The 263,355-nt window shown below is 51.8% G+C and overlaps 30 protein-coding genes and 2 non-coding genes across 35 annotated transcripts; 16 read left to right on the top strand and 16 right to left on the bottom strand.

Annotated features, from left to right (window-relative positions):
- Positions 1–4,892: 4,892 nt before the first annotated feature.
- Positions 4,893–7,963, bottom strand: LOC128275231 (lysosomal alpha-glucosidase-like). The gene is made up of 3 exons (XM_053013655.1): positions 7,855–7,963; positions 7,039–7,767; positions 4,893–6,970 (listed from the first exon to the last, which is right to left on the bottom strand). Exons 1-3 carry the CDS (start codon positions 7,961–7,963, stop codon positions 5,061–5,063), a joined length of 2,748 nt encoding a protein of 915 aa, XP_052869615.1. The 3' UTR covers positions 4,893–5,060.
- Positions 7,964–11,658: 3,695 nt separating this feature from the next.
- Positions 11,659–25,873, top strand: LOC128272015 (histone-lysine N-methyltransferase ash1). Its single transcript, XM_053009723.1, has 7 exons — positions 11,659–11,882; positions 11,967–12,672; positions 13,373–21,581; positions 21,657–22,783; positions 22,858–23,070; positions 23,715–23,780; positions 24,033–25,873. Exons 1-7 carry the CDS (start codon positions 11,659–11,661, stop codon positions 24,198–24,200), a joined length of 10,713 nt encoding a protein of 3,570 aa, XP_052865683.1. The 3' UTR covers positions 24,201–25,873.
- A 62,637-nt stretch (positions 25,874–88,510) lies between these two features.
- On the top strand, positions 88,511–97,300 carry LOC128273792 (activating transcription factor 3). Its single transcript, XM_053011832.1, has 4 exons — positions 88,511–88,651; positions 92,652–92,792; positions 95,335–95,538; positions 95,615–97,300. Exons 1-4 carry the CDS (start codon positions 88,511–88,513, stop codon positions 97,298–97,300), a joined length of 2,172 nt encoding a protein of 723 aa, XP_052867792.1.
- A 4,205-nt stretch (positions 97,301–101,505) lies between these two features.
- On the bottom strand, positions 101,506–105,499 carry LOC128275226 (ATP-dependent DNA helicase DDX11). The gene is made up of 5 exons (XM_053013649.1): positions 103,619–105,499; positions 103,359–103,556; positions 102,618–103,287; positions 101,647–101,679; positions 101,506–101,528 (listed from the first exon to the last, which is right to left on the bottom strand). Exons 1-5 carry the CDS (start codon positions 105,497–105,499, stop codon positions 101,506–101,508), a joined length of 2,805 nt encoding a protein of 934 aa, XP_052869609.1.
- A 296-nt stretch (positions 105,500–105,795) lies between these two features.
- LOC128272313 (splicing factor 3B subunit 4) lies at positions 105,796–107,359 on the top strand. 2 transcript variants are annotated; one of them, XM_053010099.1, is made up of 3 exons: positions 105,796–105,829; positions 105,990–106,988; positions 107,031–107,359. In XM_053010099.1, exons 1-3 carry the CDS (start codon positions 105,796–105,798, stop codon positions 107,198–107,200), a joined length of 1,203 nt encoding a protein of 400 aa, XP_052866059.1. In that variant the 3' UTR covers positions 107,201–107,359. The 2 variants fall into 2 exon arrangements, with proteins under 2 accessions (XP_052866059.1, XP_052866058.1); XM_053010098.1 differs by having other exon boundaries at positions 105,990–107,359.
- Positions 107,360–107,727: 368 nt separating this feature from the next.
- LOC128272831 (histone acetyltransferase Tip60) lies at positions 107,728–109,664 on the bottom strand. Its single transcript, XM_053010713.1, has 5 exons — positions 109,562–109,664; positions 109,165–109,294; positions 108,263–109,087; positions 108,022–108,184; positions 107,728–107,945 (listed from the first exon to the last, which is right to left on the bottom strand). The coding sequence occupies exons 1-5, from the start codon at positions 109,601–109,603 to the stop codon at positions 107,729–107,731; spliced, it is 1,377 nt and encodes a 458-aa protein (XP_052866673.1). The 5' UTR covers positions 109,604–109,664; the 3' UTR covers position 107,728.
- Positions 109,665–111,593: 1,929 nt separating this feature from the next.
- Positions 111,594–121,393, bottom strand: LOC128275222 (uncharacterized). The gene is made up of 9 exons (XM_053013645.1): positions 119,835–121,393; positions 119,582–119,767; positions 119,261–119,515; positions 113,408–113,593; positions 113,081–113,344; positions 112,748–113,017; positions 112,396–112,659; positions 112,119–112,325; positions 111,594–112,055 (listed from the first exon to the last, which is right to left on the bottom strand). Exons 1-9 carry the CDS (start codon positions 121,391–121,393, stop codon positions 111,794–111,796), a joined length of 3,453 nt encoding a protein of 1,150 aa, XP_052869605.1. The 3' UTR covers positions 111,594–111,793.
- Positions 121,394–122,441: 1,048 nt separating this feature from the next.
- On the top strand, positions 122,442–132,709 carry LOC128275215 (uncharacterized; the record flags this gene model as incomplete). The annotated part of the gene is made up of 3 exons (XM_053013633.1): positions 122,442–122,494; positions 131,500–132,255; positions 132,340–132,709. Coding segments are annotated over 3 exons (1,179 nt in total), but the record flags the coding sequence as incomplete, so codon positions are not given.
- A 6,131-nt stretch (positions 132,710–138,840) lies between these two features.
- Positions 138,841–139,500, bottom strand: LOC128272061 (uncharacterized). The gene is made up of 2 exons (XM_053009787.1): positions 139,377–139,500; positions 138,841–139,265 (listed from the first exon to the last, which is right to left on the bottom strand). The coding sequence occupies exons 1-2, from the start codon at positions 139,498–139,500 to the stop codon at positions 138,841–138,843; spliced, it is 549 nt and encodes a 182-aa protein (XP_052865747.1).
- A 9,125-nt stretch (positions 139,501–148,625) lies between these two features.
- LOC128275199 (E3 ubiquitin-protein ligase TRIM37-like) lies at positions 148,626–150,272 on the bottom strand. Its single transcript, XM_053013615.1, has 4 exons — positions 150,268–150,272; positions 149,150–150,184; positions 148,910–149,089; positions 148,626–148,851 (listed from the first exon to the last, which is right to left on the bottom strand). The coding sequence occupies exons 1-4, from the start codon at positions 150,270–150,272 to the stop codon at positions 148,626–148,628; spliced, it is 1,446 nt and encodes a 481-aa protein (XP_052869575.1).
- An 839-nt stretch (positions 150,273–151,111) lies between these two features.
- Positions 151,112–151,183, top strand: Trnad-guc (transfer RNA aspartic acid (anticodon GUC)). The gene has a single exon. It is a non-coding gene; the product is annotated as a tRNA-Asp (tRNA).
- Positions 151,184–154,530: 3,347 nt separating this feature from the next.
- On the top strand, positions 154,531–155,315 carry LOC128272183 (probable ribosome biogenesis protein RLP24). Its single transcript, XM_053009937.1, has 2 exons — positions 154,531–154,649; positions 154,722–155,315. Exons 1-2 carry the CDS (start codon positions 154,569–154,571, stop codon positions 155,229–155,231), a joined length of 591 nt encoding a protein of 196 aa, XP_052865897.1. The 5' UTR covers positions 154,531–154,568; the 3' UTR covers positions 155,232–155,315.
- Positions 155,316–155,454: 139 nt separating this feature from the next.
- LOC128273283 (neither inactivation nor afterpotential protein G) lies at positions 155,455–157,698 on the top strand. Its single transcript, XM_053011218.1, has 5 exons — positions 155,455–155,641; positions 155,703–155,905; positions 155,965–156,213; positions 156,282–157,489; positions 157,558–157,698. Exons 1-5 carry the CDS (start codon positions 155,482–155,484, stop codon positions 157,688–157,690), a joined length of 1,953 nt encoding a protein of 650 aa, XP_052867178.1. The 5' UTR covers positions 155,455–155,481; the 3' UTR covers positions 157,691–157,698.
- A 106-nt stretch (positions 157,699–157,804) lies between these two features.
- Trnad-guc (transfer RNA aspartic acid (anticodon GUC)) lies at positions 157,805–157,876 on the bottom strand. The gene has a single exon. It is a non-coding gene; the product is annotated as a tRNA-Asp (tRNA).
- Positions 157,877–158,446: 570 nt separating this feature from the next.
- Positions 158,447–160,352, bottom strand: LOC128271798 (stress-associated endoplasmic reticulum protein 2). Its single transcript, XM_053009446.1, has 3 exons — positions 160,224–160,352; positions 159,779–159,840; positions 158,447–159,684 (listed from the first exon to the last, which is right to left on the bottom strand). Exon 3 carries the CDS (start codon positions 159,615–159,617, stop codon positions 159,423–159,425), a length of 195 nt encoding a protein of 64 aa, XP_052865406.1. The 5' UTR covers positions 159,618–159,684; positions 159,779–159,840; positions 160,224–160,352; the 3' UTR covers positions 158,447–159,422.
- An 883-nt stretch (positions 160,353–161,235) lies between these two features.
- Positions 161,236–161,884, bottom strand: LOC128275551 (40S ribosomal protein S23). Its single transcript, XM_053014095.1, has one exon. The coding sequence runs from the start codon at positions 161,852–161,854 to the stop codon at positions 161,423–161,425; it is 432 nt and encodes a 143-aa protein (XP_052870055.1). The 5' UTR covers positions 161,855–161,884; the 3' UTR covers positions 161,236–161,422.
- Positions 161,885–164,010: 2,126 nt separating this feature from the next.
- Positions 164,011–167,179, top strand: LOC128269736 (exonuclease 3'-5' domain-containing protein 2). Its single transcript, XM_053007138.1, has 6 exons — positions 164,011–164,436; positions 164,510–164,986; positions 165,063–165,209; positions 165,288–165,610; positions 165,682–166,213; positions 166,280–167,179. The coding sequence occupies exons 1-6, from the start codon at positions 164,231–164,233 to the stop codon at positions 167,034–167,036; spliced, it is 2,442 nt and encodes an 813-aa protein (XP_052863098.1). The 5' UTR covers positions 164,011–164,230; the 3' UTR covers positions 167,037–167,179.
- Positions 167,180–168,443: 1,264 nt separating this feature from the next.
- On the top strand, positions 168,444–172,013 carry LOC128271708 (sodium-coupled monocarboxylate transporter 1). Its single transcript, XM_053009326.1, has 9 exons — positions 168,444–168,649; positions 168,724–168,883; positions 170,034–170,099; positions 170,178–170,229; positions 170,363–170,430; positions 170,524–170,678; positions 170,762–171,392; positions 171,468–171,649; positions 171,731–172,013. The coding sequence occupies exons 1-9, from the start codon at positions 168,444–168,446 to the stop codon at positions 171,987–171,989; spliced, it is 1,779 nt and encodes a 592-aa protein (XP_052865286.1). The 3' UTR covers positions 171,990–172,013.
- Positions 172,014–172,211: 198 nt separating this feature from the next.
- Positions 172,212–172,828, bottom strand: LOC128275195 (serine/threonine-protein kinase fray2-like). The gene is made up of 2 exons (XM_053013611.1): positions 172,783–172,828; positions 172,212–172,711 (listed from the first exon to the last, which is right to left on the bottom strand). The coding sequence occupies exons 1-2, from the start codon at positions 172,826–172,828 to the stop codon at positions 172,212–172,214; spliced, it is 546 nt and encodes a 181-aa protein (XP_052869571.1).
- Positions 172,829–173,038: 210 nt separating this feature from the next.
- Positions 173,039–174,439, bottom strand: LOC128275192 (uncharacterized). The gene is made up of 2 exons (XM_053013608.1): positions 173,591–174,439; positions 173,039–173,514 (listed from the first exon to the last, which is right to left on the bottom strand). The coding sequence occupies exons 1-2, from the start codon at positions 174,437–174,439 to the stop codon at positions 173,068–173,070; spliced, it is 1,296 nt and encodes a 431-aa protein (XP_052869568.1). The 3' UTR covers positions 173,039–173,067.
- A 569-nt stretch (positions 174,440–175,008) lies between these two features.
- LOC128275189 (uncharacterized) lies at positions 175,009–176,856 on the bottom strand. The gene is made up of 2 exons (XM_053013603.1): positions 175,840–176,856; positions 175,009–175,758 (listed from the first exon to the last, which is right to left on the bottom strand). Exons 1-2 carry the CDS (start codon positions 176,854–176,856, stop codon positions 175,309–175,311), a joined length of 1,467 nt encoding a protein of 488 aa, XP_052869563.1. The 3' UTR covers positions 175,009–175,308.
- A 1,822-nt stretch (positions 176,857–178,678) lies between these two features.
- On the top strand, positions 178,679–180,706 carry LOC128275187 (uncharacterized). The gene is made up of 2 exons (XM_053013602.1): positions 178,679–179,533; positions 179,595–180,706. Exons 1-2 carry the CDS (start codon positions 178,679–178,681, stop codon positions 180,045–180,047), a joined length of 1,308 nt encoding a protein of 435 aa, XP_052869562.1. The 3' UTR covers positions 180,048–180,706.
- A 272-nt stretch (positions 180,707–180,978) lies between these two features.
- Positions 180,979–182,759, top strand: LOC128275185 (uncharacterized). The gene is made up of 2 exons (XM_053013600.1): positions 180,979–181,878; positions 182,400–182,759. Exons 1-2 carry the CDS (start codon positions 181,003–181,005, stop codon positions 182,757–182,759), a joined length of 1,236 nt encoding a protein of 411 aa, XP_052869560.1. The 5' UTR covers positions 180,979–181,002.
- Positions 182,760–183,545: 786 nt separating this feature from the next.
- On the top strand, positions 183,546–184,954 carry LOC128275177 (uncharacterized). Its single transcript, XM_053013591.1, has 2 exons — positions 183,546–184,421; positions 184,479–184,954. The coding sequence occupies exons 1-2, from the start codon at positions 183,546–183,548 to the stop codon at positions 184,929–184,931; spliced, it is 1,329 nt and encodes a 442-aa protein (XP_052869551.1). The 3' UTR covers positions 184,932–184,954.
- A 487-nt stretch (positions 184,955–185,441) lies between these two features.
- Positions 185,442–189,758, top strand: LOC128275172 (uncharacterized). Its single transcript, XM_053013585.1, has 5 exons — positions 185,442–186,413; positions 186,486–186,937; positions 187,521–187,554; positions 188,466–189,227; positions 189,300–189,758. Exons 1-5 carry the CDS (start codon positions 185,595–185,597, stop codon positions 189,756–189,758), a joined length of 2,526 nt encoding a protein of 841 aa, XP_052869545.1. The 5' UTR covers positions 185,442–185,594.
- Positions 189,759–190,402: 644 nt separating this feature from the next.
- LOC128275166 (uncharacterized) lies at positions 190,403–191,632 on the top strand. The gene has a single exon (XM_053013577.1). The coding sequence runs from the start codon at positions 190,403–190,405 to the stop codon at positions 191,630–191,632; it is 1,230 nt and encodes a 409-aa protein (XP_052869537.1).
- A 519-nt stretch (positions 191,633–192,151) lies between these two features.
- Positions 192,152–193,159, bottom strand: LOC128275164 (G-patch domain and KOW motifs-containing protein). Its single transcript, XM_053013574.1, has 3 exons — positions 193,011–193,159; positions 192,279–192,942; positions 192,152–192,163 (listed from the first exon to the last, which is right to left on the bottom strand). The coding sequence occupies exons 1-3, from the start codon at positions 193,157–193,159 to the stop codon at positions 192,152–192,154; spliced, it is 825 nt and encodes a 274-aa protein (XP_052869534.1).
- A 422-nt stretch (positions 193,160–193,581) lies between these two features.
- Positions 193,582–195,758, top strand: LOC128271462 (probable methylcrotonoyl-CoA carboxylase beta chain, mitochondrial). The gene is made up of 2 exons (XM_053008998.1): positions 193,582–193,762; positions 193,835–195,758. The coding sequence occupies exons 1-2, from the start codon at positions 193,631–193,633 to the stop codon at positions 195,449–195,451; spliced, it is 1,749 nt and encodes a 582-aa protein (XP_052864958.1). The 5' UTR covers positions 193,582–193,630; the 3' UTR covers positions 195,452–195,758.
- Positions 195,759–195,972: 214 nt separating this feature from the next.
- On the bottom strand, positions 195,973–201,140 carry LOC128275155 (DNA topoisomerase 2-binding protein 1). The gene is made up of 4 exons (XM_053013561.1): positions 201,027–201,140; positions 197,191–200,959; positions 196,482–196,939; positions 195,973–196,401 (listed from the first exon to the last, which is right to left on the bottom strand). Exons 1-4 carry the CDS (start codon positions 201,138–201,140, stop codon positions 195,973–195,975), a joined length of 4,770 nt encoding a protein of 1,589 aa, XP_052869521.1.
- A 529-nt stretch (positions 201,141–201,669) lies between these two features.
- On the top strand, positions 201,670–203,747 carry LOC128271687 (T-complex protein 1 subunit gamma). Its single transcript, XM_053009303.1, has 3 exons — positions 201,670–201,755; positions 201,819–201,880; positions 201,958–203,747. Exons 1-3 carry the CDS (start codon positions 201,722–201,724, stop codon positions 203,491–203,493), a joined length of 1,632 nt encoding a protein of 543 aa, XP_052865263.1. The 5' UTR covers positions 201,670–201,721; the 3' UTR covers positions 203,494–203,747.
- A 100-nt stretch (positions 203,748–203,847) lies between these two features.
- On the bottom strand, positions 203,848–207,499 carry LOC128270066 (E3 ubiquitin-protein ligase Iruka). Of its 3 annotated transcripts, XM_053007469.1 has the most exons (6): positions 207,289–207,499; positions 207,014–207,216; positions 206,791–206,934; positions 206,067–206,705; positions 205,687–205,993; positions 203,848–205,608 (listed from the first exon to the last, which is right to left on the bottom strand). In XM_053007469.1, the coding sequence occupies exons 2-6, from the start codon at positions 207,098–207,100 to the stop codon at positions 205,322–205,324; spliced, it is 1,464 nt and encodes a 487-aa protein (XP_052863429.1). In that variant the 5' UTR covers positions 207,101–207,216; positions 207,289–207,499; the 3' UTR covers positions 203,848–205,321. The 3 variants fall into 3 exon arrangements, with proteins under 3 accessions (XP_052863429.1, XP_052863430.1, XP_052863431.1); XM_053007470.1 differs by having other exon boundaries at positions 203,848–205,584; positions 207,014–207,499; XM_053007471.1 differs by lacking the exons at positions 207,014–207,216; positions 207,289–207,499 and having other exon boundaries at positions 206,067–206,694; positions 206,791–206,876.
- A 1,775-nt stretch (positions 207,500–209,274) lies between these two features.
- Positions 209,275–231,090, bottom strand: LOC128272859 (uncharacterized). The gene is made up of 3 exons (XM_053010742.1): positions 230,415–231,090; positions 211,631–211,932; positions 209,275–211,565 (listed from the first exon to the last, which is right to left on the bottom strand). The coding sequence occupies exons 1-3, from the start codon at positions 231,088–231,090 to the stop codon at positions 209,772–209,774; spliced, it is 2,772 nt and encodes a 923-aa protein (XP_052866702.1). The 3' UTR covers positions 209,275–209,771.
- Positions 231,091–263,355: the final 32,265 nt, after the last annotated feature.

Genomic DNA, 263,355 nt, shown 5'->3' with positions numbered 1-263,355 from the left:
CGTCTCCCCGGCACGGCCGGGCTTGACTTCCGTTCCCACAAAGGCTGCTCACTTTACAAACATTCTGCGTGGTTTTCACCGCTCAATCTTGACACCGTGGAACAATGCCGCCCCACCCCAGAAGTGTCCCGAGCGAAAGCTGCTTTGCAAAAGTTATCCGTTTCAAGCACGAGACTGGGGAAACATAGGCAGATGGCTGTTTTGCATTAGCCCGAGGGTGTGTGTGTGTGTGATCAGCTTCCGGAATCTTCCGATGGCTGACAGATTAGCCGTAAAGATTCATCAGGGTATCTCTTTCAACGCCCATGGAAATAATTTCATTCAGAAAGCGGTCCATATTTCATCGAAACAGGCGCAAGGAGGCGTGCCCGGATCCTCCTGGTGTTGGAAATTGCGGTCAAAGTCTAGAAAAAGAATGGAGCTTAAACTAATTAATTCCAGGTAGTTCCTTCGTTAAACGGTCCCATTTTGGCGATAGAATCGATTCGAGGTCCTAACGTTTCGATCGACCTTTTAAAAGTTGCACTCGAGCTGTCCTGTTCTCTTACCCTTGAAGTTGGTTGCTTGAAAGTTTAATCCCGGCAAAACCATGTTTGACGTCGTTGTTAGTGTGTGGCCTGGCCGACCCTGATAAATGATGAGCCCGTACTTCGGCTCGTGCTTCGATTCCCCCCAAGGCCAGACGCAGTGGGCCCGTGGAAGCCCGTGCTTTCAGCAACGTCGAATCCAACGCGAAAAACCACCATCGTAACGCTGCTCGCCGCACATGCCCCAGCCGCGGTCCAGCCACGCCGGATGCGTGCCCGAACATAATAATGAACATTATGCCGGCGAGATGTTAATAACGTGAGACAGCGCAGCATCGGCGTTGGTTTGGCGTGGCAGGCACGCTCCTGTTTGGACATATTCCGTTCCGCCCGAGGCGACGCTCTATGCTCTAGATATTTACGTCGAATCGGGCAAAAATACGAGCCTGTTGGTCCTGTCGGTTGGAATGTAGGTCAAAGCGCGCCAGTGCCAGTGCCGTGGAAATGGGTTTCCTAATTATTCCCCTGAGTGCTTCGGTGTGTGTGTGTGTGAGAAAATTTTCCAACGAAACGAAATGTACTCAGTATTGTATTTTAAATTAAATGCGAACCCTTGTGGTCGGTGCCATTCGGGTACGAGAATGGCGAATTCTTATCACGGGAACCGCAGTAATGTTTTGCAAGTTAAATTCGCCACTCCGAAACACATTCCAAACCCATTCCGCTGACCGACTCTACTCCTGTCATATGTCCGCTCTAGCGGCCGTGACTCGGTTACACGGCATCATCCTACACGCAGAACTCACATTCTAAGTGCATATTATGCTCTACGGCATCCCACATCAACATGTCCATGCCATAAATTCCGGCTGATGTTGTGGTGATTGCTTGTCCCAAGGGGCGTTAACTCCCACGGGGGCCAGGAGAACCACACGGGCGGGCCAGTTATTCACCGACTTTCGTCGCTAAAAATGGCATTTTCGACCATTCAAACGCGACCTCGACCCGCCAAATGTTCACTCCCGGGTCCTAATTAATTACATTTTTTGTTCGGGGCAGCAACAGTGTGAATCTGTTCAAGGTTTGTAGAACCTGTAACCAAACTGGCCAAACTGTAGCAAAAGTCGTTGCATGGGATTGAGGGCTTTCATTCTCACACTAATTAAAAAATGTTTTATCTACACGAAACGTTTCGGAAGCGGCAAGGACGAAATATAGCGCCCGGCACCGAAGGTAATGTTCCGTGGCTACCGAACAAGGACAGCGCACGAACGGCCGTATAGCGGAACGGGAAAGGTTAATTGTGTGACCAAAATAATGTGCTCCTCTCCGGGCGATGGCTCCGGTCGTGACCCGAATGCTTAAATATTTTCCTACCAACAACTGGAACGCGTTTTGGAGTTTTTAATTTCCTGTGGGCAATGAAAGAGAAGTAGGGGGAGTTAAAAGCATCCGGAGACGGCCTGCGAATTAGACCGAAGGGTTTTATTTCTTTCGAAATCGTCCACTCAAAGATATGACCCGATGAAATGGCCTCAAACAGACAGAACTGTTTATATGTTTTAAATTAAAATTTATAAAGTTTGAAAACGTTTTGGCAATCTGAAAAAAGATTATCACGAATGGTTATACTTAGTTAAGGGTACGAAGAATTACACCGGTTCCTTTCCGGGGTGCTAAAAATAAACTAGCCCCATTCGTTCGTTACTTCCACTCTCGTGAACGATTTCACGGATCATCAATTCCCAACGACACACGGACCGCGTGTGCCAGGACGATTGGTTCGCGTTGGACAGGACACAGGACAGTTCGCGTAGGGGACATTCCTGATCCGAAACAGTTCCACGAAACCTCGAAATGGAACCGTAGGTCGTGACGTTGCCTTTGGCAGCAGAACACTCCGCACGTTCGGGCAGTATTCCAAGGTTGAGGATTCTAGTTCAACTTTAACTTTAGCTTTAATAACTTCCAAAAAAACTCTTTGCTTGCCCCATTAGAAACCGCAATCCGGCGTGTACCGACGGTTTCCCAACCGCCTGAAGTTATGCCATAAAACAGCAAGCTGCTGACTTTTGCCATCTCCTGTCACTCTTGCTTGGTTTCAAAAACAACAAGCCAACTAGATCAAAACGAACGTAAGTGTAGGAAAAATCCGAGGGGTTCAGCCATCGTGAGCTTTGCGTGAAAAGGGCAGAGGACAACCTTCACCCAAACCAGGGCGTTTTTGTAGGAACGCAGTTTATGAAAATCTCAGCAAAAATAACGAAGCGTTAGGTATCCATTGAAACGCGCCTCCAAAAACACGCACCAGAAAAGACTCTCAATAGATCGGCCATCATTGAGTGATCCATCGTCTCGACACGACTGTGGATATTAAATTGACTCGCCCACCGCTCGGTTCTAGCTTCCAATATTCCACGCCATTTCCATTTCGTAGCTTTTATGTGCGACGTCGGGCTTCAAAAGCTGCGCACGATCGGTAATAAAAGGATTAGCTTTTCCGGCTCAACGAACAGTGGGACACCTAACTGCCACTGCCGAATCCCGCCTAAACATCACTCCAAATCTCAATGTCAGCCACGCGCGCTGGAAAATTTTCCACACACCGGCAACGATTGAGTAAAACCCACGCGAGCAAAAAGCGTCGGTTACTAGTATACGCGGATTACTGACACTCCGGACTATGAGGATCTGGGTCCAGAGGGAAAGAGCATCAAAGGGCGAAACTCGAGGATGAAAAATTTGTCGACAGTTACGTACACCGTACAATCCCTAAGCCCAAAGACCGAATGAAAAACACACATGGTGGTGGTACAACGATTTGCCAAGCCGGCTCATGTTTCACGAGAAACCATTTATCCTTGCGGCCACGGAAATAAATTTAAGAAATGATAAAAATGTGAGGCTCTGTGTTTTGTTAACGGTGCTCCCAGAACGTGAGTCCAAGAAAATCTCGGCAAACTCTCGAAACCGTACGACCAGATTGCACAGCAATTCTTAAAATTCTTTGAAATAACGCACCGCCAACCTTTACCGGAAAAAACTTATTGGCCTTCCATTTTGTCTTCCGTTTGGGCCAACCGGTTGGGCCTACCTTTCGATTGTACATATTTACCAAAATCAGTTCCCGCCGTGTTGGTGTCCATTAAAACCCACTCGTTCGCTTTTCGTCCCATAACCATCAGCCGGAAAACGGACTAACCCTCGTGTCCAAAGTTCGTGGTTCGCTTCGTCGCGCACGTACGCGTGGGATATTTTCTTCATTAAAGTCGATACTGTCGAGAAGCGGCCTAGGGTCGTCTAAAGCGATGCGAACTTGAACTTGCCATCAGACGCCGGCCACAATTTTTCATGCTGCCCATGCCCAGCTCGTGTTTCCCGCCGACTTCAGGTCGTCGTCGGAGAACCACTTGTTGCACGGTCGTCCTTTTCCCCTTTTCGACGCTCGCACTCCCACTCGGGCGACGGTTTGGTGAGTTTGCGCCCTCGAATGTTGAAGGCACATCGCCGAACAGCCGAGCGAATGAATCCGTGGCTCAATCTCGGATGAGTTCCACTTATGCGCGCCCATTTCCCAGGAATAGCGTCCTGAAGGTGTGTCCTGCCAAAATGTTGAGCCTCCAGCCGCCAAGTGGCCACATTCTCACAGTGGCCACGTCGATCTATTCCGCGATCTGGAGTTTGCCTTCCCGGCCGCGGTAGTACCTTCTTTTGATGAACCGTAAAAGGGTTAATGGTTTCGCATAAATTAGCTATCCGACCGAAACGGCCGCGTTAAAGGGCGGCTACCGAAGCAGTCGGTTCGAGAGGGCAGCGGTTTAATTTCATTTCGGCGGCCATTTAATGAGAAACGAAATTGCTATCGTCCTTGCGTGCACTGGAAACACTATGGTCTCACGCTAGAGGGACACGCAAGGACCATCAGGAGATTATGCGGACACTGCGGCGTGACATTTTTCATGCATCAATATATAAATAATTTGCGGTGCAATGATCCTTTTTCTTTTTATAGCCGGAGTCACAGGCCAACCCTGATGGGCCTCTCCTTCTGAGTGGGGAAAGATATAATGTAATTATTATCATAAATTTCTATTGACGGCAAACGACGGGTTCATTCCGTTAATCTTCTCGAAGCGAACATTGAATAATACTGCTCCAGCTTGCGGGCCAAGTGGCCAGAAATTTTCATTAACTGTCTTCTGTGCCTCATCATCGCAGAACCTTCAGAATCTGTTGAAACCGACAAAAGAAAACCCACCAAATAGCGAAAGCAAAATGGTTTTCTTTATTTAGTTTTCTCATTTCGAAAACACAATGCGGCAACATCGACCATTGGACCATCTAATGCGTTGGAGGGGGATTTTCTCGATTACGCAAGACAGCCGACAAAAGGACGGCTCTCTCTATCCCCGTCGATGGGGATGCATATTAAGATGTCCAATTACCATAAAAATCACCACACAGCCTGCGGTACACCGTGTGTTGCCGGCCGCAGTGCGATGTCCTCGCCGTATTATGCCAGCTGTGCGTTTTTCAAGAAAAATTTCCATAAAAATCTGCCGGTCCTTTGCGGTGTGCATTCGGGAGCTCCACCCGCTTGGTACTCTCCTGACAAAAGTCGTACTCGACGGCGTACTCCAGGGGCTGGCTGTAGTTCGGGTGGCCGTACAGGCGAAGGCTGGTGATGGTGGCATTGAGGGTTGCCGAACTGGAGCACGCTTCCTGGCGAGCAGTTTCCGGTGCGGTCACGTGTGCTCGAACACTGACCACAATCTGCTCGTCGAGATCTACGCCGAAATCAAGCTGGAAGCCGGGTAGAAAGAGTACGTGTCCCACCGTGGAACACTTCCAGCGTCGGACATTACACGCGAAGGCTCCGATCAGGGTGATCGGTTTGAGGCGTGAACGTTCCACGGAGACAGGCACGGAGACTCGGCCGCCATCCAAACTGGTGTGCTCTTCTACGACGTCACGAACGGGAAGGATAAAGCCAGGCCGCAAGAACATCGGCAGATCGGAATCGACCACCGAGTATTGAAGGACATCGTTGGCTGGCATTTCTTGGCCACTCCAGAGCTCGTAGAACGTGTCGGGAAAGTAAATCGCAATCTGTGTCATCTGCGGGAGCAGTACGGGGGCCACCAGCAGTGCCTCGCCAATCATAAACTGTTCCCACAGTTCAAGCGTGAAGTTAGCGGACTCTTCGTAGTGGTAGAACATGGGCCGAAGGTATGCCGTGTCCTCCAGGATCAGGGTGTGGAACATCTCAAGAAGCGCAAACCGTCTCCGGAGGGCCGCATGCATCAGACGTTGAGCGTAGCGACTGAACCGGTCCGGTGTTCGATCGGCAGACACACGGAACAGGGGCAGCAGTGACCCGAACTGGTACCACCGGATGCACAGCTCTTCCGCAACGTTTGGCCGTTCCAGCGGACCGTTACCACAAACCGGTGTTCCCGTGAAGCTGATGCCCACCACCGAGAGGCCGATGATACGATCGACTTCACTGCGCAGTGCTATCCAACTGGTGGATACGTTGGAGGGCAATAGCGCCGCCCTACTGTGCACATCGTGTCCTTCCGCTATGAGCAGTGCATTCGATGCGGCCAGCCTTTGTACGGTCTCCAGCGCGCCAACTCCGATCCGGTTGTGTTGCGAGAGGACCAATTGCACACTATCCGACAGCACGGTACTCCACGGAACAAGCTCCAGCAGGCTGGCGTTTAGCTGCTCCGGCTGATAAACCAGTTGACCAGGTCCGGGCAAGGTATTGTTTCGGTCATCGCGTGGGTTCACCTCCTCGAGTGTGTATCCATCGGCGGCCAGGTTGGCGATCTTGTGCCACTGCGACTCGAACCACGCCGAAAGGTTGGCCGCTTGCGAAGTACGCCAATCGATGTACACCACGGTACGGTTCCGCAGCCGGCCCTGGTAGGGTAGTAGCGTCGATCGCGCCCGAAGCAGGATGCCGTGTTCGCGGGCGTCAATAAAACTCGGATTACCCCCGTAGCGTACGGCAAGGACTAGCGATGGGACGAACTTTTTCTCCGCGTTCCTCAGCGTCTGTATGAGATACTCGACGTCCTTGTCGAGCGCCATGTTGTCGGAGATCCAGAACTGATCGTTGTGGAGACAGTGTGAATCGAACATGATCGTTTGGTTGAGCAGCTGCTCGAGATCGTGGCGGACCACCGTGAGGTTGCGCTTCGGTGACTGATTACAGACGTGCACTCCGTACGACCAGTAGGGCGGGCTATACTGGTTCCGAAGGATCGCTTTCGATTGTTGCAGGAGAGCGGCCGGAGTGGGGCCAGCCAAGAACTGCAGATCGAAGCTTTCAGCCAGCTGCGCACGTACGATAATAAGTCGCGAGCCCAGGATTTCCACCTCGGTCAAACCGGGCGTGTTGAAGATGACGCCATTGAACAGCTTAAGCTTCGCGTCTGAAACCAATAAGCAATCGGTGAGTACTTTCCTGTCTGGTGTCCACCAGTGTGGCCCCTGAACCTACTGTAGCCCATCACGATCGGAATGGCGGAGGAATTCTGGCTGTTTAGCAGCAGGTATTTGTTGCCCGGTTCCAGGTATGCTCGACCGAGCCCAAACAGAATGTCCGCCCCGAGATGCAGTGTCCACTCGATGAAGTTCTCGGTCACGATCAGTGGACCGCGGGCCGTTGAGAAGATCACCTCTTGATCCACTTTACGTTTCACTTCGAGGAAGAACGTGGGATTGTAGATCTGCACCTGTACATCCGCGGTTTCCAGTACCTTCACGGAGGTGTCCCGTGCGACAGTAGCATTCGTTTTCGATAGCAAAAACCGGAGCCGTCCTGATCCATCGTCGGGCACGAACACGTCAAAGCGTACCTCACCAAGAGCGGGCCCATACGGCGTTGCGCTTCTAAGGGGAGTCAAAATGGCGGGAGCACCCACGACCCAATCGCTACCGATGATGAGCTGGTGTTCGGAGGGCAACGAATGGTAACAGGTGGCGAGTGTAGTATAGCAACAGCCCAACTGGTGACACTCGGACAGGCTAAGGTTAGTCGAGCCGCACGGAACGTGATACAACGACGGATGGCCACAGGTACCAATGATGTCCCGCTGGCTGCCATGACCGATTTCCTTGGAGAAGAAAAACAGATACGCAAACACGGGCACGATAACGCTGGCCACGGCGAGGACCACAAACAGGCGTATTGTTTTGTTCAGCAGTAGCACGTGGATGAAAGCAGGTCCTGAGGCCAACACGAAAGGAAAGAACCGTAAGAATCAACCTGCGGAACTGCGATGCGATCCCAACACGACCCAAACGATGAGCTCACTTTTATCAAACTCTGGTATAACGCCTGCGTCGTAGTGTATCATCGTCCGCATGGAATTCCCACCGAACGGCGCTTTCGGCACATTTTCATCCTCCTGACGAAGAACCATTTTCTATCCACGGAAATCAATATCTGGACCGGGGTTGATTAAATCTTAATCTTAGTCTATCAATCAACGATGAGCACGGCACAGGGAACAAGCAATAAACTGTCAGTAGAAACTGTGATTGCACATTAATTGCCATCGTTGATATATGATACCGACGGTGAGCGGTCGCAACGGCGCACGGAGATACGTTATCAGCCAGAGGCGGCTTGCTGTTGGGCGCAGGGCAAGATAACGCCGCCTCGTCTAGTCGATCCTAGAGTGATGGTATCCAGACGTAATTGTTTTGGTGAAAGCAATGAATGGTTTGCGTTTCTTTCCAATGCGCTCTTTTAATTACTTAGAACAAAGTGAATAAATAATTTTGTTTGAAACTTCAGTCACCATGCTGTCTGGACCAACAAGTTTCCCGCCCATTTACTGAGCTAACAAAAAATAACATAGAAACATCGAATGAAACATCGAACCAGCTCACGCTCGGTCGCTTCTCACTGGCGAATATGAGAAGGCGTGAGATTCGGAGCTGAGAAAGTGGTTGCTGTACGACGAAACACAGCCGCGAATGACATTCACGGCTGTCATTTTCCTGTCACGCGAGCCGCGAGTGACATTCTACAGAATATCGACAGATGGTGCGTTCGTTGACCGTTTCAGGGTGTCTGGTGTGCTACGAAGGAGAATTGTAAACAACGTACTTTGCGTAGAGCAACGACATGGAACAGACATCCGTTCCGATGGCAGTAAGAATATCGAACGAAGCTGTGGCGTTTTGACCTCTCAGTGTGTGTGTCTGTGTGATTGTGTTTGTGCAGCAAGTTTTGTTGAGCTGTGTGGGAACGGTAAAATATTTTCTATCGTCAGGATCGCGAAGCGGAAGATTCGCGTTCGGGTTCGGGGGCGAACATAAAAGTGCACAGCATCAGCAGTCTTACAATCTCCCCCCGTTTTGGGTGGTGTTTAGTGTTGACATGGCCGCTGTGCGCTAAGTGTAAATATTATGATGTCAGAAGCATCTTTTCGCTAAGTGTTCATATGGTGAACGATGAGGCACGGCAAGAGTCGAAAGTGCGTGCAGTGACGGCATAAAAAAATCGGTCCCAAATTCGTCGTCCGCGGTTTGTTGGCATCGTTTTCGTTAGGAGCGCATCAATCTAGTGCAACAAAGGTCGATGGAGTGCTCGGTTTAAGCTAGGTATGTTGCCCGAAAAAGCAATGCCAAGCCTGCAGTGTTCCGTTTTGGTGACCTTCGAATGTGAAACCCAGAATACGGTGATGGTGTCATAATTTTGTGGAGCGCATAATTGCGAGCGACGAGTATGCCAATTACAGTTTCTTTTACTATGTGCGCATATGCGTAGTGAGTTTTTTCACTGTTTTGTTGCGAATCCATCGTCACTGTATCGCAACAAAGTGAATTCGCATGCCATCTGACGGTATATCGCCGTCTGGCGGTGAGACGCCATTTTAGAATTGGTATTTATAAAAAAAACGTGAAGTTTCAGCTGCGTGTGTGTGCGTGTGTGCACTGTGTACATGCATGAATGGTTTCGCGGAGAGTGTTTTTAATGTTGCTTTTCGAATGCATAGCGTTCCGAGCATCATCGAATACAGGAAAAGCAATATTGTCACCAAAAAGGCGGCTACTGATTAAAGCTGAACGGATCGCAAAAAGGTTGTCGTCGTCGAGGAAGGCGTAAAAGTCGAGCGCGTGAGAATGCGTGTGAGTTGGTGAGAAGAAGAGTAGTTCCCTCCAAATTGCACGGTCCGCATCAGCTGCCAGCTGCGGTTTAGAGTAGTTTTCACTGGAGCATGAGTGAGACGTCCGTCGAGGTGACCGCCCGAAAATTTCGGTCGAAATCGCGGTGAAAATCGAATCGAAGCGATGTTTATCGAATCAAGTATCGTTCCGCGCCTGCTGGAGATTACTTAAAACAAAACAAACGTTCGTTTGTTATTCCCGCTGCCTAATTCTGACAGTGCCCGCTGTTGTCATCGCTGGTGTGTTGGGAAAGACCATTCAAATATGCGCCATCCGATGCAACGTGTTTTTGACGTGTGTTGTGTTTGGTGTTTCGATCAGCAGCGAGCCAGTGGGTTATAAACTACGCCGCAGTCATCAAAGCAAACGTGTGGTTTTCTTCGTCCGTAAGAAGGTAAAACTTAAAGCTCCAAACGGCATTATTATGCGGAGGTTCTGGTGTGTTTTTAGTTCCCAAAACATCAGAAACGTGTATTTGAAAGACGAATTCGTGAACTAAAACCTGTCCTAATTTTGTGGGACGAAATCGGATACTACTGTTCCCCTGCCACGAGTTATTAATTACTCCGAACTTAACCCATTGTATGCTTTTTTGCTGTATTTTGAACTATTCAACTTTGTCAACAACACGAGAAAGGCCGCCCTGCCCAGTGGCTGTCCGAATCTTCCGCCTTCGAATGGTGTTACATCGCTTAACTGATATGACCTAAATATTTGTCTCCGTTTTCAATGGAATTCTACTGGTTTTTCCTGTAGTTGCCGTTGTCGGTGTTGCGTTTGGAGATGAACATTTGCATACAGGTTGTCTGTGTGCTGGAATTAAGAAAAATCGATATTTGTTGGTTAGCGGTGAATGTGAACGAAACATGCAAACTTACTGTTGCTTCGTGCTGCTGCTGCTGAGCTAGAACCTTTTTAGCACACGTTTCGTGCAATTCTTTTTGTGCAGAATTGATTTAATTTGCATGAAGTTGAAGAAAAAGTTGCATGTTTCATTCCTTGAATTCAATATTACCAATATTCTCGGATTGCTGTAATTTTTTCGTTTCCCATCCAACACATTAGCCTCCTTTGCGTATTAGAAACAAGGTAGGCATCGAATTTCGAAATGATGTCATATCCAACAACTGGAGGCCACCGTGATCGCTTAAAGTCGTTATTGTCTGTCAAAACTCAGCCATACTTAGCGCTTTGAGCTAATTTGTTCCAATAACAATACCAAAATGGAAAATGAAACAAAGCCTGTGACAGCTTTAAAAATAATTAGCTGAAAGAATTCGAAAATTTCAACCGGCACTTGCCTACGTGATGTAATCCAAGGGCAAATAGTTCCACTCAGCCCATAAACTCGTCCGTACCCGACCTTGAGTATCATGTTCCGTTTGCTGACCCTCTGTTTTCTCTGTGTATTCAGCCCGTTTTTCCAACTCCTTCATCCCAAGTTATGATGGACGATATCGGACGGTCCTTGCCCGTGGTCATTGCGGGTGTGTGGACCGTTTACTTTGGCTACCTGCCAAAAGTTTGTGAAAGGGCTCAAGGATAGCTTCGCAGAAGCATTGAAGCTTCCAATGGATGATTCATACAGTTATCCATCATAATGCTCGTCACGCCTCTTCCCACATTAATTATTGGCACTTTCATGTGGTGCACTTTTGTAAGTCGAATAATTTACGGGCTGCGAACACGGGGTCCATTAGTTATGTACGTTCGGTTGGTAATGTGTGAGAACATATAAGTTTCTAACACTTGTCTTATCCTTTGCATTCTAGGCTATGCTTGAACTTTGGCCCAGTTCTGAAATATTGGACTTATCGTGTGCATGGCTTGATCGGAATTGAAACGCTTATTGTTGGATGGTGGTTGGATGCATTGTGGTCTCAAACATTCGGCCATCGAGCATCTACGTTGAAGCAACTAGGTCAACAATCAATGTAAAATGACAACCGTGAAGAGCAGTTCGGCGGACACGAATCCGGCCGATAATAGCAAATCGCCCCTCTCATCATCTTCCTCTTCTTCGTCGTCTTCGGATTCCGACGATGGGTCGGACTCGTCCAGCGATTCCGATTCCTCCTCGGCATCCACGAGCAAAACGAGCAGCAAGAAGAGTAGTAGTGGAGCCCCACCACCCGAGAAGCCGCAGCAGTTTAGTGTTATGAGGTAAGATAAACCTGGGACATTTATTATTATTCTTGGTTTTTGTCGCAATATGTTAATCAGCAATTGACTGTTCTTCCATTGCAGTTCCGATAGTGCCGGACTTCGAATGAAGATAGCCATTCCTCGAAGCCAATCCAATGCCACACCAACGCCTTCCCCGACGATCGGAGGGTCTCCCGTGCAAGGTAGCCATCAGCAAACGTGTCAACAGCCACGGGTACCATCGCCGGCGGATGTCCAAACTCAGCAGAATGTCGGAGATGGTGGCGGCAAAACAAGTAGCGCGTTACCGCCAATGCAAGGTGGACCGTCAGCTTCGGGCTCCGTAGGTGGTGCGGGAACTATTTGTGATGGAAAGAGTGCCATGATGGAGTCGGCGGTAGGCCGGGCAGCAACCGTGAACACCGTTGACTCGCACCATCACCATCATCATCATCATCATCGTCACTCGACGAATGCCAAGGTTGCTGATGGAAGAAAGTTGGGAACCGAGAGTCGAACGCATTCTGCCAAAATGAGGAAACGATCACCGGCCAGTGGCATCGTGGCTTCGTCCGGTCGACAGAAAAAGAACGTCAGTGAAAGTGATTCGAGTTCGCCCAGTTCGTCCTATTCCTCCTGCACAAGCAACAGCGACAGTGACTCTAGCAGTACTGCGGGCGATCAGCAACAAGGTAGTAAAAAGTCAGCTGGTAGAGGTCTCACCAGTGCAGCAGCAAGAACGATGATGGGCACGACAAGAAGCGGTGGAACGGCTGCCAAGAAGCAAAAGATGCTGAAACGGAAGAAGGTAAGCTTTCTGGGTGCATGGTGGCTTTTATTGCGACGGTACTGTAGACCAAAATGAATTCCCCAAGCTAATGAGTGGCGTGCGTATGTTTGCGATGCATATTTTGCAGTAGAAGTGAACTTACTCTACAGGTCGTCCTTTGAGGGGCAGGCAACAGGAGCACTTCGACCGAAATTCGTTGAAAAATTGGAGCATAGATTCGATGCAAAAGTTTTTAATTAATTTTGCTACCGTATACGCTACGGTACGGAGCAAGTTTCATGGTTGAGAGCAAAAAATAACAGAAACGTGGAAGCACAAGTTTAGAACTCTGTTGCGCGCATATAATACCGTATACAGGAAAGTAAAGCGCGGAAGAAAGAAAAGGGTTTTCCGAGTGAACAACTTTGCGCAATATAAACAATTTTAACTTTTGAAATATTTCGCGTAAGCTAGTCTACTCGGATAACCTTCGTTTACATGAATGAGTTTGTTCAACGTATGTTTCTTTTCGCTCTGACACTTTTCGGTTTTAATCGGTAGAAAATAAAACATTCCCATTGCACTAGTAGGCACTTTATGTTTCATCTACCGTTATCGTTGGCAACCATTGACGATACGTTGCTTTCCCAAGAGGGTTGCTAAGTTAAGCTTGAAAAGTTGCTGCGCTAGAAAATAATTGGCATTTTTGTAATTTTTTCGCCATTTCTTTTCCGTCTAGACGAATCTGACCGTGTCCTCGAGCAGCAGCGACGAGGATGACGAGAAACCGGCACCGAGTTGCGGCAGCAGTAGCAGGGGAGCCCGGAGTCGCACGAACGATTCAACCGACACGGATTCCAGCTCGTCGGAACCGGTCACAAAAGCGTATACCCTGCAGCACCCTTCGAAGGGTGCCAAAAAGATGATCAGCGTCCCTGGCGCGTTCGGTGGCGATTTTGGAGCATGCGGAAAAGATGGTCTTCTAACGGGTGATACCGGTATGCTGATCAGGCCACCACTATCGACGTCCACGCCGGCCAAATCGTGTCTCAATTCGTCGGCAAACACCACCGCCACGACGTTACTCGGTGGGACATCCGTCAGTGCAGACGACGGTCTGACGGGTGACGCCGAAGGAGGGTTTGGTTCGAGCGACAACGAACTTCCGGCACTGGTTAGTGCCGCTATCCGGCGTGTGGAGAGTGGTTCCGATGCGGAAAGTATCCGCGGACTGTCCGGGGGCCCGACTCAGCAGTACACTTCGAGCTTGTTGCGCGATTTTGTGGTCAAAACGCAAATGTTGGGCTCGGTTGGCAGCACGGTGGTGGGAGCCAGCTCTACGGGAGGAGCGTTAGGGGCTACGGTCAGTGGACCCGCCAGTGGTGGCCGATCTTCTCCGTGTTCCTCTTCATCGTCCTCCTCGTCGTCATCGGGTGGCTCATCCTCGTCCACGTCGTCCGCGTCGTCGGTGGATGAAGCGGCCGATCCAGCAATAGGAAGTGCCGGTCCCGGCCCGGGCGGAGGCCTTGAGTTGGAGGTGCGTAAAATAAAGACCGAATCACCCGCTCCTTCGATGGGATCTGGTGGTGGTCGAAGTACGCCCCTCACGAATGGTGGCCTGCTGACGAAGGTGGACCAGCGAGCGTCACCAATCGTGGCACCGATCACCGCACCATCCCCACCGACCATCGTGCGACGCCGTGGTCGTCCTCCGAAATCCAGCCTGGCTGCTGTGCCGAAAGTCCTTCCTTGCGTTGTCAGTGAGTCGCCCGACTCGGGCATCCTTTCGACGCACAGTTCGAGCGGGTCTCCGAAGACGGAGAAGACGAAGCTGGTACCCGCAGGGGTGGTTCCGGCTAGTTCGTCCCGTCGCAACAAAGCCGAAACACGTGATGCTTCGATCGTTCCAGGAGGATCTTCCGGGGCCACAGGAGTGGCGGCGGCTCCCTCTTACGTTGGAACTGCACCAGCGATACTATCTTCGGTAGGAGCTTCCGGAAGTGGCCGCAATGTCCACAGTATCAACAGCAACAGCAGTAGCACGTCTTATTCGCTTACATCTTGCCTCGATCGTAACACGTACGCCACCGAACGGGTCCTGTATCCTCCTCGGTCGGCCAAAAAGCGTGGCGTTGGGCGGCCCCCGAAAGCGAAGGATCCGGCGCAACGGGCAACCGGTGGGGGCGCCACGGCAACCGACGATCATCTCGATCCTCACTGGCAGAAGATCGATATTAGTAAAAAGTTCCACGAACCACGGCTCAGTGGTTACAAGAGCGACGGTGGCCATTCGACGATTTGCTGCAGCAAACGGCTCGCATCGCAGAGCGGATACATTAGCGATTACGGTGGCGTGGCAACGGGTGGTGGCGGTGGTGGCCGGAGCCGACTGTCCGGTTACAAGTCCGATTACAGTTCACGATCGAGGCGCAGCTGTCGGGCCGGTGGCGGTGGCTACCGGAGTGACTACGGGCGAGCACGGAGCTGTGGGTATCGCAGTGACTGTAGCACGCGCCATCGGAAGCAAGTGCGCCGGAAACGGCGCAAGAAGATCGCAACCGATCCGCAGCACCCGCAGCAGCAGCATCACAATAATAATGTGAACGATCGCAAGAACAATAATGCCGGCGGCGGGGCGATCGCTGGCGGGAGCAAGTCATCGAGCGTTAGCGAACTGGACATTATGCTGCTTGCGGGTCTGACGCTCGGGAGTACGAGCGACGAGGACAGCTCCAGCACCAGTAGCAGCACGAGCACCAGTAGCAACCCGTGCGGTGCCGACAGCCGAGAATCGCTTTGTTCCGATCCCGTCAGCGACGAAGTGGCGACCGGCAAGAAAGCCGAGCAAGCCGATGGAAGGCGTCAAAGGGTGACAAACGCGGCGGCCAACAAACGGAGTGCCAGTGCGGTGGCCTCGAAGCAACCAACACAGCCGGTGCAGGCTCCGAAAAGTGTGCCACGGAAAGCGGCGCAACCCGGACCGGGTCGTGGAAGAAAAGCGGCCCCAGCAGAGAGTGAGGAAGAGGACGAAGTGCGGCGAGTTTCGGACCGAAGGTTTAGGTCGAAACCGATGGCGGTCACGGCAACGAAACCGAAACCACCGGTTGCTGCTCCTCCGGTGCCTTCGGTAGCCGCCACGGCTTCGGCAGCTTTGAAACTCAAATCGTCCGCCAGCGGCCCGCTTGCTGGTGCAGTAATCGTCGGTGGTGTCGTTCGAAGACCGGGACAGCGGGGACGACCACCGTCGGTCAAGAAGCTGCAGATGAAAGCGGCAGCAGAAGCGGCTGCGGCGGCCGCAAAAAGTGCAACCGGATTGGGACAGCTGTTGGCCCCGAAATGTCACGCCACCAAGCCACTGGTGCCGGTCAACAATTTCGCCGCCGTCTTCAGCTCGATGGTGAGCGGCAAACCGCCGGCGGCCACTGGCGGAACTTCCGACGGAATCTACAGCTTCAGCAGCTCGACGGTGGGGTCAAAGAATGCATTTGCCGCGTACCTACTGCGGGGCAACGAAGACGAAAGTACCACCGAGGCGGAAACGGCGAGCGGCAACGGAAAGGTGGTCAAGAAGCTGCCCCTCTCGAGGGCGAACGTTATAAAAAACTCGGAGGAATGCAGCCGGCGGTTCCAGAAGTCCAACACGTCCACGTTTGCCGGCGGTCTCGTGGGTTCAATCGATCTGCTGGCCCGGATCGCCGACGGCACGATACCGAAGGCAGCGACTACGAAATCGGTCTGCTCGAAGCGAAGCCGTCGGAAGAGCATCAGCGATCGGTTGGAGGTGATGTCGGTGAAAAGCCACGGTGTGATCGGTGCCAGTGCCGGTGGCAAGATCCGGCAGCGAAGGTTGAGTACGATGAGCCGATGCAGTAGCCGATCGGCCGGATCGAAGCACCCGACCGCCACTCGCCGACGGAGAAAGAAGCGTTTGCGATCAAACTCGGTCGCTCCGGGTGCAACGAGTGCTAGCGTCGGCGGCGCAATGGCCACCGGTTTGAAAGACGCCAGCACTTTGGGTGAAGTTACAAGCACGGAAGCGAAGATCAACCTGGAGGTGGAACGGCTGAGCGAAAGCTTCGGTGTACTTTGCCGTATCGATACTGCCACCGGTGACGGACCGTCCCGGGCAGTCGAAGCAAGTGTCCCACAGGAAAGCGCCAGTGCGACCCCGGCGGGATCGGCTGGGACGAGCGGACCTCCACCTCCATCGGGGAAGCCGCACCAGAGCAAGCGTTCGGTAAAGAAACGGAAAGCCTCGGAACACGTGACGACCACGGAGTCACCTTCGATGGCGGGTGCCGGTGGTACAGCGGGTGCTCTGGGCCCTGGTGGTGGTCCAGCTGGAACGGGCGGAACCGGAAAGCGACGAAACAAAAAGTCACTCCCGACGCAAAGCCCCGACGATCACAAGTTGCCGCTGAAAAAGCGGCACTATTTGCTGACTCCCGGCGAGAAGGGAAACAATAGCGACAACAATAGCGGAGTGGACGAAACGGGTGGTAGTGGAGTCGCGAGCGTGACCTCCGCATCCGCCGCCGTCGCCGGAAGCCACACGGTGATCAATCCGTGTGCGTTTGGCAGTGGAGGCCGACTGTCGGCTGGCTCGGCATCGGCAGCGGTCGGATCGACGCTCTCTGGGACCGCAACGAAAGCCGTCACCCCGAAAAAGCGGCATCTGTTGAAGTCTCCCGAACCGGGACCCGTTCCAGTCGATGAACTCCACCTGCAGCAGATTAAGTCGAGCGATTCTCCGCTCACGATCGTCAATGGCTCGATCGTGGGTCTGCTCGGTGAGCCCGGTAAGGCCGGAGGGTTACTGTTGAGCGAAGCCGCCAGCATGACACCCGGAGCTTCCATGGCCAGTGGCGGTGGCAAGAAAAAGCATCACCGACAGCAGCAGCAGCAGCAGGATGCTGGCCACCCGGCGGCGTCCTCATCGAAAGATCGTTCCGGTGGTGCTTCAGACCCTGCCGCTGGGACCGCTCACCATCACCATCATCACCATCACCACCATCACCGTTCGACGCCGCCCTCGCGGCCCTCGGTCATACAATCGTCTTCCTCCATTCTTCCATCGTCCGGCAGTGGGCCGCCTCCGGGAGTGTTTGAACCGACCGTTGATCTGGAGCTGGCCATTCCACCGGCCGCCTCCATCCCGTCGTTGATTGCCAAGGTGGAAATGCTCGATTCACCGCGCCTAACCAAGGAAGGCACGACACCGGTCGGTAGTGCTTCGACCGGCACCATTGCAACGAAGCTCGAATCAGCCGACGATCTGCTTGCCACCACCGTTGGCCAGCGGAAGGCAGGTCAACCCGGGGCCAGTGGCACTGCGGGCGGATTGCTTGCCACCGTAACGGGGTCAGTTTCGGAGAAGGTACTCGAGAAGCTGCTCACCAAAACCGGTGCTCACCATTTGCTGCTGAAGAAGAAGCGCAAGAAGCCCAACCGGACCGGATTCCCGACGGTCAAGAAGAAGAAGAAGAAGCTTGGTGAAGGGGGAGGCGCGGCCCTCGAACTGGATGGTATGCTCGAGTTGAAGCCCGAACTCGGGCCGGAGTTGTTCGATTCCTCGAACCTAACACGCCACGTACCCACCGAAGCGGAACGTTCTCGGATGCGGGAGAAAGAGGCCTCCGGGGCGAAGGCGACGACCTGCGAGCGAGTTCCGAAGGCTGGTGAACCGACGGATAGTTTCATCGAACGGGCCGGCGTCGGACGACCGCGGCTATCGGTGGTCAGCCTGGAGAAGCTTCAGGGCAAGCTGCCACTTGGTGGACGCGAGGTTGCAACGACGCCCCCGGCAACGGGTGGTGGCCGTGGCCGAAAGTCGATCAATCCGCTGGCTTCTGAGCATCTGCAGTTGGCTCCGCACCACCATCGAGGCTCGCTGGAGAGGCTAAGGAGGGACGACTCGTCGCCGAGTGGTCGGAAGGGTAAATCGAAGGTCGGAGTGACCAAATCCGTGTCCTCTGGTTCCGGTTCCGCGGTAGCCGAAATATCGAAATCGAAGTCGATCTCACGATCTTCCTCCGTCAATCAGCAGCAGCACCGTCTATCGCCGGCTAAAGCTGGCGCAGTGACCGCAAGAGAGCGACTGGGAAAGGACGGACGTTGCCGAAGCAAGAGCGTATCCGCGTCCGTCGTGGTGGCCTCCTCCGAGAGGCTTCCGAATATCGTCAAGCTGGGCGAAAGCCTCGCCAAAAGTGCCGCGAAAGAGAACAAGGAAAATAATAAGCTCTCGCCGGCAAGATCGTCGTCGATCGCCGTCGGGAAGAAAGCCTCCGTCAGGGAGCAGCAGGCCGCACGGCCCGTGTCCTCTGCTGCCGAGACTACGCTAGACATATCGCCGACGTCCGGAGTGATCCGCCGAACGCGTAGTTCTTCGATGGCGCTCGATCCGGCAGAGATCGGCAAGCTACCGCTGACTGGTGCAGTAGCATCGGGCAGCGCTAGTGGAACGGTGGAGGAACAGGGAAGACATCCGGTCACCGGACGCGGCACAGTAGCGGGACTCGCCGCTGGCCATCACAATGAGGATTCGACGTCACTGGATTCGATGCCACTGCTGAAGCGGGTCCATTCGCGTTCCATCTCCCGGCTACAGTCCGTGATCACACCGTCGTCCGAACCACCGCCAGTCAGTTCACCAAAAACTCCCGGACGACCCAGAGGACGGCCCCGGACCACTTCACCGAGTCAGGCACCCGCGACACCTCAATCGCCCAAATCCGTTGGCCAGGGCCGTGGTCGCCCTCGAACGATCCCGCTCGCAATCTCGAATCTTGCCGCGGCCAAAGTCCCCGATCGTGGTCTTTCTCCTGCACTCTCGTCCCCACCCGTAAGCCCCCGGACCATTGCCGCTGGTACGCCAGGCCGGCCAGGAAAGAAACTACGACCAGACGGACGAAAGTCGGTTCCGGTGGTTGGCGAACCAATCGAAAGCCCCCGGGCGGCCGGAAGCAGTGGCCGAAGCGCCACCAAATCCGCCCTTCCAATGACGATGCCGTGTGCCGTGCTTCTGTCGTCCCGCTTGAAGCGTGGCAAGAGCGATGAAACGTTGCGCGAGCAAAAGTTGGCCGAAAAACCGGGCAAAAAGTTGAAGAAAGCGGACACCGGCGGCAGTGGCCAGGAATTGGTCGCGGTGCCCTCTGCGGAGACGACGAGCAACCAAACGACCCCTACGTCAGGGCACGCTACACGTGCCAACGATAAACGTGGACTCAGCGCGGCACCGATCGTGGAACCGATCGATCCGGAAGAAACGGCCCACGCCGTCCAGCCAGCGAGCAGCGTCGAAGAGCCGGAACACGATCCACTGCCACCCGACGAGGGTCCGTCGGATTTCTTTCGTCTCCTGGAAACTCCGTCACCATCGGCCTCATCAACAGAGGGGCGTGACGTGGCCACCGGTACCGGTTCCGGTGCTGGTGGTCTGCCAAAAGCAAATCGGAAGCTACCGCGCAAAAAGTACATCGCTGCGGGTCTGTTTTCCGATTGCTACAAGGACGACGGTACCGGTGGTGGCGGTGCGGGGCCAAAGGTACCACCGGAAACACTCCTTCCACCGCCCGCCTACTGTGAGCGGTTCCTCCGGCGGACGGTGCGCGACTTTCAACTACCGTACGATCTGTGGCTGTTGCAGGAGAACGGAAAACTCCCGGGACGGAGTGCGGTGCCGAGCTGGAACTATCGGAAGATTCGCACGAACGTGTACTACGACGTGAAGTCGAACCCGTCGACGGACAACCCGCAGTGCAACTGCCGGGCGGACAGTGGGTGCGGCGACGATTGCCTCAATCGGATGGTGTACACCGAGTGCGTCCCGGAGCACTGCCCGTGCGGGGATCGGTGCGAGAACACGAGCATCCAGCGGCACGAGTACGCGCCGGGGCTGGAGCGGTTCATGACGGAGGAGAAGGGCTGGGGCATCCGGTCGAAGGAACCGATCCGGAAGGGCACCTTCATCATGGAGTACCTCGGCGAGGTGGTGACGGAGAAGGAGTTCAAGGAGCGGATGCGGTCGCTCTACCTGAACGATACGCACCACTACTGCCTGAACCTGGACGGGGGCCTGGTGATCGATGGCCACCGGATGGGGAGCGACTGTCGGTTCGTGAATCACTCGTGCGCCCCGAACTGCGAGATGCAAAAGTGGTCCGTGAACGGGCTGTTTCGGATGGCGCTGTTCGCTGGGCGGGACATTCACCCGTACGAGGAACTGTGCTACGATTACAACTTTAGCCTGTTCAACCCTTCGGAGGGACAACCGTGCCGGTGTGGGTCCGAACAATGTCGCGGCGTGATCGGAGGGAAATCGCAGCGCATCAAACCAGTTCCGCTGCTGGCGTCGGGCTTGGGAATGGCGGAGGGTGCAAACGGAGAAGCAGCACCGACGGGGGCCACCGCTCAGGGTGGAGATGCTACGACCGGTGCCGGCAGTTCGTCCTCAGGGGGTGCACTGGTGGTAGAGTTGAGTCCCCGCAGTGCGGCACGATCGCGTAAACGGCAAGCGAAAAAGAACCAACCCATGGCGCACCTGAACGGAGCACCGATCCCAACGTTTCATCCACCGACGGCCAAGGAGCGCGGTCTTATCGTCGAGCATCACTGCTTCCTGTTGCGCAATCTCAACAAAATACGCAAGCAGAAAGAACGCACGGCGGCCCTGGCATCGGCAGCGGCGACGGCATCCGGCACCGGGACGAGCTCGTCCGCCAGTGGTCTGGTATCGCCCGGTCAGGAGTTGGGTGGAACCGTCGCCGGTGACCAAGCGAACGGTGGCCCCGGGAAACCCTCGCTGGCATCCCAAATCTCTGCCCTGCGCTGTCCACGGAACATTCGCACCCGAGGGCTGGCCTTTGTGGAGGACGATCCGGAGCTGGAGAAGACGGCGCGGATTGCGGTGGCACTGAAGGAGATCTGCATCGAGATTGCCACGCTGAAGGGTAAGTACGACGCGGACCGCGCGACGTTGAATCTGTGCTGATCATGTTGTGTGTTTTCGTTTGCATCCATTCCAGATGAGAAAGGACATCCGTACATTGCGAAGCTGCAGCTACCGTCGAAGAAGAAAACGCCCCTCTACTACGAGCGCATCCCGAAGCCGATCGATCTCGGGCAGATCGAGGCCAGCATCGAGCAGGGTGCCTACCGGCTACCGAAGGCGTTCGAGGACGATCTGCTGATCATGCTGAGCAACGCGATCAAGTACTTTGGTATCAGTTCACCGGAAGGTGTTGCCTCGGAGGCCCTCAAATCGCACTACTACACCTGCAAGGCCCAACAGGTGCCAAAATTGCAGGCATACATCGGCGAGGACAACGAACTGTTGCGTGGTTTCGTGCCGAAAAAGGAACCGGACGAGACGGTGCCGCCAAAGTCGAAGCGTGGCCGCCGCCAGGAGCAACCGGAGGACATCATACGCTGCATCTGCGGGCTGTTCAAGGACGAGGGCCTGATGATCCAGTGCTCCAAGTGTCTGGTGTGGCAGCACATCGAGTGCACGAAGGCGGACCCGAACGTGGACAACTATCTGTGCGAACGGTGTGAACCTCGGACCGTTAACTACGAGATCCCGTTGAACGAGTTCACGGAGGAGGGTTACCAGTACTACGTGTCGCTGATGCGGGGCAGTTTGCAGATCCGCCAAACGGACACGGTGTACGTGCTGCGGGACATTCCGATGGACCCGGATCCGGCCGACGGGCCCGGGGCGCCCGTCCGGAAGCACACGTACGAAACGATCGGCAAGATCGAGTACAGCGAGTGCGACATCTTTCGGGTGGAGAGCCTGTGGAAGGATGGCGAGGGCCGGCGGTTCGTGTACGGGCACCACTATCTGCGGCCGCACGAAACGTACCACGAGCCGACGCGCCGCTTCTACCCGAACGAGGTGATGCGGGTGCCGCTGTACGAGGTCATCCCGATCGAGCTGGTCGTCGATCGGTGCTGGGTGCTCGATCCGGTCACCTTCTGCAAGGGCCGGCCGGTCGATAGCGCCGAGCCGCACGTCTACATCTGCGAGCTGCGCGTGGACAAGAGTGCGCGCCTGTTTTCGAAAATCTCGCGCCACTCGCACCCGGTCTGCATGAAGTCGTACGCGTTCCACAAGTTCGAACAGAAGCTCAAGATTGCGAAAACGTTTGCGGTAAGTTTGCCGGCCACGTGAGAGGCTCGTTTGCTCGTGGATTTTTATCTGATCTCCCTAATTGTTCCCCGCAGCCACATGATCTTGGTTCGTTGGCGCATTTGCTGTCGATCAGAGACAAGCAGAAGAAAGGCTCCAGAAAGGACGACGGTGGCACCGGTGGACAGACGGTTGTGGGGCTAGGTTCGGCAGGTGGCCACGGTATCGGTGGTAATGGCGGAGGAAGTCACTCCATCGGTTCGAAGAAGATGACACCGATCGTGCAGCTGTTGCCACCACCGCCAAAGGTGAGTTTCACGGAGCGGCGTGCTTCTTTCGCTCGGTTTTGTTCATTAATTGCACTCATCCAACATGAAGGCAAACATCCATAAAACACACTTTAATGTAGAATTTTTTGTTATTTTTACTATAAAAAAGTACGTTTATTGATAAAACAGTTAGCAAGATAATGCGTTGTAAATTGATGGCACACTTTCCCCTTCATACTGTGATCTGTGGTTAGCAAGCCATTTTACAATTCAAATTTTCCGGTCGTCAAGGGGAAGCAGTCGAAGGCAATCAGAGAACCCATTGGAAGGTAGCGACATGACAAAGTAGTAGTAACTGACAGACCTTGAAGATAGCAGCTCGCTACACTTACTTCCGTTGGCAAGCGCCGTTCAGTTTCTCTAACTATCATTAATCCGCGAGGTTTCAGTAGCATAAATTCAACACGATCGGCGGGGAACGGTATTTTCCATACTATTATTGTTTTCAAATAACTTACCTATTTTGAAAATAACGAATTGCACCGCATCACAAGCATCACCTTCATCATCTTCGATCATCTCTCTCTCTCTCTCTACTCATGCGTCGCCGACTACGCTGTTGAGAGGTCTCGTAACATAAACATTTGTTTCCATTTTGTCTTTTTCTTCCCTCCCATCGTAAGACCGAATCGTACGCAGAGCGATCCCTTGCGCCTCTGCTTCCGGAGGTTAAGGTGAAGTCTTCAAAAGTAAGGCCCCGATTATTAGTTTCCAGTTTTTTTTTTCGTTTCATTCCTTCCTTTTGTTTTCTGACCATTGTGGCGGCATCTATCGACACAGGCTTATTCTTGAATCGACCGGCTGAACGGAAAACAAAAACAATTAACTTGAAAACGGATGATGGATGCTGTTAATGAAGCGGATTTAGGCACATGATTTACAATTAATATGCTCTTGCTTTGTTTGGTGTTGCACCCATTTTTCTTTCACCAACCACGCAGACACTGGCCGAGAAGCGCAACCGGCTGGAGCAGGTCCTGTCCCGTTTGATGCAGAAGCTGGCGCTCAATCCGGGCGCGGTGCCGGTGGTCGACATATCCTACCTGCTGACCGGGCGCGGTGCCCGGCTGCGACGGACCAACAACTCGACCCCGGTGCCGATTATTTGAGAGTGGGTTCGCAAGAGGAGGAAACGGCGTCGCAAATGGAAGCGATGCTACGATTGAATGCCGTCGCCGCAGCCGCAAAAACATCCGTCCGTCGGTGTGGCGTTCGATCGGTTTCACCCTCGCTGGATCTGGATCGTTGGGAGCCAACGAGCTCGAAAGCATCTTGAGCAGCCAAAGGTGCAACTGCTACTACTATGTCATATGTTGAAGAAGTCAACTTTTAAAGTCATTCACTACTCTAGGCAGAGCAACTGATGTAAATGAAAAGATTGTTTCAATCCGTTTTTTTATTGCTATACGTAACAACACCTTATAACGGAGTAAGGATGTGCGCTAAACCAACACATTTCGCAACCGATGATATTGTACTTTATTTATTCTACTAGTAATTTGACATTAAACTTTTATTTACACACGCTAATACAAATGATATTATTACAAATGAAGTTGCCCCGTGCAAAGTAGGCGCACATAGGATCAGAGTAGTCAGAGTAACATTGGTTGATTGTAACACATGAACGAGAGTGTCATTCGAGATTCTAGTTTTGCGTTTATTTGCGACTTCAGAATGGACGAAGTGCTTACGGACGGACGCTCTCCGTAACTGCTTAAACTCCACTCCCGTGTATCGTTGATGTACCTTTGCGTGTTGGGACGTTATATGCCCTATTTATCGTTTTTAAGGTTTAGTTGTTAGACGTTTCTTTATTCAAAAATAAGCAGATAATATGCAGTAAGCGTCAGTGCCGCCTCTTGGAAGCTTCGCCCAACGCGTTCGCGTTTATCTCAAACCGCAAACTGCAAACCGCACTTGCGTGCCGTGCCCAACAGCCCAAATGAAAAAAAAAACGAGGCCCCACGTTGTTATTTATTTATACGCCTTTCATGTGCTTTGTTTTTTGGTAGCTTTTTTAAAAACGATAGAATAAGAACACACCTAGGTAAGGCCACATTGTGCGTTGGTGGTCTCGCTCGATGAGTAGAGTGGGTAACGCCGAGGCACAATAATCTCGCGTTGAAGATATTTTTGAAACTAAACACGAATTAACACACACACACATACACGCAAACACCGGAAGGACTGCAATACTTTAGGCTTTCGAATCGAATAGATAGGACTGGCTGTAAACTAAGGCATCATTGTGTAAAGAGGCAGGAAGAGCGGAAGAGAGTAGGCGATAAATTAGATTTTCACAAAATTTGAAAAGTTTTACATATGAGCGAAATGATAGAAGAAAGTCTGTTGCAAGCAATTAGAAGTTTATTAATTTATATCTATGATGAGCAGCTATGCATGCCCGAAACGGAGGGAAGCCATTGGCCACAACAGTCGACAGCATAACGCGGTTAAACAAACGCTTTAATAGGGATTTCGAAATTGTTGTACAGGAAACAGAGAAGAGACCGACGAAAAGAGAAAGGAGCTCTCAGAACACTACTTCGTGTAAAGTTGAAGTTGGAACAAAACTTGTATATAAAAGTATACATATGAATGAGGGCAGTTTTAGTATATTCTCTTGTCTATATTAGAGATTGACTACCGCGGAAGAAATAATGAGGCTTTCATTGCGCGCGCGCCATCTCGAGCTGCAAAAGCGAAAAGAGACACACATTACTACGTTTGGTGCTAATGGAGACGAATGGATTTGTACATACACACGTGACATTACATTACATTACGCAAACACACATCTCTACGATCATACAAATGTATATAAAATAAATAAAACAGATAATTTTTGGGAATATCTTTGTCTGGGCGCTGTTTGCTGACTTCCACTGTTTATCATCAACAGCTTCCGAAAAGGCCATTTGGCTAGCGCACACGACTTGCAAACGGTCGGGCAGATCGGAACACCTAATTACCCTTCTTCGACACGACACGCAGCCCGTCAATGGGCAGCGCAAACACGGATTTACAAATTCGAATGCCGAATGTCAAGAGGGAAGAACGCTGCATGCCATCGCCACGGTACGTGCGCGGCAATGATGACTAAATTCTGCGCGATACGCAATAACATTTTTCGTTCCTCGAACCGATCGTTGAGTTGGCGATCCTTCGGCTGTCTATCCACTCTCCTCGGGGTGCGGCGTTCATGTAAATTGATTCCGTCATAACTTTCGGACCATATCGTCATCGTACGTTGTGGCGTGGGGCGGTTAATCGCACGATCACACGATCGACCGAGAGAGCCGAGTGAGTAAGCCTCGTATCTGTGTCCCCGGTGCACCCCCTTCAGGATTAGTTGCTTGTAATTAGGATTTGTATCATGATCTTGCTCGATCGTGACGTAACCGTCGTCGACCAAAAGGGGTGTGTGCGGGGAGAGCGAGATAGAGAGGCGTTATCTGTCCATCTCGATCTCGGGGGAGGCCTAGTCATTAGGTATGCATTATGACCCCCGCCTCAGTAGGTCACACATGACTCCTGGCGAAGGTGTTGCTTCGCTTTCCCACGTTGTTTCCTATGGTGGTGACGTCGTGCTATTAAACCCTTGTCATTAGGCGAAGAGAACTTGGTTTCGGGAATTTGGTTGAAGAATCGAAACCAGTAATAAACGAACGATTTCATTGAACAAATGTTAATATTAATGTTTGGTATAAAGCTGGAAAAAATACTAAGAGAGCATAACGTAGTCTAGCCAAAGCTCGTTAACTTTGCTAAGCTTTACGCATTTCAACTGAAATGTTTCATTTCACGCGAAATTTTTCAAAATTGTACTAAATTCTGGAAGAAGAAATAAAATTACTGTAATTGTACTAAATAAAATTAAAAAAGGGGCGCATGTGACTTATTAAGCTTTAAGCTCGTTGACAGGTAATGGAACCCTATTATTTTTTCGTTTTCATCTCTGGAAAACCCCAAAACAACCGAACACAGCAAAGCTTCTGATTTTTTTCGTAATACGTTCATCTACCGGGTTGTGTGATTTTATATTGCCTCACACGATATGATTCATGTCCTAGCGATGAATCCTGCTGTAGTACGGAGGGCGTAAATGAGAACCAGGATAATGTACATTAACTTCTCAGATCTTATTAATAAAAAAAAGTACATACGCATTAACGCAGAGCACAATCGCATTACGCATAAAATTTTGAGTCACTTTCTCAACGCATGATTGCGAGGGTTTTTCCTATGCGCATCTAGATAAGCGCATCTTCCCCGAACGGGGACCTTTCGCAAGTTGTTCAACTTATCGGCATCTTCATTCCAGATGCTGTGGCGAAGTTACCAGAACAGGTCTGTGACTAACACGGACTGAATCGGAAAAATCGAGAATTCACAACCCCGAAAGTCCCACATGGCAAAGATGTACCATCACGAGAGTTATATCAGATTCAGGGGCGTATTATAAGTATAAGACGTGACGACGCCGAGCGGCCAAGGTGCTCAGCGACCCTCAGAACTCGAATCAATATTCTCGCACCCTCTTCTCGGTGGACTCCTCCGTCGTTCCCTCGTCTCAGGAGCCCGAAAGTGTCCACAGCGGGGCCGGAGAGGAGTTTTCAGGGAGTTCGCCGGGCGTAGTAGTACGTACGGCGACTGACTCACGCCAGTGAAGCTGCCCAGGCACGACGATATCGCACTCACGTGTGGTGCGCGATCGTTAGGCTTTACACGCGTACGCGATCAGTGAAATCGAAGAATTATGCAGTATGAATGCTAATTACGTGTGCTGATCACTGAATAGTGTTATTTTCATATTCAAATTGAATCGCACTGCAATAAAACCTTTGAACAATATTGAATAAGGTTACGGACAATGTAACGTTAGTGTTCGTTCTGCTAACAACTTCTAACCCCAACCAACGTGTTTGTCTTTTTGTATAAAAACTTGGGGAACAGTAGACATTTATCCGCAATGACTCCTTCTTATTTGAGTACTTCAAAACGCATTGTGTCAAACGCGATCGGTCGCTTGTGTCCACCCGTGTGCGGAAAACTCACCGTCGGAATACGTACTGAAAATACGGATTTTAATAATTTATGACTTTTAATCATCGCATCATCGCGAAGCAAAAGGGTGGCATTTGAAAAATTAATTGACACATTAGATCATCAACCGCTCTCGGGTGCCGACCGCGGCCCTCCACGCGGGGAATGATTTGGCGAAGAGTATTTTTTCAAGTAGTTTGTAAACTTGTTCCCCGACGGAGAGCCCGCATCGCCCGCGATGCGCGTTGGATGGAGACGCGTGGTGAATCATCAATCAGCGACCCTATCGGCGACCATCTTTCGGGGTCTCTCCCTCTCTCTCCATTCTCATAAAAAAAAAAAATCATACAGTAAGTAACAGGTAACACAGGATCACATAATTTCGACACTAACAATGGGTACGAAATTAAATATTGATCTTAGCTCTTCGCGCCAACGGCAAACGATGTGCCACAAGTGGACGAAGTTCCGAAGGTCCGGCGAATATGAGAAGCAGTCAGAACGGGTTTCGTCTAGTGTGTGTCCTATCACCTTTTCGCCTTCTATTCACACTACGTTGCCAAAGATCGCGATCGGGGAACTGAACGTACGGACCGGTTGAAAATAATATCCCACCACGTACAGTGACAACTTAATTGGTAGGTATATTCAAAAAAATCTACTTTAAATTTGTTACATTTTCATGATTCTGCAGTGTGAGCGACAGAGTTAGCAAAAATCGAGCCACTTTCGTCGAAAAGAAGCCAGAACTGTTCCGACAACAACTTTAAAAGACCTGGAGTCATCGAAAAATCCATCAAAAGAACACCTAATTTGCTTTTACGTAAAAAGGAAAACCATTTTCATTACTTTATGGAAATATGCCTGATATTAGGAAGTTTTTGTAGGCTTAGAGCAACCGATTCGAACCGGTTCATTCAAACCACCGATTGTTTCAGATAGTAATCGAAGTAGTCCGATCGAAGTTATCGAACGGTTCGCTACCGGTTGGATTAGGTTGGTCAAAGCTTCTGCTGACGCATTTGTAAATTTGTGACCACGAAGAACGAACGAGTTAACGAAGCGCAAAACGGTGCCGAGTGCGTGCGAAGCAGATCCGTCCACCTTCTAATCGATGAACCGGATGCTCTGGATGGATGATAAAGATTTCACGCGAAACCGTCAGTGGTATAACCGTCACAAGAGCGTCAGGCCTCGGACATTCAGCTATCAATGCGCATCATTTTTATGGATTGGCCTCAGCTCTTTCTAAGGATGTGACAGAATTATGAAGGAAATTTAAGCCCGTCCATTTGAGTGCTGCCCTCCGAGACGCCAATAACACATGTCTTTGCGCATTTTGGCAACGAATGGTTTAAGAACCCATAGGACGCCGGTCCCGGAATGGCGTTTCAGCGCCATCGCATGGCCACATGTTGTTGTGTCTCTCATAGCCATAATAGTGCTCGGAAGATCGATCAGATTACATATCGCGTAGGTTTTTAAATAAACACACCAACACTCTAGAGCAAACAATACGCTCCCCCGCCCGAACCTGCGCCGGTCACATTGTGTCTGCCCGGGGGCCAGTTTCAGGAGGCCGCAACTTCTATGGGCTTCTGCATGCCAAAGCGCAATCTGCAAACAAATGCATCATTACGCGGATCGTGGATCGCATTCGCCACACACATGCTGCGCGCCATGCTGCTTCCCAGGGAGTGCGCGTCGCTGAATCCAACTGGCGCACGTGACTAATATCCGTAATAAACCGTGGCATGGCGTAGCGTAGCGTAGCTACTGCACCCACGACACAGCGAGAAGGGCGCCTCGAGTTATCAACCTTCACGTTTTGTGTGTCGGCAAACGGGGCGGCGATGAGATGCGATGCAGCAAAACTGCATCTAACCGGTGGTGGCGGCATTCGGTACGCCACTTCTTGGCAATGAGCAATTGGAATAACTTACCCACCGACCGTCGGCCGTTCCAGTTCGCAATGTGTCACAATTGAGGGGATTTTTTTGGCGGCCAAAAAACCGTTGCCAGTGGGAAGTTAAATTAAATCATGCTGCTCTAGTGGAGTGATTAACACTCGGCAGAGTGTAGCAGGTTTTCAGTTACTCCTTTCAATTCAAACAATTTGATTTAATTGTTTTGATAAATAAAATGGGACTTCTGCAATGCTTTAACAGCATTAGGAGCCGGGCCGTCCAGCACATAGAGCGGGCAGTTCACTTTTGCTTTTCGTTGAGTGCATCTCAATCGATCCCCGACCGCGTGCCGCGGTTAGATCAAATACCTAATTCAAACGTGAAGGTGAGCCAACCGTTAATAGCGTGTTGCGTGCTGGAGATTAATTGCTGTCAGCATGTTTTACCCTCCACAGCAATCCACCCAGAGCCCTCGGTGCTTGGCGCCAAAGTGACAGGAGAGCATTCTTTTGGGGAACTGTACACTCTGGTGTCAATTTAAGGCCACGTATCGATCGATAGAATATTACGTTTGGGAAAAAGAAATCCATTGTTTTTGCGTGAAATTCAATACTTCAATATTTAAGATGTTTCCGATGGTCCGATTTGCGTCAAATATACAGCGTTTTGTTGGAAAATGTCTTGCTATTTCAAAGGTAGGTTCATAATGCATCTTCATAGTCTTGTCTTGGTCTTTATTGGCGAAAAACTCTAGCAATCTTTTTTCACAATCTTCTCTTGACCTCAATGTCTTATCACTCAGGAAGGAAAAGGTGATATCGCTTGGTGCAAGGTCCGAACTATACGGTCAATACATCAAAACTTCCCAACCCAGCTCCCGGAGCTTTTGGCGAGTCACTATAGAGGTGTGTGGCAGTGCGTTGTCCTGATGGAACACTTGTTCTGTTGGCCAATTCTGGCCGTTTCTGGACGATCGTTAGCTTCAAACGGTGCAGTTGTTGGCAGTAGAGATCGGAATTTAGTATTTGAAATTACGAGATTACTGAACTTACGAGATATCGATCACTAAAGCCATCTACCGAGAAAAACATGATTTCTTTTTCCCCAATCTAATATTTACTAACTAAAGACGATGGTCGATAACATGCATCGTCTACAAGTGCCGCTAAGTAAAGCTTCCCAAATTATGCCCTCAAACCGCTTATCCCCTATCATTACCGGCAGCAGTCATCTGACAGCCCGCGGCAGGCACGAACGGGCCGAGAAGTATTGCAACGGGGACACTACACCATCCAGCCACCCATCTGTGGATTGTACAAATTATCGTCGCAGATAAATTTATAAACAAACAGCACTCGTGGTGCCTTCGTGGACGTGGTGACGAACGATGATGGCCGTACTCACTTCCACCATTTGCATGTAACCGACCGACCGGACCGACCGATTCATTCATCACGTCGCCCCGAGGGACCGAAGGTGGACCTCGCCACAGCTTCTGGTTGCGGGGCCAGACGTGTGGCGAATCGACTAATGTGAATAAGTAATTACCGAACCCAGTGCGCGCGCGCTTATCCCGGATCGGTTCGCCAGCAGCACATTCTGCCGACCGAACGCCATCTGTCGGGTGCGCGCGGTTTCTTCACCTTGTCCGCGGTAATGGATTTGTGCATTTTTGTGCGGCAAATCCGTGCGCTCGTTAATCCCTTTTTGAACCTCAATTCAATAGATAACAGGCACTCGGCGGCGGCGGCGACGACGGCCATTGCGGATCGGATTGTTGGACGATGTGGTGTTACCATAGTTCGCACCCTGAGCGTGCGTTCTAGTTGAAGAGTCCCCCCATTGGGCGCATTGGGACCCCCCACGTTTGGGTCCCTCATTTGCATAAATATGGGTTGCGCAGAAGACGGCGCACGAGGAATGAGTGTGTTGCTTTGCACGGTGTGTTACACACACGGCGTGTCGGATCGTCGGATCTTTACGGATCTATTGCTATTACCCACCACCGGAGCTTAACCTTAAAATGGTGCCATAGAGCATAAGCACCCCGCCTTCTGGTGTCCATTGCTACGAAGGTAGGGTTAACGTGTTGGTTGGTGCTCAACTTACTTAACTATTAATGGTGATAACTTTAAAAAGTTCCAAAATATTAGTGAATTTGATTTTTGGGAGCTTTAAAAGTAAAGGAAATTTATGAATCCACGTAAGGGAAATCCACCACCAACACCTTAAATCATAGAAAAAATACAGGTTTAGTCGAATGCAACTTTTTAGGCAACATTTAGAGCATTTTCGAAAGGATAAAGTGAATATTATGCGCCGACTCATCACTATGGATGCGACTTGGGTCTATCACCATGATCTTGAGTCAAAACAAGAGGCTAAAGAGTGGTCTGAACCTGGTTCTTCGACTGCGAAACAAGTTCGTGTCCAAACATCGGCCAAGAAGGTGTTAGTTTTAGCGACTAGCGACTTCTATCTGTTTACAGAAAAAAAAATCGTACGTGGAAAGCGTTTTTCATCAAATGCTGTGAGGTCATAACAGCTATGGAAGCGTTTTTGGGTTTCCCTGCCAGATTCTCCTCTTCAGGGATGAAATTCATAAATTGGAATCTCATTCAGAACAAATGTATTGATGTTCAGGGAGCCTATACTGAATAATAAAGTGTATTTCAAATAATAAAATTATGTTTTTCATACCGAACCGCAAAACTTATTGAACAGCCTGATATTAGCTGCAAATCTGCATGGAACCGACAAACACGATCATTCGGGACTGCTAGTCAGGGGCCCTTCCTAAAATAAGGAAATGGACCGTTGGTTGAAGAAAGTTACGCAAACGTTTTGTAAATTGTGAAAAAGATTGTGAGTCCTTGAGCCCTTAAAAAGGCAACCCCAACCAAAAGGCCCTACCAAAAGTGTGCTTGATTTCAAACTAATGCTCACCGATTTTGGGTTTCAATTCGAAGCTGTTAGGCACGCGGTACGCGGCACGATGAAAAATATGTTTTACACGGACCGTGCGACGATTTGCATTTTCCAATTTGTCAGTGGCGGTCAGGTCGGTAGAGGAAGCGCCAGAGTACGGGGCGACCAAAGGGACCATCGTAATCGAGCCGAGCCCAAGATCGACCCACCACCGACGACGATAAAAAGCTAGCGACAAAGTGAACGATGGTGGATCTCGGGCTCGGTGCGCCCGTGAAGGGCAACTGATTGCGCTTCGCTGGCAATACTTGCCGAGATGTCACGACTCGTGCCGTGCCGACTCTCGAAGGATAACTCGAAGCACGGCCGAGACGAGCTACGGCCGGCTGCGTTCGGGTGTGTTGATTGGAAGCTCTGGTCCCAAATCACCGACGGCATTGGCGGGCGGTTCACGTCCAAGACCGGAGGGCTCGTTACTCAGGCACCGCGCTCTCTTCGGTGGCCAAAGGGGGTTCGCAACTTAGTAACTGCAACTGGCCTGGGGGGGAAGGGTCACACACTCTGACACGAAAGTTCAATCCAATCGAGTCGCCGACTCGATTCGACCACGTCATTAATATTCATGAAGATCGATCCCGGTTGGGCATTATGGCTTGCCAAGGATGGCAAAGGCACCAGCCACCATCTTGTCGGCCAGTGGCGTGTTTCGCTTCAGAGGTCCCAGCTCTGAGACGCGCTTCTCGCGTTTGGCGCATCGTCTTACGAGCAAACGGGTGGCGGCATGTGACCTCTGGCATCTCCCGAGGAGTATAATATGAGATTTGTGGCTTGAGGATCATCGATTTGTGGAAAACTGCACCATAAACAAGTTGGGCGCTAATTTCACGAGGTTTTGCACCGTGCAATATGGACCCAGGCCCATAAACGGAGTCGCACAGCCAACTGTTGTCAGCGGAAAAAATCGAGATCACTATCTGGGGCTAAGTATTCAGAAGTCATGAATGAAACGACCGTTGTCTACGTCGTTGACGCTCTGGAACGCACGTCAATCGAGGGGGGTCCGAACGAGGATGTGTCGCAACCGTCGTCGGGACATAAGGGTTGTTTTCGGAAGGGGCCCAAGATAGCGATCCCCGATGACTTATCTGTATTATCAAACCACGGCGGCCAGCGGCAGATGTGACGTTGAGCAGATACGCGCAGAGGGAGCATAAAAATAGCCGCATAAAAACTTGCCGCTCCCGGGACGAACGTCATCAAACGACACGGGGCGATTGATGAATGATGATGTGTGTCTTTGTCAATGATTGCGGACCCTCGTTTGTTTTTTTTTTCTTCTTTTGAATCTAATGTGAGTGATAGGTAAAGTGACTGATACGGGCCACCTTTCGGCCCGTCATTTCAAGGTCGTTGCACAAGAGACTGGGCCGCCGATGCCGGTGTCGGTGATAAGGGGGCCGGAATTTTTCACCACCTGACTGACTGTCTCCTGTATGGGCTGTCAATCACTCACGAAGCTTCGGGCTGCTTTTGGTACCTGAGAGACAGAGAGCCGCATTAAGCCCAATTTAATGATTTAGGCTTAAGTTCCAATCCAATTGTCAGGGTTCGAACTGACGTCTTTCGACCTCTTACGAGTTCTTGCTTAAGAGAATGTATTTTCAAACCCAAATTGCATACTGTTGTAAACGCACCTAGGAATCAAACCCGAATTATTCAAATTAAGCTAACCAATTCCAAACCTCACCTCAATTTTTTAGCACTTTTCATAGAATCATTGGCTGCTTTCAATCGCTTTAGATCTGGAATACAAAATTTGGAATGATTTATTCACTTCACCAAAAATTTGCATAATAAGTTACTCACCATTTGATTATGTTTCGGGGACAATAAATAAACGACTCATGTAGGCTTCTACCGGACTGTGAGTGCAGTGCGGTGCACTCTGTACACTGTGATTATCAAGTTGCAGTTGCAAGTCCATCCACATGGTGATCCGCAAGTTCTCGTGTCGCTATGCTAAAAACAAAACCCCTCATTTAGTAGCGGATTCGATCCGCGTATCAGATTTATGGCTTTCCTGTGATTGTTACACTCACAATGTGTGGAACTGTTTGCCTTTTTTCCAATCCCTAACCCAACGCTAACGACGGTTCCTAATCAGGCCGCAGCGGTAGAGGTACAATTAGCATGAGACATTGATTATGGTAAACCATAATGCAAGCGGCCGGCGGACAAACAAACGGTTGATAGTAAAAGGAACCGCACATGTGTACTTACAATGTTTTAATGTACTTCCTACGCCGCGGTTTATTAATATTTATAGCAGTCCCCGATTCCGGGGCGGGTTGTCTTATCACCAGACCAGGTTTCTCGAGGAGGATGCTGATAATCGAGAGGTTCTCGCTTACGAAATCGCAATCGCCACAAGCAAATGAAGCTGCCACCATTTTCTTTTCCGCAGTCCGCTGCGGGACGGAAAATATTGAAAACACGTTGAACCGGGAATCGGGATCATCGGGCAATCGACGTCGGCAGACACAGTGCCGGCACTGTGGAGTCAATGAGTCAATTTCTAAGCTAAACCGTTAAGCCAGGTTTCCGGTAGCCACGGCGTAGTAGTGACTGCCAGCAAAAATGTTCGTAGATGCTTAACAAAAAACGTAGCCAACAGAGTTTGGACAGCGGAATTGTTGTTGGGCCGTCCAATAAAATGGACAGTTTTATGAGCGATTGTTTGTGTCCGATTTCATATTTTACGACTTTTGGCTCTCTCACTCGCGCTTCTTGCGATTCCTTAACTTTTCTTACTTGTCGGAAGAAATATTGTAGGCAAAAAAATTAAATTAATATCAATTTCTGTAGAAAAATCGCGCGCTCTTGTGGCACACTCTCGTCGCCCGTAAGCCGACAGATTAAGCGGCTACTCCAGAGGGCGCCCTGTCTCCGGTAGACCCTGATCCACGGACACTCTCGATTGCCGAACAGCCTTTTTACAGTCACCCCGGCGGGGGCAGTACCAGCGCAACACGTTGTAGCTTCCCGAGGTGACACCCCAGACGATAAGACCGGAAATAAAGAATCCGACTTTATGGCTTCGTTTGTTCGAGCACCGATCGAAGGGATCACGGCGGCTACGGGGACTCCAATACGATCGCGGGAAACAAAATTGTGTTATTTGTTACCTTCCCGTACGCAAGAGAATGGCAGCCCCTGGGTGTGAAGGGGGAAATTAGTTGCTGAATTAATGGACCGCGGGCGGATGTGGCGGATAAACTTTCGATCGAACCACTCCACCACACCAATTGGTTCACTTACGGTTCACTTGCGGTCCAGAAAGTCTCGCGCCAATCTTCACCTTCTATCTCTTATCTTTGAAACCCTCAATTAGCAACGCTTCAATTCTACGGTACACCTTTTTCAGGTTAAGATAAAGTTGATTTTTGTTAATAAAATACTTAAAAAAGGTGGGCAATTTAAAATTCAACTTCCAAAGACTACTTGATGCGGATGCAGATGACATAATTTATCGGGCTGAGAAGCTCAATCCAAGAGTGCTTCTAGCTCGTTACTCACTCACAGTCGTTACCCAAAGGCTGCTAGGATCGTTTTCATTTACTTTCATTGGCAATTTATAGCGAATTTTGTGACCGAAAGACAGGCACTCCCGGTGGCCCAGATCGCCGGAGGCGGACAGGCGGACACTTGTTGCTCACACGTTGGCAAAGTAATTAATTAACAAGCTCACTTGAGCCAATCGCTAAAGTACGGTGGCCAGTTTTCGAACCGGGAAAGTCATTAGCAGCCTCAACATCGTCATCATCATCATCGTCCCATTGGCCATTGGCAGGAGCCGCAATAGTTGCTACCGAATGGATGTTGGGAGTTCCCGTTCCGCCGCGCACAAAGAGGTTGGTGTCCTGGGGAACGTCATCCTTTCTGCGCGCTAGCGAGAATTTATATGTTCATTTTAAAGTACAAAAAAATGTGACACCGTGGCGACACAAACCATGGCGGCAGACGAAGCCATCGGCTCGCCGACCGGAGTCTGATCAGCCCAACGGCGCGCACGAGAGGCGGATTAAAGCGAAGCCATGCTGGGCGACGACGTCGACTGGCGCGGAGTGTGAAGCGAACATAATTTATAATTAAAGCACGAACCAACGAAAGATCCTTGAAGATGCAAAATATGTGCGCTGCGGGCGCGAGGATGAGTTCTTTCGGCCGTGAAGGGGTCCCGACACGTGACGCCTGGCGACGCTCTTCTGGTACCGCTTAACAGTAACTTCATTGTAGGCTTTTTCCCGTTCCCTTCGGAAAGGCTTAATTGCTATTATTTCCATTCCCTCGGTTTGAGGAATTCGTGAACGGTCGTGGAACACTCGCAAAGGAGCCTTCTTTTCAATATCGATCCACAGTATGCCCATCTTAATAAAGAAGAAATTCAGAAAGTTTTACAATATTCCAATAAGTGCTTCACTAACTTGTGCTCGGGTCAAATTAATTTACCAGAAACTGGAACATTTACTGAACTCACATCGGTTTTTATGCTTTCCCTGGTACCGTCGTCGTCGTGCTGGAGCCGTTCCAAATACCAGTACTGGGCCCTGGGGGGCCCTGGACTGGCCAGCGAGGTCTCGGCAAGATTTCGAGCAAGATTAGAATCGAGATATCGGGCCGATTACGGTCGGCGGAGTGACTCGTGAGAAAATGTTAAGGACAAAGAAGCGGAAATCACGAACAGACGAACGATGGCGGAAAGACTCGGGGCTCGGGTTATGGTACAATTTATGCAAATAAAATCACCCCCACTCGCGTTCCGGTCGCTTTTCCTGGCTTGCTGGAAAATTGCTGCCACATTGCAAACAATTCGGAAGTAATTATTAGAAACCGGCCGTTCGTTCGCGGCGGTACTCGATAGGCCGGAAACGGAAAGTAATTTAAATGAGGTTCTTTTTGATGTTGATGCAGTCCTTGTACCTGTAGCTGTTCGAAGGGTCGTGCGCCGTTGATTTAAATATGTTTGACTTACAATAGTTTGCGTGTTCTAAACTCAAGGTCCTAATGCCAGATATGTTTGTTGGAAAATTGGTACACTAAATGGTCCATCCCCGAGGATGTTTGTTAGCCGTTCAAGAGGGAGGGAGTCAATTAGTCGAGCAAACCTTTTTATTTTAGACATTCCCAAACGCTGACTTCCGATTAGACTAGCTTTGAAGCATAATCGCACCCGTGAAGCCCTACAGCCCTACTCCAGGGACCAGTCGTGCGGCGCACCCCAGAGTGCAGTCACAATCTGAATAGTAATGCAAAAAAGCCAAGAAACCGAGTCGCGAGAACTCGTGAGGAGCCTTGAAATATTTCTCTACAGACAGACTGGCTGCGGCAAGGTTTACCGCCGTCGTCGTCGTCGTCGTGCCAGCTTCCCCAGTTCCGGTGGTGGCCATTCTACCAGTTTCTTATGATTAAACGCTACGGTTCGCTGTTGGAGCCTTCGGTTGGAGACGGGTTAGCTGCGCTTTCGCGTCTATGAGCAATCCGGTCTAATGTATCTCCCGTCTCGTCCTGGGCCCACAGTTCCCCGTAGCGTCCCTATCGGGTGAGTCTTGGTCAGGGCCGTGACGGTGATACAGCCAGCCAGCCAGCGGAACTTCTAAACGCATATTGCGCCCGGCGAAGCCCGGGGAACTCCTACGGTAAGAAGGTTCTTCCGAGAAGGTGATCAGACCCAACCGATCTGAAGCTTTTTTCGGAGAGCGTTGGAGCAACTGGCGGTGCCGCTTACTGGGCCGTTGCGATCAATCTTGCACACAGCACATTGCACGGGCCCTCCTCGGCAACCTTGTCCCATTGGGTTGGATTGGAGAGGCGGATCTCCCGCGACGGCCCGACTCCGATCGCGGGCCACGCAGTAATTGATAGCTTTGAACTTATTGATCTACCAACACCGCTGCTGCTGCTGCCGACGACTGGCACGTCTCCAAATTCGTACTTTAATAGGTAACCCGCTGCTGCCCGACAGGTGATTTGTTTACTCGAAGACGCTAAAAGGTCCGCCCAATAAAAATATTGATGTCGAGCCGAGCCTAACACAATAGTTACAAGGATTCGATTCTGCTTCGTTCCCACCGAAAGCTCGCCGTCGCGCGCGCGTTTCAGTAGACATCGTTGGGACTCTAGGAGCAACACTAGGGCCACTGCAATCGAAACGGCCTTCGGCTCGAGCCTAGCTATAAGGAGCACAAAAATCGATAAACGGTCCCAACGGAGTGCACCGTCGGGTGAAGGTAACGCCGTTAAACAGGGCACTCGGGTCTCGATTGCCACATTTACACGAGTTCTTCTTTACGGAACCGGCCTTCTGGACCTAGTCGAGAATAAATAGTACGTATTTATGGGCCGATAAACGAGGAGGCGGCACAACAACCTCGCCAAAGGGTGATCTTCAACCTACCGTTTGATAAAATTGCTTATTATTTTGCTCTATGCTGCGTCGACGAGCATCGAAGCTCATTTCATCGAACAGTCAATGAGGGTTACACAGGGTCATGGTAGAGGTTCTTTGAAGTTCCCTCCAACCCTCGATTCGACGATCGGGGTCCGCGCGCCGTGGCGAGCAGATTGTTTGCTTAAACAACGTTAACGGCTTGTACTGAACACCATTCAGAGGGCCCAGAGCCCTCTAATGAGGCACTCTCGCGATTAAGTCTCGCGACTAAAAACACCAACATCGTTCGTCTACGGAGGTTCGTCCCCTGGCTGGCGGGGACTTGTAAATATTTTCGCCCGCTCATGAGTCGCCACGACTTTATGTATTGTGTGGCATTAACGAAACGCTGGAGATGATTGGCGTGAGCCTGTCAAGTTTAACCCGCAGAGTGTGCGCCGATGATCACAAAGTAAGCCCTGATTAACTCACTGCTTCGGCTATTGATTCCTTCTTCGTGTGTGGGGGTCACTGTCTACAATGTTCGGAACGTTCCGAAGAGCCACCAAAGGTGACGAAAATCTTGTTGGAGTCTCGTTTTCGTTCCGTTGCTAGTAAAAACTTGGTGACATCTGATGGCTACGCGCTAATGATGCGTCCATAGGCCTACGACACCTCATTAAGGCTTATTAAACATGGTGACGGTACGATTATGTTCGGTTGCCAATTGACACGGATCAAATTGGGGGTCAAGAATCAGGTGTCCTTCGCGAGGATCCAGAGGCCGAACAGGACGAATGCAGTTGCGGATTCGACAGTAATGAGGCACACACATGCACCATCTTTCATGATCTTTCAACTTTAAACGTAAATCGTTTTTTTGTCCCTAATCCACGGCCAGATTTTATCCCTCGGAGCTCCTTTTTGGCGCTAGATAACAACAAGTGGCGTCCAGATGCCACACGCCAGTGAATATGGTATCTTTTGGGTTTCATTAATATCTCCAAACGTTCCAAAAAAACGCTAGAAATGATTCAATGGGCATAGAAGAACAGGGAAAACAGGTACATCAACAGGCCAAATTTTCTTTCCGGGTTGTTTCGAACGTGGTTTTTCGTGGTTTTGTCCACTCAACTGTCTACTTTTTCGATTCCAGAGCATTCTTGTAGTCTCATGGGGCCTAAATTTGATGAGAAAAATAAAAAAACGCTAAAGATTTCGAGATAATCCTCAACGGCTTCGTCGGATTATTGTTATGCGGATTTAACTGAAACATTTATTGATTTTGCTTCAATAAACAACTATACCACCTTTTGTACCTGTTTTGATAAGCTTTTAGAAAACTTTCCCTTGATCAGTCTTAATTTCATTAAAAAGCATCATTTGTTCACCTCGCATAAAGTTATGCCATAACTGCGCCACTTACCCGCCGCCTCATTTGACAATCAACAACCGAGTATAACGTAATATAACGAGTTTATATTCGTAGTAGGCTTGAGGCCAATTTTAGTACTACTTTAGTACAACTCACGGAAAGCTTGGCAGCCATCAGGTTGAACGCGTGATACTGGCGCGGGACCAAATCCGGTGGCCACTTTGGGATGGGCAACAAGCGCCGCCATTGACCAGCCAGCACCAGGACCGTAGGAGATTCCGAATGACGGCGGCGGACGGTGTCGATGGCAACATTTATCACTGTGCACGCTCTGCGTAAACGTATTCCACGATTTTGCGTTGTTTGATTCACGATGCACGGGTACGCAAATTCGACGCAACAACGCAACGTAAGCAGCCAACTCCGAAGGCGCACCGGACTACCGTAGTTCGTCGTGAGGACAAGTTCCTATTTTTATTGCTCCACCAGGTAGCTCGTAGTTCCTTTCCTATTGCACCACGCTAAAACGTTAGGCCCCAAAAAGGTGCATAGCGGCGCCTGTCCGTGACCGTCTGGCAACACTTGACTTGACGGCTTCGGCAGCGCGTAATTATGCGCCAAAAACGGGCGCGCGAGCAGAACATTTGCGACACGCTTTTTCTGCGACGCACACGATGAGGCTGAGATGTGGTTTGCATGCACAATAGAACCACCAATCGATCACGATTTTGTGCCCTGTCGCTGCTACCGCTGGCCATTTGGGCCCCAACAACCTTGGAGAGTACCTCTGGAGAAAGAACTTGAAAAAGATTTCCTTTGAGTGATTCGATTGATCGTGGGAAGTGATTGTGTGGCGCCTTCGCTCGCATAGTTGACAAGTTTAAAAGCAATAAACAGAGCAAAAACAAATTAACAAAATTTATGGCACTCGGGCGGTTTTATGCTTTTCCTCGTGTCTCCGTTTCAAATCTCCCAATCCACACATGCTTCAATCATAAGAACCGCTGTAGGTATCGAATATGGCGCCTCTTTTACACTCGTTTAATGATCAGCCATAAAATAAACAGTATCCGCCTGAAGTGTGCGTTAGAAATGGGCCGCTCACAATTAGTCGGTCGTTGTGGGTCATGAAAGCCCCCTTTCGTTGTGACCTAATTCGCTTGGAGCCATTCTGACGGAGCCGGATAAACAATCAAACCCCTAGTCCCGGTGCTTAAGTATGTTGGAACCGATTGGTCACAGCCGAGGCTGCTGTCGGGCGCCGATCACCCGATGCCTAATATTCCTAATGGGCCGTCCGCCCGTCCGTCCGTCCGGGCGATCGGGTTGGATAAGCAGCTATTTTTAGCGAGACACACTCAGTCATCTTTTAGCTGCACTCATAAAAGCGCAGTCACCCGCCACACGGTCACGATACCGATGTCGGAGGCGTTAAGGAGAACCCACCGAAAGCCACGCCACCTCAACGCCCCACCGTGACCAATCTCCGGCTAGTTTTTTGTTGTTTAGAATTCACATTCAGGGACTTCAGGCCGCCGAGAGGTTCTCGACAACCGCGATCCGGCAGCGCGATCTTTAGTCACATAAACCACCGCGGAACGCACATCGGAATAGTGTCGCTAAAAGTGGTCAGAATTATGCCCAACTTCAAGAAACCTTTGTTTCGTGTGTAATAAAATAATCCGTTTCCTAATCAACGATTGCGGTTTCTGGACGAATTGGGGGTTCGGACGCAATTTATAACATTTTGGCCATCCGCGGACTGCCGATCGCATCATAGTGCCAGTAGGATCGGCTACGGCACGAGCGCTGGTGAACGAATGATTGAACGGCTGAACGTGCCATGTTGGCAGCCCAGCCAGAGGTTCCAGTATCCAGCATCATATCCTCCTTTCGCCATCCGCGACCGCCCCGGAACGCCTATCACTGGGCCCCCAAACGGTGACTAATGTACGGGGTCCGAGATGTAGGAAGCTGCTGCTGCTGCTGCTGGCGAGCCCATATTCCGGCGGATCAAATCGAACTGGCCTCACTACTGGAATTACGGAACAAGTGGTCGTTAGCGTGGTGAGTGATCCGATCGTGTGTACAACAGCAATAAAAGAACTCCAATCGTGCTGGCAGCAAATCATACATCTTTTCGGGACAGATTCGGTGACAGGATAATTGCAGCCCACGGTGCGGCTATTGGTTTGAATGGGACGCAAAAAGTTGACGAGATACGCCCTCCAGGCACCCATTTAGCCATTACGAATCATAAATATACTTGGCGCAGGATTGGCGCGGTTTCTTTTTAAAGTGTGACACTTTTTTTGGTGAAATTTTGGACCGCCGTGTGGACCGCCCCAGCGAAATGTCGTTAAAAGCCCGTTTTACGAACCAATAAATTACGGGTTTTAACGATGGAAGTGATATCGATACCTCGCGGTATGATCGAAAAAGGAGGACGCGATCCCGCTATGGTTCGAAAAATGTCGAGCGTTGATTGATCGTTGAATGAATCATGCGAATTTGGCCGTTTGCTGTTGTTGTTACTATTATTACTCACAAACGTTCACATTCACAATCGATGATCGGCGTAAACTTGTTGGTGGACTTCGCTCATTTGCATTGCCTTTTCGGAACGCCGAAACGGAAGGTTTCGTCGAGTCGAAGGATCATTTTTGAATCATTTTTTCTTCGAAGTTCGTCGAGCAAAAAAAAACGAGAAGCCCACGGGAGCATTCCAGCTAAACACGTCTTTGCACAATCCTTCAACCCGTAAAAAAAGACAGGAATCTAACCAATCTGCGACGAACATTGTTTGAATGTTTTGCCCAACGACTCGGTGCGTCACTCGTCCCGAAAATCGTTGTGAAATGATAACGCGCCCGTGATTAATCCTTTACAGCACCGAAATCGCTGTTCTTGGCCGCCGTGACGTCCTCGAGTCGCAGTGGAAACACAACATATTTCTTACCCTCGCACATATGCTCGAAATCTATCACGATTTCGGTCGGTCCTCGGAATGTTCGGCGGTGACATGTGTTCTAACCGATGTTAAATCGGTTGCCCAACAGCGCGAAGGTTGAAGGACCCGGAGGAGAGATTGTGAAATATTCTACCCCAAAAAATATGTTTACCACATTCTGGCCATACGTCGCCGGTGGGTGTGTTTGCCTAATTTTCAGGGACCTAATTTCGGAGCTCGATCGAACTTAAAGTACGCAAAAGCGGGTCGGCAAAGTATCACGAAGAAGGTTAATCTGAAAAAAGCGGCAGACAAAAGTGAACAGCAAATGCGTTTCAACAGCTTTATAATATGGAACCGCCAAGCCCCACGAATGTCCCACGTTTCCTGCGCGCGCGTTGATAATTTATGCTCCACCAGCAATTAAGCGAAACGGAAAATGGAAACATAATACGGTGCGGCGGAAGGCCACACAACAGCATTATGCATGCACCACCCCACCAGCGCATGATGCAGATGCAGATTAATTGCCAGCATGAAGTGGAAAATAATAAACGGTCCGTTTTGGGGTCTCACTTCTCGCGGACTCGCGGGCTGCGTACCTTACGCTACGCCCCGCCAAATTTGTGTCTCATAAACCATTTTTTCTTCCGTTCCGTTCCGGTGCGGCTTCCGGCGCTGCTAGGCGCGAAGGTCTGCGGCTGCAACGAAGCGTGAAAGTGGCCCCACCGAAATTAGGTTGACAGTCAAAAACAGAAACCATGTAACCAGCCACCGCCAGCGACATTGTTTCCAGCCGGTGCACTTCGTTTTTCGTCGTTCTGGTTCCCTAATTGAAATGTTTTTGGGGGCCTTGTGGGAAAACTGCCAATCGTGGCACACACGGGGGGGAGTTCTCACAACACCACATTTATCATCGCCACACTCTGGCCTTGGGCTTTCTGGCCCAAGAATAAGGGTACACCGGTGGATCGGACTCTATTTTCGATTGAAAGACCCACCAAACACACATCGAGAACCCATCGGGTTGGTAGACATCGGGACGACGCAACCTAAGGAAGGAAGGAAGGTGCCAATTTATCAACCGCTCAATTTGACGAGGGCCACTCCGTCACGGGGGTACGTCGTAAAAAAAAGGAACGCTCGCGATCCCCCGCGTTGTAAATCTTCTGCATCCTGCACCCGCGGTTTACGCTCCATTTTCTCACCCGATTCGAACCGAACTATGGAAACCCTGTCTTCACAGGGTCGGGGCTCACTACTGGTGAGAAAAATGGGCGCTCGTAATTTGTCAACCACAAAAAATCCGTCGACCAAAGATTAATCATCCCCGGTCGTCGTCGTCGTCGTCGTCGCTGTCATAGTAGGCACAGCAGCGTTAGCAGCCGTAGCATGGGATCCACTCCGTCTCATGGCTTACTGCAGCAGCATTTTTTTTTTCTTGCGGCTGCCAAAAAAAACAAACACCCAAATCGAGCTGCGAAAAATGGCGACGAAACGTGAACGACGTGCGGCTGTCGAGAAATTGTCATTCACGACCGAGCGGCTTTGCAAATAATTATCCGTAAAGCCTGTCGGGGTCTGTGGTTTTTTTTTTCTTCCCCAAACCTGCAGTTAGTTAGTTTGGCACTGGGCTTTTTAGCACCGTTGGTTTGAACAAAAGTCGGTAGAGGGTAGTAGCATTTAGAATATTAGGCCCACGGGGAAAACTTGGTCCATTTCGGTGCGCCTCATTTATGATATCGGTAAATCTGGCTGCTTCCTGTATCTATTGTACGCTGATGATCTGAAATTATGTTTAGAGGTTGATAATCCCATCACAACAACTCTTATGAAAAGAGAATTTAGGTAGGGAATTTAACAAACAAACATGATTTTGCCCATTTTCCAAGGCATGCTGGCATTAGAGAAAACGATAGAAATCTTCAGTTGAGTAAAGTAAAACGTCAAGCAAAACAGCTTACTTCGCTTACACCGTGGAGTCATCACTTGGTGATTGTCTTCGACGATGATTCGTCTCCCAGATTCCTAACAGACACCTCAATATGCTGGATGATGGATGTTTTCTGATTACAAACAACACCACAATGGGCTGCGCGATCTCCGATCACCGATAGAGGCGCTACCGGTGTCAGCCATGTGGCACGCGAAGAGCGTAAACCGGAAGATAAATGAGAACCGCCCGCCCTGGTGACACTGTCAGCAGCACACCGTTTGACACACCGCCTTGGTGTGGCCTCAGATATAGTGGCTCGGATTCAAAGTTGAGCTGTTTTGAGCAGCCCATCAACGCAGTGTCCCATAGTGGGAGGTTCAAATTTGAAAATTAAATTGTTTTTCGTCCGTCCCGAGAGGTCCCCCAGCCTTAGCCTCCCGCTTTCAACGGAGCGTTTAGGATGGATTTACAACGACAACATCGGTTTAAGGCCAACAGAAAAAAAGACTAGACGCTAGACCATCCTGGGCTTCGTAGTGTCGCCGAAAGGGCCGCGACGCGCAAAGTGCCGATGTCGGGCCTTAATTGAGGTTACGGGCGTTGTTTACCTTTGACAGACGATCTGTCAAACAGTGAACGGTTCGGACGGCAGGCCGTCCGTGTGACACGCGGGCCGCGTGTGATGATCTTCACGCCGTTTTTCACGCGCCACCGCGGCGACTCTCTCTCTCTTGGTGTGTTATTTAATTTTCTCGACACTTTTTCTTCTGCTTTGAGCCCATGGCCAGTGTGCGGTGGATCGCTGGATGGATGGGTGGTGGAAAACCGAAAGCGTGCGCACGAAGCACCGCCGTGTGACGTGCGCGGGTTGCTCGCCACGAACGCTTGTTTGGCTAATTTGGAAAGATAAATGACCGATTATGCCTTTTTAAAATATTCCAAAAAGCCACTCATCAAAACCATCGCCATTGGCCTAATGGCGCATGGCAATGGGCGGCGGTGGCGGCAGCCCCATCGATACAGTCGTCTCCCCCCCGGGCGCCCCCGGCACACGCGAGGTTCTTTGGTCGCGGTCGCGAGATTTTGAAAATTGTTTATTCGAGGGTTACGGCTTTTAGGCGACACAAGATGCCACGGGATAAGGCTAATGGATAACTCATAATTTTTATTTTTATGCCCATTCCATGCTGGAGCGAACCGGAACGCCAACGAGCAGCAGTGACGGCAAGGGACGGGGATCTTCAGGCTTCGGAACTGTCGCGCGGCCTCTAAAGTCCCGTCGACGCGAAGAAGAAGACATCGCTCGCGCCCGGTTCGATCGAAGATGCGGTCAAAGTTATCTCAATTTAAAGGCCGTGGCCGTGCGCGCGATTGTCTTAACACTCGGATTATTAAAAACTAGAAACTGGCGGTCGAGGAATTAATCAATTTTCGGGGGTACTCTGGCGCGCGCGGCATCGTAACGGAAACCCGCCATTGTCGTCGGGCGGCCGTCGGCGGAGATCTCCAATGGCACACCATTTGTCTTGTCGCGTTCACCAGGCACCTGTCAAAACGGTGTTTCACCCACAGCCCACGGGTACCCTTTTCCTAGTCCTCGCTTTGTTCCGCTTCGAGCGCGACGCAAGATTAGCCAACATATGCAGACGCCCCTCAGCAAGCAAACGGACGGACCCAGCAGCATTCCGGGCGATGATGAATTCTTCGATTGTAATGCTTTTCGGGGGGGCCTAGGGTTAGTTTTCGTCCCCGCCACGTCCCGATTGGGTGATTGATTGTTTAGCGTCACCTTGTGAAGGGCCCCACTCATTTTCGGACGCACCAACAAATTATTTCCATAATAAACCGTCGCGCACAAGTCCTTCACAGGCGGCGACAGACGCTCTTGGCGCTTCCGAACAGCGCCGCCTTCCAAAAGGCACGCCACGCGATAATCGGTCCAGCAACCGGAACCGAACCGGCGGCCGACCGGCCGCCAAGCGCAGCTAATGTTGGCTCCGTTTTCGGAAATTAATCAAACAGATTTATAGCGCCCGGCGAGACCCGGCGAGGCAAGCCAGCCAAGAATGGAACCGAGCTCGGCAGACGAAGACGAATTGGAATGGCCGCGACCGCGCCGGCGACGGCGACACACCGGAAAAGCCATAATTCTTCGGCTTCCGATGGTCAAGGTGAACCCACGCGGGCCCCGAAAATGGACTGCCCGTGCTGGTGCGTATTGTTTTGCCGGAAAAATTCTTGACCTTAAGACCCGTCCGCTAGCCCCGTGTTTTGTAATCCGTTGGCCGCGAAGCAATTAGATAATTTCTCGGGGCTCGCGCGCGTTTTTGGGTTCGTTCGATTCGACTCGAAAAGGTTGGCCAAGGCAGGCGACAGCATCGGTTTAGGCGATGCTCATCAACACCCCGGGCAGCGGAGTGGACCCTCAAAGGGGGCCCTCCTCATCACCACCATCGTTCGGTATTCAAATCAGCATCACACACCCTTCAGGGCGGGCGCTATTAAAATATGTTATTTCATAAATTATGATCGAGTCGGAGACCACCATCGGTGCCACGATAAGCCCGTTATTGGATGTTTCATAATTGCGCCATAATCGCTAAGTGATAATCAATTCACAAACAGCCCACTTGCTGAGCCCTTTGCCGGATGATCCTCGTCCTTGCAGTTTGGGGGAAAAACAAATCGATCGCATAAAGCTCACTTCCCGACGGACGCCCGCCATCGGAGAGACCTTCACAGGCGATTGGAAACATGCTGCTGACCCATAAAGCTAACCGGAACCATCGTAATCGTCGTCGTCGTCGTCCGAAACAAGATTAGAGCGAACCCGATCCCCCCTTTTCGAAAAAAAGCGGCGATCCAAACCGAAAGCAATTAGTATTCAAAACAAACTACAAAACACGGCTCCGCAGGGAGAACAGTCAGTCGGTGACAGAATAAAACGAATGGCGAATGGCAAAAGTCGCTCCCACACAGAAAAAATAGGATGAAAAAAGTAGAAAAAAGACCAAACCAAAAAGTTGTGAAACGAAGAACGCTCGCGAACTGAAGCAGTCAGAAAAAAGTGTGTAAAACCGGTAAGAAAAAATAGTCGACAACAACGATCGTTCATCGATCAGAAGCAAGAGGAGCAAGAAGATCGCTTCTTTGACGGGGTGCGAGTGGAAGAAAAAGGTAGCCGCCAGTGTGAACGAGTGAGAAAGTGGTCAGCAACCAACAGCAGCAGCACCACAAAAAGGTGAACTCCACCGAAAACCCTAAGATAGGGTTGAAGAAGAAAACGTCCGCGTCAGAAACCGATCTGTTCATGTCAAAATAAAGTGAGAACCGAGCCAAAAAAAAACAACAACCACGCACGCTTCTCGAGCGGGAACTCACGATTCCGTGAGTTCCACCAAAAAAAAGCCGCGGGATGAAGTGGGCGCGTAAAAAAAGAAGAATTGACGCGACAACACACACCGAAAAAGAAGAACGCAACATCAACCAAATATGAATTCCGACGACGGCGACGACCACGAGATAGCTCCCCACATGTAACACCCCGCGCCCTCTCTCTCTGTCGTGGCCCCCCACCGCACCCTTGGTGCCCTTGTGCCACCTTCACAGTTCCCGCCGATCGGGGTAGACACGATGGCGCGCGCACGCCGCCCGTTGGAGCGCGCAGCATAGAGTTATGTATGTTGGCGGCCCAAAAAAAAACGAAACAAAACTTTAAGCCCCCCGCACCCCACCGTTCCCCAGCACACGTACCCCGGGGTCGGCTTCATCGATCCATCATTCGAGGGAGCAGAAAAAAAACCCGCTAATGGACCAACGATCTCGGGCTCGCGCGCGCGTTATCAGTTCTCGAGGCGGACATGGAAACATGGGGGAAAAAATATGTGGAGCGCCCGAAGACGTCGAATCATCAGCCGAAGAGAAAGTAAATCGAATGATCGATCGTGGGCCGTTTGCGATTGTCGCGTAGAATATGGTGAAACAATGTGCAAGTGGTTTGACCATTGCTTTGGGTGTCGGAAATGCCAGATCGCTGGCAAAAACGGATAAACCCCAAGAAGCACACACACAAACACAGAGGGTCAACTTAATGTCCGAAAACGAATTGTCATGCTGGGCAGGGCAAACCAAATATCCGTTCTACGCAAATGGATGTTAAAGTTCATGTTGTGCGCGAAAAACAGGTCTCAAAGGTGTGGCTCGTCCGTAGATCATCCGTCTCGCTGTATCGATCAATTGGTTTCTAAGCGAAAGACATCAGATCGAACCCTGACGCAGTGCATCAACTTGAGTGCAAAACTTCAAGCTTAATACTCGGCTCTCTGTCGGCTTTAATAATAATAACACATGAGCTGAAAAGTGCCGGGCCTAAACCGTAAACAGCGCTAGTTTTATTGCATTAATCGCTTTTTCAGTTAGTACTGATGATTCTGACCAGTGTTTCTCCATTAAAAACCCGGATTTTTTGCGTCGATATGTGACAATGGATGAAACATGGATCCATCACTTCAGTCCGGAATGAAAACGATCGTCATAGATCCAGATATTCGCCGGATTTGGCTACCAACGACTACTAACTTATTACAAATTTAACAACAAAACCCGGGACTTAGGCCCGGGACTTTTAAGCCTATGTGTTAGATAAATAAATAAAGTCTCAAAGGTACAAAAACTGACGGGTTGATCTTTTCAATCTCTCAACTACCCCAATTAAACTGTTGCTCCAGTACCGGAGGTTGCCTCTAGCAGCACTTTTTAAATTTTGACCGTTATGAAAAATGCGCGCGCGAAAACTGCTCACCACGAACGTCACAAAAGTTGAACCGAACAGCGTCGGATTGTTTTTCGTTTTCTATAAACCCCTTCCTCTAGTAGGCGAACGTAACCCGCTGCGGTGTGTGCGTGGAACCGGCATTTAAGGTGACAGAAGATTTTATAAACACAAGAACGATACAGGAAAAAAATGCTCACCCACCCACCTGCTGCCGGCTCGGATCTGTGACCCGGTCCACCGGCACGAGCGCGGCCCATCCCAGACACGCACACAGGGTTAACAGAAAATCAGCTGCTTTCCTGCGAAAACCGCGGAACGCGATGAAGGAGCAACTCGGCGCCGGGTGGAAGGCAAGCAAAGTGTCTAACCAAATCGTTTATATCGACACAGTGACGACCCGATTTTATCGTCACGGAGCGCGCAGCGTGTTGAGACGCTGATCGTGATGGAAACGAACGAACGAACGATCAGTTGCCCGATGAGCGTCGAGATGCGTTTGAATAACCTATGCTCGCCAATGCAACATAAATCATCCGGGCTCCGCGGAGGTTATCTCATCACATTCAAATTGAAACCGCGTCTCGAAAATCGTGCCGCGACTGTACGCATGGCGCGCGTGGTCGGTGTATCGCGGGCGAACCGACCCCACCGCGAGTGTGGGGGTCCTGATAGTAGCGACACACACACACCCCGACGAGCGCACATCGGGCGCGACCAATCGTGGCGCAGTTTGACGGCATCGGCGCCGGTCACCAATGGCGGGCCGCGATGACGTTACCGATCCGCGAAGCTATTTTTAACTTCGCGAACCGCGAACCAGCGAATCCGCGCGGTGCGGTGGTGCAGGTGCGAGTGACCACATGCGGCACTCGGAATCGGTCGTCGCGGACGCTCTCTCGATCGACCGGGCCACTCACCGGAGCGTGCGCCGAGCGTATCCGGCGCTCTCCGGGCACGCCGGCAACGGCCGTTTTTAGTTTACAATCGCACACGGAACGGAACGCACATGACGGCAGTGACCGGTACGCACCACCGAGCTTGTCGCGCGAATCAACAGACGACGTACGACGCCGGAAACCGTTTTCCCGAATGTGCAGCACGCGCGCGGCTTCGACTGGCGGCGACGGCGACAACGTGGCACACCGAACCCAGAGCAGGGCCAGAACGGGCCGAGGAGAACGCACGCGACAGGTGGGACACGGCGGCGGCGCGTGGAAAAAAAATAATTAAGCAAAATTGGGCCATCCCAATCCGGTGGTCGTTTCTTGCATTCGAACGACGTAAACAAACACGCCATTTGCAAATTGCCGAGTGTTTTTGGTTGTTGTTGGTGGTGGCGGTGTTGTTGGGTGGCAATCGCAGCAACACAAAAGGAGGTCCGTGAAAACACATCAACAACACGCGAAGAACACAGCCGCACAGGACGTTGAAAGGCGAAGGAATTTATTTTGTTCGTAGCCGTTTGTGTTGTTTGCCGGCAGCCACTGCAAAGGATTGACAGCAACGTCAACTAAAAGAGTAAAATGTAAACAAAACGATAGCCATCAAACGGTCGGTGTTTTAAGACGTTCTTTTCATTGTTTTATGTAAAACAATTAATTAGTTAAATTCCCTTCGAAATGAAATTCAGGTTAAAGCGTTTGAAGTGCCGTTGCCGTTATGAAATGGCCACCGTTCGATGAGAGCGGGTGCCTTTAAAATTATCGACTGAACGTGAGGGGATTTGAAAAACCGCAGAAAATCTCACTCAAGTGCCAATCGTAGCATGCTGGGGAAAAGTGCCCTCAGCGCACTGCAGTAGTGATGAGTGTTTGTGTGTGCGTGTCTATGCGAACCGCGGTTTGTCGGCGATCGAGAATCGAACAAAACACACTTCCGGTGCCCTCCACAGCCACGAACCTGGAAAATCGCGAGCTGCTTTTCCGAGCAACCGGAACAACAACAGCAGCAACAGCGGGTGGCACTCACCGCAGCAACAGCAGCAACAACGGCAACAGTCGGTCGAGACTGATTGACCGTCGGGTCGCCTCGGCTCTGGACAGACCGGCGCCACCCGGTGCCGCACCGCGATTTTCCAACTCCCAACCAACCCCCTCGCTGTCCACGGGTTTTCCGCGAACTATTTTCATTCACCCAACAGGCACTCGCGAGCGCGCGCGAAAAGTGAGTGTCCTGCGGGCTGAGTGAGAGAGAGGAGCAAGTGAGCGCGACAAAAACACACAGTAGTTGGTGGTGAAAATTGCACCTTTTCGGAAAATTGCACTTCTTCAAATGCTCTGTCTCTCTCGCTCACTCCAGCTCGCTTTTATAATATGTGTTTTTCGCCCGTTTTTTCCCTCCAGCGATTTTCTGCAAAGTGAAAAGTCACTGTGTCACTGCCCGAAGAAGAAGAAAACGAGCCGCACCGAGCGAAGAAGTGGAAACAAAAAAGCAAAAAGCCGGCCCCAGTGCCAGTGCCAGTGTGTGTATGCGTGCCCTTCCACGGGCTCGAAGGTGTGTGTGCGCGTGAAGAGAGTGTAAGTGTGTCACCCTGTAGGGTGTTTTTTGCATGCCGTGAGAAAATAGGAAGCAACAAGAAAAAAAGGCCGAGAAAGGTATTCTCGGGCTTCATTTTAAAACAAAACAAAGTGAGATGTGATACTATAGATATCGTCAAACAAACCGTAGCAGTGACGTAGTAGCCATTAGTGAGCGAAGGCAGGTGACAGGAGTAGTACAGGATCGCAACATCGACAAAGTGCCGTCGGCTCGGAACCGGAACCGGGAACAACAGGTGAGTGGTGAGTGGTTATGTGAATTTCAGCAAACAGTTGGCAACATTTGGCCCAAGACGCAGAATTTGTTTTGCAGTCGAAAATCGGGCGAAAGGATTCGGGACACAGGGTGTCGCTAGCGCGAGCGAGCAATAAAAGCAACCATTTGTTGCATGTTTTTGGCACCGTGCACTTTGATCACTGAGTGGCACTTATGCGGGTTCGAGTTGTTCGAGGTTTTTAAGAGCGATTTTCCGCGAATCGGAAGGTGTTTGAAGTTGCAAAGCAAAAGCCGCAAGCCGTTGGCGTCCTGCCCATCTGGCGGCCGAAACGATCGGCGGCGCTGTGTGTGTGCATGTGAGAAACAAACACGAAATTATAGCTCAATGGTCCAATTGCGTGCCGTTGGTCCATCAAGTAGTCACGGGATTGGTTCTGTTTTTTTTTTCGCTCACTGAAAAGCTCGAAAAAAGTCGCGTTTTGTGTGTGAGTGTTTCCACCTTGGCACCGGCGCTACTCTTGCGATCTAACGCGATCCTTGCCCGTCGTCGCCAGCAAACAAAAAGGATAAAATGGTCTGGCGGAAGCGTAGGAGTTTCCGACGGGCCTCTTGAGACCTGCAACGGGTGCAACATGAATCTTTTTTTGGCCCCCCCCAAGATTGGCCGGTCTTTAGACAGAAAGAAAGAGAGCGAGCGAATCGAGTAAGAAAAGGACGCGAAGGGGAGTGAAATTGACCGATTCCGCCCCCCCTCCCCGAACGAGTGTGAAACTGGTCTTCGCGTTCCCTCGGTCGCGCATTCCGCGCCTTTTCGGTTTTTTGTTGACGGAGAGCCGCCGGAGCGCAAACGATTTATGGTCCCCGACCGAAGCGGACACGAAGGATAATTAATTTTACTTTGTAAGCCACAATAAGCCATCCATCGGTCCCGTCCCCGGGGGCGTCCTGTCGGGCGGGCGGGCGGTCGAGTGAGCGCAGCATAAAATGTTGGCCGAATGTTGGCCGGAGCACCCCGAAAGGTGGAATTTGATCACCCTAAAGGCACTGGGGTGTGGGTTAATCTCCGTGCAGATTTGGGCAAAAGTCCGGTTGGCTCCCGATACGGAAGCTAGCCCCGGAAGGTGCCAATTGATTCTTTGATTTATTGTGACACAAGACGCGTAAAGCGATTATTAAGGGAAGCAGCGAAGTTGTAAGCCTCGGTTGGCCCGACGGATGAGGTACATTGTAATCCATTTTGCTGGTCTGTTGATCAAGGATCCCACTCGTGATGTTCTACATTGTCCAGAGAGAGCCAGCTGGGTCATGTCAACGCACAATTCGCGCAGAAAACTTGGCTCGTATTCATTAGCTCAATTCAGTCACTTCTCCGCCAGCTCCGCAGATGTCGGAGTCCCGTCCCGCGTGCGCGCGCGCGTAAATGAATTGCATAAATTTGCATCCTTCTGATGCTCCGAGGCGAACTGGGTGGAAGCCGCCGTGTCGCGTCCAACACCCCCTCCGCCACCGCTGCTGGCGCGCTAAAAGTTCAACCCGAAAGTGGTGGAATTAAAATCGTATTAATAAAACGCATCTTCCGTCCCGCGTGGTGCGTGGTCCTCTGCAAGTGAGAACTTCCTGCGCCGCACAGGCCGGGCTGTGCAGTGGTTCTGCGTTTCTGGAACCCGATAGCGCCCCCGGAGCCTGGGGAACGAGAAGTTGACCCGGACCGGGCGCAGGAATATGGCACATAAAATATCACACTTTATGAGCGCGGGTCCCTGACTTGCGTCCCCTCTCGCGTCGTGTCGTCGTCGTCGGCCTAAAAGCTGACTACTCTCGGGCCGAATCTCCATCTCCCGCTGGCCTCAGGGCGAGATAATGTGGCGCACAAATTACGAGCCCGCCGTTACGCGTTATGGAGCAGGCCCCGAGAAGCCGCTGAACCCGAGGTAGAATCGGCACACTTTCGGAATCGGAACGAGCGAAATGACACGGGCGTATTTCTGCCACGTGTTGTCTGATTGCGCTTACAATCCCGGCTGATCGCTAATTAATCCTAGAAGGTACGCTGCTGCTGCCGCGGAAAGGATAGAGATATCAAACGCCTCGCGCATTGCGATCGCTGCCTTGCGCAACCAGCCCTTGGCACGGCGTCGTGACGGATGCTCCGTTGGAATTGGACTCAGGTTAACCGGGGCCCCCCTCCGCGGGCGATAGGCGACAAGTTCAACTCCATCATCAATCTAATTCATATTTGTAACAATCAAACTTGTGCGACCGCCGCGCGACCAAGATGGCTGCTGCCGCCGCATACCGAGGCCAAACATTATTAGAATCAAATTAGTCGCGGACCGTGGGCCATGTTCGAGTGACAGGGCTCGTCTTGCCTGTCTGTGTGTATGTGTGTGTGTGTGTGTGGGCAAAAAGGGGGACAAAGCAAATACCGTATCGGTCGATCGATCTCCCAACTCCCCGTTGCCAGCTGCTAGTGGTGCTGGTGGTGGTAAGTAATGACAGTAGAGATCGAGACACCTGATAATGGGTGCAGTACTGGAAGTACAGTGTGACACAATTTTCGCCACCACCGCTGTGCCGTTTGCCGTGCCGATTGAGGACAAAATTCCAAACCCTGCATCATGCGATAGGTGTTGGACTAGACCAACTTATGAAACGAAATCGGTAGCCTTTAGGCGACTTTCCCGATCCTTCAGGTTACGTACACAGTGTGTCTTTTAAATAACGAGCCTACATAACTTCAGTAAAACACACTCCGTTGAAGTCCATACAACGTTCGCAATGGTCAATTCGTTTTTCCTTTAATTTTTTGTAGTCTTCGGAAGGAATATCCTGAAGTACTCGTGCACAACCGCTTGAATCGCTGTCGGAATGTCGTCAGAAAATGATCCTTAGCCAGCTTAGGGAATAGGAGATACTCACATGGTTACCGATCAAGTACCGATCAAGAATACGAAGGCTGGTACATAAATGGCAATGACACAATGACATAAATAAATATGCAGTTTCTAAATACTATTTCCCGTTGGCCATCCTTCCTTTAGGAACGAATATCTTAAGGATTCAACTCTTCGAATCTTAAACAGTGATCTTGACTTTTGAAAACGCTATTCCTTGGCTTAAGGTTCTCCGTTTGACTTCCACTCCATGATTTGACGCTTTGCTTGAAAATCGTCCTTAAAACACCACGTCATGAATTACAATTTAATTTTACAAAGTTCTTGTCGTCCTCGTCGGTTGAAATCATGTCTGTCGACTGTGGCGAAAAAAAACTGTTCTCTTCTTCAAATCATTACGTAAAATGGTCCAAAAAGTATCTCTACTTATACTACACTCGCCAGCCAACATCCTTACGGGGAAAAGTTCATCTTCAGCAATGATTTCATGAACTTTTCGCGCAAATTCGGAATGATTTCGGTCTTGTGGGCGCCCACAGGGCTTTCATTGTCTCCCAAATCCTCATACCAAACTTCTTACTCTACTCATACACTCATCATCACAAACTTTTTTAAACATATTGTAGGTCTCAGTGCATATTTTACCAAGTTTAAAACAAATTTAATATTTGCTATTCCATATTAACTTCTTTGTAACACGGGATACATAACCGCGGATAACCTTTTAATCTGTCATCCGATTTGCATGAAATTCAATCAAACTATGCTACTGATCTAATAGATATAGCTGCAATTTAAAAATGTTTAACTTTAAAACCTCGTTATTGAAAAGACATACTGCGTGTGATGAACCGAAAAACGATAGAATAGCAGATCGGATTGTCACTGTGTTTCACATTTCAAACACCCACCGGCTGGCTCGGGTCGGGGGTGAAAAACAGATCCATCATAGAGTCGGCCAACCCACCCCACGGTGCGGCGCGGCACAAGATCATCGCACACATGCAGTCCGGCGGACCGCAAAAAAATGCGGTCCGCCTCCTACGCGTGAAGAGAAACCTTTTTCTATTAGCATTCTCGTCGCACAGACCCCTCGCCGTCACATCCCGCCGATCGGTCGGTCCTCGGTTTGCCTTTCGTCGCGCGTGGGGTATCTTCGTCGGTTGGTCGATCAAATCAAATTAGGTTGACGGACGGACGGACGGACGGAAGGGAAGCAGGGAGGCCGTTCAAGAACATAAATTGTCTGTGTGCGTGTGTGTGTGTGTGTCCGCCGGTATCCCCGACGATCGCCACGAGATCGTGTCTGACAGATTAGCACTCCGGCTTCTGAAAGAGGTCGACACGCGGCACGGCGAGCGACCGGCGGGCGACTGGTGGGTGCGCTATGGGAGTTTGACAAGCGATTGGCAGGACTTCAAGCCACCCCCGGCGGGGGTTAGGTCCGCGATAGCGAGTCCGTGGGCCAGTCTTATCGAAAACAATGAATGTAAAGCCTTATGATTCACGGCCCAAGATCGCACACCGTTGATAAACAACGTTGGCCAACGGTGAATTTCAGTTTTCGAGTTCGAGTTCCCACTCACCGAGCAAGCGGCCAAATAGTGTGGGCCTCGACTCGACGACACGTGACCGTGTCATTGCTTTTGCGCCTGCCTGACATCTAGGCAGCTCCGAGGTTGACCCGGGCTATTCGGGGTTGAGGCTGTCAAACATGTTTTGATTTGGCTTTCTTTTTTCATTGTGTGGCGTGTTTGTTCGCTGCTTTTCGCATTCTCGCTGTGGACACTCCCTCGGAATGTCCTCTCGAACGAACGGGGACCGAAAACTCCTCGGCCTCCAGTGATACATTGTTGTGCCTGTGATCTGGCGATTGTTCATTTTGGGGCCTCTCTCCCTGTCTCTCTCTCTGGCTGCCAGTTTTCAAATAAACACTCGCGATTATCGAACGCACCCTAAAAGCCAAAGCGAGGGTCTGTAGATCACCGATCGCTGAGCCCGGAGCAGACACACCGGTTGACAGCAATGAATAAACAATCGCTCAAACAACCTCCATTCTGCCTCAAAATTTACAACCCACGAACCATATTAACCAATTAGTGGCGAGATACTATTAAAAGCGTGTCAACTGCAACTTAGTTGCTCCACCGCCAGACAAACCGTCGGCGACGCGGGTCTGTCGCTTAACGACGGGACCGGGCAGAGTCAGAACCCGCACAGATTGGCACCCGCGTCGGTGCGATAGAGTCGTTCAGGGAAATCGCACGCGCCAACCCGTCGTGGTGGGACGTCGTTCCATCTCGTTCAAGATCTGGCGTCCCTTCAGACGCGGCGAGGTGTTTCTCATTATAATTCGAGATTAGATGGTTGGCCACTTGATAGCGAGCGTCCGTTGCATCGTTCACAGCACGAAACATTGTTGCCCTTAAAGTGATGTAACAAACCAAAGGGAAAAGGTTACTAATTTACAGTGGACAGTGGACACTCGAAGGTTTGTTTTTACACAAAATCTGGAGCACTTTTGGTGCTGATAGCTCGAATGGCCGCGCGATCCCGATAAGAAGTGGTTGGACTGTAAATGGACTCGACAATGAAATTCCAGCCCAATCAATGATCTGTCAAAATGAAGCCAAAAACGAGTTCACCGTCAGAGTTCTCCCATGCTCCGGGGAATAGATTATGTTTGGACGGCAGTTCAGCATGCGTGAAGTGAACTTGCTGATAGGAAAAGAATGCCACAATCGTGCCATTTGTCACGTACACCACCGAATTCGCAGCACGGTATTCGTACGGTACAAAGTTTACAGCCGCACCCTGCATAATATTTAATATTCAAACACCCAAACGCGGGACACGCATTGGGGCACCGGACACGCCACCTTCAAAGCGCAAATTAACAGCGCTGTGCAACATTAACCGCCACCACGGGTCGGTGGTACCATATTGCCACACAGCGCACGACGTCCCACGGTTGGTGCAGTTACGTCGTAAACGTCACATCTTCAAGAGGGCTACTTATTTTTGGTCCACCGGATGCCGTTTGGCATGGGGTCCGCAACCACCAACTCGAAGGCGGGCAGCGGAATAAAACACTTCAAAGAGCGTCGCCAATGTTTTGCCAAAATCTGATGCCACGCTTCGATTGCTTCGGGTTCCGTCCGCGGCCCATCGATGGAGGCTCCTGGTGGTTCGTAAAAATGGACGAAATTTGTTAACATAACTCATTCATTGAATAGAAATAAGCGGCGATCGCTTTTAACTCTCTACGCATCATACAATCGGAGATGTATTCCTATCGATCATTGGCGCGGCACAAACGGCGCGATCGCCGGCACCATCTGCTCAAGAGACGCCTTGTTTCCCGCCACACCCAATGTCCACAACCTTTGCGAGACCGCCGTTCGACGTTCGAACGAGAGTTTCTGCATAAAAATAGCCAACTTTTGCCTTTGCCGCGAAACCTATCGATGAGAACCCAGGACACACACGGGCGATGGGCGCGCGCGGAGGCGAATTAAAATGGGTGTGTTGGAAAGCGAAAAGAGAAAAAGTTACGGCCCACCGGCACTGTGGCGCCAACGGCGCCGCGGACGACACGCACACAGGACCTCCGATCCGACGAATGTCACGAACCAGGTCATATCGGGCGCCCCGTGTTTGACAGTTCTCGCGTTACACCGCAACGCAACGCCTTTCGCTTTCGTTTGGCCGCTGGAGAAGCTCTAGCTGGCAACACCCCGACGGGCGAATGATGGAAAACTTATTTAAAACCCCGGGACGGCTGACACACGCACAAGCATTGAAAGGTTCCGGAGGTCTCCCGCGCGGGACCGGAACATGTGCGCAAAGGAAGCGAAATGTAAGAAAAATTCAACCTTTATTTGCTTATCTGTCAGCGGGGCCAATTTTCAACAAAACGTGAAAACAGGACATCCGATAGCTATCAGTTACCCGCGTGTAACTGTCACTGGTTGACGCCATTCGCCCGGACGGGCTTGACATCGGTGTGGTGATGATACTCGAGACGGGGCCACGGTCTTTACGCGTTTCAAAAATTAAAAGCTTGCCATCGGAAAAGTGCGAGGCCAAAAATAGAGTCCATCACAGCGGACTCGGGCCGGACGGACGGACGAGAGCATTTGCATGTAAACAGAAAGCGTTCCGCTGCCGTCTTGGCGTGTCTGTGTGTGTGTGTTGGGGGCCGTCATTCGACTCGGTGCGATCGGTCCGGAATTTGATTGATTTAAGAACTAGCGAAACAGCTTCGGCTGAATGTTTGGTACCGGTCAAAAGGTAACGGAACCCACCGAAACATGTCCCTCTCGGTCAGCCTCGGAATGAGTCAGAGAAGAAACCATCCCGGTTGGGGGGTCGAATTTTAATTTATTCAAATGTGCGGACAACATTTTATGGCCTATTAATTTCGGTGCTTATACTCATCTGGCAAGTCGGCACGAACGATCACGGAATCGTCAATATTTTTATTTGTTTTTGTCCCTGCGCGATCTGATCTGAGCGTTTATCAGCCCAATCGTTTGACCTTTCGGCTGTCCACACCGAGCAGCAGAGGAATTCGGAAAGTGACTCAAGAAGTGCTTCCCCGGACCGGGCTCTGTCAACAACGCAGCCCGCGGCGTGCTGAAGGGACTCCTTGAAAGTGGGTTATCAGTGGCGCGATAAGATTGGGGGCGAACGAGTCTGGCGTTCGATAAAGCTGCGCGATTAAAAGACCATCACTCAACGTGTCCCCGGTGGTCCGCGCCTCACTCCGACGACGCGCAGTGACGTCCCGTGCTTGATCGGCCATCACCGAACACACACGCGCAAGATAAATTGCCAGGTCCGGATTCGGTATCTTTATGCTCGAAATCGAACTGATCATGATCTTAAACCAGATGTCCCCGGCGTGCCCGGAGAACCGGTTCTGCATTCGGCCACCGCTTGGTTGGAATAAACTAAATGGAAGGAAGTCATTAATAACATCGCGCGCGACTTCCAGGCCCAAGCATGGGCACGTTGAAGAAACTGAAGCACGTACAGCTGACCACCAAAAAACTGGCCGCTTTTCAAACGTCAAAACATTTGCGCCAAGCGCGCCCACGATTCGCGCATAATTTGCCCGCCATTTTGTGAGCCAAGGAAAGTGAGAGCGCGATGAGCGAAAACAATAACACACAGCGCGCCCAGGGGACCACTTTTTCCAGACGGGAGCGCTTAATTAATCTAGTCGCGAAGCGAAGCGCGGCACGGGACAGGCAAATAAATTGAGCCCATTTGTTAAGCACATCACAATTAGCACGGCACAATGTCTGGCACAAGGGCCCTAGGCATGGGGCCCGCTAAACGTTGGTCCAATGGTTGGTCCAAAACCTAAACAAATCGAAAGATCACGCGAGGATCACCGAGGAGCGATACTCCGCTTTGGAGCGGAATAACTTGGAACATTTTAATCCTCCAAATTGGGATCGTTCTGAGCAATAAATTTCTGCGCACCATTTCTAGAACACGGCCACCCCCCGCTGGAGGGTGACCATTTTCTAAACCCACTGTCGGGGACGTAAAAGCCGAAATGTCACGATGGCACACAAAATCAATAAACTGTGCATCGGAAGCTTATCCTTTTGTGGCATCGAAAGATGCATATTCCACTCGGCTCTTGCCATTCGAACCACGCGGAACAGGGACGGACCGCGTCCGCGTTTAGCGAGCACTTTGCACTTTAGTAGATCCGTTGAAGTATTTGCACAATCCAATCCGCCGGTCCTTAGCTGGCTGGCCGGCCGGGCGGAGAGTATGAAACAATGTGTGATAATGATTTTCCCGTCTCGTCACGTCCATCGACGACGGGCGGTACACATAAAATTTATCCGCATTAGAGCACCAGGCACCGTCCGTCCAGCAGATGGAGCCACTTTATCGCACCCCACGCCCGGGTGGCGCCCATTTAGTCGCTCTCGTCGTCGGTCTCGGTCGGCGGAACTTCGTCGGCGAAAGCCCCGATGGCCATGGTGGCTGAAGTGTAGGCGCACCCTTAATGCTTACCGCCGGTGCCTCAGAGGCCGGAGGCCACACAATGGAGCCACCCCAACGGTGGTCACCCCGGCAAACCTCCGTGCCCCGTTCCCGGGGATAATTGATTTGCCGGAAACGACGCCACCAAAAGCCCGCTTGGGGCTGAGGCGAGTGGAATCGAGTTGTGTCTCTCGATAGCGAGGGTAAGCGATTAACTTGGTTGTTGTCGTTGTTGAAGAAACGGAACAATAGACGAGGACGACGACGTCTGGAGCGCGATGGCGTCGACTCGTCATTATGGCTGCGCCGTGGCCATGACAAGAAAAGCTCCACGTCGGGCTGATTTAAAGTGTGACATTTCAATTGTGACTCCATACTCCGTTCATAACGGACCGCAGAGACGGTCCAACGGAAAAAGCGTACAATCGCACTGAAGCACTCGTAGGACACAGAAAAGCGATCCGTATTTGAGGGCTAATTGAAAGGGTAATTGTTGAATGAAGTTTCACTTCATACCACACAAAGCCGGGAGCAAAAAGCCCGATGGCAAAAACGGAAAGGGGGTCCAGAACCTACCGATCGATCCGGCTCCTGCGGTGCTCCACTCTCGCTCGCTCTCGAAGGCCCATCACGGAGCCGGCCCATAAATCACGCTTCAATCCCTTTCACTGAGCCAACCGCACAGTTTGACGCCAGCCCTCACGTAGCCAACGGGACGCGGACGCCAACCAGTCTGGCAGTCAGCGACAAAGTTGTTGGCAGATTCGATGTCCCTCGGTTGTTATCCGCGGAGCCTTATCCGCTCCATAAATCTCGGTCGAGATGAATGTTGCAAAAAGTCTCACGTCGTCGGGCAAAAACAACGGGAGAACATTAAAATCCAGAAGCCAGAGGCCAAGATTGTCGCAGAGAGACAAGCAGCCCAACACCGGGACGAGAGCCGAGACCGGTGGCGGCGGCGCCATCATCATTGCGCTCCTCGAAAACCACCTCGAGATTAAGGGCCGCATAATTGAAATTACAGCAGCGTGGCGGATGTGGCAGCGGCGACCCCGTTTGGGGACGCACCGAGCCGGCTCGGTCGTCGAAATCTCTGCTCTGCTCATTAAACCTTCCTCCGTGTGTCCTCGTGTGCCACATCCGATTGTGCGGCAAAAAACTTGCTTGGCATCCACCAAATGGTCATCCTCGGAGGTCTGTCCAGCGACGGGTCCACAAAAAACGCGTCCAAAGATGGGTACCTTGCGCCAGAATGGGACACACTGTTGCACACGGCGCGCTCTGCGGATAAATGATTGCTTGCCATTTGGCACTGGCACTGACTGTGGCGCCATCTGTCTCTCTCTGTCGGGTGATGCTCCAGTGGCCTTGTACCGTTTTTTTGGCACAGCGCACACAGAGAACGCGCACCAGTGCAACAGTTCCGGGGAACCACCGAAAGCAGCGGCCGCAACGTGAAAAGCAATTCCGAGTCGGTATCGCCGGTTCTTCCGGTCGGTTATGAAACGGTTCCAACAACGCCCGACGCGCGTTCATCTGGCGGTCGGCCCACGTCAACGCATGAACGCAACATTGACCCTAATACCGGGGAAGAATGTAAATCAAATACTTCCATAAATAGTGTGCCGGCCACCACCGGGGTGGGACGTCGCTGGTCGCGTTTTCGCGGTCACCGCGTCGGTCACGTGTGCTCACAGATTGCTGTGAAATAAAATCTGAAGAAAAAGTTTCAATGTCTCAGCATCGCAGCATAACTTCTCCGGGACCATCATCCGCGGGCCGGGCCCCTCGAGGTGGTGCGCGCATTTAAAAGAGCATCGGTTTTACCCGACGGCCGCCTGGCGCGGCCAAGGCCACTATACAAATGGTCGATCGACAATAAATCACGCGCACGCCACAGCACGGCCCGGCGACGACGTTCCGTGCGACTTGCGCGAATCGTTTAGATCGCGCGCGCCTCCGCGGTCGCGTTGTGCGCCCCGTCGTCGTCGCCGCCGTTTGGCGCCGTGTTGGGAAAAGGCGTCGTTCTGCGCCACCACCGGCACCGAGAGACGCAGGGCGCTAATTGATACAAAAGCAAAAGTGGGCAACGAACGACTGTAATAAGGAAAGTCAAAACAAAGTATTAATAATGAAACCGTCTGTTCTTATCGTGACTCTGGTTCAACACGCTACCGTTATTAAAGAAACACGTTTATTTTGCCACTACCTACGTGTACCGCCATCGATCGCCGCCCGGTGCACTACGACAGGACATGATCACCGTCGTGTAACTTATCACTCCTTGCGCATGTCATTTTCATCAATTTCGACTACGTTCTTTGACCTTTGCGACACGTCTACTGAATTCAAATCAAACAGTCACAAAATAAAGACTAATTTAATCGAAAATCGAAGAAAAGTTACTCCAGTTCGTCAAAACACGATTTGTTTACCTTTTTAGGTTGCCATGCGGTCGATTATGACAGCTTTAGTAAACCGTACTAAAAAGCTGTTTTGATCTAAGCAACCCCAGCAGCTGCTGTACTAAAAGTCAGCCACCATCTTTTTGTTGTACAAATACACGACACACGCTTTTGTTTTAAGCACGATAAATCTTCTTCCTGTCGCCATCAGCATAAATTTCAATGTTTTCTCGCCATGCTTCCCACACACACACACACCAATCGCGTTGGTGTTGCGATGCACCAGTAACTGAGTGTGTTGGCGTTGTTGGCGTGCCCGTGTACGTTTGGCCATTTATACCGTTTTCTGCCTTCACATCCGGTTCGAACCGGGCACGTGAGCGCCGGGGTTTGTCACCGACGCCGACGCCGCCGCCGCCGCCGCCTAGGCCATCGCTCACTGTCCGCGCGTCATCATTAGCATCAAATGGCACGATATAAAATTTACAAATAATTATCGACAAACTCCCTCCGGTGGGAAAAGAGACACAGAATGACGGCGACAGCGAGAGAGAGAGAAAGAAAACCAACCCGGTGCACCCTGAGAGATGATTTTCCACTCACCTGGCCCGAAACCTCCCCGCCGTCGCCATATTGCATCGGCTGTTGGCGGATAATTAACTTTGACATTGACAATCTCAGCAAGCGGGGCAAAGCAGCAGCAGCAGCAAAAAGGTGGTGTGCGGTTTGTCACTCTCGCGATGAACCGTGGGCCGCCCTTTCGGCGGCGGCAACCGATTGGCCGATTGAAGCGCCCTGGAAGTGCGCCACTTCCGTTTTGGTTGGGCGCAAAGGGCGCCCCTCGGATGCTGGTTCCGCGGTTGTATGTCGCGTGTAATAAATTATCCACCTTTATTACTTCTCAACTGCGGACGGGCGGGTCCTTCAACCGTTTCCACCTACGGCGCCAGTTCAGGGGCTCTCGAAGTTTCCGAAGCCATTAAGGAAGCCAACAATATCGCACACCGCACATGGCGTTAATCGAAAATTTCGGATACGCAAATCGTCAAACAACCTTGAACCAAATGTTAAGTCATCTGTCAAAAGTGCCACCAAACCGTCGCCGAAGCTGGTGGCGGTCAGCAATTATTTACCAGCGACCCACGGAGAGACTACCGCGGTGGTGGTGCCACCGAAATGTTGAATCTATCAATAACCTGCGATCTCTGGCGTAAGGTCGTCACTGGAGCCTGCACAATTTCAACGATCGCCGGCGTATCACAAACGGTCCATCTCCGACGATAAGAGATCACCAGCAATCGACGCTCGCGCCATAAAGAGCGCTCCATCATCATCTTCCCGGTGCTAATGATGATTAGGACCCGGGCTATGCTATTAAACGGCCATGCTGCTGGGTGCTGCGTGAGATCAAATCAAATGCGTAGGGCATTACCAATTTAACGATCGTCGTACACTTAAAAAATCACTCAAAAGTCCCACATTCAAGACCTAGATACTCCCCTGGAGACGGCCACGGTACGCGTTTGGTCGTTAAAATGGAAATCATCTGCACGATACGGATGCGATATCGATGGGACACCGGCCAAATGTAACCTAAGCTCAATTATGGCGGCAGAAGCACCACCAAGCAGAACCGTGAAAACGGCAACTCCCAGCACGGTCCTACCACGAAGGTCAGACGACGGCGAGCTGGAAACATCCATCAAATTAAATGTCGGAAAAAAGGCCCCCCAGCGAAGACAACGAAACGGAAAACAAACGCGCGCGCGACCAACACAACATAACCTCTCATCGGTCGGTCGGTTCGTCGACTAACAACTTCATTTTCCACCCGACCGTCGCGCGACCGTTATCGAATCGTCGTCGTAAGCCGTCGTCAACCTTTAGTACGGCGGTTCCTCCACCAAGTTTCACGATTATCGCTCGGCACGGCCATAGACAAACATCAGCATAAAACGTGGTTGTTGTTGTTGGCAGCCGACGCCGCCGCCAACGAGCGTGGCGCAATTGACAAATATCGACGCCTTAAGGGCGGCCCAGCTCTCCACACACAGACACAGTCCACGGTCCTCCACTTCTGAGCATAATCAATTCTGTTTTTTTTGTTACAGCCCGATTTGGCTCGATGAACCGTAACCTCCCGCCGCCGATGGGTTAATGGCGCGCCATTATGCAATGTCTAAATTTTGCACAAATGCAATAAAGCGCCCATAAATCAGCGGCATCAGGAGTGGTCGATCGATCCTACTTGGGGAAGGTCATTAAAGATCGCTACGGAGATCATGCCGCGTCAGAGGGGCAAGAATTGCGTACAGTATACAGATATAGTTTTGATTATTAATTGAGTTGGTCAACTATGAGGACTTTGGGCAGTGGATTGCAACAATGTCGAGGCTTAGAGTTGGCCAACAATATTCCAATAACTACGTTCCATGGACAACAACTCCAACTAGCAGCTACAACTGTTGGTGACCTAGGTTGCCACAAAACATGTGGCCACCATCAGCCTAAAAGCATGCACGGGACCAACGCAAACGGAACACCAACTGCAAAACTGCTAAACGTCTCGAATCGCTACATCTCCGACCTTTCCGGCCATCCCTTCCCAAGTCCCACCACATTCCCGAGTAACCTAGCTAAAGGTGACCCAGGATCCACGGGCCGGATCCGGAGAGTTCACAATCGGCTCAAGCCGACTGGCGCCAGACCGCTGGGTGGCTGCCTGGTTGGCGTGTGCTCAGTCAGTGTGACTTTTATGGTGTTATTGTTATTTCTAAATTAGGTCTCTCCCTCCTCTGCGGTGGAGGGAGCCACCGCGGTCTCTGTCTCTCGTTTGCGGTGACCATTTGCCTCGAACTGCACCAGAAAGCCACAGCCCCGGGTTGCTGGAAAGGTTTACCTGTGTGGCGCGGTCCGTCCGTTTCCGTGGTGGTCCATCGCTCGCGAGCGAAAAGTTCCAACGGGTACACAAGCAAACACAGCACCGGAACGGACGCAGGACGCACCGAGCGCTCGCCGAGGATGAGGCTAATAAAAAAGCGGTGCTTAATTTAATTTAGTTAATTGAATCGACCGACCGACCCCCAGTACCGCGCATGCAGCGGTCTCGTGCCATTGGAGGCCATTTGGCGGCGGCGGTGTGTGTGTGGCAGAATTGGCCGCAACATCCAATAGAGGGGGGGACACTTTTCCTGATTGCCATCTCGGGGAAGGAAGCCAAACTGCAGTCGTCCGATACTCGAGGTCACGAGATTTGGTGGAGCCTTCCGTGCACGAGCCTGCCTACTTCTTATTACTAAATGGAAAACTCTGGTCGGAAGTCGGCACACGATCACACAGGCGCACCGATTGCATCCGATTACATAAGCGCGTGCGGGGCCATTGTTTGCTCTCCACCACACGTGCGCACGCGGCACAGTCTTCCACTACACAATACGGGTCCGCGGGCGGCGGGACACCCCCCCGGGGATTACAAAGTAACGTACGCCGATTTATCTGAGCTCACGGATCGCACGGATTTCCTGTGCGAATTAACATGGCACCCGTTGGCGTGGTTTGAGTGAAACCACCTTCGCTTCAAAAAGTCCCCTCAGGGAACTAACCTGGCGCATGGGAGGTGTTTACTCTTACTGGAATTGTCGCTGGACCAGAGACCACCAAATTCTGTCACGTTCCGGTAGTTGCGACAATAGCCATGTGTCGAAGCCGACGACGACTAGTATCCATCGAACGAGTTATTTGCACTGATCCATCGAGAGTTTGGATTTCGAACTACCGATTACTTGACTTTTCAAACGTCAAACTTCATTCTGGAAATTGTAAACATTTTGTAAAAACTGTGACATTTAAGAATTTTCGTATTTGGAGCTCGGAAAACCCACACGTCGTGCAAGAGAAGCCAATGCACTCATAACGAGTGACTGTTTAGTGCGAATTTTGGTCTGGCGAAATTGAAGCCGAAAACATGGACGACATTTGGTTTCAACAGGACGGCGCTACGTGCCATACAGCGACAGCCACATTCGATATTTTGGAATCTTCTGAATCCAAACACTAGATGGACCACCTTATTATCTCTGTTATCGCTCAAGAGTCACATTTTATGTCCCAAAAATGTGTCCAACGCTACTAGGCTTCGACTTGGAAGTTGTGGTCGTGGACGACCACACAACGCCTGGCGACCGATTCATTCATTGCAAAGTGGTTTATGTTGTCCATTGAATTGACCGGTCGAATGGTGTGATCCAAGGTTTAGCCGCAAGCACACAATGAGTCCGTTATCTACATCGACGATCGTTATTGCTCCGGCCCGGGCCGGTCCGGGTGGGGGTTCATTCATTTTATCGCCTCCTAGTGGTTCTAGGCCGCCGTTGGCGGTGGCCGGAATCAGATCGATACTAAAAACTAGACCAAAGATGATAGAGTGCCGCACAGCGCGCCCAAGAGAGAGAGAGAGAGAGAGAGAACGGGCGAGAAAAGTGAGATTAAACACCGCGAGCCAGTGCCGGGCGGAGTGTTGTTCTAAGAACTACTCGACCCTCGAACGTTCCCACAAAACAAACTCCGGCTCCGCGGCTTAATTGCTTCGGCGCGCACACGGGGCGCTTCGCTGTGTAAATTTATGTTCCCCGCTTTTCCGCCGATAACGGAGAGATAATCGCAAGTAGGAAAAAAAACACGGTTTCAAGTAAGGCGAGGCCACGCCGGGCGGCTTGCGTTTCGGACACACTCAACGGTACACTATTGCGTTCCTCCCGGGATGGGCGGAACACGGGATTTGGGGGTTCGCATTTCGTAACACCCCTCGATCACCGCAGGAGGATCACTGTGCGATGTGAGTGGATGATGATTCACCTGCGCGGGCCAACAACTCGCGGCGACGCTGATTGATTGCGTTGCGAACGTCTCGAGGATTGCGTTGCGCGCGTGTCAGGGCCGCGCGTATGATGGATGTTGTAGATGTTGGTGTGCCGATAAAGCCTGGCACAACAAAATTGAACAATAAAAGGTCTCCCACATTCGCTCGACGAATCCGCATGGTCCAGGGCTCACACCATAATCATCATCGAGGAATCATCTGGAAACGATAGTCAAACGGGAGCACGTGGTTCGACAAACTCGGTTCAGCAAAGATCAGAGAGACAGACAGAGAGAGAAAGAGAGCTAGTGGGTCTATATCATGTCTAGAAACTCCTAGAAGTTATGACAACATCAAACAGCCCCGCGGCGAGCCACACAGTCCAAACAGCACGTGTGCAACTTCTACCAAAAAAACCGTTGAGTTTGAAAATAAATTATGGCCCGGTTTTAGTACATAACCATCCGCCACGCAGAGAATTCTTACAAACGGTGCCGCGGCCGTTCGCTATGCCAAACATGAAACAAACCCATTCTCCCTCTCTCGGCGAGGTTCCGCCCGCAGTTGTATATTGATTTTAGAGACGTTGTAGCACTTAATCCACTGACACGAACCGTTTGCTTCGCTTGCCCTACGCCGTGTGCACGGGCCGAAAAATGGCACCAACCAGCGAGCGGCAACTGCCAGCTTCGATTAACACGTTTCGCGGTGCGGCACTCGTGGTGGATGCAGTCGCAGGACGCAGCTTCCCAAAACACCCCGTCAGCGTCACCTCCGTCGGGGATCAAACGCACGCAAATGAGCGAGCGAGAGTGCGGACCGAAAAATGAGGTTAGAAATTAATAACTGTCCCAGTGGCATTGCCGACTGTGTCACGGATGTACACCAACAAACGCCCATTTGTTGGCGCGTCCAGTGCCCGGCCCGCCCAGCTGTCTTTCGGCTTCGGATTTGCGATTGCGTTTTGTGTGTTTTTCCCCGTGTCTCACAGGGGAGCGTCTGTTTAGCTTCTGGGACTTTCTGCAATTCTCTAGGACCAACACTCTCTCTAGGGCCGGTGAAGAAATCCTACGATCCTACGGAGTGTTAACGCACGCCATTCAAGTGTTTGTGCGGAGTGTCTCGTGCAAACGCTCTTTATAGGCCGTTATGCTGAGTAACAAGAGGCCTTCGAGAGAGTTCGATGTGGACGGGCCGCGGCCAACGGGCGGTCAAAAAATATTGATCTGCCAAAGACCGCGAGCCGAACATGTGTTTGCAGTAAATTTCCGAGAATTCTTGTCAGACTGCCAGACCGGTGCCCCGTGTAGGGACCAGAGCGTACCAAGAACTGTGTGGCTTGTTCCTCAGCCGACGACACACGACTTTCTTTCGGGCGAACGAAATGGTGCGACTGTTGGTGCGACTCCTTTCGTACCCGAAAGGCCTCCGTTATCGATCACACGTTGTAAGGTTCCACGGGCCCACCTTCTCGAATGCCGCAGCATTCGATCGAAACGGCGCGCGCTGCGGAGGACAGACTTACTTCGGCTACACAGCTATTTTCGGTCCCTTTGAAATGCTGTCACCGAAATTGGACCAGAAATGGGAAATAATTATGTAGACAGCGAGCAGCGAGCAGCAGCACCGCCGGTGACAGCTTTCTGCAGGGATGCACTACCCGAACCGGGACCGGATATGCGACCTGGGGGCGCTGCGACATTGTGCAGTGGCTCACGTTGACAGTAATTGTCAGAAAAACGATGACAAATGTGATGTGACTGACCCCACGGCGGCGGCGTGAAAAATAATGGCCACATTATCCCGTGCAACACTCTTCGGGCCCCGGGCTTGGGGATTTTCTTGACAACAATCTTTAAGCCGGTCTCGCGCAGCAAGGTGTAATTGTTGAGTTTTATTGTGCAGTAGGCTGCGGGCACGTAGCATCCGACGATAATCATAAATATCTTTGGGTTAATTAAAGCTTTTCCGTCTTGTCTCGTTGCAGGTCAGCACCAAAGGCAAATCGGATGGGGCGTAGATAGGTCTGTTTCGAAGGGTTCGGGCTGATTGAGCATGCTTAATGCCGCTTCGGGCGACAAATTTGCATTTAAATGGGGTTTCGGGGACTGATTCGAACTCGAAAGGCCACAGAAACATTAGTTCCACTTTAAGTTGCGAGCGATTAATCTTTCGATGCTCGTGCCGTGTGCAATCACACAGCGGTATTAGAGGTGCCAGGGGACCACCATTCATCGGCACCTGCGGAGAGAAAAAATGGCCAACAGATGGCTAATAAATGCAGTGCGTACGCGATCTTACACTGCGAAGGTGCAACTCACCGGACACGGAGGGACACGAAGCCGGAGTGATCGAGTGGAAACAAGTTTAGCACAGCACGTTTAATCGGCGCCGCCGCCGGACGCGAAGCATAAACCTTGACGCGCCGCGCCGCTCGGCTATGATTCGCACGGATCGGATCGAAGGAGTTTGCGCGCGCGCGCTCCTCGGGGTGGTTAATTGATAGATTATACGTCAATTTATTTCCCATCTATCTTGTTGTCGGTACGAAACGGCCAGATGGTAGAGAGCGAGCGAGAGAGAGAGAGCACCCGAAACGAATGAAACAAACTAGTGCTTAGGAATTGACGTAAACCGGTGGCTGTTTTCGGCCCAACGGCTACTACAACTGTTCGGCAAAACTTATGGTTTTTCCAGCTCGTATCCAGTTGCACGGGACCTTCACAGATCACTCTCGCTCGAACGCGCCAGTAGGTCGGGCTCGAGGCCACCTCCTGCCACCACAAGTCCAACTAAATGCTCCATCACGGGCCGTACCGGACACACCGGATGAGCCGTCAATCGAGCTCATTGACGCTAAGCAAATTATGACAGCTGCCTGCGCTCGGCAACACTTTGCACAACTCGCCCCATCACCCGTCGCCTACTGTGATGCGCAGCATGGAATATGGTGCATCGCACGGTTCGCTTTCTTCGTGAGCATTTTGTGGAATGCCTCTCGCCTCCTCGGAGAAGACGATACCCACCACCAGGCGGCTCCATTGGAAAACCGGTCGCCGGTCGGTTCGAATATGGAATGTGCCAGGGACTCTCCAGCGTCTGGCTCTATTTCAGGCTCTATTTCATTCCGCAGTTCCGTGTCATGACGCTCGCTAACGACCCACCCATTCGTGGGGTGCGTAAGAAGCTGGTGCACTCCCTTATTACACACACCCCTTTAACGGGTGGTCCGATTAATGGTGCCAATATGCGACAAACACCTCGCTTACGAGCGCAACAATTAGCACTGCTATTGTCGCACTGTCGCCCAGAAGAAAACAATACCGATCCGGGCCGGCCCGGCAGAAGGATATCCCCTTCGAATACCGGGACGCAAACCTCAAACAAACAAGCGCAGCAGCGGCGGCGATGGAGTGTGTCGGCCCTGGGCCAGCGGTCCATGCAGCAGCACGTGATGATTGCAAGATACGAGCGATTCGCAGGCCGCAACGAAACACATAAAAAAAGAAAGGCCAACACACGACGGAGTGAGACGGCAACGAATGGCAGCGATCGGTGAAGATACACGCGCAACATGTGACATTCGATTAAAATTCCCACATCCGAAGGGCGCGTCGCCCGCCGCCCGGCCTGGCCCGGGCACACTGGCGGCCATTGCAAATGCCGACGCCGGTGCCTGTGCTTGTGTGTGCGAAATGAGTGAAACGCCAACATGTGCGACAATGTGGCGCGCCTCCGAGTCGACGCCGATCGTCGATGGCTGGCGCTGGCTGGCTGACTGACTGGCGTAAATGGAGATGTTCCGACCGAGCTGTCGCGCGGTGGAGGGTGTTTCTCCGCATATGTGCGCCCCATTTTTTCTCCCCTCTCCTCTCTTGTTTGCTGGGCCACCCGGTGAGAGTTGACACGCTGGGAATGTGGATCCAATAAGAGAGTAAGTCTCCCGGCAGCAAACAAACGCCAACAGAAATAGGTGAATAATTCCAGTGCGAGTGCATTACTAAATAGCGAATGGAAATTAATATTTATGCTAAATGGCGCGCCGACCACGTTCGCCGACGCCGGAGTGTCGTGAGAAAACCTGAACTCGGGGGACAGGGCTGTTTTCAAAGTACTCCGCACGCACTTTGGGGAAACGAGTGACAAAGAAAGTGAAGTAGCAAACATAAGCACCATCCGCAACTAGGTAAATGGCCACCGGAGCCGCATGTTTGACCTAACGGTACCCCTGGCGGTGTTTACATACTGGCCAAGATGCCGAGCTTCAGATCGGTGCCACAGCCACTTGTTTCAACAGATTATCGTGACATAACTGCGAGTGAGTGCGTGCGCGTGTTGTTTTTTGGATGTCAACCACAATAATCCGGCCCCCGATCGGTGGTTGCTCCGAACACTCACACGATAAGAAAGACAGTTCTGATCTGCGTGGCGGTTCCCACGAGTGCCCCCTGACAGCGGTCACAAATCACACCGAATCATATTTATTTACCTATTTTATTATCGTCGTCGCGATAAGGGCCGGGAAGGTGTCGTAAATTGATTACGATTTGTCATGATTTGTTGGGAGAAGTTTAAATTGTAATCGCTTCAAGTGGACGTCCTCCAGCAAATGATTCGCATCGATCGCAAACAACCAGCACACACCACACCCCAGCATCATCGGGTTCCGTTCGAGGAAACGTCCAACATTGCTACACACCGCAAGGTTGGGATGTTGAGATGGTTTCACCAGAACTGAATGATAACATCAACTCCAGGCGAACGGGACACCGATGACACTTGCCAGATACTTCAGAGAGCAGAAACGAAGCTATCGACACACGATCTGCATGTTGTCCCTCCGCAATGTACCAAGAATCGATAGATGATTTCTGGAGCCATCACTTCTGTGAGACTTTCCCGGGAAACGTGGTTTGTGCGGATCTCGGACAAAACACGCAACCCTAATGGCGACACGCGGAACGCACGTCCGTTTGTTGACTCTCTCTCTTCAGGAAAAACACATTAATGGAACATTAAAAAGGCCAAAACGTCCCCTCACTTTCGTTCGCGATCCGTGGACAGTGCGCGCGCGCGTATGAAGCTGCGGATAATCGTCTTCTTTACGATTCAATCCCGTCCAGATAGTTCCGAAAAAACGTTCGCAAACCGCCATTCGATTGATGCCGTCCATCGGACACAGCCTGGCTGTGTGCTCACCAAACTGCGCCAAACACCAATCCAAATCGCCATATTGCCAGCCAGTGTGCGGTGCGGTGAATCACACGGGCGGCCATTTCGAGGTTCGCGCGTCAGGAACGGAAAAATGAAGGTCACCTCCCCCCCGTTTGGGTTTCTGCCGCATTACACAACGTTGTTTTCTTAACGGGCCTCCCCCCAAAACCAAAGATAAACCAAAATACCGGACCGGATATCACGAAGCGGAAAACATGCGCAAGTTCCATTTTTTTTATGTACGTTTCTGGTTGGATTTTTCCCACCCGTGTGCTGGGCTGCTTCCGGAAGCTGCTGCCAGTCCCGGGGTCGACAAGGTTAGGGAAACAAAAGTCCATCATGCTTCACAGTGTCAGTCTGCAGCAAAGATTTCGGGGTTTTAAAAATAGTTTCCACTATCACCGCCGCCGGCCGACGACCTGGCAACCCGTTTTGCTGCGGACCATCTGGCCCCGGTGCGGTCTAGAGCGGGCGTCGTGGAGTTATGATATGGGGCGCACAGCGAGCTCAATAAAAGAGCATAAAAGCCTCCCCAGCCCGACCAATCTATACGGCCACCCTCGGGGTCCCGGAGTATTACAACTTTATTGGTTCGCGAGCCATATATACCCACCGCGGGTGGGTGAAAATTATCCAATTAGCCACGAAAACCTTCGAAGCGCGCCCACACCGACCAAAGCCCTAGCCTAGCCCCCTTATGACTGGAAGCGTGGCTGCGCTTGAGGTCTGTGTGTCAAGCCGATTACCATTGAGCTGTCGCCGCCGATAAAGACCTGAAAGCGCTGCGCCGGCCCAAAAGAAGTCAAATGTCAAAGACGACCTGCTTCGAGCTGCAAACACTTAGCGGCTTAGCGTGGTTTCTTACGCTTCGTCGCGTTACCCCGCATTGGGGGCTTGTTGGCGGACACGCACACGCACGTGCGCACGGCTATTGTTCCGATTGTCAACAAAGCCGTTTACACGACCAATTAGTAGCTTGCGTGGTGGCGGCGGAACCTTTCGGAAAGTGTGGCATGTTTAGTATACTTTTAGTACACTTTTAGTACAACTTGTGGCACACATTTGTGGGCACGTCTACAAGAGGCACCATTAAGCCTCTAATGGTAATGGCACACCGACCGCGGCATGTGATCATGCAAATGATCGGATCCTACTTTGAAGTCTCACACAGGCTTCACAAGTGGCCACCCTCAACCTCACTTCCGTGGCACGCGGCGAGTTTTGCGGCGCGGTTCAATTGATTTGTCGTCGTGGCCGTGGTTTGAAGTTGAAAACGCAACACCACTTGGCCCTCTGGCAGCATTGCTAGAAGTTAATACCGAGTGCGACGTAGTTCTCTGTCGCAAGAAAGCTTCTCCGCTTCCACCGGGTAAGGTGTTTATTCGGTTCGCTTCTCCTCCTACTCCTGCTAACCTCGAATCCTTCCGACCAGCACCGGGGGACCTGGGGGAACTACTCCCCCTGCTGTGCGGCATGGCGTCTTGTACCCCTTAAAACAACTAACCGACTACACAATCGGGGGCTCGGCGGCTCGGCGGCCAGCGACCAACACCGCAGTCGGTCTCTCTCTCTCTCTCTCTCTGTGCTGTGTTACTGATTATTTTCCCATCGGCAACCCTGAAACGACCCTGAAAGTCGACTCGACGCTTTGATGTTCGCCGTGGCGCGCAGGTCGTGCCGTTAGACAGTTTGCTCCCAGCGGAGGCTCACGTCGAGCTCGGGTCTTCGAAGCTCCCTGATGGCCTCTCGAGCTGCTCGAGATCATCCCAATTCGCGCGGCACCACACCACAACGAATGATTTATCGCTTAAAACCGTGCGCGCGATGTGATGGAATTCATCCTGATGAAATATTTCAACGGAAAAATTTCGCACCGATTGCAGATAAGCACGTGGAGTTATCGGTTCACTTATTGGAACAATTGCTTCGATCCACACCATCAAGCAACCTGTGGAACCGACGAACACTCTGCCAAAAATGCGATGATTAATGTCATCGAAGATGCTAGAACGAATTGGTCTGGAACGTTGACCGCCTGTGACCACCTTTGCGCCAACCAAGGCTCGTGCCAAGAATGTGAAAAATGTTTTCCACACACTTTCGGGGGGTGCATGTGCAGCAACATATGGCGATAGCGCTGGCCCTCTCACACACTCCGGCATCTTTCGCATTCCGCGGGCCCTTGCTGCGATGCTCCGAGTTCGATGCATCGGGCCCGCGAGGACGTGGGTGCCGCCACAGTCAATTTTATGCGAGTTTATTTGGGTCAACTGTGCGCCGCTAGGGGCCTGGCCTGGCGCACTCATGCTTGCCATAATTAGCGACTTTCATTAGCCCCTGTGTCTGCCAGCGCCGGTGCATTCCTTGCGCGTTGCGCAAACTGTGTGTGGCGTTCCTCTTTATTTATCGTTCCGAGCATACGCGATTTGCAAATGGGAATCGGATGTTGCAAAGTGAGAATATTAATAGAGAAGGAAGTGCCGCCGAGACGGCGCAAGTCCCTGTAATTTGTCAGAACCATTAAAGTAATGTTCCCGATATGAAATCAATTTGTAATTACAAAAAGGCTAAGCTAAGAAATATCACAAAAACGATTTAAATTATTCAAATGTTTCCTGCAGAACGATTATGCGAAAACGGACAGTACTTTGCATACAATATATACGACGAGGGCTTTGTCCTTTGTCCCAACACCTGCACCGCAAACGATAAAGAAACAAGAAAGATCACAAAAAACGACGGAAATCAGAGAAAAAGACACTTATCTCGTTTCTTAAGTGTCCGCCGATTGGGGACACAAACACATTTTGTGTTCTGGCACGCGGTGACACGAAGATGCCCAACCCATTATCGACACCAATTTCTCTTTTGGCTCCACACAAGTAAAAAAAATCTCAACCCGCTGGTACTCGCCAGGTTTTAATCTTCACTTTACGAGTTTATTCTGCCCTGGGCCGGCGGGTGTCTCTCTCTCCACACTGGCTTTGGTCTGGGCTACGGACGGGTAAAAAACCTTAAACCCGAACCGCTTAAAAAAATGCGCGGGACCGCGCGAACGTCAATTTGGTTTATTTACAGTAATTTTAAATCAATTTGGAACTTTATCGATTGGCACAACACGAGGAGTGAGAGACCGAGACATCGCAAGGCCCCGTCGTCCCGATATGGTCAAAACGCCGCAACCGGGTGTGCCTCTTTCGCGTGAAGAGTCCACGTCCGCGCGCGCTCTTGTCCGCGATTTCGTGACGCCTGCAGAACCACTTGACCGGCGGTCTCTTCAGCGCGAGGACTCTGGCCGCGGAGCCCACCCGAAAAAATGCGTGCTGTAGTACGCCACTCAGAATGGCCATTCAAATGCAGATCAAGCCTCGAAAACGACAACACAATTGACCAGCCCGACCCGCGCCCTGTCACGGGCTATTAAGACTGACATAAATGGTGTCTCCAACGACGATCGGGGGTCCGTTCGTCCATCAAATCAACACCGCGTCCCGGACACGAGAGTCAACGGTGGTGGTGGTTCGTTAAAATTTGGTTTGCAAATTGTGCGGAAACAATCGGAAACCAAGCACCTCAGGAGATAGGATTTCTTGGGCAGCCGTGAGGGCCGTGACTCATCCGCCCGGACACCTCGTGACTTTAATTTTTTGTACTAAAATTCATAAAAGATTTTTGAAAAAACACCGGGCCGGGCCATGCTGCTGAACCCATCTTGACGGCGGCAGCACCAAGACGCTCCCCAGACTTTGTGTTTGTTTGTTCTTGAGACCGCATCGACTTCTGGCAGAATTTGGTCGACGCAAAACCACCCTTCCAAAACCCCATCGGATGTCGGAGGTCTGCATTGCGGCCGTTACGAAATGTGCCGCTGCTTCCGCTTTCGCCCATCCGCGTGTGTGCCAACGGTGGTCAATGTTCGATTTTTCTCATCCCCGGCCTGGCCACATCGCTACGTGGGACGCCTCCTCCCCGGACCCCACCAAGGTCAGGCCGAGAGAATTCGTCGAGTGCCGCGGTGGAGGCCACCAACGTTCGTCCATCCGTCCATCGTTCAAGATGCTTGCCTCTCGAACGGACGGACGGACGGGCAGAGAGATAAAGCAAACGCTCCCCACAAGTTCGCTTTTTCTTGACGATTTTTTTTCCGTTGTTTAACTTTCGTTGTTTGCACAGCACGCGTCCTACTCGCGCCCTGTCCATACTTCATCGTCGTGCGGGGAGATTCGGGTCTCGCCGGTCGGCAGGCCCTCCGACTCCATCCATCTTGGCCCAGCTTGGTGACTCTCGCCGTTTATTTCACGGATTCCACGGAGTCGTGGAGGGCCCCCTCCGAACCACCGAAGTTCCGATCCGGGCGGGGGGCTTGGTAGTTCATTTATCATCGATTTTCAATTTTTCGACAACGACGCAAATTCGGATGCGCTCGACGAGCTCGGTCCGGTTCGACGCTTCATCTCGCCGTTTGCCGTTGCGCGCGGAGCGCAGATGCGTAGTTTTATTTTGGGTTTGGCCTGACCAAACACCAGCAGCCGGAACAACGGCCACGGCCGGGTCTACACACATCTGCAACGCATCTTTTCGCCAGATCGGTGTGGCTTTGTGGTTTCGGGATGGATTCACATTTTCATCGGCATCACTTTCGCCGAGATGCCGAGTACCATTTTTGTGGGGTAGATTAGAAATCTGGTGCCATACTTTCTTCAGATTGGAACAGCAAAACGGATAAACTTTTGGTCAAAAAGTCTATAAACCATACTTTAGAACAGTGAGAAGACATCGACCATCGATCGATTCTCATCTCACATTAGATGAAACAAAACGTGTTTGTTTTTTTGGATTACACAACATCCGCCATTTTCTTCCAGAGAACCGCAAAAGATCAATCTGAACGATCGCGATCGGCTGCTGTGGGCCATATTTAATTTTATGTCAACGGAACGCAGTGAGTTTAAGTCTTTCATCGTCCGCGTGTTAATGATGCAACAGTAACGATCAGTCGACTCTCACAGGTTCATCCCTATGGCATGATCACCCGATCGTTAACTCTCGTCCAACAGCAGCCTGCCAGCGTTAGAGCCACCAACGTCGTCCGAATGGGTCCGAATCAATCGAATCTGCCCTCGTCGCCGATCGTTACCGTCGATTTACGATCAGCACCGACGGTCTCGATCACGAGACCAAGTCATGAGATCATGTCGGAGTCTCGTCCAGAGTCAGATTTGCATGTTACTAATAAAACCACAGACTCGGTTCTTGGACTCAGACTAATTGTCGTTTGATTTGCTAAATTTACAACTCCCGAGCGGCTTTCTTTCTAACCTGATCGTGCGTTTCGGTTTTTTGCGTCACTCTGCTATTATGCGACCCCAAGGCACGCGATCGCCAACGCCAGGACGGGCTTGGCCAATCACCCTCCCTCCCGGCCGACGAAATTTGATTTCTTGTTTATGGCAAATGGGATGCCATAAAACAAAAATCGGTCCAGGAACGGAAGATTTCAGACGCCGGTTACTATGACCCCCGAGGTGGACAGCATACTTTGTGTCCACTAGGAGACATTGGAGGCCGCATTCCTGCGGTGAAACTCCGCTCCGGCTCGGCTCAGCTCGGCTCGGCGGGTGGATTAGAGTGCTCTAAAGTGCAGCAGAAATTATGAGGCCCCTCCCATGGGTCCTGGATTGGATCCTTGGCCACCACTGTCTGGGTTTGGTGCATAAATGACGACGCACTTCAAAGTGCAAACACTCACGGATCACGGATCGCTGGCCGAGCTGCAGGCCGGGGGTGGGGATCAGACACCCGAACGACGACGGCGACGTCGGGGGGAGTTCAAGATTAATCGACGCCATTAGCATGCTGCGCCGAACGCGTTGGGGCCCTGTGCAATGGATCAACAAATCGACACCGCATGCAGATTGGTGATTTTTTCGAGTTCCTCTTTTCGGTCTTTTCTTGTCTTCCACCCGGCTCCGATCCGCGAAATGTGAGATGCAGGCAAGCGGTTCGCTTGATTTTATGTTTATGTTGCTGCGCGCGCGCCCAGCCTGGCAAAGAGAAAAACCGAGAAAACCGAGAGTCCGCAATTAACAACAAGCGGGCGCGCCATTGTAGGACCCCGAGCCGCGCCGTCCGAGTATTGATTAAAATTAATGGTAATAATTATGAGATGCGGTTTTGTTTTGTTTGCTCCACGATGCGGGGTTTTTCGGTCACGGAGCCCGCGATCAGAGTGTAATGAGAAAATCTGTGTTTTGATAATGCCCGATAAGGTCGCACTTTAGAGTTTTCGGAGTGCGTGGCAGTTGGAGACCGGCCGGCCGACGAGAGGACGACCGGTATCAGTGTCATAACGGGTTTATGTGTTTTTCGGTTTTGGAAACATTCATTCCGTTTCCGAGTTCGACGATCGTTCGATCTTCACACACTCGAGTCGAGCTTGGAGTGAAGCGCTTCGAAGCGATAAGAAGTCCATTAAACGTAATATGAGCTCGCCATTCTGTGGCAACGAACCGCGAGGTTCTTGGGTGGATAGGTCCGTCGAAGCCTTGTGCCGTTTTGTCCTCACTGGTCGCGAGTTCGGAGTATCCTACTCCGCGCAGCGTCTTTGGTTGGCTGGCTGGCTGGCTGGCTGGCTGGCGAAGAGGTCAGAAGGCTTCCGAGAGTCACCTTGGCCCGGCGAATGAAAGATTTTATGGCCCCCATGGCTTATGGGTGCCCCTGGGCTCTGCATATCACCCGTTCCACGGCGCCGGTCCTTCCTCGTGCGCCAGGATTGCGAGTCCGATAAAAAAACGGGCCCGAAAACTACTTCAACCAACGTCGTCGTCGTCGTCGTCGTTAATAAAGCGCGACCAACCACCCGAAAACCGTTGCGTTAGGAACCGAACGGCGAGACGACGGCGGCGGAAAGAAGGAAAAAGAGGAATAAAACGAACGCCATCGTCGTCGTCGTCGTCCGGGGACCCGGAGAGCTTGATAGTTCGTTTTACGACCGCATTAAAAGATGAGATATTGGCCTTTTTAAATTGTTCCCTTTCCAGCGTCGAGGAGAGACCCCCGCGCTGTGTGCCGGGCCGCGGAGAACCCTTCATGTCGGGGGACACGAATGTCCAAAAATGGTCGAATTGCAGCGTGGACCGATGGGCCGATCTATTAGGACTAGCCAAACAGTAGCCAAGTGGCCGGTTATTTGATGACTCTCCAACGTACACCACGACTCCCTGACAAATTGGACCCGCCGAGGACCCACCACCGTATTCAAACATTCCCAGGCAAACGGCAAACGCTTCCGGACACGTCTCAAGACTTGACTTGGCGGCAGCACAAAAGGTGCCGCCGCCGGTTTTTTGGTCCGCAAATACCTGCGCGTATTTAAGCGTACTTCGGCCAATGTCACATACCCGCCGCCGTAGATCTTCGCCGTAGATTCGAGTTGTCGCAACCAGTTGCGGTGTGCTGCAGGTCAACAACATGTCACGCCGAAGACTGAAGAGCCTTCTTGCGCTGAGGGCTTCCCAGCTTGCGCGGTGGCCATAAAACCTGGCCTGTACTTGGCCGTGATTAGCGTGCTTCGAATCTGGCAGTCCGCCGATCGGATCGAGTTGATCAATTCGCTGGCAATTCCGATTCGTTAATGTCATTCCCTCACGACGAGCTGTCATAAAGTTGTTATCGCCGCCATACTCACCTCTTTGTGAGGCTGCGCATCTAGTAGCCACCGTCGCCGCCTTCTGTGGTGGACTTCTGTTCAGAAGCCACCGGCTAACGCCACGTTTGCTCACGTTAATTAAGGAAAACACTCGCGCGGAGACCCCCCCGGTTTGGAGTCGCCCGGCCACCGCGATGGCGTGTTAATTGGGTATCTTCACAAATGAGGCTTTTTGTCGAAAATGCAGAGGCAGCTACCCCCTTTTGCCGCCTAATGCCACGGTCATAAATTATGCAAATTCTCCCGCCGTCGCACAAGGTTACGCCGAAGCGCACAGGGGCTGCGTTCGTTAAACAAATTGTGTGATGGATGTGTGTTGGCTCGATGGAAACAAACCATTTGGAGGTGACTTTTCGGCGGTGGCTCCGGCTCCGGCGTATGTCGCCAAAAGTGAATTGCAAAACATCACTGGGGAATGTTGGGATGCTCACGATACGATTGGTAAAAAAATCCTCAACCTGAAAGCCTACTTGATGGATGTCACATTCACAGTGTTTGGCGAACCGATGCCGAAACAATCAAAGAGTCCTTTGGATGCGAAATTGTGCACCTCGCAACCGTTACCAATTGGCGAGTGGAGCAACGACAGTGGGACCAATCGACCGACCGACCGACCGTGTCTTATTAAATAGTTTCCAAGAAGCCACCCGTTGGTTGAGGAGATCATAAACATTATTGGATGTCACAAAACACGGCCAGAATCGCCCGCAGAACTCCCGAGCATAAAAGTACAGACAAAGGACATGTCTCTGGATAGAGTGCCGGTTTCCATTGTTCCCGCCACGGAGTGCGAAGGGCTTATAAACCTCGTAGAAATAATCATAAAAGTTGCCTTGCATATTCAGCCCAAGCTGGACGCGTGCGACGTCCATTGACCGGCGGGTGGTGATGGCGGAGAAACAATGTTAAAAATGGGTGGCGTCCAGCCGGTGGCGGAAGATGAGATGGGTTCGGCGCTCGGGAGGGCGCACGCGATCACCATCTAAATTATGAGCCCCCTGCCATCAACATCCCGCTCACGCGACACTGCGGCCGGTGCGGACGCCACACAACGCCATAATGTGTGCGGTGGGCGGTGATATAATATTCGAAAGATGCCCCGACACACACACACGCTTCGCACTCAGCCAGAAGACTTTATTTTTCCGCCGTCATAAAAAGTATATTATATTGGAATTTGCATATAGCGCGGCCTTACGACTGCCGGGCCTTAAGAGCGCAAGTTGTCTTGGCGAGCGAGGAAATTAAGGAACCGCCCGACCGGCTGGGTGGAGGAGGTGGCAAGTACTGCAGTCCGAACGCATGTGTGACAGAACGAACACCCGCACGCTGGTGGCCGGGTTTTATGCAACGCTTGTCGTTCTGGCGTTTTGAGGTCAACGCCGGCGAAGAATGATTGGAACCGCTCCTCCTCCACCGCCAGGTGGGTGATACAGGTGGTCGCGGCGTGTCGGGTGTGGTCGGTGCATTGTCACAAGACGTCTTGTCTTGTTCGGCACTTGGCAAAGGCCGAAACACTCGATAAGTGACGGGTACGAAACAAAAACGAAAAAAAACTTTCCACGGAAACGGAAGTGTGAATGAACGCCAGCGCACGGTGGACGCCTGCTGGAGGCGGCAGGAGGTGAAGCGCAGCCCAAACTTCGTTACTACGAAAAGCACTTTAGCACACACAGCAACACCCACCAGAACGGGCCGCCGGGCCGTTTGGCGTCGATTGCCAATTTTTATTTATAAACCTTATTTATTCGATCACCGAACCAAACCCATCGCCGGCCGCCGAACCGGCCAAAGTGACATTTGGCTCGGAAGGAAGTGTCACGGTGCATCACGTAGAATGCGTTGTTGCCTCCACCGAGTGGGGAAATGTTGGCCGCCGGGAGGTGACTTCCGCGATCTGTTTCCTTTTTGTGCCTTCCACGGTTTCGTACGCTTTTTTGGCGCGCGTACGAACGGTGAACACTCATCGGATCCAAGTGCCCATCGGGCATGTAAGAGTGAGTCGAGAATGAACTATACTTTGGTGGCGAATTTCACGTTCCATAAACGATAAGAAGCTCAGACCCCAACGAAGGTATGCAACACGTATTGCATGTGCTCGGTACGTCCTCTTGTTAGTTTTATCCACCAAACATGCATTGCTATGTACTTGCTATCGTTTCTATATCACTGAGTAGTCCTAAGTTTTTTTTTGGACTAGGACTTTCGGACTTAGCACATTGGACTTTGAACTTTGGACTTTGGATTAAGATTTTGAACTAATTCGTGCGGTTTTCAGTGGACAATTGTGGCCTAACTACAACAACAAAATATATGAATACTTTAATGAAACTATTGTCCGTCATTAGTTACTACTTTCTCCCATCTTTCTAGTAGCCGGATTCCGTGTCGATAGAACTCTTCATCTTTAGAAGCCATTCAATCAGAGATACCTTTTTCAATACTTTCATAAGCAGTGAACCGCTGTGTTGCCATATCGTTACTTATGTAACGGAACAAATAGTAGTGCGAAGGAGCAATATCTGGTGAATACGGCGGGTGGGTTACTATATCTTTTATTCCATTCGGATCTTTTTATAGCTTCAAACGCACGAAGCTCAAAGTACACTACACCTTTCATATCTCACCATACACACAGCATAACCTTTGCACAGTGAATCGTTTGTTTTGGTTGCGATCTACCTAGTTCATCATGCTGTACCCAGGCCTTTTTGCGTTTAGGATTCTCGTAATAAACCTACTTTTTATCACCAGAGTGACGATTCGATACAAGAACTCCTTTATTTTCTTGATCATACACATCCGTTAAAATACGATGACTTTCGATAGCACTTTTCTTCATATTGATGTAATGAAGAAGTACTTCCGGCAAAAACATTTTAGCAGGCACAAAACTCGATGTTTTCAGATGCTTCAAAAAAGGTGTTGTTTATGCTTTAACCGAAAAACTATTCCATTTCATTTCATAACAAAAAAAATGTGACACTTAGTGGGTAGTGGGGCATCTATTGTAAAATCTCATGAATTAATGCAAAGTCGTAATATAATCTAAAAAATATTACAATAACGCAATGGCGGTCCGTAACGTTGCAAAAACTCGCCCCAACACAACAGAACGCACGTTTTTCGGTTCGCCATTCACCATAAATCAACCGCAACAGTAACGTCGTCGTCGTCGTCGTCGTCGTCGTGGTGTAAAAAACATTTATTTATTTGCGGAATTTCGAAAGAAACGGTTAGCGCTACGCTATTCCCTGGCGGCTCTGGGTCGCTTTCACCGCCGCCTTTCGCGAAAAGAAACGGATGCACCACACCACGCGGCAATACGCGGTGCGTATGTGTATGGAAATTGCAATCTGCCACAAGCACACACACCAGCGAACTGGCAAGCACGCGCCCACACGGTGTCCCTGATCCGCGATCCGCGGAGTCAACGGGACAATAAATTAAATCCGCCCCACACGCACGCGGCACAAACGGACCCCAAACACACACACACATGGAGAGTGTTTTTTACAGAATCCCAAAACAATGGCCATTCAGTTGGGCCGGCCGCAATCTGGGGTGTCAGACGGGAACAGCGCGTGCCGCCGTCCAACGCGGCGCTACCTCAGATTGCTTCTTGCGCAGGATCAACAGTGACCACGGCAATCGTGTCTCAAAAATGTGTCACAAAATTTCATAAGCATCGGAAATGGTCCCGGAATATCTCCCGGAGAGGGCAGCCACATAAATCAGGCAATAAAAATATTCCGACGTGCCGAGTTCTCGATCGCGCGATCGCCAGGTAGCTCTCTGTTAGCTCATTATAGGATGTCACGTTCCGGCCGGAACCGGTCGATTGATCTGCATGTATGCCCCCGGGGGGAGCTGCATAGAACGGCTCCAAAGGGGTCCTAATTATAAACACGTCCAACACATTAGGGCACGTGTGGCACACTATGCTATAACCACACGTACCGCCCTTGCCGATCGAGTGCGAATCGGCATCAGCATCCGCCAAGGGGGCCGCCCGCCCATCGTTCTACTCGGTGGCCAGTGGCGGCGCCAACACGATTAATCATTTGCTGACTTGAGCTCTGTGATTAAACACACGTACCGCACGACGACGATACCGGTGTGTCCGGGTGACTGAAATGGTCACCGTCAAAGCGGTGTTGGAGGACGACCTACAGAGGTTGAACTGCGGGCAGGTATCACCACGGATCGGATCGGATCGGAAGAGGACGCGCGCTAGATCGCATTCGAACCTGACCTAGGACGCCTCCTCCTGGACTCCTGCATTGTGAAGAATACCTACAACATCCATCAACAGCGAGCGCCTACAACTCGCTCTGTGCTTGTTCCGAAAAAGGGAACTCCACGGAGGCGTTGGAACTCCACGGAGGCTTCGGAGGTTAACCTCAATACTGCGCAGTCGCGCAGCGTTCACCAGGTGGTCAAGTGATCGCCACGTAGAGTCGTGGGAGCAGAGCTCCACTCCGCACGTTGCGGCCACTCTTTCTCGAATGGTCGACGACGAGGAAGCAGAATCTGCGTGGCGTGAATTGGGCTATTAAAAATGGATAAGTTACCTCTGGGAAGCGGTGGGACGGCAAGGATATAATGGACCGGGAAGTGTCTTTTATGGAAGAACTGGTCCAAGAGGCGCAAGAGAGAGAGTGGAGCGCTGAAAATATCCCGCAAACGCAGTGCTTCTAAGAACCGCGCTCCGATGTGGAGTCTATTTTGAAAGCTCGTAGTTCATTTCGTTCGACCGCATCCCTATTTGGGGCCGGAAGCCGTAGGTGGCGCTCAACGAACGACGACTGGGTGCGACATTTCAAGAATCAGTTTTATGACCCCGCCGCTCCGGGCGCAGATGAATCAGGCCACACGCCAGGCCGACGTACTCAGGCCGCAATGCCTTCGAGGCTGACCTCCTCGAGGCGAGGCGAAAACAGTTCCGCAGCTGCCGCACTTTAAACCCAATTAATTATCTCGCCCCGAACAACCCTTCGCCCCACCGCATCTTCATAGCATTAACCGACTTTTTCGCCTTCTTTCTTTCGACCCTCTCCACAGGTCCACCCGCTCTTGGAGATAAGCTTCCGGAACGAAGCCGAAGCTCGTCAGGTCAGGCCGCCCCAGACCCATCCGCCGAAGGCGCACTGATGAACAACAAGTGCATAAATCAATCAATCAAAATCAATTCTTTCGGCTGCGGATGGCCAAAACATCGGACTTCGGAGGGCAGATGCGCAACGAGCGGTGGCCCCCGGTGGCACCAACCGTGTTTGCTCGATGATTAAATTGATGTGCCTTTTGTGCTTTGTGACGCTCCGGGAGAAACACACACATTTTTGTGCCAACAACACACTCCAACAGGAGTCAGTGGAACACTTTACAAGCGGAACTTTTTCGGGCGACAGACAGATGGACGGATAACGGCCCGTTCATAGGACGGCCTTACTATTACGGAACGCACCTGTGCCCTCTTGTGACTTGAGGAACCAATCGTACCAGCAAAGCATATTGTGATTTAAGTTTTAAACAAAACGCTACATTCATATACAGAAGGAAACCCGCGGCAAACACTGAACACTATTTAAACACCTCAACCACTATTTAAAACCAAACACCTGCACTCACCCGGGGACACAGTGAGGTACCCGACACTTCTACACCACCCTCAAAAACCCTCATCATCCTTCCGTGTGTGCGCAAAAAGTAGTGTTGTTGCGAGTAGTGCCGAGCATATTCTCTGCGTGTATCTGTGATTCTCTAATAATTCTACTGTTTCGTTTCGTTTTTAGTTCTTACTTTACTGTTCTGTTCCCTTACGTGCATCACGATCAAATAGTAATTCAAGTCAGCGGTCCGAATTTGAATTTCCCGAAAAGCGAAAACAGTGACTCGCGGACAGAGAAGCAAACGAAACGAACGAAGCGAACGATTAGCCGTTGTGAGGTTCTGCTATAAGCAAGCCCCTCTCCACCATCGATCGTGTGAACGATCATCACCCAAATCTTTATCTATTTCGAACGAGTTGTGCGACAAATCTAATTTGTCCACCCCACACACACACACACAAACCGTGTTAGTCAGACAGTGTTTAACACAACTAGTAGTTGCAGCAGTTGCCAAGCAACGGACAACCAACGACAGAGCGCATCACCACCAGTGTCGACGGTGCGTAGGACACTTTCATCAAAGCTCATCCAAGCAACCAGAGCCAACCAGCCAAACATGTTCAACACAAACCTTACGCTTACCGTGCCATCGCTCCTGGTCATGGACGGTGGCACGCCCCGGACGCCGGAGATCCTGAACTCGCTCATGGCCATGACAAGCCCGCTCGAGTACTCGTACCCAGTGAACACCTCACAGGTGAGTGATTTTCGCGTTTTCCATTCGATTCGATCGCCGGTTATCGCCACGACGGCGCTGGAACCATTTAAGAGACTTTAGCTTCATTCTACCGGACGCAGTATCCAAGTTGCTGAGAAAAGCGTTACCTTGAGCACAGTTACCTTACCGTGTCTTCTGGCCCATTCTGGTCGTTTAACGATCAATACATGGATCAGATTGATCATTTGTTGTCGGTAACGATCTGTATTAACGGTTTAGGAGCTAGTGGTACACCACGCCTTTCTGGACGCACCAGACACACCGGAATTGTCTTTTTGTCGAATCGATTTGGTTTTACAGTCGAAGTTGACCTATGATTTTTCTTTTTAGGATTCTCAAAATGAACCCACTTTCCATCCCCAATCTGATGGAGAAATGGCTTCCTTTTGTACCTGGCGAGCAGAATTTCACTTTTGGTTTCCTGTTGTCTTTCGTTCAGTTCATATGGCACCCCTTTTCCAACATTCTGGATCTTTCCCAGAGCCTTCAAACGTTGAGATATGGCGTGAGGGACACCTATGGGTCGCAGGACCCAAGTCTCTAAGAAAAACGGTTTTTGCCCCATTTAGATTGTGTTCCTGACCAAGGTGACCAGACCAACAATTCTGGACCACACTTGTGGCGAGGTCGCGTGTGGTTCCCAAACCTCGACCAGATTTTCCATAATACTTCTCAACAACAAACGTGTTCCCCCCCACATAGAGAGGACCTGCAGCAACCTGCAGCGCTGCGCGGTTGAGTTCTCACCTCTACTGGACGTGCTGCCCATACAATGTAGCTCTCGCCCAAGTCCACCTTAACGAGGGTGGTGCACTAATGACCTGTGGGAGACGAACTGCCGTTAGCGCGTGCCTTTGGTGGGGTTTCACCTTTCATTTGGCACGTTTGGAGTGGACTAGCGCGTGTGTGGAAATGCACACATGTGTCCACGGCCCGGGGAGCGGCCCGGGCTCTCTACTGTAATTCAATCAAATACCGATAAAAATCAGTCAACGAATAAAGTCTAATTTACTAGTTCACCGCCACACCAGCCGTGCATTGTTGCGTGCGATGTGGAGGAGTTCCGCGTCCGGACTGCCGCGAGTCAGCGCGGCTTGCAACACGTTCCTCACGCGCCGCCCAAGTACCGAGTCGGATCTAATCCGACAGTGCAACAATCGGTTAGTTGGCCGGTTGGTGGGTTAGATGAGTTAGTGCCCAAAAAAGACTAGAACGATTACTTGCACTTTCGTCCACTCTTGCGGGGGGAACTCCCAAACGCCTAGACGTCCCGCCGTTCGGACGACAAATGGAATGGCACACACGATGTCTGATGCACTAAATTTGATGCTATCTCTCTTCGGAACCCACGACGAATTTGACATGAATAAATCACAATCATTGTCCGGAGTTGCGTGACCTTCAGTCACTCCGGCCAAGAATTCCTTCCCTGACGAGTGCGCTCCGTCTTTGTTGCTCGTCGGAAAAGTAACACATCCCCCGTCGGTGTGTTTCTAATTCAATCACTCAACCGCTCACGAATGTCTTCAAGGCCCCAGAGGTTCGGAGAGGGTTGTGAATGGTGTGGCATTTAGGTACCGGTGGCGCAGCACTGCTCTGGCCACATGTCGGAGGTCACCAACTGGAATATCTTGATTAAGCTCAAAGGAAATTGCCGCTACCACGGCGGGTGGGGCGGCCACACTCCGCTCGTCATTCCGTCACGTTAATGACTGCCGCCGTCGCCGTCAGTTCTAACCTACTTCCGACGGCACCGTGTGGACCTTAAAGTCTAACTCAACTCCTACACACGGACCCCGTCGTGGAGTTAGTGAAGTTAGTCTATAAATCTTCCTACGCGCGCGCGCGTAATCGCGTGGTGCATGCAACAGTTACCCCTCCCGAGAGCGCGAAGTCATGGGACTACACCAAAACCCATAAGGCCCGGAGGGGTCTGGCGTCTGCAACAGCGCGTTCGCGCGTGTTGCAACCCTTCACACATACACCTGCTGCCGGGGTCTCGTGGGCTGCCGGCGAACACTGTCCGGCGCCATACCGTCCATACAACCCCCGCGAGGCTAAACCGTGGGCACACACAGAAGTGCGTGCATGGCGTCCCATGGACCTAGGATTCCGAAAAAGGGAAGCCCACGACAATGGCCCGACACGAACGAAATAATCAACCGGCGGCGGTGGCGACGGACCCTCCATAACCGTGAGCCTTCGGGGCCGGTCGAGCGACTGGCGCCATCGGTCCGCCGGGTCGAGTCCACAGCGTCGGCAAACCTTCGTCGGCCCAACCTTGTCAGCCTGCGTTATCGACGTCCGACCCGGGAGAAACTTTTTCCCCAGGACGTACGGCACCACACCATGCCCTTCGACAACTTCCGTCTGTGGGCCCGGTGGCGCCTGGCCGGCCCGGCAGAATGCGCGATACTGGCTGGAAACAATGTTGTTTTAGATTTTATTGCCCTCGCAACCTTAGCGCCTTGCATTGATTAGGGCCAACAGGGGCCGGAACTAGAACGGTCTAGAAGTCCACAGGTGTGTTGGCATTCGGAGTGGGGTTAGTTGGTTTAGTTGGATTCTTTCACACCTCCGCGGTCCCGATCCGCGGCATGTCTGGTGGCAGTTTCACGGCATGTGGCGCTCCGCCACAGTGGATTGGAATTACTTCCCTCTCGACCACTTCAATAACTGTTTAGCTCCACTAGTTACGGTGTACATCACCGGACCGGTCCTAATGAACTGCAAAAAGTTCCACTCCACGTCCACGTTTGGTCCGCGCGCTGTAATGACAACTCTAATTGGCACAAGTCACGAAGGAGATAGCAAGCAGGTTGCGCCCCCCGGACAGAAAGGTAATCACTCAATCTGGGTGGAAGATGATCTCGGATCAACTTTTGAAATATTGGGGCGCTCGCTCAGCTCGTGTCCGTAACTTACACGGCAACCTGAAACGACCACAACCGATCGAAGCACAAGACAAGTCTCCCCGAGCTGGCCGGCGTTTCTACTTCGGACTCGGCTCGATGATAGATTTCCCAAAAAGGGCTGCCCATTTCCGGGCTCAGCCAGCGCATCCGGTCCACAACTTCTTCGGACCGGAAGAACCGATTGGCCCGGCTTCGGACCGTGACACACACCGGTCGATCTAAGCGGCCTGATAACGCGTGCGCTGGGTGTGCCCACCGGACCGGGGGAGTTCCCCGGTGTCAACGGCCCCGGCCCCAGAGGGGCGTCTCAGCACACTATCGCCCACTGTGGGGCTTGTACAGTTTTTAGTGTGTTGCTACTTCTTTTGCTTTGTGTTGGTACCGCCGTAGCTGCTGCTATCATTCAAGGTGCCCCGTGGCTTCACGCGCTGATAATAGGCGCGGAGGCCAACGGGGAGCCTCGGAAGACGCACCCAACACCGGCACCGGCGGGGGAAAGCCCAGCCCATCACGGGGCAGACTCTAAAGCAAATAAAACAATACCCTCGCTAATAGCGGCCGGTGATTAATAATTTCTCGCACGAACACTCTCCGCGGTGGCGGTAAACTGTCGTCAGCGTCGTCGGAGATCATTTCCATTGAATGGAGTACCCAGGCCATAGTCGACGACGGTCGTTCCGCCGAGGTGTTGTCGCTGCCGGCGGTGATGGTCGAGCCGATTGAACGCTAACGACGGGGAACCGGGGACTTGTTAGCGCAGTGACGTCGTGGGCGGAAGCTTCGCGAATTCTCGAAAAACTGCCGCGCGGAGTTACGTTTCAGATATTTACCACAAACCTTTCTAGTGGTGCCCTTCCGTGGCAGTTTCTAGTCAGCTGGCATTTTGACAGTTAGTTCTACAAACTTCCACCAATGTGCACTTTGATCTTAGTATTGATCGCTCGGGCACATAATCAGTTCTCAGTTAGTTGCCAAAAAATTTGTCCAGTTCGCAGATAGTTGGCGGCCATCTGTATCTTGACAACCAGCTAACAACTCGCGTGATGCTTCTTTTCTTCCCGCAGACATCACTGAACGACAGCCATTCCAATAGCTCCGATTCCCCGCTGGACTCGCCCGCCAGTCAGCACCATCCGCACCACCAGCAGCAGTCCCACCAGCAGCTTTACCACCACCAAACTCGAAAGACGCCGAGCGTACAACAGGTAAGTGAACTATGGAGCCATATTCGCCCCCTTCCGACGGTCAATATTTCACGGGCTGCGATAAATCAACGTAATTTGCATGTCCTCGTCGAAATATTCCACTTACGGCTGACGGACGGACGGGCCGTGGCAGAAAAGAAAGAGGTGAAAGATGTTTTTGGAGAACCCCACCTAAGTAGGCCACAATGTGTACATTGACACCGGTCAGTTAATTGATGCACGGCAAACAACACGCGACGTCCTGGACACCGTTGGGATTCGAGATTTTTGAATGGACAGGGCACCAATCTTCGGGGTTCTAATACTTTTGTCCGGCCGTCACAAATCCACATCAATTTTTGATATTTAAATCTGTGAAATGATCGTTTTAGCTTCTCCATAAATCGGACCATCCTTCGCCACGCATGATTTATTCGATTCGAACACCCAAAACCGAGCCGCTCGAGTGGGCTACAAATTGTGTGTAGCGTGGCCATGGGGCAATCCGATATGATGGCCAAACGAAATGTGTGCTAAACCCCCGCCCGGGCCCGACGTCCTCTGAATGGTGTCCAATCAGCCCAGGAAATGATCAATTTGCTTCCTATTCGGTCACCGCGAACAGTTAATCGCGATGATAATCGATTCATGCAAATGGAAGGACGGCGATTAATCAGAAGCATATTAAAGCGATTTTTGCATATTTTGTTGCTCACTGCGTCGGCCTGAGATCTCCGTCATGGGGCGCGTGGGCACGTGTGGCAGCGGTATGCCACAAACCCGGCGAAAGACATGCAAAAACCAGTCACCAGCGAAAGAGAGATAGAAATTCTTAAGCCTTATCAACTGTCAAACAGAAGTAACTCTTCTTAATCATCCCCCTGGCAGAGTGTAATAAATTCGAGCGCACGACGATCTGCTTGGCAAGCTTTAATAAGCTTTAATCTCATTGTAAGACGCACATTTCCGGCTTTTTGTGCAACCAGGCAGCTATCCGTTACGCCGCAGGGATCGCGAGTTTCCCCCCAAAAAGCTTCACCGTTAGCGAAAAATTGCATTGGACACTGCTTCGTCGCTACAATTTATGGTCTTCCAGTGTCAAGCGCCTCATCTTACACCGTTCGTTGGTGCTGCTGTCGCGAGATTTTCAACCAAACCGCTGTTTTGGAGGTCATTCATCCGCGCGGATCCGTATTTACTTTTCAGTCTCCCCCAACCAACCAACCGACCGAGCGCCCCGAGCGAACCTGAACCTGATTGACACGACCGCTTCAGGCGCGCACACCATATACGACGCCCACAACGCTCCAGGGACCCCCCCACAACAGCACCGCAGTGGAGTTCTTCGGTGGGTTCCGTCCCCGCCAAGTCGCGTTTGGTGCCCCGGGCACGTCGCGCCACACTTGTACCGCATTTGCATACGGAATCTACGGAATGGAAGACCCGAAATTTCGAAAGTAATGCGTACGTGGCCACGGTTCACGGTGGACCGAGAGAAGAGAGATGAGTTCTCGGGGAGATCGCTCGCCTGATCTTGATCGGTGATATATTTGTTTTCTGCGAGCTTTTTCCTCCTTCGCCTTCGCTCGGTTTGCGAACTGTGAGCGGGTGCCGGAGAGTAATAAGCAAGAAGCCAACAGTCAGAAAAATGGCCGAACACTGCCCCCCGTCGGTACGGGTGCGCAATATGCTTTATGCTTCCCTCCGTGTATGAATAACGTCGTGGTGATTATTTTGTGGGCCTGTTCCGAGCATGAATCTGCTACTTTTTTCCGTTTTTTTACAATACAGTAAGCACGTCCTGGGACCGGGTCCGCCACCGGTAGAGATCGGATCTTTCCAAATCGGACCGGGACACCGGTTGTCGTTGGGGGAATTTTGAATCTCAACCACCGGGACACACCCGTCCAATTATGTACTGTTCCACCACGGTTTCCTGGCGGACCGGATTATGGCAGAGAGTTATGGTTCCATTAGGCTCCCGGTGATCGTGGAGATGCCCTATTTGTTGGTGTCGCCTGCCGCAAAATTTTCAGGCTTCATTTTTCTTGTCCGTGCTTCTGTTCTTGGTACGCGCGTAATAAACGATTGAAATCTTTCATTCACGATTTCGTCTTCCGCGAAAACGAAGCGCGCTAAAATTACGAGAAAAGAAAAATAGATTAGTGACGGCTTAGGAATGTCTCGAATGGTGCTCGATTTTATTGCCCTCAATTAACACACAACAGCGACACGCGGTCGCGATCAAAACCCCAAACGAAATTGTTTACACTTTTTGCCACCGGGTTTTGTCTTTTTCCCGAGGTGAAGGTTGAACGATTTGCACGATATCGTGCCGCTATTTTCGCCGACGACACCGGCGACGGTATCTCGCTGTCACTTTGGCAAATTAAACCACCGGGAAAGCGATGATGGGCACTCGGCAAGCTCCGATCGCAATCGTGATAACACGCGCGCGCGGTCCAACTGGGGAAATGGGGAACGTAAATTGCTTTCGTACAATAATTTACCCGCAAAAAAAAAAGTTAACGAAACGACCCCAATGTGGTTCCCTCCATTGCAGACCCGGTCGCAGCTAATAAAGGAAGGTGTTAAGCTGCTGATACAGAACAAGCGGAAGCACAGCGGTGGAGATTCGAGCGACGGAAACGAGTCCAGCACGCCGCTGCCGAAGGTATCCCGGCGGCGCGAACCGTCCGGCACGGACCAGCGGGAAACGAGCGATGACGACATGGACTCCAAGTCGAGTCCTCGCTCGACTGTCGCCGTAAGTACCCGACCGAAGTCCTCCCCGTGTTTTTTTTTTTTTGGAAAGCAAAATCAAGTTTCTTTCGCCCGCCTAGCTGACACCCGAGGACGAGGATCGACGACGGCGACGTCGGGAGCGGAACAAAATCGCCGCCACCAAGTGTCGTATGAAGAAGCGCGAACGGACGGTCAACCTGATCAACGAGTCGGAAACGCTCGACGCTCAGAACAAGGAGCTCAAGTCGCAGGTCAGCAAACTGGAGTCGGAACGCCGCAAGCTGCTCGAGGTACTGCAGGCACACGGCCCCAAGTGTGTCCACCAGAAGGGCTACCAACCGCTGCCGGCGCTCTCGAGCATTACTAGCAGCAACCGGAACCTGAACGATCTCGGCTATCTCGATCCGAATGCCGGTGCCGAGCAGGGCGCAGCCGAGATCAAATACTCCGAGTGTTTGAAGACGGAAGATGGCGGAAGCGCTCTGCAGAGCTTCGCCAAGCAAGACCCGGACGGGGTGCTGCTTCCACCCGGCTACTGCAAGCTATCGCCCACGGAACCCAACAGCTTTCTGCTCGAGAACGCGACCGCAGAGTTGGCCACCACGGGTGAAACGAACGGAACCGGAACGGGTTTCCTGGCGCGAGGACAAAAGACGGCCTATGCCGGCGTTTCGGTTTCTTCGTCTAGCTCATCGAGCACAAGCAGCACCACGGTCAATCAAACAACCGGCAAGAGCCGCGCGAAACCGGGACCGAAACCCCGCCAGAGCCGTGCCCAGAGCTCGGCGGCACCCAAGGTAACTTCCACGACCGTATCCGCGACGCCGGTGACCACGAACGCAACCTCTCTGAGCAGCCTGCCGTACGTGAGCAAGGGCGGTAACCCGCTGATGACGGCTTCCCTGATGGCCACGACCCCTTCCTCGTCACCTGCATCCCTTCCATCGCCCGTGACGATGTCCTCCTCCTGCTCGTCGGTCAGCGTAAGCAACCCGATCCTTACGCTAACGGCGGCAGCCCACGATACCGACTTCATGCTGAAGAACGAGCTGATCGACACGTCCAGTCCGTACACCACGGTCCAGAGTGCCGATCGGTTCCTGTTCGACGCCACGCTCGATCTGTACAACAACAACGCACACAGTCCCCTGACGGCCGGCCTAAACTGTGGCTCGACGCCTCAGCAACAGCAGCAGCAACAGCAGAACCACCATCTGGCGCAGAACAATGTCACGCTAAACAACAACAATCCAAATCTGGTGAACGAAAACGACAGACTCAACCATCTCAGTGCGATCAAGGACAACACTTCGAACACGCTACTCGAATTCGGCGTCAGCTTCGACGCGCTGAAGCCGGCCACCGTAGATTACCAGCAGCAGCAGCAGCAACAACAGCAGCACCAGGCCACCAACGACATGAACCATCACCACCACCACCATCACCCGCAGCAGCAGCTCCATGGAGCTACGATGCTGGGAGGTGACCCTACGCTCTCGCATCTACTGCATCAGCAACAGCAACATCAAAACCATCAACAACAACAACAACACCAGCATCATCAGCATCAGCAACACCTCCTTCAGCAGCAGCACCAGCTGCAACTCCACCAGCTCCAACAGCAGCATCAACAGCACCAGCAGCAGCTCGTTAGCAACGCACTCGATCTGCTGTGCCCGGTGGCGAACGAGTTCCTGCTGCTCCCCGATGAGGATCCGAGCGAGTTCACCGACCTGGACAGTGGTATCACCGCGTACAACAGCATCAACGGGTGCCTGGCGTGACCCGCGACGTTCGATCTGTAAGGACAACCCCGCCGGGGAGGAGAGAAGACTTGATTAGTTTATCCCTTGCTTTTGGCCTGCTGTACCCACTCTGTACCAACCTTGACACAGTCCCCAACAGGAATACTTAGTCCCCCGCCCGCCACTCAGACACATTAACAAACACATTTCTCAAGACATCACCGCGAAGTTGCCACCAGTGGTGAAGTACCCAGACCGGCGTGCGGCGGGTCCGAATGGTTGTTGAACGGCTGCTCTCCTATTGCTCCCCATGCCACGTCTACTACGATCCCTTCGGTAGCTGACCTTTTGACGGGAGTTTCAATCCAGGGTGGAATGAAATTTATATTGGAGTAAGGGCTGGGCGAAAAAGGGAAACAAACAGTGAACGGAAAGGATGGAAAAAATAGAAACGAAAGCACAAAAGAGACACAGCGAAGGAAACCCGAGGCGGGAGAAACGAGACGAACGGAACGGAGGCGAACAAAGATCGGAAATGCATTCCTTTTTCGAGTGTAAGGTTCAATAATAATCGTATCTCATTTTATATATGACTTTCTATACACCGCTATATACTGAAACGTAATTATTATTATACCTACTACTACTATTACTGTCGTTTAATGTTATCATTATTGTTCTTAACGCTATTTTACTCCTATTATTGAGTACTACTATCATCGTGCCGCTGTGTGCCGATGCTTTTCGGCCTTGCTTCGTTCCTTTTTTTCTCCTTTCCTCGGTTTCTTCATCTGTCAAACGTTTCTTTTGGGTTTTGCTGGCGTTTGCAGGTTTCTGTTTAGCTACTTCTTTTTTGCGGCCCCACTCCCGGAATGGGGGGGCACACTCTTTAGCACCCGCGGGCTAATTTTTGTCACCCGCCACCCCCGGGGGAACAAAATAGCACCCTTCCCCGGGGTGGGTTTACGCCATTTTGGTTTCGAGAAGTTCGTTTTGTCGCGTGTTTTGCGAAAGGAAGTTCCGCTCAGCTCGGCTTTTTCAATGCAAGTGAGACTTTTGGGGCAAGGCGCAGTAGGCGCGCTTCGGTGTTGTGTGAGAGGCGCCCAATAAAGGTGGAACGAACACAAAAAAAAAACGAGGCAATGCGAGTTGCCATTTGTTGTTGTGGGGAACCTTCTCACAGCCTGCTAATGTTATGGCTGCGGTTGGTGCCTGTGGTGCTGCCCGCTGCGTACAGCGGCGCTTTCGCGGCCATTCCGATTCCGGTTCAGCGGCACATTGGACGGGAAGAGTAAATTCATTAATTAAATTACCATTTAGCAGGAGAGACCGCGCCGAGAGACGCCGAGCCCCATACACGGAACGGAGGTGGTGTCCCACACTACACAGCAGCACCAAACTGGCCTACTTGATGGTATTTTGCGAACAGGGATTAAAACCATTTTTGGGACCCTCCCGCCCCATTATGGGGATTATTTCGATGGGGAATAAGTCTGATTGATGGTGAGCGATGACGATGAGTTTTGGCGCGCGATCGGCAGCGGCGAACAAAAAATCGATCACTTCTGGCGCGTTCTACCAAAACCGCAACATTCCATCCGTGAGCAGAGCGTACCACGCGAAGGAGATTGGTTGCATCTTTCGGATACACGATCAGGTGAGGTGCAGTGAGACGAGGAACAGATCGGCGATCGACCTGGCGAAGGCAACTGCATACACATTATACATTAAGCTACTCTTTATGAGACGATACGATCTATGCCATACACCACCCCATTTATTGACCATGCCAAACGATGACCAATGGAATGTTGCTAAAATCATGCTCCCCAAACCATTATACTCTCTAGTTTGTTCTCCGTTTCTTTAAAAAAAACCAGGTTTGAGGTTTGAGAAACTGAGATCGCGTTCTTTTCGTCCGCTGGGACCTTTTGGGGTACGATTATATCCACTCAATGTAGAGAGCCAACGGAAAGTTACCGACCGTTTTTTGATCAAGTATTGGCAGCGCCACATCACACATACCGGATAGTTACCAGACCAGGTAGTAGATTTGCAGCTGCAAGAAGCATAATATTTATTTGCGGGTAAGCGCAGGCCATAAGCATACGAGAGATGTAGAGTGTTGCACAAGCTGCTGCTTTAACGATTTACGGGTGCCATAATGCTAGAAGAATGTTTCTTTTCTTCAAATACTTTTTGCTAACGAGTCAGAGTCAGAGTGTTAGTGTTATTGCGTTTCTTTTCCTGGGACGTTCCCGATCTTTAAGAGTTAAGAAGTCGAGACCTTTCAGATTTTTGTTTCGTAAGTGCACAAGAGTGTCTCGCTGAATAATCATAGGTTAGTTTGGGTGATCAGCATTTGCCCGGCGCAATCGTTTGATGTCAGGAATTTTTTCAATTCGTTTTGATGGTTGTATTGTCCCCAAAAACTGGCTCCATTTCGATGGCAGACGTCATTCGTTTTACCATGGCGTTACCGTGGCTGAGAGCATGATTTCTACGCTATAGATTTGTATTTAAATTATTATTGCATATTATATGTTTAAAACACCCGAAAGCCTAAGCTTCGCCCAACATCTGTTCCTCGTGCTCACCCGATCGTGGATCCGGGATGCATCGTGGGTAGCAACGGGGGCAAGGACCTGCCTGCGGAACAACACCATTCGAACCCAAACTGGTAATCGCTGTTGGCCATCGCCATCACACACAAGTAGCAAGACATCACACGACGGTTAGGGGTGAATGCGATAGAGCGCGACCAATTTAGTATAAGGTAACATTCGATTTATTAATCATTAATACCGAAAGCTTACTGTGACATACTGTAGTGTTAGGGATACGGCAAGATGAAGGGAGCAAGAATTATAGCAGAGCACGGCCGCGAACAAACAATCAGAGCGTGATCGGGCGAACAAGTATGATCGTAGTGCGTTGCACACTGTCATGAGTATATATTATATATATTTATAAATTAACATTATTGAAGCTTACATTATTGTCGTTAAAAGCTAAAAAGATGAAAAAAAAGTAACAAAAACAACTAATCACGCGCAATCGCATCCGACACGAAATGGGTAGTGCGTTTTGTGTAAAGGCGTTTTGTTTTTCTGTTTAAGCTCTCTGATCACAGCTGCAGATCAGGAGGGAATCAGCGTTGAAGCGCTCGTACACTCAAACTTTCGGTGGACAGGAACAGGAGGCCCCAAAAAGCTTGCACACACCGGACCGAAAGGACTGACAGCACCTCCACTGGAATGCCTTAATTTTCCAAATCATGGTTATAAAGTTTTACACGCTTAGCTTCACGTGTTTTGCGGCTGAAAGCTACTGACCAGCCAGCGGAGGGCGAGGTTTAGTGGAACAACACGAAGGCAAAACGCGTGAAGCTAGAAAGGAAAGTTCCGCTGCTGCCACGTAATTGCGCCAAATGTCGCAAAATATGCCTTACAATTGATAGGATTTCAGCGCTTGAGCGTGGAGGGGCGAAATTGGCGCGAATATTTAGAGGGGAAAAAATACTAGAGAAACTGAATAACCAATCAACACTGGTTCAAATGCCTTCCTATTTCGAAGAATAGGTTATTATGCATGTTACTAGTTGTGTCTTGTTTTTTCTAATAAAACCAGAAAGACCACCAGCACCAGCAAAAAAAATCGAGAGAAAAACAGACAAAACAAAACATATTAACATTCGGTATATTACACAGATCGTTAAGGCTTAGTGTGTAGTGATGGTAGTGTACCGTGTACCGGGTTTTTTGTATCTACCAGGCAGAGCAGTAGAGTATGTGTACGAGAACACCCCAACCAGGAGGGAACCAACCAAGACGGCTTTATTGTTGCTTTTAATGCACACGATCGCAACGACGGCTTCATTTTGGCGAGCGCAAATGAAATTTGAAAAACAAGTATAAAGTGTGATATAAAAACGGAACCGAAAGCAGGGCCGCGAATGTGCAAATCAAAACGATGATGAACTTCCGGTTAGGAAATCTGACCGAAAGACAAAATGCAAATGAACGCAGTGTCTTATTGAGAGTAAGGAAACTCCCGTTTTTTTTTAATCGAGCCTAGGATAAGTGTGGCAGTAGTGTTGGCACAGGGGCGTTTCACGCGAACAATCAAAACTAAGCGAAGCGAACAATAACGATCTCCAGTTTTCATTTCTATACACATCGATATTAGGATTTGGCCTTTTCGTCAACGCTTTCCAGCCACCACCGGCCACCGGGGCTTCACAATCAATGGTGAACGCCGTAGCGCCCTAGCGAATACGAAACAAAGATACGAACAGTTTAGTGGTGTCCAATAATTGTTGCATATAGAGTATACCCACAGCGAACTATGTGAAAACAAAAGTACCGAATGAATAATTTATCTACTTTGTACCTGCCTGTTGGCCTCGATGTTGTTGTCTGCGAATGCGCGAACCAGATGACGATAGAGAACCCGATCCCCGTGTGGAAATCTCCTTATTTACTAATTTCGAGCGCTATACGCTGAGCAAATGCAAACTAAGTACACCCGTTACGAAGCCGTGTTTAAATGTGTTTGATAAAACTGCCCGAAAACTCCTAAACCGAAGGGCATAAAATATAAAGAATAGGAAAATAGGAAAACGAAAATGCATCACCCTGTCACTGAATGCTCTCACATAATCGTCCTGGGTCCGCAACCCATAGCCAGGGTTGATCACACCGAACATCCATCAAAAATGTCACTATCATCGACTACTATGTTGTTAAAAAAAAAAAAACGGTTCACTACAAGCACGCTTCCCGTTCGCTAGCACTCAAAACTTTAGCCGGCGGATAAAGGAAGCCGGGCGACGATATTTAAATGATGATATTCCAAATTACTGGTCCAAATGCTTCCACCCAATAAAAGCACAAAAACAGAAAAAAGAAAATTCAAGCAAAAGAGACGTTAGGATTACTCGATGTAAGCGTGCAAAACGCGGTGGCTTATCACCCGATGGCGTTAACTGTGCGGCAACTGCGGTAACATCACATTCATTCATCTGGCCTGGCCGCGATGGAAGTCGGTGAAACATTAACCTAACCATCCATCGCAAACCAGCAAACCATCGCCGGAGAAACCGCTAAGCGAACCGACGATGGCGATGTTTTTGCGAACGATCGTAGCAACCTTCATGCCAACACCGTAAAATGTTTCTTTTGCAAAAATGACAAACGAAAACCGTGGGAACAAGTGTGTTCCCGTGAGCGATACACGAACGGCAGTGTCGAAAGTGGTAAAAACGATGAATGAAAATATAAAACAGCATCAGACTAAATGTGTCCGTATTATGTTCGATCATTTTTATTCGCGTCTGCTTCCTCTCCGAAATTACCCTTCCCTTTCTCGGACGTTTCAGCTCGGAGGTTGACTTTATGGTCACGGAAAAACTTTACCAAACTTCCGTGCGCGAGACCGTATCGGTCGGTGTAAACCATTCGCTCGGTGATCCACATCGGGAGCTTCCGCCGGATGCGCACACCGGAGCAGTACCTGGCATCCAACAGCACTACCGCCGCATAATCGCGGATGTGTCGCACCGCACGGCCGATACACTGGTTGACCGCTTTCATGCACAGATTTTCGTAATACTCACTGCCGGCCGACGACGGACCCTGCGTTAGCGTCCGATCGAGATACCGCATCCGTTCCGCCAGCTCCGGGTTGGTTCGATTCGGATAAGGCATTCCGACCACCACCACGCAACGGCCCAGTTCGTCGGAAAAGTTTAACCCCTCACTCAGCTTGCCGCCTACGACGCTAAACAGCAGCGCACCGGCGGCCGACTTGGCCGCCAGCCCGTAGTCGGCCAGTGTCTGCTCAACCTGCCCGGTGCTGCGTGGCTCACGGAACATTCGCTTCCGTGCCTCCAACCGTGCCCGGTTGCCCGACGCTTCAAGCCTTTTCCAAAATTGGTCCAGATATTCGTACGAACTAAAGAACACCACCACACCGTGCGGCACGATGGAACACAGATTGATGAGCGTGGACTGCAGTTCGTCGAGCTGAATGGAAGGACGGACAATGAAGACCAGCGCCACCATGAGTGGAAAAAATCAGAATGATCAAAACTCACGAGTTGCGGACACTGCCGGTTGGCGTAGTTGAAGAGAAACTCCTTGCCCGTCGGACCACGGGCCAGTGCGATCGGCCGGACCGCATCCAGCGGCACAACGTGCGGATAACTTTTGATCGTTACGCGCTCGGGACAGTTGCGAAAAATCTGTTCAGTCAGTTCCTCCGTCGGTTGCATCGTGCCTCCGGCCAGTACGAGCTGTACGAACAAATCCTGGTTAAGTCAATCAAACGTAGTTCTAATCCGCTGGAAGCTATTACCGATCGGCAGCTCTGCACAATCTCTTCGAATCGAGCGCCCGGATTCAGCAAGAGATACTTCATGCACGACCGGGATGGATCTTTGGGGTCAAACGTTAGCAGTACGCGCCCATCGCCACCAGCGTCCTCGATGAAGCACTCGAGGAAGGCGATCAACGGCCGAATAGCGTTCGCCGTCGGTGGCTGTGGCGCAGATGTGGCACCATTTTCCTGTTCGGAAGCTGCCACTTCCGCCACTCTGTCCCCGGTCGTCGATTTTCCCCGGCGGCCCTTCTGTTTGGACGACATTTTGCGTTCCTTTTCCTCTTCGAGTGTTTTCAACAGAGACTTTAAGCCGCTCGTGATCGCTTTCGATGATCCACCCACTTTTGGGCGACCCGCCAAGGGGCCACTTGCTTGGGCCAATAGTTGCGCCGGAGGAGCACTCTGCGCATAGCCGTGCACCTTCTGGGCCAGCCGCGATCGCTCACAGAACGAAAGAATATCTACGAGATCCAGGTTAAAGATGTCACTGTCAAGCAGAAGATCGTGCGTGGCGATCATACGGGATGATCGCCCTGCTTCTGCGGATTTCGAGTCGCAAGAGAGCAACCCTTCCAGCCGTGTGGCCACGAATATTAGCTGATTGATGCGGAGCAGGTTTTTCGATGTAAAGCGTGCAAAGTAACGCGCTTTGTAGGCCGCAAGTTGCGTCTTCACATGCTGCAGCTGCCCCCGACTCAGCTCCTGGCTGTGTATGGCCGCGATCGTGTCGAGCAAATTGTGCGCCTCGTCGATGATGAGAACCGAATCGCGCAGATCAATGCCGGACTGCTGACGGGTGCGCCGGTGTAGGATCAGCTGATACGGAACCATCAGCACCTGGGCGTCCGGTATTGCCGCGCGTGAAGCATAATATGGACATGCCTTTTCCCGTTTGCCTGCCTTCACTAGGTCTTCAATGTCGGGCACTTCGAACAAGGTGCCGTTCTTCAGTCCCTCGATCGCCCGTTGGTTGTAAAAGGGACAGCTTTGGGCGACCTTGCGGCGCTTCTTGGATCCTCCCGCTTCTTTGCTGTCCGATCTACCTTTGCCACCCTTCTTCTGGAGCTCCAAACAACGCTCGTTAATAAGGCTGTTGCTCTTCAGTTTGCGCACCTCCGGATTGATGCAAAGACTTTGCCGTGAAGCCAACGACATCAAACGCAGATCCGCGACATGTTGCGTTCCTTTCACCTCGCCTACCACCTGAGACAGTTGGGAGTGTGTCCGGCTGCAAAATATCACCTGAACCGGTCGGTATCGTTCCGCGTCCACTTCGTGCCGGTTTGACTCCAACTCTTCGTCACTTCCTCCGCTGTCGTCTGCGAGGAGAAACTCATCCTCATCGAGGATCACATCCTGATGCGCGATATCCTGCCTCAGCACACCGTCGCTTGCTGCGTCCTTGGCCGTTATCCAATGCTTCTTCAACAGCACAGCTTTATCTTTCATCGCCACCAAACGCTTCCTGTACTCTTCCACCGCGCTGCGAAAGTGCTGCAACTCATCGAGTTCCTTCCGCCGTCCCATGACGTTGTACTGTCCCGTAATCCAATCACTCGATGCCTCATTATCTTTCTCCAAAGCGGCAATGTCCTTTCGCAGGCCATCGATCTTGGTGCACAGTTCCTCATCCACCGCCCGTTCGTAGTCCTTGAGCCACGATAGGGAGCCGCACGTTAAACTGAGCGATTTGCCGGTTCCGGTCGGACTCTCGAAAATACCGATCCCCGCGTTGCTCAGCACGGTGTAGAGACTTTTCATCAGATCCAACTGTATGTCGTACGGTGGAAATGGAAACGCAAACTCTGCCCCTGTTTCGGGACACTTTAGCTGCTTTGTCGGTTTGAACGGAGCCATTTTGCGTGCGGAGTTTATTTCACAATCAACACCGTCTCCTAGTATCACATAACAAACACCCGTTCGCGGTAAAAATCCTACATTTTGAGCCGGTTTTCCTCGCTATTCGATCCGATTTGGATGTTATTGTGTACCCGTCGGAACAGTTTCGCGCGCAAAATGCATTTGACAGCACACTGCGTTACATGCGTAACGGTGTAACGCACGATGGAAGCGACCTCACTCGGCCATTCTTGGAACTGACAACTGTCATCACGCATGTTTTGGCTTCACCAATCAATCGCAGCAACATAACAATGGCAGCCGGTCCGATTGCGGAGCGTAATCAAGGTAAATATCTCGTACAATAGAGAACCGATTCGATCCGTCGTTAGCTTAACTCGTTTCGCGAATGCTATTCTTGTGCGCAAAGAAAAGCAATAATGGAAGCCCCTTCACAGCGCGCGCGTTTCGAGTCGAGGATAACTCATTGTTTACGTTTTCGTTGCAGATGCCACCATCTACGTCGGTGGGTTGGATGATAAAGCGACGGAAACGCTGCTGTGGGAGCTGTTCGTGCAGAGTGGCCCCGTAGTGAACGTGCACATGCCGAAGGATCGCGTTACGCAGATGCACCAGGGGTACGGGTTTGTGGAGTTTCTGGGCGAAGAGGACGCGGACTATGCGATCAAAATCATGAACATGATCAAGCTGTACGGTAAGCCGATCCGCGTGAACAAAGCGTCGGCACACCAGAAGAGCCTCGATGTGGGCGCCAACATCTTCATCGGCAACCTCGACCTGGAGGTGGACGAGAAGCTCCTGTACGACACGTTCTCCGCGTTTGGTGTGATCCTGCAGACGCCCAAGATTATGCGTGACCCCGAGACGGGCAACTCGAAGGGGTTCGCGTTCATCAACTTTGCCAGCTTCGAAGCGTCGGATGCGGCCATGGACGCGATGAACGGACAGTATCTCTGCAATCGACCCATCTCCGTGTCGTACGCGTTCAAGAAGGACTCGAAGGGCGAACGGCACGGATCGGCCGCCGAGCGTCTGCTGGCGGCGCAGAATCCCCTGTCCCACGCGGATCGTCCGCATCAACTGTTCGCCGACGCTCCGGTGCCCCCGTCGATGCACCCGGGCATGATGGGCGGGCATCCGATGATGCCACCACCGCTGATGGCACCTCCGCCGCCGCCCTCGAACCCGTCCGCCGTGTTACCGCAGCCACCGGTGATGCCACCGCCACCGCAGGCTCCGGCCGGTTACGGTGTCCCGGGAGCGATTCCACCTCCACCGCTGCCACCTCCGATGGGTGTGCAACCGCAACCGCCACTTCCGGCCGCACCGATGGGCATTCCGCCACCACCGAGGATGATTCCTCCGCCACCGTGGCAGCAACCGACGGGTGCCCCATTGCCACCGGCACCGGTTGGGGTGCCAGCACCACCACCAGCCCCGTCGGCCCCATTTCCTCCACCGCCACCGGCATTCCCGCCTTCCATGGGCCAACCGGGGGCCTTCCCTCCACCGCCACCAGTGCCGGGAGCACCGCGACCTCCGCCACCCGGCTCAGCCCGACCTCCGCAGCCACCTCCACCCCAGATGCCCGGGTTCCCACCTCGCCCACCACCGATCGGAGCATTCCCACCCCAGCCCCGTCTTCCTCCGCCACCACCAACGAACAACTACAACCCCGAAGGCTACGGTGGCTACTAAACTACTACGCAACACACAGGAATCGAACACTCGCGGATCTTCTATCTTCTTCTTACGCCAACCCCGTTTCGCGCGGTGGCGCCATGTATTCCTTTTTGTCGCTCCGCTGGTACATTCAAATAATAATACAAAATAGAAAATAATAAAATGGAATATCAATACCATTTCGCGCGCGCCCACCACATATCGTACGCCCGTTTTTTGTGTCTATTTTCCTAACCCATCCGTGGCCATGGTCCACGTAATGTCTCCCTTTTAAAACGAGAGGTGTCCCACACGCGTCTCGCACGCTTTGCGAAACCTCCCTTCACGATTGATTAGTACCCCCTGCGCGTGTTCTCTCCCGGAACATGCCCCCCACATACACACACGCACACACTCAAACGCACACCGACATACAGGACAGTCGCTCGACACACAAATACACGCGCACATGCAAGAAAGGAGATCTGTAACTAAGAGCATCGTCTGCGGGAGACGATTGATTGGCAGATTCAACACGGCGACGACCGCGACCGCGACCGGGTATTACCACTTCGATCGTTTCGACCAGTCCTTCGGTGTCCAGTGGAGACACTTGGAGTCGATGCGAATCTTCCGCTTGTCCATGGCCTTCTTATGCTGATCGATCGTCTCCTTGTTGATGCAGATGATGTACTGGCCCTTGTAGTAGTTGATTAGATTCAGTATCTGCAGCGTCGAGATGACGTCCTCCTTCTTTATACTGGTGAGCTCACAGATCTCACTGCAAATCGCGGGAAAAACGGGGTCAGATTAAGCCAAAGCCACCCAAAGGATCCAAACCCCGGACCCGGACCTACTTTATCGTGATTTGTGGCTTTTCGTTGTCTCCGGTCGGTTTCTGGAGAATTAGTATTTCTAGTATCGTCTGCGCCCAGTAGCTGCGGTACGACAGTAACCCTAAGTCGGACAGTGGCTTCTCCGGTGAACCCGTTTTACCCTCGAATTTCGATAATTCGTAACCTGGAACGGGAAAACAACAACGGAGATTCCGTGTTACGGCGTTTCGCGAGATTTCGTTGTGTTTCGTGGCGGCCTTACTAAATTCTATCAGTAGCTTTCCGTAGCCCTTGCGCTGGTACGGTGGAATCGTCAGTATACACGCCACGTTGTAGTCTTCGGTGCTTTCCTTTTCCTTCGAAAAGTACCCGACGATGTGGAACCCGCTCGCGTCGTACTCCGTCATCACGTAGAACAGAAACGGGTCCGTGTCGTAGTAGAGCGTTTTGTGGTCGAGGAACAGCTTCGCGAGCAGGCAGAGGTTTTGGGCGTAACTTTTGTTCTTCCGCCCGTCGATCTCGAAGAAGCTGATCGTGGCCTTCCGGTAGATCTCGTTGCCGGGCGGGTGCCGCAGGTTGCACTTTTTCGTGTGGCGCTCCAAACACTTGCGGCTCTTTCGGTACTTGAGGCAGAACTCGCAGATGTAGATGCACGACATCGTGCACATCTCCTGCGGGTACGGTGCGAAGTACCACGGTTTGATCCGGTGCCTCCCGAGCTCGATCAGCTGCACGTTCTTCATGCGTGTCACCACGTCGTCGTGGTGCGCCACCATACTGCCCGATTGGCGGGGCGTCGGCGTCAACGGTACGTCCTCGGAGTCCTCGTTTTCGGTGGAAACCGCCTTCCGCTTGCGGCTAATCTTTTTCTGCAGCGCAGCCTCGAGCACCGCGCCACCGTTCACGTTCACGATCTCGGGCGTTTGCACCGGGCTGGGCGGACGGGACAGACTGAGGGCGGGTGGTAATCGTTTCGGTGTCGTGACGCCCGTATTCTGTCCGGTCGTCATGCCATCTTTGCGCGGGAACTGCACCTTCCGCATATCGAGATACTCTTCCGTCACCCACTCGTCTAACCGTTTGTTAACTGAAACGAACCAACAGGGGCCCGGTGAATCCGGTGCTCCGGGATCCGGGAGTGCACGCCCCGCGCCCCATACTCACAGTCTACATAATGTACGTAGTAATAGCATTTCTTGTCCGAGCCCTCCCGTATGCTTATTATTTCCGCTAGTGGCCAATCGTTCGTTCCGCTCATCCGCACCGGCAACCGGCAGCCTTCGACCAGTGACGACTGCAACAGAGAGGGGATTTTAAAATAAAAGCGTTAAGGGCAAGTGATTGCGGTCAGTTTCATCTCGCGTGCGCTCAACGTCCGGTCGTTCGGTGGAATCGAAATCCGAACGAAACTGTTTCCCCGCCATCGGACACAGTGCAGGACAACAGCAGCAGCGGGAAGCGCATTGTTTACATCCATCGACGACTGGACGGGAACGCTCCGCTCGGGGCCACGGACACGACGGGCATCATTATTCCACCGTGCAATCGGTGCCCCACTTACCGCCGAGTCGTAAATCGTCTGCGCCGCGTCTTCGGAATCCATTTTTCTGTGAATATTTCGCTGAAAAACAATCCCAAAACGCCCCGCAAGAGCCGCAGTTTGTACTTTTTGCTGTATTTTGTTTTGACAGTTCGCGTCCGCGAACGGGTTTTGACAACAAGCGCGTCGCCGAGAGCAGTGCTGCCAGTTGTGACAGTTTTCCTCCGGACTCGTACCGAACGCCGAGGGTGAGCCGAAAAGTATTCATTGTAAACACGATTTCTTTGGTATTAAAATTACACTTACGAAAAATTACCGTTTGCAATAGAAATGAATTGTTGAATAAGTAGAATTAATCCTTAGACAGTTTCAATTTGAAATTGGAACCATTTCGAACGGTTACCCCAAATAAAGAAGCTGCCCAGCAAGTATTCTCAAAATATCGCTTTATTATATTTTTAATCGCTAGTCGCCGTCGCCGAAAAAATAAAACATGTTCTGCGTCGTGTAGTGCAAAATTGGAAGAGAGCGACCAACAGCATTCTTCACTCACGACAAATGTTCGCTCCCTTCCGACCACAAAGTACCATAATTTCTGCGACGTTGAGCCATTCATCTTCCGCACACCGTTGAGACAGTAGTCCAAATCATAGTCATAACTTTACGCCCGCCTTGTCCGCCTGTTGACCTGTTTTTAATGCTTGTTCTATGTTGTCGCTTCACTCTCAAACACGGACCATTGAGCGGATACGGATTTTTTGGGGGGAGTTTTCTTTTATTTAACAAAAATCGCTTTCGCTATTCGCTCTCTACCCAAAACCGTGCCAGCCAACCGCGCGAGCTGTGGCCATAACGAACCCTACCAGTCAAGGATTATGAAATGTTAACAAAAAAAAAATAGAAGCATTCGAAAACCATAATATACAGAAAAATCAGAACGAAAAAAAAACGGGAACGCGGGGCGGACCACCAACAAAACAACCTTTCTTACAGCCCCGTGTTTCCGCTGGCACAACGAGCCGCGAACAACGAGACAATCGAGCAAACAAATATTCGATACAATTCTACCAACGGGACCATTCTGCCGTCGCGAGGTCACCGTGCCGTGCCACATCCTAGTTCGTGCGCGGGCGAATTAAGAAGAAGGAACATCGTAAAGCACGCCGAGCCACTCAGGCAGTCGCGCGCGCATTTTACGCGCTTCCTGTAAGCTTGACGCTTGAGAGAAGTCACCCGCACAGGCCCCGTTGGCCCCGTTCCTGCTCCGTGTCAGATTAGAGGAAAATTAGTTCTATTTTCTTTTCTTTTCCGACTATTGCTTTCTGCTGTTACACCGGGGTCGCCGGGTGGCGTCGGGTGGCCACCCAGCAAAGTTCGCGCGTTCGCGGATCGTAGCGGGCCGGAGAGATTCGCGAACGCGTCGCTCGTTTGCTCGGTGACCCTCTCGCTCTGTCTCTCTCTCTCTTTCGCTCTGTCTGTCATCCATCTCGCGCATCGTTTGTCGCCGCCGTCCCGACCCGCGTATCGAATTCCTTACACATTTATGCTAAAAATATAGCTACAAACCCCTCGATCATGATCATCACACGGCATCACGCGTGTCGGTGCGGAGCGGTGCTGCTACTCTATTCCTGTTCGGCTTTCTTTTTCGCGCCCAGTGTTCTTCGTCTCGCGGCCCGACTTCGTCTAGCGACACCGGCACCCCGGCGGCGCTTGATTTATTCTACCTCTCCGACCGCATGGCACGGCTATTAAAGATGAAAAATCGTATTAAAAATCTCTAAACACCTAAATCCACCGGACACCGCTCGGTTCGTCGACGCATTCCGTGTTTAATTCCGCCTCCGTCAGTGGCACTTTTTGACCGGCGCTCGCCGGGGCCCCCAGTGTTCCAGGGTACACGCGCTCTCCACTATTGAGTGGTTCTTCAATGTACACTACTTCTGGCCACGTTTTCGATTTCGATTTGTTATTGGGTTTGTTTTCGCTTTGGTTTCACTCTCACTCACTCACTCACTCACTTTCTCTCTCTCTCTCGCTGTGGTCGGTCATTTTGTACACGTTTCAGCGGAAACATGACGTCTTGTCAACCGTCCGCGAACGTTCCCCGTTCCCTAACACCGTTTACTATGGCAGTACGTTGGAGGTGACCGACCGACCCGACCCCACCGACGCACTGTGGTCGTAAAGCAGCCGTTCGGCCACCGGTTGCTCCCCTTCGCGGGGGCACTCCACCGCTAGCAGGGGGCAGACCTACTTTTGGGTTTCCTTGAGCTTGCGAATAAACTCTTGCTGGTAGGCACACTTTAGCTTGATGTCCGGAGGGCACATCGACAGTCGCAGCTCGAGGGTGTCGGCCGCCTGGTCCAGGTAGCCCTCCTCCTGCAACCGCTCGTGGTGGATGAACTGTGGCCAACCCCAGATTTTCTTCAGCTTGAACACATTCACGCCCTCCATCTTGATGTTGGCGGTCGGATTGCCGTGGTGCAGTAGCTCCACGCGGTACTCGAACCTGCTGCGAGGGAAACGCAAGAGTAGTAAGCGCTGGCCAATGCGTGGTGTGGCGTCCGGTACCTACCTGGCGGACACTCCCTCGAACAGTATCAAGTAGACCGTCAGGTGATTCCCGCGGCCCTCGCTGTGCCCGTTGGGATAGATCAGCAGCCGCCACGTGAAGCCCAGATCGTCGACCAGTGGGTCCGAGTAGATGAAGCTATCCTTCCGCTGCATGTCGGAGAAGTTGCGCAGCGTGTACGTCATCGTGCTGTACGCCGGAATCAGTTCTCTGTTTGAAAGGGGTTGAAAAGGAATAATATGACCCGAAGCCCGGAGCGATCCGATGGGACCCGCCTTACCGTCTGAGTAGCTCACATTCTCGCTTCGCTTCCACCCGCAGGAGCTGCTGGTACTCGCACTTAGCCTTGTAGTTTGGGGGTCGCAGAGAGAACCTAAAGTACAGCGCGTCGTGCTCCTCGCTGGCGAAGCCGTTGGCGCAGATCCAGTCTAGCCGTGCGAACCGGGTCCATCCGAACCGCTCCTGAATGTCGAACGACTGTGTACCCTCCATTTTGACCGTTTTAGCAGCATCGTTGTGCAGCAGCTCCACGCAGTACTCGTAACTGAGAATTGGATGGATTGGAAAACCGGACATCGGCACCCGTGAAAACACACCCGAACCAATAAAACACGCTCGAGGATCTTCCTCACCTTCCCGGAATGCCTTCTAGCAGTCTCAGGTACACGCTCAGCCACTCGTCGCGCCCATCCTTGTCCCCGTTGGCGTACACGATCAGCCGCCAGCAGCAGCCCAGATCGTCGTACGCGTTGTCCGAACAGATGTCTTCCTGTGCCGCCCGGAGTGCGGCAAAGTTGCGCACGACGAAGATGTTGGACGCGTACTCGGGATACGAGAGGGCTTGCAGCGCCACACTGTCATCGGTGAGGCTCTTTATCCGTGCCTGCTGTTGGCTTAGTTGACTACACAGATGGGTTTCAGACAGGTTAGGGACCGGCACCGGGCGTGGCAAAGTGTGAACATACCCCGTGAACTGAGTGCGTAGCTTCTCCTCCTTGACGGTCTGGTATTCCTCCTGGTACTGACAGCGCAAGGCAAGCGTCGCTGGCCGGATCGAGAGCCGTATCAGTATGGACCCATCCTCACTCAGGTAGCCCTCCTCCAGCAGTCGCCGCACGTGGATAAACTTCTGGTAGCCGCGGATTTCGCCAACCTGGAAGTGGTCCTCCGATTGGAACTTTACCTGTCGCGTCACGTCGTCGTGCAGGAGCTCCACCGTGTACTGATATCTGCGGGCGGGCGAGGGTGATCATCAATTAGGGCAAGATTTGGGGACGCTCCATGATGCTTACTTTCCGGCGATACCGTCGCACAGCTCGACGTACGTGCTGAGGTACCGTTGGTTGGTGTTGTTGCCTTTGGGATACACGTTGAGCCGCCAGCGCGATCCGACCGTATCGGTGTACTGCTTCGACAGTACGATCGACGTGGTCGGGTCGCGAATGTTGCAGATCGTGATGACGTTACTGTCGTATTCGCTGCCGAGAGGTAAACAAATCAAAATTCCAGACAACCAGACAACTCGATACGATCGCGATGTGGTCCCGCTGCTCTCATCTGGTCCGTTTCTGTTGCAATCTGAGGTTCGATCTGAGTTAGACCGAACTTCGGACAAAACGGTTCAACCATGGGTTTGTCAAGCGCGTGATTAATCACTCATCCAATTGTCTCCAGACGCCACGAGCTCCACTTCTTGCTCCACATAAGTGCAGTGCGTGACAGCGTTTTTTGCCCAACTAACGCCCTAATTGCCGCCATCACTAAACGCTGTGATGATTGTCGTTACCGCAACAAGAGCGATCACCTTGTCAGCGCCACAAACCGCACCGAAAACACCGCGATCGCGACGCATAATTACCCAAATTTGACGGCGGTGGTTTCCAATTTCAAACACCCAAGACTCGAATCCGATAGCGAGCCGTCAGCCGGACACGTCACCCGGGTTAAGCGAAAATATCAATTTACCACCACAGTCCGGGGGAAGGGACTCTGTGGGGGGAGGGGGGGGGGGGCCTGCCTGTCTGACGGCTACAATACACCCTCGGCTACGATCTTAATGGACCATGGAAAGCTCCACAGTTTGTGAGAGGCCGGGCAGCAGAAAGGAACCGTCGCGAAAGACACTAAATGACACCCGACCTGGCGGGAGATCTCGGCCGGAGTCGGTCTAAGCCCGCGCGCGGGGGGTAATTATGATGCAAACCTGTAACCCGTAAATGGCTGCGAGCTCTCCGAGTGCACCGGGGTGTGCAGTGTCGGTCGATTGTTACGCGGACCGTGGATGGAGATGAGCCACCCAAACGGTTCATTGTTTGAACGTGGCTCAATAAACCTCGGGGCAGGGCGGACGGCGGGGTTCTACAGCATCAAATTGATGGTTTCAATTCGGACCGGTCGGCCGGATGATTGGCAGTGGACCATCACCAACAACTAACCCCGCATAGAGAGGTGCCAGCGGTGCCCGCGGGTTTTGGACCAATTTTGCGCGTCATACAACGAGTCAGTTTCGGCGGCCTCCGAGGCTACGAGGGCCCCATAGGGATCCGGCCTCACAGGGACCTCACAGGGTAATATGCAGCGCTCACACTGTGGCTCATCTTGCGCCGCCACCGAACATCTTCCCCGCACGACGAGCGCCCAATTTGGAGCATTCAATTAACGCGAGGTTACCACCGCACGCACGGCACTTTTATGTTGTACAACCGCAGTCCGCGTCGGACGGACCACGGCACACATACCGGGCGCGATTGTCCAAAGTCGATTTTTCACTCCTCTATTCTCATTTGGCCGCGTTAGCCACGTTTTCGGACGGACGAAGGGGCGACACGCGGCGAAGTGGGTCAAGTATGCTGTGCGCGAGATGCTGCGACAGACAGGCGACATTACGGGCACGTGTGTGTGTGCGTAAAAGCTCATAAACATTCAATTGAGCGACCAATTAAATCCCTAGCGGGATCGAGCTGAACGATCGATTATCCGGTCGGCCAAATTATCCGGTCCCGAAATGGCGATGCGAACAGAGCAAATTATGGTTGGAGAGTGAACTATTAGCAACAAGTTGTTGTTGGCCGGCGTGCTATATTTGGCCGTTGGGGTCAGAATGCGCGATTTAGGTCCATAATATCCCCTGTAGGCTAAACGGTGGTTATGTCGACCATTTTGAATTATTACTTTTAATTACTTTTTCCCACATCATATGTGGTCACATGTTGTTGAAATGGACGACAATATAGCTCAGGGTCTAACCGTTAGTTAATGTCCTTATGGGTATAAGATCTCCACCTAAAATATATAGAATGGTTTAATAGACAGTTGCCAGTTAGGAAAATTCTTTTAATTCTAGAACGTTAAACAACGTTTGTTGGTGGCCAGGACCATGTGAGGAGCTTCAAGAAATCATTAAAGAGCATTTTGTGATGAATGTCGGCTAAAATAAGGTAAATTTCAAAAGCAGTGTTTGAATGAAAAAACTCATGGAAAATTGTAATAAAAAGCCAAAACAAAATCTCGCATCATTGCCATTAGAGCTCGCGTAAGAAATAAAAACTTTCGCCGTCTTCTGATTTGCATTTGCCAAAAATGTGAAACCCTCAGCACACCACAGCCAACAATGGCGCCACTGTGTGCGCGATGTTTGCGAAAAAAAAAAGAATAAACTGTGCCAAACGCAGCGCTGCTAATGGTTGTCTGTGGGGCATGTTGTTAACAGCCACCAGCGTGATCGTGCGTGATCACGATCGAACGGTTCGAGCTATGTGGCGTCGTTTACGAGCTGCTCGACCTATTCACCGTGCACTATGCACCGAAGGCGAAAAATCGGGCCAACAGAGTGAGCCCCCCGGGGCGGCGCGGAAAGAAAACAGGGTAACGCATTAACGTGCGGTTCAGTGCCGGGGATCGTGAATGAACTGTGAAAGGGTAGAGAGAGTAAGAAAAAAGGCGCCCATGAAGCTGTCGTGAAGCGCGAGGAACAGTGTTTTGTACAAATTAGTTCGACTCAAGCAGCCTCTCGAGCAGCCTCTCGAGCAGACGTTTGACAGGAAAGCAAACAACCTTCGATCGCCGCAGGCTTTCACTTGAACCGGCGCAGACTACCGTCTTTGCTCGAGAGGACATGCTTATCGACCGATCGACGCACGGTGCCACCAGCGAATATTAAAAACATATGCCATTAGTTCTCTAAACACTGGCTTCTGTAGGATCCTTGCTTAAATACTACTGTTGCGCCATTCTGCTAGACGAAGCAGAGCGTTGAAATGATTAGCGTTTGCGTGCTCCATCGCGATCAGAACGGCTCTACGGCACCACGGAGTGCAATTAAAATTAAAGCAACAAACATTCATCAAACGGCATCTCAGAGGGATCCGCCGAAATATCAACACTGCCATCAGCTGCTGCTGCATCATCGTGGGCCCATCAGCCGGCGGTCCCATACGCAGTGTAAATAGAACATAATTAACACACCATTTGAAAGCACACCGCGGCTGACACGGCTCCGTTGCGCCGAAGGAAAGCCAAAGGAAGTCAAGCCACACACTTTTATCTACTTTAAAGCACCCCGCAGTCAGGACGCCGAGTGGCCTCCACTAATAACCCACCGACCCACGGTAAGCGGTGTAGGTGCGTGCAGTAAAAAGTTTCAAATCTGGCCGTTCCTCAAAATTGCGCCACTTGAGATACTTTGGACGGCGTAAGGACGTTATAAAGTTGGTGCCGAGCGGAGGTAGAAAAATGATTTACAGCTGCGCCTCGTAATAATGCTCGGACGCGCATCCTAGGCGTGGGCCGTTCGGGCCACCCGCCCGCCGTTCGCAAAAGGAGAAAGTTGTAGGCGAAAGGAAAAGGGGTTTTCCTCTCGCTGTTGGCCACAGGTTGATATGGGACAGCTGGGGGTTGGTATTCTTGGTGCGTTAATTGTGTCATTTTAATTTCCATTTTTCTCGTTGTATGTCTTTTTTTGGCAACTATAAAATCCGGCTTGTCCGACGGGCATCGGGGAGGAACAGGAGCACATATTTGACAGCAGGTAGATCATTTTTCATTCATTCAATGTAGGACATTTTTCAACTCTTGTTGCACAACTTCTGAGCGCCCAGAAAATGCTTGTTCTAAAACATGTTCTAGAAGCACTCGAAATGCAGATTTCGAGTTCATTTCGCGTGATTCGACTACAACATCCACGGCCATCACGCCAAATGGTGCAGTACTTATATGCAATCAAATATAAATGTTATTGATAGGTTTGTCAAGAGGAATAAAAATGTGTAAACCGAATGTATTAGAGTTTTTATCATAAATAACATTTAAATATCCTAGGGGCGGTTCGAGAAATATCTAGGAGTATCGGTAGATCAATGACGTCATTACGACATGGCCTGATAAACAAATCCTCTCCTTTACTTTACAAATTAGTCTTTTCAAATAGAAAATCAAAACTGAACCTGAACAACAAATTCATAAAAGCAATCGTAAAGTTTCCTTTCTGCTATATTATAGTAGAGTTACACGATATAATGATAATAATACAGATATTAATAGAGAATTCAATCGGCCCAACTAAGCTCATACACGAGATAATGAGTAGAATCTCCTTTGTTCTCGGTTTATTCTATACGAATCGATTTTGTTGAGAACAATATTCCAATGCATAAAAGCCATCATGTACTAAAACCTGATCAAATGAAACATTGATGCTACCAGCGAACATCGAAGCAATCCGTGAAGCCCGTTTGAAGCGGTGATGTGGTAGCCATTCAAGAATCCGCTTTAATTTTACGTACAATCAACCATATGGCCAGTTTTTCAGACGACCCTGCCCCAATGTCTGCTGCACGCAGTGTTTCACACTCCACTGTGTAACACAACGCATGGACCAAACGGACCACAGAAAGCCTCACGTTGTTCGCCATCCATGTGTGTGTGCGAATGGGTTCGTTTGTGTGTAAGGTTCTTGGCCGGGTTGGCCGAAAACCTTTCGGTCACCGCGCGAAAAACCGCGCCCAGTCCGCGGGTGGCCCAGTATGCGCTAATTGACTTCACGCCAACAACGCACGTCAACGACGTCGAGCGCTAGTCAGCGAACGGACGTCACAACGACTCGGGCCACCGCGCGCCTATGCAGGTGCTTCTCTAAACTGCCACTCAGCAGCAGGCAAGCAGATCCAAAGCAGAACCAGTGATCGGTGGGGTCGGAAACCTACTACTTTCATCCTGCGTCCTGCGCCATTGTTTCGTTCGTTCGTTCGCTCAGGGTGGGGCCAACCGCTCGGGTTGGCAATTAGCGTTACATCAAATTAATATGTTCCAATTGGTGACTTCAATTATTCTAAACTGCGCCAGACGGCGGCAGACCCGAGCCGAGCCTGCCGAGAGGGCTGCGAGACTTGCGACCACCGACAGGAGCTCTCGGGAAGGGAAAGGGTTTGCGAGCTCCTCGTGACCTCATGACGTGAATCATTTCCGTGAATCCGTGAGCAGAACCAACCAACGGTGGTGCACTCCCACACGTGTTTTGGGAAGCACGTGATCCGCAGCACTTCAAATACCTCGTACCGACGAGCCGGGTCGGGCGGACTATTTTTACGCCACAAGTGACCGGCTGCCGCCGCGCGACCGCCGGCGTCCGGCCGAGAATCTCTGCGGAATGCTCTCGTGCTGCATCCGAGGGGACCAATTAAAATTGCTCATGATTGATCTGGGTGCACTTTCGCGCATTAGCCACCGATCCCAGATGCTCGGCCCGGAGATTGGAGCACCTCGACACTGCCGCCGTTCTGCCGGCGAGGGAAAACATTTTAAAAGATCGTGTGTCAGAACCGAAACGCTGCAGCCGTCGGTAGGGTTCAGCCCCTGCCACGGCAGTGCGAAAAAGCAGTTTTCTCCGGAAGATGGTGTCCGGATGGTGTGCTGAGCACTAATAAGCACACCGCGGATAAGTATCTGTCTGGTTTATGTGTGCGAGGAAGGAATGCGCACGATCACTTCCCGGCGTCGCCTAACTAATTGGATAATTAGTTTCCGGCATCTCGTTAGCCGGGTCACCGGCGTTTGCGTCGCTCGGAAGTCCACACGAATTGAGCCATGACCATAGAATCAGCGAAGGGAGTAGAATTTTAAACCGGAACGGCAACCGACCGAAAACTCACTTGATGTTGTGCTTCATGAACCGGTCGATAAACTCCTGCTGGTATCGGCTGACCATGACGATCGTGGGCGGGCGGACCGAAAACCGGATCTGGAGCGAGTCGTCTTGGGCGTTCAGAAAACGCTCCACCTCCAGCTGCTCGTTCTCGATCAGATCGTGCACCGGGCCGGTCTGGTGTAGCTCGAAGTGATCGACCTGCGTCAGTCGGATGGCTTTGGCCGGATCTTCGTGCATCAGCTCGATGCAGTACTCGTACCTGGGTAGCGTAAGAGAAGGGGTATCACAATCGCGCTGGCCGCAGGACACGCCGCTGCCCACTCACCGTCCGTTGATGCCATCGGTCATTATGAGCGTCACCGACAGGTGATCACTTTTCCAGATATGCAACCGCCAGCCAAAGCCGACCACGTCGCGCAGCACATCCGACGTCCGGCACTCGTCCATCGGCTCGATCGCGTGATAGTTTTTCACCACGAACACCTCCGAGCGGAACTCCGGAACGAACTCGCTGAAAAACCGGAAGGACCATCGTCAGTCGTGAGCCCGGTAGTCAACCACAACACTTAGGCACTTACCAGTCCAAGTCGACGGGAACATGTTCGTGGCGGAACGCTGACTTCGAAGCCGGCAGTTCGATCAGTCGGCTGCAGCGCCGCAAAAAGTCATCGTCCTTGAAGAGTAGCTCGGGCTTTGGGCAAGACTGGAGCTCGCTCTCCAGCCTCCGGTACGCCCCGGTGACACGCGCGATCTCCGTTGAGACCGAGTCCTTCTGGCGCTGGAGCAGTGTCAGTTTGGCCTGTATCTGGCGCTCGATGTTCTCGGCCTCGGTGTGCAGCAGCTGGCTGAGCTCCTGCAGCTTGCGGGCCTTCGAGCCGCGGACCCAGTCGATGTTCTGCTCGATCGCCCGCAGCACCGTGCCGACGTCGGCCAGGTACGCCTGGATGCCGCCGAACTCGTGCCGTATCTTCTCCATCTTGCTGTCGTACATGGTGGTGATCTTCTTGAACGTGTGCTCCGCGTGCGTGTCATCGTGCAGGGCACACGTCTCGCAGATACACCCGTTACAGGACAGGCAAAAGAATAGCACCGGCAGTGCGTGGATCGCACAGAAGTTGTCTCCATTCCCGGTTCCCGATGGCGTGCCGTTCTGCTTTGGAGCAGGATCTGGTTGAGGGTCTGTGTTTTTGGCCGCCGTTGTTGACAGACTGACAGCTGTCACTTCCTCCACGCGCTTGCGGTAGCCATTCTTTCGCGCGGGTTTCAGTTCTTCATGCTGTGTTACCTTTCCGTTGCATTGTCGGTTCGAGTCGTCGATCGGACCGTTCACACACGCAACAACCGGATCCAGTGTACCGTCCTCGGAGTGAACGCCATTGCAGACTGGGTGTGGTTCGGGGGACCCCCCGAGCCGTCCATTCTCCACCGGGGGGTGTTCCTTTTTCTTCTGCCCCACTTGGGGCGACTTTTCCGGGGACAGGGAGCCGCCGTTCGGTAGTGTGGTAACCGGTGCTCGGCTGACCGTACCTGGGTCCTTGCGTTTGCTGCCGCCATGCTGTTTGCCATTGACGGGTCCGTGTAGCAGCATCTTCTCCGGGCCGCAACCATTCGCCGTTACCCGTGTTACCCGGCGACCCGGCGTGCCACCGTTGCTGCTGCTGTTGATGGTGGAGCTGGTGGATTCGTCCACCGTTCCCGGCGGACACTTCCCGTTGGTCCGCGCATCCACGCCACCTTCGAGCACCTTCACCACAACCCGCAGTGTTCCGGTTTCGGGCACGGGTGTGTCCGGCCCCGCACCATGCCCGTTCGTGACCGTGAGCCCGTTGTCCAGATCGGCCGCGCACTCGATCAGGTTATCCGGTGACAGCTGGAACTGACAGCTCGGGCAGTGTACGATCGCACCCGGGGTCCCGGCGAGCTGGGAGCCAAACCACTGTTCGATACACTGAAGGCAGTACTGGCGGGCACAGTTCGGGCAGTGGGTTGACTCTCGCCGCGGAAGCTTCCAGCACAGCGGACACTCGGCGGTGCGTGTTGCGGCGGCTCGAAGCTTACGACCCGTGGGCAGTCCGGTGATCAGTGGCGACGGTGACTTACGGCTGCTGTTTCCCGCACGCTCAACACAATCTCCCATCTCCCGGGTGGAGCACACAATTTGTCGATATCGATTTTCGCAGCTAGACACACACTGCAGGCCGGGCCGGGCACATTACGCGAAGGTCCCAACCTTTCTAACGACTTTCCGCACACTACACGACGGCGGGCACAGCGTCAACGCGCCATCATCAGCAACGCTAAGGGCGGAAAAGAGTGGTGCAGCTAGAAGGTGCTACTGCTGATCATGCTGCTGCAAGATGATCCATGAGCTCGGTTGGCGCACCCTTGGACCGACACGACTCATTTGTACAATCCTCATTAACCGTTTGCATCATCGAGCCCGAGAGACCGAGAGATTGCTCTGCGGTGTGCTGGCGTTGCACAATTTACCTCACATTAGCTCGCGAAACGCTTCCATACCGTGAACCGGCTCGTGACCGCATCCGGTGCAAACCAGGCGCATCGTTCCCGACCCCGACACCCGGCGGCGAACATTGGACATTAAAATTCAACAACCGAATAGTTGGAATACAGTCCCTCGCGGAATTCCTCGCCATAACAGAGACGCAGAGGGAGGTTGACAAGAATTAAGCCGATCCTTTCTTGATCCTAGACTGTGTGTTCCTTTGTCATCCCAATCCAATGCACATCCAATTACTTCTACATCAAACGCAGTGCAGTTGTGTGTTGCACAAGAACCTGCACGGCCAACGGATGCGGCGAGCATCCTCTTCCTCCTTCATGCCCACTGCGCATTCCGGCCACGTAGCCGGCCCGTACGTTGACCAAGCTGCTGGCACTGGTTCACCGAGCGTGTCATTCTCACTCATGTGTACATTTGGACAAATTGGAAACGGTTTAGTTTAATAAATTGCCCAACTTCTACCGCCCGACGGCCCCGGGCTCCGGCGACTCCGCTCCGTTTTAATACTATCTCCTCTAACCGGCCGTCGTCGCAGAGAGCCTGCCAAGCGGTGCGTTGTGATTTCAGCAACCAGGACGTGTCTCGGTGCCAGACCAGACCACCAGGGCAAGGCAGAAGCTACTGGCAATGGTGGTGGAGTAAGTGTCACTAAATCCGATCCCCCTCCCGAGGAGGAGAGGTAAGCGGTGCCGGTGTCGCTGCCACGAACCTGGGGTCGGTGGAAATTCGAGACGAGACTAATGACTTCTCGACACAAATAGTTGTGCCATGTTCTGGCGAAGCGTTGCAGCCGCTCGGCGTTGTCGTCATCAGGGCGGCGGTGGCAAAAATTTTATATTAAACAACAAGCCGCCACCGCCACCTCGCATATGCTGATGCTGTTCAGAGCCCCCCCTCTTTGGGAATGGCTAATTAAGACGTCCGGGGACACATAGGCCACGCAGACAGACAGTGTGGCTCGCGGCAGGATCGGTGGTTTCGCACACCTACTCGAGGGGAAGAAAGATCCGTTGATCCTTGAAGATTTCAACTCCCCGTGTCAAACCAGAAAGGTCCGTAAAGGAAGGCACACTTATGTGCAGTTTTCCCAATTTAATCGAAGGTGCCTCAAGTTGTTTATCGAGAGGAAATATTGAAACATAATTAGCCATTCTTGACGGAATGTTAAGTCGGAATTAACAGCCTCGAAGCGCAGCCTACTTGATCTCTTGGTCAACGGTGTCTATGATGCATTGTCCACAAATTAACTTCTTGCGTCTCCACTGTCACTCAAGAGCACTCACTCAGACACTCATTTTCATTAGATCTCTCATTTTTCCATTCTCTCTCTCTCTCTCTCTCTCTCTCGCTCTCTCTCTCTCTCTCTCTCTCTCTCTCTCTCTCTCTCTCTCTCTCTTTCTTTGCCAATGTTTGAATCTCTCTCACTCGCTCAAGAGAGGACCGTCTATTTATTGAAAAACTCCCATCGAAACTCGGCGGCTCCATCGCCGTCGACGCAGATGGCGCTGCTGTCAGTGGCTTTGCCAGAGTGACAATGCTTGCGCCTCGTGCGCAAGTAGTCATCGCGTGCTCGCGTGCAGAATATGAATAAGTAGCCCAGAGCCATGGATCATCCCGAGCCGACCCATAAACCGGAACTTTCGCGTAACGGCACTCGATAAAGATGGGGTTACTATGCGGCCGACCACACAATAATGCACAATGTCACAATCGGCCGCCCACTTCCGTTGACAGTGCTGTGCTCCAACCTCACTCACTCTCACTCACGCTCTCTATTATTAGGATTTAGAGCAGAAACGCACACCACCGACCGAGAGGACACGCACGATCACTCACGCACGATCGTGACGATCGTGACGATCGTGTAAGAATGGGGGGAACTCTATTCGCTAGTGGAAATGAGTCGCACCCGCACACACACACGCACGCATTCAGGTCGTCCACACGCACACGCACTCGCGCTCACGAAAATATTCACACCACACGGCGACACGGATCGCACCAAATTTACTCAATATTCAATGAACCGCCTTGAAAGGTGCTGACCGACTCATGCGACCATTTTCCACTCGCACCCTCAGGTGGTTTTCCACGTCACACTCCATGCGCAGTGATGGCTACTGATGATGATGATGATGCTGACGATGAGGAACCTAATGGGGGGAGAATTTTCTTCTTCCCAACACCTCGGAGCTCGGTTAACTAACACTTTTCATCGATGTGACGATGGTTGGCGATGGTGGTTTTTCACGCCAATCTGCTCACTGCTCGCTGCATCGTTGCCCTGGATCGGAAGCGGCGTGTCGCGTCGTGGAAAGATGGGAAAAGTTCACACGCAACGTACGGGGCCCGTCATCCAGGCTAGGGTCTACGACCAGCTCAGATGTCCGCGAAAGGACCAAAAATGAACGATGTCCACGCGCGCACGCGCTCGAGGGACCCGGACCGCAGCGGTAGAACGACCACCGAGAACTGATCGGTGGTCCGGTGAGAAAAACTCGCGAAAATCTCAACGAGGGTTTTCCACGAGTTCTCTGCGAGAGGCGCAGGCAGAACTCAGCGCAGTGTATCCGCGCGGCACTCGCGGCGCCGCAAGTGAGGAATCCTTTTGGGAGCGCCAGTTCGTAACAATCAATCACGATCGCCGGCGTCCACCACAGCAGTTAGAGTTGCCGGCTCACGCGCCGAATAACACACGCACCGGGAGGAACCGGGAGCTCACCGAAGACCCTACGAGACGCCAGCGGACCCCAAACCGGCAACGAAGAGACGGCAACCGGTGGCCCCCAGGGTTCTCGTCGCTAGACCGCCCGCCCGTCGTCGCCGCCGCCGCCGTCGGATAGTGTATACTTAATAAAGTTCTATTTTTGGCTTCCCCCCCCGCAGAAAAGAAACGTCACACCGGTTGGTTCGCGCGACTCTACCGGTGACAGTGCTTCGTGCGTGTGACGATGCGAATGTCGCCAGCCGGGCGTTGTTTTGATTTTCTTTCACTCCCCACCCCTCCCCGGGGTCCAACTGTCCCGGGCTTCCCGGCTCCCAGCTCCAGTGGCAGATCGTGTAGGGATCCTGGTCTTTAGACACCTCCTACAAGAGAGCTTCAGTGGACGATACTCTGAAGTCGTCTTTGTGTTCCTACTAACAACTCCACAATGTAGGTCTCGTCCGTAGATCCATTCGCGAATGAGAATCTGGAATGGCCGGCCAAGGGTCCACAGCTGTTATGACCTCATCATTTGTTGGAAACGCTTTCCACGCAAAACTTTTTTTTGGTCTGGAAAAAGATGAAAGTCGCTAGTCGCTAAAACCTGATACTAACACCTTCTTGGTCGATGTCTGGACAGGAACTCGTCTCGGTGCCAAAGAACCAGGCTCAGACCACTCTTTAGCCTCTTGTTTTAGCTCAGGATCATGGTGATAAACCCAAGTCTAATGGCTTACACTTCCCAATAAGATGCCTGGGGCTTCTACTAAGCCTTTTTCAGTCACTCGACGGTTTTGCAATACGATATCATGTATTTTTTTCAACGATTTTGGGTGTTGCTACTGTTTTTGGGCATTCTTGACGTGGATAGCCAGGCTAGTAGCAACGCCCCCTGTTGTTGAACCGCAAAACTTATCGGACACCAAAGTAATACGGTTCTAGCCATTCTAACAAATTAACAATACTACATCCAAAAACAGACAGTGATCCCTTACGCATGATTTACGACCAGCGGTGACTTCACGGGCTACCCGCGGACACCATCGCGTAACGGTGTAGCTCTAAGGAGAAAGTGAGAATAACCCATCACACACATCACACGCTGCATGAGGTATCTGCAGTCACAGAAAACACACGGGGCGGCATGTTAGACTCGGTCTTATATAAGCCGCGCCCCAGTCACGGGGCTTTTGAATTTTCTCCCGAATCAAATCGAGGAGCACACCCCAGAGGTACTGTTGACCGTAAGCTCGGCTGGCGGCGATCATTAGTTATTTGCACCAAATCCTGCACAATCCGGGCCCGATCACCGGCGGATTGTTATAATTTCGGCCTTTTCTTTCCAGTTGCTTGTTTTTTTGTTTCGCATTCCGTTTGCTGTTTGCTGCCTCCCGATCCGATTAGGCCGGGTGATTAATAGGACAATCACGACTTCATCGACGTGCATTGTGAGACCGGTCCGATCATGCTGAACTGCCCACAGGGTAGCCGACGGAATCGCGGCGCGGATAGAGTTACACAAGGCCCCCGTAGACTCCCCAATCCCCGTGTTCAAGTTATCATCCTTCGCCAAAAAAAAGCAATCCTACCAACCCAATCCAATTGCTCCACAGGTCCAGTGGTCCACATAATTATTGGAATCAGGCATTTATCACGATTGTAGAGGCTGACTATTACGCAACGGCACGCAATAGTAAGCGCGCCGGGGTAGATAAAAGACATTCTAAGCCGATTGTTCCAATGCCGGTACAAATTAGTTCTCGGCGATCGCGGCGATCGGAGTACCAGCGCGGGCCAAGTAATGGCGGGCCCGATACGATCTGACACACCCCGTAGCCCATTGGACGCTAAAAATATCGCCGCCGGACGGGTATACATTTCCGATTGCATAAGTTTTGGAGATTCTATAAATACGTCGATTACTGTGGTCCGCTGCGGCTGCGGTTCGCCCATACGGTTCTATCTCTCTCTCTCTCTCTCTCTTTCGCTCTGTTCTCTTTGCTCTCCGAGAGTTCTGCTCTGCGAAGATCTGTTGCCGGTAGCAGCGTATCAAGACCTTCTGGTTCTTCGCATGCACCCCGCGGGGTTCCCGAGATCAGCATGCGGCGGTACTCCTTTCGCCTTGTTGGACACATTTGTCGCGCAGCAGATCGCGTAACGCTGCACGTGTCTGCTGCATCTGTTGTCTGCCCGCTGCCGGTCATTAGTCATTCGTCACCATTCGCTACTTAGCTCCCTGCGCCGCCACTCGGAGTTCCCTTGAGACGGCATAAACCTACATTTGATGTTTAACTGCTTAAATGAAATCGATTCACTTTCCCCTAGTGCGATTACATCTTCGTCTGGTCGTCCGGAGGCCGGCAGCGCGATCTTTGCCAGATCGATCGTGATCGAAGGCTCACGCTGAACTACAGGTCAATCCACCATAAAATCGACCACATCTTCACAGCTTGTTGGCGCCACTGGCTCGCTCTTCACAGCTCGGTGTTTATGGCCCTTGTTATGGCCGCAGTAACAGTGCGACTAAGCCGCGCGCGAACCGTGGTGCAGCAGTCTACAAATGACACACAAAAATTAAAACATCTCACTCGTCACTTTTTACGGTGCCGGTGTAAATAAAAGCGGGGAGACCATTACCGCTGGCCGGCCGTACCATTATGTCTCTGCTCTGAGGTTTCAATATAAATCTACGTTCTGGTCTGTGTTGGTAGCTCCTTCATCCGGTTACGCTTTATTCTCGATTTATTTCTTCCATTAGTTGGACGCAGCTCAAATGCCCCAGTTCCATAGAAAACACGTCGTCCAGAATGGCTCCGCAGTTCAGGAATTCCATATCTCACGACTTTGACTTGTCCACGGCACGGTGCATGGCATTCAAGTCGGTGGCAGATCGGTGGTACCTTGGACCTTGACATGGACTGTTCTTCGACACCAAACGAAACTGGTACAGTTTCCCCCACTAGGGACCCTTTAACTGCCACTTCGGTCAATGTTCTTGGTTCGGTCAATGTTCAATCAATGACTGTGCTTCGGTCAATGTTCTTGGTTCAGACAGTGGCTTGTGAGTCAGGGTTATTGGTGTCCATTTTTCCGGCGCATCAAGTGCATCCTTTCTGATCTGAAGATCTTGATACATAAATTTCGCTATAAAACTGTACTATAAACCCATAAATCTGATGGTGCTGTAAAATAGTAACCACTATGTGCAATATGTCACACACACACACTCAGCGTATTTGTACTGCGATCGAGAATGAACCTGCCGGAGGGCGCCCATTTTAAATTAAACTGCCACATAAATAACAATTCAATTATTGTCGCTGACAGCCGCCGCTGGATCGCTTCGAACGCGGCACTGATTGCGCCGCGGTCCTGTGTACGGGGCCATAAATTACTAGGGCCACCGCAGCTTATCGGTGCGTCAGGCCCGAGATTATCTACTTGGCGATGGCGGTTTTGGCAATTTCTGGACGCAATTCAGCCCCACTTGGAGTCCATCGTCGCGGAAAGCCAAAGTCCGCAATGTGACTTTCGGTACTTTCGGAACTTGTTGGCTTGGTACTTTCGATTTCGGAGGTCCGAGTTACGCAACTTTCGTCCTCTGCCAATTCAAGTCGGCGCGCGGACATCACGATGACGACGACCGCTTTGGCTGCTCTGCTGTCAGACCAACTGTTCTGCATCTTCGTGTTTCCTTTCACCGATGCATTCATCTGTCACACTGGCGACGGCGACGAGGACCTCGCTGGCACACGGTCCACGGCCTGCCACGGCTGAGCCAGTTTTGATCCAAATTCCGCGGCTCCACTACGTCTGCGGGCAGGTCACTCAGTCGGATTGACAGCAGCGGATGTCGACTTGCATCGCTACACAGCCTGCTGCTGCGTGCAGTGCGTTAAGGAAACCCTGCTCGAGGCTCTCCCTGGTGCCGACGCGCACGGTCATCGACTGCGACCGATGACAATCTTTTATTTCCGCTCAATTTGACGGCGCCACATCACATCCCGTTTGCAGTTTTCAGTGCTGCAACCCGGCGTGACACGATCCGGCCGGTCCGAAATGTCAAGTGTACCTTCCCGACGGCCCGCGAGTGCGAGCCAATGTAAATTGGGTGCGGAAAATGCATGGCCCTTGACTTCCCGCATGCCGCCCGCCCGCCCGCCCGCGGGGCGCATCAAACGCGCGGAAACCATAACCTAGATATTGCGGATGATATTTTCATTTCACGCCGAGCTGCACTCGGTCGCCGCCGGTTCACCGCCGCAGTCTCCGTCGCCGTCGGAACCGTGTCTTGGCCAGTGCGGCACACACACACACACACACACACACACACACGCGCTTAACGGCTCCTCATCAGCGATCATCGATCAAGCGATGATCAGATTGGGCTCGTTTGAAGGGTCAACAACGCGTCGCTTCGCTTCCATCGCCGCTCCTAGGAACGGAGAAACAGCAAAGGACCAGCAGTAACAGACCCAGGACCGGTTTCGGTTTCGTATCGCCCCCGCACAACCGTTGGACAACCATTTCGCAACCGGCACACTGGCGCCGGACCGGATGCACCGGACGACCCGACTCCGGATTATGTTTCCCGCCCGCGTGAGGGTTATGTGTCACCGGGCCGCGAAAAACACTGTCGGACCCGGTCGAAAAAAAAAACTGGGCCAAAACACGAGAATGGAGACAATCGTCCGTCGTACGCGGAGAACGAGGTTGAGCTATTCTTGGCTCACGCAAGTCGATCGTCACCGCGGGCGATCCGTCATTGCGTCACCCGCCAAGCGCCAAGCTCGACCAAGTCGAGGCGGCGGCTTCGGCTGCAATATTTCCAATATCCGCGACGCCCGGCGATTGTGGGTGGTCAAGATTTGGTGAGCTTCTGGGGTGTGCCATTAACGAGCAGCGAGCAGCTATTTGTGCCCCAATTGACACGTGCTTACGCCAACGTGGCCAAATCGTGGCCGTCCGTGTAATTAACCAGCCTATCGGTGGCACTGTCTGTGTCCATTCTGGAAGCGTTGGGCGTCCATGGCGCTTGTTTCGGTTTTTTCTCACATCGTCCACCCGTGAGCTCGTGTTGCTCGGGGCAAGGTCACTCTTATCATCGTGGGTTGCCCGGCGAAGTGGCACAAAAAGGGAATTCGAGAAATTCGTTCACCATCTGTGATCACCTGGACCTGATTGGACCCTTTTCTGTACGGCACTACAAGGATACGCCTTGTACAGCGCGCCAGTTCCAATTCCAAGCTCCCAATCGATGACTACAAATATGTATAGGGTGATCCATCTGAAGGGTTTTCATTTGAAACTACAGAAAGTTGGGAAATATTAATAACTTATTTCCTCGGAAAACCCACACGTCGTGCAAGAGAAGCCAATGCAGCCAAAACGAGTGACTGTCAGGTGAGGATTTTGGAGAATTCTTTACTGATTGGTTCTTCGACGAAAGCTGAGGCAAAAAACTTGGACGACATTTGGTTTCAGCAGGACGACGGCCACAATCGATATTTTGCGCCCTTTTATTTTGGAATCCAAACACTAAATGAAGCACCCTGTATAACAAAACGCAAGCAGCAACAAGCACTAATAGGTTCAATCGCATGACAATCGCCGGAGTCTGTGTTTTAAAATACGCGCATTCGGACTCGCCTGGCGCGCATATGTTGACGAACCACTTTTACCGGAGAACCAGGGCGGCCCGTCGGCTGACTGGACACCATGCTTCGTTCGGCCAAGGCCACCAATCGTAACCCCTTTCTCGCCGGTCTCGTCGACGCAGCGGCCGAAGAAAGACGTCCCTTTCGAAAACCGTCCGACCTGCGGGTTCGCTAGTCTGACCGTCCCGGTCTGAGTGTGTTATGCAATGCGTTCTTGGACGCTCTGCCCGGTGGCCGGAAAAGAGAACGGACAATCGAACATCGGCGTTACATCACCTGCAACCGAACGCACCTGCATAGCAGGGTTGCGGAGAAGAAAGTACTTTCCCTTCCAATCTCGGTCCCCAGTAGCCCGAGAAGTCCGGTCCCGAAGATCGCCCAAATTATGGCCACAATTTTTGACGGACACTCGCTCGATCGCTCGCTCGATGCGCTCTGCCACCGAGATTTGATGACTTGTTTGGTTTGACAGGTGAGAGGTTCACCTCGTAAAACTGGTCCGGTCGATTTGTCACAGAAGTCTCTATGCCCCGGGGGGCAGAGATCAGAGCTCAGAGCACCGGTGGCCTTAAGATAATTGATTCTTTATGCCCGTAACCCGTAGTGGAGCCCATCGGGCGACCTAGCGGCACGGATCAAGTGCCGAACTGATTGCGTTCTTGTTGGGCGTCAGACGCTGGCGTCGATTCCCAGATCTCGCGCGAGTCTGGGTCTTCTCAATGGACGGTGAACCTTTCGCTCCACCGATCGACGTCTGTTCGTTTTTGGCCATTTCTCATGTTTGCGATTTGTGCAGAAAAGAAACGGGAAACCGATCGAGACAAACGAGACCTGATACCGTTTCTCGTTCCTCAATTCCTTCGTGGCTGTCTCTCGTCTTTCGCAGTCACTCGCGTTCGCGTTATGCAACTGCTCTGGACGGGGCCGAGGTCCGACCAGGGTGTCCTTCCGAAGAAACCGACCAAAAAAGCGACACCAAAAGCACAGTCCAAATCACCCCGGTTCACCCGCCCGGCCGCTGATAATCGGTCCCTCGAAGGCTTCTCGCGCCCGAGGACGCCGACGACGCCGGCGAGGACAACATTTCGAGGTATGGCGACGTATAAAACTGGAGCAGTCGGGTCTTTTTTTGGACAGTATCCAGGGAGTGTCCGTACGGTGTAGGTTGGACTCGGTGATCGCGTTTTCCGCCCAGGTAACCAGAAGTGCTCTCGGAACTCGGTGCCTGTGTGGGCTTGTCAAGCCAATACAAGGAATTATCTCATTGTGTTTTTGTGTGTGCGGGTGTGATAAGACGTTGAAAGCGAAGCGATGCGGTGTTTCATAGTGCTAAGCACGTGTCTGTTGGCGGCCGTCAGCGCAAGGCCCGAGGGTTACAGCTACCATACGCCCCAGTTCGGGCTGTCCGAGGGCGGTGCAGCGACCTCTAGTGCTAGTTTAGTATTTGGAGCCGGATCGGGAGTCGCATCGCACGAACTAGACGATTGTGTTGAGCCGGAGCTACACGGTCAAGTGAACTATTTCGCTCCCCAACCACAAGAATCCACGAGCCACTCGGGGTCGGGATCTTCCTCTTACCAGAGTGCATCCTTCGGACACCAACAGCACTCGCAGACGCACTCTGCTGGTGAAGCTGCACATCTGTTTCCGCACTATCACCAGCAGCATCAGCAGACGCATCATGAACCACAGGTTGACTACTTCGCCAACGTACACCAGCACCAACAGCAGCACCACGGCCATCATCAGGCGACCGTGCAGTACGTCCAGCAGCCGGTCGTGAAGGAGGAAGTCCACAAGCACGTGTACGTGCATGTGGCGCCGGAAGAGAAGGAAGAGATCCACCAGAAGGTGATCCTGCCGACGTACACTAAGCAGCGACACTACAAGATCATCTTCATCAAGGCACCGTCGCCGCCGGTCCCAGCCAAGGTGGTCCTGCCGCAGCAGCCGCTCAACGAGGAGAAAACACTCGTGTACGTCCTCCACCAGAAGCCCGAGCTGGAGCAGGAGATCGTAGTGCCCCAGCCGGCCACGGCGAAGCCGAGCAAACCGGAGGTCTACTTCATCAAGTACAAAACCAAGAAGGAACACCATCAGCACCAGGAGGAGCAGCACCACCACCACCAATCGTTGACCGGCAGCAGCAGCTACGGCGGATACGAGACTTCCGACCTGACCGGGTACGGTGTCCCAAGCTTCGCCCCGATCGTCGTGACGGAAGGATCGTACCACCAGCGGCACAGCACCACCGCAGCGCCACCCATCAAGCTGACCACCGTCGCCGCTGGCCACCACCTCCAACCAGCTACCAGCTCCAGCTACGTCAGTAGTACGGCACGCACCGCCGCCGTTGCGAGTCACCATCGGGGGCAAGACATCAGCATCACCAACAGCGGTCTGTCCGGCTACGCCTCGGCCACCAGCCAAACCTCCAAGGCCCCATCAGCCACCGGGCGTGGGTCGGGGTCGAAAAAGTCCTGCCGAAAGTGTAGCAAATCCACCAGCAGCCAGCTCGAAGTCGGCAGCGGTGGCACTCTGGATGCGTTCGTGTCGAACAACTTCTAAGTAGTAGAGGTAGCAACAATTGGGTCCTGGAACCGGAACCGGTCCGTAAGATTCGGGGTTCCCCGTTCAGTACAGTTCCCCCCTTAGCCAATTCCGTAGCCAATAAAATCAGTAAACACACACACAGAGGCTCTTCTATTCAAGCCCCGCGGAGGAGGGCTTCGTTCACCTGCCTCCCAGCAGCATCATCATTGCGCAATCCGAAACCGACGCAAATTGTGGCCACGTACCGCTCCACTCCACACATGGCTTGTGAAAGGGTCCCCTCACTGGCCCCACGATCATCCTCTCGATCGGTCGGTCGGTCAGTGTTGTTGATAAATGTCTACCATCTGCCAGGGTCTCTCTCGTTGCGAAGACTTTCTTTCGAACGACGGTCGGGTTGGCTCGAGCGGTATGCAATTAGCGTGCGCGGGAATGGCCACGAATTGTCGCCTGGCTCAAGTGGAGCCACTCAATCCACACCACCATCCGTTGTTGGGGCCGGTCCGGTTCTTCGGCGAGTAGATTAGAGTTGGTTGGTCGGTCGGTCGGTGGTTGGATTTGCTAATCTTTGCCGCTCCGTCGCCATCGTCAAAACATGTGAGCCTCGCCTGGTGCCCCGCAGTGTGCAACAGGTGCCCACATTCCGTCGTGTAGCGCCGCATCAGCTCGGTCCTTCGAGCGTCCTTCCCGGCGGGCAGCGATAATAAAGCCCTGGCTGGTCGCGGCCATTAACGTTAACGCGGCCTTTATTTTATGTTTTCAATTACACAAACAAAAAATGGCTAAACAGTTTTACGGCGGAGAAGAAAAGGAGCTGAGGAGGGTCCGCACAGCCGAACGGGCGCTGCTCTGGCGAAGGTGAACGGCTTGCGGTTCGGCGTTCGCCGCCGTGTGGCAAGGGCAATCGGAGAAGGTTCAACTGCCGCCGACCGCCGATCGCCGATCTTTATGTTGGTTATTAAATTGAACTGTGAAAATTATAAACACACTATCTCTCTCTCTCTCTGCTGAAAGAGAAAGATAGAAAATTATTTCACGGCCACGGGTTAGCAATTGTTGGGCCGGCTGATGGGCCAATTTTCGAATTTGGCAGCCGTTTACCGTCCGTCGGTGCACAGGCGGCCAGGGCGGCGCGTCTACTTAGAGCATAAATGGGCACATTAATGTAGGCCCACAAATCGATTCCTCCAATTTGAATCGTTACCGGCCGATCGACGATCTCAAACGCTTGGACACACTCAGGGTTGTTTATGATCTAGTTTCAAACAAAAGCTTTAAAAACAACACATAAAAAAATTGTTTTTTTTATAATATTGTTCATCATCCGTTAAAAGCCGTGACCTTTTCTTCAAATTTTCGCACAATTTTACCAATGGGCATCCCGGAGGAAGCAGGACGTACAGCAGGACGATTATGACGGCCAAAGTCACTTCTAATGGCTCGAGACGTATTTACGTTGAAATCCCCTTTTTTGTAGCAAGCTTTAAGAATTTCTGACACGTCGTTCTGCTGTTAGGCGATTTATTTTCTGAAATGGCAAACATACAACTAAAAGTTTAACACTTAAGTTGACAGATATATTCCAGAAATGCCTGTGAAATGCCAGCCCTGTGATTGTATAACCCTGTAGTAGCAGCGTAATCTTTACACTCATTTCCGCTAAGTCCTTATGGTTCTCTTCTGGTGGATCAATCAATCTTGGTTTGGCGTGACAAGTTGGGAGCGTTAGGCGTTAGTTACCCTGGTACGGGTTATCCAACCAACCGATAGCATAGCTGGAATGCAATCATAATGAAAGATACACAAACTTTCTTAAAACGACATTTTTTTCTTCTTGGACTTACCCGCGGCGACTAGCCATGTCTACAAAAACCAGGGCACCAATGTACGCGTCATCGGCCGCGTACAGTATTTGCTCTTTGGAAAGATACGGTCTATCCCAATCGGAAGAACTGAGACGCCAGTCCTTGTCCATTGTTATGTTTAGGGTTTCTTTCGCTAATTCAGCGAGACTTCGTTGTGTGAGACGGAGCCGTTCTGCCAGGAAACGCAAATCACAACAGCCCTGAACCTCGAGACCGTAGTCTTCGTGAAGTTTCGAAGCGTCGTCAGAGGTCGCTACCCCCACTTTAACGATACTTCTGTCCAGAAGCAGATTCCGTAACTCCCAGGGGATGTGATTGATTTTGCTTAGACGTATAAGGGCACAAAGCCCGAGGGGGGAGGCTAACTGCAAAATAGAAACCGGTTGCCGCTGGCCCTGATGTGTCACCCATTCGCAGTCGAATCCCAGCACCTGATTATATTGGCAATCTCTGTTGAATCCATATCAGAGGACGATAGAAACAAATGATTACAATTAATGAAACGAAAATGGTCCCCACAGAACAAAAACTCACTGGTACAGCCTGTTGACCATTCGCCGGCAACCGTTGACCGTACTGATCACACGTATTTCTTGTCTCCCTAGGGGAGCTCCACGATTGAAGAACATACATTGTTCGTCCATGCTAACTAACTGAAAAGCTCGAAGTTGTCTCTTTACTTAAATAAAGTATTTCACAACCAACGATGAACTTTTTCACTATCAACCGTATAACAAACGTTATATGAAGAAATCAGAACTCGAAATAGATAATTTTCACACCTCGTGTTGCGTTTGGCAAGAGTGCAGAACAAATGCTAGTCGATCTGTCATCAGTTAATTCTTCATAGCCCACTTCAGCCGCCAAAAGAACAGTCAGTGCAACAAAGAACGCAAATACTGGGTTGTTCAATAAGTTTTGCGCTTCAATAAGGATCGCTTCGCTTCAAGGCTTGTACGACCAGTTCTAACTTCAGCAACCCATCTTTCCACTGTACTAATTGAATTCGTAATGCGTTCATAAATTTTCTTTGCTTATAAGCCTTCGAAAAAATCAATTACTACACGGTACTTGTTAAAATAGTGCGACGCCTTTCAGCGTTCCTCCGCCAGGAGCGCTGATGTCGCTGAAGATGATATCGCGACGTCACCGAAGGGATCGTCTGCTGCTGTCAACGACGATGACAGCAGGGGAGCTTCCGGTGGGGAAAACGAGTGACAGAAGTGAATACGAGCTATAATTTTTAAAGCGCTTCTATAACTGGCCTGAATAAAGTTAAATTTTGCTAACAAAATCAGTTATATCAGTACTCCGGCCTCGTGTAAATTCCAACAGTACTTGATACCAAATGCAAGCCATCAAGTATCAAGAACCGTCGTATCAAACGAAGAACGAATTGAAAGTTTGAAATAAAACTTTACATACGTTCATATGAGGCAAAAAAAAATTGGCTAGTAGCACCGCTCTCTGTTATTGAAGCGCAAAACATATTAAACAACCCAGTGTGCCGCTCTCTAATGACGCAGCCCGTCACGGATTGAATGATCCTTTTTTTTCCTGAGACCTAACAGTGGTGGTATGCGTGGTCTGATCAAAAAAATTCGCGACATTGGAATTTCCGCGGGCTACGTATATCCGATTTTTTTATGGCGTTAGGTTGCTATACATTTCAGTGACTTACGGTGAATTGTTCGGGCATTTTGGCATTCGGGTAATCGGTCATTTTTGACAACTGTTTTGCTTGGACATGATTTGGCTCATCGGCGATTTTTGTCTACTCCAAAAAATTTATGGCAAAGAATCTTTATCAAATTTTGTGTCGGATATACGTAGCCCGCGGAAATTCAAATGTCACGAAAATATTTGATCAGACCACGTACGTGACCCTTTCTGCTATGCTCAGCATAATCGATCGTCGCCCGGCTGGCGTGATCCCGTTTATGCTAAGTCCAATGCTTATATCAACTGCTGCTTAGCGCGCTTCACCAAGAAGATGCAGTTCGGGTCGGGATGGTCCCAACGGGTATTCGTTCTTATTGTTTACCAATTCTTTCCAAGAACAGCGTTCGCGCTGCTACATTATTTCTCTAAACGGTTCTGCCTTCTCCACATACATTCCCCCTTATTATGAAACTCAAACGGATACTCAAGCGTTTTCTCGAGCGTCATTTTGCTATAGCAAGAGAGAAAGCAGATAGCGGTAAGAGAGAAGGCAGAAAGAGAAAGCTATAATGGGGCTAGGGGGATTGTGTCACTTTACTTAAGCTGGGGCTGCATCCAGCACATACTCACCCATAAACAATTAGTTTCTATGGTCAAAGCCATCTGTTAAAATCGAATAGGTACGCTTAACACGCAAAATTCTTTCGCTCGAGTTATCCGAATAGGGATAACGTTAACACCAATATTTCGCATCGAACCCGACGCCAATCAAGAGATGTCGATCAAATTCCTTCTCGAGCACAATCAAACACAAACTTCGCGATTCAGCATGTTTTCTTTAAGCCACCTGACTGGCAAAGTGATCGAACATAAAACAATTCGTCACAAAGTTGTAAATACTATTTTTATGATATTTACTCCTCAAATATTGCCGCGCATGCATGATCTCCGACAGCTTCGAATGTGACTGATGTGATTCAGAACAGAATATTGAACCGCGGCGCGAAATGTAATCGCGGCTCGCAGAATCGGCCCCGTTAGTCGATTCCAATGGCTGCCGGATTACCGAATATTGCCGGATTACCGAAAATAGGTACAGGTACAGGTTTATTTATTTTCTAGTTTCAAAAAAGAGCTTTAAAAAACACATGCAAAAATAAGTTTTGAATCATCATTGTTTATCATAATGTTTGTACTTTGCCATTATGCGAGAAACACGTCCCGATTGCCGCCTCGGGATCTAAGGCAACAGTCGATTCTGATTAGATAATTTTCAATGACTTTTTGCACATTTCGAGTGTTACCTCGGCCATAACTAAGCGAATGTTATTTTTCAAATGTTACAAAGTTGCCGGTTTGTCAGCATAAACATGACCTTTTTTCTTGTTTTGAAATAACAAAAGAGTGAAACAGTTTCCTCAGATTGTAGAGCGACCTGTTGGCTGCCAGCACCCTAGCAACCACCCCATCCGCATAGGCCTAGTTCTGGCTGGACTTGCAGTAGGTAGTTCCCGGAATCTCCACTCCAGAGTCCAAGATGAGAGTCGCACCTTCACCTCTAATAGCTTATGACGGTGGTCGCGGTCATTCCGAATTTAGTCATAGTCCAACACAATTTTATTTCCACCACCCTCCCAATGAGGAAACACATTTCTCTTCCTCTTCTGCCGCCATCATAGTGGCCATCACGAAACCATTGCAGTAGCGAACGATCACGCGCGCGAATCGCGCAACCGCGCATCGCGGCGTGCCATTTGACCCCGCCGAGCCGCGCCGTGCGGGGGGTTTTCCAATTTTCCCTGTGCGCCATCCACCGAAAACCTTGAGCATCCATCAGCGACAGCAGATTTCTGGCCAACGCGCCAAAGTGGTGGCCAATTGACCAACAGACAGTACACACACACTTTGGAGTTAAACACTTTTTCCTTGACGAGCGGCCCGCTGTTGATGGCATTTCCTAATCCTTCCCCCTCGGCCTCGACGGTTCTTTCTCGAACTTCGAGTTCTCCAACTCGGAAGTGGAGCACCCTGGAGTGCGACTGTGTGTGTGTGTGAGGTAACACGCAAACGCCATTGTGTTTTGTATAAAAAATTTGTCACCGTTGTTTTTTTTTATTCTAATCGAGGCTGGCGTGGCACAGGAGGGGCCCCGTGGTTGTCGCGGGAGCCACCGCCAACGCCGCCGTAGCCTCGGCCGTATGCGATATCCTTACAGTAATAAATAACAGCAAATAACAGAAGGGTATTGGTAACGGACTATTGGACGCTTCCGCTTGCGCCCGTGCTGCCCGTGCGCTTTCCCGGGGTGCACAGGATCACTGCTCGAAACTGCTCGAATTTACTCGAACCGGCAGGAGGCGCTAGCAGAAGCGACTGCGGCACGCGTCTCTCTCTCTGTCTCTCTATATACATACAGGGTGGGGTCCCTGTTCCCGCGGTGCAACACTCTCTGGTGGCCGCACGCCGAGGGCGACGCCGCCATAGCAATCGGCTAATCTCGTTCTCGTTCCGGCTTGGTCGGTAGACGGTAGAAATGCATCGTGTGTCCTGGGTCGTGTCGTGGGTCACTGGCTCTAGTGGGGTTTACGTGGGGTACTGTCCGCCGCGCACGGGCGCATCCTAGTACTGTCCCGCAGGTGGTCCGTACTCGGGCTTCGGTGGCCCATACTCGGGCTTCTTCTCCTTCTGCGTCTTGTACTTGATGAAGTAGACCTCCGGTTTGCTTGGCTTGGTCGGTGGCGGCGTCGGGATGACGATGTCCTCCGGCTCCTCCGGCTTCTTGTGCAGCACGTAGACGAGCGTCTTCTCTTCGTTCTGCGGCTGCGGCGGGATGATCGGGGTCTGCGGCTTCGGCGGCGACGGCGCCTTGATGAAGATGATCTTGTAGTGCTTCTGGGCCGGCGCTACCGTCGGCACCCGCGGGTAATACACTTCCTCCTTCTCCGGCGGCGGCACGTGCACGTAGATGTGCTTCTGGACGATCTGTGGCGCCGGGGCGTAGTTGTACCCGCCGCTACTGCTCGAACTGCTGCTGCTGCTGCCGCCTGCTGGTTCGGGAGATGGGATAGAAAGCGGAGTAAAGGGCTCAGATCTCAGAGGTCGGAGTCGGAACAGGACGCGCACTTGCACCGCCTGGCACCGCGCGCTCTACGGACCTGCGTACGGACCGCCAAAGTCACCGACCGAGGTGAACGACGGTGCCGAGTAGGACGAGAAGCCTGCCTCGGGGCGCGCCGTGGCGCACGCCAGGACCACACTTAGCACCACGAAGCACTTCATCTTGGACTTTCGAGTTTCTGGATCTCACTCTCCACGCAACGGAACCGACCGACCACAAGATTGCACTCTCCGAAGGGCTTCTGCCGCTGCTGCCGCTGCTGCTACTAGTTCGCAAGGTATGTTACTGGAACAATGCACTACTCGAAACTGTTGGCTCGTCTTGAAGTGCAATGATTATTTATACCAACCGCGGCCGAGCGGCCCACCACCACGCACCTCCACGCCGAGCCCGAGCCATCCGCAGACGAAGACGAGGCCCGAAGCCCGAAGATGAGCCCCGCGAAGAAGCGCGACCACGGCGAGACCGACTCTAGCCTCTCTACCTCTCTCTCTCTCTCGCGTGTGCGCGCACTCCACTCTGAGTCACGGAGTCGTCCCCGCGCGACGGCAATCTGCCTCCAGCCGCCAGTTTCGGCGGGGCAGAGGCGGAATCAATTCGATAGTTTTGCTAATCGCCACTGACAGATGTGATAATGTGCGTGTTTGTGCGTGTTGATTCCCGGTGGGGACTCCCCGCCGGGGTGAAGGCGAAGTCCTTGCCGCTAGCCTGTGCGCCGCCGGTACCTAGCGCCGAAACGGTAGCCAAACACCCCAGGCGGGCCAGGAAGGCGCGAACGAAAGGGAATCTTCTTCTCACTTTCTCAGCCTCGGACGAGTCCGGAGTGGCCCCGGGATGGGGGGATTCTCGGCTCCGCGCCGCCCCTAGGAGTCCGCCCGGTCGACACGGTGAAAGGTAACCAATCTCTTCCGTCTGTGAGGTGGCAGTCTGGCCGGTCCAGACCGCGACCGGGGTGATGGTCACCTCGCAGATGATTCCTCGCTCGTTTCGCCGGAGCGGAGAATGTGCGTTATGAGCCAGGACCACGACGGGCTACGGAGGCATAGTTAAGATTGGGCAAACGCCGCAACCCCATGCTGACGGCGCGAGAAGTGAAGAAAGAAAGAAAACAGTGCCATTAATATTACGAAATAGCGATTGAACAGCTCCGCGTGTGTGTGTGTGTGTGTGTGTGCGTGTGGAGTTACTCTCCGGGCCGGACCCGACCCTTCTGATCACTCCCGGGCTCCCGACGTCGGGGTATTATTTGTCTTAAGCGATAAGACTCCGCCGAGGTACCCGCGGACCATCGGTGAGGTAGTCGAGTTGACGTGGCGCTTGATTGATCACATGCCATGCATCCTCAATCCGTGCGTCGAGATTATGCTGTGTGCGCGCCTGTTTGGGGCATTTTACGCGCGTTTAACCAACATTCACCAGCCAAGTGTTGGCCAGAAAGTCCTGCCCAGCGGCACCCGGGTTGATTTGGGGTTATTCGGTCAAACCGAACGAGGTGGTGGTCCCAATTTTTGCTCTGGGCTGCGCGGAGTAGTCAATCCAGCTATATCCCAAGTGTTGAAACTGGAAGCAATCAGACCGTAAGCTCAGTGGTGTCTCTGGGGATGCTTTAGAAAGAACGGTGACAGAGACTACTAATGACTAAACAGAGAAACTAATGTCAAAGACACAGGGTGCTCGAGCCTTCCCGATGTTCAATGCCAGAAATGTTCACCTAAGCAAAGGCGTTCACCATTATAGGAACCGAGAAGTAATTTAATTACTCGAAATCCCTTCACAATTTATGTTTTCTTCGGGTTGTTAAATTTGAAAGGAAAAGAAATCGACAAAACTTCTGATTTAAAGTTAGATTTTCAATAAAACAGTAGGTTCCCCAAATAAGCCCGAGTGGCAGTAGGAAAAGCCTCAACAATCTCAGTGTTCCACTGCAACGATGTATAACATGTTTGTAACATTGTGAAGGGTACCGGACTGGCCTGAACCGACAAGCAGCCCGATGATCCCCAATTACACCGTTGCCCCCTCGAGACGCCAATCAATCCCATTTCCAACGGTCGCGGTCTAATAAATGGCTGCCCTCACAATGGTTGCCTTAGTTTTCCCCGGGACCGGGAACGAAAAGCCCAAGATGAGCCACTTCCTGTGCGGTGTTATGCAAACGAGCGTCCATCTTTATCGTGACTCCAGAGCGGAGCGGAGCACCAACGGAAAAAGTTTGCGGCCTCAGCCTCAGGGACCTGGCTGGAGCAGCCAAAGGTTGCCCTTTAACGGACGGCTCCCGTTAGGTCGGGCGGACGGACGGACGGAAAATGCAACGGTGCTCTGCCAATGTGGCCGCCACCGGGCGCACATATCTCCGCTCCGCAGGAGTCGGAGCAGGATTTATGTTTCGCCGTCGATTTTCACCCGGGCGCCCTTTTGCCGGGCTGATGCCATTCAATGGTCGCGATGGCCAGATCGCGATCGCGAACCTGAAACCGCCGGATTCGTGCGGGCCATCCGCAAATCGGCCGGATTGAATAACCTGGCACAAACTGTCAGTCGCATCGCGTCATCGCGTTCCGGTTGCCAGCATCGCGCAACAATTGAATCTGAGGCGAGCGATGCAGGGCAAACAAGCGCCTGTAGTGGGAGTCCGGCCGCCAGAAGAAAACATCGGCAGCCGTCGGTCGGCCAGCCAGAAGACCCTAACCGGGCAAGACTCCGAAGGCAAGATCCGAAGCAGAATAAATCGATTTTTTGCCCCGGCGCCTGTCAAGAGCGATGCGCACGAAGGATGCCCCGAAGTCCGACCGCGAATCGGAGTCGGACTCGGAGCGTTTACATAACCGCCTGCCACCGCTCATGACGTTTCTAGAGCCCGCCAGATTAATGCCGGATTATGGGTCGGACGTTCGAGTGCCGGACTGAACTGATTTTTGGGCCGCTACGAGCCGCGCGTCAGGTGATTTGGGTGCCCACTCCACTCTTTGCGGGCCCCGCAAGCAAACAAACCCGGGCCTCGACCCTCGGATCGACAAATTTGGCCGGACCGCTCTGATCCGCCACGCAAATCATCACTTTGTTCCATCAATCTTCCACAGCGCTGCAGAGCTCCGAACAGGGATCCGAACACCACACGACCAGGTCATGTCTAGCGCGCTGATCATCATGATCATGGATGATGGTGGCGATGCTGTGGCTGCCGTTTGAAAGCGAGAGTCTTAACCATTTGACCTTGCATAATTACCTACCGTGCCGTGCCGTGCCGCGGCCGAAGCCGGTTACGTTCGGTGGCCAACTTTTCCGGAGCCAACGGTCCCCCGGACCCCGCGCTCGTGTGTGCTTATTATTTTTCCTTCCTTCGCGTTGCGGTGCGACGTGCGCATTCCCTTCACTCTCCGTGCACCAGCAGGTGGGAGCTCGCCGAAAGCCGAACGCTGCGGCCCACAGAACCACACGCGGCCCGGTGCGCGCATTCCTGAACCGATCCGAACCGAAAATCTATCCGTGGGCTCGCACTCCAATTACGGCAGCTCTTTAGCTAAACGCGAGCATCCGTGGCCCTCCTTGGTCCGGTCTGCGCAGGTGGTGCAGCGTGTCAAGATCGCGAGCCCCCGTGCTGTCCCAAGCACCACAGAAGTCCGCTCGGAGCTTGGACCCCGTTCGGTGGTGACATAAATCGATCTCCGATTGCCTAAGTGCCTCTTTGTAGGGGGCTCACCCTAGCTGTCCTCACCTTGGCCTCGGCGCGAGTGTTATGCCAAGGGGTGAGCCGGGCCGCCCAAAAATGGTGGCGGCCACTGAAGGATGTCATCATGCAGATCGAAACCCCGATACGAGGAGGTCCTCGTACGGTGCTCTCATTTTTTTTTGGTCCGAGCTGACCCCGTCAGCTCTTGGCAGGGCATCGGTTGGCCGGTGTCAAGTGCGCCACGACACATCGACACGTAACGGGGAGGATTAGAAAAGACGGAGAGAAAACAAATTAAATTCAACTTATGCCCGGGCCCCAAGGTCAGCACTTTGGACCGCGTGTGCGTGTGCCCCGCCAACATCCGCCGCCACCGAGAGTTCGACCACAACAACAATGTCGGCCGCCGGAGTGCAGGAAGTGGATTAAGCGTACTTCGACCGGCCGGCGGCCGGAGCGGATGAAATTGAAGATTTTTCTTTCTCGCCGCGCCGAGGGTTGCATAATTGCGCGGCACCGAGGTGCGGACCCCGATGAAGCACCGCTAATGAGCCGAAGAGGGTAGGCCGCACAAATAAGGCTGTAGCAGCCGTATCGTAAAGCGGACGCCTGACGACGGACAATGGATTTGTTCGCGCGATTGACACTCGACGCGCTTCCTCGACGCTGTGTAGGGCGCCCGACTCCAGGAAGGAAAGGTTTAATTTTTTTTCGCAACCGCCGAGAGCCCGATTTCGGAAGCATCCGGCTGCCGGTCACTCGAAACGTTACCGGCTCGTCGCTTTCGCCAATCAAAACGCGACGGTGGCGGTGATCTTGAGACGGACCATGGAAGCTCTGTATCAGCTCGCAGCGCAGGAAACGCCCGAGTTCTGTGAAGCACAGTCCGCGGTAGCCGCCACAACTGGTCGACTGACCATCTGACAATCTTTGTGGTAAAACCCAGAAAAACGTATAAAAGTAACAGGCGAACATTGGCGTGATGCAACTGACTTTCGGTTCGCTTTTTCGGGTCAAGAACGCACCGGGCAGATGCCGCAGCTTGATTGCTTTCGATGAGCACCAGCACGTGGTGATAAGCCAAAGGATGCGAAGTCCCGGCGTCGGGTTGGAACTGAAAGTTGCATTCACTCCACGGTCCACTTAGTGAACGTGGGGTTCTCTACCAGGTTGTTCTATAAGTTTTGAGTTTCAATAAAAGAATGCGCCGCTGCCAACCTAATTTTTTTTCTTTGTTAGTACACTCTTCAGAACTTATGTGAAGTTTCATTCAATCTGTCACTTTATTCGTGCAGAGATTTTATTTTTATTTTTCAAAGGTCTAAAAGCAAATGAAATTTATGAACTAATGTTGTTGTAAGGACTCTTCGCCTTCAATTAATACAGTGCAAAAGATGGCTTGCCGAATTTAAACGTGGTCGTACAAGCTTTGTAGACGATCCACGTCCAGGACATCAAAAAACCGCAACAAAAGACTACAGAATGTTGTGAACCTGTTTCGTCGGCACCGAAACGAGTTCGTGTCCAGAAGAAGCCAAGAAAAAGCCGAAGAAGGAAAAAATTCTTTTTCAACAGATCAATGCACCGTGTCCCAAGAGCATTTTGACAATGGCAAAAATCCATCCAGACTGCTCCAAACTGTGAATTGTTGGAGCATTCACCGTATTCACCAGATTTGGCCTCTAGCGCCTTCTATCTATTTCCAGAGCTAAAAAATCGAGAGCACACGTCGAAAGCATTTTTCTTCAAACGAATGAGGCCGTAACCGCTGTGGAAAAGTATTTTGCGGCCCTTTCAGCTTCTTGCTTCAGAGATAGAATTCAAAAATTGGAATCTTGTTGGAACAAGTGTACTGATGTTCAGGGAGACCAAACTGTTTCTCAAACCATAAAATTGTGTTTTACTTATCGATCGACAAAACTTATTGAACACCCTGTTAGTATGAAGTATTAAGTGAAGTCTCTGGTGCTGATGAGGGAATCGTAACGGCGAGCAGCCAAGCTGTGACAGCATCCGCAGCGTAATTCTTGGACCAAAAAATCGCTACCCGTTTGAGGTTTTCTAATTAAAAGGAATTCCAAACTTGTCCAGACCTGCGCCAGGGAAGTACACCTGGGGGATTCATAAGCTGCATCGGCATCGCTCGGCAGCCCGGCGGCGATGTACAAATCGGAACCCTGTACATCGGCTAATTGCTGTCGCGTAACGCGACCGATTGCGGTGAATGGCACCTAATTACGGGCGGCAGCGAGCGTAAGCGATAAATCAAACGACAATAGATTCGGAGGGCGAAACAATCGGGCTTCGGGCCAGTCTTCAATTCGACTGCCGCGCGGTCCCACGCAATTATCGCGTGCTCTCTTTTCTAAAAGTGCATCATTCGGGGCCCCGGCCACTTACTTTTACACCGTACACTGTTTGAACTCCGTTCCGATTGCCGTTTTGGGCCGTCGCTGTTGGTTCAACAGTGCATAATTTAGGCGTAATGCATAACGGCGCGATCACTATCGGCTGCCGCGGCTTCCTCGCATCGCACCGCACTAATCCGGCCGATCTTAATGATCTCGGATCATCTCGGTCGGATAGAAACGCTGGCGATGAAAATTATATCACTATCACTATCAACCCTGGTGCTGCCTGGGTGTTACGTCACCGATCCCGTTCTGCTGCTGGCCAGCACGGCCAGCCCGAAGTGGGCCGATTCTTGGCCGGCCGTATTTTATTGGGTACATTATTTTATTAAAGTTTCCCAACCAGCCGACCACCGTTCACGATCCGGGCGTCGATTTCCGCCCTCGGTTCGACCCGGTTCGCTTCGGCCAGAAAAAAAAAACAAATCACTTTTGTAGCCATTGCAGCGGGGCGGGGGGCCACGACGTGCCGCGACCGCACAGGTTGGTTCCCATCATCTGGCGCTCCATAAACGGGCGCTCCATAATTATATGAATTCATTATTTCAATGTTTTTCGCCCGCGTTCTCTTTTCTTTCTTTTCTTCGAGCTTTTTCCGGCCGACGAAAGCAAACCCCAGAGTGAGCATCACTCCGCCGAGCGCTCCACGGCGAATTAATCAACGAGCATTTCACAAAATAAAACTGCCCGAAAAGCATAGCCCCACCGCACGCGGCCGACACAATGAGCGATTGAAGCGGGGCCTTTCAGCGCCGGAAGAAAAAACAAACCACGGACCCAGCAGCCAGCCAGCGGCGAAATAAATTAACCAACGCAAGATCGTCGACAAGTCAAATAGCAGAGCGAACGAAAACGAAAAGCAGAATGAAACAGAAATTATATCACTTCGAGCGAGCGCGCGATCCGCAAATCAGCACATCAGCCCGGGCTAAAATCTGGAGCGAAATCTCGGAACGACGGAAAAGTGGTGCATTTTCCATTCGATGGCGCACGGCTGGTTGCGCCACGTGGCGTGAAAAGGAAATATGACTGGAAAAACGTCGCTACGCGCATCGTGCGGTGCGGAATCCCACAGCCGAACAGGCGACCGTACAAAAGCAGAGGGTACAACCTTTGCGCGGGGCCGGTCATTAGTGTGCGCACACGCCAGTGTGTCACAGGGCCACCCCGCCATCGGCAGTGGGTCTCGGGGATGATGAATGGTGTAGGATCGAACGATGATTGCAGTGGACCCGCGAGCACTGCACAGCTCGATTGATTTGGTCAAGAAAATCTTCAAATCTTCGGTCGCCGGGAAAAGCGTAAGCCAAGCCTTCTGGTGCCAGGTTTGAAGGTTGCCCACATCCAAATACGGGACGAGGGGTACGATTTTCGGTGGTACAATTTTAGTACCTTTTACGTTGCGATCCGAACGAAAGACTTCAATGCGTGTGAAAATCGGGGTTCTTCGCTTTTGGCGCAATACTCGCCAAACTCGGCAGTTGTTTCGTTTTCGCAAGCGAAAGCTAACGGCTTTTTAGTGGCTCGTTTCGCCTGTGGACAGTGCAATTAATTTGCTCCAGTAGTTTTCAGCAGTATCAGTAGTGGAGAGTTTTGTGTGCGTTAGGCGCCCAACAGACAGCATTATTACGGGAAGGTTTCACACTGACCACTCACACGCCATGGGATGCTGATGATCGACAATGACATTTTTATTTTGAAAGTGAACGGCACTGGACCGTTAAGAGGAACATCCCGAGCCCGAGCCCGTGCATCCTCTCGCTCGTGTGCGATCGTTAATTTTATTACTTCTGCCTGTCTGCCGGGGTTGGCCTCCTGTGGCGCGCAGCAGGTACGCGGTGAAATGAGCCGCTTCTATCAATCAACCGCCGCTGATGCTGCACGGGACGGCACGGTTCGCCGCCGACCAGTACCGTTCCGAAGAAGGCACCCGTGGGGCCGTGTAAATAAAATTATGTCACTAGCGCACCGGGGAACGGGGTTTTGTGGTGCCGCCGGCTCCACTGTGGGGCACTGTGCAACCGTAGCATTACGTTATGGCACGCCACGCGGATAGTGGTGGCTGATAAGCCCCCTTAATGGAAGACGAATCCGAAGAGTGTTGAAGAACGGCCTTAAACGGAAGAGACCTCTCTGCACGATGCCACTAAGATCTGAAATGTCCACTCAACTGCTCGATCCCTTCGATCCGGTGCTCACCCCGGTGCTGCTTGGTCTTATTAAAGAAAATTAGAAACTTTCCCGAAAGGTCCTCGACACACACACACACACTTTATTGCACTCCTTCACGCCGACCCGAACGACACGACATAAACATATCAGCAATCTGAAGTCCAGCTGCTGGCCATTCCAACGAACATTCCACGGCCATGTTAAGGCTTCCCTCACTCATGTCTTCCAAAACCACCCAGGCCAGGTGGTTCCCGAATCGCGGAGGCTTCCGAAAAGGTCTGCGATTGAACTTCACGTAAGAAGCCATCCGGTGCATTGCACATAAATCTGCAGCTCCTTTCACGCAGCCCAACCGAAGACCGTATCGTTCCCGGGGTCTACCTTCACTCTACCAGCCGGTCCGGCGCGGGACTACATCACGCGCGGAAGGCGGGAGTGAAGTGTGATTGCGTACCTGTCCGATTGCGGATGTTTTGGTTTGGTCCTGCATTGGAGCTGGCCGGTTTGGCGAGGAACATCCCTTCCCGATATGACCGAGGTGGGAAGATGCTGCACAGACCAGGAAGCAAAACTCACCACCGACCTTCCAGCTAGAGCGTTCGGTGGCGATCGCAGGCAGAGGAACGGCCTCTAAAACGGCCTCTCTGTGGTAGCGCCAGCCGGTGCAACATTCACTTTCGAATCTACCGAGGGCATTCCGGGCGTTCTTCCCGTTCGGGCTCACATCTTCGTGCCTTGTGGTCGGCAATCTTGTCCCTGGTGGTGTCAGTGTTCGAGTTATCGCACTCGCAATTACAGTAGCAGAATGCGATCTTCACACTATGAGACCGAATGAGAAATGATCCTTGATCCTGAGTCCTTCGATCAGTTCAGTTCAACTATTTATTTAGTATTTCAGCTTACAGCTTAAAGGAACTCGTTGTCTACGACAAAAGGAAATAATTTCCCCCAAATAAAGAGAGAGAGAGAGTGGCAGAGAGTGGAAGCGAGCCGTAGTAAGGTATCAATGGAATTCCGCTGGAGACCGGACCGCCTAATCCCCGTCGCTACCGGGCCCAACCGCTCGCATGCTGTAGAGCAGCTCGAGCGTATCGTCCCGCAAATAGTTCCCGTCCAGAATCTTGCTGCGGGGCGCCAGGTCCCAACCGAACACCTTGTCCGTCGGCGGGCGACCCTTCCGCCCATCGAAGCTCTTGCGGAACGTTTTGCTAATCGTCTTCTGGGGCTCGCAGTGCAGCAGCTTCACGATAAACTCCACCCTGTAGACGAAAGTGCTTCAATCGACGCATCGGCCAGTCCACTCGTCGGCTCACTTACCTCGTCGGTGTTCCTTTGAAGAGCTGCACATGGCAACTGATTTGGTCCGCCTCGGCCGAAACCGTGATGAACCACGTGCTGCCGCGGCTGTCGACGAACTCGTGCGCATACATCTCCCGATGGAGCGTCCAAAAACTGCCGATCGTAAACATTCCCGTCTCAAAGCTTCCGGGAAGGTCTCTGCAAAATGGGGGCAGGTGATTAGTTCTCGAAAAACTTTGCGTTGCCCCGGGCGCTTACAATGTAAGGGCAACCGGAAGCTTCGCCTCGTCCGCCGAAGGTTTCCGCAGGATGCCATCGCAGATGCTCAAGATCTGCGACTTTTGCTGAATGACGTGCGGCTTGTTCCCGTGCCCCAGATCGTACCACATGTCGTCCAGCTCGTGATCGATCTGCGCTACCTCGTCGGTGATCTGGAACCGCTGCTTGATCAGCGCCAGCACCTTCTCGTTGTGCTGCTGATCGAGGCTTTCGAGAGCGGCCACCGCGATCGCGTCCAGCGCGCGGCGAGCCTCAATCTTCAGGCGCCGAAACAGCAGTATTCTCTGGTCGATCCGCTCCGCACTCAGCACCATCATTTCCCGGTGGTGGTGCACTTTATTGATTTCGGCCGACATCAGACTCAACGTTTGCTCGAACGTCACATCGAGCGCCTTGAACGTGTGATCCCGGTGCAGTGGCTCGTCCACGTCCGTGGCGCACTGCTCGCAAATACACTGGCTGCAGGTGGCACAGTAGAAGTTCAGTAGCTTACCGTGGCGCGGACACGGCACACTCTTGCTGTTGCTGGACCCGGCCGACTCACAGCCAACGTCGGCCGCCGGTACGGGATCGGGCTCTGGCGCTGAGCTTTCGGCCACGGGCACCTGTTGCAGTTCGCGCACTAGGTCATCGAACCAACGCACCTTTACCAATTGCTCCGTTTTCAGCACGACCTTGCAGTGAGGACACGACTCGACGCCCATCCCGAGCCACTCGGTGATGCAGTGGGAGCAGTACAGCTTCGAACACTGCGGGCACAGATGGGGGTCCTTCAGCCTATCGAAACAGATCGTGCACTTGAAGATATCGTTGAATCGCACCTGTAAAAGGGCACCCCCAGCAGACGACTGAACCGAAGCCGCCTTAGAGCAACACGGCTTCGACGCGCGGCTCGGGCCGGCAACCGGCTCGGGACTGCCGTAGCGCGGTGTGCGGAGAAACGCCAAATCGATCCGATCGCACTCTCTACGATCGGGAGAATCGATCTGCTCCGCCGGGTCGGTGCGACTTTCACTGCAACGAAACCCGGTGGTGTTGTTAGGCGTCCCGATCCCGATAGCCCGGAGCAGAAGAACACTGCCGGCTGCATGGCTTACCTCATTCTTTCTCGCTTCTAACTCGGCCAAAGCGCACGCGAAACGCAGCTTGGAAGCGTAATTTAATGTACGGCACACACGGACAATAGTCGCACACTAATCGTTCACACAGCGGTCACGCCAGCGAAAGTGAAATGGAGGGTGCCTTTGTTCTCACCGGACTGACAGATGGCCGCACTGGATTCTGAGGTCATTTGGGCCACATTGGGCTACGGGGAGTCACAGGCCTAGCTTAGAGTGAAAGGGGAATAGATAAAAAGTCAGAGAAGTTTAGAGCACCGTTAATCAGAAGCAAGAATTGGGGCGTCCGATAAGTCTTCCGACTAGTCTTGTGCGATTTTGGGCGGGTTTTAATTGCTCTTTAGTTATTCGACTTTTTGTAACATATTTTTTTAGTTACCCTACTGATCATGCTCAGTGTTTTATCGATCTCCGTCTTAACTTTTAGTCGGATAGCAGTTATATTGTAACGCGAGATGCAGTTGAAACTGTAGGGCCACATGAAGCGGAAATAAACGATTTGACATTACACTGTAACGTCTACGTCTGTTGACGTCCACCGGATGCTGGACGGGGGAATCGGAAGACAGGGTCCGTTTTTGCTAGCTCTTTTCATGCAGCATCAGAGCTCGATGACCGGGCCCGATGTTCTGGATGTTGTTTGTTTTTTTATTCCATTGTTTAGTGTTGATTCCATGTAAAGTCCCCCGTCTAAGCACCACGGCAATACTGTGACTATCATTTGAGCGTCCCATGCACTGACTGAAGTTCGGAACGCGTTGCAGTTACGCGGCAGTCACGCGGTCGCTTCTTGTACCGCTTTTGACACTCACAAACCAAGAATTCCTCGATAGTATAGTGGTCAGTATCCCCGCCTGTCACGCGGGAGACCGGGGTTCGATTCCCCGTCGGGGAGGAAAAGCTTTTTTATTTTTTTTTTTATTCGCGGATTCCCGCGGAGTACGGGGATTCATATACAATTTGACATAAGCGGGATCGATTTGAGATTTTTACGCTCCGTTTTTTGCTTCGTGTGGCCCTCCAGAAATAGTCCGAGTTCCGAGGACCGAGTTTTGACCGTGCCGTCAGTCGACTCATTACCCTCAATTTAACAAAAACAAAAAGTGTTTCATTTTTGCAAGCCACATCACCCAAATGGTAATTATTTAATGCTTTTTACTCTTCGGCCCTCTGGCCCGGCGCTTCTGCCGGCGCTTCTGCCGGCGGCCGTGGTCGGCTTGACATTTAAGCTGCAAATTTCCGTACGCCGGTTGTATCCTTGGTTGCTCAATGGCTCCCTTGGGGACAGGCGACTCTGCTAGTGGCGATCATAATTATTGTCCCAAAAAAAAACCATACGAAACCTCCACAAACGCCAGCCAGCCAGTGTTGTTTGGCCGTTTAGCACCAAACGATAAACCTTGTCTTGTCTGGCACAAATTATTCGGCGACTACAAATGAGCAGTGATTCACAAGCAGTGCTCTCTCAAGTCCCCGAATGGCGGGTTTGTGCGAAATTCGCTTCGCTTCCGAAATTTCACTAATTAACCTAGACCTAGACACCAGCGGGCCGGCGACAATAGTCGACGTTCGGAAGGCGCTTTAAAGCTTTAAAGTAACTTCCCTTCAATCGGCACGAAGGTGAGCCATTCATCATCACCTGCCGCAGCACTACGCAGCTACGGCACCCGCGGACGATAAGAAGTTGGACGATTGGCAGAGGAAGATGGAAAGTGAAAGGAACAACTTCATCATCGACGGCGGTGATGTTTAACTGATGGCGGTGGTTCCTCCCGGGTTTGAAGATCGGCGCACCAACCCAAACCAGTCAGAAAATCGTACCGAGCAGATCATTTACATCACCGTTTCATCACTCTAATGCTCGCTAATCAAACGAAGCTCGGTGCTCGATGCTGCGACAAGAATGCGCGCGCCAGTTGGGGCTAGCGGTTTGAAATAAACTTTAAGAGCTACAATTAAACACTGGCCATGTTGAAAGAGACCACGGGCCAACCGAAAGAAAGGGGAATTAAGGGCGCCATAGCCATGCTGAGCGAGGATCCTTAGCAATCAAAAGTTCCAGCAGATCATGTCGCGCGGTGATGATCAATTCGTTGCTTCTGCACTGTGCCCGGTGCTTCACATAGTACCGTGCTCTTGTTTCAGTTTTCTTGTTGGAGCTTTTTGGTGCCAACACTTTCCATTCGGTGACCCACATCCACATTAAATGAGACATTATGTACATATAGTTTTTTTCCCGCAGTGCGGTTGCGTAAGGTGTTTCGTACTTGATCACTGTCACTGGAATGCATTGTTGAATGCAAAGATATTGCTTCATATTTTTCAAATCACGTCTAATGAGTCAATTCTGCTGGGATGTGAAAGCCCACATCTAATCGACGGGATCCAGCCCAACGTAAAGAAATTGATCGCGCGCATGGCATGAAGTTCATGGCACAAGAGCACAACGCAACCTGTTACAGCAAAAACACCTAATTTGCTCCAAATCAAACGAGCCCCTACCCAGTTCAGCTTCATGGTTTATGTTTATTACACGCCATTTCCTCCACTTGCGTGTGCGCACTACACAGCTGCTTATGTAAGGTGGTGCATTCCGTGGAAAAACAGATCCACACACGAGCCATCCCATGGGATGCTTTTATCTCGGCACCGAACACTCTCAACCGGTTCGGGCGCCGGTGAGTCACACGCACGGTAGCGTGCGTGTTTTGCAAGTGCTTCTTCCTGTTTCCGTGGTGTTGCGATCCCGCAGAAGCTGTAAACATAATTCGATGTTCATGCATTTCGGTTCACTGTGTATGTATCCGTTCGAACATCCCAGCGGGCAAAATCTGTCGTGCGACCTCGGAACAACCGTCGGGACAAGCTCGGAACAAAGAATTTTAATTCTCTTGTTCCGACGCGTTTTTCTGCCCGGCGCTGAAACGCTTCATGTATAACGCTTTAGTGGTGTGTGTGTCATGAACTCGGTTCATCCAGTACCTCCCCCCCTCCCGCCCTAGCCCACGTTTCGGATCTGAATATACCCGACAAACTTGGTTAAAATTTTAAAACCTTTATTTCTCACAAATCGTATAACACTATAAAAACACCACTAAACCTATCACGTGCACATCACTATACTCCTGCAGCGTCCTACGGCACCATTTCACGCGCTTCCTTCTGGAGACGGGACGTTGCTCAGCTCACTTGGTGGTACCTGTAATTGAAAAAAAAGGACCTGTGAACACTTTAAACACTGCAGAATTGTTAAAACACTGCCACAATACTTACTTATAAACATTTACGGCATCCTCCTGCAGCTGCAATAAGCAAAAGAAAGAGATTATTATAGAAACACTGCGCAACTCTGTGCGAACATAACGAGCGATCTTTGATCACTCTGAGCACCAAAAACACTTGCAATACTTACCAGATTCTTTCGGCAATACCTTCTGCAGAGATTTGGCGAACTGTAAACATAAAAATAGCACTGAATTAAATAAAAATACAACACTTTTTAACGTACTTACTGCGGCTGGCTCTGAGGCGTCATCACTTTGCTTGGAATACTTGCGATCACAACAAACCGAACTGACAGTTGAATGGCCAACGCACACACAAACACCGCGTTGGGTATCATCGTTCAATAAGTCCTGAGACTAGCGTAGAGATGGCGCTAATAATGCCATTTATATACCAAGGTTCACAAGTACCAACCTTCAGACAAGATATAATTAATTGTAAGATGTAATATAATTTGATGTAATTCAAAACATAACATAGTTATTTCATTTACTTCGTAGTTTTTCATAGTTTTTATTTCAAACATTTCATAGTTAGTGTCGGGACCTATTGAACGATGTGTTATGTTCACGGAGGCCGCGCATGCGCACAAACGAAGCGTCGATTCGAAGAGCGAGAAAGGAAAAACATGATCGAAGGAGCGAATGAAATGGCAACACTCGGTGTTGCGCTGGGCCTGTGACAGAGTGAGGTTGTGGGCTCGAGGGGGTAGGAACGGGGAAAAACATCGCGCAACGGACGAATTTTTGAAACGCTTTGCCCGCGGGGATCCTTACAAACGGTCACTTTAAATTAACTGTTCAAACTGGTCACCCTAAACCCATAGGCCGTTTGACATTCGCATTCGATTGACGAGCTGGCAACACTGTCGGCAAGGAAAGCATGCTCCGTTTGACAGAAACGGCCTTTTATTTATTTACAGCGCGCGTGGTGTGTTCGGTGCCAAACATTGTGCATCGAAATTCGCCAAAAATCGCCACACCGACACTCGCAAAATGCGCATCGAAACGTGTTTCTTTTGCTCGAGCAAAATCTTCCCCGGACACGGGATGGTTTTCGTTCGAAACGACTGCAAGGTAAGCGAGGGCTGGCAGTGCAATGGGCACATGTGGCTCACTCACACACACGAGTACGTTCCTCCGGCACAGGTGTTCCGGTTCTGTCGCTCCAAGTGCCGCCGGGCGTTCAACAAAAAGAAGAACCCCCGCAAGATCCGCTGGACCAAGGCGTACCGCAAGACGCACGAGAAGGAGCTGACCGTCGACCCGAGCTTCGAGTTTGAGAAGCGGCGCAACGTGCCGATCAAATACAACCGGGAGCTGTGGTCGAAGACGATCGAGGCGGTGAAGAAGATCAACGAAATCAAGCACCGGCGCGAGTGCCACTTCATCATGGAGCGGTTACGGAAGGCCCGTGACCACGAAATCCATCGCGACATTGTGGACGTGCAGAAGAACATCAGCCTCATTCGCTCGCCCGCCATCGGACTGAAGGAACGGCGCGCCCGAGAGGAAGCCCAGGACTCCGCCCTGCTGATGGACGTAGAGGGAGCGGCCGGCGAAGAAGAGATTCAGTACGTGGACGCACGGGCGCTCGAAAAGCAGCTCGAAGAGTCGTCCGAGCTGCTCGAGGATGACGAGGAAATGTTGAAGGCCTAAATATGTATGTTGTTGTGAAACGAAAAAGGAAATGCTACGGCGCAAACACGGTCACAAGCAATAAAAAGCGTGCTTCGATTGTGATTAAAGCAATGCACTATGACGTATTACTCTGCCATCGCGGCGGTCACCCGCCTTTAATAGGATTACTCCCGAACGCGTTCTTTGCCGTTTCGAAGCAGTGCTCGTTAGCGTGAGGTGTTCAGTTTGCCGTTGAAGTCGTTTCAGGTAGCAGCTTGACGCACACACGATGGGGTGCTTGAAGAAGCTCTTTCTCACCGTCACGCTTGTGGCCACCGTGGGCTGCGCGGCGTTGCTCATCCTTTGGATGTGGCTGGGTCTAGAGCTCATTCCAAATCAAATACGCGATCCGCGGCTAATCGAAGGCCTATCGTTTGATTACATTATCGGTGAGTGCAGATCGGACTGCGGCGCTGCTTCCCCAGTTAATTAGACTCCACCGTTTACCAGTTGGTGCCGGAACTGCCGGTTGCGTGCTGGCCAATCGCTTGTCCAGCGAACCCAACGTATCCGTGCTGCTCATCGAAGCCGGCGGTACGTTTGGTGCCGCTTCGATCGTCCCGCTCTTGAGTACCGCTATGCAAGGCACCAAGTACGATTGGTCATTTCGGACCACACCACAAAAGTACTCCTCGTACGGTCTAGGGGACCAGGTAAGACAATGCGCTAACGTGTTACGGTCCGGCCAGTTACGGTCTGTGTGCGCTTCTAGCAACAACTATTGCCGCGTGGCAAAGGATTAGGCGGATCGGGGCAGCTGAACTACATGCTTCACTTTACTGGCATACCGAGCGATTTCGATCGATGGGAGCAGCTGGGAGCCATCGATTGGAGCTGGGAGGCAATGAAGCCGTATCTGGACCAGTTGTGGCAATGGCGACGTGCCGAAAAGAACGAACCTGCCCAGGACGGTATGAATGAGTGTATGATGCGGGAGTTAACGTCGGATGAGCTGTACGAGGTGAGTGATTTCTTAATCCGTAACGTTCTGTCCAACCGTCTGTTTGCTTCTATACTTTCCCAATGTAGCCTAAACAGCATTACACTCCAATGCTGCCAGAGAGCGACGACGGAGTGTCGATAACGTTTTGCCAACAAAAACAAGCGCATCGGAAACCCCGAACCGACGATGTCGCCCTACACGTGACGGAAGTAAACCCCAACGAGTCACTCCTGGCAAAGGTGTTCACCGAAGCACCGGCTGAGCTCGGCAGGGATTACGTTTTCGAGCCTGCCAGATACACGATTCGTAATGGCATCCGTTGGAGCAGCTATCACGCCCACCTGCGGACCGCCTTTGGCCGTCCGAATCTCACTATTCTCACGTCGACCACCGTTGCCAAGGTACTGTTCGACGAGACGACCAAGCAAACCAAGGGCTTAGTGTTGCAAACGAGCGGATCAGAGTTGTCGCGCCCGGTCGTGGTCAGTGTGCGGCGCGAAGTCATCCTTAGTGCCGGCGCACTGCAAACACCGCAGCTTCTTAAGCTGTCCGGCATCGGACCGAAACTGGAGCTTCAGCGGCACGGGATCGGAGTGGTGCACGATTCGCCCTCCGTTGGTCTCAACTATTTCGACCATCTGAATCTGCCACTGTTTGTGACGATCAATGTGACCGCGAGCGTGACGGTGGACAAAGTTCTGTCGATCGATTCGATCGTACAATATCTGCGCCACGGTAAAGGTGTTTTAGCCACGACGGCCATCGCGGGCATCGGTGGACAGCGTGGTGGCCGCCATGGAGTGATCCTGTTCGGTATGGGCAGCGTCGACGAGCAGGCCCTGCGCCACGTGTCGAACATGAAGCAGGAAACGTTCCGGGCATTTTTCCCGTTTTACCGCAACGCCAGCCAGGAAGGGTTCCTGTTTCTGAGCACCTGCCACCAGCCACGGAGCCGGGGAGCGATCTTTCTGCGCGATCGTCACATCACCAGTGATCCGTTCTTCAATCCAAACTATCTAAAGGATCGCGCCGACATCGAGTGTATGATGGAGGCGATCCGTCTCGCTGCCCGGACCGTTGCCACGGACGCGTTCCGCAAGATTGGGGCCCAACTGCACTGGCCGCGTATCAAGCGGTGCGCTAACTTTGGCCCGCCGGAAGGCGATTCCGGAGTGGCACCCTCGGATCGGTATCTGGAATGTATTTTGAGGACGTCGGCCCTCACGGGGCACCACCCGGGAGGAACGGCTGCCATTGGGCGCTCTTCGGAGGCGGTCGTGGACAATCAGCTACGGTGAGTGCACTACTGTTTGAAGCAATTTACCCCCGTTTAACGACCACTCCTTTTTTGGGGTGTATTAGGGTCAACGGGGTGAAAGGGTTGCGCGTCGTTGATGCAAGTGTATTTCCGTCGCCCGTATCCGGAACACCCAACTCGGTCGTAATAGCCGTCGCTGAGAGAGCAAGTGCTTTAATACGGGCGGGTAACAACTGATCATCCATACTGTACATCTATATGGAAAACTACCTTCTTTTACATTTGTAAACGAAAAATAAAACGAAAAATGGCGCAAAAAAATTGAAACAAAAAGAGAAAAAAGTTTTTTCCCTCCCCGACGGGGAATCGAACCCCGGTCTCCCGCGTGACAGGCGGGGATACTGACCACTATACTATCGAGGAATTCTTGGTTTGTGAGTGTCAAAAGCTGTACAAGAACCGACCGCGTGACTAACGCGTAACTGCATCTGCAAGCCAATAACCTTCGTACAATGTGCGTGTTGGCACTTGGCAACTGATAACACACTGATACTGGCTACGAAGTTTAAAAACAAACAATATCATCTCAATTTTCGCGACCTTTTTCTTCAATTCAATCCGACACCGTCCGCAACAATCGACAAAATTCATCACCACAAGGTAAATAATAAATAATACGGCAGAGGCTTTGCCAAATACCAACTGCGTAGGTAGCCGCGGGCGTGCGAATCATTTCAATGTCACCGCCGCCGGGGATGCGATCCGTGCGATACAAGGAGTTTGAATGTACTCTATCGCGCCACATGCAACCGCCTCAGGAGGAGTTAAAATGGACGATAAGAGACGGGAACCGAGACGCAATTAATTGAAGAAAACACGGCGATGATCGAAATCGACGATGCTCGTGGGCTGAAAATCTGACCTTGCTAGCCCCGCCACCGAATGGCATTTCGGATACGAAGAAAGCACACGAAAGACTCAGTTTTACATTGATAGTATATAATGTTCACCAAATTAGTTTTGTCGACTTTTCCTGGTTTTTCTCTTAATGTATAATACCGCCAACTTTCGTGCAATTTTGTCTCGCGCGTCTCGCGAAAGCTGCGACGGTATCGAAAGTGTACGAAAAGTGAGTCTGAGTGTTGTAAGGGTGTCTTCCATGCGCTATACTTGATATTGCCGACTATTTGGCGACGGCACAAGGCGGATACACGGTTGGTCAAGAAGCGGATCAGGTTGGGTGTCGTTCAAAAGAGAACCAAACACCGCAACCAAGCTGCTGAGTGAGAAGGAGGTTTTGTGTTAGGTTTTATACATGTTTTCTTTTTGTTGATTTAACGGGTTCCTGATGTGACCGAATCCTGCCGTGGTGTTTAAACTTCCCCCAAACTTCGTCTCCCATTCTATTTGCGCGACTAATGTACGTATGTTAGTTTCCGACGTGTGGAAAGGAGTTTGGGGAGTTTTTTTTCACATTTATCTGTAAAGATTCTCCCATTTGCTGCGGCAAGGCATTCGGTTTCCGGCACTGTCGAGTGGAAACGGGAAATAAAAACCCAACGTTTCACAACCTAACTAACGCGACGGAACAAACGTGAGTGACAAAAACTGAAACTTCCGAACTTCAGTCAGTGCATGGGACGCTCTAATGATAGTCACAGTATTGCCGTGGTGCTTAGACGGGGGACTTTACATGGAATCAACACTAAACAATGGAATAAAAAACAAACAACATCCAGAACATCGGGCCCGGTCGTCGAGCTCTGATGCTGCCTGAAAAAAGCTAGCAAAAACGGACCCTATCTTCCGATTCCCCCGTTCTGCATCCGGTGGACGTAAAAGCGAAAAGTGCAAAAAAGTAAAGGCCATATCGATAGTGGAAGTGGGGAAAAGGATGCAAAATTACGTTGCAGTGAACTCTGCTGGCTGGTTGGTTCCTTCTCCTCTCGTTGTACTTCGCACCGGTTCCTTACGCTATGCGGATCGATTGAATAATCTGGAATATCGCCGAGCCGCACACGACGAAGATGAACAGTGCCAGCAGCCACGGGCCGACCGGGTACTTCTCCTCAGCAGTTTTCGTCGACTTCGGCACATTGCCCCGCATCGTGATGTTCTTGCTGGCCTTCTCGTTGGCGAGCTTGATTCGCTGCTTGGGAGCCATTTCTCTGTAAGTTTGTGGGGGGGTTCTGTTGTGCGTGTTTCACTCGGCGAGGCAAAGAGAAAAGCGTCTGCCAGGCAAACACAAAACGAAACACAAGGAAATGCTAAATTTATGCTGCATATCTTTTGGCCTCGTTTCAAAGCCCTGCGATTTATGCTTACCTCTCTCCGGTCAGTTGTCGTTTGTTTGGCAGGTGCGTTGCAAAAGTAGGCGACGGCAAACTCTGTAAGCAATAAAAACACAGCACCATATAAATTTCGCCAACCCGTCTTTCGGTCATCCGCTGGGCGAACGAAAAATTAATGCAAGTGGAAGAAAGTGTCCAGAATGTGTGTTGCTGGGCCGATACTTTCACTACGTCGTCATTGCGTAGCAACTCCGACGGCAGCTTACCACCCCGTCATCTCGTGTGTCTGGCTCTTATCGAAACACCTTGAAAGAGCGTGTGCCGACGTGGTACAAAGTGTGTCTGGGGCGCTAACAAATAGCGTTCGCGACACGGGCGAGAGATATTCTGACGGGTTCAGTAAGGAATCGGAAAAGGCAACTCCCAACGCACGAAAGTCCCTATGTAGTTGGGCAAAAAACTCTTCCCGGTTTGCTTACACAAAATCAGGAACACTGGCGGACCGGACTGGCTCACTGATTAACTTTCTGGGTGGCTGGGCGAACTACTACTGCTACTACTACTCGTGGCGGCAGTGTGATGGGCAGCAATTAGCCAACCAAACACGTATCACTCAACACAGGGAAAACGAGAAAACGACGTTGTTCGACCGCTTTTTGACACCTCATCAAATCTTACTGAGTTCAGCGAAGTGTCATGTTGACGTTTGTGTTGAGATTGTGTTCATTCAAGAAAATAATTTACTCAAACATCAACTGCAAGCTACACCAACCAGGCAGGCAAAGTTAAACAAACTTTTGTTACAAAACGAATTCGTATCGAAAATACTGACACGATAGGTGTTGCGAGTATTGAAAAATACTCATAAAACAATAAATTATAATTATGTTATTAGTCAAGTAATAACACTTGTTCCGATGACACTTTATTTAACATCAAAATTGCCATTTCAAGATGTTGTTTAGGGTGCTTTAGTTACAAATAAACACAAAACTGAATCAATAGCCGGTGCCGGTTTGGACTCCCTTTTTGGTGGCAGACACTTTCAACCCGACATTATTCATTTACAAACAATGCCAAAATGTAAACATACTGTGCATCAAAACAAATGGTCCTTTCGCTAAAATAAAATGTCTAATCGGGGCTAGTCTAATAATCAAAGAATGTTGAAAGAACCGCATCGATTAAGCGTTGGTTACCCTGGAATAAAATGCCCAAAAAAGGATCTTTTTACAATGATCGGAACAGTTTCGGAACCCATCGATCGATCAGGGGTATTGGCAACTATATTCCAGGGCAAATCGTAGTGCATGCCAATCGCAGCAATCGTGTACATCGTTGCAATGTAGATGATTTTCTGTAGATTATCCATGTTGACATCGGTTAATAAAGCAACACCGTTGACTTGGCACTGGCTGCAAACCATTTTCCAAACGACATACCTAAAACAGAACCAATTTTCTCAACGTGCTCGCAGCACGACAATAATTACACAAAATCCGTTTATGAGTGGTACAAGATCCTTCCGGGCAAACTTGTATTTCTTCCTTCTGATGTGTCGCGCTATAATGCATTCATTTCCCACTCGTTTTACATTTTCCACTCCAATCTCATCCTGGTGGTTCTGCTCGAAAACGCCAGGACACCGTTGCGCGTTGCGAAGCACTTTCGATCGCGCTTACGACCGGGGACGTTCCTTCTTCTCCTTGTACAGGGCCAGCAGCGAAACGTTGGCCACCTTCACCACCTTGAAGCGGACACCGGGAATGTCACCGACGGCGTGACCCTTACGACCGAAACCGGCAACCAGCACCTCGTCGTTCTCCTCGATGTAGTTCAGGCAACCATCCCGCGGCACGAACGCGGTGATCTTTTTGCCGTTCTTAATCAGCTGCACACGGACGCACTTGCGGATGGCAGAGTTAGGCTGCTTCGCCTCGACACCAACCTTTTCCAGCACGATTCCCTTGGCGTGTGACGCTCCCGCGAACGGGTTGGACTTCCAGCGCGTTCCCAAGTGAGCCTTCTTGTAATCCTTGTCTGCCCAGCGCTGATCGCGTCGGTGTCGGATGTGCTTGCGAGCGGTACGAATTCCACGTGGTTTACCCATTCTGTAATGGCGTCCGATTCGAACGAAAACTTGCGATGAAAAGAGCCTGCCAAACGGTGACAGCTTGCACGGTCAGGGTTGTAGCCGCTGGCGAAGAACGCCAAGAAAACTGACAGCAAACAGGATTTCGCCGTCAACTGTGAACGTTTTCGCCCGGCAATGTCGAATTGACGAAGAGCTTCAATTATTTCAAAATCGAAACAACCATTTAAAGAAAAATGAAAAGATTTAAATTCAAGATGGTCCATTGGGAAATTCTACATTTCAAAGGCGAATTTGCACCAGAACTTTTCAACATTTTCATTCGCTGCTAGAAATGCACATGTTTTACAATACATAATCAATTTGGTATTCATCATGCCGTGATCAATTTGGTGCGTCATTGTTTCAGTCGACTGCCTCCGAGACAATGTCTTGTATACTTTCAACATTCGTTCATTAATTTCCTTTTGCGCAAAACTTATTGAACAATCCAGTATTTGCTGCAATAATTGTTGCACTGGCTTATCTTTTGGCGGCTGAAGTGGGGTATGGTAAATTAACTGATAACAGATTGACTGATAACAGATTGCAACGTGAGCCTATAAGTATTGGAAACGACAGTATACTTACTGCACTCTTGTTGCACCACGTCCTACGAATATCGTACATTTTTGAAGTGGAAACTAACTGTTTCGAGTTTTGATTTCTTCGTATAAAGGCTGTTGCATAAATTGTTGATTGTGAAAAACTTAGAAGAAAACTACGTACTTTTCGTTCAATTACCATGGGCGAACAACGTGAATCAAACTTTTGGGCTACCGCAGCAATTGCTGCTGTTGGCGCGGCCGGTGTAGCGTATGGTTTATCGCGTCTTATGCAAAGTAGTTCCAATGAGCAACAGAAAGAAGGCCAAAGCTCCAATAGAGGGTTCGATTGGGATAGAGCGATCGATTTCTTTGCCGATTTCGCAGATAGTCCGTCGGTCTCCAATCGCCCAGCTGGTCCGTCAGTCTCCAATCGCCCAGCTGGCGTACGGGAACAAGAAATATTTGTTATCAATACGGCCGATGGTTGCCGGCGAATCGTCAACAGGCTGTATCAGTGAGTTTTGGTTCTGTGGAGATAATTTTCGTTACATTAACTGTAATCCTCTGTTTCTATCGTCCTCTGATGTTGATTCAACAGAGATTGCAAAGATTATAATGTGATGGGATTCGACTGCGAATGGGTGACACATCAGGGCCAGCGGCAACCGGTTTCTATTTTGCAGTTAGCCTCCCCCCTCGGTCTTTGTGCCGTTATACGTCTAAACAAAATCAATCAATTACCCGCGGAGTTACGGAATCTTCTGAAGGACAGAAGTGTCTTGAAAGTTGGGGTAGCGACGTCTGACGACGCTTCGAAACTTCGCCAAGACTACGGTCTCGAGGTTAAGGGCTGTTGTGATTTGCGTTTCCTGGCCGCACGGATCGGGCTCACACAACGAAGTCTCGCTGGATTAGCGAGAGAAACTCTAAACATAACAATGGACAAGGACTGGTGTCTTAAATGTTCCGATTGGGATAGATCGAATCTTTCCGACGAGCAAATAGGATACGCAGCCGATGACGCGTACACTGGTATCCTAGTGTTTAAAGAAATGGCTCGTCTCCTGTTGCCCGGGTAAGTGTAAGAAAAGGTTGTTTTCAAAAACTTCGTTTAACTATCATTATAATTGTATTTCAGCTACTTAACTTATACAGAGTCAAGAGGATTATCCAATGCTCTAGAGGAAATTACCGGTTACTTGGATAAACCATTCCCGACGAACTATAGTTATCACGGCTAACAATTGACGTCGTTAAACGTTAACCTTAACATACGTTGACAAATGGCTTTTCTCGCGTTAATACGCGGCACGATTTTATACAAAATATGAAGTAATAAACCACATTAACAAATATGATAACAAAACTGAAATTAAAAGGTGTTTCAAATTAAAAACGGTCCATTCAGAACGTACAAACGTCAGTGGCGTAGATTGTGTCCGGTCGAGGGTCAGCACTGGCATCATGTGTCAAAACACGGAGGCCCTCAAATCACACTTTTATCGAAGGACCGCGCATAACTTTGGCTCCCAGGTATTTCTACGCACGGAACCACCGTCCGCACGGTTCCGTTCGGTGTGTGACCTGCTAGACTTGTCTTTTTCTCTTCCCGTCGGTGCTTCTGTTCTGGCACGGAACGGAACACTCGTGCCTCTCGTGGCAACCGTCACGCCTCCGGTGCCAACAATCGCGTTTCCGGTAAAGCAGGACATTGGTACAGAGGGAACCCCGCCGCACAGTGGACCGCACGAAACGAAAGTTGGCTTCATGTTGGGACAGTTGGCGGTCCGCTGACCGATGCCCATAAATGTTGACCGAGCGTGAAAAGACCGTGGTCTCTACTGCTGTCCTCGCCGCAGTCGGTGTCGGTGTAATCTACGTCCTGTCGCGCTACCGAAAAGGCATCATGAGCCGGCTGAAGGGACTGAACCAGCGAGATCCGTTGCGCGGACAGCAGGTCCACATCGTCAACACGGCCGACGACTGCCGATTGATCGTCAGTACGCTGCACAAGTAAGTTCCCGCGGTGTTCGCTTTCGCATGCTTCGGTCATCCCTCTAACACGGTCCGCTCTCGAAATTCCCAGACACTGTCAGGAGTACAACGTGCTAGGGTTCGACTGCGAGTGGGTGAACAATCAGGGCAAGCGACGCCCGGTTGCTATGCTGCAGCTGGCCTCGCACCGTGGGCTTTGTGCGCTGATACGGCTTTGCGCGATCAGCAAACTGCCCCAGGAGCTGTACGATCTGCTGAACGACGACAACATCGTCAAGGTCGGTGTGTCGCCGTACGACGATGCGCGGTTGCTCCGCGAGGACTACATGCTGAAGGTGGAGAGCACGTTGGATTTGCGCTTCATGGCCGAACGGGCCGGCCTGGAACCGTTCGGGATTGCACGGTTGGCGAACGAGGTGCTCGGTTTGACGCTCGACAAACACTGGAAAATTCGTTGCTCTGACTGGGAGGCACCCGAGCTGTCCGACCGGCAGATTAAGTACGCCGCCAGCGATGCCCACGTAGCGGTGGAATTGTTCAAAAAGTTTGCCTACAAACTGGTGCCACAGTGAGTTTTGTCTCTTGCGGCTGCTCCGTAGCATGTAGTCCGAAACTCACGGCACGGCCTCTGTCGCCCATTTTAGCTACCCCTGGACGAGCCGTAAAGTGGTGCTGGGTCAGGTGCTGGAAGAGATGGACTGCTTCATGGATCAGCCGTACAACAGCCGCAAAGCGAAGTCCAGTGGCGGCAGTTCGAAGATGAAGGCAAAGAACTGTCTCAACCCACAACCGTAAGTGTCGGTGGCACATCTCGAAATGGTCATAGCTGACGGCTTTCTTTTCTACTTCCGTACCTCACCCGCGCACAGTCAACAGAAAGCGGCCAAACGGAACTATTCGACGCGAACGAAGCCACTCTACCACAACTGTCTGTTGGAGGCGCCGGACGGTGAGCTGCTGTGTACGTGCGACCGTCGCAAGGCGGAATGGTACGTGCAGCGTGAGCTGGGTGACGTGATGGGCTTCGACCCGTACACGGTCCGCCTGCGTTTCGAACCGTCGGGGCGCGCGGTGGACGAAGCCGGCAAGTACTACCAGCAGACGAAGGAGAACATTTGCGTCGTATGCGGTGCGGACGAGTGCTTCAATCGGAAGAACATTGTGCCGCGCGACTATCGGAAACATTTTCCAGGTAACTGTCAATTTCCAGCCGCACTTCCAGTATAGGCCAATAAAAACAATCCGGTTTCTCCTCCCGCACAGTGATAATGAAGGAACACGTTTCGCACGATGTGCTGCTTCTCTGTACCGATTGCCACCAGCGCAGCAACATCACCGACGAGCGATTGCGGCAAGAGCTTGCGGAAGCGTGCGACGCCCCGCTTTCCGGGCAGAAGAACGGTTCCAAGGAGATACGCCTCGAGTCGATGGCCGAGATTCGTAAGGCGGCCCGAGCCCTGCTGTACAGTGCGGCGCAGATACCTCCCGAGAGGCGGCAGCACCTGGAGCAAAGGTTGCTGCAGTTGGTTAGCGAAAGTGCGGCACCGCAGGACGATCCGTGGGGTGCGTTGCAGGCGACGGAGCTGACACCGGAAGTGTTGCAGTTTTACAGCAACATCGACGTGTCGGTTCGCAACGAGCTGTACTGTGCGCACGGGGAGCGTGTGGTCGAGCACTTTAAGCAGCGGCTCGGTGGCTTGAGCCAGTTGGAGCGTATGTGGCGCGAGCATTTCCTGAAAACCATGCGCCCCAAACATCTGCCCGCCCTCTGGTCGGTGGATCACAACTACAAGCGGTGCGTCCGAAGGTGCGTGCACTATCAAGGGGTTGACTTTATTAAACCTACCCGTTTCCGTTGCAGGTTGGAGAGTCGTGCCGGCGAAGGACGAGTCGATGTGGAGGATCTTGCAATCGCCGGGATCAGCCTGCTGTCGTCACCGTCGACCTCAACAACCCGATCTCCTTCCAGTACTAACTCGAACACCTACGGCAGTCGCACGTTGAGCGACGTTCCGTCAACCCGCTTCTACTCAAACAGGGAACTACAGGCACGGGGGGCCAGCGCGAACGGTAGCACCGTGGCGAGCGTTTCACCCCAAACGACACAGTACAAATCCTTCCAGCAAAGACACGGTTGGACGAATGCTTCGGACGGTTCGTCGGCCGATGGTTCGACGGTGTTCAAATCCGTTCATCAATCAGCTTTCACCGAGCACGGCCAGTCCAGCACCCAGCCGCAGCAGCAGCAACAGGATAGTGAGCTTTCGACGGAGCGCGACTTTGCCTCGCTGCAACTCACCTACGACAGTGACGACTCTAATTCGACACTCTCGCAACCATCTTCGACGCTGCTCAACTCCAACGGTACGTTCCCGGACGATGATGACGAGATGTTCGCCGTGGAAGCGGTTCGTGCGGTAAATCGCGCAATCGAATCGAATGGAAGCAGGGTGCATGATGAGGACGACACAGACGAACGGAGTCTGAGTGCGGTGGACAGTTTGGTCACCGACAGCTCCTCCTCGTCTGGCACCGCCACCAGAGGCCATCACCAACGGCGCAGCGACCCATCGCAGGCTACACGTAACGGTACGTCAAACGCCACGGTGTCGTACTAAAACCCAGGAGTAGTATCCCATTCAGGAGTTGGTAGCATCCTTGCGGCAGACATTACTCGGTTAGTATTCGGGCGTGTGATGCAGCAATGTCACGCCTCATAGTCAAACGCGTACCCGACGCGTGACGAAACCGGTCATCGCGGTTCCCAAATGTAACAAACACTTACAATAAAATATAATCTTTGTTGGTTCTGAACCAAAACAGCGCTTGTTTTGTAATGGGCTGCCCTGTCTCCGGGTTTAGTTGTTTTCCTAGAGCGATACGTAAAGTGCCCTAACCGGTTCGATTTTCGATTCGATTTATGTACTAATTTTTTACGTTCAACATTTTCGGTGATCAATGGTCGATCGATTGATCCGCTTGGCACGTGTTGTAATTTTTTTTGCCAAAAAACCCATTCATCCCATGTTTTGGAGACGTGCCAAATCAATTCCTCATTTCGGCAATGCAGCGGCCCACCAACGGTGCGCGTAACGGAAAACGGGAAAGGAATGTCGGTGATTCAAAGCCACCGTCTGATCGGGTGGGGGTCGGGTCGTCAGCGAAACGCATCCCTCCCGGACGGTAGATAATAATAAATTCATTCATTCACTCTGAAAGAAGCCAAAAGCACCGAGGAATGGTCTGCGGTGTTAAGGAAACATTGTAGCCCTCACTGGCCAGCTCAAAGCCAAGATTGGTCATTGTGAGAATATCTTACACGAGCAACAATTCAATAAATATCCTCGATTTCGATCCCAATCGACTACGCACGATCGGAAACACGTTGTAAATGGCGCACGGTAACAATTCGAAAGCTAAACGGTTAATGCTTCCTAATTGGAACAGGATTACAAGTGGTGCTGCGCCGGCCACTGCAACGTCACACCAACGTCGCGAGGCCCGACGACGCCAGCGGCCAAACACGTGCGCTTTGCGATGCCGGCAGCGAAGATGCGCTTCTCATTGACCGGAGGGCGCTACGTCCTGTCCTGTGGCCGCGCGAAGGAATCGACGTGTGCCAACTAACGCCGCGAATCGGCACACACACACATATACCGAAGACGCGCTCATGTGCTTCGGGTGACCGGCCGCCCGTCGTTCCACTAATCCACCGACCGAGGTCTCGCGTTTAGTAGTAAACCGAGGGATAAATTTGATGTCCAACAGCTCGGGCGGCGGGCTGATCGTACCCGCCAGTTGCCAGCTGATCTTCGTACGGATCGCGCGCTCCTGTCGCGCGCCCGGTGACTCGCGTATTAGTAGGCTCTGGTGTTTCCACACTCCGATGATTCTATAGCGGAAACCACTCCACTGTTTAAGACCAAGTGTTCGTGTGTCCAAGTGTGTGGGTGTATGTCCTGTGGGGCGATTCCGGTTCGGTTTTTGAGTGAATCGACGGCTTCCGGTAACGCAACGGAACGACAATGGCGACCGAGCTGGAGGATCTCGTTGAGCACATGAGACGGTTCGCGTGGCCAGATTACCTGGTGTTCGTGTCGATGCTGTTCCTGTGCATCCTGATCGGCGTGTATTTTGGGTTCGTGCAGCGCAAGCCCAACACCGAGGCCGAATATCTGATGGGTGGCCGCACGATGCTAGTGTTCCCGATCGCGCTTTCGCTCATTGCCAGGTAGGGGCGGCACGGGGCACGGTGTTCGCCGGATCCGAGTGGATCTCCTTAAAGCTGCAAATTTTCTTTGGCAGCTTCATCTCCGGTATCACGCTGCTCGGGCTTCCGACGGAAGTGTACTCGTTCGGCATTCAGTACGTGTACGTGGCGCTCGGCGTGACGCTGATGGGGCTCGTGATGGGATACATCTATCTGCCCGTTTTCCACCGGCTCAACATCACGTCGACCTACGAGGTGGGTTTTCCCGGCTCAAAAAAAAAGGTTTCACCAAAACCCAGACTGTTGAATGATCATGATCTTAGGTCGGGCAGGTTGTGGGGGCTGGGGGCAGGCGCACTGCACAGAGTGGCGGGTAGGCTGAACAGCCAGCCAGCCAGCGTGGACCAGTGATGACGATGATTATCTAATTGAATCAAATTTAAATTTATACCCTTTTTCGTTCCCGCAGTTTGCGCAAAGTGGTTTGCCGGGCAAAGGTGATACCAGAATAAACCTTGTTAGGCGCGGACCAGTTCTCGCCCCGGGCGGAGGACCTGGAGAGGTTGAAGCGCACTGGGGAATGAGAGGGGTACAGTGAATGGTGAATTACATCAGATTCTAAGGGACATGCCATGCTTCGGAAAGGGGGGACACGCTCGATCCCGAAGCACACGTCATCAGTAAAGCGAGTTAATGTTTTGTTTTATTTTGGCCAACCACACGACGACCGTTCGTGTGCCAAGCCGGAAATAGTGAAATTGTGTGCAAAGGAACAGGCGGCAGCCCCGTCGTAGCGCCGGTCGCCGCACCGACGCCCGCACTGTGTGTCCCTTCGGAGTGCAAAAATCAAAACCCGAACCGGGCGGCGATCGGAGCGAGTCGCGTGTCGATTCTATTTGCTGTAATTTCGTTGCACTTTACACACTCCCTTCGATGCTGGTTGACGGGCGGATTTCGAGTGGCTGAATCAGAATCCTCCCCGTTGCGGCAGATTGCAGGGACGTTGGCCACAGTTGACACTCAATTAGATTGATTGTTTTAAACCGCGTACAGGGCGGGCGCGCGAGAGCGAGATTCGTCGTCATGTTTTATGATGATCGCGTTAACTTGACTGGCCCACAATACCCGGACCGGTCGGAGTCGAATGTGGGGATAAGATTTATGATGCTCTAGCGGTGCAGGTCAGAAATTATGATGGATGAGACGAATCAGGCTACGTTCGTATGATGCAACCCGCAACCTGCGTTCCCTACTTTTAAAATTGAAGCTTAAGGAATTAAACGACGGTCGGTTTTCGATCGGTTTGACCTATCGTAACGTGACGAATTAACGACCCGCGACATGCGGCCAGCATTGTGCGTTTCTTTGTATGTTTAATGTTAATCTCTCTTGCTAACTTCGCCAGTACCTGGAAACCCGCTTCGATCGTCGGCTACGCATGTTCGGATCGATCATGTTCACCATTATGAATGTAAGTGTGCAACATCGACGAAACAGTTGGTATCAGTCGCCTCTCACACGACCGTTTTGGCCCTCGTTTTCTCGCTAGATTGGTTACCTACCGATCGTTATCTACGTTCCTGCGTTGGCATTCAATCAAGGTAAGGACCCTTTCATCGAGGTTCTATCCAAATCCATCCCAACCATCAATTAGAGGTTCTCCGATTCATTCCAAACTTCGTTGTCCTTCGTTGCCCTGACCCGGCACGGGGTGTGTGCTTTCTCGATCCACAGTGACGGGCGTCAACATTCACGTCATCACACCCATCGTGTGCGTCGTGTGCGTGTTCTACACCTGTGTGGTGAGTGTCCCCAATTCCGTTCCGCCCGTTCCGAAGTCCTCACGGAAGCTTACGGTTTACTAATCGCCTCACTGCGTTCGCCCCGTCTCTCAGGGTGGACTGAAGGCCGTCGTGTGGACGGACGTCGTGCAGACATTTTCCATGTTCGGAGCGCTGGTGCTGGTGGCCGTCAAGGGTACCGTTGATCTCGGTGGCTCGAGTGTGGTGTTCAGCAGGGCATGGGACACTGGACGCTTGGAACGGCCCAAGTACACACGATGCCGGCAATTGCCACCCGCAAAGCTTCAGTGACCCTAAAGTATCGCTTTGTGTCCGTTTTTTTTCTCCACAGTTTTGACTTCAATCCTACCACACGGCACACGCTCTGGTCGCAGCTGATCGGAGGCTTCGTGTACTGGCTGCAAACGAATGCCGTCAGCCAGAACATGATCCAGCGGTATCTGTCGCTCCCGTCGGTTGCGGCCGGACGACGCGCCCTCTGGATCTTTGTGTTCGGCGTTTGCCTGCTGATGTCGCTGTGCAGCTACTGTGGGCTGCTCATCTACGCCACCTACCAGCAGTGTGATCCACTGACGACGAAGCTCGCCCGGGCCAAGGACCAACTGTTGCCGCTATTTGTGATGGACATTCTCCGGGACATGCCCGGCCTTCCGGGGCTGTTCGTGGCGGGTGTGTTCAGTGCGGCGCTCAGTTCACTGTCCACCTGCCTCAACTCGATGTCGGCAGTCATACTGGAGGACTTTGTGAAACCGTTCGTCCGCAAGCCCCTGTCGCAGCGATCGATCAACTGGATCATGCGCTCGGTTGTGGTGGGCGTTGGGGCGCTCTGTGCCGCTCTCGTGTTCGTAGTGGAAAAGATGGGCACCGTCTTGCAGCTGACGATGAGCCTGGAAGCGATCACGAATGGGCCACTGCTGGGTACCTTCACGATAGGGATTCTCATCCCGTGGGTCGGTTCCGGGGTAAGTGCGGCTTCCTTGGTGACCAACAACAAAACAAACTCCCGTACGACTAACGACACTGCTCCGCTTTTGCAGTGTGCCCTTACCGGAGGTATTGTCGGCGTGGCGTTCATGTCGTGGTTGAGCCTGAAGGCACAGTACTGGGTCGCCACCGGTACGATCGTGTTTCCCCACAAACCGATGTCTGTCGACGGGTGTTCCTACGACTTCGACCGATCGCTAATCAACGCCACCAGCACGAGCCTTTACACCACCGAGTAAGTAGCCGCGGCGGACACAGTCCAACCTACCCTACATCCCCCCTGGCCAGGCGTATTATTAATCCGCTTCACCTTCAGCGACATCTTTCCGTTGTTCCGTGTGTCCTACATGTGGTATACATTCCTCGGTGCAGCCGTCACCATCTTCGTGTCGCTGCTCAGCACGATGCTCATCTACGGGCGCATCGATCCGAAAACCGTTTCGCCCGATCTGCTGGCCGGTTTCGTGAGCCGATACGTTCATGGAGCGGACGTCGCCAACCGGCGACGACCCCACGCCGCGTCCGGTGGTACCAGTACCAATGGGAAAACAAACATGCATGAATCAGCATTATAGTAGTAAGGAGGTTGGAGGACAATCATTTGCGATAGTTTTATTATGATCTTTATTAAGCCCTTTATTAGAAGAACACTCCACGAATAAATCTCGTACACTATCGTTGGGTGACTACAACCAACGGTTCGAATAGCCAAAGAACGGCAAATTTGAATCATTCGGATCCAGATTAGTCCGTGTTTAATTGTTTTCAGTTGAGTCGCGCCGAGCGTCGACCGAGCACTAGCGTCGACTGCGCGAACGGCTCCGGGGTTTCTTACTTTTCTTGGTCTTCTTCTTGTGGTGCTTATCGTCCGACTCCGAGTCCGAGCCTTGCCGTCGCTGGTCACGCCGGCCGTAGGACGAATCATCACCCTCTTCCCTCCGCTCGCGGCGTTGCTTGTATTTGTGTGATTTCTTTTTCGTGCCCGACGAAGTACGAACGTACGAGGAGGACGATTTCTTATGCTTCCTCCGTTGGCGGTCCCGTTCATCGTCACTATCGGATGTGCTCCGGCTGTCCGGTCGATGATCGCTACCGCCGACTGGACTAGCGTTACAATGTTCACGCTCACGATCGTGACGCTGTGACAGTGACCGTTCGGTCGGGCGCTCCCGGTCCTCTCGGTAGCTATCCTCGGAACGATCCTTGCGTTCTTTACGGTCACTTTTACTGCTCGTTTGCTCCGTCTCATCCGTCTGTAGCTTATCGCGGTTCTTAAATTCTTCGTACTTGGCGGCATCTGGAAAACAACACGGTTACATGCACGGTTCTTCATTCTTTCCGCACTCCCGACACCCGCCGGAGACTTACTTAGAGTTTTTGCATACTGATTGTACTCCTGCTTCGAGACCAGCATGACCAAGCACTCGTTTACCCATTCCTTTGCTCCACCGATCGCAAACTTTACGATCACACGGCTCGCTTCTTCATCGATGCTTTCGATCTGCAAAGATCACCAAATGAAATCCCAGAGCGTCAGTAAGAAGGTAAATAACCAATTTTACAACAAAAAAACATTCCACAAGAAACAAGAATGATTTCGCAAATTGGTTTTATTGGAGCGTAAATAGCGTAAATGTATTAACAACGATGGTCTCATAAGTATCCCAATCGAAACACGTCCTTCAGCAGTCCGCTGATCCGCGTCTGGTACTTGGCATCGTCCGTATCGCTAATGCGCACCGAGCAGGAGTCCTCCCGCTGCTCGTCCGTTTCCGGTTCCACCGTTTCGTGCATGGCCGCCTCTTCGCTGGCCACGGCCAGCGGAATGTGGAGCAGCCCGAGGACCAGTGCCTGCCGTGCCTGCACCTTGATCAGCCGCATAAGCACCGTCAACGGGAACCACTCGGTGGCCCTGTCGTCCCCCAGCCGCTCCAGGTGACTGATCAGCGCGTGGTGGTACGTCTGCAGCATGTTGTCGTAGTGATTGCGGCGCAACGAATCGTCGGTCGACAGGAAGATGGCCTGCACAAAGTCGAGCGCCGGTGACCCGTACTTTGCCAGCTGCCAGTCCAGCAGAGCGAGTCGCGATGGAAATCCTCCCTAGAACGAGGAATGTGGGGGGAACGTAGCGTCACTTTGCGAACCCTCTCCGAATCGTCCCGAGTCCGTGCCGTACGTTGTAGGAAAACATCATATTTTCGACCGCAAAGTCACCGTGGCACACGACGCAGAACGGTTCCGAGAGGCTCGTATCGTTGATCGACCGCAGCTCGTCGGCAAACCCGTCCCGCAGACGGGTCAACTTTTCGCGCTTGCTCCCGTCGGCCGGATTGAGGGTGGCCATCGCATTCTCGAACGCCAGCTGCATCGTTTGGTTGAAGCCGTCCATGCCGAGCAGTCCCGATTCCCGCGTAACGTCACCCATGTACCGGTACTGCTCAAACAACTCCGGCTGCTGTTGCTTGAGGGCCAGCGAAATGGCGTGAAACCGTCCGAGTTGTACCATCGCGAGCCGCGCATGGTCGTAGTCCATCGGGGCAAACTTGTGGCGGTTGGAAAAACCCCGCTTGCGCACGTCCTCCAGTATGATGATGCCTTCGCCCTTCTTCACGTCACAGTGTGCATGGTAGCACCGGGGTGCGAAGAACATTTCCTCCTCCGTGGACTCTTTGACCTTTTCATCCGATGTGCCACCGTTCTGGTGCTGGTGGCTGGCAATTGCACTACGCTGGAACTGCTCGAATGCCGGCAACAGCTTCCCGTACACGAACGCTTCTCGCTCGAACAGGGCAAACACCGCCTCATCGGCACCGGGTGGTGGCACCTTACACAGGACGGTCGCTTCGCGAGGTTCCTCGCGGAACACCACCCGATAGAACACGGACACGACGGACCGGTTGTCGGATCCGGGCCGGAAATCGTACTCCACCGCGTGCAGGCCACCGACGAAGCCCAGCTTTTGGGCCACACCTGCGAGGGCATCGCGCACGTACTCGGGTACCACTCGCGCACGGGTACCTTTCATGGCGACCGCTGTCACGAAACACACGGAGCCCAAGCTCACGAACGCTATCGCATTACAGCAAGTTGGTGTGGCTTGCAACCGATAGTAGAAGATAAGATAAGGTGACGCACCGGAAGCTGCTGACGTTGACACCGTGCACCTTAACCCTCGGAAGGGCAGTTTTGCAGGTGGCTTTTGGTGACGTCTATTCTTCTGTACATTGAACAGGGCACCATAACTGAAAGCCCTAAGTGGGCAAACGGATCGGATAATGAGTACCGATAACTGATCAGAGATGGCGCTACACTGATCGCGAAACATTTCAATTCCGATTGAAATATTTCACGTCGATTTAGTCCCTTGTACTAAAAAGTTCCCATTATGTTCTAAGAGCGCGAGAGCCATAAGTGTGTGCGCAAAAGGAGGAAAAAAGGATCAAATCCGGAACCGATTCGCCCAGAAACTTAGCTGATCCATGCGCTGGATTTAGTGTATGTTGCAGATCGGTTTGTGATGGGTTTATTTGATTACAAAAAAAAAACTGCGCGGAATATCTTCGCCGTCCGTACTTCGCATTGAGTGTGCTGCGCAGTTCATTCCCACGTCATTCAGCTCTCACAAGATACTCTCTCGTCCACACGCAGGACGGACGATCGCAGAGCGCGCGCTTATCGAGCCTTATCTGCTATATATGTCAAAAACTGTAAAACGAATCGAAAATGGCCCATTTTACCACCGGTGCGCGCTGTTCGAAGATAACGGAGATGGCGGCGCGGCACGGGCCGGAAACGATGCGGTATGCGTCCAATGAACGGTTACACAAACATGCGATACGCATAATCCTCCCCTTTACGCAGCAGGCCTGCACACGGACCAACGGGCCAACCCGGTTACAGGTACCCGTACCGCACGCTGTCCTTTATGACCGCCCGCATACGGGTGGTGTAGGCGCTCCGGTTGTTGTCGTTCTTGGAAAACATGCTCATATCCATTTCCTTTGTGTCGCGAAACTTTTCGGCAGCCTCGTCCATATCGACCAGATCCTCGTTGCGGGTGCACAGCATGGGCACGAGGAATACGGCCATCAGGACACCGAAGCGGCCGAAGGTGCGCAGCTGGCGCATGAACGCGGTTCGTGGAAACACCGACTGCGGGACGTGGCCAAGCTTCTCGAGCAACGCTTCCAGCGAGTTGTAGTAGATGCTCATCATCTCGTCGTAGTGCCGCTTCCGGAACTCGCCGTCGGTGCAGCAGAAGATGAAGTACGTCAGATCCAGCACTGGCGTCACGTAGCGCGTCAGCTGCCAATCGAGCAGAATGATCCTCTCCGGCACGCCGTTCTGTGGGGTGGGGAGAGCAAAAGCACGCCTAGGTTACGGCAACGGCAACGAGACCCCGGGCGAATTTGGCGCATGCCTAACCTTGTAGTGGTACATCATGTTGTTGACCCAACAGTCGCCATGCCCGAGCACCGTGTGCGGTTCCGCCAGGGCACCGTTCGAGCAGCGCTCCAGCGTCTTGCGGAAGTTCTGCAGCAGGAGCTGCATCTTGGCGAGCTCCTTCGTATCGGTCGGCTCCAGCGTTCCGATAGCGTCCTGGATCACCTTCCGCATCATCGCATCGAACGGGCTGCCCTCGGGCATCATTTCCGACATCGGATCGGGCACCTTGAACTGCTCGAACACCGCCGGCTGGTCGCGTTTCATCGCCAGCGAGACCGCGTGGAGCCGCCCGAGCTGCTCCATCATCAACCGAGCGTGCTCGTAGTTGACCGGCTTCATTTTGTCCCACATCCGGTAGTCCTGGAGTCGCAGATCTTCCATCACGATGACCGACTCGTCGGCCTCGACGTTGCAGTAGGTGTGGTACGCCTTTGGTACGTTGAAGAACCCGTCCTCCTCGCGCACACCCTTCTCCCGCTGGTACGCAAACATCAGCGGATGCAGCTTGCTGTAGGCGAGGGTTTCACGGGCGAAGATCAACAACACCGGGAACTGCTGGCGGCGGGCCTCGTTCAGGGGTGGAATCTTGCACAAATACACCTCCCGCCGGTCGCCCTCGGTGAGGATCGCCTTGAACATTTGGCCCACGAACCCGTCGCCCTTGTTTGAGCCGACGTCGAACTCGAGCGCATACTTGCCCTCGCCGAAACCTTGCTCCTGGGCCACCTGCGCCATGGCGGTGTACAGGAACTTCGGTAGCTCTGGAGTGATGCCATTCTGGGCGGTGGGATTGTCTTGGGCAGGGCTCGGCTCCTGAGCTTGCTTCTGGGGGCTCGCCGCATGTTCCGCTTCCAGTGTCACTGTTTGTGGTTCTTCTTCTCCATTAGCCTCGGTTCCATTATGCTTGTGATCCACGGCCTCGGCCGCCGTCGCCACCGGGGTGACGGTGCTGGCCGACTGCTCGTCACTGGTCGTCGTGTGCGTTTCAAGTACCATCTTTCAGAAGGGCGTCGCGCGGTCACTTGTACTAACTCCTCTGCTCTTAGCGGTGGTCCGCTCGGAATCCAACTGAAGCGGGTCGGCCAATCGAAAGTGAGTTTTATTGGGACACCCCACACCCGCGCACTGAGCAACCGATAAAACAATGAAATATCGCCCCTTTTCAGCACCCTCGTTCCGTATCCCTTTTATCTAATCGCAACCTATTTCTACCGAATCGCGACTCGCGCGGTGGTCGCGTCCACAATTTGGCCACCTATCACGACAATTGTCGAACGGACTTGACGTCGGTGTCGAAGACACCGTCAGCCGGCCGCTGGAGCAGAGCACCGGAGGGTTCTCGGCTCTTATTTATCGCTTATCATCTCCTGCCTGACTTGTCACGCTATCTTCGACGGATGCCGGATGCTATCGGTATACTCCCGGGGCCGTGGGAGCGCCACTACCTCAAATCTGGGGTTTCGCACACACTTTTCACTCACGGACACACTTGCACAACACCACACACGTCGATCGGAATTACGGTGGCGTGCCGGTTCGAACGCAACTGACGGAAGTTCCGTTGCGGAATAACCGGTACACCGACGGAATGTCAATGCGAGCGCGAGCTGCGGCGCGAATAAACAGTGATATCATCATGATCATCATCATCATCCTTTCGATCGTCGGCGGACAAAAAGTGATGCTAATCATCAAGCGTAAATATCAATACGCAGTTCGCGGAAGATTTTTTCCCGTTTTCTCACCAGGTGCCACCCAGTTTGGTTCTGCGGCGTCTTGTTTTTTTCCCCCCACCACGCTACTCGTGGTCATTAGCAAATATCGCGCGGCACACACAAAAAGGCAGAATGATCCAGCGAAAAGCTAACCGAAACAAACACATTCAAACCTAAACCAGCTGACCGGCCGGAACGATGCCAACATTCCGCTCCGTCACGGTGGTGCTCCGCGTGTCGCAGAATCTAATCATTGCTCGGGACGGGCCACCGAGGCAGCACACGACAGCCATTTATGGTATTGTTCCGCCCCGTGGTGGGACTGGCGCGCGCGCGCGCGCGGGGAACTATTTGATCTTGGGCACGAGTGTTGGCGCACTTCTTCGAGCGCGTGCGTGCGCCTCGTTCCCTATCTTATCGTGCGCGCCCCGGGACGGCCAAGGCAGGAGGGAACGGGCGGGCGCATCTAGTTGCTGTTGTCTACGTCAAAAATGATTCCATTGAAATTCGGTCCAACCGGTTCGGTCCAATCGCCATTTGAGACGTCACCCAGAGCTGTGAAATTCTTGACCACGGTCGGGTCGTCTCCACCAATAACAGGGGTTGAGTAATTTTCGACAATTCCGACTTCCTCTTCTCATATGCGAGGCACTTTGGCGGGCCGAGTCAATCATCAACTTCTACAAGGGTCGCGAAAGGGGACACCCAATCAACTGGCCGGCTAATGGTCGCCTGTATGATAGAAGACAAAATAGATCCTGTTATAACGGCCACCGCAACCAATATGTTCTCTGTCGGTCGGCTCTCGGGTAGCGGGGCCTTCGGGGAGTGTTGAGTAGAGCTTTGGGTGCTTCCCCGCGAATGTACAAACAGCATCTATTACAGGGCGCAAAAAGCGCCAATCATTCGGCACACTCAATTCCAAAGCAAAGAAGATTTAGACGAGAACTTTACGGGCGACAGAGACAGCGCGACACTTATCTCGCGCCGGCAGTGTTCCGGACTCGTCGATTGGCAATCTGCGTCGCAGCAGTCTGGTGCGGTGAGTTCGCCGTTGTGGACCTGTGTCTGAGAATCGTGCGTTCCGTGGACCCAACCAGACGATGGCAGAGCAGCCAAAGCTGGTGACGGAAACGGCCGTCACCAATGGACACGGGGATGAAGCGGTCCCCGAGTTGCCAGCGTATCTGTACGCCGTGCTAGAAAAACTGGCCCCGCGGGAAGGCTTCACGGAGGGCCGATTCTCGATCACGTTCGATCTAGGCTCCAGCAAGGGCGATGGGTTCGTCGGGCAGATGTACAAGGCCATCGTGACGGAAGGCGCTCGGAGCGTACCGTATCTGTGCAAGATACCACCGCTGGACGATACGCGCCGTGAACAGTTCCACGCGATGGCTGCCTTCGCCCGCGAGGCCCTCGTGTACGACAAGCTTCTGCCAAAGATCTACGAGTATCAACGGGAGAAGGGTTTAACAAGCCCCGGGGAAGGATTCTTCCATGCACCTCGGTGCTACCATGCACATTGTGATGAGGCGACGCAAGAATCGGTCATCGTGATGGAGGATCTTCGGTTGCGCAACTTCCAGATGTGGAACAAACACAATCCAATCGACTACGATCATGCGAAGCTCTTCATGGAGCACATCGGAAGGCTACACGCCGTTTCACTGGCCATGAAACGGGACCGACCGGAGGAGTTCGAGCCGTTTAAGCTTGCGAATCCTTTCGATCCGCTGCTGGTAGAGGGCGGACCTTTCCACAACATGCTACTGTCACAGTTCCAGATGGTGATCGATGCGCTCGACGAGCAGGATACCGTTGAGCGGACAAAGGTGGAGCAGCTGAAGCTGGATATCTTCGACGAAATGCAACGGTGTGGAAATGCGGCCCTAGCCGAACCGTACGCAGTGATCAACCATGGCGATTGCTGGACCAACAACATGATGTTCCGATACAAGGTAAGGTTAGAGGCGATACAGATTGGGAGGAAACGCTTTTCCACTGACCGATCGTTTCTAGGACGGAAAAGCAGACGAGATAATCCTCTTCGACTGGCAAGTGATGCGCTACGTATCGCCTGTGCTGGATTTGGTCTACTTCATTTTTTGCTGTACGGATGAGGACTTCCGCAGGAAGCATTACGACGGAATGATCGATATTTACTACCGCTCGTTGTCGGTCACACTCGAAAAGCTGCAGCACGCGGCCGACGAGCTGTTTCCTCGCGATGCTCTGGATGAGCATCTTCTGCTGTTCGGTCGATATGGGCTGCTGATGGGCATGTTTCTCGTACCGATGATGTGCACCGAGGCCAACGAACTACCCAACATGGAGGAGTTGGCGCAACGGATGCAGCAGACGGAGCGTGGTTTGGACGAAAGCTTCTTCAAAACTACTGAATCGAACAAAAGTGCGTTCCGGAAAAGGATGAGCGGAGTCGTGAAGGACTGCATACGATTTGGGTACTTATGAAGTGCAGAGCGTTTAAAGATGGAATAACATGCAAAGAAAGGTGAACCAACGTGCGCACGCTTCCACTAGAAAATCAGTATTGCACTTTGAAATTCTCGGAAAACGTTTACTCCCAGTTGATGGAAATACAAAAAGCACGATGACATACCCTTTGTATCTCTTCTTTTTCTCGATTGTGCTTTCTTCACAATCAACTTGGAGAAAAGGAACCCTGCTCGTGGATTTGTAAACCAAACCTTCATTTTGGCGACACACGATGCTTATTTTCAAATAATAAATCACTGTTTGATTAAATTGAAATTGGAAATTATTTAAATGCCTTCATTGTACGGGATGATGCACGTCGCAGCTTACTAAGTTGGTTTACGGTAGGATGTAGCATGGCACACTGAGAACATGGATCGCTTTATCGGACACAATAGAGTGCGAGTCGATAGCAATCGGCCATAAAAGGGTAGAACAAAACCAACACATAATTTGCCTATGATTAATCGCCATTATAGACATCACATGTGTTGTATGACCAAAAATGGCCCTACTGTGTGCTCCATAATGATAAGATAAAAGTAGCGATAAACTTGTTGGTAAACATTAGCTTCACTTTGCACTCACAAAACAGTTCACTCCAGTTTACAACTGCACAGCGCACGAGCTTCTGAGAGGACAGTTTCGTAATAAACACACAAACAACTGCACTCTCAGCCATTTTGTTTTTGTACTAAGACTTATCAGCTTAACCGAAAGACACTCGTCGCAAGGACATTTTGACACTACATTTACAGACCGTCCTGTTAGCGCGCTCTCTGTTCACTGGTAAGCTCACACAACGACATTTTTACATTCTAAACCGCATTAGCACAATCACTTGACTGACAATCACCAACACAGCTAGTAGCGTTCCGCGTGCTGTCCAGAGTGGACTTATCGTGCCTCGACTGTGATTCAGTTAACCACCATGGAGGCTCCCCAACAGTCACCGAAGGCAAGCGGCACCGGTGACCCGGAAGGCAAGGATGGCATTGAGCAGGTCAAGAATGTTGTTCCACAGCTACCCCAGTATCTGCACACGGTGGTCGAAAAACTTGCCTCGCGGGATGGATTTACGATGGGCAAATTTTCGGTTGTTTTCGATCTGGGCTCCAACAAGGGCGATGGCTTCGCAGGAGAGATTTTCAAAGCCATCGTAACGGAAAGTGTCCGAAAGAGCGAGTATCTGTGCAAGATCCCACCGTTGGACGAGGTACGCCGTGTACAGTTCCACGCGATGATTACCTTCGCCCGCGAGACCCTGGTGTACGAGAAGTTTCTGCCAATGATCTACAAGTATCAACGAGAGAAGGGTTTAACAAGCCCCGGGGAAGGATTCTTCCATGCACCTCGGTGCTACCATGCACATTGTGATGAGGCGGCGCAAGAATCGGTCATCGTGATGGAGGATCTTAGGTTGCGCGACTTCCAGATGTGGAACAAACACAATCCGATCGACTACGATCATGCGAAGCTCTTCATGGAGCACATCGGAAGGCTACACGCCATTTCACTGGCCATGAAACGCGACCGACCGGAGGAGTTTGAGCCGTTTAAGCTTCCAAATCCTTTCGATAAACTTTCGGTGGAGGGCGATCGTTTCGACAACAGTCTACTGTCACAGTTCCAAGTAGTGCTCGATGCGCTCGACGAGCGCGACACCATTGAGCAGACAAAGATGGAGCAATTAAAGCTGAACGTCTTCAAAGAACAGCAGCGGTGTGAAAATGCGGCCTTAGCCGAACCGTACGCAGTGATCATCCACGGCGATTGCTGGATCAACAACATGATGTTCCGATACAAGGTAAAGGGCCGTTTACACGTTGCGATATGTCGCTGCAATGCCTTGTATCGATTAATCGCAGCAATATATCGCAGCCAAGGTGGAGCGTCTACACGCCACGATGTACCGTTGCGATTTGCAAGAGTACTAATCGGTCACGGTGGTCAAGGGAATGGCTTTTAAAGCGAGGCAATTATTCTCACGTTAAACTTTTGCTTTAAAACATTCAAAACAACATGCCAAACCGCCATCAATACACGCACACATGTATATCCACCGTCAGCACACGCACACATGTATGGAGATTGGACCGAAATTGATGCTCGGCGCATTCAATTTTTTTGATCTGCCAATCTGGTCGTATACAAGCAATTTGTTCCTTTTTTGCTGTCTACACGTAGCGATATATCGTGGCAATTGGTTTCATACAAGGGATTGCTGCGACATATCGCAACGTGTAAACGGCGCTTAAGGTTAGAGGCGATGTAAATTAATAAGATACCTTTACCCCATACCCCTTTCCACTGACCGATCGTTTGTAGGATGGAAAAGCAGACGAGATAATCCTCTTCGACTGGCAAGTGATGCGCTACGTATCGCCGGTGCTGGATTTGGTCTACTTCATCTTTTGCTGTACGGATGAGGACTTCCGCAGGAAACATTACGACGAAATGATTGATATTTACTATCGCTCGTTGTCGGTCACACTCGAAAAGTTGCAGCACGCGGCCGACGAGCTGTTTCCTCGCGATGCTCTGGATGAGCATCTTCGGCTGTTCGGCCGATATGGGCTACTGAGAGGCATGTTTCTCGTACCTATAATGTGCACCGAGGCTGACGAATTTCCCAACATGGAGGAGATGGCACGACGTTTACTTATTGTTATTGTTTTACTTTTATAAACCAAAACTGTTGGCAACGCACGATGCTTATTTTCAAATAATAAATCACTGTTTGATTAAATTGAAATTGGAAATTATGTAAATGCCTTCATTGTACGGGATGATGCACGTCGCAGCTTACTAAGTTGGTTTACGGTAGGATGTAGCATGGCACACTGAGAACATGGATCGCTTTATCGGGCACAGTAGAGTGCGAGTCGATAGCAATCGGCCAGAAAAGGGTAGAACAAGACTAACACCGAACTTGCCTATGATTAATCGCCATTATAGACATCACATGTGCTGTATGACCAAAAATGGCCCTACTGTATTCTCTATAATGATAAAAGATAAGATAAAAGTAGCGATAAACTTGTTGTTAAACATTAGCTTCACTTTGCACTCACAAACCAGTTCACTCCAGTTCGCAACAGCACAGCGCGTGAGCTTCCGAGAGGACAGTTTCAAAATAAACAGACGAAGAACTGCGGTCTCAGCCATTTTGTTTTCGCACTGTTCGGTGATGATCACAAAGGATAATTGGTTCTCACGCGTTCGGTTTGAATGAAGAATTATCATCTTAACCGAAAGACATTCGAGGACACAAATAATTTTACATACTGTCCCTGGCTCTCTCCTTGTTATTTGCTAAGCACACACAACGACACCCTTGCATTCCAAACTGCATTAGCCCTTGATCACTTGACAACTAGTCGCATCACCGTCACAACTAGTCGCGTTCTGCATTCTGGCCAGAGTAGACTTATCAGTCGCCAGAGCGCCTCGACTGTGATTTAGTTTCTCGCCATGCAATCTCGCCAACAGTCACCGAAGGCAAGCGGCACCGATGACTCGGAGGGCACGGATGGCATTGAGCAGGTCAAAAACGTTGTTCCACAGCTACCCCAGTATCTTCACAGGGCGGTGGAAGGATTTGCCCCGCAGGATGGATTTACGGTGGGCAAATTTTCGGTTACGTTCGAGCTGGGCTCCAACAAAGGTGATGGGTTCGTTGGACAGTTGTTTAAAGCCATCGTAACGGAAAGTGACCGGAAGAGCGAGTATCTGTGCAAGATCCCACCGCTGGACGATGCACGCCGTGAACAGTTTCATTCGATGACGGCCTTCGCCCGTGAAGCGTTAGTGTATGCAGACATTCTACCGAAGATCTACGAGTATCAACGAGCGAAGGGTTTAACAAGCCCCGGGGAGGGATTCTTCCATGCCCCTCGGTGCTACCATGCATATTGTGACGAGGCAGCGCAAGAATCGGTTATCCTGATGGAGGACCTTCGGTTGCGCAACTTCCAGATGTGGAACAAACACAATCCGATCGACCACGATCATGCGAAGCTCGTCATGGAGCACATCGGAAGGCTACACGCCGTTTCACTGGCCATGAAACGGGACCGACCGGAGGAGTTCGAGGCGTACAAGTTATCCAACACGTTGGATATATATTTCGAAGCGGAGGGACCGTTCCGGAACATGGTTCTGTCGCAGATGCAGATGGCGATCGATGCACTAGAGGAGCACGATCACGTTGGGCGACAGAAATTAGAGGCACTAAAGCCGAACACATTCCGAGAATTGAAACGCTGCAGTGACACTAAGCTGGCCGAACCATACAGCGTTATCCGACACGGTGACTGCTGGTCAAACAACATAATGTTCCGGTACGAGGTAAGTTCGAACTTTCAGTGGCTTGTTTCGATCATGCCCAGCGTAATATCTTTTCAGGATGGAGCCCCGAAAGAGATGGTCTTGGTCGATTGGCAAAATGTGAGCTACGTGTCACCTGCTCAGGATATCGTGTATTTCATCTACTCCTGTACGGACGAGGCATTTAGGGAGAGGTACTACTTCGAAATGATCGACATTTACTACCGTTCGTTATCAGCCACGCTCGAGAAGCTTCAGCACGACGCGAATGAGCTATTTCCCCGGAGTGCACTGGATGAACAGCTTCGCCAGTACGGAGGCTATGGCTTCCTTATGGCGATCTTTCTCATCCCTATGATGTGCACCCGAAACGAAGAGCTGCCCGACTTTGAGGAGCGGGCACATAAGATGCAGAGCACGGACCAGCAACTAAACGAAAGCTTCTTCAGCACTTCCGAGTCCAGCCACGATGCGTACACTACCAGAATGCGCGGTGTCGTGAGGGACTGCATCCGTTACGGCTACCTGTAACCGAAAAGGCTCGATATTCAGAATCCGTGTTACAATATCATGATTAAGTAAAAATGATTCGGACCATCCCTAAACAGATTCGTTTTGTGTAGATTCATCTGTGACATTTTAAAGCTTGCGTACGCTTATGTTTTCGACAACACTCGACACAATGGAAACTGAAAATCATTGGCCCAAATGGACCAAAACCACCCGCTCCAAAGATTACGATCGTGTGTCGTGTACCTCAAAATTTGGTTAGTAATGAGTGATGAGTTTGCCAAATAATTGTTGCCTGTGTGGCTGCTCCCGTTTACCCGACGCGGAAGTCACTAGAGTCCTTTAGAGCAACATTGTTCGACGGGCTGGCTTGCGACTATCGATGGCTGTACGCCGTTTGTTTATTTTAATACTTCAGAACCACCCCGTCGACGATCGGTCACGTTGCAAAGACACTTGATTTTCCAACCTCATCGTGAAGGCACACCGCCGCATCGTATGCGCCAGTCACTCGCCGTATCTTATCGTGCCAACAACGCCTCCGTGCAGTGGAACGCGCCAAGCGTGGCTAGCGATACGGTTTTTGTCTGTTTCCTCAATTACTGCCCACCATCTATTGTCATTCTTCCCGACGAAGCCCTATCAGCCAATCACCTCTGCTCCGTCGGTGTGCCGATTTCCGAAATGTCCAAACCAGTGGAAGCATCGTTACCAGGGTACATCAGTGTTGGTTTGCAGCTTGCCGCTCGAAAGGAAGGATTTACCGAAGGCCGGTACCGCCTCGAAACCGAACCCGGTTCGAATGTGGGCGATGGATTCTCGGGACAAATGATCAAGGTGTTTATCCGCGAACCGGATCGTAAAGTGACCGTGCTGTGTAAGGTCCTGCCAGATAATCAGATGCGCAAAGAGCAGGGCGTACCCATGTTTGAGCGTGAAACGGAGGCTTACGTCAATGTGCTTCCCTTCTTGTTGGAGTTTCAACGCGGTAAAGCTCTCGAATCCGGGTGTCCGCAGTTTGATAATGTGCCACGATGTTACTTTGCTAAGACATCCGTCGACACCAAGGAAGCGGTCATTATTATGGAGGATCTGAGGGCGCAAGCTTACCGTCTGTGGGATAAAACCAATACGGTTAACCTGGAGCATGCCGAGCTGCTGATGGCCACAATCGGACGCCTCCATGCCATTTCATTTGCTATCAAGGAACAGTTACCGGAAAAGTTTGCCGAGTACACTGGGAAGCTTGTCGATCCCATGGCAACGTTGATTCAAGCTGAAAAAAATGGTGGTTTTCATAGAACCATGGCCACCATGTGGCAGAGGGCGGTCGACGCGCTCGAACCACACGATACCTTGCACCGTGAAAAGCTGAACCTGTTGAAGGATCGTTGCTGTGCGGAGATCATTTCGTGCGCCGAGGCGAAGGCGGCAGAACCGTACGCCATCATTGGACACGGTGACTGTTGGTCAAATAATATGATGTTCCAGTATGGTGACGATGTGAGTCGGCACATCATCCCATGTTGCACCTACGAAAAGTTTCATTCGCGGTTTCTGGTTCCCACATTTCAGGACAAAACGCCCCTCAACATTAAGCTGATCGACTGGCAGCTCTGTAGGTACTGCTCACCGGTGCTCGATCTCGTGTACTTTATCTTCAACTGCACCGACGAGAAACTACGTGCCCGCAGCTATCAAAGGCTGCTCAATGTGTACTATAATACTCTCGGTATCCATCTGCATCGGTTGGGCGGTGACGTTGAACGACAGTTTCCCAGGAGTGCGTTCCATGACCAGCTGAAGCAATTCGGACGGTACGGATTGGTAATGTCGTTCCTGGTACTGCCGATCATTTGCACCCCGAACGACGAGCTACCGGACACCGACTCAGCCATGGAAGATCTAATGAAGGAGATCTCCGACGGGACCGGTACCGGTGATTTTACGTACGGTACAACGGAAAAAGCGGCAACCCGGTATAAAGAGAGAATTTGTGGCACAATTCGGGATGTGATTCGTTTAGGGTACATGTAGACAACGGTACTTGACCAATTGTGTAACAATTGATTTGTTAATAAGTTCATAAGTAACTATGGCAACTGAGCTATGTTGTCGAATGGGCGTCGAATCCAAAAATAAATCTGGCTGCTGCGGTATTTGAAAGACAGCGGAGCTGGTAACACATCCAGGCACACTTCAATTGAGTTTCTTGAGTGCGGTGAAATTGAGTAAATAACTGACTTCAATCAACGACGATGACACTGACCGTGATGATGCAAAACCCGCTTCATTGTTGAATCCGGTTTCTTAAACGATCATTATTGGAGAAACCATTTGCAGAGCGACCTTGACCGTGTGAGGTAGACACTCAATCATCTTTCGGTGTGTAAATACGATTAATCGAAACATCTTCTAACAATGTTACAATAATATAAACAGAACAAGCCCTCAACTACTCTTGTTAATGAAAACAATCGACATAATGTTGCACTATTCTATCCTTTAAATCTCTCACAAAGTTTCTACAGGTACAAACATTCTTTACGAAGGCAAACTAGCCATTAACTCTAGCATTCCAACAATCTGCAAACCGTTGTTCCTGTCCAGAGCTACCCTGATTGCAAATGGATTCTATGGCTTGGTAAAGAGTTAAGGCCTACTAAGAGTTCAATAATACGTCACTTGATATTGTACTGATATTGTACCTACCCTTGAGAATGGATAAAGATTACAACTTTTGTCAACAGTCGGGTTAGTGTTTTTTTTCATTAACTTACAGATGGACGCACGCTTGAGAGGTTGGAAGCAATAAAATTTCGTAATCAACCACTTGCAAACGTAAACAATGAAAACGGCGTATCACCACCAAAACATGGACACGGTTTCGGACGATAATTACGCGTTCGTGTGCCCGCGGTTTTGGGGACAAACCCACAGACCCCGCCATTTCCCATCGTCCAGAATGATTAACGATGATTTGCAAAACTTCTGTCGCAATTTGATTTTACAGTTCGTTGTGCTGTATATTTTGCACACACCGCGTACATCGAATAAATGAAGAACAGCACGGTTATCTTATCGTTCCGATTGACATACCGTTTATGGAATCGCGCCGTTTGGTTTGGCGCACGTCCGGCCCGCGACCACCGGTCGGCGAACTGTTTGTATTATTTGTGTACTCCTACACCTCCTCTTCGATTCTATTGACTACGGACGTGTTGCTAAGAAATCTGGTGTGTCCATCGTATTACCGAACGGCTCACTGACGTGGTGCCAGTCATCCATTGTACCTATCTTATCGCCAGGACAGTGCACCCATTTCTTATCCTGGCGCTATAGGTAGGTGGTAGGAATCGGCAAGCGATATAAATTGACCGATTTATTTAAAAACTGACCTCAACCCTTACACCAGCCTTCAGTGAGCGACAGTAAGGCGGTCAGGTTTGCTGGATCGTTTACATCGTTCGTAGAATAGTGGAAAAAAGGTTCCCAAAAATGCCAGAACCGCTAGAAACATCTCTCTCGAGCTACATCCATGCCGGTTTAGAGCAGGTAGCTCGGGAGCAGGGATTCACCGACGGTAGTTATCGCATCGAGACAGAATCCGGTTCAAAAGTGGGTGACGGTTTCGTGGGTCAGCTGGTGAAAGTGTTTATCCGCGAGTCGGATCGTGAACTGCTGGTACTGTGTAAGCTGCTACCAGAAAACGAAGTGCGAAGGGAACAGGGCGTACCCATGTTTGACCGTGAAACGGACGCATACGTGATAGCCCTACCCATGTTGTTGGAGTTTCAACGTAAGAAGGCCCTTGACACCGAGTTCCCGCAGTTCAACAATATACCCCGCTGTTACTTTGCTAAGACATCCACCGACGCCAAGGAAGCGGTCATTATTATGGAGGATCTGAGGGAGCAAGGTTACCGCATGTGGGATAAAACGAACACGGTTAATCTGGATCATGCCAAGCTGCTGATGGCCACACTTGGACGCCTTCATGCCCTTTCGTTCGCGATCAAGGAACAGTCGCCGGAAAAGTTTGCAGAGTGTGCTTCGAAGCTACCGGATCCTATGGCTAAGTCAATGGCAGACGGTCAATTCGAAGCGTTCGATAAGATTTTGGATAGTTTGTGGGAAAGAGCGCTTGGTACACTGGAACCGCACGATACCTTCCGCCGTGAAAAACTGGGTCTGCTGAAGAATCGCTGTAGTGAAGAGATCATGGCATGTGTCGAGGCGAAGGCGGCAGAACCGTACGCCATCATTGGACACGGTGACTGTTGGTCGAATAATATGATGTTCCAGTATGGCGATGATGTGAGTCGGCACATCAACCTATGTTGCACCTCCGAAAAGTTTCATTCTCGTATTCTGGTTCCCTCATTTTAGGACAAAACGCCCACCAACATCAAGCTGATCGACTGGCAACTCTGTAGGTACGGCTCACCGGTGCTCGATCTCGTGTACTTTATCTTCAACTGCACCGACGAGGAGCTACGGGCCCACAGCTATCAAAGGCTGCTCAGTCTGTATTACAATACTCTCGGTATCCACCTGCATCGGTTGGGGGGTGACGTTGAACGACAGTTTCCCAGGAGTGCGTTCCGTGACCAGCTGAAGAGATTCGGACGGTACGGATTGGTAATGTCGTTCCTGGTACTGCCGATCATTTGCACTCCGAACGACGAGCTACCGGACACTGACTCAGCGATGGAAGGTCTGATGAAGGATATGGGCGGAACGGGAACCAATGAATTTGCGTGGGGAACGACGGAAAAGGCTACGGCCCGATATCAAAAACGAATGTCGGGCACAATCCGTGATATCATTCGGTTCGGGTACATTTAGCCTAGAATTACAAAGATATCAATGGTTGCTTGGACATGCGAAAGGTGTTTAACATACGCTATGTTTCAATTAATATTGTAATCAGCGCTCGAACTTCCTTTAAATTATGTTGACATTGAAAAGAAATCTGAGAAATAAACTGAGATGGCATTGGCGTTAGCGACTCAACGACCTTAGCAACCTTTTTCCCACAGTTGAAGCTCAGCAAATGTCAACAAAAAGCTCTAAGCGACATTGGCGGCTGGACGCTTTCGCTTTGTTGCCATGACGATAAAGCTCTCCATCTCCTACGCTGTAAGCTTGATATGGTGGTGAATATTCGGCGAATGAAGGCTACACGATCCCTTTGTCGCATCGATCAGCTGTTCGTATGTCTCACGGAAGAAGACCCTAAAAAATGATAAGCCTAAATAGGCTCCATGCGGTAGGAAGCACGTGGTGCTTATCAACAAAGTCTTTACATTTCGCAATGGCCCATTCTCCGGATGTTGTGTAATCGGTATTGTAGAGCTGATTGAAGTTTGTTTGTTTTGCTTGCTGCTGTCAAGATTGGGGTGCGGATTGTGGCAAGCATTTCACAACATGACTTAACCGCGTTCAGCAATATTTTACCGGGTCGATGCGCCCGGGTTTTAGTTCGAAAAATGTCCCCAACTTCAGTGGTGGTCCCGGTGTACGTACGCGAGCGCGTGTTGACTGTGGCAGGGGAACAAGGCTTCGGCAGCGATGTGACGATCACCTACGAACCTGGCTCCAGTACGGGCGATGGTTACATTGGGCAGATCGTGCGTGCTTGGCTCACCGATTCGCAGTGTTCGATGCCGATCATTTGCAAGTTCCCACCCGTTGACCGGGAGCAGCGGGAGCAGTTCAACGCAATGCTGGTATTCGAACGCGAACACTTCATCTACCAACGTGTTCTGCCAGCGTTCGCGGACCTTCAGCACCAGCACGGCCTGAGCCACGCGGACGATCAGTACTTTGGTAATTATGCCAAATGCTACCACACCTATTGTGACACGGAACGCGAGGAAGCTCTGCTGGTGCTGGAAGATTTAACCGCTCCCGATCGTGCCGCGCTGAAAAAGCTCGATGCGTACGAGCCGATCGATTACGATCATGTGTACGTGCTTATGGTGGCACTCGGAAAGCTGAATGCATGTTCGTTCGCCCTCAAACAACATCGCCCGGAGCTGTTTCGTGAGCTTCAGCAACTGAACGATCTGCTGTCGGTAATTTTGGATACGGAACAGTTGCGCCACCTTACACCACGCCACTGCCAGCTGGCAGCATCTGCCTTTGACGAGGCGGATGATCCGGTTCATCGGCAGCAACTTCTCGATCTGGCCGTAGATATGTGGCACCGTACGGGGGAACATATTCGCGGCGATCGAGCGGAACCATACGCCGCGCTAAACCACGGTGATTGCTGGACAAACAACGTAATGTTCGGGTACGGCGATAGCGGTCGTGCGGCCAAGATTTGTCTGTTCGACTGGCAGCTGGCACGCTACAGTTCCCCGGTGCTGGACTTTGTCCTGTTTATCTACTTGTGCGGCCAGCGAGATTTACGGCAAGCGGAAAAATTCGCGTCCCTCGTGCAGGCGTTCTACGACTCTTTCGCGGCCACTCTGCGGCGCTTGGGAGGCGATCCCGAAAGCACTCTGCCACAGAAGGAATTGCACAAGCAAACGAAACGTTTCGGACGATTGGCACTTTCGATGGGAACGTACGCTTTGCCGAACTTTGCTAAACTGCCAGACGAAGTCCGCGTAAATCCGGAGCACCACCGGGACGATCTACGGTTACAGAAGTACTACAAACTGATGCGCGAACTCGTGGAGGATACGGATTTGTTTGACAGATTTGAATAATAATACGTCACCGTTCATATGAAGTAAACAATAAAGACAGATTGGGGCGATCCACGAAGCGTAAATTAATGTGTAAGTGGAGGGCAACACGATGCGAAAACCTGAGCGTAAAAATGTCAAATCGTATATGAATCCGCGAACTTATAAACGATTTGACGTTACAGAATAATGTCAAATCGTTTATTTTCGGTTCGTGTGGCCCTCCAGTAACGGTGGGCCACACGGCACATAACAACGGATATAACAGCCTCCTACCGCGACAATTTTGACAGTAAAGCGATCAGTAGGTGTCATAAGCGTTGTGGCTCAGCAGACCCATAACGTGTTACGCGTAACAGTTATGTGCCGTCTGGCAGCGCAGTAACGGGGGGCCACACGGTGCGTAACAATAACATAACAAAATTTGACACTTAATCGATCAGCTTGTGTCAATATAATAATTTATAGTTAAAATTTAAAAAAACCCTACTAAGAACTTACATTATCCCCTGTTACACGCTCGATTTAAGGGGTTTTGTTTTAGAGGGTCCGCTGAGCCACAAAGCTTTTGACACATACTTATCGATTAAGTGTCAAATTTTGTTTTGTTATTGTTACGCACCGTGTGGCGCCTCAGAGATACTTTGAGAAAGAAACAGAAACTTACCGTTCCGTAAGCGTCCTCATATTTGCCGGCCAACACCTTCACCTGGGCACCGCACTTCATGGTCAGCGTTTCGCCTTGCGCCGGGGGTATCAAATGCGCATTGATGGGTTTCTCTTTCATCGCACGATCAGCACCCAGCCCGAGACCCTTGGGGCGCATCACGGGCCCCAAATCGAGACCACCCGCTTTCGGGTCCACTTTTTTCGGATCCGGATCCTTCAAGCCCATGCCGCGCAGCATCGCCAGGCCAAACTTTGCGATCGGCACCGACTCGTAGTCCTCCATCGAACTTTCGCGCGCACCATCGAGCGGAAGATCTTCCGGTAACAGTGGCACTACAAAGTTGCTGGACTGTTCGCTTTTCACATTCGTTTGCTGTATGTCTTCCAGGATCTCTCGTGTGGCCCGCTGCTCGAGCGTTTCATTTTTGGGTGGTTCGTGCACAACATTCACTCCACGCTCCGGTGGTTCAAGTTTCACTTTCATATCCTTCTTGCTCTCTCCATTCGTATCATCGGTACTGACCGAAAGCTGCTGTCCGTTGTTCAGCTTCTCGTGTTTCATTTTCTTTATAGCGAGCACTTCCGCCAACCGATCCGGAATCGTTGTTTTATCCTGCTCTCGCAACGGTATCACCAACGGTGCTGGTTCTTTCTCAGTTTCCCTACAAAAATGGTCATGATATGAGCATTATTTTCCGTCCCCGGAGAGAACCAACTATGTTACACTTACCCAATGGTTTTTATTGATTGGTCCTCCACATAATCAATCATCTGTCTCGAGTCGTCCTTCTTCAGCGAAACGCTCGACGCCGGACCGGCCAGTAAAGAAGGCTTTTTGTGGTGTTTAGCAAAGCCGAAACTTACCTTTTTCTCGTCCATTGTCGCAATGCTTTGTTATCCTAGTATAGCAGCAAAAATCGCGAATCCCGCGAACCGTGGCGTCCTGAAAAACTCGTTTCGAAGGTGCGCGTCACGGAACAAAAACAAAGCGTTCGTCGAAACGTCAAACCATCACTTTGTATACAACGCATGGTTGTAGTGCTCAACTGCACTTTAGAATGATTGAGTTTAAATCATGTTTTATTGCTCGGAAAAGCTTCAACGTGATCGTGGAATGGATGCATTTTGTTGAATTCAATACAGCATATCCGTTGAACAATGATCGATCCTCGAAACACTCGACTGTTCTCTTATCAGAGCTGCTCTAGACCAGTTCCTATGATTATCGTAAACATATCCTGTGGGTCTGTCATGGCGCAGTTCTTGCGCATGTTTACATAATCCTGCTGCGCACACGTCGTTCCATTTCGCATTTTTTCGACGATCGATCAACCGATCGAGACGAGAACGATGTTGTCCAAGGCACGCGTGCTGCTCAACCGATCTGTGGCCAAGCACTTGGCCTCCCAATTCCGCTCGGTACACATTTCCGAGGCGAACGTTCTGCCTACGGAGGTGAATCGAGAGTCGCCAGAATTCAAGGTATTTAAAACACCCTCGGGGTGAGCGGAAAGCGAATGATCCGTTTTACTCATCGTATTCGTTTCGATACAGGAAAACCATGGCCAGATGAACGATCTGGTGCAGAACTTGAAGCGCATCACGGAGGATGTGCTTTCGGGTGGCGGATCGGAGGCGATCAACCGGCACACCTCCAAGGGCAAGCTGTTGGCACGAGATCGCATCAATCGTCTCGTCGACCCGGGCTCACCGTTTCTCGAACTGTCGGCACTGGCCGCACACGGAATGTACGGCAAGGACGTGGTCAACTCGGCCGGCATCGTGACCGGAGTTGGACGCGTACAGGGCGTGGACTGTGTGATCGTAGCGAACGATGCGACGGTTAAAGGGGGCACCTATTACCCGGTGACGGTGAAGAAACATCTGCGCGCCCAAGAGGTGGCCCAGGAAAACAATCTGCCCTGCATCTATCTGGTCGATTCGGGCGGTGCCAATTTGCCGCGGCAAGCGGAAGTGTTTCCGGACAAGATGCACTTTGGGCGAATTTTCTACAACCAAGCCAACATGTCGGCACGGGGCATCCCGCAGATTGCGGTCGTTATGGGCAGCTGTACGGCCGGCGGCGCATACGTGCCGGCCATGGCCGACGAAAGCATCATTGTGAAAGGGCAGGGAACAATCTTCCTGGCCGGTCCACCGTTGGTGAAGGCCGCTACCGGCGAGGTGGTGTCGGCCGAGGACCTCGGTGGGGCCGATCTTCACTGTCGCACGTCGGGCGTTACCGACCACTACGCGGTGGACGACGAGCACGCGCTTCATCTGGCACGGCAGGTCGTGAAGAATCTGAATCGCCCCGGCGCGGCTGAGTACGACGAGCTGGCCAGCAGCAGCACGGCCACGATGATGGCTCACGATGGGCTGACGTTCGGAAGCGCCCCAGAATCGCCACGCTATCCGGCCACCGATCTGTACGGTATCGTTGGGTCGAACCTCACGAAAAGTTTCGATGTGCGCGAAGTGATTGCCCGCATCGTTGACGGGAGCCGATTTACAGAGTTTAAAAAGTTCTACGGTGAAACGATCGTGTGCGGATACGCGCGGCTGTACGGGCAACTCGTCGGGATTGTCGGCAACAATGGAGTCCTGTTTTCGGAGAGTGCCCTCAAGGGGGCTCACTTCATTCAGCTGTGTGCCCAAAAGCGCATTCCGCTGCTGTTCCTCCAGAACATCACCGGCTTCATGGTGGGCCGGGAAGCCGAAGCCGGTGGTATTGCCAAGAATGGAGCCAAAATGGTGACGGCGGTGGCGTGCGCCAACGTGCCGAAGCTAACGCTCATCATTGGCGGCTCGTACGGGGCCGGAAACTATGGCATGTGCGGCCGAGCGTATTCGCCCCGCTTCCTGTACATGTGGCCCAACAGTCGCATTTCGGTGATGGGTGGCTCGCAGGCGGCCGGTGTGCTGGCGCAAATTACCGAGGAGCAGTACCGCCGTACCGGGCGCGAATGGACCGAGGAGATCGGCAACCGCATCAAGGAACCGATCGTGCAGCAGTTCGAGGCGGAGGGCTCACCGTACTACAGCACGGCTCGGCTGTGGGACGATGGCATTATCGATCCGGTAGACACGCGCCGTGTGCTCGGGTTGAGCTTACAGGCCGCACTCAACCAACTGATCGGCGAAACCCGGTTCGGTGTCTTCCGAATGTAGAAAGCTAAAGTGAGATGCCATATTCGATCTGACCGCTAAGGATCACCAGCGAAAACCAGAGGGTTGCATTTATCTAGCGATTAAGCACAGCGGATTCGACTCCTAATTCGAAGCAATACAGGTCACGGAATGCGGGTGGCGACGGTGATGACTACGGATTTCCTCCCAGAGATACACTGCATTTAATGCATTCCATGCGACGTTTAACGATCGGCATCTATCCTCTATAGAATATTTTTCTAGAAAAGCATTTACTAAGGTTGTCTCGTTTCAAAATAACGTTGCCAATAAAATTTTAAAACATGTCTCCCTTTTGAAGCTTTTGAAGTTGGAAACATTTTGAAAGAAAACGATAGAAAATAGATAAGTAAAACAAGAAAAAATCCTTCAGTTTAATGTTTCTAACTTCTCGACACTGATTCTAATTTATTTTATCGAAAAGAATAAACCAAAAAAAATGAAATATTATAAACCCAAGCCCTCTCGCTGGTGGCGGCACGGGTTGCAATGTACAATCGCAGTTAGCCAGCAAACTGAAATGTGGCCGAATCCGGCAACTTCTCGGAGGTAAGATACGCACTCAGGTACATCATCTGCAGTACCGCGATCCCTGCCTCGCCCAACGCACGATGATCTTCGCCCGACAGCTTGGCCTTACGGTCGACGAAACAGTGCGTCGCCGTCATCGCTTGTTCCGACTGGATGAACGGCGGTTCACAGTCCAGCACCAGCCCACCGCCCGACTGGAGGAGCCGCACGAACGGTTCCTTCCGTGGGGTGACCAGCAGCACGCGGAATCCCGTGAATGCGCCATCCTGTTTGCCGCCATCGGTCGCTATCCGTTTGCGCCACGTATAGGCGGCTTTGGCCATCGTCTGCACTTCGCCGGTGCAAGCCAGGTCAGCCAGCGTTCCGGTCGCCTTCGGGTTGCCCCATTCGTAACCTTCTTCCTACATCGGACAACAAACGACACATTGGGTTTAGTAATCAACTTGCCACCATCGATCGATCGACCGCTGATCATACATACATCCAAAAAGTGTCCCTTCTGGTAGCTGTCCTGCAAATACTTGGTCGACAGAAGCCACTTGCCGGCCGCAATGCCGGCCAGTATCTTTTCGCCACGATTCGGCATACCGCAGACGATGTGCGTGCACGTAGGATCGTACCGGTTCACGTCGGCCGCCAGGCGCCCGTTCAGCGCCTCGATCTGTTTCGCCAACTCGACACGGTTTTCATCATTCTGTACGTTGGAAATGGTAAAAACCGGCGTTCCGTTGTGCTTCATTCGATCGGAGTGATGTCCCGGACGACCCCCCACGTTGTCGGTTGTCGATAGGGACGATCGTTTTAGCTGCGCTCGACGAACGATCGGAGAGGTTTCCTCGTCCCCGGATGTGGACGATCGTTCTCTTGATGGATGATTCGTCTGTGCATTCTCGATGCCACGATCGTTCCAAATGACACCACCAACGCCCGCCACCACTTCTGAAAGTGACAACCCGACATGTTAGAAGATGTAAAATTAAGTTCACACTGCAAAATGGTTCATATGATCAAAGTCTAAAACATGACCCAATCTTTAAACTACGGAGTAATATATTTCAACACATCATAGCGCAGAGGGCACCATTGATCTTCAATGTCCTTTGTTCCTCCATTAGAAAGAACCGTTTAAAGCCGTTTATGAAGTTCCGCATATCTTAGAGTTCGTCGACACTTTCTTAGTTTCAGCTTACCTGAGTCGTACGCTTCCGGCTGGGGACCCTGTGAGGCCTGTTCCAAGTGGTCTTCGGTGTCCGCCGGATGTCTTGCCTTCTTTTTTGCTGACTCCCGTGTGGCGGTAATAAAGGCGCTCAACCGGCGCACATTCTCGTCCGGTGTCGCTTCTAGGAGATGCGGTCTCTTGGCAGCGGGCAGCATATCACCACTGGCGAGCCGCTGATCGTCGGCACACTCACTGTGATCGTCATCTGTTTCATGATCATCATCATCCCGGGATCGTTTTTCTCCGCTCACATTTGGGCCCCGCACGGGCGATATTCTTTCCGCGCCAGCATCAACCGCACCCGCAATATTTTTGTGTTGTTTACGACCGCTCGACCCGTCCGGTGATGGGTCTTTACCCTGCGGAGCGGTACACGCAATCTCCTCATCCGAGCGGTTCAGATCGGGCCGCTGGTACTGCGTGTTGTACTTGGCCTCAATGTGCTTCACGTAGTCGTCGCCCAGATTGTCACGCCAAAATTTTCGCTTTATCTCGCTCAGCGGCGTGCTCAGGCGACGCCCGGCGTTCTGTGCCGGGCTTTCCGGTTCACCTGTGTCGCCGCGATCGGGTCGCGAGCTGCTCGCTGCTGCTGCTTCCGGTGTGCCCACGTTCGCCGGTGGTTTGTAAAATCGATCCCAGTACTGCAGTTTGCGTTTGTGGAACGCATGGTTCTCGGGGCTGGCATCCGGGCGAAACCCGTACGGTGTGACCGGTTTCGTCATGCACTCCGGCAGGGTTGGCGTGCGAAGGTTTGCATTCGAGCTTCCCGGTCCACCACCGCCAACATTCGGCGTGGCAAGCAACTCCTTCATACGGCGTGTTCGGGGCGACAGTTTGCGCTCGTTTTCCTCCGATTCCTTCAGCGCCCGATACAGCACGTCACGGATGGGAGTGTCGAACTCCAGCACTCGCTGTGTAACGCTTAGCGCTTCGTAATCCATAGCGAGGGGAGTTCCACTGCCACTGGTCGCGGACGATGACGTGCTGGTGGCGACCCGGCCACCCGGTGTTGCCGGTGAACTCATTTTTGGCCCTCCGACGGTTAGAGCCGAAAGACGTTTATTTCTAGGCACGGCCGGTGATTCCGCCACGGCTTGGCCACCCGCCGCCGAAGGGGCGCCCTCGTTCGGGTCGAACGGTTTCCGTTGGGCTCGCTGGGCAGCAATTAGGTCGTCGTATTGATCCAGTTCCTGCGAGTAAATCATTCGCTCGTCGGACGTCATTTTTCGCATTTCGGGCGTAGTGACGTGTTTAAAGCCGTACTGAAGATCGGATGCTTCTTTTGCTTTCAGTTCCTGTATGTACCGGTAATCTCCTCCTTCGGCCGTCGGTTTGGGTAATGGTTTCGTTTTGGGAGTTTTTCGACTCTCCTCCGCTAGACCCTCGCCGTGCACTGAATCGATATCAACTTCATCGGTGGAAGTGGTCGGCAGCACGTGGCAAGGTATCGGGCCCTCATTTTTGGACGAACAAGTTGACTCGCCCACCAGATACGGGGTTTCGGCAATCCTACGCTTCTGGCGAAAGCATTCCAGCAACCACTCCGCCGTGACGACCGTTAGGCCCCACTGAATGGCCGCCTTATACTTGTCGCCGCTCGCTTCCTTACACACCAGCAACGGGGCCGCCTTCCGCAAGAGCCGTTCGTGCACGGTCGCACCAAGCACGCCGCCCATCACGCTGAGAAACGATCGCTCCGGCCCGGTGTACGAACTGATCACGATCGTTTCCCCTTCGAGCGGTCGCGGATCATCCTCCTCGAGGACGATCGGTGCGAAGTAGTACTCGAGTGGGTAGCACACCCCATCCTGGATCGACGCTTCGAGCCAGATGTCGTTGACCGTTTGCTTGCCACGGACCGCGAAGTCCACCGTTCCCGTGCACGACGTCGGCAGCACGATGTAGTCGACCTCATCGCCGTAGCTTTCGTCCACAATCGTCCCCCCGCAGTACTTGCAGTCGGTCAGAATCTGCACGGCATCCTCCTCGGAAAACCCGAACACAAACAGCGTCTTCCCGAGCATAAACTCGGTATCCTGTGACTCGAGTTCCGAGTCAGCTTGACTGTCGGTCGTTCCACTCCTGGATCCTGCTGCGCCACTGGATGTACTGCGTGAAGCTTCCTTCTCGCTAGACGGCGGCAACCGCTCGGCAAGGTTCTTCTCCAAGTACTGCATCACGATCGATTGCTGGTCGCTCGGGGCTGGCGGAACATTCGCTGGTGCGGCCGTTGCCGACGCTTGCTTGTGAACCGTGGGTGGCGTGGCACAGTCGTCGAGACGAAATTTGGGAATATCGGGCCGCTTAAACACGCCACTGTGAAGCCGTTCGAGATTGCGCTTGCTCGACGGAGACGGTGGTTCCGGAGCCCGTTCGATTCCAGGCACTCCCCTCCCGGACGGTCGGAACGTGTATTCGGCTGCCTCTTCCGGGCCGAGGGTTTGCCGCAGTTCGATCGATTTGGCCAACCACTCGAGGGTGAGCAGTTGCGCACTGGCGTCCCGCAGCTGCCCCATCTCGGACGCAAGCTGTTCCCCGACGATCACGTGACTGACGGACGGCGAATGGTCATCGTACCGGACGGCACCGACAGCGTTCAGTATTTTGTTCAACTTTTCCTTCTCGTCACCGGTGAACCCGCTCAGGTAAACGCTGCACCCATCGAGCACCGGGCCAGCTTTTTTCGCCTGCTGTACCGTCATTCGGGCCAACAGCTCTCTGTACCTGTGATGCGCCACCGAACGGGGAGCGGTAGCGACCGTCGGCGTTCCTTTGTCGCCTCCGACCGACATGATGCTCTCGTTGATGGTCATGTTGCGCGACGAAACGTTGACATGCGAAATCTCCGACAGTTCGGTACAATCCGGATTAAAGTCTCTGGATGTTACGCTACTGACGCGACCCGGTCCCGGATTGTTGTCCGCCTTTGTCGGTGTGGACGCTTTCAAGCTTCTCACCTCGTACTCCTTGATGGGCAGTGCATACCCGTGGGTCACACTGTCCAGGATCCAGTCGGGTGTTAGGCACTCCTTCTTGAAACACACCGCCGCCTGAAACTTGGCCGACCCTGTACCGGTCTTGTCCAGGAGCAGAATGTCGGTAACCTCCGGTTTGAACGCCCCGACGTAATGGCCACCGTTCGATTCGATGAGCTGTTTGATTTCATTTCTCCGTGCCACCGTCAAGCCGGTCGAGCTGATGGTGAGCGAGTGAAAAACCGGCAATCGGTGCCGTTCGAGGAACTGCACATCACTCCCGTGGACACTCCGCTGCTGGCTGACCTCCCACACGTCCTGGACCCAGTCGGGGCCCAGGATGATGACCTTTCGTTCGGCCGCCTTCTCGTACTTGACCGACTTGACGGTGCAGGTCACCAGGTGGGTACAGGATGTGCTCAGCACGTCCATGTAGTACCCGCCCATGTAGAACACCAGCTGGCTGACGTGGGCCTTTACTTTGGCCTTCAGGCCCGAGCTGCACACGGTCAGGTTGCGCATTGCCGTCGTGAAAACGGGCTGCACTCCCAGCGGGATGGCCTCGTTGTCCATGAAGCAACTGATCAGACACCGCGGTCCAATGACGGTCGATCGCGATTTCTTCGCTCGCTCGAACGCCGCACCGGAGAACTTTTCGAACACATACACGTGCTTCTTGGACAGGTCACTTTGGTTGAGCTTCTGGCAATCGGCTTCCGTGATCCACTGCTGCAGATCCTTGTCGTCGATGTGCTCACGGGCGGTCTGTGGAGCGAACGAGGGGGAAGCAGTGTTAGCATGAAGTGAAGGCAACTTTTCACCACTTTCTTACCGTGTAGGCCATCTGCATGTCTGCCGAGGCATCTTCGAAAGTGGTGTGGTCCTTTGGAAGAACAAAATAAAGCTTCGCCAGCTGCTGCTCGGCCACCATCGATACACTGGCCATCACTGGTGGTGGTCGGTGCGTCGTAAGGCGCGTCCTGAATATTCTTGTTTTGCTGCTACTCTCGCGGCACGTTTCGCATTTGTTTGGCAGTCGGACAGGTTACGTTGATGCAGAATTGAGTTTATGCCGACAAACAGTCTGCGGTTTTCGCGATTGTTCTTTCACGCTCCCCGAGATGCTGGCAACAAATTTGAATTGTCAGAACGACGGTTTTTGGTGGGAAACTGTGACAGCAACGCTGTCAAGAACGTTTCGTACTGCGATATTAAACACAGAAAAACACCGTTTGAATAAAAATCAGCCAGACAACTTGCTTTGAGTGTCTCCGACAAAAAACACAGTTTTTTTTGTATTATTTAACAGGAATAACACACCTGCCGGACGAGCGTTTCTTTTGAAATAATTTTTAGTACAACGACTTGAAGGCAAATTGCGCTGCCAACTGTGTGGAGTTAAAATTTGTTGCTGCTCAAACGAGCTGTCAAATCTAGTCTTCGGTGCGAGTGCTTCGAACTATCGAAAAGAACGTGATCGGTTCGGTTCTTGTTCAGCGCACACACGGTAAAATATCGGCAGCAAAAATGTACGCCCCACAGCAGCCAATTTTAATTCTGAGTAAGTGTGGCCGACTATTTACACCGTAAAGCATTCGCTAAGCACTACTTTCACTCGCTACAGGCAAAAATACCAAGATGGACAGCGGCCGCAAGGTGCAGTTGGACAACATCAATGCCGGCAAAGTGAGTCAGAGGGCCTCACGCGCACGCCACCACCGACGGAGAGGTTAATGGTGTTTCTTGTAAAATTTGTTTCACAGTACATCGCTGACTTGATTCGCACCTGCCTGGGTCCGCGGGCGATGATGAAGATGCTGATGGACCCGATGGGTGGCATCGTGATGACCAACGATGGCAACGCAATCTTGCGCGAGATCACGGTGAAGCATCCGGCCGCGAAGAGTATGATCGAAATTGCGCGCACCCAGGACGAGGAGGTTGGCGACGGGACGACGTCGGTGATCGTTCTTGCCGGTGAAATTCTGGCCGAAGCCGAACAGTTCCTCAAGCAGCAGATTCACCCGACGGTCATTATCCGTGCGTACCGGGAAGCCCTGGAGGACATGATCCGCATCCTGCAAGACGAGGTGAGCATCGAGGTGGATCGCACCGACCGAGCCAAGCTGGCGGACGTGGTGAAATCGTGCGTCGGTACAAAGTTTATCGGCCGGTGGGGCGATTTGGCGGTGAAGATTGCGCTGGATGCGGTCGAGACGGTCACACTGACGGAGAATGGACGCACGGAGATCGATATTAAAAAGTACGCCAAGGTAGAGAAGATACCGGGCGGTTCGATCGATGATTCGTGCGTGCTGCGCGGTATTATGCTAAACAAGGACGTGACGCACCCGAAGATGCGCCGTTACATCGAGAAGCCCCGCATCGTGCTGCTGGACTGTCCGCTGGAGTACAAGAAGGGCGAAAGCCAAACGAACGTGGAGATTGTGGGCGATCAGGACTTTACCAAGCTGCTGCAGATCGAGGAGGAGCACGTGGCCCGCCTGTGCGAAGACATTATTGCCGTCAAGCCGGACATCGTGTTCACCGAGAAGGGTGTCTCGGATCTGGCACAGCACTTCCTGCTGAAGGCGGGCATTACGGCCATCCGACGGCTGCGCAAAACGGATAACAATCGATTGGCGCGTGCCTGCGGTGCAACGATCGTGAACCGCACGGAGGAACTGACGGAGAAGGACGTCGGCACCGGGGCCGGACTGTTCGAGATCAAGAAGATGGGCGATGAGTACTTCTGCTTCGTGACCGAGTGTGCCGATCCGAAGGCGTGCACGATTTTGTTGCGCGGCGCGTCGAAAGATGTGCTCAACGAAACGGAACGCAATCTGCAGGACGCTCTGCACGTCGCGCGTAACCTGATGCTAGAACCCAAGCTGGTGGCAGGTGGTGGAGCCGTTGAAATGGCCGTGTCGCAGGCCCTCACCAGCAAGCAAATCCAGGGGCCTTACCGTGCCATCGCCCAGGCTCTGGAGATTATTCCGCGTACGCTGGCACAAAACTGTGGCGCCAACACGATCCGCACACTGACGGCGCTGCGGGCCAAGCACGCTTCGCACACGACCGCTGGTCCATGCACTTGGGGAATTGACGGAGAAACGGGCCAGTTGGCCGACATGCAGGAACGCAACATTCTGGAGCCACTGTCGGTGAAGCTGCAGGTCTACAAAACAGCCGTCGAAACGGCCATTCTGTTACTGCGCATCGATGACATCGTTTCCGGTACGAAGAAGAGGAGCGGTGATGGAGCCGCCCAAGGGCCGACCGGTGGTATGGGCGAGTGAGGTGCGCCCTTGGGGCGAAATCGAGCACTGTGGCTTTTCAAGTATCTTTTCCCCTTCGGCGGGGGATGAATATCGTCCACTGTCCTTGATTTGCTGCTAAACCTGCTTTTTTCCAGCGAGAAAGGATCGCGGCCTATGATTAATCCATCTTAACTCCCTCACGTTGTGTCTTGGTTTAGATTTTCACGTCACGTATTTCACCATTTACTCATCTTTCAAGGCGATGAAGCAAACCACGCTAAAATATACTAAAAATGTTGATAAAACGACCCACAACTGCGTGTGTTTCATTCAGAAAGAACCCTGGGTCACCTCTGGGTGCGTCAAGACACGGTTTTACCGTTTCAGCTCCAATTTCTCAGTCATCTTTCCTTTATTACCAACGCATCAATAATCATATTAATAATAGTGTTGTGTTAATTTCTTGTTGTTTTTTTGCCCTTTTTGCGTTATCTTTTCAGCTGAAAAGGCAATTTGCGGCCCGGCTTCATTTTTGTCCTTTTGTTTAGATTTCTAGGACACGGCTCATCGTTATTCGTTAGCACATTGTGTGTTTCTTCAATTTAAGACAAAAAACCTAACATATCACTCCACAGGGCGTACCTGTTTCACGTGTGGCGATGAATCTGGCTTCAAGGCGAAGAAATGGGAAAGCAAAAGATCATTCTTTACAATAATTGTACGCCTTGCTTCGCACCATTGGTGTGCAGATGTGAATGGTGTCGGTTGTCCTCAAACTAAGAGCTGTAATTTGCTGAGCAATCGTTCGTGGGTTACCACTTTGGAGCCCAGAGTTTAGATAATTTTCGATCTGCTTTCTATCATCCTTTTCGTTAAGCCGAAATGTGTTCGCCTGCGTTGTCTAATGTCCCTAGTTTATCAACCGTAGGGTAGACCGCATGCGAGATCATATCGTCTTTTCTGCAGTTAATCTTGAGTCACTTTCCTCTCAAAGCGTTCTTCGAACTTGACCATAAACTAGCTCGTTCACTCATCTTGGCCACGCACTTTTCGTATCTACAACCTGTTCTACGGTTGGGCCTTTCCTCTGCATCGCACCAAAGCGCCACCGGTTTGCAGGAATGTGACAACTAAACGTCGAACGTCATCTAGTTCACTGTTTCGTCTAGGATCACTGTTACCGTTACCATCACATCTTTGCGATGTTTTTCCTTCTTATTTTGGGTAACTATTTTCCGAGTTACAACGGTACGAATTATGGTTCTTCTACTTCTTCAACGGCACATTTCCCAATACATGTGCGCTGCTCGTAGCTCGTTGTAGCGGGGACCCGTCCTCAACGTTGCTGTGCAAACTTAATAAAAAAAAAAGGGTAAGGCGCGAAGAACGTTTCTCATGTCCCGTATGAAATGTGTTACCACGAAATAAATAGCCTACTAACATTAGAAAGGGAACAAAGCGGCATCGTGACGACTGTGCAAGGGCGCGACACGGAAACGGAAACGAGCTAAAACCAACCAACACGCAGCACACCTCACTGAAAGAAACGAATGTTGTCTGAACAAGCAATCAGAAAATATTGTAACGAGAAGTAGTTAAAAGCAAAAAGCACATATTAGTAAAATTCAGAAGGGAACCTTTTCAATAGCCTTTTTCACGTGGCGTTCTCCCAATTGGTTCTTGATCTTTCCTTACATTTCATACAAAAAACGACTGAAACAATTCGCATTACGCTGCCTGCCTGGTGTGGGGATTTCTTCTTTCAACTTCCACTTCCGCTGTAGGAAAACTCATCCCCTAGCAATCAATTCCCCTTTTTACTTTTGCGCTCTTCTCCAAGCACACCGTTTGCATTGTTGTGTTTTGGTTAATCTAAGTCTAGCGTGTAGTAAAGGTCTCCGTCGTCGTCCGGATTATTCGCATTGTTGCCAGACGAACCCGTGGACGCGTTGTTGGGGGCACCAGAAGAGCTAGCGGTCGAGCCTCCACCGCCGCCGGATGGCACCTGTGATGCAGGAGCAGCACCCCCGTCAACACTTCTGCTGCCTCCGGCGGCCGGTAGACTAGAAGAGACGGCCGAGCCGCCCGACGGTTGGCCAAGATCGTACAGCAGGCTCGACACCGAGGGCCCTGAAAGCATCGGAAGCAAATCACCTAATTAGAGCGTAGAATGAAGAGCACTGTGCCACCAGCGACGGCCAGCCGGGGGCGCCGCGAAGGCGCGAAGCTTACGGATTGTGAAGGCGACGAAATTGGAATTGGGTCGGCCACCGGCCGCAGACTGGGAGGAAGGTTGCTGTTGTTGCTGCTGAGCCGAATGCTGCTGAGTCTGTTGCTGTGGCGACGGTTGCGATGACGGTGACGACTGCTGTGAGTGTGCATTTTCCAAGCCGTGTGGATGCTGCGCGGTATCCATTGCCTGCTGTGATTGCGCCTGCGAGCCCGGCTGTAGTCCGTCCGGTGTGAGACTTTTTCTGCAAATGGGACACGTACCGTGCAGCTCCAGCCATGGAATGATGCAAGGCTCGTGGTAAACGTGCTAGGCAAGAAAGAAAACACGGCTAAGAACGCTCCACAACCTTATGCCTTCGCCTGCGCCGGTGCACACTTACCAAGCATGGCAACTTTCGCACCGTTTCGCCGGACTGAAAATCTTCGAAGCAAACCGAACACTGCAGCTTCCGATCGACCTGCTCGTCGCTGATGGTTACGATCGGTATTTCCGCGATCCGTTCCTTCTCCAACGGTGGCGGCCCGGTATTGTCCATCTGGTTGAGCAGCTGCGTGACGATACTGTCGATGCCTTCACGACCCCACGCATAGTCTCCTGGGTTTCCCATGAAAAACATGGGCATCCCACCCGGACCGACGTCCGTCACCGAGATTAGAATTTCGCGCAGAATGTGATCCAGATGCGTGATGTTTTGCATCGGATGCCGTCGGCCACCGCGCCTTCCCAGCGAGGCACGATGCAGAGAAGTTCCACCGCTGCCACCTGCACCGTTAGTCATGGCGGTGTTGCTGCCATTGCCGCCACTGCCCGACCCGGTAGCAACATCTACGCTACCGACACCCCCGGTGGCCGCCTGGGGGGACTGACTGAACGGCGGAATGTCTTCGGGCGTGAATGTGGTGTACCTACTGCCACCGGAACCAGACGACCCTCCGGCAGACTCTTCATCGTAGTTGTTGTGGTAAAACGGCGACAGGAAAGAGTTTGTGAGCAACTCTCCAGCCAACCTGCCAATCGCCTGCCACGAGCCACAGAGGGTGAAACGAAATTAGCAACTGATATGAGCACGATCCGAATGCTCCGGTGACGTCTGCAACACTTACATCGGTACTGATTTGTGCATTGACGTAATCGTTTGCTGGTGCCTCCGATTCCTGTGCGGAACCGGACGATCCGGGCGCACCATTCCGATCCGCGGCCGGTAGTTCCTCGATGAAGCCTTCGGAGCAGTGCGGACAGGTGAACTCCTGCGCCATTGAGAAACGATCAATAAAAGAACGTTAGCCTTCCGCCGAAAGGCCCCCACTTGCCGTGTCCACCTCTTACCGATGAAACACTGTCGATCTCGACGGAACACGAATGACAGTAGAAGCGGGCCGGTGGATTGGCCGAATTTTCAACCATCGCCTCCATCGTGCACGGTATGTGGTTGCCGGTTGTTGTTCACTCGTTCGTCACTACGGAAACTGTCACGGGCCCCTATTCCACCGCTCGTTGCCTACTACGATGCACGTAAACACACGAAAAACCTACGGAACGGTGTTGTGCGGTGCTGCTCCTCAATATGGACACAGAACCGTGGCCAAGAGGTGGACACTTACAGAACGTTTCCCGAAGGTTCCGGCCTCTCACGCGCCGAACGGATCGCACGCGATGGAAAAGAGCCGTCCGCAGACGGCTGCGTTTCGGGTTCGATTCGGAATCGGTTGCGGGTTGACGCACATCCGTCAACTTTCGGCGACACATACGACACGACGATTATTTTTTCATCGTGCCCACCGTGTGGCCGCGCTCAGCACTTCCGCACCCGCCGAACCGTTCCCCGATGTGCGTATCGACGGTTCCTGGCGAAGAAATTCGGCCTAAATCCTGTGCCGTGAAATTTATTCGGTTTTTTCCCTGCGCGAAGAAAAAATGCCCAATTGATAACTTGTGACAAATCTTGCTTGTCAGAATGGAGCGGCCTGTTTATGGTGGCAGCTTCACGGATCGAGCTCTATGACCACAAAGCAGAATGGTGTTTTGAGGATTGAAATGATTTGAAGCTTGAGGTTTTTAAGCGCAACCGAAACGTTACATTCTGTGTGTTTTACGAGTGCTGGATTGTTAATATGAAAAATCAATCAGTTAGCTAACTGTTTTTCTTGCTCTTCGCTTCCCAAGCAGTTTATTCACGACGCACAGCATAGATCACTGGGGCTTGCGAATATACTACACTGATTGCATGATCATGTGGTTGCCACTACATTTGTAAGGCCCCTTCAGTTGTCTCAAAACCAATAGTCACTCTCTTGGTTATCAAACACGAGATAAAACAAAACCGCGGCCAAAAAAGCAACACTCACGCAACAGCTCAATAGCGCACGCCTATTTATTTAAAACACTTCCCTGTGCCTCACTCTGTTCTAACTCAAAACTTTGAGCTTCAAATTGATAGTCTTGCTGAAATATGATTCGGATATATCGGATTTAAGAAACAACGGTAAACACGGTTTCCAAAGAAAGAAGATCGTTTTCTATCAACACCCAAACACACCCGCAGATTTCTGGTCATAATAACATTTATTAAAGAACCTTGTTGCTTAAGGGTTTTATTTTTCATAGAAACAGTAGACAATTACAAGTACAAGAACATTCTCGAATATGGGCCTCAATAAATATACTCTTTTGCACCCAAATCTGTTAACTACACCAGCGCTGATGGGTGGTGATCGCCGACCCCCATTAGTCGCTGGCTTTGCTTACTGAAGCACTTCGGGACAGCACTTGGGTGCTGTTTGGATTTCTTGCTCGTCCCTACAATGTCGGCAGAGCATCATTGTGTCTCTAGCCGATCGTTCGTTCGCCTTACCCAAACTATTAGTTCAGTTTTGCTCCCTTACTAACTTTAGTGTTCCCTTGTTCCCATGTTGTAATGCATGTAAAGCAGCATGTTGTACGTAAGAGATTGCAGTCTACTTCCCCGGCTTGAACAGGGACACGGCTAACTTCCGGTTCGAAAAGTGATTAGATTCATTCGATGAGGAGTCTCGCAACGCGGTGCCCAAGGGCAGGCATGAATGCCATCAGCCCCGTCTGCTGTCCGCAATAGATGATTGCATTATAGATCAGTGCACCCGGTCACCCGGTAACTTACAATGAAGCCAACGTTTCCCCCCTTGAAAATTTAACAACTTTATAACCAAACACGCTAACACCCCATACGTATGATCATTCCCACCTCGCGTTCGCTTGAGCCTACAGTAATTGAGGAAAGTTTAGAGTATCGGTGCAACACGGTGGTGCCTAAAGCCGTACGGTTGTGTGTGTTAAAGGGAAACAATACACCTAAAACAACACCACAGAAAAAAACTTTCACAACGGCGCCCTTTGGCCGGTTTACTGTTAGTTTGGCTGTATATGTGTTTGTTTGCTAATGTGTTCTATTGATTTAACGATTACAAAATAATTTATTTGGTATCCGACTCTATCGTATTCCGTTCCACCTGGCCTCTGGCTCGTCCTTCCACTTGATCATGAGCTACCGAGCTCGAGGAGCATCAGCATGTACGCATCAGCCGTAGACGAGGATCAACGTTCAAACGATAGCTTAGCCTAAAAACGAACGGTAAAGCTCTACCCTCGGGGAGTGCTCCACCTGCGTGCGGTCCCGGCTCGATGCGGTCTATAAGTGCCCCGCCATCAAGTGTCGAGGTTCCACACGGAGCACTGCACTGTAGTAATGTATCATATGGTTTGTCTTTTATGTACGAATCATTACCCAAATCAGGGTACCTGCCATTTTACGCTCGAATATCCTTGGCCCAACCGCGCGCTGCGTTTTCTACAATATATTGACCACGGGTGACCGAAGGCTTACCCATATCGTACCGGAGTAAACAACTAATAATCTTCAACTGCTTCGGATCGCCACGTAAAGCTAACGGAAGTGTGTTTCACTAGATCTCTGTCGCACCCGAAACATTAAGCACAGAGGGCACTAAACAAAGGGGACAAAAACATAACACACACACGCCAGCGGGGGGCGCATTGATGCTAACACAGGTTGGGCCGATTAGATCCCCAATCGGGACGAGCAACAACTTCAAGCCGTCACCGACTTGATTGACGGTTGGTTGTCCTGAAACTCGACATAGCCCGACTCGTCGCTAAACTCCGAATCGGAATCGATCGCCTGCAGCTGGTTGATCAGCTCCGTGTTGACGGCGGCGGCCACCACGCTGGATTTGAGGCGCATCTGGCGCACCTTCGGTTTGCTTCCCTCCACGTGCTGACGGCTGCGGTGGTGATAATGCGTATGGTTATCCTGCGGCGTGTCCTCCGGTCCAACGTCTGTTTCGGTGCCGTTCAGTGAGTTTAACGGCGAGTCGATGGGTTCCGCGGGTCCGCACGAACCACCATGTCCGGTTAACATCGGCATCAGGAAGCTCGACTTGACGCCCGGCGCCGGGAAGGTGATACTGCGCTTGAAGATCATTGCGTCCGCCTGTGGGCTGGACGGGCTGCCGGTGCTGGATGTGCCGCCGAGTGACGCCATCGGACCGCTGCGCTCGCCCAGCGGCACATGGATCACCTGGTTCTCGGCCAGCTGCTCGAAGCTACGGACTCGCTCGAGCACCGAGCACGGTTTGTTGGACGGTGCGGTTGCGGTGGCCACCGAGTCGTCCGTGTTGGTCGTGACCGTGCTCGACGTTTCGCAGCCGCTCGATATGGAACCCTCGTCACTGTCCGGATGATGGGTTGAACCTCCGCCGGCCGCACTGATTTTGTTAGCCACGCACACCAACGACGGAGGCGCCGTGTCGTCCTCGGCGTGAAGACAGGAGAGCCGCGGAAGGTGGTGATGGTGGTGGTGGTGGTGATGATGATGGCTTCCGACGGCTGCCGATTCGGCAGCCGTTCGCAGCATCTCTAGTACTTCGTCCTGGTTGAAGAACACTGCGTCCGCTTCCGGCACGTCTTCGTGGCCCTTCTGCGACCGACCATCGGCGGAAGGCTGATCTCGATCGCGCTCGCGGTCCCCCTCTCCAGCCAGCGGGTCCTCCTGGTAGTGGTCGAGATCGTCCAAACTGAGTGCCAGCCGCTGGGTGTCCTCTAGGGCCACCGTCACGCTATCGTGGCGCTGGCTCAGGTCGTGCATGCTGCAGACGGCCGTCGGGTTGAGCTTCATGTCGAAGTACGAGATCAGTTCCGTCGAGAGCGGTTCGCTCGAGTCGTAGTTGTAGTGCGCCAGGAACGTCTCGAAATCGTCCTCCGACGAGTCGGTACTGTGCGATCGTTTCGATTTCATGTGCCCCGGCCCATCGGCCGATTCGGAGGCGGCCATCGTGCCACTCTCGGCGTCTTCCCCATGCGCCTCGCCCTCGTCGTCGTCATCCTCCTGGCCGATCGTGTCCAGTATCGAGTCGACCGACTTGTTCATCGGGCTTGCCTGTACAATGTTCTCGTTCTTGAGCGGCACCTTCGCCTCCAGATCTTTGGGGGACTTGAACGAGTTCCGTAGCCGCGTCCGGCGTATCGAGTGGCCCCTCCGGCACCGTCGCCGACCGAGCGTGGTCGACGGGAAGAGGGCGTCCTCGCGGCAGCAGGGCTCCAACCCTGGGGGCGACTTGGCCCTTCCTGTTCCGCCGAGCTGCTGCAACTGGCCCTCGTCGCCCTCTTCGTCTTCCTCGCCGATCATCTCCTCGATGGCCATCAGCTTCGGCGCGGACTTGGACCGCTCGAGCGGCGGCCGGTAGTTGTTGGCGCCCACGCTCAGCATGATCTTGCGCCGCGGCATGCTCGGATTGTCGTACACACTGTTGGCCAGACTCAGGCGAGCGTTCTGGCGGTTCAGCTTGTCGCGCTTGAACTCACGCAAGGCTTTGGCTAGGTTTTCCTAAAACGGAGAAGAACCGAAACATTAAGTAGAGAACGAACGGCGCTGGCGGACTGGGTACCTACCTTCAGGATGGTGCTGATCTCCTGGGCGATGTTTTCTTTGGAGCAGATGACCGCGTGGCAGCGGAACTCGTGCTTTAGCTTGCGCCCTTCGTGCCGGTAGATCCAGCAAAATACCCGCGGATAGTTCTTTGGCGAGCTGCAGTAGGTGATCCGGTGCGACCAGTACTCGGTGAGCCCGTGCTGGCGGGTGGTCGCCTTCAAGCCGGACGGGCACAGGCACAGCTTCATCATCACGTCCGGTTTGCTGTTCTGCGTGTAGTTGCGCCACAGGGTCGCCAGTGGTTTCTCCACGCACCCATCGCCTGAAAAAGCCACATCAAAAAGGGAGCACCGTTAGTCCGGTTTTAACCGACGGAGTTCGTTCCTTCACCGACCGATCACTTCTCACTCATCGATCGATCGATCGAACCAGTCAAACACGGCGGCCCGGCCTATACCAACAGCTGCTGTAACCTTGAAACTGTCGCTCTGGGCGGTGCCGACCCGACCGCTCCGACCGAGAAAAAAAGGAACAATCGATCTATCCGCCGGCTGTCTGACGTTTGAATGGACCCGCGGGCGTCCTCCCCCCCGAAAAAGTTTGACGGACGGCCACGCAACGCGGCCCACCACCGTGTCATTACGCGAAGGAAGTGTGGCGTGCGACAACTGTTTGCCAAAGCCACCCTTGGCATAACTCGGCAGCGCACAACCCATTAGGAAACCAAACCGCCGAATAAACCAAAAGACAGATTGCACAAGTTGCATGGCCCCGACGTGCCACGTCGTCGGATTGCCGACGCAATCTCGCCCACCCAGAGACGAGATTATCATACAAATCATGGGCTCGACTCGACAATTGGCCCCAACACACGTTTTGGCGGACGGTTTTTTCCATTTTCGTATCCATTTTCCCGGCAGTGTCGTTTGATTACCGGGAGGGGTGACTCACTTGGCGCACAGTGAGGTTTCCCCGTTGAATCCTCGCTGCACGCGAGTGGATCTTTCCTACAATCAAACTATTGATTATACTGTCGCCGACAGACAGAGCACCACACGCAACCCGGGGAACCCGGGGACGAGCGCCTTTTTTTTGGATGAAAATCGGAAATGTCTGTTGGCATCGGGCCACACCATATGATTAGGGGTGGGTGGCGTGTTCCAAGACGTCACTGAGCTTAAAAAAGAGATTCGATGTTTCGTTTTGTTCCTTCCGCGAGACAAGCAACCGACGAGCGATGGTTGCTGCGACCGAGTAGCTTTTGCGAGATGTCGTTCGAATAACCAAAAGGAAATGGAGTTTTCAATGGCAATCAATAACTCTATACCATTTCGAGTTGATTCGATCAAAGAAAATATTGATTTTTAATTTTTTCTCTGATCCCCTAGCGCGTAATCAATAGTTTCGCTGAACATTTATGGGTAGAGTAGCTCTAAATTACGAAAAAAGAACCTTACACACATGTTGGTGTTTGGAGTAATAAGGCGTATGGCCAACTAGATTGAACCATTCGCTGGGCGCGACCTCGCTGTCGGAAGCCTCCGTTCTTCGGTCCAAAAAACGGTCAAACAATTCCGACCAACCACCTGCAGCACTCCAACAATCCAAGAATCGGATTGTTTGTGCACCGACCACAACAGGAGCAGAGGCGAGAGAGCGAGAGGCCCACCACAGCCGCGGGCCAATACTTCGAGTAACTCCGCTCCGCGAAGGTCATGTCATCGAGAATGAGACTGCGTTCACCGCCCCCCGCTGGGGGGGATTTCCTAAAGACAATTTGCGTGTCTTGTCCGGAGGGGCTTTTTGCACCCTTCCTCTTCTTTACGTAATCGGACAAGCAAACCGAAGCGCAAAAGGGCAACCGGATAGTGTCCGAAAATTAATGCAGGAGATCGCACAACGGCCGAAGAAAGATGAGCGTTCATTGAGCAGCCACAGCTCCTCTACCCACACCCAAACGAGAGAGCTAGAACCGGTTCGGTGGTTGGGCTTCCTTTAGGACTTCCCGTCGTTCGGGGCATTAATCGAGGCCGGTTTGATTCGTTTGTCGATTAGCTAGCTAGCGCGTGCTAAACCGTTTAATGAGCAGACTGCGCGTAATCAGATGCAAGATTTATAACGTCACAAAAAACCGGGGTGCCATAATGGTCGTTCGCTAAAGGAAGAACGCGATTTTACTTTCGATGCTCGAGCTCGATTGATTAATTCGTCATTAGGGGGGCCACTTGTCTCGTGTCGAAACATTGGCCAACGATGGGGACCACGCTTAACAATCGGTCCGATTGAGTGACCGATGTAGCGTGTACCGGTAATTAACCTACTCCGCCGGCACGGATACACCATTCCTCGAATGGCGGCACTGTTTGTGGTGGAAGCACATAAACGAAATATTGTGCAGAATGCCCCATCTAAATGTCTTTTTTGCCCAAGTGCGGTTTTCCATGACACTTCCATCAAAGCGGGACGTCGCCACCGCAGCAGGCGGCTGCTACTTTGCATATCGCGTACACAGAGCCTGAACTCAAACACGTTCTTGCTATTTGTCATCCACACAGAGCCCCCCCGATAGAAAGCGGTCTCCGATGGTCTGTTTGGTGGAAAAGTTTTGACAAATTGCGGATTCCTTCGCGTCCAGCTTTGTTTTGCTTTCTTTTCGTTCCAATATTAACGTTCTATTTGTTCCCCCGTCCGAAAGTCCGAAATCTCGGCCAGCCCCGCCCCGTGAGTCCGTGGCTGCTTCGCCGTCCGTGCACGTCTCGTCCGTCTCGTGACACTTTCACACAACCCGGCCGTGTGCGCGCTGTGCCGCGGAAAAAGGGTTGGAGCCCTACTTCGGACGGCTCCGGACGTGACACGCTCCCGGCCGGCCGATATGCTGCGAGGGGTTTTTGATTATGTCGCCACCATTAGTTACTAGTGGGGCGGTGTGGCCCCGTGTGCCGCGAGAAATCCCCTAATAGACGTGAGACAATTCGTCAAACGACCCACCTATCATAACCTCAATCAATGGGGATTATGTCCCGGTCGGTGGCGGAGGCAAACACGGGGCCGGTATCGAACTCCCTCGATATTATTTTGATGTCCCGAGAAATGCCGCCGGGTCCCAAGTGGGCTGAAGTGGGCTGCTGCAGGGTGTAATGGGGCGAACAAATCCCAATCATAGTTCCCTTCGGAAGAAGAATCCCGGACACAACTCAAATAACGTCGTATTGTATGCTTCCTTTTGTGTGAGTTGATAATTGCTTAAAACATCCCAACAGACCCTGTGCCCCGGGGTTGGCCAGATGCTTGATGGATGACAACACGTGCCCCCGGCCGTAACACCGTGTGTGTGTGTGTGCGTTCTTACCAAACAAAGCACTCGAGAGGCAAGGAATGTGAGGAATTTCGCGAGTAAACCTATTGGGCGCGGAACCAACGAAGATCGCGATCCGTAGAGTATTCCGCAGTTCCTGCAGTCGGGCCCGACAGGCGACAGAGTCAATTAAAACCAATAATGCCAAAGTGTCCACTTCACTCGTACCCCGCCTGCCCGCCCGACCGGACCCCGCGCCGGGTAATCTGACTAATTAAATATTTATGTAATGCCACTCTCGAGAGTTCCCCGACGAGAGCTCGTGTTCGAAATTTGATTTTCGGAGGCTGCCACCCTCCACAGTAAGCCAATCCTGGAGAACTTGAAGACCAGGAAGTGGATACTGTCGGCGCGCTTGATTGGCAAATAATGCGACCGACAGACACGGTGAATGAAGATTCAACTCGCGTCCGTTGTTGAGGGACTTGGACGCGCACTTGGCAAAGAGACTTTGGCGTTCGGCGATAATTACGCCATCAAACAGGCATTCAGGCGGCGCGGACGACGACGGAAGCCAGTATTTACACGGGGCGCACACTGGCACGGTGTGTTTCCTGGGACTAAAAATTACCCACCCAGTCGTTGGGCCATTTTGTTTTGCCTTGTTGACGGAGTAGGAGGAACGTTCTGGAGGATTGTGGTTCGTGTCCCGGTGGGACCACCACACGTTCGCCATGCGTCATGTCGACTGATTCGGATCGGAAGTGAAATCGGTCGAAAGGATTGGAGGGCCCAAACTTTTCCACCACAATTACTGCGAATCTCGGCGCTTTCTGCGAGTCGGATCTGCACGCGCCGCGGATCATCGGGGCTTCGAAAGCTCCCACCCGGCCCCGGAGCTAATTATTTACACGGCGCACAGTAATGTTGCGTGCGCGGGGCGGCGCCCGGGCGCATGCAGACAATGCTTACGACGCGCCCTCGAACGGGGTCGACCCGCAAGCGTAGGCCGCGGCGGGTTGTGTTACTTTCTTAACCTCGGCGCAGACCACATGAAGTAGCGAGATGAGATGAGTGGCGGCGAACCCTTCAAAAACGGGCGAACGGTGAACTTTTGACTCTCCCGTCGGGGTCAACAGCAACAATCCGCTTCTATTGCGCGGCTGCCCTCGATTGCAGTAGTGCTCCACAGCACGCCAGCACCTTCAGTCCTACGTGTCGGCAACGGCAGTGGTGGTTCTACTTTCACCACGGCCACGCGATAAGGCGCGTAAACTGCAATTAAATCAGGTCGAAGGTATCTCGAAGCCGACAGCAGCAGGAGCCCAAGTCTGGTGCTTCAGCTTCGAATGCCTACAGTCTCGTAACCATCGATTCTCCGCGCGCCAAGCCTCCCCAAGAGTGATTAAAGTTGGTCTAAATTTTGGCCAAATCGATCGCCTAAAGGCTCATTCGTTACGACAACACACATTACGACGAGAGCAGGTCGATGAAATACTGTTTCCTTATTATTAAGCGATCCCAACTCGAACCGATCCTCTTACAAAGCCTCCATTGGTGGCGTGCGGGTGATTCGTTTCGATTTCCTCATGGGCCATACACACACCGGGGCGCTGGATCGTCAATCATTAATCATCAGTTTTATTGCTCGTGGCCTCTCGAGAGGCAAAGAAGATCGAAGAGGGGCTGGGAATGTAATTGAGAAAGCAATTGCATAACACATCGCGCGGTCCGGTCAGGACTCGATTAAATCGTTCGTCCACGCGGAGAGCAGCGTAGAGGCCATATCAACGTTGGAAATTAAATTCTACACTTTTATCAGCCCGATCCAACCGGTCTCCAAAGACCCGTAAACAACCGCCACACAATACCGGTACCGGCACACGTGTCCGTGACCGTTGGCCGTGTGTTGGCCACTCAAGGACACACTTCAAACGAGCAGCGGCGCTTTACGGCTGATGAAAGCATAAAAAATTAACACAAACGCAACGGCCATTCAAAGACACAACCAGCGAGCGAGAGAGAGAAAGAGACAGAGCAGTTATCTGGCACGTCCTGGCAGTTCCTGGCAGAGCTGGTTCCAATCAGGTACCACCGTTATTCCCACCGGTAGCATGGTGCATCACTTTGATCCCCGCTCCGCGAGTCCCTCTGACCGCGGGAGTCCTTTTTGTTGTCCGTCCCATCCCGTTGACGTTGGCGTTGACAACACAGCAAACTAATTGCGAAACTGTTCACTCATGTGTGTGTGCCACCACACAGTTTTGTTCCAAGAATCGTGTTCACTTTCATCTTGCCAATGGCCAATAATTGGCAAAAAATGAACGGAGGAACGGACCGAGAGGCCGTGTGCCGTAACAGCCCCGATGGCTGATGGCGGTGAAGGTAGTTCGAAATTGAAATGTAGTCCATTTTTAGGCCCGACTGAAACAAAAAATTAACGGCAATGTTACATAACTCGGCCCACTCGGCGGCCAGTCGGGTCATCGAGGAAAGTGCATCCCCTCGGTCGGTCCCGAGTGGCCCACTCTCCTTACTAAAGCAACCTGTCCCGTGGGAGGCCGGCCATTCGAATCCCCGGTCGGGGTGGCCTTAAATAATCGCTCCCATTTTTTGGGGTCCCAACCAAAACAAATAATCGTGTCGTAATGGAACTGCGGCTCGGCTCGGCTATATCCGAAATCGGAACTGGCGCCCGAATTGCGAAAACGGCACGGCATTTGGATCGAAATGTCGAAATGGCGTCAAACTTTTGACAGCGGAAAGTCTACAGCGGGCCACAATCTGTCCGTCTGTCGGTAGGTAGTGCCAAAAAACCAGATGGCGCAAGTGGAGCATATCCGCGAAGCAAGAACACGGCCGAAGAAGAAGAAGGAGCAAATCCTTCGCCCGGTTACGCTTCTCCGAAAAAGCCTATTGACCGTTGCATAAATACGGATTGGTTCCCCCTCGTCGCCTCGGCGGACCAGAAAACCATTGCCCAACTGACACACCGATCGGACACATTCGTCTCGAGAGTTGCCGGGGCCGCGGGCGCTCTTGGTGTGGGATTGAATATCGATCGGTTTAGTTTAATCATTTTATGACACGCCGCCGAACAACGGCATGATCGATGGCTGAGGCACACAAAGAGCGGTCCATCGGCTACTGGACACGGACGGACAGCGGATAGACGGCGGGGAGTGGCGCTTACATCATCCTCTCCCCGGGCAACTGTCACCACGGCGGCCCCGTTTGAATATTCGTGTGACCGTGTGCCAGGTGTGCCAGGACAGTAGAGCTGGACCCCGATCCGCTTTGTGCAAATTTGCCAAAAACTGAAAACGCCAGACCCCGGCGCAGCAGCAGCAGCAGGCAATCATTAAAACCAAAATAACAATTATTTACTTTCACCTGCGCGTGCGCGTTGGGTGAAACATTCGGGGCGCGTGCAGCCGATCGCCAGCAAGAGCGCCCTCTGCCGGTGGTCGCCGCGAATTTTGCTGGTGAAAGTTGGGTTGCCCGCCTGTTTGTGCGTCGAGGTCTCCGGCGCTTTTCCTCGTGGAAACATATTTGATTAGGTAACGCGCGGTCGGGTGATCGCACGCCGCGCTCCAAACACAACACAATAAACAATTCGGCTTCTGGTGTGCCGGTGACAGCTGCAGCAGCCGCAGCGATAGGTCATAAAATCGGTGACCACTAGATTTGCAGCACCAGCCCCCCCGCGGTGGGGCACGGGGTGGGAAGTTGTAACGGATTATTGTGCCTTCGAACCAGTTCGTTCGTTCGTTGTTTGCTCTATTTTTGCGATCCGGTTGTTCCGAACCGACCGAAAACAAGATTCAATCCAATCCAAATGCCGGCGAGCTTAGGACGAGTCAGCAAGCATTGGAATGGTTGGAATGGAATGCTGATGGCGATCGAGAGGAAGGAAGTACGCATAGCGTCACACACGAAGGGGTCCCCTCCCACCCCCAGCGCTCACCCAGTTCCTAATGGCAACCTTCTAAACCGGTCCCCACAGCGTGCTTGTGACGACATTGCGTAAGCCGCCGAAGCCGAAGCCAACGGTCGGTGGTTGCATTTGCACCTGGGATCACCTGCGGTGGTGTTGACCACCGGGCGCTGTAAGAGACACTCAGTCTCAGTGCCAAGCGCCAAAACGCGGCAACGATCGGGTAGCGACAACGATTTCGGTCAATAGCAACGTGACTGCCAGTTTTCGATGCAAAAAAACGGTTTTAGGATGATGTGGCACAACAAAAGTGGAAAGAATTACAGGATGTCATGGTTTGAGAACGATCTAGGTATCCTTGAGAATGTGTCAAGCACTTCGAAATCCATCGTCAATTAAGTTGACAGGCGTTTCGTGCAAATACCGGGCTGTTCAATAAATTTTGCAGTTCAATTAGACACACACTTTCTTAGTCAGTATTGTCTCCCTGAACATCAATACACTTGTTCTGAATGAGATTCCAATTTATGAATTCCATCCCTGAAGAGGAGAATCTGGAAGGGCTACAATATACGCTTCCACAGCTGTTATGACCTCATCATTCGATGAAAAACCCTTTTTTTAATTTCTGGAAACAGATGGAAGTCGCTAGAGGCCGAATCTGGCTTCTACTAAATCTTTTTCAGTCACTCGACGATTTTTCAATACAATATCCTGTATTTTTCCTACCATTTCACCTTTTTTTGTTATTTTTGGACGTCCTTGACGTGGATCGTCTTTAAGGACCTGTACGACCAGGTTTAAATTCAGCAACCCATCCTTCTACTGTATTAATTGAAGGCGAAGAGTTCTTATATACTTTCATCATTCGTTCATAAATTTCCTTTGCTTTTAAAACTTCCAAAAATAAAAATTCAATCACTTCACGATACTTGATTTGAAATAAAACTTCACACACGTTCATATGCAGTGTGTACCAACATAACAAAAATAAATTTAGACTAGTAGCAGCGCTCTCTGTTATTGAACCGCAAAACTTATTAAACAAAGTCAGTATTTCTGGACGAAAACTGTCACGTCAACACAGTGCATTGTTTGCAACAATTACTTCATTGTTTTCCTTTCTATGGCCCCTCACCAAAAGCCCACCTTTGTGTTGGACAGCAGATTGAGACAACGTTCGGCTCACAACCACTGTGCACACTCCCATCAACCTTTACAGCGCAGCCACCGGTCTGATCCACGACAGCGTGTTGTAACCCCTGTGTAGACAGGTATTTGGCCGGACGATGTCCCCCGTAAGGTGCCGGCCCGGTCCAAGCCGCCTAAAAGCACACACTTATGTCACTGACACACCCGTGCGCGGGGTCCGTGCGCTCCTCAGTTTTATCACGAAGCATGCAGGATGCTCGGAGATGCTACATCATCTCGCGTGGATGAGATCATCCACGGGCACGGGCGACTCAGGCTTTTTGCTGGCTGCCGATTGCCGCGTTGAAAGCTAATAATGCGCAACCCGCTGCTAATGGCCGCCGAAGGATGGTCGTTAATTTGTGTGAGGTCGTCGTGCGCCCTCCCAAGTGTTGAGGTTTAGGAATGCGACCGAGCAAATACGTGCGCATACCTGGCGGCGGTCACGTCCAATCGGTGGCGGTCCTCAAAAAGGGCGTCGCACACTTTCACCCTCTTGTGACATCGGAAAGCATCGACGGGGTTGTGCAAAAAGGGGTCCCCCACCGCCCAGTGAAACCGCGCCCAGGAAGGAGGTCACCTTTTAGGACATCCACAGTCAGGGCGCGCGCGATGCATTGGCATCCGCGACTCCCTGAGTTCCTGAACCACAAAGAGTTGACCGCCGCACCATTAAGCGGTCTGGGGGTGGGTCTCGGTTTCACTTGGTTGGGCGCGTGTTGTGGGCGCCGCTATTTTATTCACCACTGACCCCCTTTTTGGCCCAGCCAAGCCGTCTCAGCTTCAGTCAAGAACTTTCGCCTGACACCGGAGGGCGCCGCAAAAACCAATCGAAGCCTAATGATCGTCATCGCCGTCATCGTCGTCGTTGTCGGCGACAGTAAAGAGGCCACCACCACCGTCAGCGTTCCGCCCTCCCGATTATTAATGATCCCGTTCTACTTCTGCGCCGTGGTCGTTTCTTGGCTTTCGTGGCTGTCCCGGGTTGGTTGTTCCGCGTAATCCACGTTTTGGGGTGCATTCTGTCAAGCGATTTGGTGGTTTGCCATTGATTGAAGTCTGACTTCTCAGATGTACCGGTTTACCGGGGTTTGGAACCGGGAGTGGAGCATGTAGGTCAATTGAGGCTCCATGAGGAGCGCTCGCAATTTGAGGCACTGCGGATGACACATGTGCAAACAATTAGGAACGAGGTTTCTTCCGGGCCCTGTCCTCAGCAAGCAGCCTTAGCAAACACGTTACATAGGTGTGGTAAGCTCCGGTGCTCGCTCGCGACCGTTATATGTAATCAAGTAATTACTGGGGAACCCAGCACCGGTTGCCGCCGCCGCCGGCGGCAGGGAAAACTCCTGGGAATGCGGGAAATAAGCCGAACGATGACGAGCACCATCGGGGATGGCCGTCCACAGGATTGATTCACCAGCGCGGGGGGAAACCTACCGTCAGTCAGGATGCTCTCGTCACGAGAGCCATTTGGTAATTTGAACGACGCGGGTTCTCCGGTAGGCCACCGGCACACCGGAGCGAGTGAGGCACCTTATGGAGTGGACACTCCTTCACCTTCACCGCTGTTGACGAAGAAATCGATTATGAAACCCGTTTCTTGGCCACCGCACGACAATAACTAGATGCGTACGAGGTGGCCCTCGCAGTGGGCTCAGGCAGTGCTCAGGTCCCTTGTCGTCTCGAGAAACATCGTCTCTCATTACCGTCTGTCGGCCACAAAACTGGATCCAGTCGGCAGCAGAGGCGCAAAACCTGTTCCTTCCTTTCCGAGCAACGGTGCTTCCTTTTGAAGATCTCCCCCCGGGGGGTGTCGGCGATCGGTGCCACTGACATAAGCCCGAAAAGTGCACCGATTGCAACCGGGCTATGCGGCTCATGAAATGAATTATTGAATAAATGGTGCGCCGTTATGCGCCCGAAGCCTGCCCGAAATGCGCTGCAGATATCGAATTTTCCTCAAAATAAAAAAAAGGACTGCGCGAATCGGCGGCCACCCCAACGGAGTATCGCGGAGGTGAAGGCGAAAAAATTAGCCTCGCAGAAGGTATTAAATAACGCGCGCTCGCGCATTGGCGTTCGCACAATCTCGACGACGACTACGCCAATGGATCAATGGCGTACGGTTTCCGCTTCACAGCCCCCACATACACACACACACACCTGGAGCAGTGGCCACCGTTTCTCGGTGTGCCATATTATTGCACAACAGTTATGCTCATCCCTTCTCCGCCCCGGGGGCTGGCGATCGTTCGACCGCAAACATGGCGCAAAAAGTGCTGTGGCGGCTTCGAGAGTGCAGTATTATGGTGCGCGGCAACACCGCGGTGGCCACCACCGGGGGGCGGGGGGGACAGTGACAGGGGACACACACAGGTGGGACACCAAATTATGGAGTTGTAGTATAATTATAGTGAAGCTCGCCAAAATCGGCGAGAGCGAGCCACAACAGACCAGCACCGGGTCGGGTCGGTCAGGTCGGTTTCATCATTCCATCAGCTGCTGCTGCCCTTGTGTGTGCGAGGATGATCATCTTTCGTGCGGTGGACCCTGGGGCCAATTATAGGGTCACCCCCAACCAGGGTACGGGGGTTCATCGAACGCCGAGAGCGAATTAAGGGAGCTACTTTTGGAGAACCACAAAAAAGTGGCCAGCGGATGGAGGCCTGGTAGCCTTGCGCATATGTGCGTTGGTTTGCTCTCCTGAGGGCTCTTACCAATAATCAGGTCGCGCTGGTCGTTGTGGAATGCAAGGATTGCAACTATGGCTGACCGTTGGTACGTGGTGTGTCGCAATGGATGTCCCCTAAGCATCTCCTACAGTTGTTTAGTAACAGTTTTGTAATCCTCATTATTTGTTATCTTATTAAGTTTCGTTATCTACAGAGTGAGCAATTTGGAGGCATTTGTTTCATAAAAGAAATACATAAGGACATTATGTTTTGTTGTGTATTTGAAGAGTCTTTCATTTTGGTCCAAAGATATTTCTTATAAAAATAAAAATAAAAATGAAACCGCGCAAATGGCTACCTCTGGCCTTGGTAACCAAATGAGCCCTTTTAACGGCGTTTTCCGAAACTTAATTGATCCAACAGCAACGATTGTGACCATTGTTCACTGGACTAATGATATCGAAAGTCAAGGACTCTGCCTGTCCTCAAGAACAATATTTACTAAACCATTGCCATATCCGTCGAAACATTGGCCAAAACGATGGAAAATTCTGAAAAAAGGACACATTTGGTTACCAAGGTTACCATTTGAGAGATTACTATATTTAAAAAGTAAAAAAAGGTTTTGATATGATTGATTTATTACATCGACGGCCTTTAACTATCACGAACACTCTTTTAAATCATTTCAACTAATAACCAACACTTCCAACTTCCATTCAAAATTACATAAAACGCTCGCCTCTACGGCAAGTGAACTCCCAAAACGCTTAGTTCCGGACCCGCAGCACGTAACGAAATAATGCTCCAAAATCACGCAAGTGATCGCACAGCATGATGCGTTTGAGATGCGGCCGTCCGGGAGGGAGGGTGGTCGGGGCAGCTTGCGCCACCCGGAGCGCCACGCTCGGAACGACGCATAATACTGTTCCGATTATGTTGCTCCGTTTGTTCTCTCGGACCGGCAACCAATTTGGCCGCGGCCCCACCGGAATGACACAGAGACCGCCAGAAGAGCTCGAAATAATAAGTCGGCAACATTATGCCAAACCGGACCGGGCGGACCCCGGTGGTGGTGGTGTTATGTAACGTTTACACGCACCCCGCACTCCGGTGGGCGAGGGTCCGAAGGGGTTGTGTCTACTGCGGCGGCACCGAAGCACCATGTTGCGCGTCGCACGTGGGGCAACAACACAGCAATTGGCGCAAATCTGTGTGTGAACATCATCAAGTCCGGTCCCCGACTGGCCATTTGCTAACCCCGTCCCACCACGCGCCGGAGTCTCGTGAAATTGACCCACAAATTCGTACCCGGGCCCCTTTCGCACTTCTTCAAGCTGTTTGGGTCGCTCCAGTGCTTTGTTTCCTTCCCGTGGCCACCACGGAGCGCCAGTGGCGAACGTGGTGGTGGTGGCCCTGAAACGGTCGTCCTTCGTGGCCGCTCACAGTAGGGTGTGCCAAGTGGATGACACACCAACCCAACAAAAACACGGGCCGGGAGAGTCTGAGTGACAGCAGTTCGATGGAACATTTGGAAAGAATATCAAACTTTTTACAAAAGCTACCGCATTCAGGACGTTCCAATACTGAGAAGCATCTCCAATAAAAGTCGTGCCAACGCTCGGTGACATCGACAGAACTCAAGTGGACAAAACATCTCAAAGTCGTGTCAGCAGCAATAATAAAAGCATCCCGAAAGGAGCACAGACCAAAAACTGGGACGCTTTTCAGCACATCTTGAAGACGTTCCTCCTCCGGGACCGGGACTTTTATTAAACCAATATGGGTCGCCATCAATCATTCCGGGGCGACAGTTTGCTGATTTTTTATCACATTTCCCGACAAACGACATTTCCAGACAAACCGCGGCACAAACTATCGCACATTTCCGGTCACAGCCGGTTCGAGGGAGTAGCAAAAACCATTGCTACCATTCCATTCTTCCCGCCCGGGACAGATACAACACGAAAACTCCGGGGACCCACAGCGTGAAGGTCAGAGCAAAACTTTGACTTGACGCCTCTTCTGGACACTGGGGCTGGAGAACGAACGAACGCCGCATAAAAACCGAAAGCCATTCGCTCCCCGCGAGTCGTGTCCCGACCACGAAAAAAAGGATGAACCCACCATATCGCGCTCGTGGCCAGCGAGCGAAACTTGGCTCGTTAAAATCCGACTTTATGACTTCCGTTTCGCCGGCGCCGGATTCGTCCTGGGGGCCGAGGCGACCAGAATCTCCAATCGGAGAAGGTCATAATGTATGCGAGAGGAGCAGCGGGACAATAAAACTGTTCACACAAAGCCCAATCGCATCGCGGTGGGTCATCAATTTTGCATGCCACCCTCACGATCATCACCAACCAACTCAGCAGCCTCCCTAGCAAAGGTCACAGAACGGGCGTTTTTCGGTGGGACGATGATATCATGCCGTCTTGGCGCGGGTTGGGCGAACCGAATCGACAGCAGCAACCGACAGCAGCTTCGCGATGAATTATTGGTGGGACAATAAATCTTTGCAACGACGGAACGTTCCAGGAGCAGCAGCAGTAGTGTCCAACCAGCAGGATGATGTTAGAGGGCAACGTGGAGCGTCAATGTTTCGCGGTTAGTTTAATGAATTATCGATTAAAGGCTATTCGTTTCGTTCGAGAAACAAAATACGCGGGTTAATTTAGTCAGTGATGTTAACAAAGCATTGTCCGAAAGGCTCTTTGCGTGTTGATTGGATAAACATTTAAAATGCCCAGCCTTCGGGCGGGGTGCCTAACAAGGATTTATAGAGTTTTATAATTCAAAGCCTGTGTTGGATACTCGCTGGGTGATCAGCGGGAGGTGTGAATTGATTAGATTAACATGGTCAAATGAATTTAAAATTCAAAGGTAAATAAAATTTCTGAGCAAGCAACACCAAAGGAAGTTACTACTGTGACCAAAAACTGACGGAACTGTGAAAAACTGACGGAAAACAGTTTTCTTTGATTAACGTGGTGCATCATGAATTTCTTTCAAACTGGCCAAACTGTCAGGAAGTTCAACTTGACTTGAGTGACTTGTGGCTATTCACTAACGTCAAGAGTCGGGTCCGTGAGCCCATCTTTTAGAGTCACCAGTTGAGGTAGGAGCCGAAACGAAGGATGTGTTGAAGGCTATTCCTCAAAAGAACTTTTCGGACCGTTTCGAAAATTGGAACAAACGCAGAAATAGGAACGAATTCAAATCTGTGGGATTCAAACTTTTAACTTTGCGCCCATATGTAACGCCAATTAGCGGGCTGACTTCAACCACCAACAGGGGCTGCGTTCAACCACTTGTCCATATCCAACAGTAGAGCTGAACCAAGAGCTACTTAGATCAAAGTAACCACAGACATCAAACGGTCGCTGTCACCAACAGCCAACCTCATATCAAGGAGGGAAATGGAAGATCTAGTGAAACAAGTTAAAAAAACATCATAATTATAATACAACTGGCGAACTGGCGAACTGCCATGGGCTCCAATTGTCGCCATCTTTGTGCCAACAGATTGGCCGCCATTCTCGTCGGCCGACACCGATCGGTCACAGCAACGCGGAAGTCACCCGGTACTCGTGACGGTGCTAATGGAACGCGCTCGATTTTCCTGCACCCATAAACGACTACGACCACGACCGACCAAATGGCGGTGGTCTCCGAGAAGACGTCCGATACCTGCGGCTTGGGCGTAGAAACGAACCCCGTGTGGTCGAGGAAGTGAAGCACGCCGAAGCACAGAACAACAACAAGTGCGCCTGCGAAGGGAAATGGAAAACGTGGAGTGGAACGCCACAAACACTCTCGCATCGCATCACTTTAATGGCCTCCATCGACGCGGCCTGATAATGGCACCGCGCACAGCCGCGCCAACGACGACGACGATGATGATGATGATGAGCAATCACAGTTTTCCTCGGTCGGAAAATTTCCGGTGGTGGGAAAACAACCGATTGGAAGGCGGAAAGGTGTCATCATAACGCTGACGTGACGTGACGAAGGGGTAGGCAACAATGGTGACTTCCGCTAACGACGCGGGCCGAGAAAGACGAAGCAAAACAGAAAGCTGGCTTAACTTCCGACCTGGGCTGGCTCTGGGACCTAGCGGCACATGTGGTCGAGAGCGGTCCTCTCGAGACTCCGCCAAGTCCGAGAATGTGCGCGACTTTAATTAAAATGTCAATTGTAGTTAATTTAATCGTTGAGTTCCATTCGGAGACGATGGAGCGCGCTCCGGTCGAGCTACCCAGGCCCTTCGGAACACGGACCACATCTAAGATTTTGCTATTCTCCAAATTGATCCACTTTTGGTTTGCTCTACCGTTTTCCACTCTCCGGTGTGTGCCTTCCACTTATCACACTGTGACCCCTGAGAGTTACAGAATTGATTCCGACCGACCTAGTGGTCGATTTTTCACACCCTTTCAGCTCCCAGTAACGCCCTTCTGGCGAGCCATACCTGATTACCATCAACCTCGTTTCAATCCCAACCTTCTCCAACGCAGAGGTTGGCAGTTCCCGGAGGTCGAAAGAAACCATGAAAATCCCATACACGCCCCGCGCAGGTTTACTGTTACGACCATGACGACCCCAACCCCGAAGGAATGGCGGAAAATTGGACCCACACACGCCACACACACCTAAACGACCAATTGGCAGGTCTAGCCCAAGAAGGAAACCCCGGCCTTTAAGCTCCTTGGGTGGTTCGCAGCAACCGCGCCAAAACCCGAACCCGAATGTCGGTCATCATGGCGTGCACCTCCCCGGTTTAACCCATTTTCGCGCGCCTCCTACCGCATTTTCCGGTACTTCGTGGCTGTGGCACTCGATGAACTTTATCTGGGCACAGGTTGTGCCACAGATTTCTGTACACCGTGAAACTGGTTTGCCCCGGCACCGGTTTCCACCGGGCAGCGCGTCAGGTCTAACACCCTCGGTAAGCTGATACCTTAGGGGGGTATTACATCAGGACATCAGGGGCCAAACGGCCCAGCGTCCCCAGCAGCAGTCCACGTCTCAAAACATCATCCTTAACCCGTTTTTGTCAAGCTGCCGCCAGAGCTCCGATCGCGTGTGATCGGCCCATCATCAACGCATCGGAGGTCAGGGACTGAGGTTGTGCGCGCTCGCCTGTCCCCGTTTGAAGATTAATTTGATCCAACGGAGGAGTTCTGCATCCGTTGCCTCATTTATCGACCCATCAGCGCGCGCGATGAGAAAACTCGAATTCGATGGTCTATGGTCGGTATGGATCTCGAGAGGATCGCGCGCGCGCCAACCCGCAACACGCCGATGAATCATTCACGTCCGCCGTTAATTTGGATGGCGTGAACAACAACCAGGGCCACGGCGGGGCTCGCGTGTAGCTCGAGAAAAGGTCAGCCACGGGTCTTCATCTGATACCGGCGACGGCGGCAAGTCGATTGGACAATTTATTTACCACCCTACGATACACCCTAATGAAGGTTATCGGAGTGAGTGGTGTTGCTACCTCAACGCATGGCAACTGTCCGATTCCGGTGGTGTCGATTCAACGCGAGTGGTTCCAATTGTCACAAGTCACATCGGTAGCGGTAGGAGAGTGTAGTACACACTAACAAGTGGCGCACACCGCCGTAGCGCTGCTACTCGATCCCCGTGAAGTCTTAACACATGGGTTGAAAAGTCCCTGGTCCAACCCATAAATAGCGCTAGTCTTATTGCATTCGCCCTCTTTTTCAGGTAGTACTAACTTTCAAAAGAATTCAATTCCATTCCGTTCCATCAGAACCAGCAATAAAACGTTGGATTGCTGACATCAAATGAGGTGGGAACAGCAAAAATCCACAAAACCGATTTGAATGATCAAAAAGTGAAGATGCGTCTAGCTGACATTATAAAGATATCAAAGGAACTTGTTGAGGATTGATCTGAGCAGTGTTTGGCCACTTTTGAATGGCATAAACCGAGGTTTTCGTCAGTCGATATGTGACAATGGATGAAACATGGAGTCATCAGTTCACTCCGGAATCAAAACGATCGTCATCTGAGTGGAGTGCAACTGGCGAACCTCGTCCAAAGTGTCCGAAAGCTCAACAACCGTATGGAAAAAGGTAATGTCCTCGGTATTTTGGGATGTGCGTGATGTAATATTCATCGACTATCTTGAGAAGGGAAATACCATCAACAGTCTGTATTATTTAGGAGCTACTGGAGCATCTCTTGGCCCCTAGCATCTCACAGACCTCAAAAAAATGCTCATCAGCAAGAAATTTCGCTTAAATGAGGAGGTCATCGCTGAAACTATGGCCTATGTGGAGGCAAAAGACGTTGATAAATATAGGCAATTTTGAACAAAAATAACCCGTTTTCTATCTTAGGCTCTGAACTTTTCAACCCACGTGTTAACTGGCACCTGTGGCGCTTCTACTTCGATCCCCGCGCTTCAAAAGCCTTGCGTAAGACCTTCCAATTCCTTCTCCATTAGCACGTAACGGGGTTCTGAATGGCCGCAGAATGTCCCGCAACCGGCAGATTCACCGCCGAGTGCACCGGATGAGCCGGCGATAAAGACGGCGCAATATGTATGCCATGGCCCAGCTCTCTGCACGCTAGTTGGCCCACAATCGGCACATCAATCGTCGGAGCCCTTCCGGACCTCGGAACCGGAACCGGTTGAACCGGGGCAAGAAGTTCAGAATGCCCGATCCTGCACGTCGGGGAAGGAAGTTGACAATTGCCGATCGCCGGATCTCGGCGATCTAAGTGGACTAATAGAAAGCGACAACGGACAACGGTCGTCTACGGGAGGTGCAAATTTTGACACCGCCAACCGTGGCTGTGGCTATAAAAAGCATCGCACGGCGTTCTATTATTACGCGCGTCCGTCTTCGATCCGACGACGACTACTTGTTGGCGGCAGGCTTTTCGGCAACAACAAGATCTGTCCCCCCCGTAGGCGACCCCAATCAACATCGTGGAGGACACCCATCATAAGCACCTGACACTAGGGGGGTGGTGCTAAGCACTTTACGACCGGTCGCCGATCGCCGACGTGTAGCAGCCAGGCCAGCCAGCTCCGGCCGCCGAGGTGTTTCGGACGAGAAATTCTTCGCCATCAGGCGGCGCTCGACGTGCGCCTAACGGAATGTGTTGCAGTTACGACGACGATTACGACGAACGGCCCTTAAGGGGCGCGTTCGAACGGAACGTGCCGTGGAACCTTCGGAGGAACCTCGAAGTGGGCCACCAGTAGATTGTACGATCGCGCAGCGCAGCGCGCACTTGGCGGAAACTTCTTTATGGTATGGGGCCGTCGAGAGGTCCGTCCACGGAACGGAACGGGGAACTGCAGAGTGCAGAGTGCACACACACAGAGCTCAAATACGTCAAACTCGACACCTGTGTTCGAGCCGGCGAGATATCGATCGGCCAGCGAGCGCCAGAGCGAAGTCAATCAAGCGCCAAGGTTAGCGCTGGGCAGCCAGTATTCGAATCTCCAATCCCGCATCGGCTCGGCGGCTCCTTCTCCGATCCTTGATGATGGTCACCAGGCGGGTCACCCGTTGGCTTGTTAAGCAACCGAAAAGACCGTGGGACATACGCGGGACCCCCATTCGCGGGCCAATCAGTCGATATCGGATTTTGATCGGACTCTGATCGGTTGGAAAGGTTCGACCTTCGCGACGAGATTTCTAAACCGAAGGTATACGACCTACCTTTGGCCCATCCGGTGAGCACGTTGCCGAGGTAGGACACCTTGTACTCCGGGTCCGGGCGGCTGATGTCGATGCTGTGACAGTTCCGCCGCAGCAACCGGCCCAGGCCGCGCGTGATGGACTTGATCGCCCGGGCGCTGCTCTCGCTGTCGTTCACGTAGCACGCGTCCCCGATCTGCAGCTCGTCCGCCGCTTCCTCGCCCACCGCACTGTCCTTCTTGTGGAACCGTTCGCTGCTCAGGAAGCTCCGCTTGAACTGCTGCAGCTTCAGCAGCGCACTGCTGTCGTCGTACTTTTTGGTATTGTAGGTGTTGCCGAAGATCCGCGCGATCGATGCACTCTTCACGAAGCGCGACTTTTTCTTCTTCAGCTCGCTGGCCGCCTCATCTGGCTGGGCCGGCGCACCAGCACCGGCACCGGAGGCGTGCTTTGCGATCGGTCCCGTTCCGGGGTCACTTTTGGGCCTCCGGCGCAGGTGAAATATGTTAAACTTGTCCAGCGTCACCGCGCCTGGTGCGGAATCCGCGGTGAGTGCCTTGGCACTGGTGGACCGGGCCACCGGAACATGATCAACCTCATCCCGGCCGCCGCCGCCGCCACCACCAGCACTAGCGTCATCCAGCGCTTCCTTGCGAACCTCTTCCTTCGGCGCAAACAGCCTACGGTTGGCGGCCATCGCCAATTATTTTCACGCACTCCTCACAAACTCACACTGTTGCCGATCGCCAGACAGAAGCTCACAGAACAAGGGATAGGAAACAGAGTCGGGATTTCACGCCCTCCGGTGGGGGGGACCTCACATGTTCAGCGAACCAACACTAGGCTGGAAGGGAAGTACACCGGGACCGGGTTTGCATCATCCGGAAAACATTCCCGGACCGGACACGGAAACGCGGTTCAGAAATCACACGGTACACACACGGCACTTCCTCTGGAGATTGGACGGGAGCTGGAGCACGAACCGAACCGAACCGAACCGAAGCCAGTCGGGACTGGACAACTGAAGACCGGACAGCAGAGGAACGGCGTTGCTCGTGCGCGCGGCGCCGATTGCGATGATTAGAAACTCGGTGTCCTCGGATCGGTTTTATGCACGTTTATGCTGGAGCTGCGTGCGCGTTGTGCGTTCATTGACACCGAGGCCCGACGGCACACGGCGTTTCCTTGAACTGGATTGCGCGCGCCAAGTTCTCGCCCTAGCGTCCAGCGAGTGCACCGTTCGCATGCGTTGCACCCATTCGACGTGATGCAACGAGCTACGCTCGATCGCTCGTGCGATCCTTTTGGCCGTGGAGCGAGTTCTGGGCGGCTTAGCTAACCGTTCGGGCGGGCGGCTTTCCTTTTTCTGCGCGGTCCGCACACTTTTGGTCAGTTAATTACCACGCCGGCAGTGCAGAGGCCTCAAAAAAGACCGCCTGGTCTGGCCGGGGGGGGAGGGTGACGGTGGTCTCTGGTAGGGGCTGAAAATACAAAGAAAGGAAGGGCGATGAGTCGGTAAGTTGAAAGCCTTTTTTGGATAACACAACCAGAGCCTGGTTCCCTGATATCGCTCTCATTCTCTCTCCCGCCCCGAGGAGTGTCAGGACTTTATCGACCTTGACCAAACCGCTAAACAGTAAACAGACGTCCAGCAGGGAAACCCGTTCTTGAGCGGCCCCCCCTACGAACCGGTAATACGCGATTAGCGTATTGCGGCTGTACGCGGCTCCATCAAAAACCATCCTACTCCGTACCGTGTTCCAAACCTGGGGCTCCCTTGGCACCGGGAAGAAGTTGCCGGGACGTTTTATGATCCAGACCGAGCGCCTGGCGTTGGTATCGTTTAATCTGCGGCACTTGCAGGAGCATTTACTTAACTCGCTATGTGCGCGGTCGTGAGTTATGGATGGATCCCTCCGGCCCGGCAGAGGGTGTACCGTTTTACGCTGGGCACCACCACCAGTAACTCTCTATTGCGCTTCACACCCGGCGGTGGCCACACCTTTTGGTGAGCGCGCCCACCCGCGAATGGATCGTTGATTTTAATAAGGTAACGAAATTAAGTTCAACAAAGAATGCATTAAGATTTGAATAACAAACTGAAGCGCTGCGCTCTGCCCCAGACAGGGACGGGGAGCTTCTTCCGTCGGGCGAAAGAATGGACACTTAAGACACTTCACTTCGCGTCGAAATGAACGCATGGACGCGCATGCGAAAAGCGCACCACACCGTGAAAACCTCCGCGGCCTGGCGCGGCAAATAAACATGCCCATAAACGAGCCCGACCGTCGAGAATGCCGCTCGCAAATCATCGCAGATCGTGAAGGCTATGGGCACTATGGGGAATTGGGTATGGGATAGGCGGACATATTGGCTAACAGTTTATGTGTAGTAGACGCGCTCGGGAATACTAAATTAGCCATTTGTGAGGATATTTTTGGTATTTTGCGCCCGAAGTTATGCAATCTGCATGACAAATGGTGCTGATAAGAATCATGGCCATGACTTTTTAATTGACAGTCGTCTCCAAATATCGAATTTCTCATCATTTCATAATAACCTCATCATTTATTGAAGCTTTTGATAGATAGCAATCTATTTAAAATTCAAAAACTTCCTCTTTGGTTATAAAAACCCTAGAACCTTCGCTTTACTTAACCGACTCTTTGAGCTAGTGTCCAAACAAGTTAGTCACTTCACAGTGCCTTCTTTTCGTGCCATTTTCCACGACAATTCAACCACTTCCTTCAACCTCAATGTTTGTCTTTCAATGAATTTTAAATTTCACTCATATTGAATAAGAACTAGCGTCGTTTACTTTGATGAAATCACTTACGTTCAACTCACAGTTCGTCCACGCTCCACAAGTATGTTCAAACCGGTTTTTGTTGTAACCAACAGTAACGTATGCCTTTTTTTATCTTCGGTTAGTGAGTTTCTTAAGGGCCGTTTACACGTAGCGATATATCGCAGCAATGTCTTGTATGAAACCAATTGCAACGATATATCCTTACGTGTAGACAGCAAAAAAGTACCAATTTGCTTGTATACGACCAGATTGGCAGATCAAAAAAATTGAATGCGCCGAGCATCAATTTCGGACCAATCTCCATACCTGTGTGCGTGTGCTGACGGTGGATAGACATGTGTGCGTGTGTTGATGGCGGTTTGGCATGTTGTTTTGAATGTTTTTAAAGCAAAAGTTTAACGTGAGAATAATTGCCTCGCTTTAAAAGCCATTCCCTCGACCACCGTGACCGATTAGTACTCTTGGTACGTTCTATTTTTTGCTTTGTAACCGAAACGCACAATCCAAAGGCAGACAAACACAGTGTTTCTTCCATGGCTGTTTCCATGACACCGAGATCTGCGATTGCAAATCGCAACGATACATCGTGGCGTGTAGACGCTCCACCTTGGCTGCGATATATCGCTGCGATTAATCGATACAAGGCATTGCAGCGATATATCGCAACGTGTAAACGGCCCTTTAAGATTGACGAGAAGTGCTCCTACTTGTTCAAGAATGAAATTGTTTGCAATCTCTAGGCATTAAAATGGCACAAGCTAGAATTCTATACAAATGTATATTTTGAGACAGATCATTACCTATTACCTGCGCAGGGTACGGATTTAGGAAAATATAACTAAACTCCTCATTTTTTAAAGTTTGTTTATGGCGGCCTTTTCCCCATAGTGCTTGGTAGAGGCAGACGTTCTTGGCGGCCGGCGGGCAGCGGTGACGACAGAAAAACAATAACCACCCCTTTAGCCATCATAACCGGTCGAAGACGTAGGCGCCAAATCCGCGCCAGTGCCTCGAGTGCTCAAGATTGATTGTCGCTCGTCAATCTCACGGCGTGCGATGGGCTCACCGCCCAGAAATATGCCGTAAGCATCGTGAATTTATAACATAATTGGTGGCATCCCCTACGGAACGAAATATTAGCATCATCATCCACCGAGTGAGAAACAGCATGATTATCCAACCAACACACACGGCTCAACGCCGAGCATTTTCAGTTCATGCTCGAAAGAAGGATCGATCACGTGGTTCAGATAAACTCCGGGGTGCCGCGTAATGGAGTCGCTGCACGGCAAAGTGACCGACCGACCGACCGGCGGCGCCATCGCATAATCCCCGAGCCACGCTGCTAATGGAACTCGTGTGCTCTACCGGCACACACCGCACACACTTCCGGCTACATGAGTTACATGCGCGCTGTCGGTTACGGTTACACCAGCCGACACGACCCAATTTTCGGGCTTTTAATTGTGTTAAACATGATTGACCGCAGCGGAACGCATAACGCCTGGACCGACCGGGCATTTCTCATTAGGTCAGGTGTAACCGGCAGAGCTAGGCTGGCCCGTGAGTGGGGTATTACACTTTTACGATTAGTTATTGATGACACACCAACAACACGATGGATGGACGCGTTTGCGATGGCCAAACCAGGACTAATGGCCAGGAAGGTTCTACTGTGTATTTGGGTGGGACTTGATAGGTGTCACTTATTATAAGATGCTCCGGTAGAGCCAAACATTACATTCAGATATTTCCCTGACCTGGTACCAAACGATTACTATCTTCCTGAGTTACTTCCCTGCTGGCAAAACTTCCCAGGTCATAAGGAATTGGGATTATGAGAAGGTTGTGAAAATTGATTACTAGAGTTTTTCGCCAATGAGGACCTTCTAGGATACTTCTGTGAGAGAGGGCATTACCTTCAAACTGGCAACAAATTAATTTGGTTTGGATTTTCACGCAAAAATAATGGATTTTTCGACAAGGAGAAGTTTCGCGTTGGCCACCAAGTTTGGAGCGAATTTGAGGTCTTTAATTAGACGATGATTTGAAAAAAGGATTTATTTAAGCTTAACTGTTGTATCGGTACTTCACAGAAGAAGCTTTCTAAAGTAAAGAGCACCAAGTATATTTTTCACAATTCTTCAGGAATTCAACGTCAGACGTCCTAAGCCGCGCAGGTGTCGTTCACCGTGCAAGCCATAAAAGCCCGAAAAGCGACCCGAAGAAGGGATTGCGGCGCAAATAAAGTATTCAAAATTGCGATCAATCGTGGCATGCACCACCCGACGACCGCTGCACGGAGGCACGTGCACGGAATAGGCAAAACGGACCCCTTTCTCGGGTTGACAAAGGGGCCATTACGTACCACCTTCGAACGATGGTGGTGCACGGTTTCGTCCATTTGAAAATGGCATCGTGCCACCGTGAGCCAATGCTAATGGCGACGTGCAAAGCAACGGGAAAATGGGGGGCCCTGCATGTCGCGTGCACACCCAACACCGACGACCACCGGCCGGCCGGACTACGGCGCACGACGCAACGCAAAATCCCATTACTTTTAGGAGGCTTTAATTAAAATTGTTCTCCAATAACTAATCGCTTCTTCGTCGGGGCCGGCCACCGGAAACGTTGTGCAATTCCGTGCCGCCAATCGCGCGCGCTTCAGAAGAAACTCGCGTTGAGCGAAAGACACGAAGAAAATGGGACCAGCGCCCGACGTGGGAGAAAGGGAGCATAAGAAGCCACTGCTTGATCCACCTGCACGCCGCTGCGCCTTCGATCGGAGCCATTTTTATTGAAGAACTGACGGGCGGCGCCTGTCTCTTTGTGGCGCGCGCGCGATCATCGAAGCACAACACCCAACACCGGAAATGCAGTGCAGGCCGGCCCACGCGAGATCCGAGCCTTTGTAGTCCGGGCGCGGTCCGGTTCGATTTTAGGGCGCCCGGGGATAGTAGGGGCGGCCCTCTGCTCGTGTGAGATAATTATTGGAAAGTTCGATTGAAGAAGTAGCGCGCGGCGCGAACACTGCAAAAGGGCTTTGATGAGGAGACGGCGACGACGACGACGACGCCGTTTTGGAAGGGCGTCGCGCTGCGCTGGCGTAATGGCGGAAGTCCTCGGGAAGAGAAATGGGCGCGACAGAGCAGAGCGGAGACCACCGAAGAATGGGCGGTCGGCACCATTCAATGAAAGCTGGCGGGTTGCTTTATCGCGCGGCCTCCCATTAGTCAAACTTCTCTATAGGACGCGGCGATCAATCAGTGCGGAATCAGTGCGGTAACAGCGTTCATTGCGATCAACCCATTATTCATAACTCTAAAGAACTCTAGTTAAGAGAAGCCTGATTTATATTAAAAACAAAACACTAAAAGTGATCAAGACAAGGCGCAACATGGCCACTAGTCATGAGGGACCAAATTGGGGATCCACGCAGTACAAAACATTTGGCGAACTACGAGCTACGAGATCTTTGAATATATTCGATACGATTTTCGATTTTTTATGGCGTTATGTTGGTACTCATGTCACTCACTTATGTTGACAAGTTCGGCCATTTTAAATGATCCGATTTACGACCGAATTCGACCAAAAACAGCATCGCATTATCTTTGCTAAGGAGCTCCTGGACTCCGCGTCCGCGACGACCCAAATATGCTCCAGAGCTGCATCATGAGTTGTTGCCCCAAGGATGGAACGGTCGATACGGAATATTACCGGCAAGTTATGCGCAGTTTACGCGAATCAATTAGGATGCCGAAATGGACATCCTTCTCGTGCGGAAAGCACCAACGGACGCCGCTAATTCATCACCAAACCACTGCTACGCCACCACTCTTCTACGCTGCGGTCCTATTTTTGGCCACGAATTAGCATTCGTGATTAAAATTCACCACCGCAACCGCAGGTCATTATGAATTTAGTGGCCCCGATTTATTGGCTGCACGTGAAATTAACACAAGAGCTGAGTCGGAGAGTGTGTTTCTATGGATTATTGGCTGCTGCTGCTGCTGCTACTGCTAATTGGTGCTGAGGGTAATACGATTAGTAGATGCAGGCGATAATGGGCGAGTCAGGCATAAAATTGGTCCCGAAACACGGCGATTGGGGCCGGACCATAAAATTAACAGCTCACGAAAGGCAGCAGCAGTTTGCGCCGTGTCAAGGTGGCGGTCGAGTAAAGTGGAGAAACTGACACTTCTTCGGATCCAAGATCCAAGTCTCAGCGTCGAGTGAGATCTCTACACACGATCGTCTGGCTGTTTGTTTGACAAACTGTGACCCCCCTAAAGGGTAGACCAAGCCATAGAAAATTGAGAAATATTCAAAACTTATTTCGAAAGTGCGTGCGTGTCTTTAACTCAAACTGTACGAAATTTGAACAGCTCATTCCCCCCTCGGTGGTTATGCTAATGAACAGAATTTTCGTATTTGGGGCTCGGAAAACCCGCACGTCGTGCAAGAGAAGCCAATGCACCCACAGCGAGTTTCGACTCCGAGGTCTCCGAGGAGCTGGATTCGTCCGTTGTTTTTTAGATCCGGAACTTCGGATCCCTCTCGGACCCGGGACCGGTACACGTGCGTACACACCTCGACGAGGGTGCTCTATGGATGCCACTCACACACACACACAGGGGGTGCAACAATTTGCATGATCATTACCAATAATTGACTCCGTTAGCCCATTGTCGTGGCCGTTCTCCATGCTGGCGGCACAGGACGCTCGAGACCGCGCTCGGGCCGAGCGCTTACGTAACGAGTTAGGGCTGAAGGTGAAATGGAGGCGCAGCAGCTTAGCAGCTAAGTAGATGATATCTGTGGCGCTCACGAGGACCCCCGCCATGGACTGCACGCGCGGTGCGATCGCGCGATAGGGTATGTGGGAAGTGATTTGCGTACCCTCGCCACGGCCGTAGTTCCGGCACCATTATCTTTCACGATCCCAACGACCTTTGCCAAGGTTTACGATTGACAATTGCCACGAGACGAGGAAATGCGGCCACTGGGCGGTGGGCGCACGTCCGCCGCCGATGCGCCGTACAGAGCTCTTAATCTGACGTTTTTCTTCGATCTTGTTAATTGTCGCCGGCTGACCGTTCCGTGGCGGCGGCGCGAGAATGCAGTCACGTGGCCGTAACAGATCCTCTAACAGCGCGCCGTAGCGGGCAGCTGCAGCCGACCTCTTGACTCGCGCACCCGAGAGGGTGTATCGCTGTGGGCCATCTAGACCATAAATTTCCGCTCGCCGGCGCATGTTCCTGGACATGTGACAACGTTGCCCTCACGTTGAGACTCACTTAACACTGCGGCCGGCCGGCCGGCCGGTCGGTCGTGCGTGTGCGCCCGTCTCGGGGGATAGAAGTCGTCAAAGGTGTCTGCCCCCGATAATGCTGGACGATAATGGCCTGACTCCTCCCATCCACCGAGGAGCAGGGTCATCTGTGTCCACCCCAACGGTCTGGATATCAATTCGCGGATCGGCGGATCTCCGGGATCTCCAGCTACGCGACTACGCGACTAACCTCTCTCTCTCGGTGTTTCCGTAATCTGGTCAGGTTTTCAAATCATGCAAAGAAAGGTCAAACACGAGAGTTGCCCCCTCGGGGATAATGGACTTGGCTATTCTTGACACCGGACACGAACTGGCGGCCGATGCCGTAGTTCGCCGTAGGCAATCGTCGTGGAGAGTCGCGAATGTGTCTCCGCTATTTTGAAGAATCACCTGGAGAATGATGATGAGCCTGGTGGTGCGCTATAACCTTCACGAGTGTGCTTCCTGCCTGTCAGTCCGCCACAGTGAGAGAGCGAGCAAGAGAGAGTCGCCAACATCCTCCCGGTTCCCCGCCGTAGACTGTAGAAGTTTGCGGAGGATCGCCGCATGCAAATTGCCAATGGTCCGTCAGCCTTGCCGACGTGGGGGGAACGTGCGCCGGAGAAGTCGCCGCGATCGACCCGATCGCTGGGGGGTGTCTGGGAGCTCCAGGGAGAGAGGACCCGGGGGCGTCTCGGTGGTATGAATAGTAACTAGTTTTTATGAGGACGTACGTGACGGTAATCACGAATCAGCGCGCGCTGATACTACTACGCGGCGCGCGTGGTGACGTCGGCGACGACTGCCCGTAGTTCCTCCTCCTGCTCGCCCCGCACCCCCCCGGCGTCTCACGCTCGAGTCGTCGTAAAGTACACCTTCTCGGGGGGTGATCCGGGTAGTTCGGTTTATCCGGGAGCAGCCGTTTGTGCCGTGTCAAGTGAATCGAGAAGTGATTTAGAAGGGAATTAGATAGCTCTCTTGGTGGGATTTTTCCAGGAAATTTCACCACCATCGTCGTCGTCGTTGGCCGCCCTCCCTCACTCGCCCTCGTGTGACCGCGTGTGTTCCCGTTGCGCCGCCAGAGTCGCTGACAATCGATCGTCGCGGAGCGGTCGGACCGGTTTCTCCCCAAAACCGACCGGACCGGACATAGGCCACAGGAGCGGGCGGGCGCGCGCATAAGAGCTGCGGCGATAAATCCAGGTGGCCAGAGCTTAGGTTAGCGGGGGTGCGGGGGGAATGCAACTTTCTGCATGTTCCGTGATTAACCTAGAAACATGCCGTGCCGGGAATTGGCATCGGCGGCGGCGCGCGCGTACGCTAATGAGCGTGCACAGTAAATAAAATGTTAATCGCAGTCGAAGCCGAAGCTCACATGTAACGGGCCGTTGCCGATGTGCCATTTCGTTAATTCAGCACGTCCCGCGGGATACAGCGCAGCGCTGGTGGATGTAGGTGGTGATGATAGCTGTACGAAAACGGCACGTTCGGAATTCTCTGTCCGCTTGTTTTCGCAATTCTATTGTTCTGCCTTGACTCCGGGTGGAGGATCCGGTTGCCGATGACCAGCCGACGCCAAGGGACAGAAATGGTGATCAGGAAACCAACAACACCACACAAACTGGCAGCTCTGAATGCGAGGACAATGTTGCTGGCTCATGCGTTGGCCAATATGTAAGGCTCAGCGAGGGCTAGTCTTGGTTTGTTGGTCCATCTCTAGTAGACCTGATATTGGAACTTACACTTGAGGACCTTCCGTAGGCTTGTATGGTAACTAATTTGATGGTCCACACTTCGTAGACCCCACAGACCAGGACACAATTCCTTATCAATCAGGATGTTGTGCAATAGACTTCCCAACCCAGCTCCAGGAGAATCTGGCGAGTCACTATAGAAGTGTGTGGCCTTGCATTGTCCTCATGGTCCAATCGTTCACAGTTGAGATCTGAATTTAGTGTTTGTCCATACGGAAGCAACTCATAATAAATTATTCCCTGCAAGTCCAACCAAATACACAATAGAACCTTGCTGGCAGTTAGTCCTGGTTTGGCCACCGTTTAGGCTGCTTCACCACGCTTAGACCATCGTTTTCACACAGTATCGTATGTGTCCTATTACTTATCTCCAGTCAACATCCGTTTAAGAAATGTGTCAGTTTCATTCGGTTTGACAAATCTGCTCAGATGGAAACTCGATCCATAATCCACGTAATTAGCTGTTACAGTATCGGCACCATAAACACCATGCATAATTTCAGCGACCTGGCATTTAAGAAAAACTGTAAAATGTACCGAATTTTCTCTGTCTGTTGACTTCCATTGTTAACACCCTGTAACTGACAACTGGATGGCACAAACAGAACACAGTTCAAGAAAGTCTTTAAGTGCGAAATTTCACCCTTAGAACGAGCATAAACTTGTAATTGTTTGATCGATACTCTACGAGATATCGATCACTACAGCCATCTACCGAAAAAGTAATGGATTTCTTTTTAGTCAATCTTATAGTAGAGACTCCAACTAACTTATTAAGCAATCCGTCCATTTGGTGTACCTTGTGCTCTGCTAAGAAGAACCCAAGTCCACTGTTCAAACGCCGAACGTGAAATGGAAGTGACAACTCAATAGAATAAAGTGAAGAGTTCCTGTATTTGACAGGACACATAGTAGGCCTGGGTTGAACACGCTCTAGACGTCTCCTGCAACAGGAACACAGCAACTGTGATGGTTGTGTGCGAGTAACAGTTACACGAGAACAAACATCACAATATTGGCTAATTTCGGCCAAGAGTAACCCAGAGTGCGAAATGGAGCAATCGGAGTATTCCATTAATGCTCCAATCAAACCCCTTATGGTGTTGGCAGCAATCCTTAAGGATGGACTAAACCCGCACACCCGGCGAGAGAGATAGAGAGTTACTGAGAGAGGCAGTGCTAGCAAAGTGAACCCTCTTTAAAGGGCTCCCGAATCAGAAAGGGCACACATTCCACAACCGCTCACTCTCGGCCGGCCGGAGGAAAGTTCATTGACAGCGCCAAAAGCACCGCCAGCTCTCAGAGCCCGAGCTCCCCACCCCGCCGGCCTCCCTAAAAGCCCGTGAAGGGCCCTCGCCTCATGTGAACAAATTTGTTTCAAGCCCGCACTCGGCACAGGAGCCCCCGCCCGTCCGCCCGCCGCGGACAAGAATGTGAACCGCGCCGCGCCGCGCCGCGCCACGCTGCGACAGGTCAAACTTTCACTTTTTGCCATTGTAGTGTTGCCCTCCTCGCGCCACAACAACAACGCAGGAAACACAAAATGGACGATGACGATGATGATGGAGTCGGTTGGAGTCGGTGGACGAGCCGCCCTTTTCTTTTCTGTTTTGCTGCCACCCCGCGTGTGTGTGTGGAGCGACCTCTAGCGGCCAGTTTCGGCATGGATGGCCGCACTCTGTCTCGGTCCGTTCACTTCTTCGTGGACAGGGATTTGCTTCTCCGCAACTCTTTATGAAGCTGTTGTCTATTGGATCACTGTTTTGTTCTGTCTTCGATGATGATTTAATCACTTGGCATGTTTTTCACACATTTCGTTCATCTTCTTTTCATGTTTCATTGTCAACTTTATTCTAATTATATTCTTCTATGGTTGTAAAAGCGATTTAATCATACTTTGAGTTATCTTCGCGCGTTTTACTACATTTTCCAGTCCTCTTTGCATATGCTTACGGATCCCTTCTGTAACGGTCCTCTGATTGAGTCTTTTTAAACTTGTTTCATTGCAGCATCGACCTCCCTTCTTGTTGTGCGCCTATGCTGGCGGCACACAATTTTCCTCTTTCCTTTATGTTTTGTTTTTCTCTCTTTTCGTTTCCTCTCTTCGCTCTCTCTCACTCTCTTTCTGCCGATTCTCGATCTCGTCTAAAGCCACTCGGACGCGCTAAAGCTTTCGAGCTGTCCCACTTTCGGCGTCTGTTTTTGCTATCGCGCGTGCTGACCACCACCGCCGTTGCCGCCGCGCCATCCAACCGTGGAGAGGAGACCGGTTTTCCTGGCCACGGCTGCGGAAAAATAATATCAACCAGCCCAGCCATAGAACTGGCCGCGTCGTGTACCGGTTTTGGGACGGCCCGTGTGTGTGGTCAAAAATAACAAAAATACCGATCAAAATACCTTCTCTCTCTCTGTCTCTCTGTTGATTGAGATCGCTGCACATGGCGGCACCTACAACCATCACAACCATCCAGCAGCAGCAGCAGCAGAACATTCTTTCGGCCCCTGGGGGCCCGTGGGAAACAAGTCGAGCACATCTCCGACCGAAACCGCTGCCTTTGGCAGGACCAATCTGGACCAGAGCCTGCTCTCTCTCTCTCTCTTTTTCTTTTCCGTCTCGCTCTCAGCTCCATCTCGGCCAGAAACGCTGGTTCCCCCTGAGGGGCTTTTTACTGGTTGTGCGAACACACTTTAATAGGTGGTGGTGTCGAGCCATCGAGGGCGAAGCATAAGCACCCAGAGCCACCACCATGCTTTTATGCTCCGCAGTGAGAGCCGTGCTTTCGATTGTCGGCCGAATGCTGGGGTTGTGATTTCGAGCCAAGCATAACACCTTCTGCCACCCGTGGGTGTGCGTTTGTAAACCCAAGGACCACGATGGGGAGTTCCGGTGGAGAATGTTTACTTTAAGCGAGGAGTTTTAAAGGAAGTATCGCGCGCGCCCCCTATCACTGACTTCCAGAATCGGCCTTCCCAACTCGATGGCCGAAAGCGAGCGCCACTTAGTTTCGCTTTTAGCGAACGACCGCACACACACACACACACACACACAAACAGCGTAAAAGGAACGCGTGTAAATGGCGAAGAAAGGGAGCTAAATGGCGCACTTCCGGCCCCGAGGTTAACCAGCGCCGCCAAAACGCGCAGTAGAGGCCTTCGACCGCGGCGCCTTCCCAGGAGGTGAAACTTCGCCGAATGCTGGTGGCATGAAATGGAGAAGCAGTGAAACATATCGACCGCTGCCAACACGGGTGAGAGAAGAAAATGGTTTGGAAAATTAGTTTTACTTCTTCGCAAACAACGACCGGACCGCGGGCGGGCGACGGAAAAGCCAGCGCTTGACGGCTTCCAAGGGTAAATTAAAGAGCTTCGCTTGAACTTCACCAGCGACCAGGAAGCACGGCCAGGAACGTTTTACTCGGTCCCTCTGTGTCGGGGCTTCGCGCCCATCACCGTACATCACCAACATGACACAGCTCCTCCTCTCGCGGTCCGTACTTTCCGCGCACGCACGCTTTCGGTTTTCGGCGGAAGGTTTCTCCGTGGCGCCAGGGAGATAATTACTTCCGATCTGATTGCGGCGAGGCTGCATCGTTGGCCGCGCTCCAGAAATGCATCGGCAGCCTGAGCCGTCGTCCACGCCAAACACCTCAAACGAAAGCCATAGTTTCGTTCGAAATCACCGGCCTCAGCTCGATGGTCGCCCCACCCCGAACACACACCCGAAATAATAATGCTCCAATTTGGCGAAATCAATGTTTTATGTTCGCGTTGTTGCTCGTTCACTTTCTACCTTATCGCGCGCGGACACACACACTCGGTGCCGAAATTTTCTCCCATTTCTCGACCGATTCTTTAATGTTTAGCCACAAAAACGGTGATAAAAATCGAACCAACAGACTGAGAGAGAGAGAGCAAATTGTTCACCATCAGCAACGAAAGTGATCGTGAATTGTGCCTCACGGTACCACCAAAAAAGTACCGAAAAAGTCGTGGCCATGTTGTTTGGTGTTGTGTTTATCGAGCCGAGCCAGCTTTCGATTTTCGAGCCCGGTGCCAATTCGTTTTTTTTTTACAGCCTACAAAAAGCTGACTCGCGGAACTCGGATTGGGAAACCATATTTCGCCAAAAATACGCCACAAGAACGGCACGTTTTTCGGTGGGAAACGCGCGCGCGTCACACAAGACGGCACCCGGTGGACACATTTGATTTATGTGCCCTCCGCGGGCGGGGCAAGCCCGATACGCCCGAATCAAAAGTAGCCCCAGTCAGCCAACCGTAACGGTTTGAAAGTCTTCAGCCCCCCCCCGCAGGAGGTAGGTGAAGAAGTGGCCCCCACACACGGGTCAGGTGCAGCGCCACCGGTGATCGATCCACCGGACGGGCCAACCTCGATCATGCGTATCTCGCTCTCGAGTGGACGACAGCATGCGTAACCGTGGAAACCGTGGACAGTGGACCGAAACGATGCCAGCCAACCAGCGAGCCAGCCAGTGATCGGAACGGACTGGAAACGGAGATATTTAATTCACGTATTAGGAACCGACCCATTCCATTCTGAGGCTGGGGAGACCCCGCGACTGTCGTCGACCCAACGTGAACGTGGGTTCCCGCCCGGCTACCATTTAATTTAATTATCGATCAGCGAAGCGATTGGGGCCATCTGCATATACGAACCGGGCGAGATTGTTTGTAAGAAAATTCCACACAAATTAAAACGTGGGTCGAAAGAAATGGGGGGAAACATAAAACAATAGTAAGAGTTCGAAAGAGAAACAGTAAACATGAAAAATTCAATCAGGAAAGAGAATGTAACAAGGCACATTTGGAAAAAACGGGAATCAAAGTTGGGAATAAAAGGGCAAAAACCATAACCTTATAACCATACCATAGAAATACAAAATCTGAGCTGCAAGTAATTAGTCAAACCTTTGTTTTAGCTAAAGAACGATCAAGAACGGGAAGATGATCAACTAACGATAATAGAGTAGTGATGAAGTTAAAACAACGAAAAAACAAAAGAAATAATAAAGACAGCAAGTAATTAGCACTTGTTTTTCTCGTGGGAAACCCCGTCAAATAAAGTGATAAAGCAAGTGACCGACCAACAAGCACACACTGGGGGTGGGGGCAAGAAACACACAGCTAATTGCTTTCTGATATGCAAACGAGAAAAAGTACCGGCAGTAATTATTCTATCCACCGCGACTCGCGACTCCCAAAGAGCGGCGGCACCGAACGAATCCGTAAATACGCAGTATAAAAAAAGCGGAATCTGTGGGAAGATTTTCCACAAAACCCCATCGGGCACATGAGGGCCGGTTTCATTAGTTGCATACTTTGTAGCGGTAGCTTCGCTTAATTGCAACGACCTTCGCTGGACCTCGCAGCGCAGCGCAGCCGCCCGTGGCGCTAAACGAAGCGATGTCAAGGTGAGGTTGTCGATGATGCGCCTTTTGGGGCCAGAAGTTTGGTGGCTTCTGGCCATTTCTGGAGCCTCCATGTTTATTGTTTGCCTTTCGTGGGCTTTATCCTTTCACCCACATTGAAAGCACATTTCAAAGGATGAACAAGAACAATGAACCCGCGCCGTGCCGGGCAATGCAACCTCGCGCCAATCCAGCGTCTCATTACGGAGCATAAATTTCAACATAAATCACGCCCCGCTTTTATGTGTGCAATTAAAAACAAAAAACGACGGTGGTGCAACACAACCGAGCACCACCATCATCACCGGGAGAGAGACATTGTTACCGGTTCGGAACCGGTTATCTCCGCGAGGGCAATGCACAACATCACGTCGTCCTCGACGTCGCACCGTTGCCCGGCAACGAACGTTTCCTGATTTTGCATAACTTCCGATGCTGCTGCTGCTGCTGTGACTTCTATAGCCTGTTGTCATAAACCAACCGTCACCGTGTCTCAGTGCCACCTCTTCCCGGGGGAATATGCTGCCCAAACCCAGGTCTGACCTAGTACACAACTTCCTTTCCGGGCTGCGGCTGTCAATCCGAACCTTGGGGGCCGCGCTCGAGAGCTGATGCTGATGCTGTTTTGTGTGTGCGCCAGCTGTCAAACGCGGAAACACTTCCTGAACACACAGAGAGCCCTTGCGCAACTCGTATCCTTGACACGGAGTGCTTCCGAGAGACTGTCGAGGCCTAGCTAGTGTGTGGGTGCCGGACTAGCAGAGTCCGAATCGACAAGGATTGCATGTTTTGGCTGAACTGGCGGCCATTACACCCGGCGGTGGCAGCCCACGGTGCCACGACCTTCGTAGAGGTGTTGAATATTTATAGAGCCAACAGCCAGGCTGACAGAAGGCTGATCTGCGCGCGCTGTTGGCCCCCAGCCATAGTCTGGATGCGCTGATTTCAATTTGCATAACCAGTGTGTGTCTGTTCTGCAGGAGGTAGCAGCCTTCCCAACGTCCCCCTTATATGTTGTCCCCGGGAGGGCCCACAGAGGAATGTACCCAGAGAGTGATTGACCTCTTGAAGGGGAAGTTTCTTCTGTCTGTATCTTGCCACCTAATTTCCGTTCCTCAGAATGGGGGCCAGAAGTGGGGCCTTGGGAAGAAGCTATTGCTGCTGCTGACTACTAGAGCGAGCTGGGGGTTAGGATTCCTTCAACTCCTTGCCATAAAATGCTACCAACGACCAAGAAATGGTAGCTCCAAGGGAGGCCGCCGCCGGCCATTTAGTAGCTAATTTATAACTTTTTCGTGTGCCGTGCGGTTCGAATAAATAAACAAGCCATCCAAAGGACCATCCCGTACCGTACCGAGAGAGGACACCGAAGGTGAGCGAGGTGGGCCCCAGGATTAACGAGCTCCCCCTTTCGCAAGAAGAAGCGCGTGACGACGTGACGTCAGCACCGGTGATCGGTGATTTTCGGAGCTCGTTGTCGTCGGCGGCCGGCCGGTCGGTGGTTTCGACCGGTTAACGAGCCAGCTTGTTTTTACCATCACCTGGGTTGACTTTGGCCAAAAACACCACCGGAACGGAACGGGTTTTTTTGGCGGCGCTGTTTGCCGAGAATGCGGGAGTTGTGCGGACTTTGCGAATTGCGTCGCAGAGACACGGAGAAGGAGAGAGAGAGTGACCCCCGGCAGCACCCGGCGGAAGTGGACTGGTGGTGGAGAGTGTTTTTGTTGGTACAACCACCGCCCGCCCGCCCAAAAGGAGCCGAGTCCAGCCAGGGATCCGTTCTCGGTCGTCCACCACGGTTGTTTCTGGTGAAGGTGTTTTACGGTGCCCGATGTTTTCGCCGTCGGTCGGCCTCCCCGGCTTGATCGATCGTTTTGGGCGTGGGATGATAAATTGGCGAGGAGTCACCGCACACCCCGCAAGCCCTCGGTGATGTCAGATGTTTTGACCATTTCTGTCCCGGTCCGGAACGGAAATGGAAAGAATATGGACGACAGCCATTTTTGGCGCTGATGAACCCACGGAACTCCGCGAGCGCCCTTCAGGCGATCCGACACCAAACAGTGCAGGGAAGAACACGGAAGAATTAGCGTTGAAAGCTGTTTGCCGAGGCGGGAGCTTCAGGTCCGGAGGACCCGCCGCACATTACGCCGTCGCTGGAGCGTTAAAAAGGCTCTATAATTAGCAGCCCGCATCGCTTCCTCTTTCGGTGCGGATCTTGCGCCTCGTGCCATCTCTGGCGCCCGCCTCCAGATTATGGAAATCCGGAGAGGCGCTAAACTGCATCCTTCACCGCATCTGCTCCGAATGGCACGGCCGAAACAACGGATTGGAAACAAATGGAAACGAATAAAAAAAACGAAAGTTTTCACTCGGCCCGCGAGAGGTGCACCCGGGTGAGACATCATAATTGTGGTGGGTGCTCCAATCGCCTCCACCCTGGCCGGACCACAGGACTTGACCAACCTACACCATTAATTGAACCTCGATGTGTTGGGTGTGTTGGGCGAGTGGCTGGCGGGGGGACTCTTTCAGTCCACTACGGATCTCGCGCCCCATTACACCCGACAATCGCCGAACCATTGAACCGATCAGTGATCTCTCCTTTGAACTCGAAAAAAGGCTTTACAAATGGCTGAGTAAGTGAGGCACCTCCGCTGATGCGGGGCCGATGGTGGGCGTCGACCTGCCAACGTATCATGTGTCAGTGTTGGACAACTTGGCCCGTGTACACCACGCGATACAAGATATCACTGTTCTAAGATCCAGTAGCAGCAGCAGCAGCAGCAGATGGAACCGGACTTGCGCCAGAGCCCGGAGCGCATTCCTCTCTCTCTCTCGATGAACAAGCCACTGACAGCGGATTTCATCAGCAAGGAGGGAGACCAGGTTCTACAAGAGCTTCCTGACACCTTCTGAAGAGTCCAGCCATCTAGCGATCTACAGGCACGGCACGGGGTCTGCTAGTTGTTGGGCAACGTACAGATCAGACCGGACCAGAATGACTCAACACAAGATCTCGGGGGAGCGTTGCGTTCTGACCGTCGGAGTAGATCACCTCGATCGGTGGCGCCGGCTTCGAACCGCGCACAGTATGGGGCGCCCCCCGCTTGCTGGTCACGGTGACCTTTCACGGTGGGACGGTGGGAATCGTACAATCGCAGGACCGCAACATGTAAGGCACACCTTGTGGACAACGCCACCAGGAGCGCTTGGTTGGCGTCATAAAAACCTGAACCAACCGGAGCCGCGAATTCGATCGCAACAAACTGGATTGTTGGAATATTTTCTCACGCGATTTAACAACTACCTGTTGTGGGCCCCGCTAGTTTTTGCCGTCATCGTGCAGTCGACCTACAGACCCCGCACCGGAATCGATCGGGAATCGATCGAAGTACGATACCCCAGGTCCAAAAGTAAAGTAAGCCGGATTGTGTAAACACAGATGGCTGTAGCTGTCAATTTGGTCCAACTCATGATGCTTTTTTTTGGCAACACTGCCTTGTTTTGACTTCTGGCAAAGCGGACATCATTGGTTTTCTGCTACCTACGGAAGAAAACTGCCACAGAATCGAATCAAACCCTTGTCGAGGCTTACAGTGATCATGCTCTCTTGGAAGATCGCAGTTCTTTGAATTTTGCTCTTTGAAAATTTTGCTTAACGAAAGACAGCAGGAAAATCGGAAAACCAAATGGGAAATTCTGCTCGCCAAGTACAAAAGGAAGTCATTTCTCCGTCAGATCGTGATTGGGGATGGAAAGTGGATCCAATTTGAGAATTCCAAAACAGATAAATTCATGACTCAGTTCGGTAAAACCATCAACTTCGACTGCAAAGCTCGTTTCGGATCGGTTCGACAAAAAGGCAAATCCGGGATGGCTGGTGGGACCAGCAAGGTGTGGTGTACCACAAGCTCCTAAATCCTGGGGACCCATTCACCAGTCTTGTCCTGTTTCAACGAGGAAGTCGAAAATTGGATGGGAAGAAATGTATATCTCGATGGTACATGCTTTGAATAAAATAGAATTTTTCGCTTCAATCGATCGCTTTTCGATTTCTTTAAAAAAAATCCGATTTCCGATAACTTGGAGCCGGTTTGCCCAGTGACCAGAACGTCCACAGATCTCCACGGATGGTGTGGTAAGCGAGGTGAGCCACAAAGGGGTGTGTAGTCATGTTGTGTCAGAGGTGGAGTCTTACTTTCGGGCCCTCACTTCGCTCAAGCTCAAACACGCACAATACCCGGTCACCCATTGCACCGATCCGTTGGCAGAACGGACCTGAATGGGTGGGAATTTTGCGGGCCATTAAAACATCGGACACACAATTCGGGGATTCGGGGCCTCCTCCCCGAAGTCGTGGGCCGCGCACAGCACATCGTGGGCCGCCGCAACGTCCTTGGCTGGGGCTGGGGCGATCTAATTCCAAAACAAACCAGTTCGCAGCCTGCAAAAGCAAAACATGCCAAGCGATGTAGTCTCTTCGTCGCCCTCTCCGTTCCTCCGGTCTTGTTTTCAGGCTGGCCCCCATTTTTTTTGGTTTTAGGTGGTCATCGAGCCGATTTGGCAACGAAACCTGTCCGGGTGGAATTTTTTAAAAAGGTTCGCCCCAAAAGTGTTCGCCCGCAGCCGTGGCGAGACTAAAGTTCAAGGTTTGCCCGCACCATTTGGCAGACATTTTGGACCACCACCAGCCCACAAACCGGCAACCTGTTCGAGTCGGTCCCAAAGCGCCGGAGGACAGCCCCAGATAGCGATCGGAGCAGGATTAGCATCTATGTCCTCGCATCACCATCACTAATGGCTGGCTCACGAGGATTGCCAAATATAGCTCCAGAAGTGCGTCAATTATTTGGGGCTCGGCTGAGGGCTTCACCACCCGATCGATCGGTAAGGGATTCGATCTGGGACACGTGGCAATGTAGCTAGTCGTGCTACAGAACACCGTCCCGGTACCGTTACGAGCACGAACCGATCTCTGATGTGTGTGAAGAATTCGCTTTCCACTACACCAGAGCGCCTAACAGAGCTCTTAGAACTAATCGTATTAGAATCTAATTAATCTTTCCATGCAATACTATTGCGCAACGCGCTGTCTCGGACAAGGCGATGATTGTGGGCGATACATTAAATATTCTCCAAGCCCTTCCCGGGGTATTACGGAATGGTGATCAACGTCCAGATTAAGATGCTGTTCCAATGTAATCCCAGTTTTCGCACCTTAAAGAGCCTCACTACCTACACAGAGCAGACACTAAGGAAGAAAGACACACCAACCGGGCGGTCGCGCGTCTTGGACTCTTTGTTGTCTGGCCCCCGGGGGTTCTCTGTCACGCAGTAGCGACCCCAGTAGGTAGCTAGGTACCCCAACCCCAAGTCATTGTACCACCCGAAGGCAATCGATCTAACCAAAACCGTGCTGCTCTCTTTGTGGCCAATATCGATTCCGATTCCCTGGCGCCACCTGCTGCTTACGTCAAAACTCGGACCGACTGCCGTTAAATTGATCTGTAGCGTCGTCCCGAAGGCCTATCGAACCGAACCGAAAGTAATCTCCCCCACGGGGGAAAAAAAACTAATCACCTCTTGAAACGCGCATTTCTTTTCAGCAACTGGAGGAAACATGAGGAAGAATTACTCGATTGGAACCGAACGCCACAACGTTTGGCGCGTGGTGGAAACACCACGGCCCCAAGAACGCCGGCGCTCGTGATCGTGACATAACGTGGAATGGCGGAAAAATGGAAAAATATGGCGCCACTAGCCGCATTTTTTGCCAGTTAGCCGCGAGGGCCACATTGAAAGGGTCATCGTCTTTCGGTTACAGCACCCACGGAGAGAGAGAGAGAGAGAGACAGGTCTGGCAGTGGGGCTCAGTCGTTCTCCATATCTGTTACTACTTTGTGCTTTTAAATCAATTTCAACTAGCGGCCGGTCGGAAAGGTCTCGCTCCAAGTATCGCCTGCCGAACGCTCTCCTGGGCCGGGACACCCCGTGCCACTTATGCGCGCCAGACACACTCGAACTGACGGGCCGAAGAATGGACCGAAATTGACAGTAATTGATTCATTTTGCTACGAAACCCGCGTCCCGGCCGCCCGGTGGAAATGGCGGGAAGAAGTATTCTGCGGTCTGCACCACAAACGAGATTGTGAACCGATCCTGAGTAAAAGCCAGCAACACTTGGACCACTTGGAATGATCGTGGCCGTTCGGTGGCTTTCTAAAGATGGCTAGAGCAAGATATGATCGAATTTAGGATGTTCAAATTGGACTAAATTGTTTTCCTCTTGGACAAACAGATAGAGAGAGAGATTCCAGAGACTCTTAGTGGTTCACGTTCAGGAAACTCAGCAGAGTTCTTGAGTTGCTCAAAACCGCAGACTTGAAGAAAATGGGGAAAATGAGTTTCTGCTGTGGCCCGCAAAGGTGAGACTCCAAAGTGGAAGTCCAATGACCGTTTACGTAGCGATTTAAAGGCCAATTTGGGTCGTTTGTACCCCATGGTCACTGGACACACACTCGATCATACATTAATGAGGGCAGCTTATCTTATTATGCTGTATTCTGGCACAATTATAACCACATTAAGCCTCCAATCGTTTGGTGGCCGCCAGACCAGCTGGGCTGGGAACCGTAACGGGTGTTCCGTGCAACGGTCGTGGGTTCTCAGCGGATTGAGCTTTTCCAGGGAATGGTGCACGTTTTGGGGCAAGAATAAATCGTAGCCACAAACCTTCTTTTATTGCCGGGTTTGCGCAACCAACATCGAATTAGAACATTTTTCGGACAGAGAGTGGCAATATTTGCGAGTTACTATTCAAGGTACAGAAAGAGAAACCAGGAGTTATATTGCCAAAAAAGCTACCAGAGGGTTGCGCTCCTTGTAAAGAATACTATAAACCGACACAACTCGCCATCGTTGCTTTTCTCAATTATCATTCATTAGCATTCGCTCGCCCGTGGCTTCTCCAGCCAGCAGTTTGTTGACCATCGGCCAGGGGCCTTGCCTAATGCGATGCTTCTCGATTGGAACCCCGTGGTAATGGAGGAAAATCCCCAACACACTCTCGGACCCGCCGAACTCGCTGTGTTTTGATGGAATTTTTTTGTTTTCCAAACATACTCTTCCACCGGTCCTCCGTCGGTCCGGGTTTCGGTAGAAAACCATGTTCGAATAAACAAACACCGACGACGACGATGATGGGTGGTGGTGATAGACGCCCAACCATCCCAACAGCACACCGGCGGCGGGCGGAGTGTTGGAGTTCCTGCTTCCAGACAGGGACCAGAAGAACCGGCTACAACCGCAAAACCGGTCCTCTAGCTGCTGGGCACAGGGAGCTGGGCCCCGCAGCACTTTTTGGAGGAAGAGCGCCGTGATATCGTCGCCGTGACGGTGTCTGTCTGTCCCATCAGCAAACCGCCGCTGCCTCGGTCGCTCTTATCGTTGCGGATCGCCACTTCCTTGACAGCTATCGGCCGCCCCGGAACATTCCGTTCCTCATCCGCATCAACGCACCCGGGGACAATATGGCCGACGGATAGCGCCGAAACCAGACCAGACGTCCAGACCGTCGAGAGGGAGACGTTTGTTATTTGGACGTTCTTGGTGTGGTGATGGTGCGTTGGTTGGTTGGTTGGAAACCTATTTTTACGCCACTCGCCGGCAGGGGGCAGAACAGACTATCGACGCCGTATGGCCGACCCCTGTCTTCGCCGAGCAGGAAACGGAGCGAAGGCGGCGATGATGCACCCGGGGGGACTTTAACCTTCGCCCCTACCCACCAGAAGGCGATAGGTGAATTAAGCCATACTTCCAGCCAGCTGGAGTCCAATGTCCGCCGCCCCGGGGCGGCTTGTAGTTACTGAGCTCTGGAAGGACCCACGCACGCTGGATTAACACACACAACGGAACACGGAATGAAACCAGAAACCAAGCACGTCCAGCACCGGTCGACTCTTCGAGTGGTTCCAGAGAATTACCAGAACCCACTACCCTAGGCCTAGGGGCGAAGTGTCTGCAGTGAAGTAGGGCGCACACCGTGGTACGTGGTGTAATGATGATGGGCCTTTCGTAGAAAGGACAGATTCCGTATCCCAAAAACCCTTTTCGACGCCCATTTGGGTCATGTAGTCAGTCCATTAGCAGAGCACTGACCTAAAGCTGTGTGTTGATTAATCTAATCAAACGTGAGTGTTATCGAATTGCACGGCACACCAGTGATCACGCGGGATGGGCCGTGCGGTCGAATTCCCACCGGTCAAGGGATCCTCCCCCCCACCCCGGTCTTTTGCCCCAACGAAAACACGAGATTCGATCGAAGAATGTACAGTTCTAAGAACTGCCTCCGACAGGCCTTTCAATTCTTCACCTTCCAGAGAGCCCTAACTAACCACCGCCCAGGACCCCGGGCATCTTGGCCCCATCGTCTTATCAATCAAAACCCCAAACAAGCGCAGGCGTGCGGAGGTAGCAACGCTAATAAAACCAACACACCAGTTCAATCCGCAACGCAATTCGATCCAGGTCCGGATCCAGGCCCCGCTGGCGCACTGATTAATAAAACAATTTTGCCTCACCTAAATAAACAGTAACCGAGCATAATCTTGCCCTCCGCGGGATGAAACAAAACAAACATGGGCAAATAACGTACCGCACCAATTACCGTTCCCCGCCGCGAGGGTCCACACACACGTTCTGGCGAAGATTTCGTAGCCGGCGGAACCCGGCGGCCCAACCAGAGGGAGAGAGAGAACCCGCGGAAAAAACCGGCGCGCACGAAGACGTGGACCGTGTGTACACCTCGAAAGCTAATTACTGGGGTGTTTAATAAGTTTTGCGGTTCAATAACAGAGCGGTGCTGCTACTACCCAACATTTGTTTTTCGTTATGATGGCTTCACTCTTCATATGAACGTATGTGAAGTTTCATTTCAATCTGTAACTTCATTCTTTGTTTACAAACCATTCAGTATCAAGTTCCGTGCAGTGATGGAGTTTTTTATTTTTGGAAACTTTAAAAGCAAAGGAAATTTATGAACGAATGTTGAAAGTAAATAAGGACTCTTTGCCTTCAATTAGTACATTAAAAAGGCGGATTCTAAATTTCAACGTGGTTGTACAAGCTTTGAAGACGATCCACGTCAAGGACGTTAAAAAACAGCAACAATACCTGGAATCGTAGACAAAAACAGGATTGGAAAATCATCGAGTGACTGAAAAAGATCTAGTAGCCTGGTTCTTCGGTTCCGAAACGAGTTCGTGTCCAGAAATGGCCCAAGAAGGCATTAGCGCATCAAGTTTTACCAACTAGCGACATCCATCTGTTTCCAGACCTAACAAAATTCATACGTGGAAAGCAAAACTTATCGAACAGCATGGTACCAAGGGAGCGTATGGGGGGTTTCGTATGTTTGAGAACTGTAGATGCTTACAAACTCTGCGCTTTCCCTCCGCTTTTTTATAGATTGGAACTGCAACGACTCCCAATCCCACGTGACCCAGGGACACCGTCTCCAGGGAGCCCGTCAGCGCCGGACCTTATCGGGTTTTCCGGATCGACCGGCGATAAGGACCTGTGCCGATGCACATCATTCGGCATCATAACACTGCAACTCGCTGCAACTTCCCGACACACCCGACCGAGCGCCCGTTTGCAGTGTGGCTCTATCCACAGTGTAAGGGTTTCTTTCCGTTTGTTTGTTTGTTTGTTTGTCCGCCAGACATACGCCTGGATGCCGGGCGCCGCTGTGCTGTCCCTGGACAGGCGTGTTTTGCGCGCCACAGAGCCTCAAACCTTGACTGGTCACCCAAACCCCTCAGAGGACCGATGCTCCGTTTGAAGCGACACCGTGTGATGCTCCACCTGTGGGTGACCTCCAACACCATCGTTTCGCTAGGGAGTGGGCTGCCCCAGCAGGAAGCTTAGACGCTAGGTCAGCCGGACCGGTGCCATGCGGAATTCTAGAACGCATCAGTTGCCAAAATGGGTCGAAAGAATTAGGAAAATGCACAGACTGCGCCGTGCCGAGCTAAACCGAGCGTGCACACGCCGCGTCGCGGTCCCCGATCACGGTCGCTCCAATCGGACAGACCCTGCGCGAGCGCGCACGGCCAAGGTCACGTGCGTGGCTAGAGCGGAAACGATGTCGGAAGTAGAAATTTTCCAACCGACCATAAAGTAGCCCTGCGCGCGCGCGTGCACCCTATCTATCTTTGGCGGAGGCACTCGCCAAGGTTTACCGCAAAATAACTCACGCCAAAATCGCCCTGTTAAGCGTGGTTCCGTGTAGGGTCTCTGGTAGGTTCTCCGAGGATCGCTCGAGATCGCAATGAGTTATCACTTCGATCAGACAATCTAAATCTTGCGACTAGATTGCTGACGTCATTTCAGATGTTGCAGAATGTCCTCAGCAGCACCATTTGCGCCCTGATTTCGGTCATCTCTGCAAAACAATAAGCAGCTTCTCGCAGCTTGTGAGTCACCATTTTATCACACGCACGCACGGGGACGGCCACAGAGCACAGGCGTTGCGCCACACTAGAGCAAATGATAACCTCGCGATTCTCAGCCTCAGCGTTGTTTGCACAGCGTCTCGTCTTATCGTCCAGATCGTTTGCTACCTTGTTTTTCGGGCGATGGCGACTCGTTGTGGGAAAAGTTTTATTTCATAACCTAGAAAGATAACACGATCTTGGAAGGATCGCACAACCCTAATCCCATTTGCCGCACACGTCGGATGTTACAAATTGGGGTCCCATCTACAATAAAACTGATTGAACATCACCCACGTCACGTCAGTGGCAGAGCAAGAACCGGTGCTGCGTCGTGCCCCCTGCTAATGAATCGCCCTCCACCAACAACTCACTTAGCCGGCCACGGGCAGCTTCTTGCACCATCCCCATCTGGTTCAATTAATCACTTGACCTCCGCGTCGTCCGGAGGTCGTTCGCGCGGTCCATCGCGGGTGGCGCGGCGCGGACCTTGGCGGCGGACGGCGAGGCAAGAACTGGAACGGCCCGAAGCAGCGAGCGGAACTACCGGCGGTTGGCAGCGATTGCGAGTTCTCGTTGCGTTGCCGTGCGTTGCATTGGGGGGTTCACACAGCAGATTAGGCCTCCCTCCGGCCAAAGCTGGCGCCGATGTGCCAATAATCTCGCTCGCCTCTAATGCTCGTTTCGCGAAAATCGCATCACCCGCGCACACCAAGCGCACTTTCATCACCAGCACCACCGACGCCACGGGCCGTTTCTAGCGCCACAAGATGAATTATATTCCATCGACCCCTGCTTCGGGTGGTACATGTTGCCCCACCCAGGGCGGGCGGCCCTGGGCGAGGTTCGCCGTAAGTGCATCTCGCTTGCGTATATGAGAGGCTCCACCAGCCCCGCGGGGATTGGCACACCAACGCGCCGCCGCCGCCAAACAATTCGATTCCCATTTATTGTTTTCCATTTTTCCGACACTTTTCTTCCACCGGCTCCGGCTTCGTCTTCGAGCCCGGGGAAAAGATCGTTGCCGTAACACGCATTTAATGGCTTCATTATTAATACCACATTAGACGAACGGTTCGGCTTCGAGCGCGTCCGGACTCATCCGGCACGTTGCGTGAAAAAGTTTTCCAATTTATCTTCCGGCGCAGGCCGGATTTATCTAACGCAACGCAACGGAGAGAGGATGGGCGGAATTAAATGGGATTTTCATTTCCCATTGCCGGGTATGACAAATTGCAGCGACCAATCCGGCCCCTACCGAAGGGTTTGTGCTCGGGATTCTCTCGACACCCAAAAGTATTCCAATGTGTTTGTTTCTACTGCTCGTGCCGAAAGAAAGTGACCCTGGGGGGAATGAAAAATGATCATCGTTGAATGTCCTTGGAAGGATTTTTCGGATTCTTCAACACAATCAATAACATGTGCGGGCTCAGACGGTGTGTAAACTTGTCAACTTTGGGCCGAGATTTTTCCGTGACACCGTCATCAGGAGAATCTTTTCCCGGTTTGTACCGCACCTGAAAACAAGACTTGGACTGGGATGGAGCTTCATTCAAGCTTTTCAAGTGGGTTTTTTGGTTTATTTTTTATGTATTATCTGAATTGACAGGTCGTATTGGTTGAAATTTGACACCTCGAGGAGTTAAAGCCCTTTTCTGTCACCGGACACAGCTCATACAAAGTACTGTCCATCGCAGTACACATTGCACGACCGCAAATTACGAATGGAACACTAAATCATCAAACGATCATTCAAGAAGTGCTGCGCGGTACAGGAGAAGCTGGATGATTTGTGCGAAAAGTTACAGCTAAAGCACTAAATCACTTCGCGACGTGTTCAATCTTTCTATCCAAACCGTGGAAAACCGTGCTCAAAGTGTGGCCACGGACTCTGCCATTCCCTTTCGAATGCACTAAGGAAACCTTCAACCGACAAGCAAAAAAGGGGGAAAGTGGGGACATTTCACCCTTAAACCCACCATCGCCATCGCCATCACCATCATCATCATCATGCAACAATGCATCGCGAGGGCATTAAACATAAGCGGGAAATGCAAACGAGCTGACGTTTCTGGCCCCAACCCAACTGGGAAGCAGGGAACAGAGAGCGAGTGAGAGCCCGGAAGAGAGCTCCGGTTAATGTCAAGTGTGCAGCATAAATCCAATGCACCCTTGGATAACAAATCATTTCGGGAACGGGGCGACTACTAAATGGGAAACCCATTAGAAGTCGGTTCACCACCGCCGGGGACATGATATACGACGATTCAGCACCCGACCTCAGGCAATGTCTCAAGCCCCGGCGGACACCAGGCCCAGGCTAGGGTTTAGGGCGATCTTCACCAAAACACTCTCCACGCGGCTTCTCGGTGGCGATAAAAGGCCAGTGGTCAGGGCCAACGCGATATGTTGCCCCGGGGTCGGGCACTCCGGGATGAAAGTAATGTGCCAGTGGGGTGTGCGTGTGTGTTTGCTTCCTTTCACTTTTTTTACATAAACCGGAAACGCCACTCGAAGGGCTCTCGGACCCGCGCGGAAAACTCATAACGAGCGCGCTGCAACGACTTCCAGAAGTCGTTCAGAGTGATATAAGTAAGCGGGGTGTTTAGTTTCGGTTTCCTGACCGCACGCGAACCGAAACTCGAACACCATTCCTGGCCTCCCGATTGTCACCGACGTGTCGCGGCCCCAAAAATAGGAAACATAACTCTCCGCGATCGAAAGAACACCGTGCACCTGCCTTTCCGAGTCGGCGCCGAGCCCTATTGACCTATTTGCACGGTGTGTGCCCAGATTCGTGTCACAAATGGATTGTCACACTTAATTATGTTGATTCGCCGGCCCGCCCTCCGGGTGCCCACCGTGGCGCCAGAACCGTGACGGCCCGCGACCCGCGGGCGTGACGTGCAAACCAATACCGGATCCCTCCAACAAGCGACCGGCGACCAACCGTCTCTGGCCGAAATGTGAAACTAATTACTTAAAATGCCACTCGGCCGGGCCGAGAGAGCTGAGCCATCGTCGGAACGCGCTCGAGACGCGGAAAAGAAAGAAGAACACCGCGCAGGGCCCAATAAAACGGAGTTTGGGCCGCGGCGGACCTGGCCTATCGCTTCTAAAGGGGCGAGTTCTAATAATGTGCAAATAAAAATGGATGCTCAAACACAACAAGCGCGCACAGCATAAAGTTGGGCCGACACGTGGGCTCTTTGATGCGAAAGGAACCGAGAAACTGTGCAACGACCACCACCAGGACCCTAGCGCGTCGCGGAGTTTTCCAATCGGTTTTCCACCAAACTTTTTGAGCCAACTTTTCGCGTTGGCGTTCGCAAAAACGAATTCCTACCTGTCCACTGCCCTGCCTCTCGAACTTCGACACCGACGTACCGACCTTCGCCGTAGCATAATCTAATGTAATACACCGGTGCTCTCGGGCGCTTTTTACTGACCTCTTTTCCGCGGGAGAGAAAGAGATCGAAATGAATCCTTTCATGTTCCCGAGACCTCGGAACACGGAGAGTCGCGAGTGGAAATTGAATTGCTGTGCCAGGTTTGGGATGGAACTTCTGTCGTTTGTTTTGTTTTCACATAAAGGCCACATAAAGAGCGAGAGAGAGAGAGAAAGCGGGCGCGCGAATTTCAAATCCGCTATTCGAAGAATCTTTCGCATTTGTGTAGTGTGTCCCCGGAGCAACCTCCCAGATGTTTGGGATGCCGCGGCCGCCTCTTGCGGGCTCGGTTGGTGTTGTTTTCATCCCCCGATGACGCATGAAGTGACGCCAAACCCACGTCTCGGGCCGTGCGGTCCACCCGTCGGTCTTTGAAGTGGTGGGCGAATTGTAAATTGCCAATAAGGAGAGCGAGAACCCGAGTTAGCGAGCATTTTGATTACATTGCACGAAGCGCACCGAGTTTTACCTTACGCGACGTGGCAAAAGTATGGGAAGTAATTGGTTGCCGGTGTGCCGGTTAACGATTTTTCCAAAACATTCCCAAACTACCCCAGCGACAACCGACGATGAACCCATTTTAGCAAACGGTAAAACGCCATAAAATGGCGAACCGAAAAACAATAACCTGTCGTGGCGTTCCGGGAAGTGTGACGGGCGGAAGTCCGAACTTGCCACTCCTCCTTGCCTTGCTGCACAGGTGTCCCGTGTCTCACGGGTCACGGGTCTTCACGGAATTCGATTAAAATCGTCTCACACTGCCGTCGCCGTCGAGTTTCTCATCTCCGGTGAAACCCCCGACGGCCAATCACACCCCGTACACACGGTTCGGGAGTCGGCCGACAGAGCAGCTTAGGCCTCTACAATACACATCGCGGTCGTCGTCGTCACCGACCCCCCCGATGGGTGGGAGCTCAAGGAGGATTTCGTTTCCCGGAAACAAAGACGACAAACGTCGTGTCCTGGCGTGGCCCGTGTAATTTAATTAAAACATCACAACGCGCCACCCAGAACACCGGTGATGCCGTGCTCTCCGGTTAACAGGGAACATTAATTACATGCCCATTTCCACCCCGGAGGAGGCCTTTGGCTCCTGTGGCCGGGATTAGGTGGAAATGAATTTAAAATTGACGTGGGACGGTTGGGTGCTTTTGTTGAGTTGGAAACCGAATGCATGCAAATTCATCTCCGCTCCGGGTCCAATTCGGGGTAATCCGGCTGTTCCCAAGAGGCATATTCATATCTGCTGCCGTACCGCCGGGTGCTGTAGTTCGATCGGAGAACCGAGAAAACGTTGGGCAAATCAAGAATCGGCCATTTGTTGGGTATTTGGTTCCCACTTTTTCTTGGCTGAACTGTGTGGCGAAAGCAACCGGCATCTCCGGACCGGATGGATTGGATTAGAGTTTCATATTTAGCATAATGTCGTGAATCATCAAGCAGCCGACGTGCCCGAAGGGAGATGATTGCCAAACTCGCGGCGACTTTCGTCCATCACGAACCACGACCCATCGGGGCGCCCGCCCATTAGAAGGGGAGGTCGCGCAGCGAGCTAATGGAAATGGAAAACGGGACAAAAAGAAGCGAGCACGCTGGACACGCTGAGTTAATATGCAAAACGGAAAGTTGAGCGAAAAATCAAATCAATCAAAGCAACCATTCCAGCCTTTCTTTGACATTTCAACCCCGTCGGAACCACCACCACCGGCTTGAAACGGGGCTTCGTTTCCTGCCATATTCTCTTGAGCGCAAAAACAAAGTTGGCCAATCGTTCTATTATTCGTCGTCGCTCGCGGATTAGCGGGAATCCTTTCGCCAAATATTCCTTTGACGCACCCGCTTTCCGTCCCGTTTTGGTTCAATCAGTTTCTTTACTTATCGCGCCCGCTCCGGTTTCGCTGCCTTGCGCGATTTCCTTCGCCTGACCGCTCCGCTCTCGACTCCGTCCGGAAGAAAGTAAATTCCGCCTCTTTGGCCGATTCCATTTTTTTTGGTTATCTGAATGTTTATGTTTGTTTTCCATCAGCTATTCGGTGAGCATTAGAGTAATTATTATCTGCATCATCTGTGCACCGGCGCTGTGATGGCGCTTCCGGAGGAAAATGATTGATCAAAACCAACCCAACCGATTTCCCAAAGCCCCCACCGCGCCCACCGGTGCCCCGTTCATCCGGTTTCGGTTTCGGAAAACCGAAACGGAAAACCTGACACAGAAAAGCACTTTCCCAAAAGCTATTTTCTTCTGCTGGGCGGCGGCGACTGGGGGCGGTAGCGATCAAAAGCGAGCGAGAGATCGGAAAAACGGAACGGTTTTCCACCGATCGGCCGGCTCTCGTGTGCACATTCACATTGCAAATGGCATGTTTATTCGCCAATTTTTGTTTCTGTTCCACCACTGGGCCATTTCTCTTTTCGGGACACACAAGCCGAATGTGCAGTCGGTCGTTGGCGCCGAAATGAGGAATTAAATCGAACAAATTACATTGAAATGCAAATGCGGGAAACAGACAAAAAAGCCCGCCAAAAAGTGGGTCCAATGGTGCATATTTTAAGTCATTTCGTTTTCGGCTGCAGCCCAGCTTTCGAAGCTTGAGTCTTCGTCAGTGTAGCGCGAGACAACACGTGGGTCAATAAATGGGGCGCCCTATTCGCTTTTTGTTGGCTACCGTTCCGCGTTGGCATAATTTTGTTATTTCACAATTTAAGCTGCTTATCGTCCGATGAATATTGCAAAACAATCAACTAAGTGTTATTTGGGTTGATGGTTGATGATGGTCCCAATTTCGCCAACAGTCGCCTAAACGCAGATCAAAGTAGACAGTCGGTAGCTGCAGTTGTTGGTACCCTTCGTCTAAAATTCGAAGTTGCCAAAAACAATTAAAAAACAGCTCAAAATCTCTCAAATCACAATAACAACATTAAGTCGATTTAATTTTATTATTCAGTCAATTTATCTTATTTATAGCTGCCCTTTCTTCGGTATTATATTTGATTCTAAAGCTACAGACCCCACAAATCATGTTCCCATTGGGCCTCGGGTCGGGTGACAAGGTTCGTTCAAAATGAATCGTCCCCATTCGGATTAAAAGCATTTTTGGGATCCTCACGACATTAGTCCCCCGTCCCTAGGTTGCATGATCAATAAAAGCAAAACAAGCGCCACTAAACATACCATCGCAGCGGCACCCGTGGCCCCTACAGGGTGACTCAGAAAGCCAGTGGTCCGTAAAACCGTAACAGGGAACCGTAGGACCGGGAGCCCCGTCGTCATCCGTCGGTGAGTAATAAATAGAAGAACGTGTGTGGTTGGCGCGGTGCGGTTGATCCCCCAATCACACACACACACACTCGCTCGTACAGAAGTGTTCTTGAATTATGTTTTGCTTCCCATTTTCCACCACCGGTCCGCGTTCGTTGCGGCGTGGGTTTGGTTCCATCATTCTCATTTCTCCGAAGAATCGAGGGGGTCGTCGATTACGTTTTTACACCCCACGGTGCTGGTGTGTTTTTCTGTTTCATTTTCATTATTCCCATCAACTTGTTTAACCCCTTTCGCCGAAGGCAGGCGCTTCTCTCCGCTTTCTTCCCGCGTTCGGAGCAGGAACCCGCCGTGCGCCGTTTCCCGTGTGTTTTTTCGATGCCTTACCTTTGCGTTTGCGTTGAGATTGTGCGTGTTCCGCCGCGGCAGGTCTTTTGCGTCGTTCTTGCCACC

This window comes from Anopheles cruzii, chromosome 3 (genome assembly GCF_943734635.1).
Source record: "Anopheles cruzii chromosome 3, idAnoCruzAS_RS32_06, whole genome shotgun sequence".
Classification (NCBI taxonomy): domain Eukaryota; kingdom Metazoa; phylum Arthropoda; class Insecta; order Diptera; family Culicidae; genus Anopheles; species Anopheles cruzii.
The sequence above is the reverse complement of the archived record's forward strand: the minus strand, read 5'-3'. Positions and strand labels throughout refer to the sequence as shown.

Bases quoted from the DNA above. Each gene is read 5' to 3' on its own strand.
- LOC128275231 (XM_053013655.1), bottom strand. From the start codon at position 7,963: ATGGTTCTTCGTCAGGAGGATGAAAATGTGCCGAAAGCGCCGTTCGGT. The intron at 7,768-7,854 runs GTGAGCTCATCG...TGTTGGCCTCAG, and splicing joins TATACCAGAGTTTGATAAAA to GACCTGCTTTCATCCACGTG. The intron at 6,971-7,038 runs GTAGGTTCAGGG...TATTGGTTTCAG, and splicing joins TCCGATCGTGATGGGCTACA to ACGCGAAGCTTAAGCTGTTC.
- LOC128272015 (XM_053009723.1), top strand. From the start codon at position 11,659: ATGACAACCGTGAAGAGCAGTTCGGCGGACACGAATCCGGCCGATAAT. The intron at 11,883-11,966 runs GTAAGATAAACC...CTTCCATTGCAG, and splicing joins CAGCAGTTTAGTGTTATGAG to TTCCGATAGTGCCGGACTTC. The intron at 21,582-21,656 runs GTAAGTACGACG...CATCCATTCCAG, and splicing joins CGAGATTGCCACGCTGAAGG to ATGAGAAAGGACATCCGTAC.
- LOC128273792 (XM_053011832.1), top strand. From the start codon at position 88,511: ATGTTCAACACAAACCTTACGCTTACCGTGCCATCGCTCCTGGTCATG. The intron at 92,793-95,334 runs GTAAGTGAACTA...CCTCCATTGCAG, and splicing joins AGACGCCGAGCGTACAACAG to ACCCGGTCGCAGCTAATAAA. The intron at 95,539-95,614 runs GTAAGTACCCGA...TCGCCCGCCTAG, and splicing joins GTCCTCGCTCGACTGTCGCC to CTGACACCCGAGGACGAGGA.
- LOC128275226 (XM_053013649.1), bottom strand. From the start codon at position 105,499: ATGGCTCCGTTCAAACCGACAAAGCAGCTAAAGTGTCCCGAAACAGGG. The intron at 103,557-103,618 runs GTAATAGCTTCC...TTGTTCGTACAG, and splicing joins TTGTGCAGAGCTGCCGATCG to CTCGTACTGGCCGGAGGCAC. The intron at 103,288-103,358 runs GTGAGTTTTGAT...CCTTCCATTCAG, and splicing joins ACCGGCAGTGTCCGCAACTC to CTCGACGAACTGCAGTCCAC.
- LOC128272313 (XM_053010098.1), top strand. From the start codon at position 105,796: ATGGCAGCCGGTCCGATTGCGGAGCGTAATCAAG. The intron at 105,830-105,989 runs GTAAATATCTCG...TTTTCGTTGCAG, and splicing joins GATTGCGGAGCGTAATCAAG to ATGCCACCATCTACGTCGGT.
- LOC128272831 (XM_053010713.1), bottom strand. From the start codon at position 109,603: ATGGATTCCGAAGACGCGGCGCAGACGATTTACGACTCGGCG. The intron at 109,088-109,164 runs GTGAGTATGGGG...GGTTCGTTTCAG, and splicing joins CTACGTACATTATGTAGACT to TTAACAAACGGTTAGACGAG. The intron at 107,946-108,021 runs GTAGGTCCGGGT...CGCGATTTGCAG, and splicing joins AAGCCACAAATCACGATAAA to TGAGATCTGTGAGCTCACCA.
- LOC128275222 (XM_053013645.1), bottom strand. From the start codon at position 121,393: ATGGGAGATTGTGTTGAGCGTGCGGGAAACAGCAGCCGTAAGTCACCG. The intron at 119,516-119,581 runs GTGAGTGGGCAG...TACGCTACCCAG, and splicing joins ACCGATGGCATCAACGGACG to GTACGAGTACTGCATCGAGC. The intron at 113,594-119,260 runs GTGAGTTTTCGG...ACCTCTCGGCAG, and splicing joins TTCATGAAGCACAACATCAA to CGAATACGACAGTAACGTCA.
- LOC128272061 (XM_053009787.1), bottom strand. From the start codon at position 139,500: ATGAAGTGCTTCGTGGTGCTAAGTGTGGTCCTGGCGTGCGCCACGGCG. The intron at 139,266-139,376 runs GTCCGTAGAGCG...CCGAACCAGCAG, and splicing joins CTTTGGCGGTCCGTACGCAG to GCGGCAGCAGCAGCAGCAGT.
- LOC128275199 (XM_053013615.1), bottom strand. The intron at 149,090-149,149 runs GTAAGCGCCCGG...CCCATTTTGCAG, and splicing joins CTTCCGGTTGCCCTTACATT to AGACCTTCCCGGAAGCTTTG. The intron at 148,852-148,909 runs GTAAGTGAGCCG...TTTCGTCTACAG, and splicing joins TTCAAAGGAACACCGACGAG to GGTGGAGTTTATCGTGAAGC.
- LOC128272183 (XM_053009937.1), top strand. From the start codon at position 154,569: ATGCGCATCGAAACGTGTTTCTTTTGCTCGAGCAAAATCTTCCCCGGA. The intron at 154,650-154,721 runs GTAAGCGAGGGC...CCTCCGGCACAG, and splicing joins TCGTTCGAAACGACTGCAAG to GTGTTCCGGTTCTGTCGCTC.
- LOC128273283 (XM_053011218.1), top strand. From the start codon at position 155,482: ATGGGGTGCTTGAAGAAGCTCTTTCTCACCGTCACGCTTGTGGCCACC. The intron at 156,214-156,281 runs GTGAGTGATTTC...TTCCCAATGTAG, and splicing joins CGTCGGATGAGCTGTACGAG to CCTAAACAGCATTACACTCC. The intron at 157,490-157,557 runs GTGAGTGCACTA...GGGGTGTATTAG, and splicing joins GTCGTGGACAATCAGCTACG to GGTCAACGGGGTGAAAGGGT.
- LOC128271798 (XM_053009446.1), bottom strand. From the start codon at position 159,617: ATGGCTCCCAAGCAGCGAATCAAGCTCGCCAACGAGAAGGCCAGCAAG.
- LOC128275551 (XM_053014095.1), bottom strand. From the start codon at position 161,854: ATGGGTAAACCACGTGGAATTCGTACCGCTCGCAAGCACATCCGACAC.
- LOC128269736 (XM_053007138.1), top strand. From the start codon at position 164,231: ATGTTGACCGAGCGTGAAAAGACCGTGGTCTCTACTGCTGTCCTCGCC. The intron at 164,437-164,509 runs GTAAGTTCCCGC...CGAAATTCCCAG, and splicing joins ATCGTCAGTACGCTGCACAA to ACACTGTCAGGAGTACAACG. The intron at 164,987-165,062 runs GTGAGTTTTGTC...CGCCCATTTTAG, and splicing joins GCCTACAAACTGGTGCCACA to CTACCCCTGGACGAGCCGTA.
- LOC128271708 (XM_053009326.1), top strand. From the start codon at position 168,444: ATGGCGACCGAGCTGGAGGATCTCGTTGAGCACATGAGACGGTTCGCG. The intron at 168,650-168,723 runs GTAGGGGCGGCA...TTTCTTTGGCAG, and splicing joins GCGCTTTCGCTCATTGCCAG to CTTCATCTCCGGTATCACGC. The intron at 168,884-170,033 runs GTGGGTTTTCCC...TAACTTCGCCAG, and splicing joins ACATCACGTCGACCTACGAG to TACCTGGAAACCCGCTTCGA.
- LOC128275195 (XM_053013611.1), bottom strand. From the start codon at position 172,828: ATGCTGGTCTCGAAGCAGGAGTACAATCAGTATGCAAAAACTCTAA. The intron at 172,712-172,782 runs GTAAGTCTCCGG...GTTGTTTTCCAG, and splicing joins TCAGTATGCAAAAACTCTAA to ATGCCGCCAAGTACGAAGAA.
- LOC128275192 (XM_053013608.1), bottom strand. From the start codon at position 174,439: ATGAAAGGTACCCGTGCGCGAGTGGTACCCGAGTACGTGCGCGATGCC. The intron at 173,515-173,590 runs GTACGGCACGGA...TCCTCGTTCTAG, and splicing joins ATATGATGTTTTCCTACAAC to GGAGGATTTCCATCGCGACT.
- LOC128275189 (XM_053013603.1), bottom strand. From the start codon at position 176,856: ATGGTACTTGAAACGCACACGACGACCAGTGACGAGCAGTCGGCCAGC. The intron at 175,759-175,839 runs GTTAGGCATGCG...CCCACCCCACAG, and splicing joins ACATGATGTACCACTACAAG to AACGGCGTGCCGGAGAGGAT.
- LOC128275187 (XM_053013602.1), top strand. From the start codon at position 178,679: ATGGCAGAGCAGCCAAAGCTGGTGACGGAAACGGCCGTCACCAATGGA. The intron at 179,534-179,594 runs GTAAGGTTAGAG...GATCGTTTCTAG, and splicing joins ACATGATGTTCCGATACAAG to GACGGAAAAGCAGACGAGAT.
- LOC128275185 (XM_053013600.1), top strand. From the start codon at position 181,003: ATGGAGGCTCCCCAACAGTCACCGAAGGCAAGCGGCACCGGTGACCCG. The intron at 181,879-182,399 runs GTAAAGGGCCGT...GATCGTTTGTAG, and splicing joins ACATGATGTTCCGATACAAG to GATGGAAAAGCAGACGAGAT.
- LOC128275177 (XM_053013591.1), top strand. From the start codon at position 183,546: ATGCAATCTCGCCAACAGTCACCGAAGGCAAGCGGCACCGATGACTCG. The intron at 184,422-184,478 runs GTAAGTTCGAAC...ATATCTTTTCAG, and splicing joins ACATAATGTTCCGGTACGAG to GATGGAGCCCCGAAAGAGAT.
- LOC128275172 (XM_053013585.1), top strand. From the start codon at position 185,595: ATGTCCAAACCAGTGGAAGCATCGTTACCAGGGTACATCAGTGTTGGT. The intron at 186,938-187,520 runs GTACATGTAGAC...GTTCCTGTCCAG, and splicing joins CGGGATGTGATTCGTTTAGG to AGCTACCCTGATTGCAAATG. The intron at 187,555-188,465 runs GTAAAGAGTTAA...GGTTTAGAGCAG, and splicing joins CAAATGGATTCTATGGCTTG to GTAGCTCGGGAGCAGGGATT.
- LOC128275166 (XM_053013577.1), top strand. From the start codon at position 190,403: ATGTCCCCAACTTCAGTGGTGGTCCCGGTGTACGTACGCGAGCGCGTG.
- LOC128275164 (XM_053013574.1), bottom strand. From the start codon at position 193,159: ATGGACGAGAAAAAGGTAAGTTTCGGCTTTGCTAAACACCACAAAAAG. The intron at 192,943-193,010 runs GTAAGTGTAACA...CCATTTTTGTAG, and splicing joins CAATCAATAAAAACCATTGG to GGAAACTGAGAAAGAACCAG.
- LOC128271462 (XM_053008998.1), top strand. From the start codon at position 193,631: ATGTTGTCCAAGGCACGCGTGCTGCTCAACCGATCTGTGGCCAAGCAC. The intron at 193,763-193,834 runs GTATTTAAAACA...GTTTCGATACAG, and splicing joins GAGAGTCGCCAGAATTCAAG to GAAAACCATGGCCAGATGAA.
- LOC128275155 (XM_053013561.1), bottom strand. From the start codon at position 201,140: ATGGCCAGTGTATCGATGGTGGCCGAGCAGCAGCTGGCGAAGCTTTAT. The intron at 200,960-201,026 runs GTAAGAAAGTGG...TTCGCTCCACAG, and splicing joins ACATGCAGATGGCCTACACG to ACCGCCCGTGAGCACATCGA. The intron at 196,940-197,190 runs GTAAGCTGAAAC...TGTCACTTTCAG, and splicing joins GCCGGAAGCGTACGACTCAG to AAGTGGTGGCGGGCGTTGGT.
- LOC128271687 (XM_053009303.1), top strand. From the start codon at position 201,722: ATGTACGCCCCACAGCAGCCAATTTTAATTCTGA. The intron at 201,756-201,818 runs GTAAGTGTGGCC...CACTCGCTACAG, and splicing joins GCAGCCAATTTTAATTCTGA to GCAAAAATACCAAGATGGAC. The intron at 201,881-201,957 runs GTGAGTCAGAGG...TTTGTTTCACAG, and splicing joins ACAACATCAATGCCGGCAAA to TACATCGCTGACTTGATTCG.
- LOC128270066 (XM_053007469.1), bottom strand. From the start codon at position 207,100: ATGGAGGCGATGGTTGAAAATTCGGCCAATCCACCGGCCCGCTTCTAC. The intron at 206,935-207,013 runs GTAAGAGGTGGA...TCAATGGCGCAG, and splicing joins AGATCGACAGTGTTTCATCG to GAGTTCACCTGTCCGCACTG. The intron at 206,706-206,790 runs GTAAGTGTTGCA...GGCTCGTGGCAG, and splicing joins ATGCACAAATCAGTACCGAT to GCGATTGGCAGGTTGGCTGG.
- LOC128272859 (XM_053010742.1), bottom strand. From the start codon at position 231,090: ATGGCCGCCAACCGTAGGCTGTTTGCGCCGAAGGAAGAGGTTCGCAAG. The intron at 211,933-230,414 runs GTAGGTCGTATA...TGGCTTTTTCAG, and splicing joins GCTCACCGGATGGGCCAAAG to GCGATGGGTGCGTGGAGAAA. The intron at 211,566-211,630 runs GTAGGTACCCAG...TCTCCGTTTTAG, and splicing joins AGATCAGCACCATCCTGAAG to GAAAACCTAGCCAAAGCCTT.